Raw genomic sequence first — 280,379 nt, forward strand, 5'->3', positions numbered from 1 at the left:
TCAATGAAATAGAACTGAGAGTCCAGAAATGAGCCTTTAAAGTTGCAATGAATTTATTTTATATCCTGAAACTGACTTTGTGACTTAGAAAAGAGACCAAATAAGTTATCTAATGATTGAACATCCATTTCTGGGACATCACAGCTTCATCTACGTATATTTTTAATTGTGGTAAGATATGCACAAATTTTACCATTTTAAACATTTTAAGGGTACAGTTCAGGGGCAGTAAGTACATGCACATTGTTGTGCAGCCATCACCATCAGGCAGCTACATCATTTCGAAGTTCTATACCTATGATGATTGATGCTCCATTGCAAACTCACGCCCTCTCTCCCCCCTCCTCCTGGTACCCAGTATACTTACCTTCTGTGAGTTTGACCCTTCTAGTTACCTCACGTAAGTAGAATCATACACTATTTTTTTCTTTGGTGTCTGGCTTATTTCATGTAGCATGATGTGTTCAAGGCTCCTCTATGTATCGCGTGTCAGCATTTCCTTCCTTTTAAAGTCTGAGTAACATTCCGTAGTGTATATATACACACCACACTTTGTTTATCTACTCATCCTTGGATGGACATTTGGGCTGTTTCCACCTTTTGGCTATGGCGAATCAATGCTATGAATATTGGTGTTCAAGTATCTTTGTTTAAGTTCCTGCTCTCAGTTCTTTTATGTATATACTCAGAATTGGATTGCTGGATCAAAAAATAATTCTAATTTTAGGAACCGCCACACTTTCCCATAGCGGCTGCACCATTTTCCATTCCCATCAGCAATGCACAAGGATTCCAACTTCTCACGTTCTTGCCAACATTTGTACAATATTTTTTGATAATTTTTTAATCTTTTGCTTCAAATATATTTTTGTCAGAACTTGGTAGCTGCAGATTCCCAGCTAATTCTAATTATGGAAAACATGACTACCATATGAACTGATTGGAAAGTCCTTATTGGCAAACTAAGCAGTCAAAATAGATTTATTTTCTGTTAGAAAAAAGTCTGGCTTCATTTTATACATGTTTCCATAAAAAGCCCTGCTCACTTCTGAATTTTAAGACAGTCAGAGCTGTGGTATGAATTTGTTGCCTGAATGAAGTAAAATTCTGCCAGTCTCAATATTTCTTACTAATACTCTCTTTGCTTTACTTTCAAGAGGTTATCTATCTCTCAGGATTGATGTGTTATCTGAGAGCAGCGAGATGAAAAGAGGCGAGGGCTTTATACACAAAAACAGTTTCGTATTTTCCCTTTTACTTAGCAACCAGGAGTTTTACACACAGGACCACTGCACCACAGTAATCGTTACAGTGTAGGAAGTATGTCTTTCTTGGGTGAAGCAGACTGGGGATTGTGAAGGGCAAGGTGAACACCCTGGAGAATGATGGCGGAAACATGTTGAAGTTGACGCCCTTAAAAATATATGTGCCTGTGTGCCTCCTGGAGCCTTCATTTATCTCCACGGGTATGTGTATTGCAGCTTAGAGAATCCCTGTCTGACTTTATTCCCTTCCCAACTAGACATTATTCTTGCTGTATGCAGTCGGCGTTTGCTTAGTTTTCCCCACACATTTGCCAGTTTGACAACCATTCTTGCACTGGAGATCTGCTTATTCTTCTTGAAGTACATTCTTTGGAATTTGCTGACGGTAATGATCTATTCATAGTAAACTGAATTTGTGTTATTACGAAAATATCTTTTATGTCTTTGCACTAAATGATAGTTTGTAATTCTGGGTTAACATTTCTTTCTTCTCAAAACGTTGACTAGTCGGATGATTCTGTTGTCTTCTAGCTTCGATTGTTGCTGTTGAGTTTTCAATGCTATTCTTTTTAGGCAATTTTTTGTTACATTTAAGGCCACTTTGTCATCCTGCAGTTCCACTAGAACATGCTATCTATCCTGCTTATGATTAGTGTTTCCTAAATTCAATGATTCCCTACTATGACAAAATCTGGGAGTATTTCAGCTATTTAATTTTGTCTATCTTCTCTTTGGGACTCCAATTTTATACAGAGTCGATCTTGGTCACTCTATCCCCCAAGTCTCTTAATGTCTTTTATTATTTCCTGTGCAGATTTGTTTCTGCTGTACATTAGGTTAATGTATTCTGGGTAATCTTTCACAAGTTGTAGTTTGTTTTCTTTGACAGTGTTCAATTGGAACTGTTTAACCTATCAAATCTATTTTTACATCCAATGACTTTCTTTTCATTTGTGTAAGTTTATTATTTTTCAAATTTTCCTGGTCATAGTTCAGTTGACTTTTCTTTTTTTTTAAACATTTATTCATTTTTGACAGAGACAGAGTGCGAGCTGGGGGTGGGAGGGGGTGGGGAGGGCAGAGAGAGAGAGAGAGAGAGAGAGAGAGAGAGGGAGACACAGGATTTGCAACAGGTTCCAGGCTCTGAGCTGTCAGCAGAGTCCAACGCAGGGCTCAACCCACAAACCCTGAGATCATGACCTGAGCCGAAATCGGACATTTAACCAACTGAGCCACCCAGGCAGCCTGGCTGACTTTTACTTCTTACTTGGCTTTTTTTTTTAAGTACGGTATCATACCTTCATTTCTCAGTATTTTATAGCATAATCATTTTTTGTTTATTTATTTTGAGAGAGAGAAGGGGGTGCAGAGAGAGGGAGAGAGACAATTCCAATTCGTGCTTTCAGTGCAGAGCTTGATGCGGGGCTCGATTTCATGAAATGGGAAATCATGCGCCAAAATCAAGAGTTGGACGCTTAACTGACTGAGCCACCCCAAAGCATTATCATTCTGTATTCTGCATCCAGTACTTCCGGTATCAGATCACTTGGTTTGTAATGGTCTCTTATATATAACACTTCTTTCCTTATGTTTTGTAATTTGGGGTTGTGAGCTCATTTTTTGGGTGTGTTTTATCTACTGGAATCTTTTGAGGCTTCCGTTAAGGATAAGGTTGTAAGAGATACATATCCTTGTGGCAGTTGATTTTTTTTTTTTTCCCTTTCACTGAAGGAATAGCTCTTTGAAGATCTCAGCTATATATATGTGGGATCTAAATTTTAATTTCACATCTTGCTCAAGGTCATGTGTCCTGTCTCTCATGTAGTGTTACTAGCTAAGATTCTAATGTGTTTCTTTGAGTCTTAGTTTCTTCCTCTGAAAGATGGGTCTAATTAATAATAGTACCCACATTATGGGGTTGTTGTGCAATTAATATTTGCAGTTCTTAGAACAGAGTCTGGTAGTCAATAAATATTAGCTACTATATAGCTAATATATATATCATATATATATAATATATATGATATAGATATATATATATATATATAGAGAGAGAGAGGTATATTACCTTATATATTATATATATTTACCAGTTGGCAAATGGCCTCAGGGAAAGCAATGGCTCCAGTGCCCTTTGGTTTTGGTCCTTAAAGATTTCCCTCTTTCTGTAAGCTTAGCTACTTATTGTTATATTTCATTAAGAATTCCTAGGTGTTTAATAGTGTTTTTTAGAATGTGAAATCATCTATATTGCTGAAAATACTTTTGCTGTAAAAAGACCTGTGAACACAACTGGCTGTAAAACTCAACATCATCTGATTCTTGACAGTAAGCCAAGAGCACGGATATTAAAGATGTGGTCATTCTATTGGTCTTTATTTGCCATATGTATGATGTATATGAAAGACATGTTAATTTTTTTAAAATTTAGTTTCGAGAGAGAGAGAGAGAGAGCAGGAGAGGGGCAGAGAGACGAGAGAGAGAATCTCAAATAGGCTCTGCACTGTCCACTCTGCTCAGGCAGCATGAACCGTGAGATCATGACCTGAGCCGAAATCAAGAGTTGGCTTAACCGACTGAGCCACGCAGGCGCCCCAAAGTATATTAATTTTTAAGGCCCCTGTTGGTAAAATGACCGAGGAAGTCTTGAATGATGTAAGTTTTGGCAAACAGGACGGAATGAAAAAAAAGGCACGCAAATGAGCAGATAGGGCCACATCTGAACCTGTTGAGAGTTTGTACAACTAAATGCCTCTTGATTTTCTTAGGGTGTTTGGTGAGCTGGAAAAAATGGTTAGTTTTTTTTTTTTTTTTAACATGGTTTGAATACTTGTCTTTTAAGAAAATGTGTAATAAAATTAAAATTAAAAAATGATTTAAAAAACAAGTACTACTACATATATGAGCGATGGCTTACCTGGGGGGAAATTGGGTTAGTTGGTTCTACCTTGAATTATTTGTCCTCATAGAAAAACAATGCCATGACAAAGGACAGAAACACAGATAAGGGGCAATTAATTCAAGTTATTTACTGTTCACCTTCATAATAAAAAAGTGGCTCAAATTAAAAGCTTTAGCTCTGTGTGTTCATGTGGAACAATCTTCCACATAGATTACATGAAGAAGGCAAGGTGCAGGATAGTATGCAGATGATCCTATCCTTCCTATAAAAACATATAAACTTTATTATGCAGAATATTTCTGGAATGACCCACAGAAGCTGGAAAGGGTGGTTTGACTCTAAGGAGAGTGATTTCCTTTTCACGATCCTTTTGTAGGTTGTACACTCTGAATGTAATACTAACACACAAAACCAATATAGTTTTTAAAAAAAATTTTTAACATTTATTTATTTTTTGAGAGAGAGAGACACAGCATTAGCAGGGGAGAGGCAGAGAGAGAGGGAGTCACAGATTCCAAAGTGGGCTCCAAGCTGTCAGCACAGAGCCTGACATGGGGCTTGAACTCACAAACCATGAGATCATGACCTGAGCTGAAGTCGGATGCTTAACCGACCGAGCCACCCAGGTGCCCCAACCAATATAGTTTTATAAAAGGAATCCATAATATTGTCTTTACAAGACTTTTCTTCTCAAGGATAAGCATTCTCAAAGACTCTAAAGTAAAGCTGTTCATTCTTAAAAACCATGATACGGTTGCTGCAATTAAGAACCGGATGAAGATAAGTTGGCTGTGAGGATGATGAGCTCTGAAAATTAGTGTTATTAAAAGTTAAACCCATCTTTCTTTAGAGATCTTTTTTTTTTTTTTTTTAATTTTTAAACTTTATTTATTTTTGAGAGAAAGAGAGCGTGAGTGGGGAGGGGCAGAGAGAGGGAGACACAGAACTAGAAGCAGCTCCAGGCTCTGAGCCGTGAGCACAGAGCCCGACGTGGGGCTCGAACTCACAAGCGGTGAGATCATGACCTGAGGTGAGGTAGGGCGCTTAACTGACTGAGCCCCCCAGGCACCCCTAGAAATCTTTAAAAAAAAAATTATTGGGGCGCCTGAGTGGCCAGGTCTGTTAAGCGTCCGACTTCAGCTCAGGTCACGATCTCACGGTCAGTGAGTTCGAGCCCCGCGTCCGGCTCTGGGCTGATGGCTCAGAGCCTGGAGCCTGCTTCCGGTTCTGTGTCTTCCTCTCTCTCTGCCCCTCCCCCGTTCATGCTCTGTCTCTCTCTGTCTCAAAAATAAATAAACGTTAAAAAAAATATATTTATTTTGAGAGAAAGTGCATGTGGGCACGAGTGGGGGAGGGGCAGGGAGGGAGAGAGAGAGAGAATCCCAAGCAGGGCCTATGCTCAGCACAGACCATGAGCTCATGACCATGAGATTATGACCTGAAGTAATATCAAGAATTGGAAGCTTAACCCACTGAGCCACCCAGGTGCCCCTCTTTATTGAGATCTTTGATTATTCCTTGAGACATGAGGAGACTGACCACTGTATCAGAGACCTCTGAAGTCAGCTACATAACATAAATGCTGACTTCTTAGCAAGAAGGTCTACTTGTTAAAAGTTCTACCACCAGCAACCTGAAGACACTGGAACTTACCACTTCTTTCCAAGATTCTGGGCATTGTTCATTCACTGAAAAAGTCACTTAAAAAGTGTAGGGGAAATAATTATACACTAACAAGCTGGACAACCTAGAAAAAATGGATACATTCCTAGAAACATACAATTTTCCAGCATTGTATCATGAACAAATAGAAAATCTGAAGACACTGATTAGTCATGAGGAGGATGAACAGTAATGAAAAATCTCCTAACAAACAAAAGTCCAGGATCAGATAGCTTCACTGGAGTTTTCTACCACACACTCAAAGAAAATGTACACCAATCTTTCTCAAACTCTTCCAAAAAACTGAAGAGGAGGGAAAGCTTCTAAATACATTTTAGGAGGCCACCAATATCCTTGATGAACACAGATGCAAAAATCCTCAATGAAATATTAGCAATCCAAGTCCAACAATACATTAAAAGGATCATATACCATGACCAAGCGGGGTTTACTCCAGGGATGCAAGGATAGTTCAACAATCAATGTGATACCCACAGTAATAAAAGAAAAATCATATGATCATCTCAATAGATGCAGAAAAAGCATCTGACAAAATTCAACATCCATTTATAATAAAAGCTCTCAACGAAGTAAGTATAGAGGGAATGTAGCTCATAAAGAAGGGTCATATGTGTGAATCTTATAGCTAACATCATACTCAATGGTTAAAAGCTAAAAGGTTTTCCTCTAAGATCAGGAACAAGACAAGGATGCATATTCTTACCACTTTTATTCAACATAGTACTAGAAGTCCTAGCCATGGCAATCAGGTAAGAAAAAGAAATGGAAGGCATCCAAATTAGAAAGGAAGGAAGAAATAAAATTGTTACTATTTGCAGATGACATGTATGTATGTATGTATGTATGTATATGTATATGTGTGCGTATATATGTGTGTGTGTGTGTTTATGTATGTGTGTGTGTGTATGTATATATGTGTATGTATATGTATGTATAATATATATATATCCCTAAAGAATCCACCAAAAACCTATTAGCACTAATAACTTAATTCAGGACAGCTAGGATGCAAAACAATACAGATATCTGTGGCATTTTTATACACCAATAACAAGACACCAGAAAGAGAAATGAAAAACAATACTATTTACAATTGCATCAAAAAGAATAAATTACCAAGGAATAAATTTAACCAAGGAAGTGAAAGACTTATATAATGAAAACTAGAAGATGCTGAAGACAGAAATTGAAGAGGACACAAACAGAGGGAAAGGTATTCTGTGCTCATGGATTGGAGAATTAATACTGTTAAAATGTCCCTAATACCCAAAGCTATCTACAAATTCAATGGAATATCTATCAAAATTCCAATGGTATACTTCACAGAACTAAAACAAATAATTCCAAAATTTGTATGGAACCACAAAAGATCCTGAATACCCAAAGCAATCTTGAGAAATAACAATACAGCTGGAGGTACCAGGCTCCTTGATTTAAAACTATACTACAAAGTTACTGTAATCAAAACAGTATGGTAATGGTACAAAAACAGACATACAGATCAATGGAGCATAGTTGAGAGCCCAGAAATAAACTCACACATACATAGACAATTGGTCTATGATGAAGGGGCCAAGAACATACAATAGAGAAAGGATAGTCTCTTCAATAAATGGTGTTGGGAAAATTCGACAGCCACATGCAAGAGGATGAAACTAGACTATCTTACACCATACACAAAAATTAGTTCAAAATGGATTAAAGTCTTGAATAGAAGACCTGAAACCATAAAATTCCAAGAAGAAAACAGGCAGTAAACTTCTTGGCATTGGTTTTAGTGGCATCTTTGTGGATCAGACTCCAAAGACAAGGAAAACTAAAGCCAAAATAAACTAAAAAGCTTCTGCACAGCAATGGAAACCATTATCAAAATAAAAAGGCAACCTACTGAATGGTAGATATTTGCAAGCCATGTATGTGATAAAGGGTTATTATCTGTGATATACAAGGAACTCATACAACTCAACAGAAAAACAAACAATGCAATTAAAAAATTGGCAGAGGATAAGAATAAAACATTTTTCCGAAGAACACGTATAGGTGGCCAACAGGCACATGAAAAGATGCCTGTTTGAGAGACAGACAGAGAGAGAGACAGACAGAGAGAGAGAGATCCCATGACCCTGGGATCATGCCAAGATATTCTGTCTAATATTTATCTCTGAAGAATTAGTTTTAAACTGTTACAGGTGCAACTCATAATCCCGTCTTGTAAGTGATAAAAACTAGTTTTCTTATTTAAGCACTATTCTATTAACAAGGCTTCCTTCTAGGTAATTCTTACACTCAGTAGGTATTCAAAAGTTTATCAGATGAACAAACAAATATGTGTGTGTGTATTAGTAGTTGGAATAGTCAACTCCTTCCATGTCAGGAAAAAAATCCATTCATTTGGATTTTTGGAATTTGGAATTCATTCCAAAAATGGATTCATTTGGAATCCATTCCATTCAAGAAAAGACAGGGGTAAATCTATGTCATCTACAAACTCAACAGTCATGTTGCCTTATCTGCCACAGGGAAGGTATTCTGAAGTCAGGCAGTCTGGTGTCAGGTCGTAATTACCCACCACCCGGCAAGGACTTCTTCCTTAGCTGGAATTACATTTGGGCTGCTGGGGTGGGGGTGAGCAGGAGGCAGAAAGGAAGAGGAGGGTGAGGTCAAGTCCTCAGCAGTCTGCTTCATCTAGAGCAGTCCACTTTTATTTATTTAATGTATTGGACTCTCACGTATTGAAATTTGATCTCACATTGAAAATGGGGTTCTTTGTGCAACAAAACAAAACAAAAAAACAAAAGAAAGAAAACCACTGGGTTAGACTCTAAGGTCTGGAAAAGACTTTCAAACGATATGTATTTGACTCACAATGTCTTTAATATTAGTTAATTAAGTTTTTGATATGTTCTTGGCAATGTAAGGTTTCTGGGAAGATTTTTAAAAACCACAACTAATTTCCTCCAAGATCAAAACAGAACTATAAATAGCCAATGTCTTCAAACTACAAAATCAGGATAAAAGCTGTACTGAAGAGAAAACAAAGGAAAGGAATTGAAATAAAAAAGATGACACATCTTTTTCAAATGTCACATTTAATGTTTTCACCACTGTACTTCAAATCTACATTGTACAAAGTGACCAGTAAGTGTGCCACGGTAATTGACCAACCTCTGAGATTGTACCTTTCACACCAGTGTCTTCTTGGGCTCTTTTGATACTAAACACGTTTCTCATTCAAGTGAATTGAAATGCTTCAGTTGGGTTGATTCTCAGGAGCCTCATAAAAAAAAAACAAAGATATTGCACCATCTTTGTTTAGTAATTCAATGTTTGTTTCTTTCACAGCAAATAATTACTTCATTGAAGTTAAAACTTCCAAACATAACTTATTAATAGTCTTCAAATTCAGCTCAGATCACTCAAGATGAAAATACTCTGCTAAATACAGATAACTTACAATAACTTTAACAGTTAATTGTCCATAACACACACCAAGGTTTTTTCCTAGACCAATTTTAAGACGATCCATTAGTATTCCTTGTACAGGTGAAAAACGATCTTCAATTTTCTTGTCTTTTTATTTTTAATATAAAAGTTGGAAGGGACATTCAAGTTTCAAGTCTCCACATTGAACTTAAAAAAAAAAAATAGTCATCATCAGCATGTGGAGGTAAACAAGCCAAGTTGTATAACTCCAGGAGGTAGAGGCCTTCAATTTGTATTCATATATACATATGCACAGAAGAATTCAGTGTTCCAACAGAAAAAAGAATTTGTCAAAAAGTAATAAGTTATTTACTACTGTGACATTTCAAGACTCCCACAGCTTTGCCTAAGGACACAAACACATTTGACATAATTCCCTATGTGCCTTTTTTTGTGGCTTTAAAATTTTTAAAAATTTGTTTTTGTCTTTATTTTTTTTTTTTAACTGTCCAGTGCAGGAAAAGTCTCACAAAATTTCACAGACCTAAAATGTGCAAGCTAGTTCTCTCTCTATACAGCAATGTTGGGATTCTTTTGAAATTAGCCCAGAAATGAATTATTTACACACATGAAAGATGCATGCTTGGGGGTTCTTTTATGTAAGAAAGAGCAGAAAAACTTCTAATAAAAATAGATTAAATATATATATATATTTATACTGGGTAAGGAAAACAGAAGTTTAGTCTCTCCTAGTCACAAACTCATTCTCTCTACCCACAACATTGGATTTTAGACAGCACACATCACCGTCACGGCTCTAATGAGAAGCTAATTATAGGGCTTGATCATTAGGTGGCATGCCCCACCCCCCACCCCTCCCCCAGGTGCAGCCACGATCAGCTCATGTGGCTCCATGATTGGTCGCAGGCAAGGTTTCTAGATTCTTTCATTTTAGAAAACCCCAAATTTTCAGGAATGGCTCAAATATCAAAATGGACGACTGTCCTTTGTGTGTGTGTGTGTGTGTGTGTGTGTGTATGTGAACAATCTCACTTCATTTAAAAAAAGAAAAACAAAACAAAACAAAAACACAAAACCCCAAAATCCCAAATTTGGTTCAATTCTCTTTTGTTCTGAGGTGAGCCATAACAGCTGCACTAAATTCATAAAACATGTGCAACTCTGGGTAAAATATTTTTCTTCTAAAAGCACAACCACTTTACAAGATTAAAAGTCTAGTAACATTTCTAAATATTATTCATATCATACAAGTAGTGGTTGTTAATTTAAAACTTCATTAGTAAAATTACAGTACAAGCATGATTAACCTCCAGAATTGCAAATCCCAGACTCCAGTGGAAAGCTACATTACATCTTCAGTAGTACATTATCTTCCACCGTCACTCCCACACCAGAGGAGATGGGGGCATCTCGGACGGCTGGGCAACAGTGGAACTGGAAGAAAACGGAGACACGGTGAAACCAGCTGTCACACCACAAAGGGCAAGAGGGTGAGTCAGTGCTGCGTGTTTCCCTCCCTGCCTTTAAAAAAATCGTAAAGTCCATTTCTGGATTTTTGTTTGTTTAACTTCTCACTGTTCATTCAAGAATCTGCATCTCTAAGTGAGGCAACTGTGATGGGCCTGAAAACGATAGGTCACTGACTCGTGGGCCGCCGAGCAAACCCTCTCACCTTTCCTCTTCTGGAAGGGAAGAGGCTACCCGCCTCACTGGCTACTGTGACAAATGCATGAGATAATGTATGCAAAGTGGTTTCACTGCGCCTAGTTCATAATATGAAGCAAGTGGTAGGTACTGTAAATAATAATGTCTATAATCAACCAGGAAAATAACCTTAAAGGATGCAGAATTATCTACTGAAAAGTAGCCTCTCAAAATACAGTGACATTAAGTGGGGATCTATTTTGAATGAGGCTTTAAGCACTCTTTTATCAAGTATTAATTCAGTAGTAATGGATAATCACTTAGCATTTGTTATCCACAGATGGGTTTTTTCAGTTATGTGACATATCTGTCTAATTTGGCTAACTGGATTATAAACTTGTGGGTGTGTGTAAGCACTGTGCTTCCTGGGGCCTGGGATAATGAATAACTGGCACCTGAAAGGTACTGAAACACGTGATTGGCTGGGTCACTGACTCTTAGGGGGAAATAATAAAACAAAGTAATTTTAAACCACAGAGAAAAGTAAAAAGCAGCCTAATTCTTTCTCTCCATAGACAAATACATGGAAGAATGAAAGTCACCCTGATTTAAAAAATTTTAAATGAAAATTCTTGACTTTGATTCAACAAATTCAATCAAGTTCAACACCATGTCAAGGCCAGTTAAAAGAAAGCACAGGGAAGTGGGAGGAAGGAGGGGCAGAAAGGCAGGTGGGGTAGGAAGGAGAAGAGTGTGGCTTCCCAGATCCAAATCTGTCCTTCTCTGCCCTGCTTTGTGACGCCGGAGCCAGACCCTGCTCACATTACCCTTTGACGCCTGGCTTGTGCTGGGAGGGCGCTGCAAGGCCACAGCATCAGGGGCTCTCCTTCCTGGTTCTGGTGGGGTTTTTTTTGTTTTTTGTTTTTTTTGACATGGAAGGCTCAGTTTTGTTCTACCCAAACTTTCTGGCAAGTTTCTCTGCAACCCAACAGGCCTCTCTGATGGACTAGTTCTGCCCACTCCTTTTGCAAAGTTTTCTCACCACCCTCACGCTGTGTGTGTTCCTATGGCAGCCATATCCTCTCCAAAGAAGTCCAAATCTTATTAGCCTTGGGTGGAGGGGCCTCCTCCAAATTCTTAATTTCTTCCTTGTTCACTCTTCCCTCAGTCTAGAGGGAGTACCTGCTTCTTGCATCTGCTACTTTGGGAAACTCCAGGATCTTCTTATGCACCATCTTTTCCTAGGTAATGCTTCTCGCTATTAAATCTTCCCTGTTCCCATTACTGGGTGTGGTTTCTTTCTCCTGACTGGACCTTAACTGATGCAAGGAGTGAGGGGAAAAGAGATGGAGAAGGAAAGGACACACAGACAGACAAAGAGAATGAGGCTCGTTGGATTCTGAAGTGGCTATAAAGTTCTTTACACAAAACTCTACACAGGACACACCGGCACTATACCTATAAAGTAATCTTGCTTCCAGTTATTATTAAGGTGGTGGGGACGGTGGCAGGAGCCAAGATGACCACGTCTAACTCGAGGGCAGTGGCCACCACACTGCCACTGCAGGAGGATCCCTAGCTACCCGTGCGCGTGATCAGGCAGTACAGTGGTCATCTGGGAACAAAACTGCTAAAGCGCCACCCAATGCAACCACTGTGAATTGGTGTCCGTGTAAAAATGAATGCTGTCATTTTTTCATCTGCTTTTGACTAAAGCCAAACCTCGTAAAAGAAAACCTTCTTTTTATCTGTATTATCCAATCTAAATAAAAACAGAAATATGCTGAACAACCAAATCACAATGGCACCCTTTTAATAACAAGAAAGTAAGAATTACATACACATAGTTACCTAATAAAGCTCTTAAAAGCAGCAGACTGCGGGTTGATGCAGAGAGGCACTCTGTTTCCTTTCTGCTGTTCCAAAATGAACTGGTGAATAATTTCTGTGGAGAAAGCAAACATCATACAATCCATGCCGACCTGCAGGCCTGGGAACAGTGGACTCTCAGCTAACTGGCCAGCATCTGAACAGCATATCCTACTGGTCTCATTAGATCAAACACACATATCACGTATCGGGCAGAATCCAATGGAACTGTCCCGAAACCAAAATGACAGTGGCTGCTAAACACAGGCAACCCCCTTCTCTGCCAAGTGGCATTATATGGGTTGGAAACCCCATCAGTGGGAGGAGAAAAATGGTCTGTAAATTTGAGAGTGATGCCACTTGGGTTGGCATTATGAGTGAATCTTCTCAATTGCTGGTAATTATTGCCTTTTTGAAAATCACTTAAAAAAACCCTCAATTGGTGTTTAGGTACATAGTTTTGGGCTGTTTACTTTGAGGACCACTCCTTTCTAGAATGTCCTAAAATGTCTAAAATCATTCAGAATTTTGGATGTCATTAACCTCCAGTGTGGACCACCCCAATAAGAGACCCTGTCAGGGAACTTTAGGAGTAGACTATCAGAAATTCCCCTCTCTTGTGATCATTCAAGGAATGATTCCCTCAGTAGATGTTTATCCTTTTCAAAGTCTGCATGTTTTATGAAAAAGTCCAGTATGTTTCAGTCAATGAAACCACACTGAGTGAATCCATATTAACTACTTTTGAGTCACACTCACTAGGTAAGTCATCTTGGGAAGCTCCTCTGCCTGACCTTCCACTCGTACTATTAAATCGGTGTTTTCACACCACACAGAGCCTTCTTAGCATATACGCCCTGGCCAAGCAGCTATACGCGAGGTTGTAAAATAAACACATGGAGGAACTTTGGTCGCCATCCAGACTCAGCTTTTCATGGCTACATAATGAAAAACGTTATTATCTTACCTGGCCGAGGGCCAAGAAAGATACTCACCTTTAACCTGTCGAACAGAACTGAGGTTCTTCTCAAAAGTGTCATCAAATTTGGGATTGGTGACGGGCTCAAAGTCACTGGTATAAACTCTTCCAGTAGAGGTGGAAAAGCAACATTTACACATACACGTGTGATATCGTAGTCGCCCTTCATCTAAGTAGGGGTGGGCTAAGGCATCCTTAGCGGATATTCTTTTGGACTGAAATCAAATTTAGAGACCAGCACATCAACGCTACAGATAAACATGACTGTCCACACAGGATCTTTCGTAAGACACAGTAACTGCTTTTCACAGCCCATTCTTAATTTACGGCACATCTTGTGTAAAAAGGGGTGACTGAATTTAGAGGCGGGTAGTGTAGTGTTAGAGGGAGTATGTCACTTAGGACAACCGACCACCACACACCACCATAAAGCACTTAGAAGTGACTCTGCTAAGATCCTGAAGAGTTCCCACCTTGAAATGGATATATGCATGGCCAAACATGGCAAATACCATGACATTTAAATATGCAATGCTTTGGAGGGGTAAGTTTACATTAAAAATTTTTTTTTTTCAACGTTTATTTATTTTTGGGACAGAGAGAGACAGAGCATGAACGGGGGAGGGGCAGAGAGAGAGGGAGACACAGAATCGGAACCAGGCTCCAGGCTCTGAGCCATCAGAAATGGCCCCCGACGCGGGGCTCGAACTCACGGACCGCGAGATCGTGACCTGGCTGAAGTCGGACGCCTAACGGACTGTGCCACCCAGGCGCCTCAAGTTTACATTTTAAATAACAGTTATATTTCTAAATACGTTTCAGCATTTGGTAGAGATGTGATCATGGTGGCAATTTTACAAAGCTGCTTGAAACTTTTATCCTCTCAGAATACCAACTGAGGGCCAAAGCCTATGTGGAAGCTGCTGGCGTTAGGCAGCAGATAACGGTCCGAATGCCAAGTTTTGACGGCCGGCTCTGTCTGTATATCAGTGGCCTGTGGTTTCCTAGCACCTCAGACCAGAATACTTAACATAGTAGTTTCAGGTTTATACAAACCATAAATTTGTTTCTCTATTAAAAAAAAAAACCACTCCTCCTTTCAGCTTAGTAGACACGCAAGTACATTTTCAAGTATTTAAGAATGGACTCAGTACAGAGTAGAACAAAAATGGACAGTGTGCCCTGCTTCCAATATAATCAAGCACTTCACACAACACAATTAAAAATGAAGAAAGACATTTTGCACTCAAATGAACCAAGAATAACTGGATCATTCCTTGCTGGTTCTGGTCCCCCAAATAACAAAACGTTAAGTATTTCCCATAAACCTGGATTTCCTAAAAACACTTTTATCACTGATTTTTTGCTATGCTGACGTTAAAAGGCATGCCATGACTTTTCAGGATATGAGAATCACAAAAGAAAGCTGTTTACCCACCACGAACAGACAAATGTAAACCTGACAACCTTAGTTTTATTCCTTTCACGACTTGTCTTATGTTGTATTTGGTGATCCAGCCCTTCTGAAGCCTGACTTGCTGGTACATCTTAGCAAGTAAGCTTTTTCTTTTTTTCTAAATGGGTCCACTTATTCCTGGAGGTTCCACTGGGATAAAGGTCTATTGTCAGAACCAAAAGAAACAAGCTTGCTGAGAGTTCACTTTGCCCAGGACTGGGCCTCTTGGAGTCCTCAGTGTCTCTGCCTGGTCTCATGTGCGGACTGAGCTCCCTGGCTTTTGCACACTACAGCTGGTTTTTGGGCAAGTCTATTTCCTTTCCTTTTCTCCTTCCTTCCTTCCTTCCTGTCTTCCTTCCTTCCTTCCTTCCTAATGTTTATTTATTTTGGGGAGACAGACAGAGTGGGGGAGAAGCAGAGAGAGAGGGAGACACGGAATCCAAAGCGGGCTCCAGGCTCCAGGCCGTCAGCACAGAGCCCGATGTGGGGCTTGAACCCACGAAGCGTGCTATCATGACCTGAGCTGAAGTCAGATGCTCAACCGACTGAGCCACCCAGGCGCCCCTACATCTATTTCTTTTTCTGATTGTGCACGGCCAATTGTGAACACACTGGTGGCAACAGTGATTGAATCTGGGTTTTAATTTTATCATCTGACCATTAAGTCATTTCTGTCAGGTGGCAGATGTCAGAAATTGGGTCCCTGTCAGCTGCCACCAGCAGCTGGAATCTGGTTTTCCTGTATTTTTTTTTAGTCTGTGGATTCTGCTATTTCCTAAAACTTCAGAATGCAGGGTTGAAAAGATTTTGGTGTCATCCCAACTACTGATAGTGTGCTCTATGTTTGTATGTTCTGTGTGCACCAACATGGCATCCTCTAAAGTGTCTTACCTAAGAGAAGTCTTTGATCAAAAAGTAAATCAAATTCCTAGCATGCAATGATCAACTTTTGTTTTTCTAAACAAATTAATGTCTCTTTAGAACTTCTGAAACACGGCTAAAGAAAGGAGACTCATTATGTAAAGGGTATGAACACTGAAAAGAAAAACTGCCCTACTCAATTGAGAAAGAGATCACAAAATGACTCAGATTTTCAATATGTTCTTTGGAAGGACCTAATGGTACTTAATCATGTCCTGTATATTCTTAATTACATACCATACATATGTTGTTTAACTGACTAACATTTATAATAGATGTGGATGCTTGTTGCTACCCTAAATTTGTTGCTTTATCAAAGCTGCCTCTTTTAGTTTTGAAGAGATGATAAGATTTTTCTTTTTTTTTGTATTAAAACATTTTTTAATGTTTTATTTATTTTTGGAGAGGGAGAGGGAGAGGGAGAGGGAGAGAGAGAGAGAGAGAGAGAATGAGTGGGGGAAAGGCAGAGAGAGAGAGAGGGAGACACAGAATCTGAAACAGGCTCCAGGCTCTGAGTACAGAGCCCGACGTGGGGCTTGAACTCGTGAACAGGGAGATCATGACCTGAGCCGAAGTCGGATGCTTAACGACTTTAAGCATCTGACTGACTGAACCACCCAGGCACCCCAGGAAGATTATCCATTTTACAAACATAAAATATTTCTAAGTGAACATATTGATGTACTTTGTATACTTCTGAGGGGAGTTAGTGTATCATGTTAGGAGATCTCTTAAAAAGCAAATGGGGCAAACTCCTATTCCAGCTGGGTTTCAGAAACAATATCAACATATTAAAAACCTATACAAAGAAATGGAAAGATTTCTAAAACATTATTCTTCTTTATGTATTAAATATGTTAGCTCTTTGAAATGTTTTCTTGCTAGAGTTGTAACTCAAAGATTAAATAAAGCTTTAACTATGAATTAAAAGAATACTTTTTAAGTTACTAGGTTATATAGTAAGAAGCAAAATATTTCTCTTAAATAACTTAAAAGTTTTAATATTTGGTGTGTAATTGTGGAAGATAAATAATGCTACCACAACAGTCTACAAGTTTTGGGTTTGTTTTCTCACAAAAAGCCTAATCATTTTGAATTTGATTTTTTTCTACTGATAAACTAATATCACTTTGTCTGAGATTACAGGATAGCAAAATTATGTATTCAACTACATTAGATGAATGATAACAGGTAAAATGTTTATCTCCCTCTCTCTGCCCCTTCCCCGCTCATGCTCTGTCTCTCAAAAATGAATAAACGTTAGAAAAATTTTTTTTTAAATAATAAAAAATAAAAAAAAGAAATTGGTTTTTAGAATGCTACAAATCATAAGCACTTAATGTGTCATTAAATTTTAATCTGACTTAGTTAACATTAAGACCTTAGTAATAATTAATTTGAGTTAATAACCAGTCCTTGGATACCTAGACAACATAATTTTAATATACAAAGGCTCTTCATTAATACATTATAGAGGAACAAGCAATGGATAGTTAAAAAAGATGTGCAAATACCTTTAGGTTGAAGTACATACGTATTTTTTTAAAGCTTATAAAAGAATATTTGATGATAGGAGATGTTTGCAAGAAAATAAGATGTGTGTTTGTCAAGAGAAAAAAGTGACTAATTTTGTCTAAATTCCTAACAATTATTGTTGTGCTTTAAAAATACTGTTTGTAGGGCCGCCTGGGCAGCATAGTCGGTTGAGCGTCTGACTTCAGCTCAGGCCATGGTCTCACAATTCGTGGTTTTGAGCCCCATGTTGGGCTCTGTGCTGACAGTTCAGAGCCTGGAACCTGCTTTGGCTGCTGTTTCTCCCTCTCCCTGCCCATCCCCTACTCACTTTCTGTGTCTCTCTCTCAAAAATAAACAAACACTAAAAAGTTAAAAAGAATATTGTTTATAACTATTTATTGCATTTAGATAAATTAAGGTCTCTGGAGGTTTGTTTAATGCCTTCACTATTTGAGTTAATAGTTAATCACATCTTTATAAACTGATTATTACACCCCATCCTTTCCAATACTGATGATACTATAATAATAAAAGAACCAGAGGCCTTTAACCTCATTCACTAGTGGTTTCCGCTTTCTCCTTATATTTGCGTAAAGGCTTGTACTACAAGCTGAAGAATTAAGTTTTCCATGAGAAACATCACAAGAACCTCAGTAAAGGACTGTTATCAGGTACTCCTGACTACTGAATTCAGGATATAAACTCATGGACATAGCTGATATCATCACCACAGACTAAACCATGTAACTGAGCCAGGATTTCCAGGAATGTTTCAGTCCAGGAGCAGACGTGTGGCAAAAGACAGCTTAACTGAAGATCAACAAAGTAATTAATTAATTATCTCAGACTAACTGGACTAAATAAACTGATTTAACTATGGTTAATGTTCTATTTTTAATGGATATTTTTTAAAAACCTCATTTCTTTTTTTTTTTTTTAAGGAGTGCGACTGGGGGAGGGTCAGAGAGAGAGGGAGACACAGAATCTGAAGCAGGCTCCAGGTTCCGAGCTGTCAACACAGAGTCCGGTGCAGGGCTCGAACCCACGAACCACGGGATCGTGACCTGAGCTGAAGTCAGATGCTCAAACGACTGAGCCACCCAGGCGCCCCTAAAGCATCATTTCTTCTTACTGTATTGCTAACCCTCAACTTAACAGGCTAAAATCAGAACAAAACACTCTTTAAAAATGTATCTATTTCCAACTGAACCCTCAGAACTGGAAACAGAAGAATCCTTAATATCTGTCATAAACTAATAAAGCATCAGGCCAATTTAAAAATAATTCTGTAAAAACGTAACAACATATATTGGTTCGCCTTGTTCTATCAGGCAATGATGAAAGTGGGTAAATATTATGCAGAGTGACTTAATGGAATTCTTTTTTTCAAGTTTATTTATTTTGAGAGGGAGGGAGGGAGGGAGGGAGAGAGAGAGTGAGAGAGAGAGAGAGAGAGAGAGAGAGAGAGAGAGAGAGAGAGAATCACTGTGCTCTCAGTGCAGAGACTGATGCAGGGCTTGATCTCTCAAACTGAGATCATGACCTGAGCCAAGATCAAGAGTTGGACACTTAACTGACTGAACCACGCTGGTGCCCCTGGAATTCTTTCTTTTTAAATGACCATGTACTTATTTACACAGGTCCATTAAGAATCTATCCTCTTTTTAACCCGATAAATCTTACCTCCTTCTTATAGATAAATCTAATGTGTAACTTATGACCACACTAAAAGTTTTATTTTAATTAGGTGTGACAACCCAACTCTTAAGGCAAAAGGACTACATTTCACATGTAGAACTATCTAAAAGGCCTCCCAGGAAAACATGCTGGGTGTCCACTTGACGGCTTGGGAAATTCTAGCCTTAGGGTTGTAAAGATTATGAGCTCCTGGCAGGTCAGGATCATTAATAAACATGGGATCTCTGAGAAAGAGGACACGTTACAGCTATAAGTATTGTAAGTAAAACCTGGTACTGGTGAATTACACGGTTCTCGGTTCCTGTTCTAAATAGAATAAAGAGAGTAACTTATTTCTGACACATGAAAGTAAAATTTAAGCTCAGGGCCTTTATAAAATACCTCAGAGGCAGACAGAAATGACCTCTGAAGCCTGAAGTTCATGTGGTTCTAGTTTTGTTAACCACAAAAGATATATAAAAAAATACGTAAAAGGTCTTTATGGATTAATCAACAACACCTGTTGCATACATAGTTTAGCTACGTAGATAAACTTGCCAAATAAAACAAAAAAATCAAACTAATGACACTAAATCACTACCTCACTGAGCAAGTTATGTGGTTCAAAGTGTCCTTCATGGTGGGAACTTGTCCACAAGGAGGGAGTGTGGGAACGAGAAGCATCACTTTGTCTTTCTTCCCTTATCGCGAAGCACCTCACATGCCAAAGTTAACAAACAAATGGAAACCAAAAAATAAACACCAAATGAACAAAAAATTCACTCTGTATGCTGAGAAGTAGCTGTCTTCTCATTATGAACAGGCCAATGTAAACTTAATAAATGGCAGTTTCGTGTTTCCTTCCCTCTTTTAAATACTGTATTCGGTGTCACTGTATTCAGTGACTTTCTTGTACTCTTGGCAAGTAAGATGTTCTTTTCTAAATGCTTTCATTTTTGAGTATTCTTTGGCAATAGTTTTTGGCACAGACATGAATAATAAATATTCTTTGGGTAAATAAATAAATGAAGACCTGAACTTTGTCTCCGAAGAGTCGAGTCTGGAAATGGCATTTGATAAAGCCACCATCTCAACAACCAAAAGAGTAAGCATAAGCAGTTCCTTCTGGGCAGAGTTTTTCAAATCATGTTAAAATTATTCTCTCCTGATTTACCTTGATGTCAAACTCCTTTTTAAAATACTGAGAAAATTAGGATGATAACAGGTCCCTCTCTTCACCCAGATGTTTATGTATTAATAATCCAACTTCTCTGTGATGAGTGAGCGTGATGATACACATGAGACCAGGGATTGAAGTTTCTCTTTGAAAAGTCGTTCTTTACATTGCTCATCCATTTACAGTCAGGATGTTTTTCTTAGAACATTTTTAATTCATTAAAAAATATATAAATATAAACACTACTTACTGGATCAAAGACCAACATCCTGCAAAGGAGATGAACAGCTTCATGTGTAGCCTGGCTAGACAGGGTATAAAGTACAGGAAGAGATGGCTGTAAAAAAAAAAAAAATAAAGAGTTGAAATATGTGAGTCTCTGTATGCGTAGATATGGAATACAGCCAACTTATTAAGAGGTCAGTACCAAGCGCAAAAGATGTGTGCACACAAGTCTACATTCAAAGGGAATGGGTATTCCCTTCGCTAAGCAGTCTTCAGAAACAACTGTCACTGACTTCCAGTAGCATATTTTACATTGCATGATTACCCATTGTAGGTCAGAACACAAAGGAGCCTACGAAAACTGAAAGCTAACTCTGTGCATATGGTGCTCCTGCTAGCCTTACTGTAAATACTCTGCAAAGTAGGGAAGACTAAACATGCCTAGAAGTGGGAGACAACAAATAGGTAAAACCTTAGACACATGCAAAGTTAAGCATGTAAACTGTGCAAAGGAAGCATGTAAACTAGGTCTTACATGTCTGCCTACTTCCAACAAAGCCACGTAGGAAAATCCAATAAGAACAGCAGCAAGACATCTTAGAATCATCAGGAAATAATTATTCACCTCACAGAAGTTTTCTCCAGGATCAAGGACTAACAGAGAGAAGATAAGATGAGGGTTCTAATTTACTAACTAATTAGATAAATCAACATGTCTGAATCCCAGGATCCTTAAGCGCAGAATGAGGTTGGACAAATGATGTGAAGCTGACTTTAGCTCTAAAGTTGTATGAAACCCGACAGGATTACAACAGATAAAAAGCATTATGTGAGTAGAACCCATTTATCACCGGCACTCAAATATTTGTAGATCAGCTTATTATTCTTTGTTGCATTTACATGTTTGCAGATAGAGAAGTATTTCTCGTTAAAAACATGTAAGTCTGTGGTAGCCCTGAAATCAGTTGTATTAGTCAAGATAAGGGTGGAGTGTGGAGAGTGTGTTTAATTTACAACTTAATTTACATATTTTCCCTAGGAATTTTTTCATTGTGCAAAAGTAAATAATTTGATATTTTTGAAAGATTCTGATTCTTTGACTGCAAATAGCTGGTATTTTTCAGTGGCTTATGCAGGTTGGCAGCCGAATTCCAGCCAATTCTCACTGACCAAAATATCTCACCATAAGACATTCTCTCCTTGCCACTTTTTTTTTTTTTAAATTTTTAAGATTTTGTTTTTAAGTAATCTCTACACGCAGAGTGGGGCTCGAACCTACAACCCCGAGATCAAGAGCTGCATGCCCCACTGCCGGAGCCAGCCAGGCAGCCCTCCTAGAGAATCCAGCCCTCATCCTATTTTTGAGCTGGAGGTATGTTCCAGCTTAGGGAATGAAATACGGGAATGAGTAGTAGAACAGGTGGGTTCTAATTCTGCCTTCACTAGGAGTCAGGTAAGTCACTAGAACCTTGGCTTTCTCATCTATTAAACTGGACCAGCACAGACCAGCCTACCAATCCAAAGCATTGCTAATCATCTGCCACCCACCGAATGCCAGGCCCTGGGCTAAGTGCTGGGGCAACAGAGATAAGCATCAGGTCTCAGACGGGCAAGAAAAACATATGAACAAACAGTTCTAGAGGCCACTGAACGGGGAACAAATTACAAGGCAAAATTTGTTAAGACTTGAGAACAACTGGATACAAGATGAGGAGCTTGTGAAAATCAAATGAGTGGATGTGAAGGCGACCTGAAAATTTACACCTTCCCCCATCTCGTTTTTCTTTACAGAATTACACCCAACAAATACACTAAAAATAAAGCTAAATTTCACTTCAGCCTGGAACAGTCATATTAATATGTCTCCTCCTTTTCTGTGTTCAAATGCATGTTAAGAAGGGGTACAGAGATAAAGAAGTCAGTTCAGTTATGCCAACACCTCTCCACAAAGACAACCACTGATAATTTAGTTCCTAGCACTGGCGCCGCAGGAAAGATGCAATACTAGACATACTGAATGTCTAATTCCATTTTCTTCCCCTCTAATTCACCGGCCATTGTGGTTGAAACCAGCTGGGCCAAGGGTAACAGAACTAGACAAGAAGTTTATATTTCTCATCAAGTGCAACAGAACCTATCTGAATAAAAGAAAAAACAGAATGCTTAGAAATACGCCCTAAATATTTCATTTGGGAAAAAGGTTTTGCTAATTCCCCCAACATTCACACACATTACTCTTTCCCCTTTAAAACATACCAGTCCATTTTCTGTTTGTTCTGCAAGTTTATAAGCCACTTAGCAATGTAGGAGTGAGTGGGTGCCAGGGCTGAATCACGGGGACAAGAAGGGTTGTAAAGAGTGCTCTATTAATGACTATGATTAATTGTCAGTGAAATGAAGCAAGAATGAGCTTCTGGACCTGGGTAAGGGGCCCTAAATGATGTATGTCTCAGTCATCATAAGCCGAGTGCAGAGTGCTGATCCCCACAATGGAGTTGGCTAGGCTGGCTCAGCTGAGTCCTGTCCTGCAAGTTTTTAGCTGGCAGCGAAGAAGCTGTGACCATCAGTCAGCAACGTTAATTAAGTGTGTACAACGGGCAGTGCACTATACAGTAAGCACTCTGGGCTTATAGAAAAGAAATCCCGACTTGAAAAAGAAGTTTGAATTGAATGAACTTCTAACATGATCTACTAAATGTAAGATATGGGTTACCTGTCAGCAGACAGGGTTATTTTCACTTTTGTGAAAATATTACATGTATTACGGACACAATTAGTTGGGAACAATCTGAGGAAAAAGGAAATTCTAAACCTTGTAAGAGATGAACAGAAGGACTAAAGACTGGTAACAGACTTTTCAATCCTACCAGTAGGTCAGTGCCTTAAGTATCAACTTTAAAAAATACTTGGGCCATGGCAGCTAAGACTGCATTCATCCGAGATTTTGAGCTGTAGAGGAGAAAACAGTAACTAAAAAATACTGAACAGTGTTTTTGTCTGCCCAGCAGACAAAACAGCATTCCTTGACCTTTGGGGAACCACTCCCTTTTCACTCGTGAATCACATGGCTGAGCTTGACTTCAATCTCTCAACTCGAAGGATGGGCACCTGACCCAGGTCTGGTCATTCAAATGATATATTCGCCTGAACGCCACGACAGGCTCTGGGATAGATACATGTTCTAAAATAGGGATGGGACAGGCAACAGACTGGCTAATCCAACCATACCCCCCAGTCCTCTTCTCCTTTACCTACCTTTATTAGAGGAGATAGAAAATACTCAGAAAATTTTTTTTTTTTTTTAGCTTGTCTGGCATCTGGGAAGTTACATATTACATAGTTCCAGACAATGACATGTAAGCAGAAATTCACTAGGCAGGCTTCTGGGAAAATTTCCTTTCCTGATAAAGGGGACACATACTACTAGCGTTCCCTCTTTCCTCCATTTTCTTGTTTTCAATGTGAATAGGATTTCTGGACAAGCTACAGCCATTTTGTGACCAAGATAAGCAAGAGGGTGTGAAATTGATGTTCTAAAGATGGAAGAGCAGCAAGAAAGAAAAAAACTAGGTCCTTGATGACATAAGCGAGCTGCCAGACCAGCTCCAGACTGCTTACCTTTGGACCTCTTGATAGGAGGAAAAAAATGAACCCCTATTTCTTTAAACCACTGTAAGCAAGATTTTCTATTGCTTATAATCAAACATATTCCTAAGTGAATCAGTGACCTTCCAGATATTTTTTTCTAGATCTAACCGGGAAAGCTCTTTCCTGAAGGATTGATATGTTAGTAGAATATACACCGGACTGCTGGTTCCATTTTTATAAACACACAGGGGAAAACAAAACAGAGAAGGGTCAGATTCCTGGCTTGGAACATCACTTGACTACTTGAATCAGCAAGGCCTGAAGTCAGTTGTAGCTCAACAACTTCATATAAAAAGTTGCAGGAGTCAGTAAGTTTCCTTTTCCCCTTAAGCCAGTTGTAACTGAGTTTCACTGAAAAGAGTGATTGATATGCTGTGTGGAGATAGGTATATTAATCAACCACACAAGTAAATTAATTTGAGACAGTAATCTGTGACTCTAAGAAAACAGCCAGTCTGATTCTCCTTTTATATAGGAATGGTTATATTTTTAAAAAAGTCCCAACAAACAACAGTAAATATTGCTGTTTGTACAAATATGTGTAAATAAAAGCATAGAAAAATATGTCTGGGAAGATGTCCTCAAATTAATCCAGGGGTAACTGGGATAGTGTAGGGGTAGCTAGGGATGACAAATTCTCCGTAAAATTTGTATTTTACATGTACTCATATATCATTTGCATAAACAAATAAAATTTAAAAAGTCTGCTGTGAAGGTATATGTGCCAGGCAGCGTATACTGGCTAAGAACAGGTTTTAGAATTAGAGAAACCTACTTTTGACACCTGGCTTATGACCTTAAGCATATTGTTTGACCTCTGTAGCCCTCCGTCTCCTATTTATAAAAAGGAATGAATATGGTACATGAATATGGTACATTACAGTGCTGTGAGGATTTAACGAACTAATGTACAAGAAGTGGTTCGGGCAATGACGTGTGTGTGTGTGTGTGTGTGTGTGTGTGTGTGTGTGTGTATAAAATTATATGTGGGGCGCCTGGGTGGCTCAGTGGGTTAAGCGGCCGACTTAGGCTCAGGTCATGATCTCGCGGTCCGTGAGTTCGAGCCCCGCGTCGGGCTCTGTGCTGACAGCTCAGAGCCTGGAGCCCGTTTCAGATTCTGTGTCTCCCTCTCTCTCTGCCCCTCCCCCGTTCATGCTCTGTCTCTCTCTGTCTCAAAAATAAATAAACATTAAAAAAATTATATGTAAGTATTGTTAGCAATGATTATTGTTAGTAAAGAATGGTTAGCTCCATCTAACTTTGAGTAGCTCCTTAAATGGGAATTACCTGAAAAAAGCTAGGTTTTTCTTTTTGTAATTCAAACTCAAAAACTTGTATCGAAATGTTAGCATTCCTCCCAAGTTTAAATGTGGTTCATCTAACTTCTACATCAAGTAATCAGAGTAAGTACAGTGAGGTATAGCTTTTGCCCTGTGAAGACCTCCAAGAGCCTAAGCAGCTCCACTGAGAATTATGAGTCCCGTCTAAAAGTTAGAGGTTTTTACTGTGTGCATGCACTTCCATCAGAATGAGAATATAGCTCATTCTGCCTCGATCAGACACTGAAAAAAGAAATTCTTCTGAAATTATCTATAGGTTTTTGTAAAAAAAACTTTTATCATGGTAATACATAAAAAACACTGAACCTTATCTAATACCTTTTCTGCATCAATTGAGATAATCATGATTTTTCTCACTTAAAATGTCAAAAAATATATTAATAGATTTTCTGTAGGTGAACCATCTTTGCACTCCTGGGACAAACTCCACTTGATCATACTATGTTACTTCAAAAAAAAAACAACACAAGCTGGGGTGCTTGGGTGGCTCAGTCGGTGTCATGACCGACTTCGGCTCAGGTCATGATGTCGTAGTTCGGGAGCTGGAGCCCCACATCGGATTCTGTGCTGATAGCCTGGAGCCTGCAGCCTGCAGCCTGCTTCACATTTTGGGTCTCCCTCTCTCTGTGTCCCTCCCCCGCTCACGCTCTCTCTCTCAAAAATAAACATTAAAAAAAAAAAAAAAAAACTTAAGAAAAAAATCACAAGCTATACCTACCATTTTATAGTGAGAATTTTAATTGTTAATATTTATTAAGTGTTCAGAATACCAGACACTATTCTATGCTCTCCTTGCATGTACTATCTATCTCTTTATCATTATAATAATTTAATGAGGTAGGAATCATTTTTATTCTGATTTTATAGATGAATGAATTGAGGCACACAGAAGTTAAGTAATCTGCCTAAGGTCACAAAGTGAGTTACCGGTAGAGGCAGGATTCACAATTCATTCTGTCTGAAAACCGTAGCGTACGACTCCTGGGACACCATCATCATGTTGTGCCCTGTGGTGAGCCTGAGACTGACACCACAGCCTGCACTCTTAATCACTGAAGACCAAAGAAATACAACAGAGTATGTATCTGGTGTGGAACGCTGAGCTAAGAACTATGTCCTTTGCAGAACAGTCTTGATGTACAGAACCACACAAGCTATAGTGTATATACTGGATTTGGAACCCAATTAATTTTTTAAAGTTAAGAAAAAAATCCAAATGGCTACATACCAATATACTTGTGTGTGGGTGTGTATGTGTCTTCCAATCTCAGGTCTAAGTGGCTGTAACGTGAATGGAGATACCTTTAAGCAGTTGCTAACAGGCCAAGAGGCATGAAGGATACGCATCATGGGTATAAGAGAAGGGGTAGAGAGTGGGAAGGGAAAAGGCAGAGTCTGACTGATGGCTTAAGTGAAGAGCTTCAAGGGTTTGCTAACTTCTCTTGAGGGTAATGGTGGTATAAAGATCTACTAGCAAATGTGGATAAAAACCTGAATTTCCATACTGGGGGAAAAATGGAACGAAGTAATATGCTAAGTTTATTTACATTCAATTATATATGATATACAAATCTACCTGGATTAGTGTTCAATGCCCATGAACACCTGATTCAGGAGACCATTTCTGGCACTGGTTATAATAGTATCTAAAGATAAAACTTTAAAGTTTTGTATAAAGTGTATCTAGCCTCTGGGCAAAAATGGTCTCCTAGTTTGTTTCCACCCCACTAGTCTCTTCAAAACCAAAATATTCTAACAGCAAGACTAGCCAGGGCTACCCCTAACTTTTACTGTGGAGTTCTCTTAAGAGCATCACTAATCTTAATGATAAAATAATAAACTCTAGGAGGCATTACTGTTAAGAGGCCAATTCATGCAAAAATGTATAGGAAAAAAATTCTGCTTAACATCTTAACCTATTTAACTGGTTAAATAAATATAGAACTTAAAATTTTTCTTTCTCCCCTCCTTCATTTTAGACAATAATATATTTATTATTTTTGTATTTAATTGAAATTTCTAGGTTTTTACAACTAACAGATTTTTATTTTTATTTTTTAAAGTTTATTTATTTTGAGGTGGGGGTGGAGGGGAGGCAGAGAGAACGAATCCCAAGTAGGCGTCGTGGCATCAGCAGAGTGGCTTGATCTCACCAACTGTGAGATCACGACCTGAGCTGAAACCAAGGATCAGATGCTTAACTGACTGAGCTACCCAGGCGCCCTGTATAACTAACAGATTTTTTTAATTTCTAGTAGGAAAAGGACTCACTTGCCAAGAATGCTCAAAGGACAGCAGTTACTTTTGGTGCAGTATGTTACATTTTCCAGCTGTTCTAGAAGGCAGGCAGAAAACTCCTTAGGAAGCCTTGCTCTCTCAGCTGCTGTTTAGCAGCTCTGACAAAGGATTAATTAGCTGGCAACCACTAGCAATAGTTAAAATTCCTCTAGAGTTGGAAGGGTGGCACCAGGGTATGTGATCTTAATCACATTTCATTACTGGCTGCTTTTAGTCAGGAAAGACCTAAAGAGGTCAGTAAAACAGGAAAATTATTTTGCTAGTTCCAAGGGCATATTCACCATGAGGTATTGATAAATTTCTTTAATATTCCTGATGACGGCCAATAAATAGAACATAATAGATCTTTTGGGTTCCTTATATTAATACAGAACCTTTCTCTAGGTTAAGACTTACTGTGTGCTTTTCTAAGAGAATTAGGACCCGAAATTATTTCATAGTTTATAAACTAAATGCAATAGAGGGATGTAACCGGCAGGGGGCTATTTAAAATCCCAGCATCTACATCTCTATTTTTCTAGTTCGGGCTGGTTTTAGAAGAGAACACACTTTACCCATTGCCCTTTATGCCTGTGAGAATGGAAGCTGTGGATTCACACTGGAATTACAGAGAGAAACTGCCAGGGGAAGGCAAGGCATGGCTTAAATGTCTGTTTGGTAATCTGAGAGGAGAGTCGAAGTCAGTCTGCCATTTGGTTATTCAGATCAATCAGTCCTGATGATCCATCAGATCATCTAAATGCCCAATTTAAAAGAAACCAAGGCAGAGCCCAGGAAAATTAGCTGCTGAATCTTCTTGTTCAAGCCTCCTCTTTTCTGTTTAGTTTGCTGTTCCCGAGAAAAGTATTTTCCTTGCTCACTCTTCACATCATTAAGCTGTTCTGTCCAAAGTGGATTAGGAAAAGTGCTTCTAAAAAATGCTGCTAAACCAACAGGTGGAGATAAAAGCCGTCTTGTCTTCCTCAACAGTGACTTGTCTGGTTATAAGTAATATTGATCAGTACAAATCTGGCAATCTCTCTCCATACTTCTTTTTAAAAACATTTACATCTGATTCTGTGTTAGTGGAAAGAGTACAGTAGAAATAGCTTTATCCTCGTAGTTGGAGTAAGAGGTACCGAGTATTTTGGTTCGGTATTTAGAAAAGACATCTTGATGTACATGTACGAGGTATGGCACTGGAGTGAAAGCTCCACCCCCAGTAATTTTCCCAGACACATCAAAAACCAGGAGATAAAAAGCCAGGGGTCATTTAGGTGCTACACAGTATTTATTTTCTCCTAAAGCATTGGGGATTATGGTATTTTATTTAGTTTGACAAATATTTAACATTTTCTTATTTATGACCATGACATAACAAATAAATAAAACCCGTAAGTAATGTTCTTGTTTAAACAGTCTTGACTCATTATTCTGTCGGAAAAGAAATCCTGCCCAGATGGTTACCAAATACAGATCCCCACCCTATCATGTTACCTGTTTATGAGGACCCCTGAGTATGTGTGCCTTAGCGCCTTCACAAGCCGTCCTCATTGCTTCCAGTGATGGTGTGCCCAAAAGATCCGTGATCAAATCCAACTACAAGGAAATATGAAATACAGATGGATATAGTAAGATCTCATGGAAACAACTTTCCATTACTCTTCAATCACTCAAGGCCAAGGACCTAATTTGGAGGGAAAAAAACCACAACACCACCTTAAGGCAAATTCCAAATTAACTGATAGGAGCCCCTATGTTCACTTTCTGGACTACTTTTAAAAGGCCAGAAAGATATTTTTATTAGGAATCCAGATGACAGAAATGAACTATGTTTCAGCAAGCATGGCATTCTAAGGCTATAGTAGTTTAGGAGTCTGCATCTACCTACCCTGGGTCTTGATATCATGGTATCTATGATCCTTGCAGAGGTGAACTGCTCTTTTGCTCCTGGCTAATGACTGTTCTTTTCAAACAGTTAAAGAATGGATTCTGATGCTTCCAAAGGATTCAGGCTCATCAAGGAGCTAATCCATAAATCAGGCAGCTGTGATTTAGGAACTACTCAGAACATTCACATCTGAAATGAAAGCTAAGTTATTGATGTGTGGGCCAGAACACCTCATTTACATTCTAGGTATGCTAGAAATCTCTTACACTGGCAGAAAACTGCAGTTCTTAGAAAACTATAATACTGAATAAGACCACATTTAGTTAGCTAAGCACAATAAAAAATGGTCTTCTCACAAGTCTTGGCAGGTCGGACACCACCTCCACAATTTTCTGTAGTGCTAAAACTCTTCCAACTTCATAACCTAATTAGCAATAATATGTCATTCGGATTCTTCCAGGACGGAAAATTCCTACTTACAGAATACTTCATTTTCTGGTACTGGGATTGCCAGATATAAAGCACCGTTTTATTTCCTTTTTTTTTTTTTTTAAATGTTTATTTGTTTTTGAGAGAGAGAGAGAGCCCAAGCAAAGGAGGGGCAGAGAGAGGGAGGGGGACAGAGGATCCAAAGTGGGCTCTGTGCTGACAGCAGTGAGCCCGATGCAGGGCTAGAACTCATGAACTGGAAGATCACGACCTGAGCCAAAGCTGGATGCTTAACTAACCGGCCACCTAGGTGCCCCTAAAGCACCATTTTTCTGCACTTATCAAAACTATGAGGTCTATATAAGGATCACTGCCCTCCAGGATAATGGGGATGATCAAGTAGCTTGTTTTCCATAAAAGATCTCTACACAAAGCCTTTTGGGAAAAGTGTGTTGGTGATACTTACGGACCTCTAACTACTAACCTAAAGGCAGAAGAAAATAACTGGCTCATGAAAACAAATGGAAACATTCAGAAAGTTGTCTACAATGGGTTAGATCCATGGATGAGAAATATTTTTATGTACTGTAGCACCTAGGGTTTTCATTTCTCAAAGATACAGAGAAAATGCTACAGAAAATGACTACTTCCATTTAGAAGTTAGCCTCTTTTCCTATTTTAGATCTTGACTTCTCATACTAAAATACACTGATGATAGACAGTGTTATCTGTTACTGGCTACATCATACTGGCAAATTCAAGACGCATGCATTTCTCTAGAAAATAAGGTATCTGAATCCCAGGCCAGTTCCTGCATACATTGTTTTACACACACACAACACACAACACACAACACACAACACACACACACACACACACACACACACACACACACACACACACAGTCTTTTCAGTAGCAACCCAAGATCCTGGTTCAATATACAGGATTTGAACACCTTAACTTTTATTTAAACTTTTCTGTATGGCAGCTGCTTATGTGCAGACATGATGGTCTTACAGGTAAGTCCATTAAAATCTACTCTCTAAAAAAATCGAATAGTGAAGTGGGTACTGTCAATAGTACCCAACATTAAAATTATATATGACAATTTTTTATCACTAGGATCAATTTTTAAGATGGAAATTTGATAAAAATAGACTTGGAATGTTTAGCAGAAAAATAACTAAATGCTGATCATAGCATATACAGTTTCTAATGTATCAGTTAATTCTTTGTAGAAACAATTCCACTTTGGGTCAGGTGTATGAATTATTTACAAAGATACTCAGTAGTCAGGGTGATCTCTTACAATGTGATCAATCAAATCTCAATACTCCCTTGCTCAAAACCTTCATACCGCTTCCCATTACAATTTGGACAGAATAAAGTCCAAAGTCCTTATCAGGTCATCACAGTCAGGCACTCTTTTTCCCTCCGACCTTGTCTCCTACAACCTCCTCCTTGATTGTGCCATCCCCCCAACATGCCACACTTGTTCCTGCCTCAGAGGCGTAATTATGTGGGTTGTCCCTTTTCCTGGAACACTCCCAATATCTCGCTCCCCCATTTTACTTGAGTACTCCTCAAACGTCATCCCTTCAGAGAGAGAATCCTTTAGCACTGCTCTGATCCATTGTCATCTCCTGGTTCAATTTTTCTTCACAAAATTTATCATTATTTAGGTTTATGTTTATTTGTAGACTTTATTTTCTGTCTCATGTGCAAGTTTCACGAAGGCAGGAACTAACCTTGTCTTATTTACTGCTGCATACCTATCATCCTGGCATAGCACCACTCTCACAGTTGCTAACATTTGCCGAGAGCTCACTGTGTGCCTGGCCGCGTTTCCAGCTTTATTTGATCTGCACAACAGTCCTCAGAACCTTCTAATTTGCCTGAGAATGACTAGACAGTAAGTGGCAGAGCTAGGACTGGAACCCATCGATTTGATTCTGCAGCCTGAGTCCATCATTGTTACATTATTCCAATGCAAACTTTATGTTTGCGTTGTTAGAATTTATGGATAAAAAATACTTAGGAATTATTGCAAGAAAATATGATAATGAATTAGCTCTTAGGGCAGATAAAGTATCATGAATGGGTTCTTAAAACTACCTTTTAATAAGCTTCTAATGTTCTCTGCCATATTTAAATATTGTAGCTCCAAAACAAAGGTTAGAAATGTTTCTAAATGTTCAGATTTAAGGAAATCAACACTTAAAATTTATATTCTAAGCATAAAGAATAAGTACATTAAGCCACCAAATACATTTTCAAGTTGGACGCATTCAGTTAGAAAGAACAGAGACAATCTAACAACTGAAGATTACACCTGTGCAAACGGTTACATGCATCAGCGCAAGTAATAAAGCCAACACTCCCTCTAATAGGCCGGTAAGTTACAAAATGAATCTCTCTGTAATCTTCAACTTCATAACTTTTCTGAATTTTAAGTGAACCCGAATTTGCTAAAAGCAATGCAGACAGTACAACGAATAAGCCCAGGACATGTGTGCAAGGTGGTTTTTTCCTTTAAATCTGTAATAGAATTGAAAGCTACTACAGCCTAACGTAAAATCATACCTGCTGAATGGGACTTTGTGCCTGAAACAGTATTCTTCGTCCTAGTAGTTCTGCAAAGATACATCCGACAGACCAGATGTCAATAGCATTGCTGTAATGACGACTGCCCATCAGGATTTCCGGAGCCCGATAATACTGAGTAACAACTTCCTGAGTCATATGACGGGATTCATCTAATTCCTCCACTCTGGCCAATCCAAAATCACAAATCTAAATAGAAAAGATTATCAAAATATTGTTAAAGAGACACATGTATTTACAAATGGTAAAGTAAAACAAAATAGCCAAGAAGTTAAAATCATGATAGATCTCCAAACTCAGAAGTTTTCAATGATACAGGTAGGGTATATTTGTGTCAATGTATAATTTGATCTTATCGGTATAAGAGGGGGGAAAAAAGGCTCAAACTTCCTTATTTCTATATAAAATGATGATCTTAAAAATATTCTTCTCACTTTTAATGTCTTTTCAATTGATAACTAAACCAAAAAGACAGCTCAACGCACATTTCTAGGTTTAATGTAGAAACCAAACTATGTATTTTCAAGGCTTCTTGAGGAAGTATTGTAAGGAAAAAAAAAAAAAAAAAGAGCCAATCTTGAAGACCTCCTGAACTATGTTCACTCTCATTACAGAATACACGTAGTAAAATTTCTTTAAATCAAACTGAGTCCTAAACTTCACATGTATCTATTTTTAAAATACTAATTCACCCTCAAATGTGTGAATATGTCAAAATGTGGCACACTGTAGGATACCAGTGCCACTAGGTTCATTCTTTTCTTCATGCCGTAAATATTTAACTTAATGCCTCTCAAGTTTTGGACAGCATGCTGGAACCTGGCGACACAACAGTAGATGAGGAAGATTGGTTAATTTACATGCAGACCGAAAAACGAATCTTTTCCTGTTACTTCTGTTTACTGAGAGGCTGCAGTTGCAAGATGAGCTGTTAGTGGACAACAGCAGTGCCACCAATGGCAACTTCTGCTTATTTTCAGGAATTAAGACTTTCTTGAAACTGGGCAAACAAAACAGAAAGGGGGAGCACTGAGGCTAAGACAAGAGAGTAACGGTCTTCCAAACTTTAGCATTCTCACTGATTAACTTCACTGAGTCAGTGTTAGAAGCGACAAAATAACACTGTTCTAAGTTGAGGTCCCAGCCTACGATTTTATTTGAAAAAAGGATCTGACAGCTAAAAAAAAAAAGTTGGAAAACCATAGCAAAAACAAAACAAAACAAAACAAAACAAAACAAAACAAAACAAAACAACAACCAAACTATAAGTTGCTTATCGGGGCGCCTGGGTGGCTCAGTCGGTTAAGCGTCTGACATCAGCTCAGGTCATGATAGCACAGTCCGTGAGTTCAAGCCCCGTGTTGGGCTCTGTGCTGACGGCTCAGAGCCTGGAGCCTGTTTCAGATTCTGTGTCTCCCTCTCTCTGACCCTCCCCCATTCATGCTCTGTCTCTCTCTGTCTCAAAAATAAATAAAAACATTAAAAAAAATTAAGTTGCTTATCAAATCCTCCCAAAGGCTAGGGTTCAAATAACACATAATATTTAAAATGCCATGGTGTTTTAGGATATCTTTTAAAACAAAACAAAAACCAAAGAACTTTAATCCATTTTCCTATCGTTCTTGTATTTAGAGTAAAAAAAAACCAAAAACCAAAAAACAAAACAACAACAACAAAAAACAACCAACCACCCACCGGACAGAAAACATTTTGTTATAAAGCAAGTCCCTTGTTAAAAACATCAGTCTGGAGTCATTTTTGGCAATTTATCTGGAAGACAAGCTAAACCCAAAGTAAGAAGTTTATATGATCAGATAGCCAAAAAGATAATGAGATTTCCAACAAAATTATCCATTTTGTGCTTAATACGAAATAAAATATATTCATAATATGAAAGGATATAATTTAAAAGAAATGTTTTATCATAATTATTTTTGATGAATTTGTACATTTGAGAAGGCAGAATTAGTTTGTCCATAGCTTGACATTCCATTCTGGGTTTTATTTTTTTATTTATTTTTTAAAAAAATGTTTATTTATTTTTGAGACAGAGCATGAACGGGGGAGGGGCAGAGAGAGAGAGGGAGACACAGAACCAGAAGCAGGCTCCAGGCTCTGAGCCATCAGCCCAGAGCCCGACGCGGGGCTCGAACTCACGGACTGCGAGATCGTGACCTGAGCTGAAGTCGGACGCCTAACCGACTGAGCCACCCAGGTGCCCCTCTGGGTTTTATTTTTATTTTTTTTATTTTAGCGAGAGAGAAAGAGAGAACGAACCTTAAGCAGTTTCCACGCTCGGTGCAGAGCCCAATGTGGGGCTCCATCCCACGACCCTGGGATCATGACCTGAATCGAAATCAAGAGTCTGATGCTCAACTAACTGAGCCACCCCAGAAGCCCCCTAACCATTCTGGGTTTTAAAAGTAGGCAGCTTGGACAAGTCAAAGGAACAGGGCACAATTTCAATTTATCCTGATCTGTGTATTGGTTTATTCATAATTAACATTTTCCTCTAGTTACTCATTTATGTAGCCAGAAGTTACAATACCATTACTAACGATTTTAAAAAACAGACTTCAGGGGCGCCTGGGTGGTGTAGTTGGTTAAGCCCCCAATTCTTGATCCCGCTCTGGTCATGATCTTGTGGTTGGTGAATCTGAGCCCCGCATCAGACTCTGCACTGATGGTGTGGAGCCTGCTTGGGATTCTGTCTCTCCTTCTCTCTGCGTTTCCCTGGCTTGTGTGCTCTCGTGCTCTCTCTCTCAAAAATAAATAAACATTAAAAAACTGTTTTTAACGGATTTCAAGCAGGTAATGGCATCAAGCATTCTACACAAAATGCTGTGTGAAATTCTCCAACCAGAAACCAAAATAAGAAAAAACTGGCATAAATTGTCATAAAACTGATTTGGTCTGAACAGAATAAAGAATTCTTAAGGGTTTTTTTTGTTTTTGTTTTTTTTAATTACAATGAGGGTTGTGGGAATAGGTTGCAGAGCTCTTCAAAAAGGGGAAAGGTAGCAGGGGAATGAACTCAATGACCTATAGAAAGAATATTTACTTCGGTGGACACTGGGGACAATTAATTTCTCTGTGGAAAGAGACTGCACTACGACACTAGTTGTTTTCGGGAAATTATGAAAAATAGTTAAAAAAAAATCTTTCCAGAATTAAATCAGAAACAGTTCTTGAAGGCTATAATGAAGAGAGAATTTTATCCTAAAGCAGTATATCATACCAGCTTTTAAAGAAAACTGGGCCACAGTTTAAAGAAAGCATTTAAAATACAAAATGATATTCATTTATACACTTGCTTTTAATATTTAGTTTAACTGCCATCAAGCTAAGTAACAATGACAGCTTGATTACTTATAAAGCAGGCAACATTTAAAAACCAGTTTTTTTTTCAAATATATCAGTTGAAACGTTAACAGTATTTACTGCAGACTGAAGCATCATGTAATACTGTAGCCACTCACAAACTAAACGGAATTTAAATTTGCTTACACAGGATGGCACAGCTCTAGGAAGGCCCTTATCTCTACCTTCTATGATGGGGAAGGTATGGTGGTTCTCTTCCTATCTAGGAGCTCCATGAATACATCTCTCTATTGGAAGCAGGGAGACGCACATATGTGGATTTTGCAATTGGTGAGCCACTCACTCTAACAAAAAACGGGCAGGGGTGAGGGGGTGGGTGGATGGAGACACTGGGGGAAAGTAAAATGGAAACTGATGGCCTGAGATTTTGGAGCTACTAACTACAATTAATCCTGTAATCAATACCCCCTCAGAGGGGCTAGCAGGATTGGCTACTATATTGTCAAATACATTTAACCCTTTCCTGGCTTAGTACTTTCACTTGTGTTTCCACTTCCCTACTTTACTACCTCAGTCACGCAGGGTATAAAAATGCTACAGGTTTCTTAAAAGCCATACTTCGTTCTCATATAAACAGCTTACTGGTTTTCCAATATTCCTTTTGATGTGTACTTCTTTTAACAATGGAACAATTGAAAAAGAAATCACCTTCTCCATCTTCTTTCTGGTCACATTGTAATTCCAATTTCAGTGTTTCTAAAACATATGCAAGCTATCATGAAGAAACCATGAGTCAAGACTACAAATCAGTTACTGTGGCCATGACTAGTGACATTGCTAGGGAAACCTGGGTTCTTTCATTTTTGGCAAAGCGATGAAAACAAATTTAACTCTTTCACAAAAACACATTGCTCTTAATCCTGCCTTGACATTCTGAATTTTTCTCAGATACTCAAATAAACTGAAAAGCTACCTTTAGAACACAGTTGCTGTTCACAAGGAGATTCCCTGGCTTAATGTCTCGATGTAAAATGCCAGCTGAATGGAGATATTTCAAACCTGAAATAACAAACGGATTTAATTGCAGATATTTAATTCCTTTCACTCAACCAATGATTTGGGGGGAAAACCACAGAAACAGAGAGTACAGGATTTAAGACTGTTCTCTAAATGATGGCCTAATAAACATTATTAAAAGCTAGACTTAGCCCTACCTCAAAAAACCTGTAATTTTGTGACAGTAAAATAAAGTGTCATCAAAGGCTTGCACAATCTACAGATCATGCCTAGCATTCAAAAGATGATTTGGGTTTAAATATAGATAAGCTTTTCAGGCACCGGAATTAAAGCTGACCATAAGAACGTCCTCAAATTGCTCCTAGGTGTGGGTTGGCCACTGGAGCTCTGCTGCTGGTACTGTCACCCTGTGATTCCCATTACCCACCGGGGAGCCTTTCCCAGGGCAGATTGTTACTGGGAAGACAAAAGTCAGCAACCTGCCCACGTCTGTCAGTAGTATTCTCCACCACTGAGATTCGAGAGGGTAATAATTAATTACTTTACAATATTTCTGACACCTTAAAAGACCGAGGCTTGTAGCACTGCTAAAAAAAGGTCACAGCTTCAAGGCTGAGTCTTCTGAACAAAATACAGTAAATCATGTATTTTTTTCAAGTGTAAAAAAAGATCCAGTATCCAGTATCTTTATTCTGTCCCCCACCACAGAATGTCAACAAATCCACAGAAAGTGAACATCGTGGTTTTAACGCTGTGCTTTCATTCTGTTGTTAGATGCTTTTTCACCTCTATAAAGAATGTCTGAATTCTAGAAATCCTAGTGAGGGAGGGGCAGGGGGAGGATATTTTACTAGGTAAGGAAGCTGTTTCAGCTTTAAACAATTCTCCATTTGTAACAGCAAAATTCCGAAGGACACACCTGATGGCCAGAAGAAGCTCCATCAATGTCGGCTCAAACTGCCTCTCCATCAGGTTGGTGCTCTCGAGTGAGCCAGCCTGGAGAATTATTTAGCTGGCTGTTTCTCAGTCTCCTTGATGCTCTGGCTTTAAGAGTCATTTTGTTTTTCTAGAATTGGACGCAGGTACACCAGCCAACACTTTGATCAGGCTTATGTACTGCTGGTTTGAAGAATAAATGTCTGGATGACACAAGTTACTTTTTAATTGAGTTATCTGATGCCAGTCACATATCCCTACTAAAGGCTGTTTAGTGGAAACTTTGTGACAGACCACGGGGTTTGACAAACCCTCTTGCTTATTTACTCCCTAGATTAACCTAGTCATGAATTAGGGCTTTCTCTTCCATCACTGAAAATAAGAACCATTTGGCCACCCTTAAAAAAGCCTCTTATTTAACATCAAGTATAGAGAATATTATATTTGACCTTGGTCAAAAGAAAAAAGTCTTTAGGGAAGAAGAAAGCCTTGGGAGGTCAGATTAAAGTTCAAATGAAAAGCAAAACATTTCACGTATACAGTGACACTACCTTTTTCTTCACAAAGAAAAGCTTACCTCGCAAAATCTGATAAAGAAAAACTTTGACATGATCTGAGCTGAGTGGTTGAGGAGAGACGATAATTTTATGTAGGTCACTCTGCATCAATTCTGTGACAACATATCTTGAAGTTTTAAGTTAAGGAGAGTTCAGAGAATTCAGTCCCAATCCCCTCAAAGTAGGCGCTAGGTCTAAAGAATAACTTCCACTCTTAAGGCTGGAGAAAGTTTAAGGAAAGAAAGCTTCTAGACAGTATGACAAAGGTGAGAATTCCAGCCCTCACAAGATAAAAAATTGCCAAAATTAAAGAATTTACCATTTAAAAGTTAGCAGACATAAACTAAGTGACTCCTCTATAATTAGCATTATAAAAGAAAAATAAGGGTAAATATTTTTTAAATTAAGTTTTTAATTCCAGTGTAGTTAACATACAGTGTTCTATTAGCTTCAGGTGTACAACACAGTGATTCACAGATTCTACACATTACTCAGTGCACATCAGGATAAATGTACTCTTAATCCCCTTCACCAATTTCACCCATCCTCCCCTGTACCAGAGGAGGAGGTAACTGTCCTCTATAGTTAAGATTCTTTTTGCCCCCTTTGTTCATTTGTTTTATTTCTTAAATTCACTATGAGTGATATCATATGGTATTTGTCTTTCTCTGACAGACTCATTTCACTTAGCATTATATTCTCTAGAGCCATCCATGGTTGTTGCAAATGGCAAGATTTCATTCCTTTTTATATTCGATTATATACATTGCATACCCATTTATGTTCCATTATATATATCACATCTTCTTTATCCATTGTATATCACATTATATTCCATTGTATATCCATTTATATTCCTTTATATATATCACATCTTCTTTATCCATTCACCTATCGATGGACAACTTGAGTTGCTTCCATAATTTGGCTATTGTAAATAATGCTGCTATAAACATAGGGGTGCATGTACACTTTTGAATTAGTGTTTTTCTGGGTTTTTTTGGGGGGGGGGTAAATACCCAGCAGTGCCAATCCTGGATTGTAGGGTAGTTCTATTTTTAACTTTTTGAGGAACCTCCATACTGTTTTCTACAGTGGCTGTACGAGTTTGCATTCCCACCAACAGTGCACCAGGGTTCCTTTCTCTCCACACCCTCGCCAACACTTGTTTTTTTTGATTTTAGCCATTCTGACAGGTGTGAGGTGGCATCTCATTGTAGTTTTGATTTGCATTTCCCTGATGATGAGGGATACTGAGCATCTTTTCATGTGTCTGTTGGCCATCTGTATGTCTTCTTTGGAGAAATGTCTGTTTATGTCTTCTGCCCATTTTTAATTGGATTATTTATTTTTTGGGTGTGAAGTTACATAAGTTTTTTATATATATTGGATACTAACCCTTTATCAGATAGGTCATTGGCAAATATCTTCTCAATAAGGGTAAACGTTTTAAATGACAGCCAGGCCAGGAAGAATGTGAAGATCAAAGAGTCTCGGTGTCTATTCAGACATGTTACTGGAGCATCCTGTGAATCCAAACAAGAGAGGGTTGGGGGTCTCACCCTAGGCCACCAAGGTACCAATGGAAAGGATGACAATCTACCCACCAACTGTGGCTTAAGTTACTTTATAAAGTATAATACTCCTAGGGGCGCCTGGGTGGCGCAGTTGGTTAAGTGTCCGACTTCAGCCAGGTCACGATCTCACGGTCCGGGAGTTCGAGCCCCGCGTCAGGCTCTGGGCTGATGGCTCAGAGCCTGGAGCCTGTTTCCGATTCTGTGTCTCCCTCTCTCTCTGCCCCTCCCCCGTTCATGCTCTGTCTCTCTCTGTCCCAAAAATAAATAAACGTTGAAAAAAAAAAAAGTATAATACTCCTAGAAATGTATAAAATGATTAGTTCAAATCCAAGCCTTCCTCCAATCTTAATAATTTGTTATTTAACTTTTTTCTTTTTTTACATTTATGCCTCCCTTATTAAATTTTAAGCTTCCTATGCTTTTTATTTACTCTTATACCTTCAGGGTTTTGTTCGATCAACACATAGTCGATGACCATAGGCTGGAGCATGGGGAGAAATGAAGATGTAGAATTCAACTCTTGTGAATTAACTTTTGCTGTATCTAGAATAGGACAGATTCAGGTCTTACTCCTACCCACAGTTAATGATTCATTACAAATCTCGGTGAATTTTATGATTTAAATTTAACCTTCCTTAAGACAAGGGGTGAGTACCTTTGACTTTGGGAGATTCCTACAGGCTTTAAATTCTTCTGATACCTCGTGAAAGTTAGTTTCATGTTCTGGGTTAAAACACTAAGGCTCCCCTACCCCTGTATAACTGAAAGCGGGAACAGGCAAAGAAAAAAGAAAAAGAAAAGAAAAGAAAAGAAAAGAAAAGAAAAGAAAAGAAAAGAAAAGAAAAGAAAAAGCATAGCTGTTACTGGATTGCAGAGTTATTTTGCTTTCTTACATAGTTCTTCAGATCCTACCTTTCTTCTTCCAGAGCGAGATTATGAAATCTTTTTTAAGGACAACCCATCTGACACCCTGTAAAACACCTTTTGTGCCAGTACTGACTGTCCCACAGCTAGTCCTAGAAGATATAGTCCATCTTAAGGGGCAGCTGTAGTCTTAGTGTGCTTAGCATGAGCTATAAATGAACTAAGAGGGTCCGGGGACTCGTGTTTTAGCATTTACATGCTCACTGTAAGGGTAAATGCTAGGCATAAAAAAATAAAGATGAGAAGGCGTCTGCCTTCAAAACCTACAATAAATTTTTTTAAAAGTGCTATTAGGCTTTGGTTTTTACTTTTATGAACTTTAAAGACTCTTGTAGTAAGTGGTCATTATCTGGGGAGAATGATTTAAAAACACTTCTAATTTAACGTTTTAGCAAAAACAAGTCGTAACAACTTGAGAGTAGGGAGAACTAATTGATAATGCTTTGACACACAATCAAAACACCCTCCTTGAAACATTTAGGTCAAATGGCTTCTAGAACACCTGACTGTTGGCTTTTCTTCTCTCTCACTGGTTGTTCCTTTTCAATCCTCCTTTGTTTTCTTCTCCAATTACTTAATGTTGAAATGTCCCAGGGCTTGGTCCTCTTGTGTTTCCACACGCACTTTCTTGGGCAAGTGGATCCAATCCTAAGACTTTAAATAGCACACTTGCAGATCACTCCCAACGTTGTATTTCTAGTTAATCCTGTTTCCTTAAGTCCAACCCCGTTCATCAAACTGTCTACTCATCATCTCCTCTGGATGTCTAATTGACATCTCAAACTGTCCAAACATGTATTCTCCATCTTTCCCCCACCAAATCACTTTTTCTAGTTGTAGGCTTTCCCACAGAAAACTTATTTTTCCAGCAAGCTGCTCACACCACAAACCACAAACCTTGGAGTTATCCTAGATTTCTCTTTCTCTCTCACTCCACCTCCAATCCATCAGAAAATCCTGTTGGTTCTTTCATAATTTAGCCACAGAATTAGACTACTTCTTATCATGTCCACTGTTACCTCCTATGGCCCAAGACCCCTAGATTTCTAACACACAGGAGACAGAATAAACTTTTGACTGTTACATTTTTATTTTGTCTATACATTGAGTTACTTTATTATATAGAAAACATCATTTTTAGGGTTTTTATATTCTTAGGTTACTTTTACCTGAGGTTTTATTAATCAGATTCTTTCCAAAGAATTATATTCTACTCTATAATGAAGATTAGTGAGGAAATGAGATTTAGCATGCAGAATTTCCTAGGAACAGTTTTCAGTGACATGTTAGAATTGTTCTATAAAATGATACATATCAGTTAAATTATGGTATTATTACCAGGTTTAGATTTAGATTTTCTTCTTAATAGCTTATAAATTTTTACATTTATTTAATTTTGACAGAGAGAGAGAGAGAGAGAGAGAGAGAGAACGAACGTGCAAGCAGGGGAGGGGCAGAGAGAGACACAAAGAATCCAAAGCAGGCTCCAGGCTGTCAGCACAGAGCCTGATGTGGGGCTTGAACCCATGAACCGTGAGATCATGACCCGAGCCGAAGTTGGATGCTTAACCGAGTCACCCAGGCACCCCTTACATTTTTTTCTTTAGTTTTAAACACACAGAAAACTTGGCAGAATTAAACAGTGATCACCCATATATATATACCCACCACCCAGATTCTATACTTAACAATTTGATTTAGTACATGTTTATCCATGGCTCTTTGCATTCATCAATTCACCTTTTTTTGGAGGGGGCTGCATTTCACAGGACAATCTTTTTGTAAATTTTTTTTTTTCAATGTTTATTTATTTTTGGGACAGAGAGAGACAGAGCATGAACGGGGGAGGGGCAGAGAGAGAGGGAGACACAGGATCAGAAACAGGCTCCAGGTTCTGAGCCATCAGCCCTGAGCCTGACGCGGGGCTCGAACTCACGGACCGCGAGATCGTGACCTGGCTGAAGTCGGACGCTTAACCGACTGCGCCACCCAGGCGCCCCCACAGGACAATCTTTTTGAATGACAGCCAGATTATGTCACTCTTCTGCAAAAGCTTATTTCATTTAGAGTCAAAGCCAAAGTCCTTAAAATGTCCTTACATGGCCAGAAATGATCTGGCATCTTACTGCTCTGACCTCCTTTCTTACCATTTTTGCTATTTTGTTATTCTCTAAACATGTTAGACACACTCTGACCTTTGCTCTAGCTGCTCCCTCTGCCTGAATGGGCTTTCCCAGACACCCCGGCTAACTTTCTCACCTCCTTTGTGTTTTTGCTCAAATCTGATCTTTTGAATGAGGCCTACCTTGACCACCCCAGTACCGCACCTTGCATGCTTTATACAACAGCTATCCCCCTGCACATCTCTACCTTTTCTTTTTTCCCTTTAGTACTTCTCCTCCATAATTTACTTATTATGTTTATTGTTTGTTGGCCTCCCCAGTCCTGCTCCATGAGGACAAGAGTTTTTGTCTGTTTTGTTCACAAGTCCATCCCAAACTGTCAGAAACAAATGCCTGCATTACAGTTAAGTCTCCTATAAACATCTGTTGAGTAAATGAACTAATATATACCGAGCACCCACTAGATAAACAATACTCTACTAGTATTTTAAATATATCATCTCATCTAATTTTCATGGCAATCCTACGAGGGAGGTGTTAGTACTTCCAATTACAGATGAGGAAATTGAGGCTACCAGAAGGCAAGTAACCTATCTAAGGTTACACAGTAGTAGAACTCGGTCTTGACTATGTTTAAGATTGTTTCAATGGCTGGGTTTTATCTTCCTTTCTTTTTTTGAGTTATATTTTTAAAAACTGTAATAAAATATACTAAGTGTTTGCTGTGTTTTTTTAATAGAAGAATTTCAGTTAATGAATGCAGAAGCAATGTTAGATGAGTAAAAAAATAAAAATTGCCATTTTTCAACGTCTATGGTATCACCGATACAGGCATCAATTATCAATGGCTGCTAAAACCATTTGAAAGGGACGAGACTGATCAGCATCACCTCAAATCACCACTCAACCTAGCAACACTTAATGTGGGATAAGATATTGTATCTCTATTAAGATGCACACCACTGCCCAGAAAGTATTCAGGTCTTTAAAAAAAAAAACCTTAATACAACGAATCCTCTAGCTCTAATTACTAGTTTACTAGAAACATGGAGAATAAAAGAGCAAGAGACACCATGAAGAAGCAATCAGCTAAACACAATGTGGATCATTCTTCTGAAAAAATTTTTCCAACAAATCAATGACAAAAAAGGGGGGGGGGGTTGGGTAGGTGAGGGGAGGAGAAGGTAGGAATGTTTGGGATAAAATAGTCTCGAGATGTAATAATGAAACACAATATATATGGACTGTGTTTAGAATCTGATTCAAACAAACCTGACTAAAAAAATGATCTTTGAGTGGGACGCCTGGGTGGCTTAGTTGGTTAAGCATCTGACTTTGGCTCAGGTCATGATCTCACGGCTCATGAGCTCGAGCCCCGCATCAGGCTCAGTGCTGACAGCTCAGAGTCTGGAGCCTGCTTCCGATTCTGTGTCACCCTCTCTCTCTGCCCCTCCCCCATTTGTGCTCTTTTCTCTCTCAAAATAAATAAACATTAGAACAAATTAAAAAAAAAAAGATCTTTAAGGAAATCAGGGAATAGTATGGAATTACCTAATTTTATTACGTGTGATAATGACATAATAGGTTTTTAAGACTCTTATCAGTTAGAAATGCAAATTTAAGTATAGGTAAAATAATTTGAAGTCTAGGATCTACTTAAAAAAAATACATTTATTTATGGTTGAGAGAGAGAGAGGGAAGGGGGGAGAGAGGGAGAAGAGTAGGGGAGGGGCAGAGAGAGAGGGAGAGAGAGAATCCCAAGCAGGCTCCACGCACAGCACGGAACCTGACTTGGGGCTCAATCCCATGACCAGGAGATCATGGCCTGAGCCGAAATCAAGAGCTGGATGCTTAACCAACTGAGCCACCCAGGTGCCCTTGAGATCTACTCTAAAATACCTTCAGCCTTCCTTTCCCTGCCCTCAATAAAAAGGGAAAGAGGGTGAGATTGGCAAAATGATGAACAACTGCTGAATGTGGGTAGCAGGTAAATAATAGTTATTATACTACTGTCTCTACTTTTCCGTATTTTTGAAAATTTCCAAAAAAGTTTTTAAAGAAAACCTTCACTGTATAAAACTAGAGAAATACAAGAAAGCCAAGGAATAGAAAAATGACCCAGAATCCTACCTCTTTGAATGAACCTATAACATCTTTGTGAAAATGTTGTACATGCATACACGTATGTATATTTAAAATTGGGACTCTAACATAAACGTGGTGTTGCTGCCTGTTTTCTTAATAAAATACAGCATTTTCTCCTGTTATTAAATATTCTTAAAAAATTAAAAAAATTTTTTTAATGTCTATTTACTTTTGAGACAGAGAGGGACAGAGCGTGAGCGAGGGAGGGGCAGAGAGAGAGGGAGACACACAATTCGAAACAGGCTCCACGCTCTGAGCTGGCAGCACAGAACATGATGCGGGGCTCGAACCCACAAACTGTGAGATCGTGACCTGAGCCGAAGTCAGATGCTCAACCAACTGAGCCACCCAGGCACACCCCCCGCCCCTGCAAATTTTTTTTGACAGAGTCTGTGCATGTGCACGCAAGTGTGTGGAAGGAGCAGAGGGAGAGGGAGAATCTTAAGCAGGCTCCAAGCCCGGTGCAGAGCCTGACAAAGGGACTGATCTCATGACCGCAAGATCACGACCTGAGATGAAATCAAGAGTCGGGACACTTAACCGCCTGAGCCACCCAGGTGCCTTGTTAAATATTCTAATGAAGCAGAATTTTTATGACCATAAAGTGTTCAAATGAATGAGTAGAATTCATTTAACCAACCTATCGTTGTTGAAAATCCAAGTTATTTCTAATTATACTTTAAGCAAACCTGAGATAAACATCACATATCTATGTATCTATATCCTTATGTGAATTGGATTATTTCCTAATATATTCCTTTAAGTGGAATTATGGTGTCGAAGCAGAACATATTACATACGCTTCTTTTTCCCATTTAAAATATCTTGTGAACATCTTTTCATGGTAATCCGGTTCTTTAATATAATTTTAGGTGCTTTAAATAGTATTCCATCTTATGGATTATGTCATGACTTAAGCAATCCCTATCACTGGACATTTAGGTTATTACCGTTTGACTGTAATGTGGCTCTGTGGGAGGGCTTAGAGCTTTACAGTTTTGTGTCATAAGGGGTCTTCGATTATGTATATAGATCCTTTCTCTTGGGTTAATCCATTTCTCTAGAGAAGTCTTCCAAATTTCTGTCTTAGAAGGCACAGGCCAGGCTGCCAGGTTCTGTAGGAGTTGGGGAAGGGGCCAAAGACACGACAGCTCAGCTCATGCTGTCTCCAAGGAATAAAGCTTTGGTCTTCTGCAGGATAGGAAAAGAGTATCTGAATCTTACTATTTCCCTCTTGTATGCACTGAAAATATTTTTCCCCACTAGGAAATCTTTCTGTTCTCTATTTCATCATTTCCACCCACTAGGAACTCTTAATCATAGAGACAAGAAAAAACTTCTATTGGCACCATTAAGCCTTAATCAGAAGTCCCAATATTCTTGAATTGGTTCCAGAAATATCAAGGGGCAAAAACAAAGAAACATTACACATAAAACAACAACAAAACAAAAACAGAGACACGTCATAACTGCTATCACTGTATTAAATGTTGTCAACTTGAGATTTTACTCCAGGGAAAAAAAAAATTCCTAAAGACAGTATGAAGCACTTATCTGTATGGGATGTCAGGCACGTCTGCTGAGTTTGACAACTTTTTGTTCCTGCGAGGATTGAAAAGTTCTTGCACGGAAGTGAAGAGCAGGTTATATTCTACTCTGCCTTTCGTATCTACAAAACTGGGAGCCAAGTTGTGATGCCAGAATCTTTACTGTTAGTAGTGACAGTTGGTATGCAGGCAAGTAGCAGAGAGAAAACATCTAATTTTCAAGTTATCGGGTTGAATTCATATTGCTGGCACTTGAAAAATCTTGCTTTGACTTATAAAAGGAATAAACGATACAAAAGCCAAAAACAGAGAGTAAGTATGAAATAATGTCATATGCTTTCTTCTAACAGAGACTACATTTTCAAAGAAAGGGGAAAAGGAAAACACTGGCTGGCTGGAATGGGTACTGCTCTATAACCAGATATTTTAGAAATAAGTACTCATTTCAGAAAAAAATTCTTACATTTCATTTAGCATTATAAAACATGTATTTCCTGATCAAGGTGTTGTTCACCCTAAATCTACTGGATTTGAACTGACAACACCGGACCACTTTTGACCAAGAAAAACAATTTCATATGGTTTAACCCTACCTAACACAGAGCAAAGTATTACCAGGTGTCAAAAAGCAAGGCATTCAAAATGAATATAAAGCATGATTTCAAATGGTAAAGTCAATTCTTCTCTACTAAGACCACATGCCTATGTGTATAATTTCTCATAAAATATAAACTAGAGGGTATTCCCCCTGTTAAACACAAATGACTAGATTACCACGTCACTGTCCTCAGGATCTGTGAACTTGAAAACTCTTTCATTCAACTGCCTGTTGTAATACTTAAGAAAAGAGAGGGTCGCCTGGGTGACTCAGTCTTCCGGGCGTCTGACTCAGCTCAGGTCACAATCTCATGGTTTGTGGGTTTGAGCCCCGCATTGGGCTCTCTGCTGTCGGCACGGAGCCTGCTTTGGATCCTCTCTCTCTCTCTCTCTCTCTCTCTCTGCCCCTCCCCTGCTTGCAAGCACACACTCTCTCTCTTAAATAAATAAACATTAAAAAAAAAAAAGGAGTATACCTCTGCTGAAGATGACAAGCTGACTTAAAAGAAAATGGGGTAGAGCACTGAGTAATGCAGAGAATTGCTGAATCACTATATTGTACACCTAACATACATATTGTAAACTAACATAACACTCTATGTTACCTACATTTGAATTCAAATAAAAAACTTAATAAAAACAAAAAAAAGTGAATGGGGGTAGGTTAATAAACTTAAATTAACCGGAAAGTCTAGGGCAAAAACCACACAAAGCTCCTGTCCACCTTTACCATTTTGCTTATTACCTCTGTGCAGAGATGCTTTCCTCTCCTCTAAAATCTTTTCTATTTAAAAATTTTTTTATTTATTTTTGAGAGAAAGAGACAGAAAACGAGCAGGAGAGGGGCAGAGAGAGAGGGAGACACAGAATCGGAAGCAGGCTCCAAGCTCTGAGCTGTCAGCACAGAGCCCAACGTGGGGCTCGAATCAACGAACCGTGAGATCATGACCTCATGACCGGAGCTGAAGTCGGACGTTTAACTGACTGAGCCACCCAGGCGCCCTTCCTCTAAAATCTTTTTAAACATAAAAGACTGAAAAATTTTAAATGTATTATTTTTATAAAGTGAGTAAATAGGCTACTCTGCAGAGAATAAGTTTTATCAAGCTTTAGTTTAGCAAAGTAAATCCTTCAGGGGAAATACATTTTTCACTCCACAAATAAAGGAGTTTTTTCCTCACAGAAAACAAGCCAACAAACAGGCCAACCTTTAAAAATTTGATTTCTCTGTACAATACAATTCCTGAATTTGAAGATTTAACAGTATAGCTTCAGAAATTTAGAAGCAACACACACCACTTTATGATAAGGTTTCTGCTTTGCTCCAGCAGAAATTCTCTGAAGTCTCAATCCCCAGCATAATGTCTCCCAGATGTCTCAACTAGTTGCCATGCCAACTAAAGCAGCTTAAATTAAATGAGGGCCTGAAAAAGCACCTGCATCTCTCCAGGTCTGTTGCGCATTAAATAAAGCTCTCTTGACAGGGACTCAGAGGTGCCATTAACTTGAACAGCAGCTATCTGATTATTGTTTCTGAGTAATTTAATGAGGGTCTCCAAACAAGAGGGAAAACAGGGTACTCTTTCCCTCTCTTGGTCCTTCTAAATGGGACAGCCTCTCCAACAGCTGGTGTACCCCCTGGGTCAATGACTCTGCTATGGCCTCTTAAGTTACCTTTGGGTAAAGATAAAATATAGGATTAACGTTAGCGTTTTCAGGAGAATATTAACAGATTAACCATTTTCCCCTATTAAAACTCATCGTTAAAAACATGATCATAAAAAACACCACACGGTATGGCAACCTCAGAGTGATTTGAACAGCCCTGTTAGAAAATAAATTGCTGCTGATTGCAGCAATTAGTTAACTAGCTCCGCAAAATATGGATTTCAAAATGTACTGATTTGCTTCAGAAAAATGAATGATGCAAATTAACAATTATAAATTCAAGGGTGGGGGGGATGCTGCTCTGATGCCTCGGGTGCCCAAGGGAAACAACAGTGTTTCCACGCTGTTTTAAAGAGCTTTTTGTTGCCGATGTTGTTACTATTGCTAATGTGGACATTTAGAAGGTGATTTTTAACGGGGTAGAAAACAGTCCTTTTGCTGCTTTCTCAAATATTATTAGCCACCGGGGTATATTAGTTAATAGAAATAAAAACTTGGCCAGAGAGGTTATGTGATTTACCCAAGGTCACATTCTGGTATGTAAAATGCCAGAACTACCTCTGGTTTCCCAGCTCTTGGTCCAGGGAGTCTCGACCCCACCAACCTGGTTCCCATAGGAGCCTTCCTACTATCATTCCCATGTCTTACCGACCAGTATCATCACAGAATGCAGATTACTTTGAAATAAAGAAAAGCTGACTTTTTTTTTTTTTTTGGAGAACAAGAGTAAGAGAGAGCGTAGGCTCTAAATTCCAATAGCTAGAGATTTAGATCTTTAAACATGTGAGGAAACTGGGGCACCTGCCTGGCTCCGTTGGTAGGGCATGCGACTTGATCTCAGGGTTGTGAGTTCGAGCCCCACATTGGGTGTAGAGATTACTTAAAATCTTAAAAATAAGATAAATGCGAGAAAACCATCAAGATTTCTTTAGCTCCTACTGAATTTCTAAATTAGATGCACATTCTAATTGGCAATTTGCCTCTATCTGTAAAAACACATACATTTGGTTTCCTTAAAATGGTTTATTTTAAAAAATTATTTTTATTTTTTTTATTAAAAAAAGGTTTATTTATTTTTGAGAGAGAGAGAGAGAGAGAGAGCAAGCAGGGGAAGTGCAGAGAGAGAGGGAGACAGAATCCCAAGCAGGCTCTGCATTGTCAGCACTGAGCCTGATGCAGGGCTTGAACCCATGAACTGTGAGATCATGACCTGAGCTGAAACCAAGAGTAAGACGCTTAACCCACTGAGCCACCTAGGCGTCCCTAAAAAAATTTTTTTTAAACACATGAGAAACAATAAAAATAAAAGCAATGAACACTTACTGAGTTCTTACTATGTGCCTGGCACGTTCTAAACACTTTGAATTATCTCAAGGAATTCTCACAACACAAGTCACAGGCTATTATTATAAAGAACTAATTGTTCTCTTTGTGATTTTGAGTCTTTCCTTTTGGAAGAACTGAATCCGAAGATGTCTGAAGTAATTGCTCAAATGCACACAAGTACTCTTAATTCATTTCTTCTAGCGCCTGAATTAGTCTTAGTTCTGTCGCTAGTAGGCCAGAGCCTCAAGTAAGAAACAACCCTACAATTTGCTGAGGGATTATCTCAGTTTGCTGAGAAGTATTTTGAGTCTCCTGTATGCCACTTTTAACACAGGTCACCTCATTCAATCCTCCTAGCAACCGGGGACTATTCCCATGTAACAGATATAGACTGGGGGTGAGGAATGTCAGGCCGACAGGCTAAATAATTACATTCCTTTTGCCAACAGAAAAATAAGACAAAAGTTAAAAAATCACAGAGGCAACTTTTTCTACCTGACATTCTTTGCCTCTCTTTCCACCTCCTGAATATTCCACTTCCTTCAAGTCTTACTCTTCTTACCCTTCTTTAGTCAAGTTATAAAGCTAAAATTGATATTCAATAAATATTTTCCAGTACCTGTGAATCATATATGCTTACTTGAAATAGCTTCTTGAACAGCTTCATGTTCCCTATTAATTTCTTTAAATAGAGGAGAACTTAAATTAGCTTATGTGTATATGTTAGCCTATTATTCATATATATGTTCACATATATATATATATATATATATATATATATATATATAAAAATAAGAGGAATCCCTGGCTAACATACTGCGTGTGGGGGCTGGGCTAGCAGCCCTGGACAAGAAATGGGAGGGGAAAAAAAGTCTGCATTAGAGACTGCTAGAAATATAGGCCAGGCCTTTGGTGGGCAGGCTAAGTTGAAAAGAGAAGATTGAGGGGCGGTTGGATGGCTGAGTCAGTTGAGCATCCAACCCTTGATTTTGGCTCTGGTCATAATCTTACAGTTTGTGAGTTCAAGTCCCGCATCGGGTTCTGCACTGACGACAGTGTGGAGCCTGCTTGGGATTCTCTCTCTATGCCCATCTCCCATCTGTGTGGTCTTTCTCTCTCTCTCTCTCTCTCAAAATAAATATATAAACTTAAAAAAAAAAGAAAGAAAACATACGTTTGGGAATTATTAGATACGGTAAGAAATAATCTGTACTTTCTATTAAATGAAACCTGCCACAGATGAGATACTGATTTTGCTTTTGGTTATAATCTCCCTTTGCACAGCATTTTTCTTTTTCTATTAAAAAACATTTTTTTCATTTCTTTCCTTCTTTTATTTAAAAATCCTGGATACTGAAATTATGGAAGTACGTTGCCAAGAGTTGTAAGTTCAACCTCAACATCATGACACTCTTTAGAATAATGCACATCACTGTCATTAGCAGAGTTTTTAGTGCATTGCACCCAAATTTAACATGCACGACACAATGCTCGACTTCCCCGAAAGTTGCTGAGGATGAAAATATGCTCATGAAGGACAGAGACCAAAGCAGGAAAAAAGCAAAAATAAGGAATCTTCTAACATTCCTTAGAAGAAATGAGGTGGGAATATAGAAGAGATACCAGAAAGGCAGACAAAAGGGAAGTATTTATGACTAAAACAAGTTTTAGGGTGCCTGCGTGGCTCAGTGGGTTAAGCGTCTGACTTTGGCTCCGGCCATGATCTCATGGTTCATGAGTTCTAGCCCCACATCGGGCTCTCTGCTGTCAGCACGGAGCCTGCTTCAAATCCTGTTTCTCTTTCTCCCTGCCCCTCCCTGGCTGCTTGCATACACACTCTCTCTCTCAAAAATAAAAAAAAAAAACATTAAAAAAAACCCCACCAAAACCCAACCAGTTTGGGGCACGTGGGTGGTTCAGTCGGTTAAGCATCCAATTTCAGCTCAGGTCACAATCCCGAGGTTTGTGAGTTGGAGCCCCACGTCCGGCTCTGTGCTGACTGCTCAGAGCCTGGAGCCTGCTTCGGATTCCGTGTCTCCCTCCCTCTCTGGCCCTCCCCCACGCGTGCTCTATCTCTCTCTGTCCCCGAAGTAAACAAACATTAAAAACAAAAAAACAGTTTTGCACAATTTTCTTTGATGCAAAAATGATTATGGGCAAGAAGAACAGGAAATTCATCTAGAGCCTGGCAGTCAACTATACCCTCAATGGTAGGACTCCCTGACCCCTTGCTCCAATTAAAACAAATCTGTACCATGATCAGTATTTGCTTGACCCACCCATCTCTATGATCTATTTTAGGAAGTAATTTAAGAATGCATGATAATCAGCCGCATGCCAGAAAACCTGACTACTCCAACTGTCAAAGGTAATTCTGCAGAAAAAGCTACACAATCACCACAGAAACAAATGCTGACACCAAATTCTGACCTTCAATTAGGAGTCAGATGATTGACTCCTTTTCTGTTTTTAGGAGGTCATGATTATTCAAGCAGTCTCAGAGGCTACAGGACTGGTGCCAGCAGCATCTTTGTGTAACCATCATCATTAGCATCAATAAATACCGACTGGGCACCAAGTGGGTGTAGAAGGCTTGCTAACTCCATGACAACACAGAGAAAAAAGATGGACGAATGCAAGGCAACATACAAGAGGTCAGAAGGGACTGAGATGAGCTGTAAACATCAAGTAGAGAAAACAAGGAAGCAAAAAGATATTTAATGTACTGTACATGGCCACAGAAGCTTGACTGAAAAAGAAAAATACTTATTGAGAAAAAAAAAAGCTCCTATTTGTCGAGAGTTTTCTATGTGCTAAGCCCCCAGCTTTAAATTTACTTAGCCTCATGTACTCTTAATTGCTCTAAGAAAGAAATCCTATCGTGATTCCCATTTTACAAACTAGTGTGCAGCAGAGTGAATACAAGATCCTGGCCTTTGTTCTGAACTTGTACTGTCTTTCAAAAGATAAACTTTGGGGTAAAGGGGAAGGAAATAATTCTACTTCCGAAGAGAGAAGGCCAGGAAGCTGGTTTTTACAATGAGGAGGTAAAGGAATTCAGGCAGTGGGAGGCGGCGTGGTGTAGGTTTTGGGATGAAAGACTAGGTTAGATTGTCAACTGCTACTTACTGGCTTAATAACATCAGGCAAGCTAACGAAATCCTCAGAGTTTGTTTCTGCGTTTATAAAATAGGGACAATGAAATCTACTACACAGGGTTACTGCCAGGGTTTAGATGTTGTATGTGAATCATATATAAATGTCTGGCAACCGAGGGAACAGGGAGATTACTTGGGTAGCTGTTATCACCATCACTGTTACAGGAGGGAGGAAGGATACTGAATTTATTAAATATCAATATGCCAGGCACTGTGCCAAATGTGTTACATACACTAATTTGTTTATTCCTTGCAACAGTCCTTTGAAGAAAAATATTATCTCCGTTTATCATTGAGAAAACTGAGGCTCAGGGAAAAGTATCATGTAACTTTTGAAGGTCAAAAAGCTAAAAGAGAGGAGGGGAAATAAGGAGATGAATTCAGGAATGCCCAATATCAAAGTTCATGCCTTTGCCAAAATGTATGACCATGTTCTTATTTTTCCTCACATTTCCCCCTCCCTGAAGAAAAAAAAAGCCAAAAGAATGTTAGTACAAAAAAACCCAACCAACCAACCAACCAACCAACCAACCAACCAACCAAACAAACAAACAAAAACCACAAAAACACAAAACAGGCAACCGGTTGAAAAAGTTCCTTTAAGCTACTGATCTTAAAAGGAAAGATTAGGCAATCTCTTAAGGATATCAGTGCTGAAGAGGAAAGTTTTATTCACTTATGAAATGGGGTCTGGTGGTTTTCTGGCACCAAAAAATAGTATGTCGATGATAGTCACATTCTTTCATATGAGGACATAAAAACCTTTTAGATCAAGAAAAGTTTTCTACAGGGCATATAATTTTTGAGAGAGACCTAGGGTTGGTTTTGGACAGACTGGAAACTCAAGGGAACAATTATAAAAGTGCTAATCTTTGTTAGACTTTTGAGACCCTTTTACGCAGGGACCCTGGTTCTGGTAAAGGGCTTCTAGTAATAGGTTTCTCAGTCTGGAGCTCAGGGTGGTAAAAATTAGTAACTGATCAGTATTCCACATATCCAAAAACAAACAAACAAACAAACAAACAAACAAACAACACATGCACACAAAACAAAACTTCGCTCAGCTCATACATAATATACTTCCTTTGGAAAACAGCCACCTCGACCTAATCCTATTTTCTACCATCTGATTCTCTTGCCACCTTTAAGCAAGGTATCAATAAGAGGAAAAGACTATCAATTAAACATGCAATTATTAAGCCCATTACCAACTGTACAAATCAGTGCTCTTAATATTTAATAATGACACCAATAGAGTATGCAGAGAGCAAACGACCACAGTAAGTAGTACATAAAGAAATTGTATCTGGCTAAAATTCAGATTCGTGCTAGTGTGCTGTAGCTCCATTAAGTTCCCTGAAGTACTGCTCTCAAATAAATTGAGTTGGTAGCAGGAGACTCAGCTGGTCTATGAAGTGGCTAAAAGCCCCACTGCTTCCCCATATCCTCCAATTAAGGCAGGTCTGATATATTTAGTGGCTTCTGAAACCTCTGGGTCTCCAGGTAACACATGCCTCCTAGTGTCTACCAACCTTAAAAAATAGAAATAAAGTCAGAACAGTGGGATATACAAAAAGATCAAATAAACAGTCCTGTGAGCCTCCCTAAATTCTCACACCTGAATTAAATATGTCAAGAGGCTAATAATCAGAAGGTTAACCAGAAGGTTAAGCAGTTCAGGAGAACGATAATGGGGTTATGAGGCTTTTCAGCAGCTCAAATTAGGTGTGGCTTTGTTGTCATCCAATATTACCCTCTAAGAGTTGGAAAGCCTGACAGCATTTCATTCCAACCAGCTGGGAAGTTTTAGAGACATATTTATTTTTTGATGGAGAGGTGAAAAGACTAGATTCAACCTTTCCTTTTTTTTTTTTGCTTCACCTGGAACACAGGTGTTTCAAAAAGAGCTGGTGTGAATAATTTGCTCTATCTATAGTGATTCTCTTCAAAGCAGAGGGAAAAAAAATTCCACTGTGAGTTGGAACTTTTAACTGTTCTTTAAAACAACCTAAGGATTTGCTAGTACGCTAAAGCCTGAGTAACCTTTATGCAGGCAGGAAGGGACAGACAATACTAGGAGACGTAACTATAGGACATAAAAAAGCGAATAGTTCTTGGGATGGTGGGCTGAAGGAGGAAATGATGTCATTTCTTTCTAATTAATAGGAAAGGTTTGGTAAAGGTACTGAAAAAAGCACTCAGAAAGATAATGTGGATGCAGTCTGGGTGGAAGGCTTGGAGGTGCTGAAGATTTGTATGCTGGGAAGAGGATGCCAGGTAAGGAGACATGAGGTACTGAGGTTAACAACAGTTCACATATTATTATTTTAAAAAAATCCTCTCTGAAAACAGGCTATGCTTGTTATTGATAGGCCATTATTATCAAAGTCCATTTGTCTGTGATGAGCACTTGCTAATGTCGTCTGTTGGTTGTTGGCAGTCGCTTGACATGCTTTGCTTGTACCAGAAAACTCATAGGAATTCCTACTGTGTGTCAGCTTTAATAAGTTCTCCTCTATAAGGCCTTCCCTTACTACTTTTATAGCGCTTATTAACTTCCAGGCACTATTTTAAGTCAGTCACTCTATCCCAATCTATCCCAAAATAACTCTCTGAGGTAGGAACCATTATTATTCCCATTTTATTAACCAGGAAATTGAGGCACAGAGAGGTTACAAGGTCACACAGGTAGTAAGAGGCAAAGCCAGAATTCAAATCTAGGTAATCTGGCTCCAGACTCCATGCTCTTTGCCACTACAACAGATTTTCTATTATGTCAAGCTAGCAGAATGCTGACTAGGTAGGCCCTGAACTATCATAAGGGCTTTGAAATAAACAGAGGATGACGACCCTTGTTCTTGTTTCATGATGTGCTAGGAGGCCATTACACTCAAGACTGCTACTGTCGGGCAACAGAACAAGGGATGATGAAGAGTATGGCAGGAAGAAGGATGGAGAAGGGGGCTGATTTTAGAGTGCTGTTATTTAGGCTCTAGTATCAAGAATATTAATTTAGGCTCTGGTATCTAGTATTGAGAGCTTTGTAGGGAGAAGAAATGGAGACACTCACTAGTCAGTTTCCTAATGTAACAATCTTCTAAGAATATGAGATAAAGGTCAATATTCCACATTCCCATATCCAGGCCTGCCAAGCAGTCTGACTTCACTTGTTCCCACCTCTCAGACAAAAGAGAAAGAATAAAGCCGATTCTTTACACAGCTTCTACTATCAATAAACACTGGGAGAATTTATAAGCTATTAGGAATAAATGCTTACTATAAATGACAAGGTGTTGTGCAAACATGTCATAAAACAGCACTGCTAAACAAGCACTTCAATAACAGAGAGCTAATCATCCTGGACAGCCCAAGTTGTGTATAAATGTGAATACTTGTGATACGGTCTTATGTAAAAAAACCCCAAAAAACAAACAAACCCACCTATCAGGTTCAAAAAACTCTTACCGTCTGGAGTTCAGAACTATAGCAGTCTGGTCTGCCTGCTCAAGGGAACTGAACTCTGAGAATACATTTAATGCTTTATGTGCAATGAGTAACTGATTTTGTATGAAAAATTATTAATGATATGTTAAAAGCTTTCAGAGAACAAAATAAGGCTATTTAACTGGTTTAGCTGGACTGGGAGAAGAAAACGGAGAACTTGTGTCAAATTATTTCCTACCGACTGAATATGGACAGAAAGCTTTGAAAACACAATTTTAATGCCTAAACAGTCTTTACTGACTTGAGATAATGAAAACTGGATCATTCTTTCTTCCACTGCGTATTGGACAAAACTAACTCTAAGCCAGACCAAAAAGAAATCTTGCAATATTAAACATTTATCAAATAGGTGTCCATGAATTCTCTTATATGAAAAGTCCAAGAATGACAGTGAAAACATGCTTAAACCCACATTAAGCACTAATTCTGAAATCCGGTCATTCCTATTTGAAAGAAGGCAATCTCACAACCATAAATATGTGAGACTTAACAGACTCACATTTTTTTCTTCCAAACTCAGGTCCACAGCGGAGGGAAATTTCAACCTAGATCTCAGATATGTAACTGTCTCTGAAATAAAAATGAGGGCCTTAAATAGCATGGATAATGAAAATCTGGTTTATGGATATTGTTGATTTCAAACAATGCTTTCCATGTGGAAGAAAAACAGCAATGCATCACAGAGAGAATTGCTTTCTCTTGTAACAAATGGTCAGCCCTAAATCTCATCATCTTCTTTGCAACAAAAAGCATGGGCGCCTTTGCAACTAGAAAAAAAAAAAAAAAATCAGTGTGTGCTTCAATTAGAATCACTGACCTTTTCTGAAGCCTGCCTGTGCTTCTCTATAGAAATCAATGGAATAAAAGGTCACGTTGTTAAAATGTTTGAATACAACATTCTCTTTCCCAGGCAAAGGCAAATTCCTTTTCTTTTTAGGGCAATTAATCTGTTGTATATAGAATGTCAAAAATTAAAACTACCTTTAATTTGCAATTTAAAACTAATTAAAAAAAATCAATTCTATCACCAGAAAAAAGGAAAAATCACAGGAAAGCTACATTCTACATACTTCATTTTACATACTCTGTCATAGCCCCAGAAGGCCCTATTGGCTAAGTCCTTGTCACTAAGGCTATACAATAGCCTTGCAATAAAACACGTGCAATAAAACAGAAAAAGCATCCTAGAGAAAAAGATGTTACTTCAAATCTCAGTTCTCTTCTTTCCAAAGTGCCCTGAAGAAGTCAAAGGCAAGCTCTGTCTGCCAAATGTAGATGGCAAAGCTTGGCGATTACTAATTTTCCACCATCATAACCCTCCAAAGCAAATGCACATTCACACAAAAACAGAGATTAAGAGTCAAGAAACAAACCAAAAGAAATGACTGGAATAGTCATTATTTTTTTCTGAACTTAAAAAAAAAATCTTTGAAAGAAGTGCCTTTACCTAGATTTTATAAACATTTTGCTTCTCCAGTTTTTTTAATTCATGAAGAGAAAGGGCAAATTCTTCGATCACCTCTTAATCCATTCAGAGGATAAACACACCGATCAGTCATATAAACTGCATCATGCTTCTTACTGCCACTACAACAAATCTCAAAACTTTCTCTAAGAGACACCAAGCCTTCAAATTAGATCCACCAACCTTTCCTAATGGGTCTAAAAAACTTACTTCTGTGTCCAGACAATCTGGTTTCAAATACCCTCCTGCCCAACAGAATTTGAGAGCAATTTACTCCAGGCTCATCTATTGTAAAGCTGCAAGAATGATGTCATTAAAACCTGAGAGCGGACTGCAATCAGTGGTATAAACCACCACAAGCAGCATTGTGAAGGGAAGAACAAGCCTCTCAATATGCCAAGCTACAGATGCTTCCTTACCTACCCAGTGCTACCCATCACCAATGAAATTCACTTCTGGTTAAAGGTTTTAAAAGACAAAGTTATTATAAGGAACTAGTTATGAAGGGCGGGGAGGATTCAAAATATACGGAGAACAAAAATCTGTAAGAAGAATCTAGGAGAAGTATATCAGGGAAGTCTGTTTCTCAATACTTTCTATGGCAGTAAGAGATGAAATAAAATGGCGGTCCATTTAAAGGGGGGGGGGGTCTGCCTCTGTGTTAAGATGTAGTATCTGCTATATGTCAATTATATCTCAAAAAAAAATGTGTAAGAAAAAAAGACCTAATATCTGACATAGAGCCTTATCCATTTGTTCCCACTTGTCCCCACTTTCTAACATTTATGTAATGAACGTTCTATTATACACTTAGATGTGACACCTGTTAGCACTGCTCCACACTATTAGAAAAGAAAGAGCTACCCGGACCCACAAACAAAACAGATACTGCCTAAAATTTTGTGAAAAAATAAAAATACAACTGGAAATACTGAACATATATTTATTAGACTAATAGATCACTGATCTTGTATGGATCCTATAAGAAAGGACTAGAGAAAATGTTTTATTCTATGAAAATTTTAAGTACCAGGTAAGTCTTCCAAACTCTTTTTTGGGGGAGGTGGGGAGAGAAGGGCAGAGCCGTTTTTTCTGCTCAAGAAAATCTGGTTACGATCTTTAGTGTTAAACTGATTAATATTAAAATTATTTGAAATTCATCAACCATCCCCAATTGAACCATGAACCCCTTAAAGGTAACAGCAATGGCCATTATGCTTTATACTACCTGCTGGTACCTCTTTCCTGAGGGTAAAGGTCTAAAGTTAGGGCACAAAATGAACACTGAGTATCACAAAAAGTCATCTGGGAAGATGCCATGTTGGAAGCCAATACATCAAACTCACATTAAATCCAACAGTATAGTGTTCTCTGGTATCGAAACAGAGGGCTGTTTTCTTTGACCGAACCCTGTATGAAACAGCTGGCTCTTGTTAAGGGGTCATACTGTATAAAACTACCTCTCTCAGCACCAGTATCATGCTCAGTTTGGTGACATTCTCTCACTAGGGGAAGCCTATGGGAGCTGAAATTACCTGAGGGAACACCACATTCTTGATTCTGAGCTCATGCTCACTCTGAAAAATGAGCTAAATGAATGGAATTGGACATAAACGAATTCTCTCTCTCTTCATCATGTTTAAAAAGTCAAAGAATGAACAAAGCAGAGATTTTGGGTGACTGATTCCAGGCCTCGAGTCAAAGACTATACACATGGCTTTAAACTTTGATACTTACACTTTAAATTCTGCCCTTTACACCAATGGTGTGTCAGAATGAAAAAAAAGTTAGAATATATTCTATTTGAGGCAAAAAGTTCCAACTTTCTTAAAGCCTAAACAGAGGATGAATTATGTCTTTTGAAGACTGGTAGATCAATCACAGTCGATTTGGTCATCAAAAAGCATTTATGGTCCATACATGAAGAGCAGCGACATGATTCTGAGGAGCAGTCTCCACTTAAAGAACTAACAAGTAGAGACCAAGTAAGCTGCTTCCATCTCGCCTCCCTTTTCTAGGCTATGGTTGGTCCCGCTGCTACTGCTCAAAGACCTCTTCTTTAAAAAAAAAAAAACCATACATACCTGAAATTAACTTCACAATTTCTACCCTCATCGTTTCTAGCAGTCTTTACAACAATCCAGATCTTATTAGCCAAATGACACAAACAGCTGCTTCACATTTGCATATTTGAAGTCCCTCAGGTAGTCACGGGTAACTTCAGCCTTCATGCTGGTAATTATTCTGGTGCTTTAGCCTAGTGGATCCCAACCCTGAGGGCACATTCAGATCACTGGGGAGAACATCTTCAAAAATACTTACTGATGCCTAGAACCAAACTCAAACCAATTAAATCAGAAGGTAGGGTTTGAACATTTGTATTTCTATAAAAGGCTCCCTAGGTGATTTTAATGTGCAACCAGAGAATCTCTACCTCTCAGTTTCTCAACCATCTGAATTCTGAGGATTTCTGTTATTATTCTACTTCATCTACCTTCGAGCATGGCTCTACTTTCTATCTAGAAGCGGCTATAACCTGTCCTAACTACAAATTCCTTTCTTGGAACACAATCTCCATATTCTAACCACACTACTACTGCTACTGAACCTGCTGCTTGCTATCAGCCCAGCATCTGTCTTTGAATCTTGCCTCTCCTTTCTTGGAGGACGCCAAGTCCTCTTTTGATGTCAACTGCTTCTCTATCAATTGTAGCCAGCCATCCTGTGAAGTTCTAGGGCTCTAGGGAGCCCCCTCCCTAATTCCTTCACTTCCTTGTCCTGCCTCTGTGAATCCCCAACCAGCCATCAAAATCAAAGCGCAGGCTGCTGAGTACATGGCTAAAGAGGTGCCAGTAAATTCCCAAGAATCCTTCTGTTCTCCTTTCCCAGTCTGCAACAGCCATTGCCTCTCAGCCCTAAGAGTTAGGTCCTTTTCTTAAGGTTAACCGCCCCCCCCTCCGCAAACCTGTGGTTAAAATATACATAATGTGGTGTCCCACTCAACTGGATGGGGGCCCCCAAATGTGGAGCGATGACTGGGGGTGGGGGGAGCCGGTAGCGTGGGCAGTGAAAGGATCCACCCAAGTCAGAACAAGGAAGACAGAAGTTTATTGAATACACTGCAAGGGAGCAGTGGGGAAGGATAGAAAAGGAGAGTCTGTCTGCAGTAAGGCAGTGGGTGGGAGCCATATTTAAAGAGGGAAGGTGAGAAGGTATGGGGACTATGGAATTTTCCTTTTGGGTAACTGTGCCTGGTTGTTAGTAATCCATTGGTCAGTGCCTTTGGGTATTTGGAGGTGGGTTGCCTGATGGGCCTGTCTGTATTCAGGCAGGCAGTCGCTGTCAGCCCTTCTGCCTTGATCAAGTTTCCATTGCTCAAGCCTGTTGTCTAAAAGTGGCCTCTACACATAAAATTTACCATTTTAACCATTTTTACACGCACAATTCCATGGCATTACATTCACAATGTTGTGCAACTATCACCACTATCTAATTCTAGAACTTTCTCGTGATCCCAAACAGAAACTCTTTGTTAAGTTTATAAAGAGCACTTCTGACTCTGTCATTCCGCATCACAAAAATCTTTCATTGTGCCGTCCAATGCCTACTGAATACAGATGAATTTTCTTAGTTCAACATTCAAGGCCCTCCATGATTTGCCCCAACTAGCTTAGTTTTTCATTATTTATGCATGCTAAACTCTAGCCAGCTGGATGATTTGCCATTCCCTAAATGATACTCCTGAACTTAGTCTCTCCATCTGGAATATCCATCCATCTCAATGCTACCTGTCCAAATCTTCATCTTTCAAAATTTGTCTGAAATGTCATTTTCTCCATTAAGTCTTACTGTTTTTTTCTGCCTGAAGCAATCTCTTCTTTTACAGTTCCACACCACCTATCCATATTCTTTTGGCACTTTCTACCACATCTGATGGTTATTTCTTTATATCTTATCTCACTCCACAGACTATATTTCCTTTTAAGGAAAGCGCTAGGAGGCAGCACTGAGTTAAGAGCACTCCCGGCCCATTAAGACCAGTCAATATGGGTTCAAATCCCAGCTCCGTCATTTCTAAGTGAACCTGGATGAGTTATTTACCTCTCTGAGCTACAGTTTCTTCATCTGTAAAATGGAGATAAGGGTCAAGTATTTAGAACAGTGCCTGGTACACTAAATGAAAAAAAAAAAATTAAACAAATACACGATTCATCTTTGCACCTTCCACAGAGATTGTTACAATGTTATTATGTAAAAGGTAGTGCTAGGGGTGCCTGGGTGGCTCAGTTAGTTGGGCATCTGACTTCGACTCAGGTCATGATCTTGTGGTTTGTGGGCTGGAGGCCCACACTGGGCTCTGAGCTGTCAGCACAGGAGCCTGCTTCGGATTCTTGTCTCCCTCTCTCTCTGGCCCTCCCTGCTCACACTGTATCTCTCTCTCTCTCAAAAATAAATAAACATTAAAATTTTTTTCTTAAAAAACCAAAGTAGTGTTAATTATTTGGCTGAATGAATAAATAAGGCTGACTAGATACTAAGTGGCAATTAAAGTCAGGAATTCAGCTGGATTGTTCTGCTAACTTTTCCTTTATTTTCCCTTTTGGGCTTCAGAGGTAAGGAGCCAGATTTGGTGACAGTGGGTAAAAGCATCAGGTTTTGTTTTTGTTTTAAATCATTAAATGCTTTTCAAGCAATTCAGCTTGGGAACTTTTTAGTTTCCACTAAGAGACTATTTTATTCGTTCAATTAACAAACACTTATTTAGCACCTACTATATGTCAGGCATTGTTCTAAGAGCTGGGAACACAATAGTGAGCAAAACAGAAAAAAAATTTCTGGTTCTAGGCACATAGTTGATGTTTTTGTTTACGGAATAAATGAAGAGGGAATTCTAACAATATGAGAATCTTCAAAGCCCCTAGGATGCAGATTTCTGGTCCTTGCTGGTACTGTCTGATGCAGAGTAAGAGTGCACTTACGTATGCAAATACATATTTCATTTTGTTTGTTCTTAGCTCTTCACAGACTCCTAAGATTCTCTGCGGGTTATAGAGCTGTTTCACAGCACCAAGCAATCATGTATTGTGTATTCTTTAAATTACAAAATGTTCCTATAAAATACAGTATACAAATACTGTCAGTTAAAATTGAATGACTGCATCTGGGAGCCCAAAACTACATTACTCCTACCAAGGGTTCTCAACTGGTCAAATGGGCATGTAGGCTCCCTCACTGCATTTATGACAAGAGATTCCTGTTCAAACAATGCCTGCATAAGCCAAACCTATTATCCAAATAGGGACACTTGAGAAAGTAAAAGGAGGAACTTGTTAATTAATAATTATACGAGGACATCAGGTAAAATCCGGGAATCCTTGCAAACCAGGACACATGGACACCCTATTAGACTGCTCCTTTCCACTGGTTTTAGGCCAAAATTGCTTCGAATGCAGATAACCTGCTCTGCCCATATTCTCCTCCGTAAAACACTAAGATAATGTTTCATTATGTGTCAAGTTCAAAATAAACTTTTCCCAAAGCAAGCCAAATTTTTATTTCCAATCCAGCAGGCATCCAGTACTTTCTAGGAAAGGGCATGTTTATGTATACAATTCAGATTCCTGACTGAAGGACGATAAATAATGATTTTCAATCAAATAATTACAACTGGTTTCTCTTGGGTTAAATTTCAGTAGGCTCAAAGTAATTAAGTGCCGAAGTGTTTTCATACAGGTTTCCAAATAGAAACTCAAAGTGCAAAATGAATAATGCAATCCTTTAACGGCTAAAAGTTCAGTTAAAAAAAATACAGAACTTTTCTTAATTATTAGATTTTAAAAATACGAAAACAGAAAAGCTACAAGATGCAGAGATCATGGTAGAATTTATTGTTCCTTCCATATATGATTCATGCTAAATCTGTTGCATCCTGTAGGTAGATTTGTAAACAGTTACAGTCCAGACATTGTCTTTTTCAAAGTTGCTTAAGGAGCTATCTAAAGATGCATGGTCTTTGAAAACTCAGGCCAAATTTTTGGTGGGCACTGATGTCATCACTTTTTCACAGTTTCAGGAAAAAACAGGATTAACTGCATAACAGTATATGCTTATACTCTTATTATATATCTGATTACATCAAAATGTTCATAGACCTCAGATTTTCTAAAATGATATGAACTATTCAAAGAGATCTTCTAATTTAAAATGTTTCTGTACTAACAGTTACCTATGCAACGTAACATCCCAAGTTTTTAATCTTAGAAAAAAGTGCAATGATGTGGCTCTGTATGTACAGTGGAAGATTAAATTATAATATGATAAATATATACTTCTGACTCTATGAACTGATTCCTTTATCAACTTTAAATATTAAAACATCCATTAGATGCATAGCAACATACTAAGAACTTACCTAAAATGACAGAGCCTCAAACAGACCTCAAAAAGTATCTTCAAAGCACAATTCCATGATCATACATTTAAAACTCAAAATATTATCCATTCTAAAATCTGCAAAGACACAATCCTCCAATTAAAAAAAAATGTCTAAAACCATGTGTAATGCGTATGCCATGTTTTTCAGATACTACAGAGGGAGCTGCTGACACAGATGAATAATACATTAAGCTGAAATCAAATACTAGCTTGAGATATTATTAATCTTCAATATTTTTGTGTTTTGGTAGTAAGGTTTCTTATTTTTCAGAGGGAAACAGAAGGAATTTTTTTTTGCTTTGGCTACAACAAAAACTTCATACTGATATTAAAAGAGTCACCGAAAGTAGAGCTTATATATAATTAAGGCATTTCTTATATTTCCATTTACTAGCTCTTCGAAAACACAGATTTTTAGTATCCTGTACTCCAGGCTAAGTCATGCCTTCCTAAGAGTCTTTATAATCCTGGGGCAGCTACAGGAATGACTCCTTTTTATGTAAAAGGATTCAGTGTTTTCCAAATAGCACCACCACTGGAAAACACCTCTATTCTGTGCATGATTCTACATATAGCTAAAAATTAAACAGGAAACAAGAATAAGTGAGGTTTAGGTTTGAAAGGTTCTTCCGTAGCCAACTAATTATAATGAAAGCAACAGGTGTCAATTTTTTAACTTGAAGGTAAAAAATTAAATAAAAAAGTAAAACTTTTAGGAGCACGTGGCTGGCTCAGTTGGAGGTACGTGACTCTTGATTTCAGGGTTGTGAGTTCAAGCCCCACATGGGGTGTAGAGATTACTAAAAAAAAAAAAAAAAAAGAAAACCTTAAAAAAATAAATTAAAACATTTAAGTAAATGGTACACCAGATGGTTCCGCAAATATTTTACAGCAAAGACTTTTAAACATTCATGAACAATTCCGGAGAGAGAAATTTCACAGAAACATTCTGCCAACTAATGAAATGGGCTGAAATTAGCCACCAACAGGTACTATACTATCTATGTCACTCATAGTTTAGAAAAAAAATTTTTTAACATTTATTTATTGTATTATTGAGAGAGAGACAGAGAGAGAGAGACAGAGAGAGAGGCAGAGCATGATTGCGGGAGGGGCAGAGAAAGAGGGAGACATAGAATCCAAAGGAGGCTCCAGGCTCTGAGCTGTCAGCACAGAGCCTGACGCGGGCGGGGCTCAAACTCACAAACGTGGAGATCATGACCTGAGCCAAAGTCAGACCCTCAACCAACTGAGCCACCCAGGCACTCCATGTCACTCATGGTTTTAAACCATAACTATGCTAACTTTTCCTCTGCTCTGCAAGGATCTTAAATAATAATGATTCAAGGATCTCCCAGAGTCCAATTATGGTCAATAATGATGAATGATTGAGAACCACTAGCTTACAGAAGCACACAGAAGGTTTTTAAAAGAATGACAAACCCAAGTACAAAAAAAATTAATGCCCGATATAAACAATTCATGCTTAAACTGTAAGACACAAAATGAATATTATGAATTAGCTAAGTGTTCAGTGAAGAGAATCTAATATATCTGGCATTTTATTAAATATATCCATACACGCCAATTATCTTATTTGAACACGTTCTTTCCCCACAGATGGCTTATGTGCAATAAAGTGTTAACTCAGCAGAGATCTGGGGTGCCCAAATCCTATACGTCCCAAAAGTCTTTAGGACTAGCTCATGACCAGCTCCTGGGAAATAACCTTTGAGGTCTTGCAATATCCTGCCTCATAAGAGCATCTTACTATACCTGGGGCTTTGGTCACACCAGATAGTTTATGCTAACAATGTGATTTATGGTGACACCTGTTTTTGTTTGCCTGGGGCCTTGGGGCAGCTGTATTAGTTTAACCTCTGGGTGGGGGAAAAAGGAAGAGGGCTGGAGACTGAGCAGCTAAGGTCAGCCCTGTGCCTGCTCTAGGCCCACCTGACTGACCTCCAATAAAAGCCCTGGACACTAAGGATCTGGTGAGCTTCTCTGGTTGACAACATTTGCCTGTACTGTCATTCATTGTTGCTGGGAGAATTAAGCAAGATCTGTACAATTCTGGGAGGACAACTGGAACTTTGTGCCTGGTTTCTCCTGGACTCTGCCTCAATACCTTACTCCTTTGCTGATTTAATCTGTATCATTTTGCTGTAATAAACTGTAGCCAAGTAGATCCTTCCTGGATCCTGTGAGTTCCTTTCAGCAAATCATGGAACCCGAGGGTGATCTTGGGGACCCGTGACACAACCTATAATACAATAAAATTCTTATTTAATAAAGATTTCTTCTGATTTCAAGGTTTGTTGTCAGCAACCTCATTTCCAAACAGGCAGAAATAGCATTACACATTCATAGGAATGCCTTCTAATAAGTAGGCTCCTTTCCCGCTAACTAAAAGGATAAAGTAGGTGACTCCTGACCAGGTACAGAAGTTACTTCTGATGAATGACACAAGTATGGCCCCACTCCCACTAGTTCCCTTCTTCAGCGAGGAGCTGGGTAATTTCAGGAAGTCTATGAAATGGAATCATCAATGCTTTCTCCACAGTTGCTACTACTGATCTGTAGCTGAGGAAAAAAGAACATACATTCTCAAGTCATCTATCCTTAGGATAATTCTGTACTTTTTAAAAAAGCATATGTCAGAACCATCCAACCTGGCCCAAGATCTCAGGTATACAAGGACACTCTTATCAGCCAGGAGCTGGTCAAGGCCCAGTCCTTTCTTTGGAGTGTTCAGGGTTGGAGCACCCCAAGTCCACTGAGTTAAGCCTTTGTTAGTTCCATAAAAGATCTGTGGGTTGAAACAACACCGAAGATTAGAGCATTCAAGAGCTTTTGGTTTATCAGATCAAAACATCCCAGCAGTGGTGATCGATGACAATTCTATCACTTCATAATGTTTCCCAATTCCCCAGTCAGCTCAGCCATTCTCTTTCCCTTAGGGAAGTTCTTAACTGGTCCCAGTTACTAAGGAAATTATCAAAGACAATTGTCTAGTACAGAATTACCTGCCACCTGTGTAAGAATGAAATTTTTATCTCACTGCTAAGTCAGAAAAAGTATCATGCTTTTATACTGGTTTCCATTCTAAGTCATAGGCCTGGTGTTAATTAAAAGCCTAAAGTGAATAAATTGCACTATCACAAGCTCACCGAATTCAAGGATTTAGGATTCCCTGTCTTTCACTTAAAGTTTTACCAAGTTACATGCAGAATGGTAAATGGTGATGCTTTGCCTAGGGCTAACCTATATCCCAATTTTTTTTTTTTTCCATGCACAGTCCCCGGAGCTATAACTAGGCATTATTTTACAGTTTATTATTATCCATGATACCTGACATACTATTTTTACACGTTAACAGTAGTAATATAATGTTAATGCCTCTATCCTGAGAGTATCATATAGGTAGGAGTTGAAATAAAGACCACAGAGTCAGACTGTCTGGAATTGAACCTCAGTCTCAATATTTACTAGCTCTGTGATCTTGGTCAAGTTTTTTTTTTTGTTTTTGTTTTTTTTTTGTTTTTAAATCTTTGGTGCCTCAATTTCCTTTTCTGTAAAGTGGGAAGAATCCTATCTTTCCCAGATGGTTGTCATAGGGATTAAATAAACTCATATGATAAAAACTTTTGTAAGTTATGACTATCACCAGTACCACCACCACCACATTCCAAAGAACTTGGGACATCGGACTTACATTATCTCTTTAATTTTCACCTTACCCCAAGTTGCAGAAAAAAAGGGCAGTAGTATCTTCTTAACTGACAGGCAGTTGTTATATAGCAACAAGAGCACTTTCTTGAGTTCCACACAACACAGCTGCCTCACTGGTTTCATCTGCAAAATGGGGATGGTAATAACCTATCTCATAAGGCTGTGTGGAGATTAAGTACTGTTTTATGGTATCACCGTTCAGGATATGTTGATAATACTGCTCTCTGTCAGATACTTGGGATTTCAAAATTACCTGGTTCCAGGTACTCAACCACCTTTGCAAGGATGAGATTTTATACGCCTTAAAGCATGAACCCCAAAAGGAGCTAGAAGAACAAATTAATAAAAAATTGTCCCCTTCTTTCACATTCCCTGGTTAGGATACATTTCTTCAAAATAGTCAATGTGTGGAGGTTGGAGTATGTCAAGGGCAGAGAGTACCTAAGAAAAGGAAAAAAAAAAAAAAAAGTCAAATTTAGAGAACTAAAAAGGAAGCAAAATGACATAAATGCAAGTAAATACTATTAACTCTTTAATGACTTAAGACTTAGTTACGATTGTCCACTGAGATTAACTAAATTTGCCAGTCAAGAAACAGTCCTGAATATTAAGATGGGTTTGTAAACTTATCATGTAAAAGATACTTCAATCTCAACTAAAATGAGCTACCAGACCCCTTCACGGAGAGTGTGGTGAAAAGAAATGCCCTATTTTTAACAACCAGTGTTGCTCTAAGAGCATGAGGAGCCATACCTACCATTCATTTCTTTATTCCTCTGTTCAAAAAAATGTTTACTAAGTACATTCTACCTGGCAGGCATAGGGGTAGGCCCTCCAGTTATACTGAGTATCATCCCTGCTCTCATGATAAGTGGAGAGGAAAGCATTAAACAAACAAGCAAGCAAGCAAACAGTTACACGACTATGTAATTATGACATCTATTATTTGAAGAGAAAAAGTCCAGAGGAATGGGGAGAAAAAGTTTCCCTTGAGTTTACGCTAAGAGTTGAAGGCTGAATAGGAGTTGGTCAGGCAATGAGTAGGTAATATAAAGGCACTGAATTCAGCAAGAAGGAACCAGACAAATTCTAGAAACAGAAATGCCAGTGCTTACGGAACATAGAGGGTGGGAGGAAAATAGACTGGGATAAAACAGAAGAGGAAGGCAGGGGATATATCATATAGAATCGCTTTAAATTTTGTTAAGCATTTTGGATTTTATTCCAAGTACAAAAAAAGAAGACACCAGGGTGGAAAAAAGACTTTAAGGCATCTGAAATTCAAGTCCTTTATAAAAGCAGCATACTACCAATGTCACTTCTGCCTTTGAAACATAACAAATAGGCTTTCTTCCCCTACCAGCTGTCCAGCTATTCTTGTAAGTCCCATCTATGATGTCACACTTAAGAATCTGAACCTATCTAACTAATGAGAAATACCAGGCTCAAAGGATGTAGAAGTTATTTAACAGGAAATAAATTGTCACTGCCTAAAAGGTTTGTACAGATGCATGCCACAGTAGATGTCCACAAAATAAAATTCATGGTTACCAATACAAAAAAAAACAAAACCCAAAAAACGGGAAATAAATTGCATGGTACAAATTTTTTAAGAAAAACAATTTTTTTATTATGGAGAATTTCAAATATTTAAAACTGCACAGAATAGTATCAAGAATGCTCATGGAATCAATACCCGGCCTTAGTTTCTACATATGGCCATTCTTGTTTCATCTGTCTTTATCTTCTACTCTCCCTACGTAATTCTGATGCAAATACCAGACCTATTTCAGCCATATTATCAGTACCACTAAAAGACAAAAACTTTTTATTTTATTTTTTTAGATTAAAAAAACAATTTTTTTTAATTCTTATTTTTGAGAGAGAGAGAGTGCGTGCGAGCACGAGTGGAGGAGGGGCAGATAAGGAGACACACAATCTGAAACAGGCTCCAGGTTCCAAGCCGTCAGTACAGAGCCTGATGTGGGGCTCAAACTCAAGAACCATGAGATCATGCTCTGAGCTGAAGTCTGATGCTTAACTGACTGAGCCACCCAGGCACCCCTATTTTTTTAGATTTCTAAAAAATGTTTATTTTGAGAGAGAGATAAAGTGCACGTGAGAGTTGGGGGAGTGCAGAGAGACCAATGTGGGGCTCAAACTCACAAACTGGGAGATCGTGACCTGAGCTGAAGTTGGGCGCTTAACCAACTGAGCCACCCAGGTGGCCCAAAGACAAAAACTTTTCAAAAATACAACTATCAGATCTAAAAATGTTATGCTTTTTAATACCAGCAAACATCCAGTCCTCAAATTTCTAATTTTCTTTTCTTTCTTAAAGTTTTCTAGTCTAAATCAGGAGCTAAATAAGATTTACATATGATGGTTGATTTGTGTTTTAAGTTTTAACCTACAGATTTCTCCTCTTTTTCTTTTCCCCTTGCAATTTATATGTGGAAGAAACTCTGCTCATTGGTTTTTTTTCTCAGCCAAGCATTTGTCACTTTAAAATTCTAAATGTAAACTAAAACCTCCTGTAATGAAAAAGTCTTTACTCACACTTTAAAGCCAGTTACACTTAAAAGTTTGAAAATAGTTAATATGTTTTATAAAGAATCTTGATCTTTCCTTTCTGAATTAAAATGTTTATACTTAGAATCTTGGTACAGATGAAAGATAACAGATTTTCCAGTTTCTTCAAAACATAATTTTTATCATATGAAAGATAAATTATTTCATTCCTATAAGTTTAAAACCCTATAATTAGCTAGTGTCACAAATTCACGCAAATTCATTTCTCATTATGTGATAGAACAATTTTTAACATGAATATTTGATGATGCTTGAAGACGACAGTTAGAAATTAGTGTTTTACTTGACATCTTTCGGACTCTCAGCTCTGTATCTGAACAAATACATTCTGTCTTGGGGGAAAGCAGAATGCAATGAGTGACAGCGTCCATTAGACAAAGCTATTTTACACTTCAAATCTATCTGCTATAATTAGAGGTTATCTAGAGAAAGTGACAACCATACATTTTAAAGCCTGATGGAGAAGAATGAGGCTTTCTTATTCCAGATTTGATGAGGCTTTTTGTAGAAAAGCCATATAAAACAGGGTTAGACATTTGCACTAAAGCATTTAGCTGGGATTGTTAGCTTCAAAGATACAATATTTTAAACTCTGCTTGGAATTTTTTAAACTCCTGTTTTTTATATTACCGTTATTTTATCTCAAAATGCTTATCAGAAAACGGCATCCACTGTTATTTCCAGGGGTCAAAAACAATGCTTAAATAAGCAGAAATGATCCAGGAATCTCAGAAGTGATGCAAATAAGTGAGAAGGAATAGTAGCAGTTTCAAACTCCAGACTTCATGCCTGATTCCCTATATAAATAGCCTGAGTCCCTCTATAACCCCACTATTATTTGTGGGAATAAAGTGTGTGGGATTAGCCTTATGATGTTAAATAGGAGGACGCTTGTAAAGACTTTGACTTGTAAAGAGTCAAAGTATCCCAAAATACCACCAACTCTTCAAAGGATCTCAAATACAAAAAAAAAAAAAAAAAAAGGTAAGCAGACTTGTCTAATTAAAAAATGAACTAAAATACATCCTTAAATAATGGGCATTACCAAACAGTGTCTCAGCACATTTCTCAGATCTTTTAAGAACTTGACAAAAGCCCATTATAGTGGCTGTTTTTTAGAATTTTAACCTGTGATGTTAAGATTTACTATACATTGGTTACATGAGGTGTACATGGCTTCTTTTTCTTAGTCCTTTATCAATAAAACTGCTATGAATAATCCTCATCTATTTAAGATCATAAAAACTAGATATTTAACTCTTCATTAAATCCCATGTTTAAGCAAAGGAATTTTCCCTTCCCCATTCTCACCCCCCAGCAGATTTTAAGTTCTTTAAGGTGGTGACTATGTAATTACTATTATTTTTAATAGATTTATTCATATAAAGTATGAAAATCCTAAGTGTATAATTTGATTAATTTTACACAAAGTATGTAATATGATGAATTTTTACTCCACGGTTAAAATCTGATCAAGAAGTTAAGCATTTCAACATCTCAGAAGGTCCTCTTGTTCCTTTCTAGTCAAAACCCACCCCTGCTCAGAGGTCACCACCATTTTCGTTTCTATCACCACAGACTCGTTTTGCCTATCCTTGAACTTTTATACAAATTAAATCATAAAGAATGACTCAAATCTCAGTTCTCCTTTCCAAAGTGCCCTGAGGACGGCAAAGGCAAGCTCTACGTCTGTCAAATGTAGATGGCAGAGCTTGGTGATCACTAATTTTCCACCATCATGTTTCCACTTTTGTTTATGACTTTTGTCATTTACTGTTATGTCTATGAAATTCATCCCTGTTGATGTGTGGATCAATGGTTCACCCTTTTTATTGATGTGTAGTACACCATTGTGTGAGTGGAATATAACACAATGTACTTATCCAGAGTACTGCCAGCAGACATTTGGGTTGTTTCCAATTTCTAGGTATTATGAATAAAGCAGCCATGAATACTCTCGTCCATGTCTTTTGGTGGACATGTGGTTTGTCCTGAGTATACCAAGGAGTATAACTGCTGGATCACTGGGTAGATGTGTGTTTAGCTTTAGTAGAAACTGCCAGTTTTCCCAAGTGGTTTTACAAATTTATACTCTTACCAGCAATGTTAAGAACTTCAGCTGATTTACATTCTTGTCAACACTAGGTATTTTCAGTCTTTTTGATTTTAGCCAATCTGGTGGGTATATTAATATCTCATCATGGTTTAATTTACCTTTCTCTGATGACTAACGACTTTGAACACTTTGTCATATGCTTATTAGCCATTGCTTATCCTCCTTTGTGAAATTCTTAAGTCTTTTACTAATGGGCAAAAACTCTTGATCTGTAGAAGCTCTTTTTAAGAGATGTGATGTTTATGGGGCACCTGGGTGGCTCAGTTGGTTAAGCATCTGACTTCGGCTCAGGTCATGATCTCGCGATTTTTGAGTTCAAGCCCCACGTCGGGCTCTGTGTTGACAGCTCAGCGCCTGGAGCCTACTTCCGATTCTGTGTCTCCCCTTCTCTCTACCCCTCCCCTGCTCATGCTCTGTTTCTCAATAATAAATAAACATTAAAAAAAAATTTTATAAGATATGTGATGTTTAGATACAGAATTTGCAGTCCAAAAAATGTCAAGTAAAATATTTATTTCTAATGGTCTTCTCAAATGCTAAATATTTATAGTTGTCTATTACATAATATATTCTGAAAACAAGTTTTTTGTTGAATATATGTCTGAGGTCTGTCTTTTCATTCTCTTCAACTTTTGATGAGCATTAATTTTTAAGGTCAATGGTGTCCAGTTTAGCCATGTTTTTTTTTTTTTTAAATGGTTAATGCTTTACTTGCCTCATTAAGAAATCTTTATCTCAAAGTCTTGAGAAGATATTTTCCTGTTTTATTACAGAAACTTTATTATTTTACCTTTCACATTTAAGTCTACAATTTACTTTTAATTAATTTACATATTTGTTGTGGAACAGACTTTGTTCAACTTCTTCAAGACGATCTTGAGTATTTTAGGCCTTTTCAATCTCTATAAACTTTAGAATATTTGTCAATTTCCTCACACTCATACATACAAACCCTGCTGGGTTTTTGACGGGGATTACATTGAATATATAGTCAGTGTCGGGAGAACATGCAGATTAACCAAACTGAGTTTTCTAATTCATGGACACAAGAGAATGTGTTATTTTAAATACATTAAGAATCTGCCCAGAACCACAAATTTTAGGCAGACAGCAAACAAAATTTTCCAAATCCACTGCAAAGTAATCCAGTCTACAGCATGCTTTGGCTTTTCACTCCTCAGTAACAGAAATACTAGCATTAATAATGTCTACAGCTAAACAGCATGTCTACATTTAGAGAAGGGTCCTACTGGTCCCACACTGGTATGATTCTTTACCCTACTTATGAACCCGAGGCCCTGAGTTAGGTCAGATTATACAAAGAAAAACAAATCATTCTTCTTTGCCTCTACTACCTCCTCTTTGTCTTTTCTATCCCTCAAGAATACTCCAGAACTAAAAGACTGGGAAAAAGTAACTCCAAGAGAGAGATCACTGAGGTTATCATTCCAGACTCAGAGATTTCTTTTTTTGCTGTCACTTTCACTTACTTACTCATTCTTCAAAGAGACTGCCAGCCTACTGCATACTTAGTGGTATTGCCTAAGGACAAGAAAAAGCCCCAGATTTGTATTGCTGGGGATCTTCCCAGGAATCAATGGACCCTAAGGGGGCTCTGAATGGGCTTTAGAGGACTAGTGAAAGCCTCAAATTACATAAATATTCTGTGTATGTGCATTGTTCCAAAAGAGGATTCACAGTTTTCATCAGATTCTCAAAGGAGTACAAAATTGAAAAACTCAATCATGCCCTTTCCATGATAGTAATACGACAATTATGTCATTCATGTACATGCGCACCAGTGCATAGGTGGGTGAAATAGAGAATATTTTTGCCAGATTTTATAACAGTTCAGATTCTGCCTAGACTCTAGTGATAAGCCTAAACAACAATCTTTAGAAAGTTAAACCCATTAATGTTTCCCTAAGTTGCTACATCAAGGTGAATCTATCTTTAAGACAATGAACCACCTGTACTTTAAGAAAAAAAGTGTGTGTGTGTGTGTGTGTGTGTATCTCAATCAGATCACCTAAAATCAATGAATTTCATATGTGACTTTTTTTTTTTTTTAAAGTAAGCTCTATGCCCAACGTGGGGCTTGAACTCACAACCCCGAGATCAAGAGTTAGTTGCATGCTCTTCTGACTGAGCCAGCCAGGCATCCCTGATATAGTGACTTTGAAGGTTCTGTTCAAAAGAAAATCCAAAGCCTCCAGGGCTTTGTAGCTAGTCCCTGACACATTAAAAGACACACAAATTAAAATCCAACCTTCCTACAGTGGCCAGGTTAATCTTTCTAAATGCCATTTTCATCATGGCATTCCTTTCCTCTTCTTTCAATCAAATCTTAATCTCAAAAGGCTCATCTTAAAGTTTACCTCCACCACGTTTAAAGCATATTTGAGCTTCTAAGCTCACAACAATTTCTCTTTTTCTTAATATTATGGTAGCATAATGCTGTGTGGCAGCATTCACATGAGCTTTAAAAACTGCAGCTCCTTGGGCCTCAACCCCAGAGATTCTAATTTAGTGGGTCTGGGATGAGACCCATGAATCTGCTTTTTAAGGATCACCTTGGTGATTATAATATACTTCTAGGTCTGGTTGCCTAGCTTTTTGCCACTCACAGAACACAGACTGTCTTGCATTAATGCTTAACCACGCAGGCAGTCCTCCCAAAGCACTGTAATCATAGTATTTATCACATTACTAAACTCCTTAAGGGTAGAAAGCCCTAGAAGCTAAAGTAGTTTAGGAATATAGGATATGCAGAATAAATGTTTGTTGAATTAATGAACATGGGCTCTGAAGCAAGACAAACTTCGACTCCAATCTTGTGTCACCCTGACCTTGAGCAAGTTATTTAACTCGAAACTTTGGTTTCCTCCTCTGCAAAGTAGGGATAACAAGCACTCTCTGACAAGATTGTTAAGGATTAAATGAATTAATGTATGAAAAGCATCTAGCATACATCCTGACACATAGCAACAAGTGTTAAATACCTGATCCCTCAAAAAAGGGTATTTTAAACTTTTTCTGTATCCTCCATGTGACCTAGTACTGCCTCTATATGGGACACAATTAATAAACATTTGTTGCCTTAACTACATCAAACACCAGTTGCCTCAGACTGGCATTCCACACATACCAGGTGTGTGGCCCTGAGATGCTTTTGGAGATAGATCTTGGAGCGTAGCATAAATTCATGTAGAAAACAGTGGTGCCATGCCATCTTCAGCTCCAATTGTCTGTCTCACTTTTGAATATTCCTACAGAAGTCACGAGCACTCTCTTATCATAGAGCTCAGGAGCTCCAATTGGTTGCTATGTTTTAATAGGTATGATTTTCAAGAATTGTTTTGGGGCGCCTGGCTGGCTCAGTCAGTTAAACGACTGACTGTGAATTTCAGCTCAGGTCATAATCTCACAGTTGTGAGAGTGAGCCTCATGTTGGGCTCTGCTGACAGGGTGGAGCCTGCTTGGGATTCTCTCTCTCTCTCTCTCTCTCTGCCTCTCCCCTGTGCTCACGCTCTCTCAAAATAAATAAACATTTTAAAAAATGAAAAAAGTCAGCACACACACAAAAAGTTTTTTAAAACTTAGTTTCTTTTCTTACACGACTCCTTAACACTACCTTTGACTCTATAGCAATGAGTCATGCATGAGCAAAGATACCAATATATATAGATAGGAAACTATGCACCATCCTTCCTTTGTAAAAGAAGCTAAGATAGGTCTGAGTGTAATAACCCATTGAAATCCTTAGTAAGCAAATTCCTAATGCCTCCTTCAAAAAATTTCTTCACCACGGATACCTTTACTTGAGTTTCTAGCAATGTAAATAAGGGTTTGTACTCTTTGATGTTGGGGTGGGACTCAAAGTCGAGAAATAAATAAGCAAGCACTAGACATAATTCTAAATTACTTACAAAATTTGAGGAACAAGTCATAAAAGTGGTATTTTGAAAGTCACTGAAACAAACACATTTTTAGGCAGTTCCAACTGACTGAAAGACAGCAATAACTTTTTTAAAAAGTTTAAGGAAAACGGATTTCAAGAGAAGTCATCAACAAAATGAAATATGCCCAAGCAAGGAGTTTCAAATAAATATATTTGTTTGATATTCCTAGTTTTACCAAACACCTCAAACTTTTAAACATTTTCCTCTTAAAATGAGACCTACAATTTGGCCAAAGTTCAAAAGGTTCCTGTGCAAACGAGCAGTCAGACTCACAAGAAATTATTGTATTTCTGATAAAGTTTTTCTGTTAGCAATTAAAATAACGTAAGCTGAAAACCAAATGCAGAATGTAAGGCAGTTTTTTTCACGTGAAATTGAAAACTTAAAAGTCCAATGCTAATATCCCCAGGTAAATTTTACATGTATCAAATGTTTAATTCAGGATTAGTTGAGGAGAAGCGATCTCTCAAACCACAATGATTCTATTCACTCATGAGTCTTGACATTTTTAAATATAGCCATAAATAAGCTAACCTATGTTACTTTAACAGCTATATGGTTTTTTAAGAGAAGAAACTTTTCCTACATCTTTAAGTTAATCTGATTAAAAATATTAAAGGTTAAAAATAAAGCATTTAGGGGCGCCTGGGTGGCGCAGTCGGTTAAGCGTCCGACTTCAGCCAGGTCACGATCTCGCGGTCCGTGAGTTCGAGCCCCGCGTCGGGCTCTGGGCTGATGGCTCAGAGTCTGGAGCCTGTTTCTGACTCTGTGTCTCCCTCTCTCTCTGCCCCTCCCCCATTCATGCTCTGTCTCTCTCTGTCCCAAAAATAAATAAACGTTGAAAAAAAAAAAATTAAAAAAAAAAAAATAAAGCATTTAAAGGGCTGCCTGGGTGGCTCAGTCGGCTAAGCATCTGGCTTTGGCTCAGGTCATGATCTCGTGGCTTCTGAGTTCAAGCCCCGTGTCGGGCTCTGTGCTGACAGCCCAGAGCGCTTCAGACTCTGTGTCTCCCTCTCTCTCTGCCCCTCACCTGCTTGAGCTCTCTCACAAATAAATAAATATTAAAAACAAATAAATAAAGCATTTAAAATCAGGGGCCAATTATTTCCACTTACATCACTCAGACTACATATTACACTCTCTTTTATGTTAAATATTAGTACAGTTCCTCAGCTAAATAGTAACATTTGCTTTACATTAATTAATATTTATCTGTAGGTCAATACATCTTAGAATTCACTTAAACTTGGTCATTGTTTACAAATAGGGTCTAAGTTTTCTCAGGTTCCCAAACTCCTTAATAACTTGCACGTTCCCTTTTAACTCTCTTTTGCTCTCTATTAACACAATTAAGCATGCATAGGAAATTTTATTCCAAAGAGGAATTTCACTTACATTATCATGTTTAAAAAAACACAACATCTTCAATTCCCGGAAGACCCTTTTGCAAGAGACCAGATTCTGGAAGACGTTGGGCATCTTTTTGAGTGCTACTCTCTTTCCATCTCTTGGATCTGTTACTGACCTAAAGAAGCAATATTTGGGGAGAGGAAGAGAAGAGAAATCAATTCCAAACTTTGTTCTTCAATGTTTCAGAGCATGACAATTATCTTGATCTTAAACTACTCAATCCACTTAACAATGTTTAAGATATCAGTGAGAAAGAAGATTTTTAAAAGGTACACACCTATAATCAAAGAGAATGTTTAGCCCACCCAATTCTTCTGCCATGTTTGTTTTTTTTTAATCCGTCTCTAAATTTATAAACACTTTTTCTGAGAGATCACTTAGCAATACATCTCCGGTAGGAGGGCTAATTAGTGGTAAAGCCATTTTAAAAATGGGGGCGGGTACAGATTAACAAAACCAAAGTCAAATTAGTTTTATGCTTTATTTTCAGAACCAAATTCAAGATGGAAGAGATGTTAATTCACATGTTAATCACGTTTAGTTCAACATAAAGAACACAATCTAATTATTTTGGCTTCTTATATAAATGGACATCTTTTAGTAATACGGATTTCAGTAGCTGGACAATAGCTGAACAGTGTCCTCTCTTCAGAAGTCTGAGTGCCAGCTTAGGCTGTAGCTTCTAGGTTACGTAGCTTCCCTTTTGCCCCTTAAAAGGCTCTTAGTATGGTAGCTGCCTCCTGTAGCTTCTTTTAATCGCTCAGCGTCTCCCTTTTTTACCCTTTAGTCTTCTAACACCTATAAAATCAATTCCCTAAATTACATTTCCCTATGTTTGACAGGCTAGTATGGTTTCCATTTTTCTGACTGAACCCAAATGATACACATTAAATCAAATTAGTTAAAGGAAACAAAGCACTGAATTTGTTAAAATATGTCCAATTGGCCATTGTGCAAGTGAGTTTCTGTGAATTACCTTTTTTTTTTAATGGTTCAGTAAAGGATTCTAAACTCTTTTTTTAATTTATTTTTGAGAAAGAGAGAGAGAAAGAGCAAGTGTGGGAGGGGCAGAAAGAGAATCCCAAATAGGCTCCACACTCAGCACAGAGCCTGACTTGGGGCTTGAACTCAGGAACCTGCGAGATCATGACCTGAGCCAAAATCAAGATGTCAGATGTTTAACCGACTGAGCCACCTAGGCGCCCCCATGAATTATCTTAAAGCTTTTTTTCCTACCACCCATCACCTACGACTGGCTATCCCTGTAGAATTTATTCCTGTCAAATTTATTTTGCTGATTCCTCCCTGTCATTCTTGGCGACCATTATCTTTCAGTTCCTGTTTCAGCCATCAATGCTTTGGCTGTCTCTCCCAGACTTGTTTCATTTAAAAGTCTGATCTATAGGTTATCAGTGCCTTTATCCAAGTTATTTAATTAAAGTTCAGAACAGGACAGAACAGATCTGCAACAGATACAATACTAGAAACCACCTATGAGACCAGTATCCAATTATTATTCAAAATTAATTACTTATTTAATTAACCATAATCACTCAGTTTATTTCTTCCTATTGTCCACAAGAAATCAGATACTCATCAAACTGCCTTCCTGAAAATGAAGCATTCCTATTATCTACCAACCTGTCTAAAAACTATACAAACTTCTTTATGAATACCATGACTTTATAAATTAATCTTAGTGATCACTACTTCTCTTCCTACGTGCTCATGGAAACTCTTAAATCGCGCATTCTAGTATTGTTAAACAGCATGAGGACTCTACTTTCTCCCAATGACTGAACATTTGGTAAAATAATGAAGAGTTATAATTTTTAAGTCTTCACTAGCTTCAACTGTAATTCAACTAAGAGACGTAACATTCTTGACTATTGCTTAAAAAATACCAACCCAATGCTTGCTTTGGCAGCACATAGACTAAAATTGGAATGTAAGAGATTAGCATGGCCCCTGTGCAAGGATGACATGAAAATTAGGCATATGTCCCATTTTGAAAAAAACAAAAAAAAACCCAAAAAAACACACAAAAACCCAGTCCATAACACTCCTAAAAATCCACATAAACCTGGTAAGTAAAATAGGAAGGAAACTGAATATAATATTATATATATTCAGACTGTTAAAAATAATTTTTTTCCTTTTAACACACTACTTCTATTTTTAAGTTCTTTGTTTTTTCAACGTTTATTTATTTTGAGAGAGAGAGCACGCGCGCGAGAGCGAGCGTGCAAGCAGAAGGGGGGCAGAGAGAAGAGAATCCCAAGCAGGCTCCATGCTGCCAGCGCAGAGCCCAACGCAGGCCTCGATCTTGCGAACCATACGATCATGACCTGAGCCGAAATCAAGAGTCAGAAGCTTAGGCGCCCCCTACACCACTTCTATAACTAGATACTAGAAGATAAAAATGTCAATGATATAGCAAGGAAGGAAAATTTTGGACCACACATTGCACTTAGTTGTCAATGTCTTTTGAGACTTCTTTAATGTAGAATAGTTACTTAGCATTCCTTTGTCTTTCATGACACTGCCGTTTTTGAAGAGGACAGGCCCGTTTTTTTTGCAGACTGCTCCTCAATTTGGGTTTGTGTAGTGTTTTCTCATGATGAGATTCAGGTTATGTATTTTTAACAGGAATAACTCAGAAGTGATGTCTTCTCAGTGCATCACACTAGGAGGCACATGATGTCAGTTTCCCCCATATGTGGTGATCTTTGATCACTGGGATGAGGTGTCTGTCAGGTTGCTACACTGCAAAATGACTATGTTTCCCCTTTTTAATTGTGTCACTGTTCTACTCCTCATCAAACTTTGACCCATTTAGTATCCATTGGCAACTTTTGCGTGAACCAACTAATACTACAGTGGTTGCCAAATGGTACCTTAATAATTGTAGTGTCTTTCTAAATAGCTAGCCTACACAACAATTATTAGTTTTAAAGAATGAGGGAACTCATTTAATGCAATGCCCTTTCCAGAGAGGCCTCAGACAGCAATACTTCTTTCCAACGCTGGCCTTCTTATTGGTCCTGACTCTACTGCGGTAAGGAAAGTTGCTCTAAGATAAACCCACTCTTGGCTCAAGGTTAGTACTGTGCCTTGCAATGTTTTAAGGCAAAATTCACAAAGCAGCGTTTTATTTTATTATTCATGCAAAAGCCAGTCATGCTTGTGGCTGGTAACAATATAACTCTAATGAATGTGAATGGCTGTGCAGTAATTTCACGCCATGTTGAGTTTGTTCTCTCTTAACTTGAGGTAGCAGATGCTTTAGTTCAGCACAAACAGTACCACAGAACACAGATAAGTGTGGAAGCCTGTTACACAGGAATTCTTTTATTTTCTTTGTTACTGAAAGGCTTGCTGTGCTTAGTTTCTCTGCTGCTGCAATACCCTGGTTATTCCAACTGTACTTGTTAATGAAGCCCCAGCTGTAGAGATAATGAACTAACATTTAGGGCAACTTTCCTCAGTTCAGAAAAAAAGGAGGCATCCTTTGATCTACAATTCACTTACTGGTCAGTTATTTTCTCTACTGAATACTGGATGCCCTAAACAAAACAGTGCATCTGTCATTTCACCTGATTATCTTCATGAGCAGTCACGTTACACTAAAACAGGTATTTCTTTCCTATGTTTTAAATCAACATGTGATTCTGCAAACAGTGTATTAAAGATACAGTTTTAAGGGTTGTGAAAAAATAATTCTTTCTTATATCTGTCCAGAGTATATATGTCAGTCCTTCTCCTACGTTTGGAATACAAGTTCAACTTTTTTAAACAGCCAGAAGAATCCACAAGCCATTCTTCAGAGAAATATAGTTAGCCAAAAGAGTACAAAACCAAAATAGGAAGCTTTTTGGATCTGGTGTGGTTGTTTTGTTCTAGAGCTCTCTTAATCCCAGGAAACTCTGGCCACTGCCTCAAATATGCTTAAATTATAGAAAAGTAGAAGGGCTGGAATGAAACAAGAGTGAAACTTATTGGGGACACATTTTGAGACACTAGAACCTTACATTACAACATCTTTAAATCACTATCGCTACACTAAGCAAGAATCTTCAAGAAATTATATGCTCCTCATTTATTTTATGTGAAGAATTTTTCCCCCACATGGGTTAGCAGTTTTAAAGTTCACGTTTCTGATACAGGTTTGTTTTTTTTCTCTGATACAGGTTTTTAACTATTCAAAGCAAATAAATAATTTATAATGGAAATGTTTCACTAAGATTGAGAAAATCAGGCTCTTCTTAGTCACATAAACTTGTAATCAGCAATCTTCTATTTTTGCTATGCACACTACAATTACTACGTCAACTGTACCAATAAAGAACATATCTCAATAACAGAACCTAACTAGACTCTAAATATTTAGATTATTGCCTTTGCATTCACTTTGAAATTCATTTCCTTAAAAGTTATTTTTACTCACATTTAGATTAAGTCTGCTTGAGAAAACAATAGCAAACTATGAGGTAAAATTTCTGACAACAAATACCTCTAAATAATGTATCTTATTTGTACCTTAGTCCTTATATGTTCAACGACACTGTGAGTTAGGGAATAAGGAATTTATTTTTACATCTCTTTGGTCTTTCTAACCAAAATTTTAACAGGCTACAGTTTGTGTGTACTTTGACATAATTTACAGAATTGCACACTATTTAGAAGAATAAACTTTCTAGGCTTCCCTGTCTCCACCTAAAAACACATGAAGAAAGATTCTCATATTTAGGTAGTTTGTTCCATTGGCTGGAGTTTTCTGATGTTTGGTTATTGGTTTTTTCTTTTATGTTTATTCAAATTTGGTATTTGCTGAGTTAGCGCTCTAGAAGAAATCCTTTTCCTTTTTTTCAAGATCCTCCTAAAGTGATCCCAAATTTGTGAATCTGATATTACAAGGTAAAAAGGCCTTATACAATAGCTAAACCAAAGCAGTGAAATGGTTCGTTCTTTTTCTCATACCCTAACATACCACTATTAATCAGAAGAAGCAAAATACCTACATTTAACTGAAAGTGTTAAATATGAACTGAAACGTCCCCTAACTCTGTGTTTAAACAAGTATATATAGCAATGGCCCCAGCAGGTGAGATATCCCTGGACCATTCTGACCGATAGTGAGATCCCCAGGGGTGCTGATAAGGGAGGAGAAATAAGGAACAGGTACATCATTCAATATTAGGCTGTCATTTATTTTCAAATACTTGTTACCAGTGAAAAAGATCTAACTTTTAGGACCCTAATTCCCCACCAATAATCATTGGTTAAGTTAAAATATAGGTGGAAAATCCTTTTATACTAATTATTATTGACTTGAGAACATTTTATTGTTCTTCAGACCATGAATTAATTATAATTAGCTCCATCCTTACTGCAGATGCTGGCAAAGACACAGAGACCTCTCAGTTGCTGTCAATATCTTTGTGAGGAGTATGACTTGCCTGCAAGAAAGTTGCCACACTGTCTTTTCAATAGGGATTTTCTCATGTTAGAGGGTGAACATGACACAGCCTAGCCTGCCAAGTCTAGGAAGTTTTCATGGCCCACTAGCCACAGTCCTCTCCTAGAAACAGACCCATGAATATTGTATGGGAAAGAGAACCACCTGCAATGAAAAAAAGGTTTCTGTTCAAAGCCACCACAAAGGGAAAAAATCCACAACTGCATCTTCTTCTTACATTTTAATAGTGTATGACAAAAAGAAGTTATAAAAGATAACCCAAACTCAACCTAGGTCACACAAAAATGTGCTTGCTTTTAATCCCACTGATGACTTCTTAAAAGATATGTGTTCAGTAATAGGAATACTGAGGAATATAAAGAATTTTTTAATAAAGAATTTTTTTTAATTAAAGAATGGCAATTTTGTTGCTCATTAGGTTTATAAATGTAGAAGACACCAAATGAAAGAAAAGAATGGTTTCATTCACACAGTCGGTTTTTCACAGTATGGTTTTGTTGATGTCAAAAAATTATAATGAATTTAGAAACACAAAGTTCACGTCATTGGAAGAAATGTCATTTTTAATATTTTAGTGGCTAAGCTAATATTTTAATAATTTCTTAACATAAAATGTAAGTCCCAATATGTTGTTAGTTAAAAGCAAACTGAACATACCAACCAATATACCAATAAAATGTAATTTTTGAAATAAAAAGGAACATAAGGTTTGGAATTATGGTTATAAATAGAATGTTCCTATTTTTCTAGGAATGTATACTTAAGTATATATAGGTGAAATGACATGAGATTTAAGATTTGTTTTAAAATATTTCATTAAAAAGCACTGTTGAAATAAATGAAGCAAATGTTGATAATTATTGAATCTAGTGGTTGGTAAAATGGGGTTAAAACATTCAAAAATAAAGAAAATATATGTTTGAAAAAATTTCTAAGTAAAAGCACTGAAATTTTAAAAAATGTTTAAATACTCTTTACAATGTAAAAAATATCCATTACCTTTGATTAAAGCTAACAAAAGCTAAGTAAGCAAGACTTCTACATAAAAAGACTAAAAAAACATTGAAATTAAAGACATAAATAATGGAGAGACATACCATATTCATGGACTAGAAAACTCAATATTATAAAAATTTCAATTCTCCCCAACCTGATTTATAGATGCACTGAAATTCCAATCAAAGCCCCAAAAGGTTTTCTTTTGTGGAACTAGACAAATTAGTTCTAAAGTCTTTATGGAAATGTACATATGCCACAGACTGCTAAGACAGTCCTGAAGAATAAGGTGGGAAAAATTGCTCTACCACATATGAAAAGTTATCATAAAGCTACAACAGCATAGATAGTGTAATTTTGGCGCAATGGACCAATGAAACAGAAATATGACCCATAAACAGATTCTTCAGCTTCAAACCCATCTGTCTAAACACAAATATGTAATACCAGGGCTATGACTGCAAACCACATTTTGGTTTTGCCAACTAGCTCCGTGTTAGGCTCTGCCAAAAGGGGGCTTTGTAGGAGACTACAAGGGTGGAGGAAGAAAAGGGGACTTACCCCTTCCTGTGGGCTTCCTGTCTGTCTCTTGTTTCTGTGTCAACCTAGCAACACTTCTTCACTCCCAGCAGTGGCAGTGTCTTTCTATAACTTTGTGGCTGAACCCAGTTTATAGTTTCCTCACTTGCAGAACCAGCCTCACTGCCTCTTCTACCCCCAGATACCAGCACTAGTGAGTTAGTATCCTCTGCTTTAGATATCTGAATTTCTGCTGCATGGGGTTCCAAGTCCTAATAATTCTGACCTCTTCCATGATACTCCTCTAGCCATAGCTAGAGGTGGCTGTTACTTCCATGATACCTTAGTGTTCTCTTATCTTTTTAATTACCTACAACTTTACAAACAACTTTATGGCTAATTAGCATCTCTCCCCACTTTAAACTGTTTAAACAACTGGTGTGGTTTCTTTCTCCTGACTGGACCCTGACAGATACAACATTCTTTTCAATGTATGCTACTAGAATAAGGAGATATCACGTGGAAAAACAGAATCTTCATCTCTACTTCACTCCATATACAAAAATAAATTCCAGGTGGAAAGCAGATACAAATGTGAAAAGCAATATCATACAGCTTTTAGAAGATAACATATAGAAGATCTTCAAGATACTGGGGAAGGGAAAGATTTCTTCAATAGGACACAAAAAGCACAAATCATAATGCAGAAGAAAAATTCATTTTTTTTGACTACTTTAAAATCAAGAACTTTTCATTATCTGTACATTAAGAGTAAAAATGCAAGTCATACAGAAGACGCTTGAACACATATATAAGGAACAAAGCATTTATCCAGATACGTGCAGAACTCCTACAAATCAATTTTTAAAAAGGGCTTGAAAGGGCATTTTACAAAATAGAATAATCCAAATAGGCAATAAACATATGAAAAGGATATTAGCCTTATTAGTCATTTTGGAAATGAAAATTAAAACCACAGCGAGCAAGTACTATAAAACTACCAAAATGGCCAGTAATAAAAAGATGATACCAAATCTTTGGTGATATGTGGTGCAATGGCAATTCTTACAGAGTGCTAGTAGGAATTTAAATTGGTACAATCGCTATGGGAAACAGATGGGCTTTATATACTAAAATGAAGACATGAATACACTGTGACCCAGCAATCTGACTCCAAGGTGTATACCCCAGAGGAATGTGCACACCTATCACTCAACATACAAGTGTGTTCATGGCAACATTTTTAGTACCCTTAAAACTGGAAACAGGGGCGCCTGGGTGGCGCAGTCGGTTAAGCGTCCGACTTCAGCCAGGTCACGATCTCGCGGTCCGTGAGTTCGAGCCCCGCGTCGGGCTCTGGGCTGATGGCTCAAAACCTGGAGCCTGATTCCGATTCTGTGTCTCCCTCTCTCTGCCCCTCCCCCGTTCATGCTCTGTCTCTCTCTGTCCCAAAAATAAATAAACATTGAAAAAAAAATTAAAAAAAAAAACAAAACTGGAAACAATCCATATATCCATGAACAGTAGGATAGAGTAACAAACTGTTGTGTATTCATAAGAAAACTCTACAGTAGCTAAAATGAATTACTGCTACATACAACAACACAGACAAACTTTATACACATAATTTTGAACAAAAAAAAACCAGTCACAAATAATAATGTAAGATTTCATTTCCATAATATTAAAAATAAAAGCAAATTTGAACTCGAATGTTTAGGGATGTATACTTAGGAGACAGAAACTATTAAAAAAGGAAGCCGTTACCATAAAAACCAGGACAGTGGTTATCTTGGGGGAGGAGACAATAATGGGGAGGGTGCAGAGGAGACTTCTGGGTGTTAGCAATGTCCTATATTTCTCACATGACTCATGGCTATAGAGGTGTATACTTTGTGATAAATAAAAAAGTTGTATATTTTGTACACACTTCTGTATTTGTGTCATTATGTAACCGAAAAAGTAAAGACAAGCTTCTCAGTTAAAAATTTAACAGGAAAAGGTACTTTAAGTTGAAATTTGTACAATGAGTAATTTTTAAAGGGGACAATTCTGGGGCGCCTGGGTGGCTCAGTTGGTTAAGTGTCCAATTCTTGACTTCGGCTCTGGTCATGATCTCATGGTTCATGAGCTCGAGCCTCATGTTGGGCTCTGCACCGACAGTGGGGAGGCTGCTTGGGATTCTCTTTCTCTCTCTCTGCCCTTTCCCTGCTTGTGATGTCTCTCTCAAAATGAAAAAAAAAAAAAAAAAAAAAGAGGACAATTATCTTCATAAGGATACACATCTATACAAGCCCAATGAATTTTGTCATATATTTTCTTACACCACTGATTTATTCTGTAGAGAGGAGTATATGTAACATCTTTCATAGGTTTTGGTAGAATTCCAAAGGAACTTACTTTAAAAAATAAACGTTTTCTTCATCATTACACGAGAATATGCTATTAAGAAACATTCTACAGGAGAGTGCTATCAGCAGTATTATAGCAGAACTAAGTCCCACCCCTAATCTAGTCACAATCTCCTAACTTCTTCCATTGTTAAGCAAAATGCTGAAGCAGCTACAATACATAGATGTGCTTCAGGTTTTTAATTAGTGAGCCCTTTAAAAATAACCAAAACCAAAAATATTGCAAATACAAAGCAGGAGGCAAGACTTCCAGCTGTGGCAAACTGAAGAGGTCAGCAAATCCTTTCCCCTCAAAACAACTATAAAACTGGACAAAAATGTCAAAAACAACCATTTCAGGACTCCAGAAAATAACCAAAGTCAAACAACCAATTGAAAAGTGTTTATTTATGAAAAACTGTGGAACTTTGGGTAAGAACAATGAAAGTCAAGTGGTGTTATTGCTTGGGCTGCTCCTTACTCACCCCCACCCCCCACCCAAGCACAGTCCAGGCTGTTGGCCATGAAAACCAGCAGCGTCACTGCGTGAAGGTGCTGATGTGATCTGAAGTGGAGTATTAAACTCAACTGGAAAAGAAAAGAGAAAGCCTACGGCTCTGCAAGTCTAGGTTGTTATCCCAGCTGGGAAATGAGATAGACTAACATAAATCCAGAAATTTAACAAGGGGATTCTGGAAATGATAGTCACAGTGGGCTAGGTAAACTCTCCACACATCCCTGGAGAACTGAAGGCTGCTTATGTACTCAGAGGTGACCTGAGAAGGCCTCTGCTCTGCACATACCCATGGCCGACTGAGAGGCTTTCCACAGGTAAAGGGAAGAACGGAGAGGCTCAACAGAAAATAAAAGCTGGAGCATATTTGGAAACTGGATGAGCTCCCTAACACACTCGGAATGGAAAGAAGCCTTACTGGCTCAAGATGTTTGAGCACAACCTTTAACTCATCACCGGCTGACCACTGAGCTACAAAGACACAGAGGGCACCCCAAGAGGGCCAGGCTAAAAATTAAAAAAAAACCTAAGCAGATTTAAGTGGCTGCACCCCACGGGGGAGGAAGATTGTGCACCTTAAGTCCAGCCAAATTACTTAAATATAAGCAAACATACACAATAATAGCAATATGTCAATAATGACAACCCTCGGGGCGCCTGGGTGGCGCAGTCGGTTAAGCGTCCGACTTCAGCCAGGTCATGATCTCGCGGTCCGTGAGTTCGAGCCCCGCGTCGGGCTCTGGGCTGATGGCTCAGAGCCTGGAGCCTGTTTCCGATTCTGTGTCTCCCTCTCTCTCTGCCCCTCGCCCGTTCATGCTCTGTATCTCTCTGTCCCAAAAATAAATAAACGTTGAAAAAAAAAATAATGACAACCCTCAGGTGGAAGGGGGACTGGAGAAGAATCAGATCCAGAGTTGTTATAATATATTATCAAATATGTCCAGTTTTTAACAAAAAAAATTACAAGATATGTAAACAAACAGTAAAATGTGACCCATACTCAGGGGAAAAAGCAGTCAATAGAAATACTTTCTGAGTGAGCCCAGATATCGCTTTCAGTAACACTTGAAAAGCAACTACTATAAATATGTTCAAAGGATTAAAGGAAATCATGTTTAAAGAATTTAAAAAAATATGGTGACAATGACTCAACAAATAGGACAGCTCAATATAAAAACAAATTAAAAAAACATAAGATCCAAATCAAATTCAAGAGTTGAAAAGTACAATATTAGAAATGAAAAATTCAGTAGGTTGGCCCAATAGTGGATATGAAATAGCATAAGAAAGAATCAGTAAACTTAAAAGATAGGTCAACAGAAATTAACAAGAACAGAGAAGAAAAAGTTTGAAAAAGAATGAAGACAGCCTCAGAGACCTACGCAGTAACACAGAGTACACCAACATATACCTAATGGGAGTTCCAGAAGAACAGAGAGAAAAGGGCAGAAAAAAATATTTGAAGAAATAATGGTTTAAAAGTTTCCAAATCTGATAAAAATCTATAGATCCAAAAAGCTCAAACATCCCATACAGGATAAACACAAGAGTTCTGCACCTAGAGATGTCAGAATCAAAGATATTCCAAGTCCAAGAAACTCTTGAAAATAATGAGGAAAAACAATACAATTGCTGACTGACTTTTCATCAGATATCATTGAGGTCAGAAGGCAGTGGAATGCCATGTTTGCAGTGGTGGTGGTGGGCAGGCAAAAATTCTATATCCAATGAAAAAAGACCCTGTCCTTCAAAAATAAATGCAAAATGAAAACATTCCAAAATAAGTAATGATGGAACAGAATGTGTTGCCAGCAGATGTGCCTTACAGGTAATAATCTCAGATGGTAACTCAAATCCACAGGAAGAAATGAAAAGCTAGAAATGGCAAATACGTAGGTAAATAGAAGAACATTTTAATTTTATTTTTGTATTAAGTTTTTATGTTAATTCCGGTATAGTTAACATACAGTGTTACATTAGTTTCAGGTGCACAATATAGTGATTCAAACTCTACACATTACTCAGTGCTCACTATAAAAAGAATCCTTATCACCTATTTCACCCATCCCCACCCCACCCCCACCTCCCCTTTGGTAACCAACAGTTTGTTCTCTACAGTCAAGAGTCTGTTTCTTGGTTTGTTTCTCTCTCCTTCCCCGACCCCCGACTTTGCTTGTTTTCTTAAATTCCACATGAGTGAAATCATATGGTATTTGTTTCTCCAACTGACTTATTTCCTTAGCATTATACTTCCTAGATCCACCCCTCTTGTTGCAAATGGCAAATTTTAATTATTCTCTCTCTCTCTCTCACACACACACACACACACACACACACACACACACACACACACTTGGGCTGCTTTCATTATTTGGCTATTGTAAATAATGCTGCTGTAAACATAGAATGCATGTATCATTTTGAATTTGTGTTTTTGTATTTTGGGGGTAAATGCTCAGCAGTGTGATTACTAGATTGCAGGGCAGTTCCATTTTTAAATTTTGAGGAACCTCCATACTGTTTTCCACAGTGGCTGCACAAGTTTGCATTCCCACCAACAGTGCAAGAGAGTTCCTTTTTCTACACATCGTCTCCAATACCTGTTGTTCTTGTGGTTTTGGTTTTGGCCCTTCTAACAGGTATGAGCTGATTATCTCATTGTAGCTTTGATTTGCATTTCCCTGATGATGAGTGATGTTGAGCATCTCTTCATGTCTCTGTTGGCCATCTGCATGCCTTCATTGGAGAAATGCCTGTTCATGTCTTCTTCCCATTTTTAACTGGATTATTTGTTTTTTGGGTGTTGAGCTGTATAAGTTCATTTTATATTTTGGATACTAATCCTTTACCAGAGATGTCATTTGCCAATATCTTCTCCCATTCAGTAGGTTGTCTTTTAGTTTTGTTGACTGTTTCCTTTGCTGTGCAGACGCTTTTTATTTGATACAGTCCCAATAGTTTATCTTTGCTTTTGTTTTCCTTCCCTCAGGAGACATATCTAGAAAAAAAGTTGATACATCCAATGTCAGAGAAATTACTGCCTATGCTCTATCATAGGTCTCATATTTAGGTCTTTAATCCATTTAGAATTTATTTTTGGGTATGGCATAACTCAGGGGTCCAATTTCATTCTTTTGCATGTAGCTGTCCAGTTCTCTCAACACCATTTGTTGAAAAGACTGTCTTTTCCTCATTGCATATTCTTTCCTCCTTTGTCAAAGATTACTTGATCATAAACATGGAGTTATTTCTGGGCTTTCTATTCTATTCCACTGATCTGTGTGCCTGTTTGGATGCCAGTACCATACTGTTTTGATTACTACAGCTTTGTAGTATAACTTGAAAGTTGGAATTGCGATACCTCCAACTTTGTTTTTCTTTTTCAAGATTGTTTTGGCTATTCGGGGTTTTCTGTGGTTCCATACACATTTTAGGATTGTTTGCTCTAGTTCTGTGAAAAATGTTGCTGATATTTTGATAGGGATTGCATTGTATCTGTAGACTCTTTTGGGTAGTATAGACATTTTAACAATACTTGTTCCTCCAATTCATGAGTATGGACTATCTTTCCACTTGTTTGTGCTGTCTCCAATACCTTTCATCAAAATTTTATAGTTTTCAGAATACAGGTCTTTCACCTCCTTGGTTAAGTTTATTCTGAGATATTTAATTATCTTTGATAAAACTGTAAATGGGACTGCTTTCTTAATTTCCCTTTCTGTTGCTTCATTATTGGTATATAAAAATGCCACAGATTTATATACATTGATTTTGTATACTGCTACCTTATAGAACTCATTTGTCAGTTTATCATTATCAGTTTGTGGTAGGGTCTTTAGGGTTTTCTATATGTAATATCATGTTGTCTGCAAATAGTGAAAGTTTACTTTTTCCTTACAATTTGGATGCCTTTTGTTTCCTCCTCTTGTCTGACTGTTGTAGCTATGACTTTCAGTAGTATTTTAAATAACAGTGGTGAGAGTGGATATCCCGTATTCCTGACCTTAGGGGAAATGCCCTTAGATTTTCACCATTATGATGTTGGTGGTTTTTTCTTTATATATGGCTATTATGTTGAGGTATGTTCCCTCTAATCTTACTTTGTTGAGAGGGTTATTATTTTTTTTTTATCATGAATGGATACTGTACTTTGTCAAATGCTTTTGCTCCATCTACTGAAATGAAAATATGTTTTTTATCTCTTTTATCGATGTGATGTATAAGACTGATTGCAAATATTGAACCACCCTTGCATCCCAGGAATAAATCCCACTTGATTGTGGTGAATGATTTTTTTAATGTATTGTTGGATTTGGTTTGTTAATATTTTGTTAAGGATTTTTGCATCTATGTTCATCACAGATATCGGCCTGTAATTCTCTTTTTTGTAGTGTCTTTATCTGGTTTTGGTATCAGGGTAATGCTGGCTTCATAGAATGAACTAGGAAGTTTTCCTCTCTCTTTCATTTTTTGGAATAATTTGAGAACAGGTTCAAATATTTGGTAGAATTCACCTCTGAAGCTGTTTGGCCTTGGACTTCTGCTTGCTGGGAGTTTTTAAATTACTGATTCAATTTCATTGCTGGTAATCAGTCTGCTCAAACTTTCTATTTCTTCCTAATTCAGTTTTGGGAGGTTATATGTTTATAGGAATTTATTCATTTCTTCTGGGATGTCCAATTTGTTGGCACATAAGTTTGCAAAATATTCTCTTACAAACTTTTGTATTTCTGTGGTATCAGTTGTTAACTTTCCTTCTTCACTTTTGATTTTATTTGAGTCCTTGCTCTCTCCCTCTCTTTTTTCTTGGATGAGTCTGACTAAAGGTTTATAGATTTTGTTGATCTTTTCAAAAAACCAGTTCCTGGTTTCATTGACTTGTGTGTGTGTGTGTGTGTGTGTGTGTGTGTACACACACACACACACACACACACACACACACACACACACACACACACATATATATCTTCCTTAATCCAGGTTTTGGATTTTGCCTATTGTTCTTTTTCTAGTTCCTTTAGATACAATGTTACGTTGTTTATTTGCGATTTTTCTTGCTTATTGAGGTAGACCTGTATGGCTATAAACTTACCTCTTAGAATAGCTTTTGCTGTATCTCGAAGATATTTGGACTACCGTGTTTTCCTTTTCATTTGTATTTTTTTTTTATTTCATCTTTGATTTCTTGGTTGACTTATTCATTATTTAGTAGCATGTTATTTAACCTCTGTGTATTTGTGTGCTTTCCAGGTTTTTTTCTTGCCATTGATTTCTAGTTTCATAGTGTGGTCAGCAAAGATGCATGGTAGGACTTCAGTCTTTTATTAAAAAAATTTTTTTTAAATGTTTATTTATTTTTGAGCCAGAGAGAGACAGAACATGAACGGGGGAGGATCAGAGAGGGAGATAAAGAATCTGAAGCAGGCTCCAGGTTCCAAGCTGTCAGCACAGAGCCCAACGCTGGGTTCGAACTCAGGACCATGAGATCATGACCTGAGCCGAAGTCAGATGCTCAACCGACTGAGCCACCCAGGTGTCCCAGGACTTCAGTCTTTTTGAATTTGTTGAGATTTGTTTGTGGCTTAATATAGGATCCATTCTGGAGAATGATCCATGTGTATTTGAATGTGTATTCTGGGATGAATGTTGTGAAAATACCTGTTAGGTCCATCTGGTCCAATCTATCATTCAAAGCTACTGTTTCCTTGTTGATTTTCTGCTTGAATGATCTATCCATTGGTGTAAGTGGGTGTGGTGTTAAAGTCCCCTACTATTATTGTATTACTATTGATTATTTCTTTTATGTTTGTTATTAACTGCTTTACATATCTGGGTGCTTCCATGTTGACTGCAGATATATTTATAATTGTTAGATATTTTTGTTGTACTATACCATTTATGATTATATAGTGTCCTTCTTTGTCCCTTGTTACAGCCTCTGTTTTAAAGTTTATTTTGTCTGATATTATGTATTGTTACTCCAGCTTTCTTTTCACTTCTATTTGCATGACAGAGGATTCTCCATCCATTCATCTTCAGTCTACATGTGTTTTTAGGTCTGAAACAAGTGTTTTGTAGGCAAGAATATATTGTTGGGTTTATAACATATATAGAGTATATATTTATACATATTTCATTGTATTATTTTGTAGAAGTTTATGTATATATCATGTCTTATTACATATATATATGTATATGTATATATGACACAAAAGGGGAAGGAAATTGAGCTATATTAGAATGAAATTACTGAATTTTATCAGAATTAAGATAGTACTGGGGCACCTGGATGGCTCCGTTGGTTAAGTGACTCTTGGTTTGGGCTCGGGTCATGATTCACTGTTTGTAGGTTCAAGCCCCACGTGGAGCTCTGTGCTAGCAGTGCAGTGACTGCTTGGGATTTTCTCTCTCTCCCCCTCTTCCTTTGCCCATCCCCTGCTCATGTGCATGTTCTCTCTCAAAATAAATAAAATTTACTTAAGAAAAATCAAGATAGTATTAATCTGAAATAGATTGTTCAGAAGTAAAGATGCATACTACAATCCTTAGATCAATAAAAAAAAGTAATAAAAAGCCAAAAGAGGATTAAAAAAATAAACAGATAAATTAATCAACTAAAAAAGTTTAACATAAAAGAAATACAATTTTGAAGCACAAATTTAACAAAAAGAAATAAAGAATATAAAAATTTAAAAAACGTGAGATATATAGAAAGCAAACAGAAAAATGGCAAATGTAAATTCAGTTATATTAATAATTACACTAAATGTGAATGGATCTAAACACTTCAAATCAAAAGGCAGAGATTGTCTGACTTTAATTTTTTAAAAATTCAACTATGGGGTGCCTGGATGGCTCAGTCAGTTAAGTGTCTGACTTTGTCTCAGGTCACCATCTCACGGTTTGTGAGTTTGAGCCCCACATCAGGCTCTGTGCTGACAGCTCAGAGCCTGGAGCTTGCTTTGGATTCTGTGTCTCCCTCTCTCTCTGCCCCTCCCTTGCTTGTGCTCTGTCTGTCTCTCTCTCAAAAAATAAATAAACATTTAAAAAAATTTTTTAAATTCAACTACATGCTATCTACAAAAAACACATATGCCATGTAAATAGTGATTATAAGAGAGTTAGAGAGGTATATTAATATAAAGACAGGATTTATTTACATATATATAAATCCTGTCTTTATATTATACACACATACACACACACACACACACACACACACACACACACACAGTGTGCTCTTGGTATTGGGGGTAGATTCCCATGATGCATCACTTACATACAACACCCAATGCTCATCCCAACAAGTGCCCTCCTCAATGCCAATCACCCATTTTTCCCTCTCCCCCACCCCCCATCCACCCTCAGTTTGTTCTCTATATTTAAGAGTCTCTTATGGATAGCCTCCCTCTCTGTTTGAAACTATTTTTTCCTCTTCCCTTTCCTCATGGTCTTCTGTTAAGTTTCTCATGTTCCACACATGAGTGAAAACATGGTATCTTTCTCTGACTGACTTATTTCACTTAACAAAATATCCTCCAGATTTATCCACATTGTTGCAAGGACAGGATAGATTTTAAGATAAAAAATGTTACTGTAGGCAATAAGGGATATTTAATAATGGTAACAAAGTTAATATACTGGAAGACACAACAATTATTAGCATATACATATTTAAAAACAGGGCCCCAAAATTCACAAAGCAAAAACTGACAGAAAAGAAAAAAAGACAATTCTATATTGGACAATTGTCTCCAGTCAATTGTATTTGCGGGTTTTAATACTCCACTCTCAAAAACAGAACAACTAAACACAAATTAAGCAAGGATAGAAAAGATTTAAATAACAACATTAACTAACTTGACCTGAATGACATTTACAGAACACTGTACCTAATGAGGACGGAATACATATTTTTCTCCAAGCACCTTTAGAACCTTTTCTAGAAAAGTCTAAATGCTATGTCATAAAACATGTTTTGATAAATGGAAAGGACTGAAATCAGTCAAAGTATGTTTTCTCAGCCCACAACAGAATTAAATTACAAATAACAGAAATACATTTTGGAAATCCTCACATATTAGGACATTAAACAAAACATTTCTAAATAATCCATGGGTCAAAAAAGAAATCAAGAGGGAAATTAGAAAATATTTCAAATTGAATGAAAACTAAAACATAATATCTAAGAATTTACTGGATGCAGTTAAAGCAGTGCTTAGAGGGGAAAATTACACCTTTAAACAGCTATATAGGAAATAAAAGACTCCAGTCAGTAATTAATACATATATATATATATCAAATTAAACCCAAAGCAAGCAAAAGGAAATAATAAAATCAGAATGGAAATAATAAAATAACAAATCAATAAAATCAATGAAATAAAGTTAATTCTTTGAAAAGATTAAAAAAAAAACCCTGATAAACCTTTAGCTTAACTATTTTAAGGACAAAGATACAAACTGACAAAATCAGGAATATAAAAGGGGACATCACTGCTGACCCTGCACAAATTAAAAGGATCATAAGGGAATGTGAAGAACAACTTTGTGCCAACAAATCAGGAAATTTATATATCATAGAAAAAGTACAAGAAATATATATTACTGAAAAAGTCTCAAGAAGAATAGAAAATCTAAATAAACCTAGAACAAAAAGTGAATTAGTAATTCAAAAAATTCTCTCAATAAATACCCTAGGTCCAGATGGCATCATTTGTCAATTACATCAAACATTTAAAGAAGAAACAGTACCAGTATTTCACAAATTTTTCCAGAAATTAAAAGGAGACAACTTCCCAATTCATTCTGAGTCCAAAGTCAGACAATGACATCACAAAAGATGAAAACTAAAACTCAGTATCTTTCATGAATACAGATGAAAAATCCATAAGCAAATGAGGAGGAAATCAAATCCAACAACATGAAAACAACATCAAATCCAACCTATGACAAAAACATTCAACAGGGGCACCTGGGTGGCTCAGTGTCTGACTCTTGATTTTAGCTCTTGATTTTGGCTCAGGTCATCATCTCAAGGACAGGGCGACAGTGTAGAGCCTGCTTGGGCTTCTCCTCCTTCTCTCTCTGCCCCTCCCTCATTCACGCTCTCCCTCTTTCAAAATAAATAAATAAACTTAAAAACAACAGCAACAGGGGCACCTGGGTGGCTCAGTCAGTTAAGGGTCTGACTTCAGCTCAGGTCATGATCTCACAGTTTGTGAGTTCGAGCCCCGCATCAGGCTTTGTGCAGACAGCTCAGAGCCTGGAGCCTGCTTCAGACTCTGTGTCTCCCTTTCTTTCTCTGCCCCTCCCCCACTCACAGTCTGTCTGTCTCTGTCCCTCTCAAAAATAAACATTAAAAAAATTTAAACAACAATAACAACAAAACACATTCAACAAACCAGAAATAGAAGGAAACTTCTTCAACCAAAGGGCATCTATGAAAACCACAGAGCTAATGAACATCTTACTTCATAATAAAAGACTGACTGTTTTCCCCTAAGATCAGAAACAAGGTAAAGAGGTCTACTGTGGTCATGTCTATTTAAATTTTACTGGAGGTCCTGTCAGTGGAAAAATGCCAAAAAAAGAAAGAAAAAAAGGTATCTAAACTGAAGAAAAAATAAAACTGATTTTATTTGTAGATAACATGATCCTCTATATAGAAAATCCTAAGGAATACACAAAATACTACTGGAACTAATAATCAGGTTTATCAGGGTTGCAAGATACCTGATCGTTACACAAAAACTCATTGCTTTTCTATATACCAGCAATGAACAATCTGAAGATGTAATTAAGAATTCATTCACAACAGCATCAAAAAAGAATAAAATATATGGAGAATAAATTTAATGGAACTGTAAGATGTACAGACTGCAAACTACTAAAAACAATGCTGAGATAAATTAGAGAAGGTTTAAACAGACGAACATTTCATAACATTAACTAGAAAACTCACAATTCTTCCCATAGTGACCTAGAGATTCAATGCAATCCCAATGAAAACTAGGATCTTCATATATCACTGACGGGAATGTAAAATGGAACAGGCACTTTGGAAAACAGTTTGGCTGTTTCTTAAAAGGTTAAAATAAATGTACATATGACTCAGCAACTCCATCCTTACATATTCATTTTTTAATTTTTTTAAATTTATTTTTGAGAGAGAGAGAGAAAGAGAGAGAACATGAGGGGGTAAGGGGCAGAGAGAGAGGGAGACAAAATCTCAAGCAGGCTCTGCACAGTCAGCTCAGAGCCCAACGTGGGGCTCAAACCCACAAACCTGTGAGATCATGACTTGAGCTGAAATCAAGAGTCAGACGCTTAACCGACTGAGCCACCCAGGCGCCCCTCTTATGTGTTTACACAAGGGAAACGAAAACATTTCTTCACACAAAGACTTACATGTCAATATTCATAGCAGTATTATACCCCCAAACTGGGGCCAAATCCACCAACCAGTGAGTGGAGAAACAAACTGTGGTCCACCTATGCCACAGAATAAAAAGGAACAAACTACTACTTTATTAAGCATGGATAAACCTCAAAAGCATTATGCTAAGGGAAAGATGCCAGATACAAAAGACCACATAATGTATGACACCATTTACAAAAAATTTTGGAAAAGACAAATTTACAGAGACTGAAAGCACCGCAGTGCAGTGGCCGCTCAGGTTTGGGAGAGGAATGCGGGATTGACTGTAAACAGTGAAATCTCTCTTGAGGTGACAAGATGTCCTGAAATCGGGTTGTGGTGATGAATGCACAACAGTGAAATTTACTAAAAACTCACTGAATTACGTATAGTAGTTCCCTTTTATCCACAGTTTCACGTACCTGCGGTCAGCTGCTGTCTGGAAGCAGATGACCCTTCTTCTGACATAATGTCAAAAGGTCAATATAGTAGCCTAAAGCTACATCACAATGCCTACCTTTGTCGTTTGCCTAGCTCCATGTCACCATGTAGGCATTTTATCATCACAAGAAGGATAAATACAGTGCAATATTTTGAGAGAAAGGGAGAGACCACATTTACATAAAGTTTTATTACAGTATAATTATTCTATTTTTATTATTAGTTGCTGTTAATCTCTTGCTATGCCTAATTTATAACTGAAACCCTATACCTGAAACTAATATTACAGTATTTGTTAACTAACTGGAATTTAAATAAAAACTTTTAAAAAGCTGAAAAAATTTAAACATAAACCTTATCCTAGGTGTGTATGTACAGGAAAAAATAATATATATAAGGCTTGGTACTATCTACAGTTTCAGGCATCTACTGGGGTCTTGGAACATACCACACCCCCTGTGGATAATGGGGGACTACTGTACTCATCATGGGTGAATTTTATGGTATATAAACCATGCCTCACTGCAGCTGTTAAAACAGTCACCTCAGAATATAAGCAGTTTATAATATTCTGATTTTATGTTGTCTAGTTTCTTCCCTTGATATTTAGTTTTCCATTTATCCACATAGATCGCATATTAACCACTTCTTCAAAGAAATACAGAAAAATTGACATTTCTTTCTCCCTTTTTCTTTTTATATCGGTGTTTTGTTTAACTTTAATTCGTTTGGAAATTCCTATAATGTATGCAACGAGGTATTGGCTTATAACAATAAACCATGAAACAATTTTTGGAACTGCTACTTTGTTCTGTGGTTTACTTGTTTATTTTTCAACCAATACTATGTGATAATTACCACTTAATAGGTCTTACAACTTTTTCATATATACTTTACTTCTGTTTTATCAAATTCTTTCAAGCAGCTACCATCAAATTTAGCATATTAGAATCAACTGGTGGGCTTTAGGAAAAGAAACACAAAAACCAAAGTAATTCTATTTCATTAAACTTGTGTCAAGGCCTAAAACTTTGTATTTTTAAGAGCTCCCAGCTGAGTCTGACTTTTATCAAGATTCAAGAACTACTGCTTTAAACAGTGCATTTATAATTTTAATGTACATAAGAATCACCTGGGATTCTTAAAATCTTAAACTGTAGATTGAGTCACTACATCTGGGGTGAGGAATTGAGATTCTGCATTTATAACAAACTCCCAGGTGATCCTCGTGGCAAGGCTTTAAGATATGTCAGTATCTTGGGGCGCTTGGGTGGCTCAGTCAGTGAAGCAGCAGACTTTGGCTCAGATCATGATCTTGCAGTTTGTGGGTTCAAGCCCCATGTCAGGCTCTGTGCTCACAGCTCAGAGCCTGGAGCCTGCTTTGGATGCTATGTCTCCCTCTCTCTCTGCCCCTCCCCTGATCATGCTCTCTCTCTTAAAAAAATGAATAAAAACATTAAAAAAAATATGTCAGTATCTTACTTGGCTAAATATTAAATATACTAATATACATCCAAAAAAACAAATAATCCAGTGAAGAAATAGGCAAAAGACATGAATAGACACTTCTCCAAAGACATCCAGATGGCCAACCGACACATGAAAACATGCTCAACATCACTCATCATCAGGGAAATACAAATCAAAACCACAATAAGACACCACTTCACACCTGTCAGAATGGCTAACATTAACAACTCAGGCAACAACAGATGTTGACAAGGATGTGGAGAGAGATCTCTTCTGCACTGCTAGTGGGAATGCAAACTGGTGCAGCCACTCTGGAAAACTATGGAGGTTCCTCAAAAAGTTAAAAATAGAACTACCCTACGACCCAGCAATTGCACTACTAGGTATTTATCCAAGGGGTACAGGTGTGGTTTCAAACGGGCACATGCACCCCAATGTTTACTTACAGTAACTCTACTGACAATAGCCCAAGTATAGAAAGAGTCCAAATGTCCATCTGTGGATGAATGGATAAAGATGATGTGATACACACACACACACACACACACACACACACACACACACACACACACACACAATGGAATATTACTCGGCAATCAAAAAGAATGGAACCTTGCCATTTGCAACTAAATGGATGGAACTGGAGGGTGTTATGCTAAGTGAAATTAGAGAAAGACAAACATCACATGACTTCACTCATATGAGGGATTTAAGATACAAAACAGATGACCATAAGGAAAGGGAAGCAAAAACGATATAAAAGCAGCGAGGGGGACAAAACATAAGAGACTCTTAAATATGGAGAACAAACAAGAGGGTTGCTGGACAGGTTGTGGGAGGGGGGATGGGCTAAATGGGTAAGGGTTAGCATTAAGGAATCTACTCCTGAAATCATTGTTGCACTATATGCTAACTGGGGTGTAAATTTAAAAAATAATTAATTAAAAAAATAAAGATATGTCTATCTTAAAGTAAACAAACAAACAAACATAGTGAACAGGGGATTTTACTACATTTGGCTTTCCCATTAGCCAAGGTATAACTTTCCATTTATTCAAACTTCTTTTTTCACTTGCCACTGAAGTTTTATTTTCCACATACACATACATTAATCTAAGTATTTAATGTGTACCACTGTAAATACACACACACTGTTATATAATCTATCATTAAAATATAGTAACATACTTTTAATTTAAAATTTGTAACTTCCCTAGATTCAACTGTTATGCCGTTGAATTCTTTTAAGTTTTCTAGGTATATAACTATCATTTACATTGTTATAATTTAATTTGCTTCTTGCATATATCTGTACCTTGTTTTGTCTTACATTTATACATTGGCTGATATTTGATAACAGACAGCATTTGCTTCATTTATTTTTGTAATAGAAGATGCCTCTACTTTTTAGCTTTGGTTAATGTTGACTTTCAGTTACAAATATATATAGAAAAATGATTTCCCTTTATACTTTTTAGAGTTGTCAGAAATGGGTGTTGATTTTTATAAACTATTTTTAGAATATTTAAAAATATTGTGGGGACATCATGATGTCCACTAAATTTCTTTTGAAATTTACTACATTATAAATCCTTAGGAGCAAAGACTCTACTATATGTATCTTTAAAACTTTCCAATGCCTAGAACAATACTTTCTCTATCCTAGGTCAATGAATGTTGGTTTAATTGATTTTACTGTTTCTCTTAATAATGAAAAGAATTATGTTAATAGTTTTCCTTACACAGAAGCAATCTTGAATTTCTACACTAAATTTCACGCAGTCATGGTGCATATTTTTTTTAAATGTTAAATACCTTTTATGTCCCATTTCATTATTTTATTTATAGTTTTTTCATCTATGTTCATCAATAAGATTAGTCTTCATTTTTATGTTTGGCCTTATCAAACACCATATCTAACTGCCTTACAAAATAAACCAGTATCCTTCAGTATTTAATAACTATTTATATGATATAGGTATTATATGTTGAAAAATATTCACCAGTGATCTGGGAAAATTTTCTTGGGTTTCCTATTGCAACTGACTTATTCAAAGTATCTAGTGTAGTGTTTAAAATTTTTATAGTCTAGTTTCTCAGTTTTTATAAAAAAATTATTCATCTCAGTAGTTCTCATCTTAATTTTATCTACATTATTCCTGTTTTCTTAGATCTTTTTGAGATTAACTAGTCTATTGTATATATTTATATAATATATGCATATATATATATTTTTTCCTGTTGAAATAGGCATATAGAGTTGAATAAAACTCTTAAGCTTAGCTTTGCCAGGCTTATGACCTGAATAATTGATAACGGGGTTTTCAAATGTCTTTCAAGTAGTGTAGGTGTGTCTTTCCCTTTTTCATCTAGTTGAAAACATGCTATGTTTTGCTACTCATTTCTAATATTATTGCACCATAATCTGAGGGTGCTGTATATAAAATTTGGGCTGAAAATGTTTATGAAGAAATGGTGTGTATTCAAATTTGTGCATTTAAAATAAAGCATATTTCATTATTTCAAAAACTTATTTTATTAGAGAGCAGTTAATTGTTGGTTCATGTGAACTGAAATTCTGATGGTGAGATATTGTCTCCTACTCAAGTATTCTTGGTATATAGCTGTTACATTTATTAGGTTTTGCTTTCCTGTTAGTAATCTGGAACACATCTGCTGGCATAGAAGCAGCACACTGTGTAAGATATATCCCAATTTTGCAAATGAAATTTTGGGATAAATACTATATATATATTTTTTCCTTATATATGAACTAGAAATTATTTTAAAATGATAATGTACAGGAAAACAGTATTTCACCCATAAACATAAAGCATTCTATTTTATTTTTTAAAATTTTTATCAAAAACATTTTTTTAAATGTTTATTTATTTTGAAGGAGAAGAGAGACAGAGCATGAGCAGGGGAGGGGCAGAGAGAGAGGGAGACAGACAATCTGAAGCGGGCTCCAGGCTCTGAGTTGTTAGCACAGAGCCTGACACAGGGCTCGAACTCATGAGTGGTGAGATCATGACCTGAGCTGACATCAGATACTTAACCGACTGAGCCACCCAGGCACCCCTAATTTTTTTTAATTGAGAGAGGAGAGAGAGAGAGAGAGAGAGAGAGAGAGAGAGAGAGAATGAATGAATGAATATCTTAAGTAGGCTCTACACTCAGCACAGAGCCTGACATGGGGCTCAATCCCACCACCCTCAATCCCACAACTAAGCATGCTTTAGGGACATTCAACTGACTGAGCCACTCAGGTGCCCCTAAAGCATGCTATTTTAGTTGAGGATACTTTCTGAATATGCAAAAACATTCTAAAAAGTAAAAAAAAAATTAAGGAATCAGTCTTGTCTGAGGTATGTTTTCTTTTTTTTTAATGTTTAATTACTTTTGAGAGAGAAACAGAGCATGAGGCGGGGAGGGACAGAGAGAGAGGGAGACACAGAATCCAAAGGAGGCTCCAGGCTTTGAGCTGTTGGCACAGAGTCCGACGCAGGGCTTGAACTCACAAGCCATGAGATCATGACCTGAACTGAAATCCAACGCTTAAACAACTGAGCCACCCAGGCACCCCTTGAAGTATGTTTTCAATGAAATAGGTACAGTGAGGTGCACAAATCATTATTCTATATACTTTATGGTAGGTTCTTCAACCACAATACAAACACTTTAGATGTAGGATAAACTGTGGAAAACATATTTGGAAAAAATGCAATGGCATATATTGTAATTTATTCTGCCTCTGATTTTTAGTTATTTTAAACAGAACAATAAAGGAAATTAAGTAAATCACCCACAATAGGAACATCAAACATTGCAAACAGTAAATTTTTTCATACGTTGGTGTCTAACACAGGGCTGTACGCGGCCTTGGCTCTGTGCACTGAAGCCTGCCGGCATGATGCAGGGAGCAAAATGGCTCTAAATGAGCAAAGTGATCATTGATTAGCTAACTATGTCTACCCCAGTCCCACCTGGGAAGATTGGGGGAGGGGGCTCAAATGTGGCTAGTAAGAGATAACAAGGGCTTTTTTCTATGGTCCATCTATGGGTAAATTATCAGGTCTTCTTCATGCCTCACTTAAGGGGTAACGGGATCTGGCTGCTCAAACACCCGGCAGGGATGTATCTGATGACTGAGACCTCACTTTTTCTCAAATCTGTTTTTTACCAGCAAATGACACTGGCAACCCTTTGAAGGATAATCTATATTTTCTCACACTTGAAGAGAGAGCCAGCTAGAGGAAGGAGATTAAAAACACCATCCCAGGTTTAGATCTGAAGCATACCAGCCTTTGGATCATAGACAAATTTATATATTTTATATTACCGGTTAAAAAATATAAATATAAAATATATATACACACACACATATATACGTATATGTAGGTTAGTATAATATATAGATTTCTAAAATTGCAAACTATAAAATCTCAGGTAAGGAAGGATGCATTTGCTTCAGCTACAGCTCATTAGCCAGGTTAGAGAAGCCACCTGTTTTACCACAGCTAGAATTTCAGGTGTATATTACAGGGTAGGAGGATTTTTAATCCTCCTTTGGGATATGAATTTGAAAGGCTGCATTGGGTGAAAGGAGGTGCCTATTTCCTTTCCCTTTGACTAAGACAGAAAACCTTGAACCAAGGTGAAGATTCAAAGTAGCAATCAGAGACAGTCATGCAAAATATGGCTGAATACAGGAAAATGGTCTGCTGCCTGGCATTCTACTGAGGACAGAAACACTTAACAAAACCACCAGAAAAACGTATGGTTTTAAATCAAGCAGAACTAAAGTGAGATTCAATGGTGCAACAGTTTCAGTAGTGGGAGTTCAGAGAAGGTGGCCATAAGAAAACCATAAAATAGATTTAGAACTAGGACAGCATCAGATTGTTCTTAGCTTCTTTCTTTTGCCACTTAAATCCAAAATACCATCCCAGGAAAAAAGAAAGGCTTTCCTGAACCTATAGGGTTCCATATAAAAAGATTTCAAGACTATTACTACCACCTCCTACCAAATAAATGCAAATTACTTCCACATGGATCCTGAATCTCTCCTTGAAAGCCTTGCTCTGCTTGTTCTTAGTTTCACTTCAGGAAAGATGAAACCAATCATCAAAGTCATGAGGATGAGAAATGTCAGGTTTGTTGGCCAAAACAGTCTATCTGAAAACTATCACTTAAAACATCAAATAAAGGTAACTAAAACTTAGTGCCTGTCTTTCATTGACTGGAAAAGTTCCACTACGGTAAAGTAAAAATGAATGTTTATATATAGCAATTTGTTACTGGTCACACAAATCCCCAGGAGAAACAAACCAGAGAAATAATCAGGTGCCAAGGTCTAAATGAGGAGAAGGTAGAAAAGCTCTATTCCAAGACCCTATATCAAAATGCCTGTCTGCACTTAGAGACTATAGCAGTTTTGGTGAACAATGTAATAAAGTGAACACCAGGCAGGAAACATTCATCACTTAAACAAAGGGTCAACAGGGAATCTCAAGTTGAAAGGGAATTCTGAAGCATTTCACTAATTTAAATAGCAAATACAACACAAAATGATAAATGTATGAGTCAAAAAATTAGCAGGTAAAGTGGTCAGAAAATTCTTCTAAGAGCTTATTAATCTTAAAACTATTCCCCTTGGAACTTTAACCTACAAACCTGCTAAGTTTAAGAAGATGTTCGTTTTTGCCTGTTTTCAAAATTATTTATTCAGAATTTAGCTTCAAAAGTTCAACTGACATATTAATTTGATAAGCAGATAAAATTTAAAATCAAAGCATATTTCCAAATCCATTATTACTTCAACCATGAGTACACATGAAAAATTCCCTTAATTAAATCTTTACGATTTTAAATACCCAGTGACTATCTGAAGAAGCCCTTGTTGAACGATTTTTAATATATGACTGAATAAAAACAAATTTCAAAAAAATTTTTAACATGAGGAAAGTTCTATAGTTCAGAAAAAAGGGTAAAGCATAATCTTAGAAAGTTGAGTGCAAAAAGATTTTAACTCACACTAAAAAGGGACGTGATGCATCGTCTCAATGGTGGCTAGTTTACTAAACTTTCTTTTTTTCCAGGGACCTACCTAGGATTCACCCTTGTCACTCTTCTCACACAACATTTTTAACACTATATATAAGTTTTCAGGAAACAAAGTAAGAATCACATATTGTAAAATAAAATTCCCTCCACTTCACCATTGTTGAGGCAACTTCTAAGCTCCCTGATGTTGGACCAAAAGCCAAAAGCGGTATTTTCCTTTTCAAATGGCAAGGTTTCTTTTTCTCCAAGATTTTATTTATTTTAATTTATTTTTTAAAAGAGAGAGCACACGCACATGGGAGTGGGAAGGGGCAGAAAGAGAGTGAGAGAATCCCAAGCAGGCCCTGCAGAAGGCCCTGAAGATTTTATTTTATTAAAAAAAAAAAAAAGTTTATTTATTTATTTTAAGAGAGACAAAGAATGCAAGCAGGGGAGGAGCAGAGAGAGAGTGAAGGAATCCCAAGCAGGCTCCACGCTCTCAGCATGGAGCCCAACACAACGCTAGATCCAAGGAACCGTAAGATCATGACCCCAGCCAAAATCAAGAGTCAGATGCTTAACCAACTGAGCCACCCAGGCACCCCTAAAGATTTTATTTTTAAGTAACCTCTACACCTAGTGTGGGGCATGAACTTACAACCCTGAGATCAAGAGTCACATGCTCTACTGACTCAGCCAGCCAGATGCCCCTCAAATGGCAACTTTTAAGTATATAGCTTAAAAGTCCTCTGAAGAGTTTGTATAGCACATGCAAGCAGAATAAATCTATATAATATTAGAAGTTTTCTACTACTTTGCTTTACAAAGAAAGCCTTTTTCAATGTCAAAATCATACTAAAGATGAAAAAACTAGTAATATGGAAAAAAGATCCTCAAAGATCCAAGATAACACAGGAATAAATCTAATAAAGGATGAGGGACAGATAGGTAACAGATAAATACAAATATATAAAAATGCAACATTTTACCAAAAACCACAAAAGACAACTTGAATAAACAAACTTAGAATTAAACATTCCTGAAAGAGTATAGCAGACTTTATATTCCAAAAATGGCCACCAATCCTACATTACTAATGGAAGTCTTCAAAACTTTACCATTGCTTTTAGGAGAGAAGGGCCCTTTCTTCTTCCCCTGAATCTGGGGGAGGCCTGTGACAAATAATGTTATTCAAATGCTAAAATTGCCCCAAACATAAACTAATCCAACAAAATTCTCTTTTGACCCTTGGAGATGAGCTACGTTGTAAGAGGCCTGGCTGTCCTGTAGCCACCATGCTGAAGTGACCAGAGATACATGAGGAGCCCTAGCTGTTCCAGCCTAGGCACCATTTATGTTGAGGAAGGAAGCTTTTAGGTGACTCCAACCTTCAGCCTTAGAGCTGTCCAGGCTGACCTCAACTGAAGTAGCAACTAACTATCCCCACTAAGTCCTCATCAGACTACAGATTCACAAGTATGGTTTTTTTTAGCCCTAAGTTTTCAAGTGGTCTTACAAAGCCATAATTAAGTGGGAAAATCTTATTAGCATGTAAATTACTGATTCATCTGTAAATTGAACAAAATTACAATTAACACTCTAACAAAATTTTGGAGAAAACCTGACAAAATGACTCCTTGGGGCTCAAAATGCATTACATATAATAGCTACACCATAAAGGAGAAGATGTTTTGGAAACCATATTGCCAAGACTGTGATATTTTCTGAAAAGTTCATTATTAATAGCAGGTGAGCTGTGGAAAGATAAGGATGTATACTGCTATCCCTGGAGCAACTACTAAAAACATAATGCCAAGAAGTATGGCCAAGGGGCGCCTGGGTGGCGCAGTCGGTTAAGCGTCCGACTTCAGCCAGGTCACGATCTCTCGGTCCGTGAGTTCGAGCCCCGCGTCAGGCTCTGGGCTGATGGCTCAGAGCCTGGAGCCTGTTTCTGATTCTGTGTCTCCCTCTCTCTCTGCCCCTCCCCCATTCATGCTCTGTCTCTCTCTGTCCCAAAAATAAATAAACGTTGAAAAAAAAAAATAGTAAAAAAAAAAAAAAAAAGAAGTATGGCCAAAAAGGCAAAAGGAAAATTGAAATAGAATTCTAAAAATATGGTTCAAATGATCCCAAAGTGAGGCAGCAGGCAAAAAGGAGCTTCAGAACAAAAACAAAAAAAGAAACAAGAGATGATAGAAAACAAACAATAAAATGGTAAACTCAAACCTTACCATATCACTAATTATGTTAAACATTAATGAACTAAAACTTCCAATTAAAGGCAAACACTGTCAGAATGGATAATAAAACAATACCCAACTATATGCTGTCTGTAAGAGATACAGTCTCACCATCAAGACAGGCTGAAAGTAAATGAATGGAAAAGGATACATCATGTAAATAATAAGCATAAGAAGTCTGGTACGGTTTATATTAATATTAGGTCAAACAGATTTCAAGACAAAATTTATACAGGACAAAGAGAGACATTTTATATACATTAAAGAGCATTTCATTAGGAAGACATCAATCATAAGTATGTATGTGTCCACTAACAGAACTTCAGATAAATGAAGCTAAATTTACAGAACTAAAGATAGAAGTAGGCAATTCCACAATTACAATTGTGATTTTAATCTCTTTTATTGGCAGAACAGCTAGACAAAAACATCACAAAAGACATATCTGACCTTTCCTTAATTGGTATTTAGAGAACATCAGACCACAAAACAGCAGAACAGATATTCTTTTCAAAAGCATATACTATGTTTACCAGGATGGACCATATATCCTAAGCTGTAAAACAAGTTTCAATAATTCCAAAAGATTAATCATATAAAAAATATTCTCTGGTCACATGGAATTAAATTAGAAATCTCTAACACTAAGATCAAGAGAAAAACACAAATATCTGCCAATTAAACAACATACCTCTAAATAATCAGTGAGTCAAAGAAGAAATCACGAGAGAAATTTGAAAATATTCTGCACTGAAGAATAATGAAAATTCCACAGAGCAAACACAACAACCTGAATTTTCACCTTAAGAAGCTAGAAAAGGAATAGCAAATGAAATCCAAAATAAACAGGAAAGAAATAATTAAGATAAGAGCAGAAATTAATTAAAGAAAAACAATCAACAAAAATCGATGAAACCAAAGGTGGTTCTTTAAAAAGACTGATAAAATTATTAATCCTCTAGCAATACTGGTCAAGGGAGAAAAAAAGAAAGAGTAAAAGAGGCCACAATTTATCAGTATCAGGAATGAATAAGGGTATATCATTAAAGATCCCATAGCTATTAAAAGTACAAGGAAATATTATAAAAACTTTCACACTAATAAATTTAGCAACTTAGGTGAAATGGGCAAATTCCTTGAAAGACGCAAATGATCAAAAGTGACTGAAGAAGAAACAGATAACCTGAATAACCCTGTATCAATTAAAGACACTGCATTCATAATTTTAAAACTTTCCTTAAGGAAAACTGAGGACACAGATGGCTTCCTTGGTATAAAAAACAGAATCAATTCTAAAAACTCTTTCAGAAAAAAAAGGAGAAGGAAATAATACTTAATTCATTTTATAAGGTCAGTATTGTCCTAAGATCAAAGCAGACACGGACATCACAAGAAAACACATAAATAGCAAAAATCCTTAACAAAGTGTTAGCAAATTGAATCCAGTGGTATATACAAAGGAAAATTCATCACAATTAAGTGGGGCTTAACCTGGGAATGCAACATTGGTTTGACTTCTGAAAATCAATGCAATTAGCCATATTGGAATAAAAGAGAAAAAGAACACAATCATTTGAATAAATGCAGAAAAAGCACGTGACAAAATTCAATACTGTTTTCATGATGAAAGGTAGATGATAATTTCCTCAACCAGATGAAAACTGACAGGTAAAATAATATTCAATGATGAAAGGCTCTGTGTTTTCTAAGATCTGGAAAAAGGCAAGGATGTCCACTCTCAGCACTACTATTTAATAGTATGTTGGAGTACCTAGCCAATGCAATAAGGGGAAAAATAAAAGGCAATGGGTTAAAATTTAAGAAGTAAAGTTGTCCTCATTGACAGATGACATGATCATTCATGTAGTGAACTTTACGGAACCTTCAACAAAACTATTACAATTAGAGGTGCCTGGGTGGCTCAGTCAATTAAGCGTCTGACTTCAGTTCAGGTCACAATCTCATGGTTGGTGGGTTCGAGCCCCACACTGGGCTCTGTGCTGGCAGCTCAGAGCCTGGACCCTGCTTTGGATTCTGTGTCTCCCTCTCTCTCTGCCCCTTCCCTGCCCTCACTCTATCTCTCTCTCTCAAAAATAAACAAACATTTAAAAAAACACAAAAACTATGATAATTAATGTAGCAAAGTTCCAGGATATAAGGTTAATATACAAAATTCAACTCTATCTGTATATACCGGCCATGAACAATTAGAAGATAAAAATTTTAAATAACCCATTTACAATAAAATAGGAAAAATAATATACTTATGAATAAATTTAATGGAAAGATGTGCAAGATCTATACAATGAGAACTACAAAACACTGCAAAGAAAAATGAGAGACAACCTAAGTAAAGAGAAATACCATGCCCATGGATTCATGTTCACTGGCTTTAACGACTTAATATTGTTCAAATAGCAAACCTTCCAAAAGTTATTGTTAGAGTCAATGCAATCCCAATCAAAAGTCCTGCAGACTTTATTGAAGAAATCAACGGTTGATTTTAAAATTCATATGGAAATGGGGCACCTGGGTGGCTCAGTCGGTAAAGTGTCCGACTTCAGCTCAGGTCACGATCTCGCAGTCTGTGGGTTTTTTGTGCTGACCATTCAGAGCCTGGAGCCTGCTTCAGATTCTGTGTCTCCCTCTCTCTCTGCTCCTCCCCCACTCATGCTCTGTCTCTGTCTCTGTCTCTCTGTCTCTCTCTCTCTCAAGAATAAACATTAAAAAAGTTAAAAAAATAAAATTCATATGGAAAGACAAAAAAGACCTAGAATATGCAAAACAATTTTGAAAAACAAAGTTGAAGGACTTACACTCCCTGATTTCAGGACTTATTACAAAGTTACAGAAACCAAGATGGTCTGATATTGGCATAATGATAGACATATAGCCATAAAACAACAGAGTAGAGTCCAAAAGCAGACACAAATGGATATGTCAACTGATTTTCAATGAAGGGGCCAAGGTAATAGAGTGAAAGAATTTTTTCAAACAGTGGTGCTGGAACAATGAGAGAACCAATGGAGAACAATGAACCTTGACCCCTATCTCATACTATAGACACAAGTAATTCAAAATTGATCACAGACCTAAATGTAACAACTAAAGCTATTTACTTTCAGGAAAGCAAAATAGAAAATTTTTGTGACTTTGGGTTAGGCAAAGATTTCTTAGGACACAAAGAGGCACAAGCTATACAAGAAAAAGAGGTACCCAGGTGGCTCAGTTGGTTAAGTGTCTGGACTCTAGATTTCAGCTCAGGTCATGATCTCACAGTTCGTGAGTTTGAGCCCTGCATTGGGCTCCACACCGGCAGTGCAGAGCCTGCTTGGGATTCGTTCTCTCACCCTCTCTCTGCTTGCTCTAAGTACATAAACTTAAAAAAAATTTTTAACGATGAAATGGGACTCCACCAAGACTAAAACCTTTTGCTCTTCCAAATAAACTTAAGAAAATGAAAAGGCAAGCCACCAAATGGAAGAATATATTTTTAAGAACATCTAACAAAAGACTTGTAGCTAGAATATATATCTCTCCTTCAACCCAGTAGTAAAAAGACTAATAATCCAATTAAAAATGGGCAAAAGATATGCACATTTTATAAAAGATATGCAGATGGAGAATAAGCCCATGAAGATATTCAAAGAAATGCAAATTAAAACCACAGTGAAATTCCACTACGCACCCACTAAAATGGCTAATGTTTAAAAAGATTGACATTTTTAGAACTAATCACACTATATTGTAATTATGAGTGTTTGTTCCAATAAAACGTAAGCTCTAGAGGAAAAAAGACTGACAATAAGTGCTAGTGAATATCTGAAGCAACTTAACTCTCATACATTACTCGTGGAATTGTATAGTGTAGAGAGACACTTTGGAAAACAGTATGGCAGTACCTTATAAATTTACGTATATTCTTCACATGTAACCCAACAATTCCACTTCTAGGTGTTTATCCAAAAGCAATGAAAATATATATCCAAAGACTTGTACACATTAGTTTACAGCAACATGTTTCATATGAGAGACAAAAATGTGCAATCTCTGGGGCGTCTGGGTGGCTCTTTTGATTAAGTGTCTGACTTGCTCTCAGGGTTGTGAGTTCAAGCCCTGCATTGGGCTCCATGCTGGGCATGGAGCCTACTTAAAAAATAAAAAAAAATGTGCAATCCAAAAGCCCATCAAGTGATGAATAAATTTTAATGCATCCATATTATGGAACACAACACAATATTACAAACAAGTGAAGCATTATTTAAAAAACAATTTTTTTAATGTTTATTTTTGAGAGACAGAGACAGTGTGAGCAGGGGAGGGGCATAGAGAGAGAGAAAGACACAGAATCTGAAGAGGCTCCGAGCTCTGAGCCGTCAGCACAGAGCCCGACATGGGGCTCGAACTCACAAGCCATGAGATCATGACCTGAGACGAAGTCGGACGCTCAACTGACTGAGCCACCCAGGCGCCCCAACAGGCGAAACATTATTAAACAAAACAATGTGCATGAATTTCAAAACATTATGCTAAAAGAAGCCAAATACAAAAGACCATCTACTATATGATTCCATTTGAGACTCCAGAATAAAGACAAAACTACAGTGACAGAAAGCAGATCAGTGGTAGCCAGGGGTTATGTATGGGGACCAACTACAAAGGCACGGGAAGAAACTTTTCGGGGTTAGAGACCCATTCTTGGTCTTGACTGTGGTAGTGGTTGCACAACTGTATATAACTACCAAAATGTATGCAACCACCAAAATTCAACAAACTGTGTAATTAAAATGAGTGGATTTTATTGTATGTAAACATAACTGTAATTTAAAAAAATAAAAAAATGAAGGAAATGGTATTCTACTTCATCAATAAAAGGAATGACATTAACATTGAACCATGAGTTATATTTTCCTCCACAGACTTAGCAAAAATTATACTACCGTTGAAAGGCACTAATTAGTACAATATTTCTATAGAGTAATTTGGCAATGTATACATAAACTCTTGAAAAATAAGTGGACTTTTTGACCCAGCAATTCTAGTTCTAGGAATTTTCACTACAGAAATAGTCAGACTAAGTAAGACTATATACAAAAATGGCACTGGAACGCTTTTCATAATCATGACAAATAATTAAGAAAAAAAAGCCCTGTATGTCCAACAATAGGTGACTAGTTAAATGAAATGTCCATACAATTAAAATGTGACCAATAACATACACGTATCCTTACTGATGTATGACATACTCAATGTTGGTATTGTTCCCCTTTACCGCATTCTATGCCAGTACCTTTCACGTTTACCCTCCACTTGTGGGAGTTATGATACAAACTAGTAACTAATAACTACCATAATAGTCATATTTCTATCATTAGAAGAAAAAGAATTAATCACTCCTGCCCTGTTTTATACTACTTTGGGCATATGAGGCTATAGTTTCTATTTAACTCTTATGATGACTAATAAAAAAGAAAAGAAAATTTAGACTCAGTATTACCACAAAATAGTATTATCACAAAAATGTGACATGAGCAACTGTCTCATTTCCACAAATTTAATTAGTTATTTTAATAATTTACTGACAGTATGCTCTGTGATAAAGGAGTAACAGAAGGTTCTAGTATACACTTTCTAGGTTTGTATTATTTGGGCCTTGATTCCTTATCTGTAAAAAGAAAATGGCAGGGTGTGGGGTTAGGTCATTTCTAGTTCTAAGGAAGATTAATCTGTTAAAAATCTGTCAACACTTTAAAAAATTACATGGGGCGCCTGGGTGGCGCAGTCGGTTAAGCGTCCGACTTCAGCCAGGTCACGATCTCGCGGTCCGGGAGTTCGAGCCCCGCGTCAGGCTCTGGGCTGATGGCTCAGAGCCTGGAGCCTTTTTCCGATTCTGTGTCTCCCTCTCTCTCTGCCCCTCCCCCGTTCATGCTCTGTCTCTCTCTGTCCCAAAAATAAATAAACGTTGAAAAAAAAATTAAAAAAAAAAATTACAGACCTGGCAAATGCAAAGTGCCAAGAAATAAAGCTTTGTCAACTAGTCAGGTATACCTTGTAAATATTCAGTTAAAGGAAAAAGAAAAGGGCTAGGATCCTTATTAAGTCCTGACAAATTTAAATCCAGACCACATTCACTATAACATAAAATAGAAATTCGAATCTGTCAAGGATACTAACAAAGGCAGGAATCACAACTGAAAAGTAATATATCTTCAATGGTCTCCTAGTTGCTAAAATTTAAAGTCAATTATCTTACTCGAAGACAGTGAACATGTATGAGCATCTGTCATTACAACCACATCAGCATCAGATAAAAAGATGTCTAATAGTTTCACAACTACAGGTAATTTCAAACTGAAAAGAACAAATTACTACTAGTTACTCAAGGCTAATAATTTATTGTGCCTACCTTAAAATAATGTTTTACAAGTAGGTTCATATATTCAAATCAAGTAAGGATAATTCATTTATAAAAATGAAATATAGGGCATCTGGGTGGCTCAGTTGGTTAAGTGTCCACACTGAGCATGGAGCCTGCTTAAGATTCTTTCTCTCTCTCTCTCTCTAGCCCTCCCTCCATCCAAATGCCCCTCTCCCCTGCTCATGCTCTCTCTCTAAAACAAAACAAAAAAATTAAAAAAAAAAAAAGAAATACAACTTGCTTCTCCACCTAACAAACAGTACCAAGTCTAACAAATTAATCCTGCAATTAAGCATATCTTAATTCAAAGAAAGTAAATGACCTATGTAAAATGTTTATAAACTTAACTGTAAAAAAAGACCTGTCTAATGCCAAATCAAAGAAAACAAATTAAATAAATACACATACAAATGTAACTCATTTATTAAATCTTCTTCTTTGAGAGAGAGAGCGTGAACAGGGGAGAGGGGCAGAAGGAGAAAGAATCTTAAGCAGGCTCCACGCTTAGCACAGAGCCCAATACAGGGCTTGATCTCACAAACTGTGAGATCACGACCTGAGCCGAAATCAAGAGTTGGACACTTAACAGACTGAGCCAACCAGCTGCCCCCTAAATCTTCTTAATAAAGGAAACAATTTCACTTAGGAGAATAGCCAATTATGAACAGCATTAGTATAATTTCAAATGTTCATAATCAAGTAAATATCTTGCTATCTGAATATTCTTTTGTGCAGCTGTCTTCAGAAGTTACACAATAAAAATAACTTGTAGTATGGTACTTGTACCTTGGTGTCAGGTTTATAAGTTAAATTATAACCCAAACCAAACCGAAATACAAGCAACTGGCCCAAGTACCATTCCATTAGATGGAAAAATAAAACTACCATCAAGTACGGCTGGAGATGGTGGTGATGAGACATGGTGCTGCAACATACAAGACACAGCAGACAAAACAAAGCATGAAACAAGGGAAAGTCTCCATCCTACTGCTGTTTAGACCCCACAGTGTCTGATTTATGTATTCTACAAGGCAACTGCTCAGAGAAGAATGCACCTCTTATTTTCTAACAGAAAAGGAAACGATTCTTTATCTGCTAATAATAAGGGATTTCTTTTCTTTTAAAAAAAATTTTTTTTTGTTTAACCTTTATTTATTTTTGAGAGAGAGAGAGACAGAGACAGAGTGCGAGCAGGGAAGGAACAGAGAAAGGGAGACACAGAATCCGAAGCAGGCTTCAGGCTCTGAGCTGTCAGCATACAGCCCAATGCGGGACTTGAACTCACAAACTGTGAGATCATGACCTGAGCTGAAGTTGGACGCTTAACCAACTGAGCCACCCAGGCACCCCAATAGTAAGGGATTTCTTAAACAGCTTCCCTGCCCGTTTCCCTCAGTGATTTGTAAAAGTAAATTTAAGAAAAATTAAAAAAAATTTTTTTTAGTTTTTATTTATTTTTGAGACAGAGAGAGACAGAGCATGAGCAGGGGAGGGGCAGAGAGAGAGGGAGACACAGAATCTGAAGCAGGCTCCAGGCTCTTAGCTGTCAGCACAGAGCCCAACATGGGGCTTGAACTCACAAACCATGAGATCATGACCTGAGCCGAAGTTGGACGCTCAACTGACTGAGCCACCCAGGTGCCCCAGTAAAAGTAAATTTTTATTAGGGTCTCATTTCTTTATTGAAGAAAATGAAGATGTCTCAATGTTCTTTTCTCTCTGCTGTTTGGAAACAGAGGTGTGAATGGGGAACTAGAGAAGTGTCTTCAAGATCTACATAGGCTTTTTACTAATTTTTATCAATGGACAATTGAAGGTTTCTCTTACGAAGTCTAGGTGTCAGAATTCCAATATTAAAGTTCAGGTAATCTTCTCAGTCCAAATGCAATGACTGACACACATTTTCTCCTCCTTCAGCACTCCTTTGACTATACCCCTTAGTTTAGAGATCTGGGGCTATACTGTAGGAGGATTTAAAATATTTAAGAACATCACATTTTCAAAAACTCAAGTCTATACCAATTGAGTCACGATAATAACAGTTCTCCAAAGTTTTGGTCAGCCTGCACTTTCTAGGTTTAATTATGTAAACTAGGCTAAAAGTAAAGTATATTATACTTTTGTCTCATATGTAAAATTATAATTTTACATAGTAGAATCAAGGACTTATGCATTTTCTCATCTTCTTCAAAAACTAATTCCTATTTTTATTTTTTTAAACGTTTATTTATTTTTGAGAGACCGAGATAACGCATGCATGCACAAGCGGGGGGGAGGGCAGAGAAACAGCACACGAGAGAATCCCAAGTAGGCTCCACACTGTCAGTGGAGAGACCGATGTAGGGCTCAAATTTACGAACCATGAGATCATGACCTGAGCTGAAATCAAGAATCAGACACTTAACCAACTGAGTCACTCAGGTGCCCCACTAATCCCTATTTTTAGTGAGTCAGTATAAGTTCAGAATGCTAGTTAAACTGGATTCTTCTGAATCAGTAAAGTAACTACCATTCTTTTTTAACTTTTTCAAAAGAAGTATATTCTTGACCTATAAAAGAATGCTTGTGCTGACAACTTCCTGAATATCACTATTTAATAAGTAAGGCATCATCATAAGTGTACAATTATACTTCATTCATAAGAGAGACTTGGATGGAGAAACAAAGGAGAAATTTTGGGAAAGTTAAATTCTCCATTCTGGTTTGATGGTTTTAAGACAAGTGCAACAGTTAGAACATACAACCAAGAAAAAACAGGAACGTACTTGGGGAAAAGATGACTTTTCTATTTTAGAAAATCCTAGAATCCTTAGAGTGTCAGAATGCCATCTAGCTATACTAGTGATGTAATTTTTCAATGTAATTTTAAGGACTGATGCAATGCGGGTGTGTGTGTGGGGAAGCACCTACTGGAATAATCACTTCAACTATATTTAATTACAGAAACTTTGGAATCATAGAATACTTTACATCCTGATCAAGAAAGTGAATTTTACTGCCACCTTGCTTTATAAGAAAGCCCCTGAAGATGGGAGTACACAGTTACATTACAATCCTTAGCAGTAGGATCCCTGAAAGTAGAAGCGAGATGTGGATAGAGAGACGGATCTTTCCCAGAGAACTCTAAATTTCTTCCACAACTGTGTGAGTTATAGTCTGAGGGGAAAAAGTAAAACAATTCAATCACATGTAGAAGCTAGTGATCTGAGTTAGAAATGGCATGAATCAGATACGCTGCCAGGTAGAATGGTCTGCAAACTCTTCCCTAGGGTTCAGGCCACCGTCCAAGTTGACCACCCTTCCAGTTTGATGGGGGTAATGCACTGCTTAGGGGAGACAGAGAGGTCGAACAGGGGGCCTAGGACAGGGAGGCAGCAACAGCAGTGCGGTGTAACATTTAATCTCACCATACAGAACACACAAGTCTCTTCTCCCTTGAAGACAATCCTTTCCTAGCACATGTAGCAACAATTTCTACCTGAGATGGCTCATGGCTATTATTTGTGCCTTCCCAAAGTTCTTTGTCATCTTATCCCGAAAAAACAACAGGTTCATCCTCTACTATACAAAAAGACTTCTTTGGACATTTTAAAATTGAAACTGGGAAAAGTCTCATTTCCTCTTTGGTTAAAGATGAGCTGTAAGAACGTGTACTGAGCTGCCTTGGCCATGTGGAAAAAATAATTCAAGAAAATAAACACAATTTGCAGAGAAACAGGAGACAAGAATCAACAATATTCAAGTCTTACATTTCAGATATACACACAGATATACAGATGGATCTACTTCCATCTATCTTGAAGTCCAGTTATGGTGAGCCAACAACTCTTTTTTGCTAGTGAGTTGAATTTTTATAATCCCAGAGACCCAGATCATATACCAACTTCTACTAAGTACTCACTTTCACCTATATAAAAATTTGAGCTTTTGTACCTCCCTCCTTTTCCTTCCCAGATCACAAACACTGTAATTTGCTCCTCCAGCACAGCCCTGGGAGATGACACTGTGTAAAGTAATCCTTTTCAGACATTTAATTTTTTCATCACTGACCTTACACATTATAAACTACCATGGATACAAATTCAGCAGCTCCTTTGTCAAGAACTCCCCTCATCTCTCCCAAAAACTATGTCTCTTCCTGGTATGTAAGCCTTGAACTTGGTCAGCAAAGGACAAGTGGTCATAGCTGGGTTAATCATGCCCTATTTATAAATATATCCATGACAGTCTTTTTGAAGGTGCAAAAAAGAAATACAGTCTTATTGAAATGTGTTCTTGCTTTTAGGGTCTTAGAACAGAAACAATCTAACATCAACTTTCAAGCTACTTGCATCTGAAACTACTTTTGGTTTTGTGCTGGTGGTGTTTTTGCTCAGAAATCTGAAGAAAGAATCTAACCATTCCTTATACAGCAAATGCTAAGGAGTTGTGAAAAAATTATAGCCTTTTCAGAGAGCTTAATTTCACCACACATAAACAAAAATAAATCATTTTGCTTGTTCAGAAGTTATTAAGTATCATCTGATGAGAATATAACTGCTACTGGCAAAACTTGCAAATCTATCATATTCTAGTAAAAATATTACAGCTCCTTTCTGCTACCCTTGTTACTGAGCAATAGCCACTTTTTGCAATCTTTCTTGTCATTCTCTTTTTAGAAATGTCGGGTTGAAATTCTAATGTGTTCTAAGGCAGACCATATCCTGACTTAGGCAGTCTAACAGCTGAATAAAGCCTGACACAATGTTCATCAATTATTAACACTAGCAGAAACCATTAAAGAGTCTAGTACAACATCAATAAATTAGCCGAACAAATGAAATAAATGAATAGTGAGAGCCTTTGATGTGCAATTTTCATGGGAAAGATTGTTACCTTCATTTTTCAAAAAGGAAAATTGATACATAGAGAAGTTAACAAATTTGCCTTGGGTCACAGAGAATACATGGCAGATACGGGATTGGATTAAAGTCTGCTGGACTCTACAGTATGTGTTCTTTTTTCTATACCAGGCTGCTCTCTCTGAACTCTGAAGTTCTATGAAGCAGCAATTATTAAGCTGTCCCTTTATACCTTCTAAGGACCCCTTTGACCACAATTACATTTCACAGAATTCTCCTTTTTATTATAAATCGCTCCTTTTGGCATGCCTATGGAGTAAGTTAAGGGGAATATGTAGTGAGGACATGGAGGGAGAGTTAATGGGGACCGCCCACAAAAGTTCTACTTTTAGAAATGCTATTCTATTATATATAGATCAGCCTACTTTAGGAGTGCTCAATTTTGGTTTCATTAAGTATGTATGTATTTCAGAGCCAGAACTATATTTAAGAGACCCATTGTATATTTTACCAGCATCTGGTCACAAGAATATTTCAAAGAAACCAAAGTCCTTTGTTTCATTAATATACGCTGTTCCCCCCGCCCTAACTCTCTTCTTGGCCAGTTATTCGTTAGTTGGGAGAGAGCATTTTTCGGAAATCTGGTTTAGGAAAACTGTAAAAATATAACAAAAATTACAAATATAACAAAAACCATTTAGTTTCTTAGCTGTTTCTACACAAAGACAGGACAGTCTGTTTCCTTTCACCTTATCTCCCTGTCACTTGTTACACAGTAGGTGTTTGTTGAAAGGGAGGGCTTTACTAATGTCAACCTGGTTAGGAAACAAGTTTTATAAAATACTGTTCACTGAGCTCTAAGATGGAATAATCTTCATTAGGGTAAGGGGAAATCCTAAAATAATGTTCCAAAATATTTATGCAGTTAATGGGAACAAGAAAATTCCTTTGCAAACTATGGCTTCCTCCAAAGAGAAGAAATATCACACAAATGGAAGAATTATCACATACTGAGTAAATGTTCTAGATCTGTTATTTGTTGTAAAGAAACATGTGTATCCATAAGTTTTCTGAAATTGCTAACATGTTAAATGTTGCATTTCGAGGATCTAAATTCTTTTTTGAAGACAAAAATGCTGACAAACCTTTCCATTCTCTTTCCCTCTATTCTCCCATTCCTGTTTTTATTTGTATTTTCCCCAAGCTATGAGCACACACCAATCTTGATGTAGTAAGACCAGAAGCAGGAGACCAAAGAAAAGTTGTTCCTGATAGACGTTTTGCTTTAGAAACGAGAAGCAGCAGGTGCTGTGCAGGTGCCGCGTGTCACCAATCCAAAGACATTTTGCTTTCTGGCAACACATTTAAGAAAATCTTGTATATTGTTAGTTATCATGATTTCTAGGTCTTTCTTGTTCAACAAGGGGAGGCTACCTGCCAACATTTCAAAAAATAATAAAATGACATTCAGGACATAGAAGACAGGCTAGTTGTCAAAGAAAAAAGAAATCCGATGCTGGCATGACATAGGCTTTTTGTTTTGGAAGATATATAACAACCACACTACTAAAAACGAAGCTGAGAAGGGGACACTACCCAATATATGATCTGTCTTACTTGGATTAAATGCCATAAAACTTGCAATGTGGCTTCTGGGATACCTCAAAGTAAAATCAACAAGGGTTTCCTACAGGAAAAGGAATGGTCGCACAGAACAGATAGTCTTATTTTACAAAGTACTATGAAAATTTTGGTTATTACTTTTTAAAGGAGACTATTAGAAAGCATGTCTTACATCTATGGGAATAATTTGGTAGATTACTGAAATGTAACTAACCATGTGGACAAGATTTACGTGGGAGTAGTTATTCTACATTTAATAAAACAAAGACATAGAAGCTATAAGAACTGTACAGACCTTTGTTCAAACCAGTGATATTTCAGACACATATGTAAACACAGAAGACACTCATACACTCATTGCCCAGATAAAATGTTTGCCATTGCTGCTTCAGCTACCTACTGTCAAGACATTAAATGCTATGGACCCATCAAAAGACTGCCTGTCCCTCAATCTCTCCCTCCCCAGAGTTAACCATTATCTTGACTCCAGTGTTTGATACATTAAGACTAGAGCTAGCTAGCTATATCTATATCTATGTCTATCTATAGTTATTGTTTTAAAAGGTTACACAAATGGAATCATACTGGCCTAGGCTTTTACATAACTTACTTCTCCCCCGTCAACCTTGCTTTTAATATTTATCTGTGTTGATCTGTCTAAATCCAGTGCGCTCATGTTATATAGAGCATAATATTCTACTATATGAAAAACCAATAAGTCTAAAGATCCAAGAAATTCACTGAACCCCAAGCAGAAGAAACATGAAGACAATTACACCAAGATACATCATAAATAAAATGCTTAAAATGGGGGCACCTGGGTGGCTCAATCGGTTGAGTGTCTTGACTTCGGCTCAGGTTATGATCTTGCCATTCATGAGTTCGAGCCCCGCGTCTGGCTCTCTGCTGACAGCTCGGAGCCTGGAGCCTGCTTCAGATTCTGTCTCCCTCTCTCTCCGCCCCTCCCCACTCATACTCTGTCTCTCTCTCAAAAATAAAAAGAAACGTAAAAAAAAACATTTAAAAAAAAATAAAGTAAAATAAAGTGCTTAAAATGGGGTGGGGGGTGGGGAAATTGAAGGTAGTAAAAAAGTACAAGCTTTCAGTTTTAAGTAAGTACTGGGGATGTAATGTACAACATGATGACGATAGTTAACATCTGTATGGTATATTAGAACTTAAGAATAAAGATATTACATACAGAAGAACAAAGATAAGGATTATGCATATTTCTCATTTAAAACAATGCTATCTAGAAGACAATAGAACAATATATTTGTAAGTACTTAAATGAAAAAAAACTGTCACCCTAGAATTCCATACCTAACAAAAATAATTTTCAAAACTGAAAAAGATACAGGCTTTTTCAGATATGCAAAAACTGGAAGTATTCACTGCCAGTAGACTTGCACTGTAAGAAGTGGTAAAGGAAGTCTGTAAGCAGAAGGAAAGTGATACCAGATAAAAACTTGGATCTGCACAAAGGAACGAAGAGCACAGCAATAATACCACAGGTAAAGACTTTTTATTACATAAATCTCCTTGAAAGATAATCAACTATTTCAAGCAAAATAACAACGTAGTGTGGGGTTTAAAACATATGTAAAACAAGAGCACCAAGATCAGAAGGGGGGAAATGGAAGTAGACTACTGTGAGGTTCTTATGCTACCCATAAAGTGTATAACCTCAACTGAAGGTACCCTGTTGTAAGTTAAAGATATATACAACAAATTCTAAAGCAACTTTTAAAATAACAAAGCAGAGAGTTACAGCTAAGACAACAAAAAAAAGATAAAATGGGAGTGATAAAAAATACTCCTAATCCATATAAAAAAGTTGATACACCGGAATTCATCAAAATTAAGAACTTTGGGGCGCCTGGGTGGCTCAGTCGGTTAAGCATCCGACTTCGGCTCAGGTCATGATCTCACAGTTCGTGAGTTCGAGCCCCGCGTCGGGCTCTGTGCTGACAGCTTGGAGCCTGGAGCCTGCTTCACATTCTGTGTCTCCCTCTCTCTCTGCCCCTTCCCTGCTCATGCTGTGTCTCTCTCTGTCTCAAAAATAAATAAACATTAAAAAAGAAATTTTTTTTTCAAAAAATTAAGAACTTCTCTTCAAAAGACACGTTAAGAAAATAAAAGGTCACCAACTGAAAGAACTTATTTGAAAATGATACAGCCGGTAAAAGAACAAAAACCTCTTAAAACTACAGTAAGATACCACTACATACCTATTAAAATATCTAAAATTTAGGGGTGCCTGGGTGGCTCAGTCGGTTGAGCGTCTGACTTTGGCTCAGGTCATGATCTCACAGTTCGTGGGTTCAGGCCTTGCATAAGGCTCTGTGCTGACAGATCAGAGCCGGGAGCCTGCTTTGGAATCAGTGTCTCCCCCCCTCTCTCTCCCCTCCCCAGCTCATGCTCTCGCGCTCTCTCTCTCTCTCAAAAGTAAATAAAAACTTAAAATAAAATTACATCTTTTTGTGGTGATGCATATGTTCAGAATCTTGACTGCGGTGATGGTTTCATAAATGTACACAGATATCATTCTTACCATATTATACAATTTAAATATGTGTAGTTCAGGGGCTCCTGGGTGCCTCAGTCGGTGGAATGTCCGACTTCGGCTCAGGTCATGATCTCACGGTTCGTGGGTTTGAGCCCCGTGTTGGGCTCTGAGCTGAGCTCTCAGAGCCTGGAGCCTGCTTCAGATTCTGTGTCCCCCCTCTCTCTGCCCCCCCCCCCCCCGTTCATGCTCTCTCTCTCTCTCTCTCAAAAGTGAATAAGCATCAAAAAACATTTAAAAAATAATAAATGTGTAGTTCACTTTAATAAAGCTGTTTAAACCTGTGAGAATGGCTAGAATCAAAAAGGTAAGAAATAACAAGTGTTGGCAAGAAAGTGGAGAAAAATGTGTACTGTTGGTGGGAATTTAAACCGATGTAGCCACTGTGGAAAACAGTATGGAGATTCCTCAAAAAAGTAAAAATAGAAATATCGTATGATCCAGTAATTCCACTACTGGGTATTTAAAACCCAAAGAAAACAAAAACACTAAATCAAAAAGATATATGCACCACTATGTTTATTATAGCAATATTTACAATAGCCAAGGTATGAAAGCAACCTATGTGTCCACTGACAGATGAATGGATAGAGATGTGGCATTAAATCCAACGGAGTATAAGTCGGCCATGAGAGAGAGAGAGAGAGAGAGAGAGAGAGCACATGCTTACCATGTGCAACAACACGGATGGATCGAGAGGTTATTATGCTAAGTGAAGTCAGAGAAAGCCAAATACCACATGATTTCACTTATACATAATGGAATCTTAAAAACAAATGAATAAATAAAAAGCAGAAACAGACCCATAAAAACAGAGAACAAACTGACGGTTGCCAGAGGGGAGGGGGGCAGTTCGGGCAAAATGGGTGAAGGGGAGTAACTTCCAGTTATAGAATAAGTAAGTCACAGGGATAAAAGGTACAGCATAGGGAATATAGTCAATGGTATTGTAACAGTGGATTGTAAGGTGGCAGATGGTAAGTATACTTGTGGTGAGCACAGCATAATGCATAGAGTTACCAAATCATTATGTTGTACACCTGAAGCTAATGTAACACTGTGTGTCAACTATACTTCAATTAAAAAACAAAACCAAAAGCACTTTAATATTACCCTGTTAGAAAAAAAAAAGTATAAACTTCCTGTTAGAGGTGAATAATTCTGAGGATCTAATGTGCAACATGGGGACTAGAGCTGATAGTACTGTATTTAAGACTTCTTTTTTTTTTTTTTTAGTTTTAATTCATTTTTATTTATTTATCTTTTTCTTTAAGTAGGCTCTATGCCCAACATGGGGCTTGAACTCACCACCCTGAGATCAAGTGTTGTATGTTCTCCCAACCATGCCAGCCAAGTACCCTGATAAAACTGTACTGTGTAACCGAAATTTGCTAAGAGAGAACTTAGGTGTTTTTACCAAAAAAAAAAAAAAAAGGTGTATGAGGTGATGGATGTGTTAACTCAATTGTGGGAATCCTTTCACAATATATACGTATATCAAATCATCACATACATTTTAAATATATTACAATTTTATTTGTCAATTACACCTCAGTAAAGCTGAAAAGAAAAATCTTCACCTGTTTTCCCTCATCACATCATGGGTGTTGGTATGCTGAGTGCTGCGTATGTACTGTGGAATGAAATAAATGCATACTCATGTGATGTTTCACTTCTGTCATTTCTGCTGTCACTGAAAACCAGATTCTCAATATGTGAGAAAGGAGATACAAGTCTAAGACCGGAGTCTTAGTAATTTCAATTTGAATACCAATTTGAAATTACAGTATGAACTCCTAATATCATTTTATCTTAAAAAGATCTTTCCACTGAAAGAGCCTTAGAAACAATGACCAATCCATAAGGAATGAGTACCTTTAGCATCCGGGGAACCCTGGAGAAATGTACAGGATAAGCCTGGGACATTTTGTCAGATCCAGCCTAGGTTTATGCTGAAAGGACTCAGGAGCCCAGAGCCAAGATAGTATAATTTTTACATCAATAAAGAGAATAACTGCCATGAAATTAACATATCAAATATGTTTAAATTCATAAATTAATAATATTAATTGGTTGCTGCTGGAGGATGCTAGTGGGCCAATTCATCATTTTTAAAAGATAAAGGGAATAAATCATGCATTTATCCTACTTTTCCTATACAAACTGTATCAGTCAATAGGCAATCAAAGAGAGAACAAAGTTTTACTCATAGAAGCACTTCAGGGGCTCCTGGGTGGCTCAGCTGGTTGAGAGTACGACTCTTGATTTCGGCTCAGGTCATGATCACAGGGTCACGGGATCCAGCCCAGTGTTGGGCTTGCACTGAGTGTGGAGACTGCTTAAGATTCTCTCTCTCCCCGCTCCCCTCTCCCTATTGCTCAGAACCTACTTGGGATTCTCTCCACCCCCCATCTCTGTCCCTCACTCTCTCTCTCAAAAATTAATTAATTAAAAAAGAAGTGCTTCGGCTGATAAATGAAGAGGAAATAATAGATTTAGAATATCTTCATTTTGCAAACCCTAGCAAATCAGTGTATCTAGGCATTAATCATTAATGTCTATTAATATCACAAAAGGTAAGACAACTCAGTATTATTGGTCTCCTGATTAACTATGCACCACTACCTAGTGAAGTAGTCATGCCCATCCATGAAAAAAAGAAAAAACAAAATACACAAACATGAATGGGATCAAGCTTCTACATCCAAGTACCAATGAACAGAAAACAAAATAGAACAGAATAACATGCCAAAGCAACATGGACACAACCAGTAAATCTCAGTAAAGTCTAAGATATAGCCACCTAGACTCCTGAAAATTAAATTCTAAGGGGAAAGAAGGGAGAAAGACAGACAGGGAACCACTCCCTTGATGTGGGCATTCTCAGAGTACTCTAACCTTTTCCCTTGGTGACCTCATCCATATTAAGTTATAAACCTATGACTGATGACTAAATCTTTTGAGCTAACACCACAGAGGTGACATGTCTGAAGTGCAGCCCCATCATGGGTTATAAGTTCACGGTACTAGGGGTGCCTGGCTGGCTTAGTCAGAAGAGTATGCGACTCGATCTCAGGTCGTGGGTTCGAGACCCACGTTGGGTGTAGAGATTACTAAAAATAAACTTGGAAAGATAGTAATATAAATAAATAAATGAATTCATAGTACTAAAAGGCATCTTAGAGATCATCTAGTCTAACCATCTACCTAATACATTCATCTAGTGCAAACAAGGTCACTTTCTTCCTCAAAATCTCTGAGCCAGCAAAACAAAAATGAGTAAAATATTTTCTTTCTTTCTTATCCTACCACTTAAAGCCCAATCTCTGCTTCTAGTTATGCTTCTCTTCTTCTCTACTACACATATTCTGTGCCACTGCCAAACTAGGTAACAGCTATCCCCAAATATGTCCACATGCCCTTGCCTCATTTGTCTCCCTACCACAGATAGCACCATCTACCACTTCCACTAGCTGAAATAGTCCCATAAATGGGATCGTGAATGGTTTTCTTTTCTGATTTACATTTCTATATGTAACAGAAATGGTAAATGATTAGCATTCCTGTGGTATCTTTGGTATTGAAGATATAATATAAAACACACAAAAGAACCAAGATATAACCAAATTATCTTCCCAAGTTCAGTTCAAATACCACTTGTTAATACCTAGATAGCTCTAATTCATCTCTGACCCATATTTCCCAAACTATCTCTCATTTGGCACATATAGGCAGCCTATATACTACGTTTAAGAAAATCAACCCAGATGATTTTTGAAGTTATAAACTCTAGGCATGCTAGAAATGAAAAGTAACTTTCACATGAACGTAAGGTGCTTAGCTTTTCTCTCTGGGTAAAAACTCACTTATTTTGTCTAAGAGCAAAACACCCATAATCCTTGCAAGAAGTATTTTGCTTGCAGTTATACTCAATACCGACTTAACTCTCACTTAAAAAAAAAAAAAGTTTATTTATTTATTTTGAAAGAAAGAGTGAGCACAAATGTATTAGGGGCAGAGATGGAGGAAGGGAATCCCAAGCAGGCTCCGTGCTATTAGTGCGGAGCCCTATGCAGGGCTTGATCCCAAGAACTGTGAGATCATGACTTGAGCCAAAGTCAGATGCTTAACCAACTGAACCACCCAGGCACCCTTAGCTCTCATTTTTAAATGAGATAAAAAACGGGGTGCCTGGGTGGCTTAAGTCGGCTAAGTGTCCAACTCCTGGTTTCAGCTCAGGTCATGATCTTGCGGTTTCACGGGTTCGAGTCCCCCATCAGGCTCTGCGCTGGCAGTGAGGAGGCTGCTTGGGATTCTCTCAGTCCTTCCCCTACTCGTTCTGTCTCAAAACAAATACTTAAATAAAAGTGTAACAAGTCTTTCTAACTTCATTAGAAGTCACTCTTTGTTGGAATTCAATTCTAAAGTTAAGGCAAAAAACCTAAAAAAAAAAAAAAAGAGCTGCACTTTTTTTTTCAAGGGAGCAATGCATTCAGCTAACAGGCCTCTCTTCTCTTCTGCAGCTAGTGTGTCCATGTGATTCAGTTTTTTCCAATGAAATACAGGTGGAATTATTGTGTGATTTTCAAGTAGGATCCTTAAAAGGAAACTAGTAATATGCTTTTCTTTGCCTCTAAGAGGGGTAACTGGGTGACCGGGGAGACAGACTAAAGACGAAAATTTTGTAAACCTCTGTATCTTTTGAATGTTGAGACATATAAATATCTTACTTATTCTTTAAAAAAACCACACATTAAAAAAGACTATACTGGGGGCACCTGAGTGGCTCAGTCAGTTAAGCATCTGACTCTTGATTTCAGCTCAGGTCATGATCTCGTGGGTTTGTGGGATCGAGTCCCACAGTGGGCTCTGCACTGACAGTGCGGAGCCTGCTTGGGATTCTCTCTCTCCCTCTTTCTCTCTCTGTCCCTCCCCCCACCTTCTCTCGCTCTCAAAATAAATAAATAAAATATTTTTTTTAAAAAAGACTATAGTGACTTTAAAAAACTTACAGGTTTAATGAAGAAAACTGGCAATTTCAGTATTCAGAGTATCAGAAGAGTAGACATTCAACAAAACAATATTTTCTAACTCAAGAAACCTATTTCATCCTTACAGGCTGGTGAAGGCATGCTCCAACATTTACTGATACCTCCCATTTGTTAAACTTTTTAAAATACTGTATCTCATTCAATCCTTATGATAACCACGTAAGGCAGGTTCTTTCACCTTGACTTTACAGATGAAAAAAACAATACTAAGAGGTATTAAAGAAGGTGCTCATAGTCACACAACTACTAAATGCAGAACTTAGATACAAGCCAAGTTGCTGCCTCTGAGACCAATGCTAAACCGACTACATGTAACACCAATGGGCCTTAGTCTTCTCAAATACTGGCTTAATGGATCTTCTACACAGTCCTAACCTATTGTTTGTTTGTTTGTTTTTTTTTTTTACATTTTTTTTTTCAACGTTTATTTATTTTTGGGACAGAGAGAGACAGAGCATGAACGGGGGAGGGGCAGAGAGAGAGGGAGACACAGAATCAGAAACAGGCTCCAGGCTCCGAGCCATCTGCCCAGAGCCTGACGCGGGGCTCGAACTCCCGGACCGCGAGATCGTGACCTGGCTGAAGTCGGACGCTTAACCGACTGCGCCACCCAGGCGCCCCAGTCCTAACCTATTGTATCACACTACAGTTCATTCTTTCCACATTTGTTCTGTGCTAGGCATTGTGCAATAAACAGTTCTCAAAAAAAAAAAAAAAAAAAAGCTATCAACTGGGGGAAAGATCCAGGGAGCACTCAACATATCTTACACCTCTTATCTGTTGCTACTTCTCTATATTCTCTTCATATCTGTATATTACTTAAAGGTCAAAGAATTTTCAGGGTTATGTGGTAATATGAAATCCCACCTCGAATAGGGGTGCCTGGGTGGCTTAGTTAAGTGTCTGACTCTTGATTTTGGCTCAGGTCATAATCTCACGGTTTGTGAGTCTGAGCCCCGTGTCAGGCTCTGCGCTGTCAGTGCAGAGCCTGTTTGGAATTCTTCTCTCTCTCCCTCTCTCCCTCTCTCCCTCTCTCTCTCTGTCTCTGCCCCTCCCCACTCTCTCACATGCACTCTCTCTAAATAAACTTAAAAAAAATCTATGTCACACAAATCAATATTTAATTACTACAAAACCATTAAAAAAGGAACCCTCAGACAATAATAACACATCAGAGTTTCTGATAAGAGCTTTTAAGAAATGGATGTCTACTTCCAGACATTAGAATTTAGCAGGTCTGGGCTGGGAAGTGGATATCTGATGCACTGCCCTGGTTAACATTGACTACAATGGCTTAGACTCTGTATTTCAAATTTATGTAATAATCAGGAACTGCAACTTTTTCCTTTCTGAATGTAACTTCCTATCAAAATCACAAAAAAATCATATTCTTTTCTATTCCAAAAAAATATTTACTTAAAGTAATTAAAATCTTCAAACACAAATTGATGTTTAGGGGTGTTATCCAAAGAAGGATGATGTGTTAATTTATTAATTTGACAAATATTTATAAATCACCTATAAGGTGCTGTTCGTTTTAGGCACTGTCAACATACACAAAGGAAACAGACACCCATCCTGACATCAAGAACTTTTCAATCTAGTAATTACACAAATACAATCAGATTTTAGAAATCAAGCATCTTCATTGGTGCAAATAATTCTGAAAACAGATGGAAGGCTTAACACAAGACAATTTTCTACCTATCAAACAGCTCAAGGGATGGTACAGACTTAATAGTGTGGGGAAAGGTAGATGTAATATATAACAAAGATGTTCTTTTTTTAAAAAATTTTTTTTGATGTTTTATTTATTTTTGAGACAGAGAGAGACAGAGCATGAATGGGGGAGGGTCAGAGAGAGAGGGAGGCACAGAATCTGAAACAGGCTCGAGGCTCTGAGCTGTCAGCACAGAGCCCGACACAGGGCTCAAACTCACGGACTGTGAGATCATGACCTGATCGGAAGTCGGATGCTCAACCGACTGAGCCACCCAGGCACCCCAAGGATGTTCTTTTCCTCTGCTTATCTCTAAACCACATGACTATTATTTCAAATAGTCCCCTGCACACAATTTTTATGATCAACCCAAAATACTTCTTAGAGCCACAAAAGGATCTTTGGCATTAAAGTAACACAGTATGACCCATTCTAATGGTTAAACTTTCCCTTCTAAAAGACTGTTCAGGTGTAACTTTTAGGACAAATGAGAAAATTCTAAGATGTGCACCTGCATATGTTACTTAGTCATTACAAACATGCTAATCCTCAATGTTTACATTTTAAAGCTTTTGCAGCCAAAAGTACTCTACTCAATTTAAAAACTGACAGGCTTTAGTGAAGAAAAATAAACGCATATGGGTGACCATCAACTTTAGAGGTCAACATTAAATTCTGCTCTTCAATTTCATCTCAGAATCCAAACTGATCCTGCAATAAGAAGAGCTACAGGAAACACAAGGGATTGTGTTTCCCTTTTAACTCCATCTTCCCCTTTTCCCAGCCTCCTATTCATTAGGACAGGGAAGCATCCTGATTTCAGACAAAAAGAACTGATAAAAATTAGATGAATACTATTAACAGAAACTCATAATTAGGCACCTGGGACTTGTAAAGATGCATTCTGCCAAAATATTCTCTTATAATTCAGGTATCTCAAATGAATCTTATATGCTATGCTAGCACTCTTTTTTCTTTTTAATAGCTAATAATGTTTTTAAAATACCAGATTACACAGAAAACTATTTTCTTTGGCTGAGCCTGTTGGAAAGAGCCAGTTCTAATGTGTTGTAGATGCAACATTTCTATATAAAGAGTTACTTAAAAAAAAAATAGCATGAATTGGGGTGCCTGGGTGGTTCAATCAGTTAAGCATCTGACTCTTGATCTCGGCTCAGGTCTTGATCTGAGTCGTAAGTTCAAGCCCTGTATTGGGCTCTGCACCAGGTGTGAAGCCTACTCATAAATAAACAAACAAACAAATAAATACATAATTGGATAAATAAATAGATAGATGGATGGATGAATGGATGGATGGATGGATTTGGGGGTGGGGGAGAGCTTCTCTTTGTACAGATGGCAAGTTTTCAGTGATGGGTGGTGGTGGTAGTGGTAATCAAAGCATTCCTAACACATGCTTCTGAAGGGTGAATCTGGCATAAAATTTGCTTGGAAGGGTCAGCATCAAATGCACATCTGATAACAGATAACTTTCAAATCAACATAAGACCCAAATATCTTTGCTCCCCTAATATTATACAATGTTGGTGTATGTGAAGGGTTAAAAAGAGAGACCTCAGGATAAAGCTCAAAGGTAAGCTTTATTCAATCTTACCCCACAATGGGAGAATTTCCTCCAGTTCTTTGTGGTTTGTATTTGTTGGAGAGGGGAAGGCAACGAGGGAGGGTGTACATTCTAATTTTTAAAATTCACTTAATGTTGTATTAAATTCACCCCCTCTCCAAATGTACAACCATTATCACTTTTCTTTAAGAATCCAGGTCTAAAAGCAAAACTGGTAACCTCAAGGAACCAAGTTCCTTGAATAAAAAGCACGATGAATTAAAAACATTAACTTTGGGGTGCTTGGGTGTCTCAATCAGTTGGGTGTCCAACTTCGACTCGGGTCATGATCTCATAGCCCGTGGGCTCGAGCCCCGCGTCAGGCTCTGTGCTGACAGCTCAGAGCCTGGAGCCTGCTTCAGATTCTGTGTCTCCCTCTCTCTCTGCCCCTCCCCCACTCATGCTCTGTCTCTCTCTCCTTCAAAAATAAACATTAAAATAAATTAAAATTTAAAAAAACATTAACTTTAACCAGAGAAACCTTTAGAAACAACTAGTTCTAACATTTGAATGTTTTTCTGTTTTCAACAGATTTTCAGAATATTTGACAAGAGTATATACTATGCTAATCTGCCAACCAGGTCTATGAGATACTGCAAACTAACTGAAGAATTAAGTGCCTGCAGATGCTATAATTGATACCAGTCCCATCCTGCTTCTCACGAAGTCTCTCCACTTCTTTAGTAACATGAACATACCCCTGCATTTGTAAGTGTGCTATGTTCCAATGATAACCACAATTTCCCCCCTAGCTAGGCTCAATGACAAATTTAAATTTAAATAATTACCTAAGATTGTCATAGTCCCAGCCTTGGGAGTGGAGGCGATCACTTTCAGAATCTAATGCAACTTAATGGAGCCTCTTCTTAAAAAGTCCCCTCCCCCCCAACACACACACAAACATGCACAAAGTACTGCACAGAATTTCAGGGATTCACAGATCTTCTGAAGCTGCTGTCTTAGTATAGTCATAGTATAATCCATAATATTGAGAAAACTGGATATCCACATGCAAAAAAAATGAAGTTGGACCCTTATCTTATCCCATATACAAAAATTAACTCAAAATGTATTAAAACTCTAAATATAAGACCTGAAACTATGTAACTCCTAGAGGAAAACATAGGGGAAAAGCTTTATGATATTGGATTTGGCAATGATTTCTCAGAGGACACCAAAAGCACAGGTGACAAAAGTGAAAACAGACAAATGGGACAATATCAAACTTAAAACTGCACAGTAAAGGAAACAGTAGAGTAAAAGATTCAACCTACAAAATGGGAGAAAATATTTGCAAACCATATATCTGATAGGAGATTAATATCACAAATATATTTAAAAAATTCCTACAACTCAACTCAAAAAAATAACTTGATTAATGGGCAAAGGACTTGCATACACATTTCTCCAAAGAAGATATACAAATGGAAAACAAGCGTATGAAAAGATGCTCAATCAATACCACTAATCATTCAGGAAATCCAAATCGAAACCTCAATGAGATATCACCTTACAGCACTAGGATGGCCACTATCAAAAAAACAAGTACTGGAGAGGATGTGGACAAACTGGAGCCCTTGTGCACTGTTGCTGAGAATGTAAAATGGTACAGCCGCTATGGAAAACAGTATGGCGGTTCCTCAAAAAATTAAAAATAGAATTATCATATGATCCAGCAATCCCACTTTTTGGTATACATCTAAAAGAATTGAAAACAGGATCTCAAAGAGCTACTTGCACACTCATGTTCACTGAAGCATTATTCACAATAGCCAAGAGGTGGAAGCATCCATCCATCAACAGAATAGAGAGAAGATAAAAGGCGCCCCTATATAATTTCTTTTTTAATAACAGTAACATGTAGGGCGCGTGGGCGGCTCAGCCGGTTGAGCGTCTGACTTTGGCTCAGGTCATGATTTCACAGTTGACGTGTTCAAGCCCAGCATCGGGCTCTGTGCTGATAGATCAGAGCCTGGAGCCTGCTTCAGATTCTCTGTCTCCCTCTCTCTCTGCCCCTCCCCTGCTCTTGCTTGGTCTCTGTCTCAAAAATAAACAAACATTAAAAAAAAATTAAAAACTAGTAACACGATCATACAATCCAGCTACCAAACTCCTTGGCATTTGCTCAAATGAGCTGAAAACTTATGACCATACAAAAACCTCCACATGAATGCTTACCGAAACTTTATTCATAATTACCCAAACTGGGAAACAACCAATATGTCCTTCAATAGGTGAATAAATAAATAAAACTGTGATAAACCCTACAAAGGAATATTATTCAGCAGTAAAAAGAAATGAGCTATCAAACCTCAAAACGATGAGGAAACTTAAATGCATATTACTAAGGGAAGAAAGTCAATATGAAAAAGCTGCATATTACATGAGTCCATCTACATGACATTAGGGTAAAGGCAAAACTATGGAGACAGTAAAAAGATCAGTGACTGTCAGTCTGGAGAGAGGGAGGGATGAACACGTGAGGCACAGAGATTTGGGGGGCAGTGAAACCATTCTGTATGATACTATTAGGTTGGATATGTCATTACACATTTGCCCAAACTCACAAAATATACAACACAAACAGTGAACCCTAAACCATATAACTAAACCACAGTGAACCATATAAACCATGGACTCTGATGATAATGTGTCAATGTTGGTTCATCAATTGTGACAAATGCCCCACACTGGTATGGGAAATGGATGGTGGAGAGACTGAAGGGGAAAGTGAAAGAAATAGTTGGGAACTCTGTACTTTCAACTTAATTTTGCTATGAATCTAAAACTGCTCTAAAAAATAAAATCCATTAACTTAAAAAAAATAGCATGCTCTATTTTATAATATAATCAAATATTTTATAGACATTTTTATTTCAGTGCTTGAAAAAAAAAGGTATGTTATTTCAGGCAATCTTCCAACAGATATATTTTAACTTTCTTTATTAGATAAGTAATGATCTAAACTCCCATTCAGCTACCTTTACCAAAAATAATCACATACCATTTCTAGAGGAAAAAAAAAACAATAACATGCAAAAGCAGACTAAAGCAGTACTCTATTTCGTAATTTTAGGAGACTGAACAGAGGTATTAATTGAATTAATAAGCTTCATTCAATGCCATTTATTTGCTTATTCTTTTCAGTTTTCAATAACAACATGCACTTCACAGTAGAATGAACACCTTTAAGAACTCTGTTCCATAAGTCTGCTTGAGAAAGACTGGAATTTTCTGTGAATGTGTATTTGTTAAAAAGATAATCTTTCAAAACTCATAGGAAGGAAAGTCTGATAGCAATATAATGTAAGGCTATGATAAAACATGAATATCTAGAATTCATTTATCATCTCCAGTATGAGTGAAGAACACATCACTGACAAGAAGCAGCTTAGTTTCCAAACAGTTTCTTATTAATTCCCTCCATATTAATGCAAGGTTTAATATAATAGTATTCTCTGCATCAAACTGATCAAGATGACTGATCTTAATCTCTTGATTAATGTTTAAGATTAATTTACAGTGCCAGATGCCCAATAGACTTAGAAATTCTTATAATTTCAATATCCCAAGACAATTCTCCAGAATGACTTTTGTCCCCAAGGGCTGGCAAACAGAGGAACAAAAGGAAAGGAGGTTTGTATCTAGCATAAGAAGTACAAAGCAAAAAAGGTAAGAACTGGAGAAGAAAGGAAAGGGGACAAAGGTACTAAGAGAATGCATCAAGAAGAGGAAACAATTAAAAAAGAATTGGCATAACACAAAGCATTAGATTAGTATAATTTTATGTGTATTTTTGACTATAATTCTCAATCTTTCATGCTACTCTGTTACTTCAGAGGCAGAAGAAATAGGGGGAACAAGCAAAATATGCAGTGGTGAGAGGAGTCCAGTTACCACTTTGTACTCAATTTGGTTAAGAGAAGACAAATGTTTGAGTAAAATGCGTGCACCAATAACAGTTAACCCTCTCCATCCCCCTTTCGTTCCTTCCACTATTTTATAAACTATAGATTCTCTGCATTTTATTCACGTAGTTAACTCAACTTAAAATACATACACACAGATGTACAGAAATGAGGGCACTTTTCTACCTTTTCCATTCTCAGGCAACATGACATGAGAAAATCACCTTTTCTGTTAGAAAAGAATATAGCTCTCTCACATTGTTTCAGCTGATCAGTAGTCATTAACTTTAAGGTTTTTTTTAATGTTTATTTGTTTTTGAGAGACAGAGCACTAGTGGGGGCGGCAGGAGCAGAGAGAAAGGGAGACACAGAATCTAAAGCAGGCTCCAGGCTCTGAGCTGTCAGCACAGAGCCCAATGCAGGGCTCGAACTCATGAACCGTGAGATCATGACCTGAGCCAAAGTCAGATGCTCAATGGAGTGAACGACCTAGAGGCCCTAATAGTAACTAACTTTAAAAGTCATTCAGGGGTGCCTGGGTGGCTCAGTCGCTTAAGCATCAGACTTCGGCTCAAGTCATGATCTCACATTTGTGGGTTCAAGCCCTGCATCGGGCTCCGTGTGGACAGCTCAGAGCCTGGAGCCTGCTTCAGATTCTCCCCCTCTCTCTGCTCCTCCCCTGCTTGCACTCTGTCTCTATTTGTCTCTCAAAAAACAAAATAAAACATTAAAAATAAAAAAAAAATAAATAAAAGTCATTCAAATGTTTAATTATCATTATCATTTCTTTAAAAATCCAGTCTCTAAATCAGAAATAACTTGAAAGAGCTCACAATCCTTCTTAGGCCCCAAACACTAGAACCATCACAAATGGGTCGGCAAAACGAAATTCTCCTTTCCCCAAAACAACTCACCTCATTTAAGACACATATAAAGAAAGGAAAAAAAATGGACCTTCTACTTTGCTACAGAATTTGTTTCCATTTGCCATTTTCACTACATTGCAAAAAGGTTTTAAAAGATGGATTTTATTTTCTAACAAAAAGATGGATTTCATTGGTGGGTGTTTTTAGCCTTTATATACCACCCCATTCCAAAACAAATGAGAGGTAGCTAAGAAAGAAACATACAGTATATGATTTAAAAAATAACAGAAGAAATAAGCAGGAAGGGGAAAAATAGGTAGGAAAGTTCTGAAGTGAGGATGAGAGGGGCTGAAGGCGGTCTGTTTGCAAAATATAAGCTAAATTATTCTACATTCCTTAAGCAAGAAGGCTGTACAGCTGGTTATGAGCTTTACAGCAGCCAAAGCAATAGAGGAAAACTTAAGAATAGTTTCTGAGTTGAGGTATTTTCACTCAAATGCCCAATTCTGTCAAACAAGGCAAATAAATCCATGGGCTCAATAGTTAATGTCAAAATTCCAAAGGGACTCAACAATAAAATACAGAGATGAACTTGAGGCACAGATTATACAAGGACATTGTCTAAGCAATGCCAATAAGAAGTTACGACACAAGTTGTTCTTGCCTAATAAAGAATACTTAGCTGCTGCAGGGAAACAGCCCCTCAACTAACATGGATGGGGAAAGGTTACTTTCATTCCTGTCAAGTGATTACTTACATCTGATTCAGAATTTCTGGCAACTACAAACGCAGCCTGTTTAGTGGTGGATATTTTACAAAAGCAGTTGCTCATTTCATCATAAATCACCTTAGAGAGAGAAGATTTCTACTGAAATAACATCAGGAGTCAGGCTGTGTGAATCAGTTAAATGCTGAGAGTCTGTTTCTGGATGTTTTAAGAAACCGTTTTGAAAAAATAAACAAAAAAACCCCACAAAAAACTATTTTGTCTGCCCGATCATATAATGCAAACAGGCTAATACAGCCAATATTCTTCTTTATGAGCAATGTAAAGTTATACCATATTTCAGTAACTATAAGATGCCACCAATGATAAATGTGCCCTTATTTTATGTACCACCAAAAAGAAAAACAAACATGCTGTTTATTAATCTATGGGTTATGACTGATGGTAAGAAACATCTTGATTGTGGAGATAGTAAAACAAAAAGTGGGTATTCAAAACACGCTTACATGTGAAACACACTCCTTGAGCAACATGAGCCAGCTTGCTGTCCATTCCCCAACCTCTGGTACTGGCCCTTCCTCTTGCCTTCTCTGACCTGTGCCTCCTCTATCATTGAGTCATCCTAACCTCTGTTCTAGTTGGTCTTCTCACCAACCTGGCTGTTCTCGCCTAAGTGTTCTTCCTTTCTCTTTTTCATACTACTACTTCTTTTCCACATCTATACATCTTCAAATAAGGAAAGAACGCTAATCAGAAGGGATATGTGTTTATAAAATCAGCTTCTCCAATGGACACCCACTCATTTTTCTTATTGCCACAAATGTATGTAATAGACACAAAATGACCCTGTAATTCACCACAGAAAAAGAGAATTAAATTCAGGCAACAAAAAACAACACCATACATGCCCATCCCCATCCCCTCAAAGATAAAGGTCATTTAGAAAACTTCCCCTTTTTCATTTAAAGCAAAAATTTTTGGGGGCGCCTGGGTGGCTCAGTCGGTTAAGCGTCCGACTTTGGCTCAGGTCATGATCTCCTGGTCCGTGAGTTCGAGCCCGGCGTCGGGCTCTGTGCTGACAGCTCGGAGCCTGGAGCCTGTTTCAGATTCTGTATCTCCCTCTCTCTGACCCTCCCCCATTCATGCTCTGTCTCTCTCTATCTCAAAAATAAATAAAGGTTAAAAAAAAAATTAAAAAAAAATAAAAATAAAACAAAAAAAATTTTTTTAACATTTATTTATTTTTGAGAGAGAAAGAGACAGAGCATGAGCAGGGGTAGGGGCAGAGAGAGAGAGAGAGAGAGACAGAGACAGAGAGAATCCGAAGCAGGCTCCAGGCTCTGAGCTGTCAGCAAGGAGCCTGACACGGGGCTCGAACTCATGAACCGTGAGATCGTGACCTGAGCTGAAGTCGGACGCTTAACCAACTGAGCCACCCAGGTGTGCCCCCCTTTTTCATTTTTTAAAAATAGTGCCCAAAAGGCAAAATTTCCCTTGATGTTCCAGACACAAAGGCTGCTTCCAGAAAATTCTATATATTCCATAATATTTTTGAGTTTTATTTATTTATTTATTTATTTATTTATTTATTTATTTATTTATTTATTTTTAGTAATGTCCATACCCAATGTAGGGCTCAAACTCACAACCCCAAGATCAAGAGTCTCATGTTCCTCCAACTGAGCCAGCCAGGCACCCCCGCATATTCCATAATTTTAAAGTAAACTAGAATTTAGAATTGGGATCTAAATCTCCATTTGTTCCAAAATCATACCATCCCAGTCCCTCTGGGGATTATAAGACAAATAACATTTTAATTATACTTTAATCTCTCTTAAATATAACCAGCCCAAGCAACTTAACAAACACTAGATAAGATTATTTGATCGTCAATATGCTGAACAAATTCCAACTGCTTAAAAAGTTTCTAAAATAAACAGCAAATTAAGGTACAAAGTCCTAGCTAAAATCTTAGTATTTCAAGATTTGTTATAAAGATTCTGAGAACTCAATTCAACAAACTCTAGTGATAGAGACATAGAAATAAATAAAATCCAGAAACATGCTAGGGATGTAGAAATAAATAAAATCCAGTCTCTTTCTTGGTGTATACAGGTATATCTCCCCCTTAAAGATATCTATCTATCTTTATATATATATCTTGATATATCTATATCTCGATATATCTATCTATAGATATATCGATATGTAGATCAGTATATCGATAGATACATAACATGGAAACAAACATAAGAGATTAATTCATTCTGTCTGGGGGTATAGATGACAGTGGGAGTTGAGCCAGAAGGGGAGAATATCTAGAGAGAAAAAATAACATCTGAAGTAAAGAGTAGGGTGCTTTTGCCACCATGGAAGCAGAGGAAGGACATTCCAAGCTTCGAGACAGGTCTGAATGTGGAATTCATTTTTCCCCTTATACTATACCTTGTCACTTGCCGCACTTCAAAAACAAATAGCGTATACGGTAATAGGATATCAGTTTGAAAAACATACCTAGAATGCTAGATAAAATCTATTTTAAAATACACATATTTTGAAATATATGGCTAACTTTGAGGGGGAAGCAAAGGAAGTCCTGAGGGCAGAAGCAAGAAAGCATATATTCACAAGAGTAAGAAACATGATAGCTAGAGTTTTCCCTGGAGCTATGGCCAATCCTTGGGGGACAAAAGTCTAGGTTTTAATGGGCTATTTATTGAGTTGAGGCTACCTCGGGCCCTACCATGGAGACAGAATGGATTAACACCTATATAATGGTAAAACTCCCCCCAAAAGCTATATCCTTAAAGGGTGAAATAGGAAAAAACTCATTCTGTAGAGGGAGATGATGAGAATAAGGGTTTTTATTGGCACTGATTCACGGTAGAGCAGTTAAACATGTCTTCACTGAGAATTCTTAACCACAAGTCTGCCGGCACCCCCGTGGTGCTACAATTCAAACCAGTTGTGTGGCCTAAAAAACCAAGGTCAAAAATTTTCTTAAAAGTAGGTGATACCCCTAGACACTCAAATTATCTCTGAAAAAAAAAGATCTGATTCTTAGCCTCTAAAAATTACAACAAAGTTCCTAAGGCCATAAGCTCGCATTTTTAAAAATCACAAGAAGCATCTATGAATCAGAGCCAATGAATAGCAAACTACAGAATTAGACCAACAAAGACTGCAGGTAATAGAAGGATAAAATGCATAATGTGAAATAAGCATTTTTAAGATGAAGAAATAAGATAGGGCGGGGCGCCTGGGTGGCGCAGTCGGTTAAGCGTCCGACATCAGCCAGGTCACGATCTCGCGGTCCGTGAGTTCGAGCCCCGCGTCGGGGCTTTGGGCTGATGGCTCAGAGCCTGGCGCCTGTTTCCGATTCTGTGTCTCCCTCTCTCTCTGCCCCTCCCCCGTTCATGCTCTGTCTCTCTCTGTCCCAAAAATAAATAAAAAACATTGAAAAAAAAATTAAAAAAAAAAAAAGAAATAAGATAGGGAGAAAAGTATGATATAGGAATATGAGACTGTTAAAATTGACCAGATTTAGGGGGCACCTGGCTAGCTCTGTTGGTAGAACATGCAACTCTTGATCTTGGGGTCATAAGTTCAAGCTCCATGTTGAGTGTAGAACTTACTTTAAAAAACAATTGACCAGAGGCGCCTGGCTGGCTCAGTCAGTAGAGCATGCTACTCTTGATCTCAGAGTTGTAAATTTGAGTCCCACATTGAGGGTAGAAATTACTTAAAAGTAAGATCTTTAAAAAAAAAATTGATGAAATTTGAAAATAAACAAGATTACCACCTATGGACTTCAAATATGCATTTTAGGGGCACATAGGTGGCTCAGTCAGTTAAGTGTCCGACTTCGGCTCAGGTCATAATCTCGCGGTTTCATGCGTTCAAGCCCCACATCGGGCTCTGTGCTGACAGCATGGAGCTTGCTCAGGATTCTCTCTCTCCTCCCTCTCTGCCCCTCCCCCACTTGTACTATCTGTCTCTGTCTCTCTCAAAATAAATAAATAAATAAACTTAAAAAAAAAAGTAAAAGGATAACAAGAAAACTGGTAACCATTTCCAATTAGGGTGCAGAAATTTATAAAACACTTCTCCCTAACAAAGGAAAAAGCAGTACCATAGTTTCCTGGTTGGTTGTATGCATCAAAGTTAACAAGTCAAAGAAATATAAATAAACTAAATTCCAGAAAGGGATAAGGGCTTGCTAAGAGGGAAAACATCCAAAGCCTCTTTCATCCTGAGACAGTGAGAGCAAGAGCAAACTGACCACTAAGAAGGTTAAGGAGAAAACAACAAACTTTTTAGCAAACTTTTATTTGCTGAAACTGGGTTGGTTCGATTGACTAAAAACTTGAGGATCTCCAGAACCAATATCTGTACATTTTCTGCCCATCTTTTCTCATAGGACCTTCAGGAGGATACAGTACTAGGACTAGTAAAAGAGATCCCCTTCAAGTGCCACAGTGCCTTAACTGAATATAAGGTCGTGGACAGGGCAAGAGGGCCTACAACTAGTTAATGAGATTAGACAGTGAAATCTAAATAAACATACCAATTCCAATAACACTGGAAAATATTAACTACTTAGGAGTAAATATAATAAAATGTGCATAAGACCTCTATAATAATGAAAAGTCCAAACCACTGCAAAGAGAAATTGAAGGCAAAAAATAAGTGGAGATAGACCAAATTCATGGATTGGAAGCCTGAATTTTGTTAAGATGTCAATTCTCTTGTACTTGATCTATATATTTAACATCATCCTAATCAAAATCCCAACAGAATTTTCTTTTTTTTTTTTTTGAGAGGTGGGGGGCTCCTGGGTGGCTCAGCTGGTTAAGTGTCTGACTTCAGCTCAGGTCATGATCTCGCCGTCTGTGAGTTCGAGCCCCACGTCAGGCTCTGTGCTGACAGCTCAGGGCCTGGAGCTTTGGATTCTGAGTCTCCCTCTCTCTCTCTCTCTCTCTGCCCCTCCCCTGCTCATGCTCTTTCTCACTCTCAAAAATAAACATAAAAAATTTAAAAAAAAAGAGAGAGAGAGAGAGCACACACACATGTGAGTGGGGAAGAGGGGCAGAGAGAGAGAGAATCTTAAGCAGGCTCCACGCTCAGCACAGAGCCTGATACAGGGCTCAGTCCCACAACTCTGGGATCATGACCTGAGCCACCCAGGCTCCCCTCAACAGATTTTTAAATGATATAGAAATAAACAAAGGTTCTAGAAAAGCTAAATAATCCTGAATGAGACCATGAAAGTTGGAGGACTTTCACTATCTGATTTCAAGAGTTATTTTAAAGAAGTGGTTCGCAGTTGAGGGTGATTTTGTCCCCTAGGGGACCATTTTGCATTTTTGGTCGTCAGAACCAGAGGGATGCTACTAGCACCTAGTGGGCAGAGGCCAGGGATGCTGCAAAACATCCTATCATACATAAGAGAGCCTTTACAACAAAGAAGTATCAGGCCCAAATGTCTACAATGCTGAGGTTGAGAAATACTGCTCTAAAGCTATAATAATCAAGACAGTATGGCATTAACATATGAATAGGCAAAAGGACCAATGAAACAGAATTAAAAGTCCAGACTAGATTATATTGACACAATCAGGTGATTTTCCACTACAGAGCAAGGCAATTCACGAAGAAAAGGAAAGTCTTTTCAACAAAAAGTACTGTAAGACCAGGCTACCAGTATTAAAAAAAAAAAAAAAAAAAAGATACAAAAGAACCTTCAAACCTTTATGCTATTCCCATATATAAAAAAGTAATGAGATGGGACATAAAAACTAAAAGTATATAATTTCTTGAAAAAAAAGCAAGGGAGAATACTATCATAACTTTGGAGTTAGGCAAGCAACATGGACGAATTATAAAAACATGCAGAGTGAAATAAGACTGGCACAAAAGAGTACATACTGTGAGTCTATCTATGTAAAATCTAAGAACAAGTAAAATTAATCAAAGATAATAGCAACAAAAAAAGTCACTGCCTAGGGCAGGAGGAAGAGAGTGCATGTTGGTGAATTTTCTGAAGATACAGATTTCACTGGGGTGATGCTTGCTTACCTGTCAAAACTCATCAAACTATATACTTAAGTATATTCTGCTGCATATAAATTACAATTGCAATAAAAATTAATTAAAAATAAAACCCGGCAGCTGTATTAAAAGATAAACTTTGTGGGAAAGTAATTTCTAGAGATAAGAGTGAATACATGTTTATATTTGTAATCAAAAATGTTTCTAATGTTTATTTTTGAGAGAGAGAGAGACAGAGACAGAGCATGAGCGGGGGAGAGAGGGAGACACAGAATCCGAAGCAGGCTCCAGGCTCTGAGTTGTCAGCACAGAGCCCAACATGGGGCTCGAACCCACGAAGTAGGAGATCATGACCTGCGCCAAAGTCAGACGCCCAACCGACTGAGACACCCAGACACACCGTGAATACATGTTTAGAGGCTCAATATAATTAGGATATAAATTCTAAACTGGTACATGATAAAAGCTTCAAAACATTCAAAAGCAAAGTGAGAGAACTAAGAGAAACAATAAAAATTCACCAGAGTTAAGATTTTGACAATATATTTATCACTACTTATCAATTGAAAGACTATACACATAAAAATATTTGATTACATAAATATTTAATCATATAAAGTACGTAACATTTAAATAACACAATTAGCAAACTTTAGTGAGCATACACAAAACATTACACTAAATAGCTACAGAATAAACATGTTTCAAATACAATAGAATATTTATAAAAAGGGATCACATGCTAGGCCAGAAGATAAATCTCAACAAATTCCAAGACAATGGTATCGTGCAGACCACATATTCAAATCATAACAAAATAATGTTACAAGATAGTAACTGAAAATAAGCATCAATTTTTAAAATTAAAAACACACTTCTAAACAATCTCAGTTAAAGAAGAAATGAGATCTACACAAATATGGCTAGCTGGTTTTTGTAAAAGGTACAAAATCAAATCTATGGAGAAAGGACAGGATCTGCTTTTCAACAAATGATGATGGAAAAAACTAAATATCTGTATGTTAAAGAAAAGAAGCTTGGTCTAAACATTATACCTTATACAAAAACTAACTCAAGCATGGACTACAGACAGATCTCAACAGAAGCCATAAAACTATATAACTTTTAGAAGAAAACACAGGAGAAATCTTCATGACCTGTCAGGCAGAGTTTGTAAGTATGACACCGAAAGCAGGATCCATAAAAGAAAAAAACTGATCAACTGGACTTCACCAAAATTAAAATGTCTGTATCATGAAAGACACTATTGAGAGAATTTTAAAAAAGAAAAGAACTACAGACTGAGAGAAAATATCTGCAAATCACATATCTGAAAGAGGATGTATATCCAGAATATATAAAGACTGTTCAAAACCCAGTATTAAGAAAACAAACAACCCAATTTAAAAATGGGCAAAGGTTTGAAGAGATACTTTACCAAAAGGACACAGAGGTGGCAAATAAGATAGATACTCAATATCACTAGCCAAAAATGTGCCCACTGAATTTGGTACCTAGCTGCTAGTTTGTCAAAGCAGTTTGAGCTGTACGGTATGTAGAAGAAAGGAGCATATAGTGGATTGGGAGACAATAAGAAGTGAAGCAAAGACAATAATTGAAAACGAATTTGTCAAGGAGCTTGGCTGTGAAGGGAAAGAGAAGTTAGGTTGGTAATCTAAAAGATGATAAAGATTGAAGTTAGGGGTGATCCTTGAGCAAGTTTATAGACTAGAGGTAAAGGTACTGTAGAGAGGCAGAGGTTGAAAACCTAAGATAATAAAAGGACAAAAAGCCCCTGGAAAAAAAAAAATAGAAGAGAAAGGATCTAGAGACAACTTGAAAAGTGGAGGAAAGCTGAATAATGTTGACATGCATATCTGTCTGTGGGTGGAACAGGAAGTTATCCAGTTCCTGCATCCTTTAGTTTTATTTTCTCTGTGAAATAGAGGATGAAGTCATCTGTGGAAAGTGAGGAAGAGGTGGAGTAGGAACTTGAGGAGAGTGATAGAGGTTTGAAATAGCAGTTGTGGGCAGTGGAGAAAAGAACTGTCTTGAGACAAGTGTAAGACTTGCTAACAAGGAACACTGAAAGTTCAGCCAAGGGTATAAACCATGAACTGTCAAATTGCCATAATTTTCTAAATGTCTAGGGATGAGACTCAAGCAAGTAAGGAGAAAGGTACTTGCACCACTGCCGGCCTGTAATAAAGGTTGCAGTCCATACTTGGGAGTAGCACTGACCTAGACTACTACAGTTGCCTTCTTCTAGCTTTTAGACCTGTTCCTACTGCAAACCGTTCACCTCAGTACTGTCTGAGCACATTATAAAAATAAATCTGATCATATGATCTGGTTTAACTCATCCAATAGCTTCCTAGGTTCAGATAAAATCTGAAAGTATTAAAATAGCAAACAAGATCCTTCTTGATCTTATCTCTTAGCAATCACTCTCAACCACCCTACCTCATCTTTAACTTTTAGTCATAATAAAGTAATTCCAGGTGCCCAGCCATACCATGGTCTCACATGGCCCCATTACTCTGTACACAAAATGCCCTCTGTTGGTCATCTCTTGACCTTTCCCATCAAAATTTAACTCAGATGTCCCTCCCCCAATTGGCCTAACACACACACACACACACACACACACACACACACACACACACAGCACTGTGTAACTATAGGGGTTATGATTCACAATATAATGCTGTAAGAAGTGTCCCCTTAGAACTGTACAAACAGATGGCCCAGGTATCCCACCTACATCTTTCCACAGCAAGCATCCTGTGCCTATCTGTATGTGCATCTTAAATGCACTCTGTTTACAAAGATTCAAGTACAAGCTTCTTCAAGGTAGGGATTTTGTGAGAAAAGCTTTCTTGGCCTCACCAACTACACTAGGTATCATAATCTCTGTTTTCTTCCATAAAAAAAAAAAAAAAGATGATAAGCATTAACAGACAATGATAAAAAACACCTAATATTTAGTTTACTATGGGCAAGCACTATATTAAGCATTTTACATACATTATCTCATTTAATTTTCAAAAGAACCCAAGACAGAAAAGTGAACTAAGGCACAAAGAGCTAAAGCAACTTGCTTGAAGTCACACAGCCAGTAAGTAGCAGAATGTGAATGTAGGTAAATTACCCAAGAGATTTTTAAATGTCTGCCTTCCCTACTTACCATCATATAAATTTTGTTCCCAGTACACCCTCAGTGCTCAAAGTCTAGGACACAGGCCTTCAATAAATGTTCACTAAAGATAGCTATAAATTCATACTTTTACATTTAACCCTTCCACATTTCCACTTGTCAATTTCTGCCCATCATTCTTAGAGTGCTCTCCCTGAATACTTGTCATCTACTATGTTAACCATCCTTCCTAGCTCCTGTTGATTTGGAAATTTGATAAGCCTTCTAGGTTATTATCCAAATTAGCAATAAAAATGTCACAGTCCTGTATTTCAGTTCATAAAATTATTTTTGACATTTTAAACCTGTACATTCACCCAACTACTTAACTGAAATCACAGCTATTTAAACTATTTAAAAGGTTGGGGTGCCTGAGTGGCTCAGTCGGTTGAGTATCTGACTCTTGATTTCAGCTCAGGTCATGGTCACAGGGTCATTGGATAGAGTCCCACATCAGCATGCTCAGCATGGAGTCTGCTTAAGATCTTTTCTCTCTCAGTAAAACACACACACACAGGCGCACACACACACCCCCAAAAATTTACCTTGTTCAATAAATAAATAAATAAATAAATAAATTAATTAATTAAATTAAATTAAAAGGTTAAAGAATAGACCCATTACTTTGGTAGCGTTTTCCATAAAACCTTATTTTGCCTTAACTTTTCTCAAGGCATGCAGTTTTTGATTAGGTAATCACTCCTTTCTCATTTCATTCAGTTTTTAATGATTTATAAGTCTCCAAATGCACTTCTCAGGGTTTCTCATTATAATTCCTTCCTGTGAACCCCCTATTTGTCATAAAAGCTCCAGAAGAAAGAGTGGGGAATAAGATGTTCCATATTACTAAGTGAACTTTTATGAGAGTGAAGGGATAAATCTTTCACAAGTTAACTCTACAAACAACATCTTTAGAGAAAGGAATTAGGAACTTTCTTTATAAAGACAAAACATAAAAGGACTTCATACTGTAAAATTATCTCCCCTTTCAGGAGAGCATTTTAGCAAATACTTTTAAAAGAACAAACTTTAATAAGAAAGATACAATAAAATGATTTGTTTTTACAACCCAAACCCTGAGAAATAAAATGAGAAAATGAGGAGACTGAGGAAAAAATGACATGCATACATAAATCACCTTCAATTTTATTTTTCCTCTTGGAGGCTATATCAAGCTTTATAACTGGAGTATACCCTTTTCAGACATTAATATTATTCACCTGTGATGTTTATTTGGGGGTAGACTGTTCTTGTTGTGTTACCAAACTGAGAAGGTAACAAACAGGAAAAAAAAGGTAAGGGGTGACTTGATTATCGTCTTAAAGATAAAACAACTGTCAATCTGTCATAACTTAATAATTTTTGTTGAAAGCACTTATTCCATAGCTTATTGTGTTAATTATACCACACACGGCTTTAATATTAAACTTTGCAGCATTATCCAAAGACACCACAGTACATTTTTGTAAACTTGAGAATGTTTACCTAAAACATTGTACAATTCCAGGTTTTGATTTTAGTAAGGATTTTTTTTTTATCTAGAAATTTACTTTGAGAATCCTTATTCACCTGCAGAGACTTTTTAAGTGTTATAGAAAGCTTTAAAACATTCAGTGAAAGAGAACTAAATGAAAGGAAATGGGCATAAAGTTAGTATTACATACAGAACTCTTCCAGGCAGAAGGGCAAAAGGGCAGTTAACACTCAGAAATAAAGTCACTAAATGAAGACTATGGGGTCACCACTGCAGGGATTCTTAAAAAAAAAAAAAAAAAAAAAAAGTCAAAACTTGCCCCATCTCTGTTTTCTCTCTCTCTTGAGTTTTACTACCCTAATCTAATTTATGCAGTTTCAAGAGGCATCACCTTTCAAATCTTGCCCACTAAATTACATGACATTATTTTCTAAAAATTTAATTTTATACTAATTTGATAAATCCAATCTATCCCCGTATAGCTAAACTGAAGGAAGGAATTATCAATTACTAGAGCATTACTTGGGTATACTGGATGAAATGATCTTTGTGTCTCTTCTACCCCTACAACCACAAAATAACACTTCTATGGAAATAAGCTGCATTTCTGGTTTTTAGGAAGAATGGGCCTCTTTAGACACTTCCACAAACCACAGAGACCCCACAAACCATGTGATAACTTCCATTACTCGCCAATTCAGGTTAGGAACTCAAGTGATATTGAAATACAAGCCAAAGTAGTTGGTGCTACTTTTGTCACTAGCACTGCTGAATCATAACTAAGACACCAGAAAAAGCATCTCTGGTATCATGCAAAGGCATTTTTTTTAAATGTCTTTTTTCAATTTTCTTCCTAACTATAAGATTATAAACGCCTTTCAAAAATACCTCATAGAATTACAGAATGGTAGAACAGTGAAACTGGAAAAACTAGTACTTCAACCTTTAATTCTCAACCGCTTTAATCACTGGGCAAGTCTGTAAAACTAACTGTTCCTCCCACCATCTCTTATAAACCACATCCCCACAACACTCTGCTAAGAATCAAGTTATCTGAGGATGCAACTTTTAAGTAACAGCAGCTGTTCAGTACTGAAATTCAGGGGTTATCCCCAAAATGAAATTCCCCAAAATACTCAGATTCAAAAAACAACAGAATCATTAGTTTCAATAAAAAATAACTAAGTTTCTTTTAATAGAAAAGAATGATTTTTATTTGCTACAGCAAACACGGTGGTGAAGTTTATGCAAATACCTTTGAAGGTATCATGGACACCATAAAAAATCAGATACAGAGAAATTTAAACGTATGCCTCAAAGAACCATTTTTATATTTAACTTAGTTTGGCATTTCCTCCACCTTGAGGAGCTTGAATAAATGGGGCAACCATGCTCTAAAGTATACAGATTCTGTATAAACCCTGATTCATCTGTTCTCTCAAAGATTCCTTAAAACGTTGATGAAGAAAAATTCTTCATCTCAATTCTTTATCATATTGGTTAATTAGAAAAAAGACTGAAGGTTTAAAGTTACTGTATTCTCTATTTATACTTTTGTTTTTTTTAAGGAGCTCCAGATACTCTAAAGCCTGCTTACCATTTGTATAAAGTACCCAAATAAGCAAAACTAAACAATGTATTGTTGAGGGAATTTGGGGGGAGATAGAACTGTTCTAAAACTGGATGATGGTGACAGGCACATAATTGTATACATTTACTAAAACTCAACGAACTATATACTTTAAATGGGAGAACTTTATAGAATGCAAATTATACCTCAATAAGACTCTTTTAAAAATAAAGTATCAAGATAATGATATGACAAATCACAAAGGAGGAAAAAATATTTGCAAAAAGACTATCTAATAAAGTATTGTTATCTAAAATATACAAACAACTGTTTTTTTTTCTAATTTTTTTTTAATGTTTAGTTATTTTCGAGAGAGAGACAGAACACGAGTGAGGAAGAGGCAGAGAGAGAGGGAGACACAGAATCCAAAGTAAGTTCCAGGTTGTCAGCACAGAGCCTGATGCAGGACCCCAACCCATGAACTGTGAGATCATGACCCGAGCCAAAGTCAGATGCTTAACCGACTGAGCCACCCAGGTGCCCCTACAAACAACCCTTAAAACTCAATAATATGAAAATAAAAACAACCCAATTAAAATATGCGTCAAAGACCATAACAGACACCTCACCAAAGAAGATATACAGATAGCAAATGAGCATATGAAAAGATGCTCCATGTCATCGGGGAAATGCAACTACAAGATACCACCATATACTGCTCAGAATGGCCAAAGTCCAGAACACCAACAGTATCAACTGCTGACAAGGACATGAAACAACAGGAACTCTCATTCACTGCTGGTAAGAATGCAAAATGATCCAGCCACTTTGGAAGAAAGATTGACAATTTCTTACAAAACTCAACATACTCTTACCATACAATCCAGCAATCATGCCCTTTGGTATTTACCCAAAAGAGCTGAAAACTTATATTAACCACACAAAACCTGCACATAAATGTTTACAGCAGCTTTAATTATAATTGCCAAACTTTGGAAGCAACCAAGACATCCTTCAAGTGGGTGAATAGATAAACTGTGGTATATCCAGACAATGGAATATTATTCAACATTAAAAAGAAATGAGCAATGAAGCCATAAATAGATGTGGAGGAAACTTAAATGCATATTACCAAGTAAAAGAAGCCAATCTGAAAAGGCTATATACAATATGATTTCAACTACATGATATCAAAAGGGAAAACTATGGAGGCAGTAAAAAGATGAGTGGTTGCCAGAGGTTAGGGGAGAGGGATAACTGAACAAGTAAAGCACAGAGAATTTATAGAACAGCAAAATTATTCTGTAGAATACAATGTCATTATTATACATTTGTCAAAACCCACAGAATGCAGAACACCAAGAGTAAACCCTAATGTAAACTACACACTTTGGGCGATAATGATGTACCGGTGTAGGTTCACTGACTGGAACAAATATATCACTCTGGTTCAGGATAGTCACAGTGAGGGAGACTATGTATATGCAGGATCACTGTTATGGGAACTCTGTACTTTTTATTCAATTTTACTGCGAACCTAAAACTGTTCTAAAAAAATCAAGCCTATTTAAAATAAAAACAAAAATAAGATAATAAAACAAGCTCAGCCAGGATGCAGGGCAAGTTCAATATACAAAAATCAACTATACATAGACACAGTGAGCAATCCAAAAATAATTAATAATTCCACTTACAATATTGTTAAAAACAATAAGATACTTAAGAATAAATTTAACAAGATGTGCAAAACATACTCTGAAAACTACAAAATTGTTGAAAGAAATTAAAGATCTAAATAAATGGGAAGACATCCCATGTTCATGGATTGGAAGATTTAATATTGTTAAGATGACAATTCTCCCCAAACTGATTTACAGATTCAATGCAATTCCCTATCAAAATCCCATCTGGCTTTTTAATAGAGATATTGATAAGCTAATCCTAAAGTTCATATGAAAATTCAAGGGACCCAGAATAACCAAAACACTCTTAAAAAAGAACAAAGTTGGAAGACTCACATTTCCCTATTTTGCAACTTATTACAATATTATAGTAATCAACATTGTGGTACTGGCATACAGAGAGATTTATAGGTCAATGGAATAATACTGAGAATCCAGAAATGAACTCTTACACTGATGATCAAATGATTTTCAACATTCCCATTCAATTGGGAAATAATAATAATCTTTCCAGCAAATAGTGATGGGACAACTGGATAGCCACATGCAAAAAAATGAAGCTGTATTCCTACCTCACATTATACAAAAATTAACTCAAAAGGGATCACAAACCTAAATATAAGAGCTAAAACTACAAAATTCTTAGAAGAAAATACAGGTGTAGATCTTCATGATTCTGAGTTAGGTAAAACGTTCTCAGATATGATACCTTCCACTTTCAGGGGAAAGTACAAGCAACAGAAAATAGATAAACTGGACTTCATCAAAATTAAAAATCTTTATGTTTATTTTTAATGTTTACTTTGAGAGGGAGCGCACACACAAGCAGGGGAGGGGCAGAGAGAGAGGGAGAGAGAGAACCCAAGCAGGCTCCATGCTTCATGTGGAGCCCAATGTGGGGCTCGATCTCACAATTGTGAGATCATATGACCTGAACCGAAATCAAAACAGTCAGACCTCTAACTGACTGAGCCACCCAGGCACCCCCATAATTTTTATGCTTTAAAGGACACCATCAAGAAACTGAAAAGACAAACCACAGAATGGAGGAAGATATCTGTAAATCATATATCTAATAAGGGACTGGCATCTAGAATACAAAAAGAACTTGGGCTCCTGGGTGGCTCAGTTAGTTAAGCATCCGACTTCAGCTCAGGTCATGATCTCACAGTTCATGGGTTCGAGCCCCACATCTGAGCTGTGTGCTGACAGCTCAGAGCCTGGAGCCTGCTTTGGATTCTGTGTCTCTGTCTCTCTTTACCCCTCCCCCGCTCACACTCTGTCTCCCCAAAATAAATAAATGTTGAAAAAAAATTTTAGAATACAAAAAAGGAACTTAACAACAAGAAGACAACCCAACTTAAAAATGTGCAAAGGACTTGAATAGATATTTCTCCAAAGACAACATACAATTAGCCAACAAGCACATGAAAAGATGCTCAACATCATATTACTGGGAAGTACAAATCAAAACCACAATGAGGTACCACTTCACACTAAGATGCCTATAATCAAGAAGACAGGAGGTGCCTGGATAACTCAGTTGGTTAGGTGTCCAACTCTTGACTTCGGCTAAAGTCACAATCCCAGGGTTATGGGATCGAGCCCCACAATGGGCTCGGCACTGAGCGTGAAGCCTGCTTAAGGTTCTCTCTCCCTCTGCCCCTCTCCCCACTTGCGTGCTCTTGCTCTCTCTAAAAAAATAATTTAAAAAATTTAAAAATTAAAAAAAAAAGAAGACTGATAATAAGCATTGACAGGGATGTGACAGGGATGTGGAGAAACTGGAACCCTCTTCCATTGCTGGTGGGAATGTAAAATTGTTCAGCCACTGTGGAACACAGTTCAATGGTTTCTCAAAAAGTTAAACATAGTTACCAGATGCTAGGTGACCCAGCAATTCCACTCCCGGGTATATTCCCCCAAGAGAAATGAAAATGTAGTTCACATAAAACTTGTACATGAGTGTTCATAAACAGTGAACCGTGAACAGTGTTCATAAGCAATAGCCAAAAAAGCAGAGACAATTCTAATATCTAACTGGATAAGAAAAATGTGGTATATCCATACAAAGAAATATTATCAGGCATAAAAAAGGATGAACCTTGAAAACATGCTAGATGAAAGAAATCCATCACAAAAGACCACATATATTGAATGATTCTATTTATATGAAATGTCCACGATAGGCAAATCTACAGAAACAAAAGATTAATGGTTGCCAGGGGCACAGGGAATAGAGAGTGAGTTGCTAATGGGTATGATGCTTCTTTTGATGGTAATGAAAATGTTCTAAAATTAAAATTAAAATGTACTCTATGAATATATTAAAACCATTAAATTAGACACTTTAAATGTGTGAATTATATGTGACCTATAGTTATCAAGAAAGCCATTTTTTTTAAAGCAGGTAATAATAAATAAAATTTAGGATAGTTGTTTCCTCTTGGCAGGGCAGATAAGGCACAGAGATGGAACGGGGAGGTGTTTAAGGGCAGCTTCAACAGTGTTGGTTTTATGTTCTATTCCTTAGGCTGCATTGTGGATACTTTATTATTTTTCATAACCTTCATCACATATCTTTTACATATCTCTTAATTAGCTCTGAAGGCTTAGGCAAGTCACTTAGATCTCTCTGAGCTGTAGCTTCCTCCTCTAAAAAAGAGGGACACTATGGTGTACCTTGTTAGGGTTATTCTTTATAAGGAACTCAGGTTTTCTTTCAAGTAGAAGTTATTATAAAATCCAAAGTAAAAATCGGCTACACTCTTACCTCACTAAAATTATCATTGTGCTAGATATCCTTCCAGACTTTCTTGGAACATATGAGTAATTCTTTGTTTTAAGGTGACAATCTTTGACACTGATTTTCACTTAATAAATTGTGAGTATCTTTCAAAGATAACTAGTCTACTATTCACAGACATTTAGGTCGCTTTCCTTATAAATATATCTTTGCATCTATAAGCTCAGTGATTTCTCACACAAAGGGTGTGTGCATTCAATTTTGAGAAACTCCTCTCCCAGGAAGTCTCTAGCCATCTACACTATCATCAAAAGTTTTGCCCCCACATCAGGGCTCAGTCGAGCTCTGCTCTGAGCATAGGGTCTACTTAGGAGTCTCTCCCTCCATCCCTCTCCTGCTTGCTCATGCACACATGTCTTCTCTCTCTCAAAAAATAAAAATTAAAAAAAAAAAGTTTCAGAGTGTTTACTTCACTACATCTGCAATAACTGGAGGAGTTATCACTTACTTTAAAATGTCAATCTAGGGGCGCCTGGGTGGCGCAGTCGGTCAAGCGTCCGACTTCAGCCAGGTCACGATCTGGCGGTCCGTGAGTTCCAGCCCCGCGTCGGGCTCTGGGCTGATGGCTCAGAGCCTGGAGCCTGTTTCCGATTCTGTGTCTCCCTCTCTCTCTGCCCCATCCCCGTTCATGCTCTGTCTCTCTCTGTCCCAAAAATAAATAAACGTTGAAAAAAAAAATTTTTTTTAAATAAATAAATAAATAAAAATGTCAATCTAACAAGTTAAGAGTGATATCCTATTTCTGCATTTCTTTATTAATGAAAGTGAGAGTCTTTTAAAAATATTTTTAAACAAATTTTATTTCTTCTGCAAATAGCCCATTCTCTAGCTTTTGCCCATTTTCAGTTAGGGTATTCACCCTTACTTCTTGTTGATTTTAAAAGATCTTTTTTTTTTTTTTAATGTTCATTTTGAGAGAGAGACAGAGACAGAGCATGAGTGGGGGAGGGGCAGAGAGAGAGGGAGAGAGAGTCCGAAGCAGGCTCCAGGCTCTGAGCTGTCAGCAGAGTCTGACGCGGGGCTAGAACCCATGAACCGTAAGATCATGACCTGAGCCGAAGTTGGACACTTAACCGACTGGGCCACCCAGGTGCCCCAAGATTTTAAGAACTGTTTAAGTATTAAAGATACTAACTTTTAGGGGCACCTGGGTGGCTCAGTCGATTGAGCGTCCGACTTCGGCTCAGGTCATGATCTCACGGTTCATGGGTTCGAGCCCCACGTCGGGCTCTGTGCTGACAGCTCAGAGCCTGGACCCTGCTTCAGATTCTGTGTTTCCCTCTCTCTGTCCCTCCCCTGCTTGTGCTCTGTCTCTCTCTCTCTCTCAAAATAAATAAACATTAAAAAAAAATTTTTTTTTAAAGATACTAACTTTTGTCTTTCGTACATGTTGCCAATATTTCTCCATTTCTCCCCTGGCTTATGTATTTTTTTCTTTCAGGCTTTTTTATGTTGTATTTTACCAAACACACATCTTAAATATCTACACAAACAAATCTGATATTTTTCTTGCTTTGACATCAAAATAATAAGTCTTTCCCTCCAAGATGATAAAAATAGTTATCCATATTTTTTTTTTTTGGCTTTCTTTTTTTTTTTACATTTAAACCTTTAATCCACTTGGGACTTTTTGTACATGATGAATACAGACCCAACTTCATCCCTCCCCACCACTAGTTAAATATCCCAACAAAGATTTAATAAACCAGTGGTGTGCTAGAGCTGGTTCATACTGGCTCCTGAGAGATTATTACATTTTCTGGCATTTTGCAAGCTGACTGTGATACACAGGCATTATTAAAAGTTAAATTATACAAACTTAGAATGAAATAAATCATTACTAAAAGAAAGGTAACAAATACTCAGAAATCATTGCTTCCTAATTATTTTAAATGACTTATGCTTGTAAGATTAACATCTACTTTATCTGCAGGGTAAAAATACTTTATAATGGTGTGCTACTATATTTCTTTTTCCAATTCAAGCGTTGATGACTTCACATTGGTTGCTTGAAACTGGCCATTATAGGAGTATTTACACCACAGGAACTGGGCAGCCCCTACAAACCAGGGCCATTTTATTTTCCAGAGACCCTGTGAAACATATACCAGCACACCACTGAAATAAGCCCTTCTTTCTCACTAATTTTATTTTTTTAAGTTTATTTTGAGAGAGAGAGAGAGAGAGAGAACACGCACCCACGCATGTGGAAGAAGGGCACAGAGGGAGAGAGAATCTCAAGCAGGCTTCACGGCACAGCCCAGAGCCCAACTGGGATCTTATCGCACAACCATGAGATCAGGACCTGTGCTGAAATCTAGAGTGGGCCACTTAACCAACTTAACCATGCAGGCACCCCTCTCACTAATTTTAAAAAGGATGGCTCGTACATACTAATCTGTCATTTATTCATAAGTTTATAGAACAGAATGTAGAGCTTAGAACTGCCTGTATTTTTTTTTCTGCATGCATTTTTTTTCCCCAGCATCGCAGAGGGCTTTGGTATTTTGATGTAAGAGATGAGACTTTAGACATAGTTTCTATTTTTCTAACATGAGGTCACAGTTCTGCACTGAGAATGTATTTTACCTAAACAATTCAAAAGCATTCTTAACTTAAAAGTAGATTATAGAAAGCAGCAGCAAAACAAGGACTACTTGAGGGATAGTTGGTTACCGTATATTATTTTTAGATTAGGGCTCTTTACTCTTTTTTTTTTTAAATTTTTTTTCAACATTTATTTATTTTTTTGGGAGAGAGAGAGACAGAGCATGAACAGGGGAGGGGCAGAGAGAGAGGGAGACACAGAATCGGAAACAGGCTCCAGGCTCTGAGCCATCAGCCCAGAGCCCGACGCGGGGCTCGAACTCACGGACCGCGAGATCGTGACCTGGCTGAAGTCGGACGCTTAACCGACCGCGCCACCCAGGCGCCCCTAGGGCTCTTTACTCTTAAAAAAAGAAATCCAAACACCACAAAAAACAAAATCACCATCAAGGGGTAGTCTGAATGCCACTCTAAGTGTTCCCTCATCAAAATTCCTGTGTTGCATGAGGAAGTAGGGCTCTACATAATGGCAAAAGGGTCAGTGATACTCTTCTTTGTGACAGTCACCATCCCACCAAACTTAGCATTAGCAACTTTCAATGTAACAAAGAACAGTAAGTACCCACCCATGACCATATTCCGCTCTGCAGATACAAATGAGACATGGCCCCAGCCTTCGAAACTCATTATTTTCAGTGTATCAGTGGGTAGAAAATGTGTCAGAGAGTGCTTATAAGCATTTGCTTTTATTAGCATCGAGAGGGGAAGAGAGACAGAAACAGATGATTTTGACTTGTCTTCTAAGAAACAAGCATCTACTTTAAGAGGAAAAAAAAAATCAAGGGCTAAAAACTAGTTATTTAAAGTTTTTCCACCTACAGAGAGAAGCTGATACATGCTGATAACCAGATCTTCAGCATCTACACCAGTTAAACATCACAGTGTCCCTATTTTAAATGTCTTTACTGCTGAGGTACTTTAAGAAGTCAATGACTTATTTGCAGATACTGACATCAACTGTATCAAGTAAACCAATATCTGCTGCCTATATATTTCCTTACCTGCCACAAGCCATTTAGATTTAAACTCCAGCTACTTCATTCTAGGTGTTTACGTTATGAAACTATGTAATACTGGATAGACTCAATAAAATAACCCCTTTTTGCACATAAACCGAAAGACTTCACTTTTAAAGACTTGTCACTTGGTTTCTAGTAAGCATAATATCTTATATTGTAGCCGAGGGAGCAAACACAGCAGCTGCCCTATTCATAGACACAGTTGTGCCTTGATATACACAGAGCAAGGATTTTAACCATTTCCAATCACTAATATCTTAGACTTTAAAATCTATTTCTTAGGGATTTGTGCTATATATAGAAATAATCATTACCCTTTGGGAAACAATGGCTCATTTACTGAAAATGAGTTTAACAAAGGAATTATTTGGTACTGAAAAATACAGAGCAGTGAATTGGGTGACACAAATCACAGCATCATCAGCTCATGTGACTATCAGGGTAATTTACTTAGGAAAAAAAAAAAACTACAGCAACTAAAATTTTAGCTTCAACAATGTAATATCCTCAATCACGTCCTCTGTCACAAAATTGTGAAACCAGAAATTAGGTTATTGTGAAAATGTCCCTTTACTCCCAAACTGAGATAAATATCACAAAAAAAGAAAAACTTTGCAGAATGGAATATTTCTATCCTGCCTGAAGCCTAGTTTTGACTGGTATATGTTTCAGCTACACATTTGATTCACACTGAATTTTCTTTTAAGTATTAGGAGAATAAATAGCATTCCAAAAGTCACAAGCTTGAAAACCTCCAGTTCCTTCTCTAGTTGGGAGAGATTACAAAACTTAATACATGGAGCAGCAAGCAACTTGATGCAGTGACCATAAATTTCTTAACACTGTAAGTCTAAATTTAATCAAAACCCAATCTCAGCAAATTCTGTAGAAATAGCCTCCAACTGGATAAAGCAAAAGTCACAAAATGTTAATCTAGAAGAATGGTTTATGGGTATATATCATTATACAATTCTTTCCAATTCCCCGAGGTTTAAAATTTTTCAAAAAATAAAAGAGGGGGACATGATAGTCTCAAGGCAAATATACAACATAATTACATCTATCATGAAAAGATCGAGTTGTTTTCCACCAAAAGGCTTGTGGCTCATGACATTAAACTTTTACCAGAAACCTTAGAGTCACTGGCACACAAAAAGCAACCAATGGAGTACTCTATTTTTTTTCAGAAGCACTGTTCTTGGTTTCATTCACAGAGTTTTTGTTTTTTATTTGTTTTGTTTTGCTTTTCTAAGAACACTTCCTCCAGTTTCACTGGGCATTAAGGTGAACAGGTATTACTGGTAAAGCAGCAAAAGAGCAAAGGTTCTGGCTCAGCCTCTAACTAGCTGTGTGACCTTGAACAAATCTCTTAGCTTCCCTGGGTCTCAATTTTCCCATTTATAAAATGAGGCAGTTACTCTAGATGCATTCTAAAGTATCCTCCAACTGTCTAGTTCCTTTCAAGATAGAGCTCTAGGATTGTGAGAATGAAAAAATTAGTCCTACCCCGCCTCCCCCCCCCCCCCCCCCCCGCGCCCCATAAGGCCAAAATCTTTGTAATGTTAGTGAAACAAACAGGATACAAAATTGTAAATACCCAATGCAATCATGATTCCAACTCATAATATTACAAACACAAGCATTCCAGGTAAATAATTGGGGGAAAAATACACCAAATGCTGTCAGTGGCTATCTGAGTTGTAGGTTATTTTTCAAGTTTCCTATAATAAACCTATTACTTTGATAATGGGGTGGGAAGGGGAAGTTAAAGAGAAAGGGGGGAAAAAGAGAAAGGAAAAACCTTCCTTTTATGGGCTAAAGAAAATTTTACATCTGGAAGGCATTCTATAACTTGAATGAATTTTTCAAAAACTGTTGGAGCTAATCAGGAAAAAAAAAAATTTCTGCAGTAGTCACACACCTAAGACCTATCAACAGCCCGACAAAAGCTGTTAGTTATTTGCCCTAAATTAATAAGCTTTCAGAAGGGGCTCTATTTTTCCACTCAAACTGGTAATAATAATAATAATGACAGTCAATATTTACATAGGGCCAAGCACAGTTCTATGACTACATATACCTTGATTCATTTAATCTATAGAACAACCCCTATGAAATACATATACTATTACTATCCCCATTTTACACACTATGACCAAGAGGCACTCAGAGGTTAAATAATTAGCCCACAGCTAGGAAGAAGGCAGAGTCAAGATTTAAATCCAGACTGTAATCATAGCACTGGCTCTTAACTACCAACCCATACAGTCCCTTTGTACTTAAATCCTGTCCTCCTCTGGTCATTCTTTAACTGCTTTTGTTCTCAAAGTTCTTCTGGACTACTTTTCTTGAAACCGAAAAGGAAGAATATGGAAGCACTGGGATAAAAAGACTGGCCAAACTTTTAATTTGCTAGCTTAAAATTATGATTCATTTCAAAAGCATGACTTCAAAGCTACAAGGAGTATAATTTAATCTCCATACATATCACTAGGTAAATAATACTGTCACATCTGAGGAATTAAAAAGCATTAATTGCGAAGATTAATATTGGAATTTGTTATTTGGAAATACCCTTTTAATACCAGGAAGGTGCTTTATTGATTGACATTACTTGTCCTCAGGAATCTTCTGGGAAAAGAGCCCCTAAAACTAACTGTTGTACCTTTCTAAAATTTCTAACATATTGAAATGTTATTTTAAAACACTTGTAATTAGTTATTTTGATTTTTAAGAGAATACACATCAATATTTTGAACGCTGGCTTTGATACACACCCAGTTAACTTCACAATAACCCAATTACTGTAACATGCAGAACCTGGGAAAAGGAAAACAGAAGAGGCCAACCAATTAAACATGGTTGAAGGTTCTCATCTAATTCTCTCAGGCAATTCAAACCCAAACCAAGTATATATGTGTCCCTTTTTCTGCACAGTATCCACATTACTTGCCAATTTTTATGGCTTCTGGATTACTCTGAGTAAAGCTCAATTTTCCCCACATCTGTATTATTAAATTTTTAGCCCTGTCAAGGTAAATACAGAAATCAATAGTTTCCTATTTTAAACAACTAAAAGGAGAGGGAAGTGGAGAAGAAAGGGGGGAAAAAAAAACTTTGCACCAGGCTGCCTGTTAACTTAGATGTGCAATGAGATAATCACCTGATAATTGCACCCTTTGGGTACTTCTGTACTGGTAAGATAATAAAGTGAAATAAAGTCACCTGGTTTACTTCAATTTACTTACACAATTTGCAAATCTACAGCTCTCTGCCATGGTACATTAAGAAAATTAGCATGTAAGAAAAATCACCTGCTTATGTAAATTGGAGGATGGTTTTTATCCATGCAGACAGAAAAAAAAAAAAATAGCTGCAATCTGGGTCAAATGACTAATTTTATCTATTTGTTCAAATGTCTCTCTTCACCTTTTCTCTGTAGCTCAGAGCAGGAATTTTAGGTCAAGGAAAGGATAAACAAAAAGTTTCTGTGTTGTCCATTCCCCTGTTAGGTGTTTGCTGCCTGACACTACTGAGCCTTATACTATTTAAATTGAAAACAAGACTTGAGAACTTTATCTAGATAACAAAACCACAACACTGAGAGAGGAAAGAAATCAATGGGGGATATCTGATCTAACCGGGAAGGAAAGCAAACATGGCAAGGATCAGGTACCAATTTTACCTTTCTGCTACCTTAGGCAAACGAGGGTTCAGAAAAGAAAAGGAAAATACTCCAAATAATTCAGGGCAGTTAGGACAACTTCTCTATGGAGAACATTACTCCGCTTTGTTCTATGAACGCACCTGGTCAAGATCTTCTGAGTCTGATATAAGTTTGATGAATGCATTCTTGGTAATTAATGACTGCCTTCCCAGCATCCATTGCTGGAATTCATCATTCCCATTTATAACTGACTCCATCTCCAGGTCCAGAGTGGACCTGATTGCTCCAAAAGTAATCCTATCTCTACAGACAACGATTGGTTCAGAAATCAGTATACAACAATAAAGGCCAAAGAGACTCTAAAACTGTGCTGGTCAATAAGGTAGCCAGTACACCTTGGCGGGGGGGGGGGGGGGGGGGGGGGGGGAGAATGTAAAATACCTAATTAATAATTTTTATAGTAATAACATGTTGAAATTACAATACTTTGGATACATGGAATAAAAATATATTACTAAAACTAATTTCACCTGTTTCTTTTCACATTTTTTAATACGGTCACTAGAACATTAAAATCATATATGTGGCTTGCATTATATATCTACTGGATAGTGCTGCTGGTTTGTTGAGGGCTCTGAAAATGCTCCCTTCCTATTGTGGAAGAGCTTTAGGAAGGCACGCTCCTGCTCTATCTCTGGGCATTGTAAATTGCCCTAGACGGCTAGGGCCTTAAAGCTGTGACACAGCTCATTTTGTGGGAGGTTAATCTGCAAACTAGTAAATTCCCTAGCCAAATTCAGAATTTAAAAAGAGATTCCTAAAAACAAAACATTGTAAACCAACTTGCTAATGTAAGCACTGACCCCCAAATCATTTTACCTGATTACTCACACACACACAAAAAGACAAAATATTTAATATTAGATTTTATTTAAAATTTTAAAAATCACTCCAAATATTTAGGAAAGCAAGAAAATCTAAAACACTAAAAGGTAAAGTATTACCAGAAAAACAGTATCAAATTTACATTCATGAAGGAATTGATTGCCCATTTGCAAATAGGTAGGCTCTTCATAACTAAATATGTACAATCCTTACCAATGTCAATGAAAGAAAATAAATCTCTTGAACAGCTGCACATTTAAAATCTGAAATTTTAAATTTGAAAACTCCATGAAAGTTACCACATGGGAATAGGGTTACATTTATCTCATTCTTCCTTTAAACAATTTTAGAAGCTATCCAACATCTGTACTCCTGAAAAAAAGTTGTCATATGGTCACTAGCAGGTTGGACTTTCCCAAAAACAAAGCCATGATGCTTTATAAACATTGACACAATTGTATTAGAGAAACTTAGGAAACACAGGATTTTATAAATGAGGAACCAAAGACCCAGAAAATTTAAATAACTTTATCAAGGTCATAGGATTGTTGGCAGCAAGGCAGGACCAGAATCTTGTCTCCTAACAAGTTTAGTTGAGTACTCTGTTACCCTCTCATTAAAAAAATTCTTCCCGAAGAAATGGCACCTTGAACATGATAAACATCAAGTTCTATGGTTTATTAAACTAGAAATAAAAACTTGGGATTTGGGAGAATTTTATTAATGATAAAACAAAGTGCTGCTAACATTTAAGACATTCTTTAGAATCAAATATATACATTTCATGTATACATGAGAGAGAGAAAAACACACACACACACACACATTCTCAAATGTGTGTTCTACCTGCTAAATTCAATAGCCTTTTCTCCACCCTCATTTTCTTTGACTTTTTTATCTGCACCAAAGATCACTCCCATCTTCCTAACAATCTTCTGCCATGCACAGGTAGTCAATCACTATGAACACATTTTCCTATCTGACTGCCCTTTAGTTTTGCCTCCAATAATTTCTTCCACCTACAACTGAGAACATTCCCCAAGGCTCAGGCCTCAGCTATCTCCACTCTTTCATACACATAGATATAAATATCTGAACAAGTCTCTCTCTTAAAAACTTTCCACAGTTGCCATTCCCAGTGTTTCAACTTTATTTCATTACCCGCCCCAAAGGAGCCTTTTCAGACATTTTCCCCCCAGACTCCTCATGAAATTTTAATACTATAGATAAGCTATATATTTATATATGTGCTTTACTCATAAAAAGAGTAAGATTTTGCCCCTCTCCCAGTACCAGTGGGATCTCTTCAGCAGAACACTCCAATTTTAGGGTATAGCTCTAGTTTGTCTCCCTCCACCCTATCACCTCCCACCTCCCCACTACACTTTATATTTCAGCAACTCCAGCCCTACGGTCTCCTGCATATGAGCCCAACTATCCAGAACGCCCTTCATCATTAGCTGACTCTTATTCTTAAAACTCAGTGGAGGTATTACCTCTTGTAGAAAGCATTCATGCCTTCCAGAGAAATCCCTCCTCTATGTTCCCATAATATGCAGGAAATATCTCTATTGCTGCATTGATGGCAATGAATTATAATCATCCATTTACAAGTCTCTCTCCCCCACTAGATCATAATCTTCTTTAAATCCCTAACATCCAGCACAGGGCCTGGGAAATAGTCAATAACCAATAAATATTACTGTGAGAACAAGTGATAATACATCTTTATGTTTTTATTTAATGATTTCAAATTTAGTTTCAACTCTCCATCAAGACTCCCTGAAAGCAAGGATATATTATTTTGCACACTGTTTACTTAACTGTAAGCTCCTTCAGGGCAGTATCATGACTTAAACATCTCTGTATCCCAGTACAAGCACAGGACAGATAACAGCAGAAGCTTGACCGTTTGCAAAATTGTTTGTAGAATTAAATATCCTCATTATTACCTACAATAGTTCTGGTCCACTGCAGCAGGTTGACAATAAAAAACACACTGACTAGTGAGTTCCAACAATGTCAAAACCTTCTGATAGTAGATATAATTCAATTAGTCAAACTAATTCAAAACACCAATATGAAACTAGGTTTAGATAAAGACTGCCAATCATAATCAATGACAGACATCACTGTACACACTCCCTCTACTCACACCATTGTCGTTAACTGCTAAAGTGCAACTCAATATTGTTTCCTTAGTTTCCTTTTCATAATGCCAGGGTGCTAAATGTTTTTCTAATGTCTTCTGGCTAGGTACCTTAGAACTACCAACTAAGTCTATGATGATGTGTCACATGCTTATTGACAGTATCACAACTGTTGCCTCAGGCACTCTCTGTATTACCCCTAAGCAACAACTGGATCAAACTGACAAACTGTGTTAGTTAGGAAATCGTTGTTGATCTGCATTAGATGACCCAATCAACAAATAATTCACTGGACTACTGTGGATGCACAAATCAAAAGTAAAACCCAGGGGCAACTGGGTGGCTTAGTAGGTTGGGCATCGGACTCTTGATTTTAGCTCAGGTCACAATCTCATGATTGGTGGGATGAAGCCCTGTGTCGGGCTCTGCCATGACACCGTGGAGCCTGACTTCAGATTCTCTTTCTCTCTCTCTCTCTCAAAATAAACAAACTTTTTTTTTTTTTAAGTAAAACCTCAAAACAACTTTATAATGAAAGAGCTTCTACCCAGTGACTTCTTTCCATTTGGTTGCATGACAAATGGAAAAGTTTCTTTGGCTTTGACAATTTCCATCAAAGAAATAAGATCGGCATAATAAAGAAACATACATTATGTAAACAATGGATTCTTAAACTGGTAGGACATCAGCAAATCTAATAAAAACCGCCAAGAATAGTCACTCAATTCTACAATACAGAAATCAGGGAAAACTCTCATACTCCAAGTTGGGAAGATAATGAAATATTCCAGAACTCCATTAGAGGACAGCCTTTTATATCATGGAGCATTTCTACAATTGTCCATGCTTTGAGGGTAAAGCTCCAGGAACCCCAGAACTTAGATTCAAACATATATTCAGTTAATACATTTTGCAAATATTCTTCTTCCAGCAAGCATATGAAGGGTAACTTTATCTGCCCCCATTTCTTTTCCAGGACATGCACCAGTGGTACTGAGTGATGGCTAAAAAAGTTGCATGTGAGTTTGAGGGATATTGCCGTTTTAGCTAGTTTGAAAAGGCAATTCTTTCTGAAATGTTTTTTTCTTAATAAAATATCTTTATCTTCTTTCCTTCTAATAATCAATGGTGTAACATAAAATTTCTGCCCAAGAATAAAACGAGTTTCTTTTGTTGTGTTGTGAATAAAACAAATGAGTTCTTTTGTTGTGTTGTGGTTTTGTTTTATTTTTGGTTTTTGAATATAATTTGGAAAAATCTTGTCAGGAGTCTAACCACAAAATGACTTCCAATGTTACAATGCCATGGAGTTTGTATCACCAAGAAACCAGTTCAGTATCATTAGACTGTATTACTTTTATTCTCTCTCTTTGCTTTCTCTACTTTATGACCATGAACCTGCAGTTTCTAAAAGTAAGTTCGTTTGTAGTTAAAATTAACAATATAGATTTCCACATTTCTTGTTTCACACGGATGCTTTGTTATGTCTAGAAGAGCAACCGTTTCCTTTTTATGGTGCAGGCACTGCTTCTTCAAAGCTCTTTTCACAAAGCAGCGCCCCCCCCCCCACCCCACCCCAAAGAATCCAGCTGTGGCAGTTAATCCTGGCTGTTAGAAAAACTTCTCAATACTACAAATTCTTAACCTGTAAAACACAGTTAATAACAGAATACACTTCAGTATGCTCTTTCTGATGCACATAACTCCAGGATTTTCCCCAAACATATCCCAAAGCATTCCCCATTTTTCTAAATTCAAGTTGGCTGTTTGAGGAGTAAAAAAGTACCACGGAAAACATCAGAAAAAAAATGGTACCTCTAATTTTCACAAGATGAGCAAGCTAGACAGTATCAGCCATGCATGAGGATTTACACTGAATAATTTTTCATTAAATCGCACATATTTCCCCCACCTCACTAGGATCTTCTTTAGCAATTCACACTCTTTCATCCAAACACAAGTAACATGAGCTTCCACTAAAGCTGAACTTTGACGATAAGGATGTCCTTCATTTGTTACATTCTGAGAAGAAAAAATTAATTTCCTTCCCACAATGTAAATCCAGAATACTTTCTAAAACAGTGCAGATGAACTGACTAGAACACCTACCAAGTCCACACAAACATGTATTTTATATATATTTTAATGTGTTTGTTTTAAATTATTAATAGCACATATATAGCATATAGCACAACTAAGGGGACACTTTATGGTATCTGAAGTCATGCCTCCAAAAATAGTCTGCATGTTGTGATTTCACTTGATAAACCTGGCCATATACGAAGCCACTTCTGCATACATTAACACAACGGTTTTTTCTACCAACAATAACTACAATAAAAACAGCCTTCATTGAGTGCTTACTGTATGCTAGACAGTGTAATCATTGGTTTACAAAGATTACCACATTTTTACCGATCCTCCTTGGAGAGGTGCTATTATTATCCTCATTTTATAATGAGGAATAGAGAGGTTAAACAACTTAAGATGACACAGCTAGTAAGTAACTAAGTATCACTACAGTGATGCTTAAGTTTTGAAAGACTTACATAAAAGTAACGCGCTGAAAGAATTAGAATAATAAAATTCAAATTTCTCCAACTTTACTTGGAGTACAAAGGCAACAGACCAAATGAATCCCAAGATATTTGATCTTTCAATTAATCACATAAGTTAAAAACCAAAACACTACTAATATTCTACGTAGAAGCTTTTCCCAGACTCATTATCAAGGTGGCACTATATGCCATTAATTCAATCAATATTTCTGGTTGTCAATGTCAAACTGCCTGGGTTTAGCAGTCTTCAAACTTCCCTCATGTGGTCAACTTCCTCCAACTCTCAAAAACACGCACTTCATAAGCCCCTGAAGCTTTATGCTGTAATACTTTGTCCCAAGGTTGTCACAATTTTAAGCACTGCATATTCACTTTCCTCTGGCAAATGTGAACTACCAACAAATAGATATTAACATTATCCTCACCAAATGACTGAGGTTTCTGTTTGTGGGTTATTTTGTGTTTCAGTTTTGCATTATGAAAATGTCCAAATGGACATTTGGAGCCTTGACACGTGATAAAGAAGGTCAAATTATATATGATGCTTTGATGACCCATGAACAACATTCTATCATTAGAATGAATGTATCTCAGGCTACCCCATGACCATATTACCACGTAAACTGGAACCCTTACTTTGAGATAAAACACAGCAGACAGTCGTTAATGAAACCTTAATTGAACTGTCAAAGCACCATCTTTACCAGCAAGCAAATAGGTAATTCACTACTTTTACCCAACTGTCCAATACTGATAAGTTATTCCACTAGTTAAATTCAGCTCAGAGATAAATCAAGGCTGGTAGACTAAACTGTTCAGTTATAAATCTGACTGGTAAAATGCTCTACCACTTCCACAAATATCTTGCTGTGTCTACATACAGGAGAAACAATATTGTTCAAAATTACATGCAATGTTTTCAGACATCAGTCAGTAATTTGGGGTGCATGTTCAGAAAAAGATATGAGAGCAGATACAGTGTCCTTTTGTGTGGGATGCCAGAAGAAAAATACTTGCAAAATGTGTTAAATACATTAGAGAGGCACCTGGGTGGCTCACAGTTAAGCGTCCGACTTTGGCCCAGGTCATGATCTCGCGGTTCGTGAGTTTGAGCCCCAAGTCGGGCTCTGTGATGACACCTCAGAGCCTGGAACCTGCTTCAGACTCTGTGTCTCCCTCTCTCTCTGCTCCTCCCTCTCAAAAATAAATAGACATTTAAAAAAATTTTTTTTAATATATTTGAATCTAAGTGAATCTTATGATGCCCAAGTAGTTATATGATGTTTTAATCAAATGATGTATCACTGGGAAAATATTTTTATGTCCCATTTTAATCATTTTAGAAAACAGTTTCAGGTTCATTAGATATTTTTTGAATTAAAAAAAAATTCTGGTCTAGTTAGTTGAAAAGTAAAAAATCTTACTAATATCTTTAGCTTGGGTTTCAGAATACTAGTGCGACTCACTCTGGTCTGGTATTCAAATCTCCAGTTTTAACAACTTTACCCAGGTCATACACGTGGCAGTTACGTTCCAAATATAATAAGCAATTCAGACAACAGGTCATCGATATGTAAATATGAAAACAGAAAAACATTTGCATACTAAAACACACACCTGGAACTCTTCCTTTTTTTCATTCTGAATTGTACTTCACTTGTAACAACTGATCGGAAACACTCAATGCAGCTAACCACACAAACTTGGTTTAAGAAAGAAGGACCTGTAATCAAGCAGCGAACATGCCACGGCCCTGTGCAAAGTGCCGCGGAGGAAAAGAAGTACCCTGGTAGGCACAGTCCGTATCCTCGAGGGGCTTACGAACGTAGTGAGACAAGGCAAACACAAAACAACCGGTATACAATAGAAGATGGTGTACAGAATGAGGTACTCTTCAAGTACGGGGAGCCAACTCTGTCGGTGACAGAAGGCGTTCAATCAATGACAGAATCTAGAATGGACTCAAATCAAAAACATTCAGTTTTTCATACATATGTAACTCAGAATAGCCTCTACCAGAATGTTTGCTATGGAAGATGTTTCAGCATTCCCAGCTCCTCACCTTCCTCCCCTAAAAAAAAAAAAAAAAAATCTTTTCCTTTAGCCCTGACTTGAAGTGAAAACTCTACAAGTCACATCACCATTTGAGAGAAATGTAGAACCGTCTTTAGAATATAGTCAAGAATGCTGCAATCCACTTCCCTTTCAGTATCTCTAGTTCTTAACACTGTATGTACAACGTTTAAATAAGAGAGAGCATCCAGGTCTAAGAAAATCCAAACAAAGTCCAGGAAATCAATGACAAAATTTAAAGCAAGGAACCACCTTGTCCCGGTGCACACACCCCACCCCCCCAGGTCCCACACCTCTGAAATCCTCAAGGGTTAGGCAAGGAATGGAAGTTCACGGTGCAATCCCTGGGGATAGGATACGGTGCAATCCGTGGGGACAGGATAGGAAGGAGAAGGCAGGAGCAGACCGGTCCCTGAGCAGAGCGACTGAAGAGACACCATTACTGGCTACACTCTTTCCCACCAGGAATCGCATACACCTTGGAGAAGGGAGCACTGCAGCAGCAACCTCCTTGGAGAGCTAGCTGGGAAAACACTGGACCCTACTAGTTTAAAAAAAACAGATCACTTAGTAGCCTAGATTATAAAATGTGAACTGTAAATAAAGATGACCAGATATAAGGCAAACATGATTCTCACGTCAATTATAGCGTGAAAAACAATGACAAAAGGAGACATTTACCAGGCTAGTTCCAAAGAGTTCATTTTCCTGTAGCGATGGGGGCTTTTCTAGACATTAACAACTATCTATTTTTGAACGCACTGAAAACATCAATTCATCTGTCCACACCAGAATACTTAATCCTTGAGAAAAAAATTCTGTTTGTTCTAGTTTTGACAGCAACAGGGCCTACAACGATAAATTCATTTTATTACAAACTACTAATCTTCCTAAGAAGAGTAAATAGACAAAATGTTGCATCTAAGAAGCGCTTAGACTCTTTCAAACATCCTAGCACTAGCAAAAGTAGAGCAGTTTCCTATGTTTGAAAAGTATACTTCCTACTACGGCAACCAACCAAGGGATAACAGCAACTTAAGAGGCACTAAATGACACTAAATGACACTAAAACATTACACTGAATGTGGGCCACGGCATAGCTACAGTCTACTGACCTCATTTGTGGTACTCATGTGTGATGCTATATTTAATGCATTCTTATCAAAAAAGCTAAAGCTACATACTTCCCAACTGCAGCTTTAGGGTTTAAAATAAACCACTCAAGCAAGGGCTTAACTGGTTCAAGTATGAACTCTATCTTCCTTCTGGGGATCAAGATTACAAATCGAAGAATGAAAAGACAAAAAGGGACATCAAAGTAGTTATGCAAAGTCTAACCCAATGACGAGACTAAGATTAAGGAATCAAAGGTGGGGTCATTGGTGACATCCGCTGCAATCAGGCAACCGATTCAGACTAAATCAGACCTAAGAGATGACCAAGGTCTGTCGGGACACACGCTTCACACATTCATCTATCGATCCTACATCCGGTGGCTCGCTTAGGTTCTAAACAGAAAGTCTGGTAGACGGCAAACGTGTGTTACTCATCAGAGGGCGTTCTACCAAAATGCGCCAGGACTCAAAAGCACAAACTCGGCCAGCCAACACGTTGGGCCTCTTCACCGGTGGCGGTGGCTTCCTACAGTTGAGTCGCTCCGCGGTTGGTCACCATGGTGGAAGCCATGGCGGATGGCTCGCCCAACCTCAACGTGAGAAGAAACCGCGAGAAGTCGTGTTTTTCTGTGGATACTCACCAGACAACACCAAAGGCTCCATATCCAATAGGTCTATCCGGCTCAATATCCAGCTGCTGTTGTGGATGATGCGAGTGTTGATGGTGGTGCGCCTTAACTGTGGCAGCTGCGGCAGCCTGTACCTGAGCTGGGGCTGCTGCAGCTGGTCCAGGAGCCTGACCCGGTGCCGGTGATGGGAAATATGGCTGTTGTTGCCCAGGGTTTAACATGGCTGCAGCTGCGGCCGCTGCTGCGGCCGCCGCAGCTGCCGAAGAGGTATGCTGCTGGACAGGGTGTACAGCAGCCGCCGACCCCGGATGAAGATGGTGTTGAGGGTGGTGGTGGTGGTGAAGGTGAGGAGGAGGGAGGTGTGGAAGGTGGTGGTGATGGTGGTGGTGGTGACCTGCTGCTGCTGCAGATGTGCCGCCATTGTAAGCCGCCATCATTTTTGCGTTGGCTCTTGCGCCACAAAGAGACATTCAAAAAAATGCCCTTTGATTGGAAAGCAAACTGGGTCAAGCTGTCATTTGGCCATTTAAAAATGAAGAACAACCACTCACTCCACCTCAAAAAACATGGAGCGGAAACTGGCTTTAGGTCTTCATCAGTCAATCCAAACAAGTTAGAGGATCTTGGTGTTTAGTTTCGGGGTGAGCGTGTGTGGAAGGGTGTGGATTGCCCAAAAAAGAAAAGAAAGGAAAAAAAGAAAAAGAAAAGAAAAAGGAAAAAGGGACCCCTTCCCCCCAGGTTTCCTGCCACAAGTGGGTACTAAAACTCCATCCTTAATTGGGGGGAGGTTCCAACTTTGAATGTGGGAATAAAGGCCAAACCTCCCGACCCCCTGAACTCCACGCACGAAAAGGATCAGGAAACACGCCACCCTTGGAATCTTGTAAGAGGGTTGACTCATCTACCCCTTCCATTCCCACATCCTTTTCTAAACACCTACCACCTCCTCAAAAATACAATTTTAAAAAATTCCAACCACCCCAAATTCAAAAGATGGGGGGAAATTTCCAGGGAAACCAGCTTTCCCCCCCCCTCGAACTCTCAGGCCTTCCTACATCTCCCCCCACTCCTAGTCAGGCTGACCTGATTGGAGGGGGGTACTAAACTTTCCAGAAGAGAAAAGAGCCAGGGAAGGAGGCAGGAGGGATAGGGTGAGCAGAGCAGGCGACAGGGCAGGACGGAGAGGAGAAAGAGAACCGGGGCAAAGTGAAGGTAAGGAGGTGCAGGGAGGAATGAAAGAGAGGTGGGCAGCACTCGGACGCCCAGACAGAGGGAACCGCCCCGGGATGAGGTTAGGGTCCCGGGGCCAAAGAATAGGAGCCCCGGGAGGCGGGCGGGGTGCAGTCGGAAGCGGGCTGACTCCTGCCCCCGCCGCCGGCTGCTTCTGCTGAGGAGGGTTGGGGGGGAGAGCGGGTGGGTCCCCCCGCGCGACGGCCCCCGCAGGGCTCAAGGCTGCTCCGTCTCCCCCCCTCCCCCCCACCCGGCTTCCCGTCCCCGCGGCCGCTTTCTCCTCAGTCGCTGCCGGCCGCTTTCTCCTCAGCCGCCGCCTCCTCCTCAGCCGCCGGTGCCGCCGCGGCCGGACTCACCTCCCCTAGCAAAGCCGGATAGAGCGGAGCCAGCGGCGGACACGCGCAACCAGCCACCGAGGCCCCGCCCCCGCCTCACACTGACCGGCTGCCCTAGCCAATCCACGCCCACCTGTCTGCGTCTGCCTCCAATCCTGGGCCCGGAGCTTCAGACAGGCGCACTGTTCGGCCAGTGGCAACAAGGTGTGGGTCTCCTGGGGAAATCCCGCCCCCGATCCGGGATGGGCAGACAGAAAGACCAATCAAAAGGCAGAGTCTGGCCTGACCGACAAGACTAAAAGCGAATTAAAAACCAAAGATCTCCGTGACATTTTCTTTCGCCTCTCTCCTCTTTTCTTTTTCTTCTTTTATTTTTTTGGCAGGAGCAGGAAGCTGCGTGCTAATCCCGCCCGCAAAAGCTGGAAGAGAGGGTGGAATAAAAGAACCAATCATGAGCCGGGGACCAAGAACAGAGCAACCAATCCTTGGCTTGAAGATGAAGTGGGACGGGACCGGGGCCAGATAGACACTAGATTTGACAAATGGAAAAAACGATTGATCTCGGTCCCACCCTTCAGATCTCCTATAGGTCAGGATTGTGGAGAATTCACTGCCGTATCAGCGGCGACCTCTTTGGGGGCGGGGCCAAATAAAGGGGGTGTGGTCTAAAGAAAGGGGGCGGGACTGGGATGAAGAAGGCGGAGTCCCAATCATAGATGGTCCTTTGATACGAGCCATATCCTATCCCTTTTTAAGTCATCAAGCGTGGAGAAGAAATAGGGGGAGCAAAAAGGGATGTCGAACTAAGGAAACTCAAGGTCCCAGGTTACTCAACAAGACAGTCACAGAAGAAACTCAGTAGACTGATAGTTCATAGCCTATGGCTGGTCCTCCATGGTTGATTCTGATCTTGGCAAAAAGAGGTGCTGTCTCCAGCGTTCACAACTCCACTCTCCATGGATAATAAGGCTCTCCTTAAATTAAATACAAATTAAATACAAGATATAAATTAAAGCAACAAGAATAATAAACTCAACAACAAAGATCGTAATTTTCTCCTGTATTTTCTAAGTTTTAGAAAATTGAAATCTTACTAAAATAACCTTTTGCTATCACATAACCTCACTTATTTGAATTTACTTTTCTTTTAAAATATGAAATAATAAGCTTACAGAACCTTGCCCTTATGAAATCTTCACTCAGAACCCTGGAGATCATCTTTGATTTCTCTTTGCCTGCCCCACTCCTTCCCTTCTAATCAATCATCAAGTCTTAAACACTTTTCTTTTTTTAATGCTTATTTATTTTGAGAGAGAGAGAGAAAAACTGGGGAGGGGCAGAGAGAGAGAGAGAGAGAGAGAGAGAGAATCCCAAGCAGGCTCTGCACTGTCAGAGCCTGAACTTGGGGTTCAGTCCCACCAACTACGAGACGGTGACCTGAGCTGAAATCAAGAGTCGAAGGCTTAATGGACTGAGCCACCCAAGCACCCCAAAGGTCTTAAACACTTTCAAACACTTCTTAACACCCCCCTTTCTCCAATTACCACAATATTACCCCAATTTATGCCACTATCATCTTTAACTCATCTCCCTGCCTGTAGGCTAGCACACCCTTATTTCATCCTCCACTTAGAGTATAGCAATCTTTTAAAAACACAAGTCTGTCCATGCCCCTACCTTTGAAAAAAGTCAATAATAGTTCCACTTGATCTTCTTCGCCCCTTGCTCAATGACCTTAATCTATCACCTCCTCCCTCTATACTTCAGACATTCTGAACTTTCAGTTCCATAAATGGTTTGTTGCTTCCAAACCTTCATGAATATCGTCAGCCCCAAACACTCCGCAACCACCCTTCGCTCTTCTAATATATCGTTCAGATGAATTTTACTTTTCATATGCATTTTACCTTTTTTTTTTTCTGGAAAGTTTTTCCTGAGTCTGTTGTAGAGTATGTATCTCTGTTATCTATCTTCATTACACTGCCTCCCTCATAGCAGTGTATGAGAATTCTATATTTTAATTGTTTACTAAGTTTGACCATGCCAGAAAGCGTGTCTGTCCCACTCGGTGTTGCATGCCAAGTTCCTGGGGCAGGGTCTAAAAGGTGAAGGCACTTAATGAGGGGTTGCATGAGTTTACTGAGTGCAGGAGTAGTGGATACCAATCCAAGCTCTGCCATTTACTAGCTCTGTGACTTATGCAGTTAAAGTAACTTTTCTGAGTCTCAGTTGCCTCAACTGAATATGAAGATAATAGTATAGGTGATGTATTTAAAAGTTCTTGGCAAATAGTAAAAGTTCAATGATGTTAATTCTCTTTCCTTGTCCCCACCCTCACATAATATTTGGAATGCCTTTCCAACTTCTCAATGCATTTCAGTCTCCTTCAAAGTGTAGTGTACTGGAAGCTTCTTAGAAATGCAAAGTCTCAGGTTCTACCTCCGATCTACTGAATCAAAATCTCATGGGCAAGAATCTGTTTAATAAGCCTGCCAGGTGATTCTTACACACAGTAAAGTTTGAGAAGCATTGGTCTAGAAGAAAAGGGCTGAGTCTTCTTAAATCTCGTTTACTTTGCAGCACCAGAAAGCACTCAATACATGTGAAATAAAGAAATACATCCAGTCCTCCAGAAAGTGATTGCATACGAAGAACTATTTATTCCTGCCACAAACATTTATTGAGCAGCAACTATACCTAGGCATGATGCTACGTTCAACAATGGGGGAGACGAGATACATGACCTAACAAGGTCTCTGCTATTCAGGAGCTCTAAGTCTAGTGCAGGAATATCCAAAATGGTGTGTGCACACTCCCTGTGGTGCACAAAGTGAGCCATTGGACTCCGGGAAGGAATTAGTACAACTTCTATTTCTGCTAAATTTTTATTTCATCTTTTAAAATGTCTATTTGGTCAGTGCTTTATAATGTACATAATATATAGTGTGCATGTATATAACTTATAAATAAACAAGAATACATAAATTGGGGATTTGCGCTAAAAATTTTTTACCAAAAATACTGAGAAATCACTGGCTTGGAACCATTTCACGTTCATGGTTTAGATCAACTCTCCAATAGAAATATGAGAGCTGCGCATGAAATTTTAAATATTCTAGAAGTCACTTAAAAAGCTAAGAGAAATAAGGAGAATTATTTTTAATATACTTTAACCCAATATATCCCAAATATTGTCATGTTAAACATGTAATCAATACAAAAAGAAGTTTGTGTGTGTGTGTGTGTGTGTGTGTGTGTGTGTATATATATATATTCTAATACTAAGTCTTCAAAATCTGGTGTATATTTTGCATTTACAGCACATCTCAATTGAATTGAAAATTCAATTTCCTCAGTCAAACTAGTTACATTTCAAGGGCTCAATAGCCTCATGTGGCCAGTGGCTACCATATTAGACAGCACAGACCTAGAGCATGGATTTGACTCCCTACTCTGCCCCTTGTTGTGTGATCTTGGGCAAGTTCCTTAACCTATCTTGCTCTGAATTTCCTTGTTCGTAAAATAGAGAAGATCCTTGATTTTTCCAGTTGTGAGGATTCAAATTGACAACTATAGAAAGCACATAGCCTGGGGCCTGCCAGGCTCCTCATCAGTGACACTAAGAGAGGTGGTTATTATTAGTATTACAATCCAAGGCAACGTGTCCTAAGTGTCAGATGAGAAATACACTTTGGGCACTGCTCAGTTCATGTCCCCAGCATTCCATCCACGTGGGCCTGGCCTGACAGACACTCAATTCCCCTTAAACACATCACCAGACAGTATAATAATCCGGCCCTTTCCATTCTGTTCCATTTTCAGGAGCTGAGCATGATGAACGAGAAGTCGGAAGTGAGTCAGCAGGATAGCACTTAGAGCCTAAAAAAGCAAGCAGGACATCAGAATGCATAAGCAGGAATAGAATGCGCAGGAAGTGGGAGGTGATCTCCCCTTTCTTCCAAGAACTGGCTCCCCCCTTGAGTTGTCTGCGGAGACTTTGTAGAACTCGGGCTGGGGCGAGAGGTGGGGGTGTTGTTAGAGGACTACAACGGGAGCAAATCACATTCAGCAGAGCTGGGTGCTCGACGCATGTTATCTCATGTGATAAATCATCACTAAATTCCATTTGGCAAATGAAGAAATAGAGTCAGGAAGCCAAAGTGGCTTGCCCAACCTCACAAAGCTAGGGAGTGGCCAGCTCCGTAGGGCACGCGGCCTTTCCACTGCCCCATACGGCTGGAGGGCATGGCCAAGGAAGTGGCGCTATAAAGGACAGGGAAGAAGAGGCAGGAATGCTTCCGCTTTCAAGTCTGGTCACCCAAGGTCTCTGTCACTGTGTCCATGATACCTTTTCAACATTGTTACCCAAACTCCCAGTGGTAGGCAGGTAGGACCACCTCTGGCCTTTCAGCACCCACACCCTTCTCAGGGATGCTTTCTCCCAGCTCTGACTCCTTCCCACAGGCCCAGAATATCCTTCTTCTTCCACCCAAGTTCTACTCACTTTTCAAGGATCTGCTCCTGGAACCTTGGATCTTCCTTGAAGCCTTTCTCTTAAACCAGGCCCTCTGCCCTTCCCTGAAGCACTTAGACGCGCAACGTCTGCAACATTTATTTGAAACGTGTGATGCTGAGGAAAAGTTTTCAGCCGTGTGACTTCGGGCACTTGACACCTTTGAGCTTCAGTTTCTTCATCTGTGGAATGGGGGGAGTAGGAACTACTTTGAAGCGTAAAGTAATATCTACTTTGAAGGGATAGTGAGGGGATTAAGTACATTCAGATGTTAATATATGAAATACCTGGCACAGTACCCAACACAGAGTAGCCACTCGATACAGGTAGCTCTCTTCCCACTTCTATGTATTGTTTACTGATCATTTTCTCCCCCTAGTATCTCCATTTCAAGTGCTCTTCAGTTGGGGGAGTTGAGGTTGGGGGATGATAGGTGATACTGAAATCGTAATAAATTGTAAATTGTTTCTCCCATTGCCCCTCATCTCTTTTTCTGTGGTCCTTTATCAGCCTTGTGACAGGGCACAAAGCTGTCAGTGCGAAGGAAAGCCAGAGGCTTGATAAAAGAGAGTGTGAGGAGGGCTGTAAACCTTTGAGCATTTGGTGGTACTGTGGGACAAAGAGCAGGTCCACAGTCAACTACAGGGAGGCAGAACAAGGGAAGCCAGACAGGACAGTGGAAGATTCCGTCTGGAGCCCAGTACAACATCAGTAGTCAGTAGCAACTAAGATAGATCTGGGGCATGGTAACAAGCTGGGGACTGGGGAAGACCAGGCAAATTCAAGTGCATGTGTTGTCCAGGGCTTCCTCTGAAGTCTTGGGACTTCTTTCCCTACTGCCGGGCCTCCACTCAACTCAACAACACAGCTTAAGCCCCATGAGAGTTCCCTCTGCACGTGTCTGAGGACTTCGGCTTCATCTTACCCCTCTCTGTCTTTCAGTCCCTGGGTGGGATACTTGTCCCATTTCCAAACGCCAGGACCAAGTCTTAACCTTGACCCACATTTCTGGCCAGGAGAGCCAGACCATGTCCAATACTTTTCCATTTCCCAAATGAGTCGGTGATGAATATTTTATCTTAAAATTAGTTTTTAAATAATGTTTAAAACTGTATAATAAAATTGTTAAGCTTAACATTTATATGTGCCCTTTATTCCTTTGACTTCTTTTTTTTTTTAATTTTTTTTTTCAACGTTTATTTATTTTTGGGACAGAGAGAGACAGAGCATGAATGGGGGAGGGGCAGAGAGAGGGAGACACAGAATCGGAAACAGGCTCCAGGCTCCGAGCCATCAGCCCAGAGCCTGACGCGGGGCTCGAACTCACAGACCGCGAGATCGTGACCTGGCTGAAGTCGGAGGCTTAACCGACTGCGCCACCCAGGCGCCCCTCCTTTGACTTCTTAAGTCAGTATATAAACATATAACTCACACGCATTGGACATTCGATAAAATAAGGCATGTTTCAGAATGTCATACGGGAGATGTACTGTGGATCCCTTTTCAGCGTGGACTCTAATTACAACAAAGATACATTTAAAAAATTTTTTTTTTCAACGTTTATTTATTTTTGGGACAGAGAGAGACAGAGCATGAACGGGGGAGGGGCAGAGAGAGAGGGAGACACAGAATCGGAAGCAGGCTCCAGGCTCTGAGCCATCAGCCCAGAGCCTGACGCGGGGCTCGAACTCACGGACCGCAAGATCGTGACCTGGCTGAAGTCAGACGCTTAACCGACTGCGCCACCCAGGCGCCCCACAACAAAGATACTTTTTACTAACAGGTGAATATAGAGCTTCACACAAAACTTCCACCTTTCCACCCCTAACACATCAAGTTACAGGGCTCAGACTCCAGAACGGAACAAAGGTTGCCCTCTCTCAAAGTCCCCAAAAGATACCGGTTCCTGGTTAGAAAGAGAGCTGAGTCTTAAATAGCCATTCTTAGAATTAGCAGGTAAAACCAAGTTCTCTAAGACTCTACTGAGCACGGTGTAGACAAAGACGAAGACTGATTCCTAAACTTTGCTGCACAATGAGATCACCCGGGAATCTTTAAAATCTACTGATGGCCTGGCTTTAGCGATATGCTGGTAAATGCTTAACAATTCGCACTTTAGGATAAAGAGCTCTGGTCTGTAGCCCATTTTTGTGGGCTCCTTCCACCATGGTTGGGTTTAAGCTCCCAGTATGACTTCACTGAAGGTAGAGGTGGGCAGGGACATACACCATAGGGTCTCTTGAGCCAGATGGCAGCTGACTGGCACCCACCCCATTTAACTGGGATAGGGTGTGATCTGGGCATCAGGATTTTTAAATCTTCCCAGTAGATTCTAATGTGCAGCAAAACCTGGGGCTTCTGGGCTAAGGGGCCTCATAAGGCAGGGCCAGAAGCAAGAAACAGGCTACTTGGTTGCCTTTCAGTGGCAAATATAACCCGCAGCTAGATTGTAACACTTGCCTCCTCAACTAAGTACATTTCCTCCTGCTGGGCCAGCCTCCAAGGGAAACTAGATCATCAGCAGATGGTCACTTGGTGGGCCGGGTCTCAGAGCATGGGGTGGGTGGGAGTAGGGGCATGGAGGGGAGGCTGTTGAGAGAGCAGAAGAGCCAGGGACACTGGGCCAATGTAACTGATTGGAAATTCCTGGTGGCTCTAGAAACACTGATAAAGTCCTGTTCTCAGGACACCCTTCCAGGGATGTCATGACCCTTCTGTTAAAACCATCTTTATTATGGGGCGCCTGGGTGGCTCAGTCGGTTAAGCATCCAACTTCAGCTCAGGTTGTGACCTCGTAGTTCATGAGTTTGAGCCCTGCATCCGGCTCACTGCTGTCAGCTCGGAGCTTGGAGCCTGCGTCAGATTCTGTCTCCCTCTCTCTCGGCCCCTCCCCCATTTGCTCTCTTTCTCTCTCTTTCTCAAAAATAAATAAACACTGGGGCTCCTGGGTGGCTCAGTCGGTTGAGCGTCTGACTTCGGCTCAGGTCATGATCTCGCGGTTCGTGAGTTCGAGCCCCACGTCGGGCTCTGTGCTGACAGCTCAGAGACTGGAGCCTGCTTCAGATTCTGTGTCTCCCTCTCTCTCTGCTCCTTCCCTGCTCATGCTCTGTCTCTCAAAAATGAATAAATGTTAAAAAAAATTATAAAAAAATAAACATTAAAAAAAATTTTTTTAAAAAAACCATCTTTATTCTGACCAGGTGGCAAGCACTTGATTTGCTTAATTCTTAATTGTTATACCTTCATCTGTCCTGATGGAAGCGTACCTAAACCTCCATGTTTTCTTGTAGAGATGACTGGCTGAGCCCTACCTCTGCATTCCCCGAGTCCCTTCTGCTGATTTCTGTCATGGACTTATCACACAGCTTTACAGATGTTTACCTGGCTAAAGCTCTGGGAGTGCCCTAAGGGTGGAGACCATGTTCCTATTTTCTCCACATCCCCAGTGCCCAGTGTTGGTTCTTCAGCTGAAGTAAACAGAACTCGCCCATCACATTATAAAACATTTAAAACTTACTTTTAAAAGCACAAATAGGGGCGCCTGGGTGGCTCAGTGGGTTGAGCGTCCAACTTCGGCTCAGGTGATGATCTCGCGGTTTGTGAGTTCAAGCCCTGCGTCGGGCTCTGTGCTGATGGCTCAGAGCCTGGAGCCTGTTTCAGATTCTGTGTCTCCCTCTCTCTCTGACCCTCCCGCGTTCATGCTCTGTCTCTCTCTATCTCAAAAATAAATAAAGGTTAAAAAAAAATAAAATAATAAAATAAAAGCACAAATAAGGGGCACCTAGGTGGCCCTCAGTCAGTTAAGCCTCCAACTCTTGATATCATCTCAGGTCATGAGCTCACGGTTGTGGGATCAAGTCCCACATTCTCTCTCTCTCTCCCGCTCTCTCTCCTACCCCGCTCATGCTCTCTCTCTCTCTCTCAAAATAAATAACTTAAAAACTTAAAAAAATAAAAATAGAAACACAGACAATTCACCAACAGATTTTTGTTTCAAAAATTCAAAGTTTGCTATTTAAACAAAAATCTCTCTTGACCCTCTCATCCAATCTTTCTCTCCTCAGAAGTAACCACTATTATCAGTCAAGTGTAGATCCAAACTAGACTGTTTTATATGTATTCATGCACATACCCATTTAGAAATATATGGGGGGTTGGAGTATGTTTTAAAAATACATGCTATTATATTACATTTATAGTTTTATAACATGTTTATAACATGGTTTATAACATGCTTTTTCACTTAACAATGTATTTTTTTATTGATCTTTCCATAATAATCTGTTAATTGATTTTTGTTCTTTCAAAATGCTGAATTCAAAAGGAAACCGTGAGACAAGAATTCAAGTGCAAGTACTTCAAGTGAGAAGTGATTCCAAAAAACCAATAGGGAAGTGGGGAAGTGAGACAAAGACAAGAAGGAAGCTAGGAAAGGGTGTTTCATTTAACAAGTCATTACCATAGGTAACCAGAGTTCAAGTGCAACTGGGGAACTCCAGGAGCCACTATATAACATGAATGTAAAACCCCTTTTCCTAAAGAGAGCTGGAGTATGTATCCATTGATTCCCCATCTACCATTGGCTAAGGACTACTTCAGAGAAGCATTAACTTCCTAGTACTTATGGCTTCCCAAGTGCCTAGGCAGAGAGGGCTCTGGTGGCCAGAGAAAGTCCTCAGTCTATGCAGGTGTTAGTTGTTAGAAGCCTGCCTGCATACAGAAATATGGTAAGTTCAAGGTTTTGCAGGTAGAGTGCTGACAGGGTCTGTCTTACTTTATTGAATAATTTCCCATTTAAGTTGTTTACATGTTTTAGCTTTGACAAACAAGACTTCAACAAATGTTTGGTATTTTATTGAGTCCATAGGTCAATCTGAGAAGAATCAACATCTTAACAATATTGACTCTCCCAACTTATAAATATAGTATATCTCTCCATTTATTTAGGTTTTCTTTAATTTCCCTGAGCAATGTTTTATACTTGTCAATGTATAGGTCTTGAACATATGCTAAATTTATCTGGAAGTATTTCAAGATTAAAAAAATATTTTTTTTTTGAGAGAGAGAGAGAGAGAGAGAGAGAGTGAGTCAGGGAGGAGCAGAGAGAGGGAATCCCAAGCAGAGCCCCAGGCTGTCAGTGCAGAGCCCAATGCACAGGGGACTCGAACCCACAAAATGAGAGATCATGACCTGAGCTGAAATCAAGAGTTGGACACTCAGCCTACTGAGCCACCCAGGTGCCCCTCAAGATTTTTTAATGTTATTGTAAATGGTATTGGTTTTTAAATTTCACTTTCCACTAGTTCATTGCTGGTATATAGAAATACAATAGATTTTTTATAGTGACATTGTATTCTATGACCTTGCTAAATTCATTTATTAGTTCTAGTAGCTATTATTCTAGATTCTTGAAGATTCTTTAATCTTATTAATCTATAAAAACAGTTTTATCCTTCTTTTCCAATATTTAAGACTTTTATTTCTTTTTCTTGCCTTATTGCACTGGCTAGGACCTTCAATGAACTGCCGAATAGACGTGATGACAGTAAACTTCCTTGCCTTGTTTCCAATCTTAGGAAACTGCTCTATCACTCAGTCTTTCAGCATTAAGTGTGACGTTATTGGTTGTTTTTTCATAGTATCTTTGGTCAAGTTAAGAACATTTCCCTCTAGTTTTAACCAGCAAATATTTTAGTTCCAAGTATTTTTGTTGACATTTCACTATGCTAAAAGGTTCTGGGACTCTAGGTCTTGGCTCTGTGCTTTCTAACGGTACAATATAGAGAGCATAGTTTTGGAGTCAAATGGGCTTGAATTCTGCCACTTTCCAACTATGTGACCTTATTCAAATTCTCTATCTTCCACCTCAATTTCCTCACTTATAAAATTAGGATAGCTAATTAAATTTCCAAGTTTATTGTGAACGATATTTAGTCTGCTTGCATGTATTTGATACATAGTGGACATTCAAAAAATATTATTACTCTCTTTCCATCCCCTGCCTTCTCTTTGTAGTATGCTTTTGACTTTGTAATGACATTTATAATGTCTGCCCAAATTTCACAATAGGGGTTTTTAAATGGGTATTGTCAAGATCTCATCAGTGAATGACAACCCCATGGGTCACAGTAACATGTGTCATCCAATCAGGTACTTCCCTTAGCTGACTGCAGATTCCAAAATTATTCCCAGGCTAAGACTTCCTGGGATTAACATGTTGTCCCAACCACTACAAAAACAAATGTACTGTTCCAAATGATACCTAATTATATCACGTTCAATGCTTTTAATAGTATATCCAGAAAGAATGATTCACAAGTCTTGGCTCAAGTTCAGATGTACAGAGAAACTTTATTATTAGTTCATACACATGTCTTCTTAGGCCTGGAGTTCTCTAGCTCTGAGCACAGCAGGAGTTAAGAATACTAGGGCAACAAGTGTAAAAATGATGTTATAACTCCCAAAAGGGTGATTCCAAATGCCAGCCCCAGAGCAAGAGCCTGATAAAGTGTCTCACATAGACTTCTATAGAACAAGAAATATAAGGATGATTTGTGAGTTCTTCATAAAGCTAAATGTATTGTCCCTTATTCTAAGATTCTATCTCTCCTACCTTTTTGGTGTGCAAATGTCCTTATATTGTTATTTTATGATGATGGTTATTTATCATCCTCATTTGGCAAAATAAATTCACAAACTTATCTTTTTTTTTTTAAGTTTTAACGTTGATTTATTTTTGAGAGACAGGGCATGAATAGGGGAGGGGCAGAGAGAGGGAGACACAGAATCCGAAGCAGGCTCCTGGCTCTGTGCTGTCAGCATAGAGCCCAACGAGGGGCTTGAACCCACAAACTGTGAGATCATGACCTAATCTGAAGTCAGACGCTTAACCCACTGAGCCACCCAGGCACCCATCACAAACTTATCTTAATCTACCACACAGTACCAGTGAAAGAAATGTTCCTGGCCTGAGAATTAGCAGAGAATATATTTTCCAGGAGAACCTGAGTATACCTAGATTTGTGCTATGGTAACAGACTGTCCACTGTCGTTATTACTCAGGGCGACTATGGACCTGCTTGGAGTCACTTCAGAATTCTAGCCTCCACCCTCCAACTAGAGGGTGTCAGCCCCAGTGACAGAAATGCAAGGGACTAGATGCAGAGGGCCTGTGATGCTCTCGTGGATTGAGGTCAGCTTCACCTGACCCCAAAAAAGCATAATTGTCAATATTGTAGCTGTAAACAGTAGGATATATAGGACAAGTTGAAACAAACATAAAAATGGATAAACAGCAAGACAAAGGACCCACATCGACATGTCGAATATTGGGAGTGAACCCAGGATTTGTGGAAGCCTGGTGTAGAGTTTGAGACCGAAACAAGAGTGAGAAGAAGCTCAGCCAACTTGGCTGAGGCTTAACCTTATAAGCCTCCGTTTCCATAGCTGCTAAGTGGAAATGATCACCCTGCCTTGTCTCTCTGGAGTGTTTGCCTGTGGATTGAATGATAATGGATAGGAGAGTGCTTTGCAAACTACAGCGTCCCAGACAAATTTAAGAAATGGCTCTCTTTTACTTTGTTGACAATGGAGAAGGCAATATTTCTAGACGCATGACATAGCTCCAGGCAATCTCTTTACTGAGAAGAGATGATGGAAACGTACATGGCCTGTAGGCTAAATACTGTCAGAACATGTTATCACCAAATAAATCTGGATAATCGTATTTTTAATGCCATGTTCCCAAACCTAGTAACTAGGCAGAGAGCTCAGCTCTGACGAGATGCTGGATGCAAAGTGGGTCTGAGGTTCGCAAAAGGACAGCCAGGGTCTGCATCATCTGCTCATACCTCCGTATTCTAGGTAAACTTCTCAGACCATATTTTTAAGTTAAAAAAAAAATTATGTATTTGTGTGAGAGAGAGACAGACAGAGTGTGAGCAGGGGAGGGGCAGAGAGAGAGGGAGGCATGGAGTTAAACAGAGCCCGACACGGGGCTCAAACTCACGACCCATGAGATGGTGACCTGAGCCGAAGTCAGACGCTCAACCAACTGAGCCACTCAGATGCCCCTCTCAGACCGTATTTTGACTGCAAAGGTATGCTGGTGTGAATTCAGAAGCTGCTTCATCTGAAGACCTCTCCTAGCATAAGCAGATTTTTCAATAATTGCTCTGAAGTCCATACGGTTGGAATACATTCACATCATAGTCGTCTCTTTAATAACAACAGTTGTTTTTTCCAGCGATCTAGGTAGGGGGACTATTTTAAGTGTTTTAATATATGACTTTGTTAATCCTCCCAATAGCCCTATGAGGTCGGTGCTATCATTATCTCCATTTTTAAGACGAGGAAACTCAAGCACAGTGAACTAAGTACCTTACCCAAAGTCACACTTTTTATAAGTGTCAGAGACTGGATTTGAACAAGGCAGTCTCACCCAGGTTTAAGCTACGTTGCTCCTCTATTTTTTAAACACATGCTCTATTCCAGGCACTGGACCAGTGAGCTACAGGGATTAATAAAATCAAATCTGTGCCCTCAAAAAATTCTCAATCTAGTGGGGAAGAGGGAGGCACAGATAATTATAACACAATGTAGTAAGGACTACGATAGATATGTTTATCCCTCTCATCCTGATTTATTTTCCTCCAAAACATCCTACGTATTTACTTGTTTATTTATTATCCGTCTCTCTCTACTAAAACTATAAACTCCATGAAGGCAGGGTTTTTGTTTTGTTCACTGCTATATCCCAGCATCTAGAGGAATGCCTGTTAAGTAAATATATTTAGAAGCTGCCTTCAAGGCACAGGAGTGGAAATTAAATAAAAAAGAACAGAGATGTCGCAACATATCTCATAATTCTTCTTTGGTGATCGGGATTGACAAGATCTTGGTGAAATGGACTGTGCTGAAAAGCCTCAGGGAGAAGAAAGGACATCAGCTAGAACTTAGGCAGGGAAGTTGCCCTTTAGATATCCTGGAGTTATTTTTTGTGTATGTACCTATACCTTCCAGTCCATCCCTCGCCCCCACTTCCGCATCCCCTCCAGCCATATTGAGCAGGTTGTCTTTTTCCACCACTGACACACCTTCACTCATTCGGTTCCCCTTCACTAGAGAGTCCTCCCGCTGTGCCCCCTCCCCCCATCCCTGTCCCTCTGCTTCACCATCCCGGCTTAATCCTTAAAGTCATATCAGTTGTTGCTTCTTCATTAAGATGACACATTTCTGGGTTCCCATAGCCCTCTCTAAAACCACTCAGTACTAGAATCATAGGTGTGCTTATCTCTGACCCTACACTGAAGGCTCCTTGAAAGCTGAGTCCGTGTCTTACGCAGCCTGGATTTCCAAAACCAAACACTTTAGCTGGCGTAAGAATAACAGTCATGGCATGTTTTTGAATGGTTCAATGGAAGAATTGATCTCTTTCTCTCTCTCTCCCCCCCCCACCCCTCATTGCTATGCTCTGATTCCAATACCCCTTTCACTAAGCTTATGAAAGTGCTCCACATGGAAGTTGTTCAATCAATTTTGCATAAAAACAAACATAAAATTATGAAGAATGATACCATGGGAGTACTTGTACTACTTGTATTTGTAAAACATGCTACGAACCTATACAAGGCAACAGAGTTGTGTGCTAATTGTGCAAGAGTGAACAGGCAAATCAGTGAAACAGAATAGAAAACCCCTAACAAATAAAAGTACGCATTTCAATGAAGGTGGCATTTTCCAATCAATTAGGAAATGATGGATCATTCAGAAAATGCTGGGACAAACTGATTAAAAATGTGGGGTGAAAAGAAGAGTTAAATCCCTATGTCATACCATTTGCTAAAATAAATAAAGATGAATTTGATAATAACTCATATTATTGTCTACTACATGCCAGACTGATACAAGCAGTCATAAGCCTTTAACTAATTTGAGCATCACAACAATTCTAGGAAGTTGGTATTTTGCTTTTTTTTTTTTTTTTTTTTAGTTTTCTAAAATTTATTTTTTATTTTTTAAAATTTACATCCAAATTAGTTAGCATATAGTGCAACAATGATTTCAGGAGTAGATTCCTTAATGCCCCTTCCCCATTTAGCCCATCCCCCCTCCCACAATCCCTCCAGTAACCCTCAGTTTGTTCTCCATATTTATGAGTCTCTTCTGTTTTGTTCCCCTCCCTGTTTTTATATTGTTTTTGTGTCCCTTCCCTTATGTTCATCGGTTTTGTCTCTTAAAGTCCTCATATGAGTGAAGTCACAGGATTTTTGTCTTTCTCTGACTAATTTCACTTCGCATAATACCCTCCAGTTCCATCCACATAGTTGCAAATGGCAAGATGTCATTCTTTTTGATTGCAGAGTAGTATATATATATACTATAGTATATATATATACTACTATATATATATATATATATATATATATATATACCACATCTTTATCCATTCATCCATCGATGGACATCTGGGCTCTTTCCATACTTTGGCTATTGTTGATGGTGCTGCTATAAACATGGGGGTGCATGTGTCCCTTTGAAACAGCACACCTGTATCCTGTGGATAAATGCCTAGTGGCACAATTGCTGGGTCGTAGGATAGTTCTACTTTTAGTTTTTTGAGGAACCTCCATACTGTTTCCCAGAGTGGCTGCACTAGCTTGCATTCCCATTGGTATTCTTCTTTTATTTCTATTTTCAGATGAGTAAACTGAGGCTCAAAGAGTTTAAGTTGATCAAGTTCTTATAGTTAATAAATGGAGAGAGCTGGTATTCAAACTCAGGGCCAGCTAAACCCTGTAGCCCTTACACTCTTAACCAATACACTATAGTACCTCTCACTAAAGAATGCCAACACTTGAAAACACAGAACAATTAACCACTGCAAGAAAATGTTGAGGTCTCATTAGCCTCCTCTGGTCTGTGACAGTTTCTCAAGCTTTTCTTGTTCTTGAGGACCTCGAATGTTTTGTTAAATTTTTGTTTGTTTAGAATGTCCTTCAATTTGTGTTTGTCTCGTATTTTTCTCAGGGTGAAACTCGGGCTATGAGTTTCTGACAGGAAAAAACTTAACATTGAGGTAGAGTGCCATTCTCATCACATCATATCAAGGGCACATGCTATCAAGATAGCATGTCACTGTTGATGTTGACCTTGGTCACCCAGCTGAGGTAGTGTTTGCCAGATTTCCCCATTGTAAAGGTACTTCCTACACCCCTCCTTCCATACTGTACTCTTTGAAAGAAAGTCTCAAGCCCATACTCAGGGTGGAACACAGGTCTTCTGTAGCCATTTGACACAGCTTCTTGCCTTCCTTAGCAAGGTCCCTTCACCTCAGGACAGCACCACTTTTGGAGCCTCCACTATAAGATCACTGTGGCTTGGCTTTCGGGATTTTTTAGGGGGTGCTATTTAGAAGCCTTTACAAACCAGACTTAGTTGTAGAGGGCCTTGTGTGAACCCCTGAGATTAATAGTGGGAGAGAGAGGGTACCACTGTGCAGATTTCCAGAGCTTGCTGGTGACCTATCTCTATTCTAGTTCCAGCTCTCCCCAGCTAAGCCTGTATCCTCTGTCTTGTGTTTCACCCTCACCGGTATGCATATAGTAGGGCTCAGTACATGTTTATTGCCTGGTGGATTTTTAAAAAAAATGTTTATTTATTTTGAGAGAGAGAGAGAGAGAAGCAGAGATAGAATCTCAAGTAGGTTCCATGCTAACAGTATAGAGCCCAGTGAGGTGCTCGATCCCACAAACTGCAAGATCAATGACCTGAGCCAAAATCAAGAGTAGGACACTTAACTGACTGAGCCATCCAGGCACTCCTGGCGGATTTTTTAACTTGAAGGTACTCATTTACCCAACTGATCCCCCAAGGCTTAATTTATGCTGGCACTAGTCAGCACACTTCAAAAAAATGGCATTGATATATGTTCACTTAAATAAATTAATGTACCCATCTTAACGGTTCTCTTTGGCTATACGAACAAGCTCACATTCCAAAGCATGTGACCCTAATACAGAAAAAACAATGCTTCAGGCTCTTTGATGTTACATTTGCTGTGAGCATTAGATGAGATGATGTAAAGCATGTTACCCAGTACCTGGCACATATTTTGCACTCAGTAAATATTAGCTATTGTTATGGAGAAGGACCAAGTGTTCCTTTTTCTTATTTTACTTGGCATTTGTTAAGTGACTCAATAGGTTGACACATCTTCAAAGAAGACATTTGAATGGCCAACAAACACATAAGAAGATGCTCGACAGCATTAGTCACTTGGGAAATGCAAATGAAAACCACAAGAGGTACCACTTCACACCTGCCAGGATGGCTGTAATAAAAAAAGACAGATAATAACAAGTGTTGACAAGGATGTGGAGAAATGGGAACTCTCTTCTATTGCTGATGGAAATGTAAAGTGGTTCAACCACGGTTGCAAGCAGTTTGGTAGTTCTTCAAACACTTAACACAGAATTCTCATTTGACCCAGCAATTCCACAAACACATTGGAAGGCATATACACAAATAAATTGAAAACTAGGTATATACACAAAACAAATTGAAACTAGTACTCAAATAAGTATTCACCGTAACCAAAAGGTCGGAAAAAAAAAAAAACCCAAATTTCCATCAGTGAGTGAGTGGACAAACAAATTGTGGTATATAAATGTAATGTAATATTATTCAGCCATAAAAATGGATGAAGCACTGACATATGCTAGAATGTGAATAAACTTTGAAAACATTATGCCAAATGGAAGAAGCCAGACACAAGAGATCATATATTGCATGATTTCATTTATATCAAATATTCAGAAGAGGTAAAAAATAGAGACTGAATGAAGATCGTGGTTGCCAGGGCTTGGGAGAAGGGAGAATTGGGAACATCTGCTTAATGGGTACAGGGTTTCCTTTTGGGGTGATAAAAATGTTTTGGAAGATAGAGGTGGTAGTGGCACAACATTGTGAATGTACTATATGCTACCCAATTGTTCACTTTAAAATAGTTCATTTTATGTTATGTGAATTTCACTGAAAAAAAAAAAAAAAAGAGTAGGAGTGCCTGGGTGGCTCAGTCAGTTGAGCGTCCGACTTTGGCTCAGGTCATGATCTCATGGTTCGTGGCTTCGAGCCCCGTGTTGGGCTCTGTGCTGACAGCTTGGAGCCTGGGGCCTGCTTCGGATTCTGTGTCTCCCTCTCTCTCTACTCCTCCCCTGCTCACACCCTGTCTCTCTCTCAAGAATAAATAAAGATGAAAAAAAATAGTCCTTTTAAGAAGGAAGTCATTTGTGCCATCTTTAGTGATTTTAGATTAGGTTGAAGAGGCAGCTTAAGCCATGTCAGGTAAGGCCTTAGATTAAATCTTCATGGGATGCCAAATCATGATCATCAAAAGCCACTTACCATAAAGCCCGAAAATATGGACAGCACTTTCTCTCCCTATAAAAAAGGAAGCCAGAAGGTTGCTTAAAGGAACAAAGAAATAGCCTCAGGGATAATAGATGGATGGATGCTTACTGATACCAGTCTTGGGTGGCCTGATTCATTCTTCTCATGGTAGAGGTGGTTTCACCAATGGTCCATGATGTTCCAGGTCTGATTGTTGAGTCTCCCTTGGAGACGGGCACTACCAATCCCTTGCTTCAGCAACTTTCTTTTGTCTATGTTTTCTTGACTGACCAACTTTCTCTTACCTCTACGCTACCCACCTGTTCACTTTGCCCCATTCTTTAGGCTTGTTAATATCTCCAGTTATGCAGAGGAGTCACCCTTGTCTCTTACAAGTGATTATGTATATATGTCTATTCCCATCCATTATCTTTTTAAAAAAATGTTTTTGTTTTATTTTAGAGAGAGAGAGCATGAACAGGGGAGAGGGGAAGATGGGGGGGGGGAGAGAGAGAGAGAGAGAGAGAGAGAGAGAGAGAATTCCAAGCAGGCTCCATGCTCAGCATGGATCCTAATACAGGGCTTGATCCCACAACCCTGTGATCATGACCTGAGCTGAAATCAAGAGTTGGATGCTCAAAAAAAAAAAAGGGGGGGGGCACCTGAGTGGCTCAGTAGGTAAGCATCCGACTCCAGCTCAGGTCATGATCTTGTGGTTAGTGAGTTTGAGCCCCACATTGGGCTCTGTGCTGACCGCTCAGAACCTGGAGCCTGCTTCAGATTCTGTGTCTCCCTCTCTCTTTGCTTCTCCCCCACTCTCACTCTGTCTCTCTCTCAAAAATAAATAAACATTTAAAAAAATTAAAAAAAAAAGAGTTGGATGCTCAACCAACTGAACCATCAGGCACTTCCCCCCACCCACTATCTTATTTAAGATTGTGTGTGTGTGTGTGTGTGTGTGTGTGTGTGTGTTAATGAGCACCTCATTTATAGACTACATGTAGCCATAGTACTTTACATGGTTGACATTCTACCTGCTGACAACTCTGATAGTCCAGAGGGTTGGGGTGGATTGAGAGGACAAGAATGAGTATTTGGGATAAACTCCAGAGATGACTCTGAAAATCTCCCTCTTTCTTCCCCATTCTTATGAGAACTGTCATATGTTTCAAGGGAGCCACTGATTGTGGCTGGGAACTTGAGATACACAGACCCTTTTATCAAAGGAACTACACCTTTAATCTGTGATTCCAGAGCCCAGCTGCTTTTGAAGAGACAGGAAGATCCCACCAAACTTCCTTGGATACTTCTCGATCAGCCAGGTCTTTGCCACTATTTTTGTTTCAGAACCACCCACCTAGTTGAGGCTTTCTTTCTCAGGAAAAGCATTTATCCACCAGAGTTCTCACCCACCAGAGAGTGGGAAAGAAGAGGACTGGTGTAAGTGGGAGTTGCAAGGCAAGAGAAATATTTTTCCCCTGATGACTGATCCCCCCCTCCACCACCACTCCTTTGCAACAGGAAAGGCTGACTAAAGGGTTTTAGAAAGCGAAGGAAAATGAATGAATTCACAGTCATTTTTGTGATGGTAGAAGGTAAAGAAGCAGGCTAAATATTCTATACAAATGGTCAAATACCCCAGATCACTTGGCATCTGAATTGGCAAGATAAACAGAGTGCAATGCCAGCTTCAAATTGTTCCAATTACAGAGGGTGATGCTTGTCAACGGAGGTGATTCTTTTCCATGGGAGATTTGGAATATGTGCAAGAGGAAAAGGAACCAGTGTAACTGTTGGAATTCTAACAGCTTTGAGTTGGCCATTTGATTGTTTGGGTCTGGACAACAGTAAGGTATGAGTGGTTTCTAGCAGTGAAATTTTGTATCTATCAGAAGGTCAGTAAGATGCTTTAGCACAATCTACCAGAGCATGTTTGGTGATAGTAAGAACTGGCTCCCTTGCAACCCTTCTCCCGCAATCTCTCTTCCTAAAGTCAAAAGCCAGACTAAGAGCTCCACCCTGACAGGTGGCCAAATCAACACAGCAGTGACTAAGTGCTATAGAACTGCAGCTTCCAAAATGGAACTGATTCCTTTGGCAGACATGGCCATGTGTGGCAGCCTGCTCTCAAGCTAACCAAAAATCAAGAAGTGGTTGTTTTCTGCTGAGTTTGGTTTGTAAATTGTCCAGATGTGGTCTACAGAAATCTTTGTTTGGTGCACGTGATATTTTTAAATTTTAATTTGAACTAACATTTAGAAATCCCTGTTGCTGGCCTTATTTTTAAAAAAAAAATCAGAACCTCTGGTAGCTTGCATTTCTGTATAGCAAGGATGACTGGAACTGAGAAGCAGCATCTCCCTTTAGACTATTCACCTTTGTCCCCACTACATATGTACAACATAGATGTGTTGTTATACCTATTTGAACTCAGACCCCCTTCAGTGTGCAGGCAGCAGCCAATGTGTCCCAAAACACTCAAAAATGAAAAGAGGAAGCAGCATTACCTTATCTAGAAAAGCCCAAAGAGAACCCCCAACTGCAAACCCCCTCAAGTTGTAATGGGGAAACACATGGGAAGTTCCCCGGAGATTAATTAACAGGTCCTCCTGGAAGATATACCAGATGGTAAAGAATGTAGTGGCTGCTCTGTAATAGTGCAGAAGAGGTGAACATGAATCCCTGAGAAAATGGTTATATCTTACCTCCAATAAGTTAATTTCTAGGCTCATTGGACATGCAGTAGCTCTCAGATGAAGTGAGTTTGTTGGGGTTAAGAATATGCTCCTAGTATCGACACATTGCCTTCTGATTGAGAACCATTGTCCTAACCAGTCTCTAAGTGCTATGTGATCATTTCCACAGGCATTGTAGTTCCTTGCAGTGCCTTGGCTCCAAGTCTTCTGAATAGTGTTTTATAGCTAGAGGCAGAGGGGGAAGCCTGAAGCTTATAAAGGTTGCCAAGAGAAGTGGTTCCTGAACCTGTCTGTGCATCAGAATCCCCTAGAAATCTTTTAAAATTCAGATTCCTGGGCTCTGTTCCACACCCACTGAATTAGAATCTTTGAGGGTGCCTGGGTGGCTCAGTCAGCTGAATGTCCAATTCAAGATTTTGGCTCAGGTCATGATCCCAGGGTTGTGGGATCAAGCCCCGCATCAGGCTCCACACTGAGCATGGAGCTGGCTTAAGATTCTCTCTCTCTCTCTCTCTCTCTCTCTCTCTCTCTCTCTCTCTCACACACACACACAAACTGATCTGTTTGAATCTTGCCTTTGCCATTTGCAAACAGAGTGGTCTTGAGTAAGTTACAAACCCATCCTCAAGCCTTAAGTTCCATTCACTTCTGTGCAATAGGGATACTAACACTTACCTCCCAGAGTTGCTTTAAGGACTTGTTGAGATAATATGTATAAAGCATCTGACTGAGACTTGGGTACATAGTAGTTATGCAGTAAATTCTAGCTCAACTTCCAGAGGTGGGATCATCTGAGTACTCTTAGGAAGTCTTTATCAGGACTCTTCCTCCAGGCACCCTAATATCAGAGTGCTGATATTGGCCCAGGTGAAGAGGTGAAAGACCTCAACTTAAAGAGGCCTGAAGGCAATACACAGGATTTAACATTTTGGCTTTATATGTCAACTTTTAAGTATCTACTCTTTTTGTTAATGTATGTATCATTCAATTTAGTTCCCTTAAACAAAACAAAAATATTCCCTATGGCAACAGATACTATTTTTTTTCTTCCATAGTCCATGTCTGTCTCTGGGGGATAAGAGAGAAAAGAATTATTTAAGCTGTATACTCTCAATGTAAGTCTAGAAGACCAAGTCCCCCCAGATATGCCTTTAATCCCTTGATACTTTGTGAAAAGCCAAGGCAGCTACACAAGCATTTTATTAAGGCATGGAAAACAAAGCCAGAGAAAATGCAACTATAAAAGACATTAATTACAATCCAGTAAGGGCTCATTAAAAAACTTTTAAAAGCTATACTGTTTGCAAAACATAAACTTGATGTCAGAATCAGCCTCAATAGATAACTATGCAACATTTCCTAAAAAGTTGGACAGTGGTACAGGTTTGGAAAGTTTACCTATCTGAGCCCAATGCAGGGCTTGAACTCACTACCTGAGATCAAGACCTGAGCTGAGATCAAGAGTTGGATGCTCAACGGACTGAGCTTCCCAGGCACCCCTGAGCAATTTTTAAAAGATGTTTAATCTGGTTTGTTTGGAATCAGGTACTTTCTGGTATTACTAAATGCCACACGTATGGACTCTAACTCAAATGCTTAATTAAAGCTGTGGCAAGAAGAGTAAGAAGGCAGGGAAATCCTGATCAGAACCATGGGCAGAGGCCAGGTTCCGGAATTAGAGTAAGGAAGTTCTGGGGAAGGAGCTGTCCACGCCCTTGGTGCTGATACCCCCAGCAGGGAACCCACTGTGGAGCTACAGGCAGAAGCAGGGTATAGGACAATCTTGCAGTCCTGGAAGGGCCTTACCTAGTGAATTTATGCATCACAGATGGGGGCAGGGGTATTCCTAGATCAGGATGGAATGCATCTGGATCAGGTAAGGCCGTCAAAGCCTGATGCTCTTGCTCTGCTCAGATATAGAAAATTACACACAAATACCACAAAGGGCTTGGGATATCATATCCCAAGAATATCACAAAGGGGAAGGGGAATAGAACCAATATTTGTTGAGCACCTAATTGCCTCTGGTAGGTTCTTTACTTCAAATCATTCATTTTACCTTTAAGAGAGAAGTATCATTACCCTCATTTTCAACTGGGGAAACCAAGACTCAGAAAGGTTAAGTAAATTTACCGAGTGTCACACAGCTAATAAGTGGTGTGTGTCCCTCCTTTAAATCCAACCTTTGCATATAAAATTTGTCACACTTCCAAGCTTGTATCCTTTTACCAGCTGATGTTTACCTAAGGCTGAAGTCAAGACCTAAGGGAAACCATGCCTATTACATCGAAAGGAGGGTGGCCCTGGGAAATCAAATTCAGGAGGCAGGTGTTGAGACCAGAATCTGAAGGCACCATGATAACTCCATTGTCTCTTTTCTTTCTGATAGGGACATTTGGTGAAAATAATGCTCATCTTCTTCCTTAACTAGAAACCCATCACTTGTAATCACTAACAAGATGTTTATTAGTAAGAACAGCTCTGCCAATAAATGGAGGTGATCTCAACTCTGATATCCTTCCCTGCATAGAGAGCACTGGGGCATTTAATATGTCCCAAATGAACGAATTCCTCACTTCGCCCTACTTGTCCTCTTGCCTTCTCTGTCTCAGCCATTTCACTGAACCAAGCTGCAAATCTGGCATCCATATTTATGCCTTCCTCACACTTGTTCTCCTAACCCTACCAAAATTGACTGGTTGGTGTTATTCCATATATCTTTGCAATTGTTCCATTTCTTTCATTTCTACTGCCATTGCCCTGGTTTAAGTCATCACCATCTCCTTCCTGGACGATTGCAGTAGCTTCTGAGCTGGTTTAGTTGCCTCCAATTTTGTTCCCCACTAATCTCTCAAAATAATAAAAAATGCAAAGCTGATTATGTTATTTCCCTACATTTAATATAGTGAGCTCTGAAGCCAGACTACTGGGGTTTGAATCCCAGCCTTGCCATTTACTAAGTATCCCTGCACAAGTCACTTAACTTTCCCATACTTTAGTTTCTGTGTCTGTAAAATGATAATAATGGCACCTACTTCAAAGAGTTGTTATTGAGGATTAGAGGAAATAGTACCAGTCATTGCCTTATTTCCCTGGTTCCCTTTACAGCAAAACTTCTTGAAAGAATTGTCTATACCAACAGTCTCCAATTTCTTTCTTTTCTTTATATTTCTATTTTTTAAACTTTTTTTGTACAAAATTTCAAATATATGCTGAAAAGGAAATGGTTTAATATACTCCCATGTGCCCATCACCCAGTTTTCAATAATTATTAATTTATGGCCAGTCTTGTTTTGTCTCCCACCTCTTCTCCTAGATTATTTTGTAGCAAATCCAAGACATATAATTTCATCTGTAGATATTTCCTTAGGTATCTTTAAAGACAGAAATTCTTTACCAAAAACCTCAATATTATACCACAACCAAAAAAAAATAACAATTATTTAATATAATCAAATATCCAACCACTACTCAAATGTTCAATTATTTCAAATGTCAGGCTTTTTTCTACCAGTTTGTTTGAATTTAGATCTAAATAAGTGTCATTCACTGTAATTTGTTCATTTACCCTCACATCTCTTAATGTGTAAGTTTCTCCCTCCATCTCTCTTTTTTTTTTTTTTTTCACTTTTGCAATGTTTTGTTAAAGAAACCAGCCATTTTTCCTGTAGAGTTTCCCATGGACTGGATTTTCCTGATTGCCTTCCTGTGGTGTTGCTAAATGGGTTCCTCTCTTCCTATGGCTTTTGTAAATTGATAGTTAGATCAGGGGCTTAATCAGATTCAGGTTCCTTTTTGTTCAGGAGCACATATATTTTTATAATGCCAATGGTAAGCATTGTTAAGATCCATTTATTCATCAGAGTCCACAAAATAATGATATTCTAGCATTCCTTCCCTTTTTGCTAGCTGAATACTATAAGGAGAAACTTCTCATTAACTATGTCATTATCTGGAAGAAAAAGAGGATAAATATTTAAAAAAATTTTTTTTAAATTTTTAAATGCAGGGGAGCCTGGGTGGCTCTGTCGGTTAAGCGTCTGACTTTGGCTGAGGTCACGATCTCACAGTTTGTGGGTTCGAACCCTGCATCAGGCTCTGTGCTGACAGCTTGGAGCCTGGAGCCTGCTTCAGATGTTATGTCTCCCTCTCTCTCTGCCCCTCCCTCACTCACATGCTGTCTCTCTCAAAAATAAGTAAACATTAAAAAAAAAGTCACCTTGGGGAGCCTGGGTGGCTCAGTCGGTTGAGCCTCTGACTTCAACTCAGGTCATGATCTCATGGTTTGTGAATTTGAGGCCCACATGGGCTCGCTGCTGTCAGTATGGGGCCTGTTTCAGATCCTCTGTCCCTCTCTCTCTCTGCCCCCCCCCCACTCACGCTCTCTCTCTCTCTCAAAAATAAAAACATTTTTTAAAAAGATTACCTTTTAAAAAAAATTTTGAGACAGTGAGAGAGAGAGAGAGAGAGAGAGAGAGAGTGAGAGAGGGGCAGAGAGAGAGAGAGAGAGAGAGAGAGAGAGAGAGAGAATCCTATGCAGGCTCTGCACCATCAGCACAGAGCACAATCCCTGGATTGCTCAAACTCACCAAACATGAGACCATGCTCTGACCAAAGCTGGATGCTTAACCAACTGAGCCACCCAGGTGTCCCAAAAGTCACCTTCTGAATGAGCCTACACCTGACTTCCCTTTTAAAAACTTGACTTTCCCTAGCACCATTATTATGTCCTCTCCCTACATCACTTTCCTCCATTATACTTATCACCATCAATTTGCCTCATTTATTTTGTTGTTTTGCTACCCGAACTTGAATGTAAGCTGCCAGACAGTGGGATTGTTATCTGTTTGCTTTGTTCAGCTGTGTTTCCTACAGTCAAGAACAGAACCTAACACGTGGCAGTGCTCTAGGGCCAGCTTCATGGGTACACAACCGGAGAACTTGCACAGGGTCCACTTTCAGAATGGGGAAAGCCATGTTTGGAGGTTAATGCTCTGTGGTCGCCATCTTGAAATTCTTAATAGTTTTTATCTTTGAGTCTGTATTTAAAAAAGAAGCGTGATGGAACAGCAGAGCATGCTCTGGGGTTTGAAGTCCCAGTTCACAGGTGAGCCTGCCTCTATCACTCCCCACCTCTTCGGGATGGGTTCTTGCCTACCTGATCCTCCACCCTTACCCAGCAATCGCTGTCACTCAGTGTCCCAGAGGAGACTTCAACATGGGCACAGGGAAGATCAGAGTCAGGCATATGTGTACCTATGGTCCAAGTCGCAGGGCAGGGCACTAGACACCCGTGATGGTTTGTACTTGCACTGCCAGTATCTCTGTGCTGTAGGAGTGCAACATTAAATAGCAAACAGTAAATAGCACTAAACAGCAAATAAAAAGTGACTAGTGGAGAGAGAGACTACAGAAGAAAGTAAAAAGTTTTTTCTTGCTTTTGAACAAGGGCCTCCACATTTTCACACTGTACTGAGCCCCACACATCATGTAGCTAGCCCTGTGGTACTCAATAAATATTTGTGGGATGAATGAATGAATAATATATGTAAAGCTCTTAGATGTATCTGGCATGTGGTAAGCTTTGAATAGATGTTAGCCACTATCAGCTATTCCCTTATTAGTGGCCACTTCTTGCTTCAAGTTTAACACTCAAGTTACATCCAAGCATAGTTTTCTTCCACTTCGTGATGTTTCTGGCATGTGTGTCTTTGCTTATTGCCTTCTCTGTTGGGAATTCTCTTCTTTTTTCCCCTCTCCTCTACTTTCATTTACATGGCTACAACTCAACTGAATTTTCCCTTCCTCTAGGAAGTCTCCTCTGCTCAGATTCTCTGGGTCAGATTCTCCCCTCTGTGCTCCCTTAACACTTTCCATTCTCTTCCTCTATCACGCTCAGTTTTTCCAAAGTGAGTCTATGTCTGAACTCCATCCGAAGGCCCAGGACTTCATGTGGTAGGGTTTGGAATATGGTGTGCCACTAGCCAGGTTAAGTATCTGTTCTGCCAGGAGTGAGCCCCCTCCCCAGCCCTCTGTCCCCTGAGTTAAGTAGTCACTCTTCCACTCTTTCATGCGGTATCTAGAACCAGGTTGGTTGATCTGTCATACTCCCCACGGTCCTAGGAGGGCAGGAACTTGCTTGAACCACAGCCTGCACTGGGATCTTGACACTCATTTCTTCTGGAACCATGATGTGGTTCTGTTTAACACTGAATTTTGTTGCCTTTAGCTTTGTGCATTTTATTTTTTGTATGTGCTTTTTAACATCTCTGAGCCTTAACATCTTCATCTGTGAAATGGGGATTAAGAGGGTCTATCAGATAGGGTTGTTGATAGGTTTAAATAAAGAATGGCAGCCCATAGTAGGAGCTTGGAAAATGTCTGCTCCCCCTTCTGCCAGATGTATCATTAGCTACTGGTATGGACTGTTTCCGTTGGCAAAGGCATCTTGGTTTCCATGCTGCTATGAACACTTCTAAGCTGCCCTAGCTCCAGCCTGTATGTCATGCTAGTCCTACCTCAGTGTTAGTGATATCTCCCTAGTCGGTCCTCCTGGCCTCAGAGAAGAAGAAGAAAAAAATCATTGTTTTGGCTCAAGTGTGATAAACAGTGATTGACAGGCCTGAAAAAGAAGCTGATGAATAACAAGAAAAAACCCTCTAATTATTCCCCTTAACCTGTCTGTTATCCCGTCTGTTCAATTCATTCTTTGACAACTGCCTCACCCCCACCCTGCTTTAACTGTTTGTTTAGGAATAAATCATTTTGAAGAAATGTGTTTTCAAATAAATTTGTTAAAGCTAAAATGTTGACATTTGGGAAACTCTCTGTATTCTGAATCTGAGCTCCCCTGTCCTCCACTGAGAGACTGGGAGTCACACTTGGCTGGGGAACCATTGGTGAGGACAGCTAACAGGGTGCGCAGGTCCTAAAGGGGCAGACCAACTTCTAGTCCTGGATCCTTCACAATTAGCTAAGTGACTTTTGGGCAATCCCTTACCCTCTTGAGACACAGCTTTTTCATCTGTAAAATGGGCACACCCCACATAACTCTTAGAATAATGGATGTAAAAACACTTCGAAAGGGCAAAGGATTATTATTATTATTATTATTATTATTACATTGGGTTCAAAATATTAATCAATTCAGTAAAAGAAAAAGAATGGCTGACCTTGGGCTGGTTGCCCAGTTACTGCTTTTGGAACTCAGTCTCTGACCTTGACCTCTCAGCCAGGATCCTCTGCATAGGTCCTCACATCTCTGTAGTGAAGATAGCCAGTGCACTTCAGGAACTCTCCTGGGCTGGGCTGGGGCAGGATGAGGGTGGAGGAAGGGAAGAAGAGGAAAGCTTTTAGGAGAAGAAAGAAGGTGGGGGAATCCACGATTTTACTGTGGGAGATCAGAACCACAGGTTTTTTAGTCCTTATGGTTATTGTTACCCTGGCCATATCACTTACTCATCCTCTCCACTATTGCTGGGCCCCAGGGACCCACAAGTTACCCTGACAGTCATTGTCTGTAACCTAGGCATGGTTCAATTCATGGAGTGCGTTCTCTTGGTAGTGAATCGATTGCGGTCTGCCTGAAGTCCTGGTGGGTGATGCTAAGGGGAGGAGCCTGAGCCAAGAGTGGAAGTACCTATCCAATCATAGGGTCTACTGTTTGGAACTGGACTATTTGAATCTTCGTGATGAATAAGCATTTTCCAGGAGGAATCAGAAGTGAGGATAGGGAACGCAGGTCAAGGAAACAGCAGGAACAAAGGCATGAAGGTGTGAAAGAACAACAAGGAGGTGTCAGTACCGTGGCCTATCAGGTACACAGGGTGTCTGTGGCAGGGTCACGGGAAGTGAAGTCAGAGAAACACAGGAGCCAGATCATGGGGCCCTTGGGGCTATGCTAAGGAGATTTGACTTAATCCTGTAGGTGACAATGAAGGAGATGGATGAGTTTTAAGGAAGGGAGAGACATGGTTGGATTTGTGGGTCTGGCAGGTATGAGAAGAAAAATCAAGGGGGCAAGTCCTCCTAATTTCACCAGCTCTTTGCCTATTCATAAGCATAGCCTCATGGGTTCTGGATGTAGATAAGCCTGGGATTGCTTGTGGTCATCTGGAAGCCCAACTGTAGTAGCAAAGAATGAGATCAATATAGACAGGGAAGCAGAGCTGAGAGATAGACAAAGAGAGAGTGAAGTCCCTCAGAGACATCATTTGAGCCCCTGAATCCAGATGTGCCTGAAGCTATCTCTAACCCCACTCTATTCCACTCCATTCTTCTGAGCTGTATGAACCAACAAGTCTCCTTCTTGGATTAAGCTAGTGTGAGTTGAGTTTCTAGTCAAGCTATCAAAACTTTCTGTGCCTCAGTTTCCTCCTCTGTAACATGGGGGTAATAATATTACTTACATCATAGGACTCTAGTATGAATTAAATGAGATTTTATAGATATAGATAGATATAAATACAGATATGTACACACAATAGTACTGTGTCTGGCACGTAGAAAGCACTCAATAAATGTTAGTTATTATTATAATAATTATTATCATCATCATTATCATTATCATTAAACTCCTGGGCTTAAGTCCAAAACCATCAATCTGAGCCTACACACCCTGTTGATAGTAGAGGAACAGCTGTACTTTCCATCAGCTCATTCTCCAAATGCTCAGGATTTGGCAGTTGCTGGTGGAGCATTTTAATGTGGCTCAGTGTTTTCACTTCTGTCATTTTGTTGTACCTGCCCCCTGAGGTGGCTGAAGCAGAGAAATCCCAGAGAAGAAATACATAAAATAAGAAGCTGTGATAAAACCCTCTTGTTATTCTCTGAGTTTGAGCTGTTTTTTTTGGTATCTTTTGGTAAGCAAGAGAAGATTTGGCACCCAGTGGATCAAACATAGGTTGTGGTCCCCGGAGGTGACAGATTTGGTGGGCTGGGGCCAGCAGGGGACAGGGAAAATATGGGGAGGCTTGGCAGACAGCAGTCAGGGCAACAATGCATTCTGGAAACAATAGTTTTCAAATTCATACAACAGCATGAAGATCACCCATCAATTAGAGCCATAGATATTCAGAAGCCAGCTTAGAAAACTCTAAAGATTATTTTTAACTACACACACCAGACAGCCAGGCTGTCTCCTCTGGCAGCTCTGTCAATCTCAGCAAGTTTGAGTTAGAGTCATGGAAGGTGACAGCAGGGGAAATGGTGGACCAGGACAGCATTCCTCTTGGGTGTGCAACAATTGAAGAAAAAGCTTTAGGCTAGGCAGACCTACCCGTGAACCACACCAACATAGCAAGTAAGAAGCCCTTTTCTGGGGGTGGGGGAGGGAAACCCCTTTCTATTTTCACTGTTTATCCAGGCCTTCAGCCTGCTCCTACTCTTCACTGATGAATCTTATAAGTTCCCAACCCACTGGCTTTGTCTCTTGCTTTCAGCCCTGTTCCGCCCCCTCCCCCCCTTTTTTTTTTTTTCAATTTAAAGATGAAGTTCAGCATCTCTACTTTGACCTTCAGTGGTCTCATGGATGGGCCTGCATCTCCAGTTAGTCTTTCTTGGATAACACCCTACCTGGCTGGAACTTCATCATGCAAAGGTATTTCCTGACCCTCTTCCCACTTTCATACCAAGAGGGTACTGGACAACCTTTCTACTCTTTTTTTTTTCAAGATTGTTTTTTAATGTTTATTTATTTTTGACAGAGACAGAGACAGAGCGTGAGCGGGGGAGGGGCAGAGAGAGAGGGAGACACAGAATCTGAAACAGGCTCCAGGCTCTGAGCTGTCAGCACAGAGCCCAACGCGGGGCTCGAACATACAGACTGCGAAAACATGACCTGAGCTGAAGTCGGACGCTCAACCGACTGAGCCACCCAGGCACCCCTCAACCTTTCTACTCTTACTCCTTCTTCCCCAGAGAGTGTGTTTCAGTAGGGCCGGGGTGAAGACCTGGTATCTAAGTTTTCACAAGTACCTTAGGTGATCTGATATAGGTAGTCTATGAATCATGCATTCAGACACACTTCTTCCCAGCTTCCATGAACATTCTGTTCCTTATCTTCACTATTTGTACAAGGAAATTTTTCTCTTTAGTCAAGGACTTTTAGGTCATACAGAAGAAGTAATTCAGCTTGCAGAGATTTGGGAAATTTGTTAACTCCATGAAGCCAAGAGGCCACAGAAGAATGAGTGATATGGCATCTCAAGTTCATTGATGAAGAGACTTACAAGGATTCTATAGATAAGATTTTGCCCCATCTTGTCCACTTCTTCCCTATTCAGTCCCTGTGTCTCATAAAAACCCCTATCCCATGATGAAGAATAAGAGAAAAAACATCCAATGGTTCTCTCTGGCCCTTACACTCTTTCAGATTCCTCACAATGGATTAAATCACTAATCTTGCCCTCAATTCAAGTGTTTTTTGCCAGTCTTAAGACCACCACTGTGCTTCAAAGACCCTCAAGTTACCTACATTCTGTACACTAGACAGGGCAACTTGGGTTCTAGCATGGTCATAAAACACTTGAGATGAAGAAAAGTTAAGTTGTAGTAGACTTGGTATGAAACAAAAATATAAGATAGTCACCATGTAAACAATAGGTAATTTAAGGCCATTCCATCTTGAGGAACGAAGCTGAGATCCTTGCTTCAAATACAGAGAGAAGGGAGAATGACAGTTTTCTGCCTGTTAGCATGCTTTATCCCATTTCTGTTTGATGTTCAGACCTTTATGTAGTTAAGATTCTGTAGCATTAGGTCTCTGTGACTTGTAATACTCAACTATCATGTTTGATTCTCACAACCTTTTGACATAGGGTAATTAATTAATTTGCAAATATTAATATAAGCTCTTACCATGTGCCAAGTACTCTGCTAAGTCTTTAATATGTACAGAAGTGGTTACATCAGACAAGATCCTTGTCTCCTGACCCTCTTCCCACCTTCCTACCAAGAGGGTACTGGACAACCATTCTGCTCTTTTTTTTTTTCAAGATTTTTCTTAATGTGTATTTATTTTTGACAGAGACAGAGACAGAGACAGAGCATGAGCAGGGGAGGGGCAGAGAGAGAGGGAGACACAGAATCTGAAACAAGCTCCAGGCTCTGAGCTGTCAGCACAGAGCCTGACATGGGGCTCAAACACACACACCTCGAGATCATGACCTGAGCCTGCAGTCTGGAGTCTACAGTCCAGGGGTTCATTTCCTCACAGGAAAATCAAGAATAAGAGAAGATAAGTGACCTGCCCAGAGTTGCAAAACAAGTAGTGGCAAAGCCACAACTGGAAGCCACGACCCTCATTCTTTTTTCTGTGTTTTTTCGTTACTTTTTTGGTTACTGAGATCATGGTTTCTTATCTTGATATCTTGAGATGCATGTACAGAGACAAAGGCTTTGAATGGCTTTTCCTGCAGTAGAGTCATGAGGTCCTGACCACCCCCTGCAACCCTCACTCCTCTGAATTAGAGTCCTTGATGCTTTCTACCTGAAGTTCCAGTTCCTCCAAACTTTCACACCAATCCTTATGGTCAAGGGTTTCCTCTATCTGCAGTCTCAGCCCATTGGCCAATGGCGTCTGGAATTAGTCTTACTTCTGAAGGCCTGGATATGATGTGCTTGGGTGAACCTTAGATTCCTGAATTCTTAGCAAAAAAAGCTTCCCATTCCCTTCCCTTCCTTTTCTTACTTTTCCATCCTTCCACCCCTAACCCCACCATGCTGGTACTGTTCTGCTGGGGAGATGTGTAGAGGGCCCCAGCTCTCTGTGGGAATTCAAGCACTGCCCTAAATCCAGCTTATTTGATTGGGGTCATAACACTCTACTTCATTCTTGGAAGCTCTTTTTCCAGAATGGGAAAAAAGGGACACTAAGTCCTTCTGGCCTGATTTTTGCTGTGAAGAGACAAGTTATCTGAAGCCAGGAAGCCCGATTTCACTTGGATTCCTTCTGCCACACCCTAATCTACCAAGGGAAACCTTGGTGCCTGTGCTAGCCAAACCACAGGTGAGCATGAATTGGCCATTTTGCATGTGGTTACCCCAGGAGGCATCTGGGGATTCAGCTCCCCCAGCTTGGTTCATGCTCATTGACACTTCAGCCTGCTTCTGACCAGGCATGTGGCTGTGGTCCCAGCTCACTGTATGGCTCAGCCTGCCTGAATGAGGTCCAAGATGGATTTTCCTTGACCCATTCATCCCCTTTTTCCTTGTGATCAAAATGCCTATGTGTTCCCCGCGACAGCAGAATGAGACCCCGTAGCTTATACTGGGCCACTCCTAGAGTCACGTTGCCTCATTACAGTGATCATTTCTAGCTAAGCCACCTCAAGATGATGTGTGCACATCAGCAGAATTATTTGTAGGAATTAAATGACCCAGTGTAGGGAAAGCTGTTTGCATGGTGTCTGAGATACAGGGAGTAATCAATCAGCAATTTGTTCAGCATTGGCCCTAGGATCTCAAGTGGATCTAAGCTTGTGGGAGCACAGTTCAGGAGCCTGGAAGACAAATTAGCCTGACAACATATGGATAGGGATGGAGTGAAGGAGCAAGGGATTCCAATGAATAATTTTATCTTCGATATTCATTTTATCACTATACTTAGAACTTCTGTGGGACTTCCTGCAAGTCTAAGCACTCACATATGTAGTTCCCCCCAAATGTGTCCCCTCTGCTTTTCACAGACAGGTTGGGAAGATCCTTAAAATGAAACATATCTTTCTTTTGCCAAATGTATCCTCCACCTCTCCCAAATCATATGAGATGCAGTTACTGCAAAGTGGGAATCAGCAGAAACAAAAATAAAGAGACCATCATAGTAAAGAGAACAATATTCTGGAGTCAGATGGTTTTGTTTTTAGATTATACGCCTGTTCTTTATTAGCTATGTGATCTCGGGCAAGTTACTTCACCTCTCCAAGCCTCAGTTTCTGCATCTTTCAAGTTTGAGATGTTTGACCCAGCATTTAGAAGGGGCTAAACAATGACAAGTGTCAACTATTATACTATCTTCTTGGTAGGTGACTCCAAAAGTCAAGCAGAAGAGATTGTAAAAGCTATTGTGTAGAGAAGAAATTAAGCTTTAAGAAGAGAGGAACAAAGTTAGCATGTATTTTTTTTTTTGAGGGGCTGATTGTGGTAAAGAATTAGTCCCACTCATGCTGTCTAGTATACCTCTAAGATGGTCCCCAGGGATATCCAATATCCAATCTGTTGGTATTCCTGCCCTTGTATAATGCCCTCTTTTTGAGTGACTAGCAAATATTCTAGCAAAAATATTCTAGCAAATAGAATTCAGCAGAAGTGATGGAGCACTTTGAGATTAGGTTATAAAAAGACTGTGCCTTGCACCTTAGATGGGCTTTCTCCCGCCCTCTCTTGGATCACTTGTGTTGGGGGATGCACAGTGCCACGTGTAAACAGCCCTATGGAGATGTCCATGTGGCATGGCAAAGAATTAACATCCCTAAGTCCAACAAGCATGTGGGTGAGTTTGGAATTGAGTCCTTTGGTTCCAGTTGAGCCTTCAGGTGAGACCACATCCCTGGGCAAAAGCTTGACTGTAACCTCATGAGAAAACTTGAACCAGAGGCACCCAGCTAAGCCACAACCAGATTCCTAGAGAACAGACACTGTGAGATAATAAATGCCTTTAAACTGCTAAACTCTGGGGATAATTTCTTATACAGAGAGATAATATAGCATCTTTGCCACCTAGGCTTTTAATGTTGTTCTCTTCTGCCTTAAGGCTTCTCCAAGGGTCCACTCAGCCTTGTGATAATTACAACTGGGAGACAGGAGTGTACTGAGGGTACTGGAGTTGCAAGAGAGTGCCTGGAGCAGCAGGAAGTAATTTCATCATGATCTCATCCCTCAGAGCATGGCTGGGGAGGAGCACAGAGGCTGGAGAATAAAGCCTCCCTGTGGTACAGTCCAGCTGGGCTGGGCAAGGCCTTTGTGTCAAGCTTGGGCTGAAAGTATTATTAAGTTAAATTAAATTAATTAATTAGTTTGTTTGTTGGTTTGTTTTAAGTTGGCTCCATGCCCAGTGTGGAGCCCAATGTGGAGCCTGAACTCATGATCCTGAGATCACAACCTGAGCTAAGATCAAGAGCTGAGCACTCAACCAACTGAGCCACCCAGGCACCCCTGGGATGGAAGTTTTAAAGACCTTGGACTTCCCCTTGGCCAGGATGGGGCTCCCATCAGGTTATGTGGGACAAGATCAAAAGTGAGAGGGATTTTAAGTAGCACTGCGGAGACCGGGAGCACTGCCATTAGAGTCCAAAGGGCCAGGCTCTGCTATTTACTAGTTGTGTGACCTTGAACACATCGTTTGACCACTCTGAACTAAATATTTAAAATAGAGATTATAATGGTATCCACTTCGAAGGTTTATTTTGAAGATTAAATGGGATAATGTAGGTAAAGCTTTCAGCAGAATGCACATGAATTGTTGATAACTGCTATCATTCCTGAAAGGAGACCAAACTGGATGTCCTGCCTCAATCGTCTATGCTGGGGCCTAGGCAAATGGTAGGGACTAGCAGGGTTTTCCAAAGCAGGGTTGTGGAGGGCAGCGTGATGAGCCTCCCCCTGAAAAACAAATGCATGAATAAAAGGCCACTGTTGAGACCAAGAGCCCACCCTGAAAGGGAATTGAAACTTAAAGAGAATTCATATGAAAAAGTCCTGTGGTCTACTGAACATGGGATAAGTTTTCAGATGTAGCCTACCCCTCGTATGACATAAAGAAGCTTATCTAGACAGCTGATTCTAAGAAATCAATGAGCATAAATAGGTAAGGGTTTTCATCTAGAAGTCATGACTCATGGTCCTCCAGAGGATTCACACAGGAGCAAAACCCGAGAGAGTGAATTCACACCTCACTGATGTCAGTAATTTTACACTGAGAAGAAAATATCAGTCTAACGAGTTGGAAAACCAGATAATATTAGAAGAGAAGTGGTATTGGGGCGCCTGGGTGGCGCAGTCGGTTAAGCGTCCGACTTCAGCCCCGTCACGATCTTGCGGTCCGTGAGTTTGAGCCCCGCGTCGGGCTCTGGGCTGATGGCTCAGAGCCTGGAGCCTGTTTCCGATGCTGTGTCTCCCTCTCTCTCTGCCCCTCCCCCGTTCGTGCTCTGTCTCTCTCTGTCCCAAAATAAATAAACGTTGAAAAAAAAAAGAAGAGAAGTGGTATTTCGGAAAGGATACTAAAGTATTTGTAGAAACAATTGCAGAAAACCCATAATTATAAAGAATATACATGATTGATCACACTTGAGTGTAAAGATTTAAGAGGATGCATGAACTGAGTAATAAGAACATATATGGCCACTTCCAACAGTACACAAGGGTTATGTTCCTAAGTCCACCACAGTTTGAAAATTCTACAAGTGTTGAAGTTGCAAATGTGAATTTAACATAATTCTGAAGATGAAATATTGTGTAACAAGGCCATACAAGAGTATATGACATGATAACGTCCACATATGATCAGGCCCTAACGTGTTTGAAACATTAGTAGGTAGAAACAGAAAAAGAGCTCATTTGCTATTTACAGGTCATCATTTTCCATATCTGGATTTAGAGATCTTAATTCACCTTTAGGGAAGATTGCTGCCTTAAGAAAAATCTCAGAATAGCTCTTTAATTATCCAGATGTAAGACATTGTATCACTCATTGTTCTTGAAGGAAATAGTGACATCATCGGTAAACTGACTAGATACTGGTAAGTAAATTACAACGCTATAAAGCTACCATTTATTGAACACTTATGATGAGGTCATAAGGCTCCCTTGAAATGCTCATTAAACATACAGTTTCTGAGCCCCTCTCTGGAAATCTCATTCACTAGGCCTGGCAGAAAAGCCCTCGAACTAATAGGCAGGCTAAGCATTCCTCAAATGAGGCTGTGACTTCAGATCACAGCCCTAAGCTTGAGGACACTGTATGGCAGAAAAAACAACTTGCCCAAGGTCATGCAGCTAGCAAGTGGTGGAGTAGGGGGCAGAGCCCAAATCTGTCTGATTTCTCTCTGCTCTAGCCTGAAAAACCCCTGCATAGTGGGGGTATGGATTGTCCTCTCGGATTGATATCGCAGAGCATCATGGAGCTTCTAGAGAGACCAAGCCCACTGACCACACTGGGTAGGCCATAGGCATCGGTCTTAGGAAGACCGGAGGCTAAGGTGTCCCAGTCTGTGAGTACCTAGGCACAAGTCTGGCCCACAGAAGACAAGCCACCCACACCACTGTCCTCTTCTTCCCACCACAGCCTCCAGAAACTACTGATTGAACCGATTATCATCACAAAGAGGCCACCGTCCCAGACCAGCAAGGAGACTTCACATTCCCTCACTCTCCTTCTCCTTCTACCAAGAAAGGAGTAAACGCAGTGTCGGATGACTTGGTTTCCAGTTCTGTCTCCAGCCAAAGACTTGCTACAGTCCCGGTGAGTTATTTTGACCTCAGCGTCCTCCCATTTTCTGATGCAATCAGCAGAGACGCTCCTCAAGCGCACATGACTTAAACTTTTTGACATGTTTTTTCTTTCTGTGTTCCCAGAATCTACCGCGGTGCCTGGCACACGGTGGGCGTGCAGTGAAGGTTTGTTGGTTGCACGACTGAATGTATCAATGACCGTCTGGGTGTGCGTAGGTACCGGCAACTCGGCCCCTTAGGCATCTCCCTCTCTGGTCTTAAAAAAGTCCCTGCTTCTGCACCTGATGTCATCAGCCACGACACAGGAGGTAACTTCGGCACAGATACTTTCTGCTTAAGGGAAGTCCGTTGTGTGAAAACTTACAGTTATGGGAATAATAAATGATGATGATGGTGGTTCTTTTAAACAGACATCTGTGAGGGAAGATAAGCAAGATCTCGCCGTAAAGGCCTTACAATTGTGGGTAGAGCCTGGGAAAGGCTGTTAAGAATACAAACGATGAAGGGCTATCGCAGAAGACAGGAAATTGTTTCTTAAAGTCATGATTATGCTTAAAAAAAAAAAAAAAACCCTGCTAACACTTGGTGCGTCTTTCTTTGCATATTTCTTCCTTGCAGAGATTGTAATGCATATATATTTTTTAATCTTGCTTTTTAAAAAATTCTAGGGGCGCCTGGGTGGCACAGTCGGTTAAGCGTCCGACTTCAGCCAGGTCACGATCTCGCGGTCCGTGAGTTCGAGCCCCCGCGTCAGGCTCTGGGCTGATGGCTCAGAGCCTGGAGCCTGTTTCTGATTCTGTGTCTCCCTCTCTCTCTGCCCCTCCCCCATTCATGCTCTGTCTCTCTCTGTCCCCCCAAAAATAAATAAACGTTGAAAAAAAATTCTATATAACATAAACGTTTCCCTGTGTTGTTACAAACTCTTCACAGATATCAGGTTTAGTGGTTGAATAATACTCCATCTTATGGATGTACCACAATTTATCTAACCTTTCCCCTGTGGCTGATCATTTAACTTCCAATTTTTCCCCTGTTACAGGTAAGTAATTCTGCAAAGAAGATCACTGCGCATTAAACTTATTTCATGTCTAAGATTATTTCTTAAAGATAGGTGATCAAGGGCCGAATGCTTGATCTCGGAGAGGGATATGCTTGAATTCTCGAAAATACGTCATGGCTGATTTGGGGGATAATCTCATTTCTCTTGAGACTTCAGACTCTGGATTCAGACAGGCTGCGTGCAAACCCCTACTCAGACATTTACCTGTGTGAACGTGGGCACCTTGGCTGAGCGTTCCTGGAAGTCTCAGTTCCTTAGCTGTTCATTAGGGGTGATCGAATCCTCCGTCGGGGGCTGTGGTGAAGATGAAAATTTGGTATTTGCAAAGCTCAGGGCTTGGCAGAGGGTATGCTCCATAAATATCAGCTACAATTAATTAATTTGTCTATCTGATTATCAACAAGGATGGACCTTTTCACTCACATTTTTCGTGTGTTTACATTTGCACAGGTGCGTGTGCGTGTGTACGGGCGTGAATTAAGACATATTATTTTGAAGCCAAAACAGCTAAACCATAAAGCACTTGAAAAGAGCGTACTTATCAGAGAACCGCCGCACATACGGCTCTTTTCCCAGGGCTCGTATTGCCCAGAGGAAAGCAGGTCCTGGTGCCCTTTATTGTCTACACGGCTTTCTCCTTTCTAGTTTTAAGATCTTTCATTTCCTGTCATTTTCCTCTGTAAGTGATTCCTTTAAGACTAACTACATTCTTAAGTATGCTTTTCATTACGTCGCGGGATCCTGCGGGAACCTATCACCAACTGTGGAGCAAATTCAGAGGGAAACCTGGAATTTGATTTCCAGAAATCTGTGGGACCCCCGACCTCTCTAGAAGCACATTTCTCCCTCAAGCGAGAGCTCCCGGGGCAGCCCTGGAGGGACGCAGAGCAGTTCCAGAAGCCTCCGCGGCTTCCCCTCCCGCTGACAGCGTCTATAAATCCATTTCCTGTCTTGTAATTATGTCTCATGTAGTAATTAGCCCCTTCATATCAATGAGGCCAACTTTCCCTGTGTAATGGAGTGAAGCTTGAGTGTAGGAGACAGAACTTTGGGGGCAGGGAGGACCATCCCCTTTGCAGAGTCCTACTGTGTGCGCGCTCTGCGCGGGGGCCCTTCGCACACTCCATTTCGTGTAATCCCCACGCTGGCCTTTTCTTCTCCAGAACCTTCACCTTTGCTCTCCTCGGCACAGCGCAGCTTGTTCACACTCCCCATCCGCGGAGGCTTCATTCCCTTCTGGAATTTTTACCTGTGCCACGGACGCTTCACAGCCCCGAGGCCGGCAGCATGCAAGGAGACGGCGTTAGGAGGGGACGGAGGCCCCCCCCCCGAAGGCACTTCGGGGTCCCAGGAGCCTAGAGCGCCCACGGGGACCCTGCTGTGGGGGGAACATATGGGGCATCCCTGCAAGTCCTTGGGAGGACAGGGCAGGGAGGCACCGGCAGACACAAGGGTGGGGGTGGGGGGGGGGGGGCTGCTCTTGGCCTTGTGCAGGGGGCGCGGCGGGGTGGGACTCCCTCTCAAGTCCTTCTCTCCCACCCTCCTCTGACAGCCTCCCTTTTCCTTTTCCTCTCCCCTCTTCTTACATGTCTCCCTCCCATAACCAGACTGTGTTGGGGGGAGGGGCGGGAATCCATAATGCTTTTTGTTTGAAAAAGAATTTGTGTGGGAGAGGAGGGTGGGCATAAATTCTGAGGAAGGCTAAGAAAAGAGTAGGAAGGACATTGGATTAACCTTGAATCCTTGAGCAGGCTCCTGAGTTCCTGCTGAGTCCTTTCGATTCCTGATCTTTAAAAAGGGGGTCATCATCGCTGTCTTATGCCTCTTGCTGGACTGGGGAGTAGGTAGACTATGCCCCATTTTGACTCAAGCATGTGCTGGTTTTTCAGCGACCCATCTGGGGAAACATATGTAAACGCATGTTTACCTGTGTGTATGCACACACCCCTGACTTGACATACACAGTCAACTCTGTATTTTTGTCTTTTTTTTTTTTTTTTCTGTACTCCAAATTTGTATTTAAATTCCAGCGAGTGAGGGGCACCTGGGTGGCTCAGTCGGTTAAGCGTCTGACTTCAGCTCAGGTCATGATCTTGCTGCTCGTGAGTTCGAGCCCCCCCCCCCCCCCCCCCCCCCCCCCCCCGTCGGGCTCTGTGCTGACAGCTCGGAGCCTGGAGCCTGCTTCCGATCCGATTCTGTGGCTCCTTCTCTCTCTGCCCCTCCCCCACTTGTCTCTCAAAAATGAATAAATGTAAAAAAAATTAAAATTCCAGCTAGTTAACATACAGTGTAGCACTAGGTTCAGGTGTGGACTCTAGTGATTCGTCACTTATGGACAACACCAGGCGCTCATCACGACAAGTGCCCTCCTCAATCCCCATCACCTATTTCACCCATCCCCCTGCCCACCTCCCCTCCAGTAACCATCAGTTTGCTTCTTGTAGTTACCAGTCTGTTTCTTGGTTTGCTTCTCCTCCCCCCTCCCCCACCACGCTCATTTGTTTTGTTTCAGCATTTTGTCTCTTAGAAATTTAAAACCACCACATATAATAATTACTAGTGACCACTTATTAACCGCTTGCTCTGTGCCAGCCCCAGTCTAGGCTCTGTAAAAATTCTCTATGGGAAGGTATTGTTAGCCCCACTTTACAGATGAGAAAACCAAGACGCCAGGTTAAGACGATCCCCCAAGGCCATGGATCTAGTAAGTGTTAGAGCTGGAACTTGAAATAGGCCTGAGTTCTGAGTCTTTAGTCTCAATCATTATGCGGCTCCTAAGAATCTGGGCTTTTCCATAGCCAGACATTTTTGGACTCAGAGGGAGGATATTTCCAAATACCATTTTTCCCCGGTCTGACTCCCACCTTCCAGTCCCAGTGTGGCTCTGGTTCAAAGTGATCTAATGCTTGAAATGAAAAAGGCTTTGGGAGTGTGCCTTGACTTTCATCTCTGTGAAGACCTAGGATGTTTCTCCAGCCCCCTTCCCACCACCCAGGGGAGAGAGAACCTTAGCCAAAGCTTCAGGCTCCGGACAGGGGCCCCGGGGGCTCTGACTGGGTGATGGCCTTACCACACCAGAAGGTGGCTGCATGCTGATGGGATGCGGTTGTCTCTCTCTCTTCTCCATATTGCATTGCAAAAGCACCGTGTCCCCTGTACCTTCTCCTTGACCTGCCCCTTCCTTCTTGTCATGGTGCCCTCTTCTTCTTATTATACAGAATTCTAGAAAGGTTTGCTACATGTCCAGCTTCTGTGCCAGGCAGGAAAACCCTTTCTCCATCTTTCCCAGTTCAAAAAGTGAGCTGGCAATGGCTGAAAGGTAGGAGTAAAAGCTTGGGCTCTAGAGCCATGGGTTCAAGTCTTAACTCTGCCACTTTGCTGTGTACCTTGACCTCTCAGGGTCTTCAGTTTCCTCCTCCTTTTTTTTTTTTTTTTTTTAATATTAGAGAGGGAGAGAGAGAGAGGGCGTATGAGTGGGGGAGAGGGGCAGAGAGAGAGAGAATCTTAGGTAGTGGAGCCCCACACAGAGCTTGATCCCACAACCCTGGGATCACGAACTGAGCTGAAACCAAGTCAGATGCTCAATTGACTGAGCCACCCAGGTGCCCTTTTTTTGTTAAAAGAAGGGGCCCAATAATGCCTATGCTTTTAAGGCTGTTGCTGGTATTAAATGCACATAAAGAATTTGGGACAGTCCTGGGGCACCTGGGTGGCTTAGTCAGCCGAGCGTCGGCTTCGGCTCAGGTCACGATCTCGCGGTCTGTGAGTTCGAGCCCCGCGTCGGGCCCCGTGCTGACAGCTGGGAGCCTGGAACCTGCTTCGGATTCTGTGTCCCCTTCTCTCTCTGCCCCTCCCCCACTCATGCTCTGTCTCTCTCTCTCTCTCTCTGTCTCAGAAATACATTTTAAAAAATTTAAAAAAATGAAAAAAAAAAAAAAGAATTGGGGACAATTGAGCCCAAAGGTATATCAGGAGCTGGTGACCTGCTAAGTGCTCAGCAGCGCTCATTTTTTACCCCATGTCAGACACTTCACAAAGTGCTTTACACACACGAGTCTCATTTAAATCACACTGCAACCCAATGAAATAGATGTCATTGTTATCTCCCTTTTACAGATGAGGAAACCGAGGCTCATGAAAGTTAGGGTCACACAGCAAGTAAGCGAGAGAGCTGGGATGCAACCGGGACTGCCTGACCTCAAAGCTCATGCCTTTAACCCCCTCATTGCACTGTCCCTCAAAGACCTCCTCGTGAAAAAAAGTCCCAAATGGCTTCCTCATCCCCCTTCTGGGGCTTCCTAAGGGAAACCCTGCAGTCCGACTGTGGCTGCCGTCGGCTCATGTCTCGTGAGGAGAGGTGGGAGCAGTGTGGTGCCGGTGACCTTGCGATGAGCCGGACCCTATGATTGCCAGGGTCCCCTCCGGCATTAATGCTACTTGTAAGGGGCTTGGAGTAGGGGTGGGGGGAGTCTGTCAGAGTCAAGATGTGATTTGAAAGATCTTCAGGGATGAGAACAGACAGAGCAAAAATAAACTTTTGCATTAATCCATTATCCTAATGATCGTCCTAAAGATAAGCTTGATCAGATATGAGCGTTGCTGAGATTGATTTGCCTAAAATAAGAATCTCATTTGCATTTTCCCGATTTTTTTCCCTACTTCATTTAGCCACATCAAGACAGCTGCAGCTCTTACCAAGGACAGGCATTTGAAATAGATGGATATCGCCTACATATATTTATGGGGCACAGGATCCTTCCCACCCACTGTGTGTGTTGTAATCTCTCTGACAGAGGAGAGGAGGAAAATTTAGGGAGCTTCAAAGTGATGGCTTTGGCTTGCTAACGGAAGGTCAGCATTTTCAACTTACCTTTGATCACATTTTTAACTTATGTAGAAGATACATATCTGTGGACCAAAGAGTATGCGTGGGTAAAGTGGATTGGAGAAGATCCTAATAGTCTCAGGTCTGAGTTAGAAGATTAATTTCACATATATCTTTGCCTTAACTATTCATGTCAAACCTGAGGGCAGGCATTTTTATTCCCATGTTGCAGATGAGAAAACTGAGGCCCAGGGGGTTAAGGTATATGAGCTAGGGGGCACCTGGCTGGTTCAGTCAGAAGAACATGGGACTCTTGACCTCGGGGTCATGAGTTTGAGCCTCACATTGAGTGTGGAGATTACTTAAATAAATAAAAACTTAAAAAAAAAAGGTATATCAGGTGCCTGGGTGGCTCAGTCGGTTGAGTGTCCAACTTTGGCTCAGGTCACGATCCCGTGCTCTGTGAGTTCGAGCCCCGCGTCGGGCTCTGTGCTGACAGCTCAGAGCCTGGAGCCTGCTTTGGATTCTGTGTCTCCCTCTCTCTCTGCCCCTCCCCTGCTCATGCTCTCTCTCTCTCTCTCTCTCTCTCTCTCTCTTTCTCAAAATAAATAAGAACATTTAAAAAAAAATTTAAAGGTATATAATTTAGGCTCTATGTTTTGTCAGTAAAGACCCCTCAACTCCCAACCCTGAGTCCCATACTTCACGACTTCCAGGCCAGGGTTCTCTGCTGTTGGAGCTAGATGTCTGTGAGCAGCTCTGGGAGGGACCACTTCTCTCAGAGAGTAAGATTTGGTCCTGGTCTTATAGACGAGACTGTACCTTCCATCATTTGACCTTCAGTGACCCTTTGGAGGAGAGACAAGGCCAGTACTAACGATGAGCACCTGTACATGCTTCCTGGCAGAGCTGACCGTGGATAATAAAGACCCACGAGGCCATAGCATCGAAGCTTCAGAGAGATCCCCACGATCCCATTCCCGTTTTCAGCTGGGGAACCAGTCTTCTCTACAGCCAGACCCTCTTGAACTTGATTGGGTGATTAACGTTTGGATTGGAAAGTACACGGACTGTGGAATCCAATAGCCGTGAGTGGAGTCCTGATCTTGCCATTTATATCAGCTGGTGTTCATAAGGGTGCTCTCCATGCAGAATTTAATTTATTACATTATTTAATTTAGTACATTATTCCACTGAATCCCACAACACGGCCACAAGGAAGATTCTGATGTTGTCGTCCCCATCCCATACATAGGAAAACGGATTCACAGAGGTAGAGGCTAAATAACTTACCCAAGCTAGACAGGTAATTCCGATTCCAAATCTTATATATTTAAAGAAACCCTTTAACTTAAAAGCATGGGTAATGCATTCCTTGACTCAAAATTCAGGAGATCTGCAGGGGCACCTGGCTGGCTTAGTGAGGAGAGCACGCGACTCTGGATCTCAGGGTCGTGAGTGAGTTCGAGCTCCCACGCTGGGGGGAGAACTTAAATAAATAAATAAATAAATAAATAAATAAATAAATAAATATCGTTTTACATTAACATAAATTCAAAAGATGCAAACAAAAGAAGACTGAAAAGCCTCCTTCCTGCCCTGTCCCCCAGCCAGTGAATCCACCTTCCTGGAGGCAACTGATTTTACCAGCGGTATGTTTTCTTCCAGGGACTTGTTACATACACACAAGCGAAGAGGCAAGTCTATTGTTTCTGGTCTTTTTTTTGGGGGGGGGGGCGGGGAGTTGGGGGGTGGGGCCCATACATATTTTTTAAAGAGCTATTGTTAAATTTCTATATATAGACGACAGTACAGTATTGATTTTCGTATTTTTTATACAAGAGTAGTATTTTTAGTTAAACATGCTATATTCTTTCAAGTTTCCTGCCTTTGCTCTTGCTTTCCCCTCAATACAAAATGTGTGACTTCTCACACTTCTCCTCTGGCAAGCTGCTTTTCGGGCACAGACGTCATTTCCTCTTGAGAAATCCTCCTCAACTACCCCCTCTCCCCACTTACAGTTATTCACTTCCTTCTTTGTAGCCTCACATTTTTCAGACTATACTATAATTACTTTTAAGCTAAATTTATTCCCAAATAGTTTGATAGGTCTGAAGAAGACATTCATTCATTCATTCATTCATTCAATAAATACACATCTGTATATATATAATTTTGTAATATGTAATATTATGTATGTAATATTTAAAATATATGTAATGTGGGGCGCCTGGATGGCGCAGTCGGTTAAGCGTCCGACTTCAGCCAGGTCACGATCTCACGGTCCGTGAGTTCGAGCCCCGCGTCAGGCTCTGGGCTGATGGCTCGGAGCCTGGAGCCTGCTTCCGAGTCTGTGTCTCCCTCTCTCTCTGCCCCTCCCCCGTTCATGCTCTGTCTCTCTCTGTCCCAAAAATAAAAAATAAAAAAAAAAAATAAATAAAAAAAAATAAAAAAATAAAAAAATAAAATAAAATATATGTAATGTTTAAAATATGTAAAATAGATGTAATTTTTTGTGAAGGTCTGCTCTTTTTAAGTGACAACATATTAAATATACTACTACTCTGGTTCTTACTCTTTAAAAACTTTTTTTATAGAAAAAAAATCACACATATACAAAAGTAGAGACAATAGTGTGAACTCCCACAGAGCCATCAGCCCCCTTGAACAGTTATCAGACGTGGCCAGTCTGTTTTATTGACACCCCCAGCCCTACCCCCTACCCTTGATTATTAAAAAAATTTTTTTTAACGTTTTATTTCTTTTTTGAGACATAGAGAGAGACAGAGCGTGAGTAGGGGAGGGGCAGAGAGAGAGACATAGAATCCCAAGCAGGCTCCAGGCTCTGAGCTGTGTGCACGCAGTCCAGTGCGGGGCTCGAACCCGTGAACTGTGAGATCATGACCTGAGACAAAGTCGTATGCTCAACTGACTGAGCCACCCAGGCACCCTTACCCTTTATTATTTTAAAGCCAATCCCAGACATCCTATAATTTCATCTGTAGATAATTCAGCGTATATCACTAAAAGAAAATGACTTCATGGGGCACCTGGGTAGCACAGTCAGTTAAGTCTTTGAGTCTTGATTTCAGCTCAGGTCATGATCTCACAGTTCATGGGATCAAGCCCCAGGGGGGGCTCGGTGCTGACAGCACAGAGCCTGGTTAGGATTCTCCCTCTCTCTCTGCCCCTACCCTGTGTGCTCTCTCTCTCTCTTTCTCTCAAAATAAATAAATAGACATTTTTTAAAACAAAAGAAAAGAAAATGACTTTAAAAAACAAGCCCAGGAGTGCCTGGGTGGCTCTCAGTGGGTTAAGCATCTGACTTCAGCTCAGGTCATGATCTCCCGGTTCGAGCCCCACGTCAGGCTCTGTGCTGACAGCTCAGAGCCTGGAGCCTGCTTCGGATGCTGTGTCTCCCTCTCTCTCTCTCTGCTCCTCTCCTGCTCATACTCTTGTTTTTCTCTCTCAAAAATAAATAAGCATTAAAAAAAATAGCCACAATATCTATCACATGTAAAAAAATATATCAAAAACTATCCAGTCAGCATTCAGATTTCCCCCGTGGTCTCTCTCTTTCTCCCTCTCTCCCTTTTTTTTTTTTCAACGTTTATTTATTTTTGGGGGGACAGAGAGAGACAGAGCATGAACGGGGGAGGGGCAGAGAGAGAGGGAGACACAGAATCGGAAACAGGCTCCAGGCTCCGAGCCATCAGCCCAGAGCCCGACGCGGGGCTCGAACTCACGGACCGCGAGATCGTGACCTGGCTGAAGTCGGACGCTTAACCGACTGCGCCACCCAGGCGCCCCTCTCTCCCTTTTTTGATAGAGGCTGCTTTGTTCAAATCAAGAGTCAAGCAAGGTCTACACCTTGCATTTGGTTGACCCCTCATTTTTTATCACCTAACAATACTCTTGGAGATCATTTTATACCAGAATAGAAAGAACTACCTCTCTCTCTCTCTTTTTTTTTTTTTTTCCCCATGGCAGAGTATTCTTTGTATGGCTGTGCTATAATTCATTTACTCGGTCTCCTGTTGGGGGACATTTGGGTCCTTCCAGACCTTTTGCTAGTACCAACAATGCTTCCTGGGGTAACTTCGCTAAGCACGTCGCTTTGCACACGTGGGAGTGTGCTCGCGAGATCAATTCTTGGAAGTAGAATTTCTGCGTGAAAGGATGTGTGTGTTTGAAGTTTCAAAAATCGTTGCTGGACTGACCGTCCCAGAGGTGGTACCGAGCAATCAACACTTCTGTCAGCCACGCTTTCCCTATCCCCTCCTCAGAAGCACCCTCTCAGACCTCCGACTATGTGATTCCCTTTCCCTGCAACGTCCTGTCTCACCTTGCCCATCTGGTGAACCCCTGTTCTTTAAGGCTCAGCTTGCAGCCCCACCCGACCCGGATTTGGGGTTGGTGCTCTCTCAGCGCTCCCAGAGACCCCTTTCTGTAGCACACGCCACACCTCACGCTCGGTCTCCTTTCTTGACTCGTCTCTCTCCTCTACTGGTCGGTGAGGTCCTTAAGGGTGTAGCCTGAGGCACTTGATAGGTGGTCTATACAAACTGGTCCATGATCTCGGGGTCTCGTCCAATGGGAGTTCAGAGATTTCTGCTGTTTCCTTGGGCGGCGTGAACCCAGAGTCACGCGTGTATCACCCGCTTCTGTCACCCACTGGTGCCCGAGTAGTGGAGCCCAGAAAACTCCCAAGCTCCATGTTGCCCAGCCCCAGAAGCCTGCAGCAGATGCCACCATATCACTGAGGCTGGGAGGTCTGATTATCCTAGACCCACAAACTGTTTACGGATTCTAGCGTTTCCAATTGCTTTCTATTTAATCTGGGCTGGAAGACCTTGATTTTTGTTGTTGTGAAATCTAGGCTCTCTTCCCACCCCGCAAATGAAACTGTCATCCTCCAAATTATGATTATCTGGATGGGCAGGAGCAGCATTAGGCCCCGGAAGAGCAAGTGAGGCGGGGCAGGTGGGAGTAATCCCAAGTGCCCGAGGTGGGGGAGGGCCCAGCAGATGGCTCCCCAGGCAAGCCTTGAAAGCCAGGATTAAAAAGTAATTTTCAGCATGCTGAAAATGGGACTGCAGATTTGGGTCACCACAATTAACTCTCTCCCGGCCGTAGGCCAGAGCCTCGGAGTCAAAAGGAGGTGCCCTGCCTAGGACAGATGCTAGGGGACGACCCCCTGATTCCGCCTCCCTGGGCTTCATGGAGAACATATTCTGGGCCTCTTCTGGAGGAGGGAGCCTTCCTAGAGACAAGGTTTCTACTTACCCTGGAAATGTGGGCTCTTGTGAGAGGGAAGTTTTCCAAGTCTGCGGGAAGCTTTGTGGCTGGAGCGATTGAGTTTTTATCAGAGGTCCAAACTGGCGCCTCAGCCTGTTATCAAAAATACCTCATGGGTGCCTGGGTGGCTCAGTGGATTAAGCACCCGACATCGGCTCAGGTCCTGATCTCGTGGTTCGTGAGTTCGAGCCCCATGAGGGGCTCTCTGCTCTCCTCATGGAACCTGCTTTGGATCCTCTGTCTCCCTTTCTCACAGCCCCTCCCCTGCTCATTCTCTCTCCCTCTCTTTCTCTCTCTCAAAGATAAATATATAAACTTAAAAAAAAAAAACACCTCAGGTATTTGCCCCACAGAAGATGAAGTATGACCTTGCCGATTCCTTTCTGTGCTAGAGTTACCTGCTCCCCTGAACAGGATCTGTCAATAACTGTCCCTGTTACCTGCCTCACCCCCGACAATAATTCCTTTACCTTAAAAGCCAATGCATTAAATTCTTTTCCTCGAGGAATCATATCCACCCCCCTCCCCACACTCTTGGATCGTGGAATTGCAATCAATGGGGTTTCCCTTTTCTCTTTGTTTCCCAGAAAACTCAGAGCCAAATTCAAAAACGAATCCCTTGGTCTCCATGGACGCATTTTATTTTTCCACTTTTCTTGGGATTCTCTTCTAATTGCCATATTCTGTGGGTTCTGATTTTGCTTTTCTCTCTCTATTGCACTATATTGCTGGATGTATACCCTGTATGTTATATCAAATCCTTTGTGCGACTAGAATGTAAGTAATTGGGGCGCCTGGGTGGCGCAGTCGGTTAAGCGTCCGGCTTCAGCCAGGTCACGATCTCGCGGTCCGTGAGTTCGAGCCCCGCGTCAGGCTCTGGGCTGATGGCTCAGAGCCTGGAGCCTGCTTCCGATTCTGTGTCTCCCTCTCTCTCTGCCCCTCCCCCATTCGTGCTCTGTCGTCTCTCTCTGTCCCAAAAATAAATAAACGTTAAAAAAAAAAATTTAGAATGTAAGTAATTAAATGCAGAAATAATCCACATTTTCATTCATTAGTGCAACTTAAAAAATTTTTTTTAATGTTTATATTTGAGAGAGAGAGAGAGAGAGAGAGAGAGAGAGAAAATGAGTGGGGGAGGAGCAGAGAGAGAGAGGGAAACACAGAATCCGAAGCAGGCTCCAGGCTCTGAGCTGTCAGCACAGAGCCCTGTGCGGGGCTGGAACCCACAAACCGTTTAAGAGCCCAAGTCGGAATCTTAACCAACTGAGCCACCCTGGCCCCCCTAGTACAACTTCTAGATAGGTACCAGTTAGATGCTTAATACACTAGTAGGTGAGTGGCTGACACAAATAAAATACATTTAAGCATTTAGCACATATTATATACCAGGTACTATGCCTACGACCCTTGATGTCATCTATTTTAATTTACGTCTAGCAACAATCTTATGACATAAATAATTAAGTGAGTTGGAATACAGAAAGCCCTTAGCCCAGTGCCTGGTACATTAAGTACTAAATAAGCGGTAGCTATTCTTATTAGCTATCATTATTCTCATTTTTTTTCAATATATGAACTTTATTGTCAAATTGGTTTCCATACTCATTATTCTCATTTTAAAAGAGGAAACTGTAGTTCTGCAAAGTTAAATTACATTGTTGTGAGAGTTTGATGAAAATAATGAACCAGGGGCCTGGCAGACAGTAGGCAGAACAAGCATTTGAGGTCTTTTTTTTGGCTCTCCAGGACCCACTGGCTTTCAGTAACAGTCCGTCTCTTTCTCTTTGGGAAACTCTACTGCCTACGGCGTTTACGGTTCCTGAGCTCTGGGCCAGGCTTCCTCCCCTACTCCGGAGGAGCATGTGACCCCAGCATGGCCAATCAGTGCTCTGAATTTACCTCATCACAGTCATTGGCTCGGAGGTACGGCATGTGACTCAGATCGGTCCAATCCGAGAGACTCGATGCTTGGCGGCATCGTTGAGAGGAAACGTAGCCTCCTTTCTGCTTAGCCTGAGCCCGACCGTGCGTGTATGACTGGGGTTTGGGCAATAATTTTCCGACTCTGAGTCAACAGCCTATTTGATAATGGAGACAACAAGAGAATGTGGACTCGGGGGGTGGAGAGAGTGAATATGGATCCTGAAGATGTCATTGCCCTAGGTCAAGCCACATCTGAAGCCAATAAGATCCTGTTCCGGGATAGCCGGGAAATTATCTTTTTTGCTTAACCCAGTTTGAGTTGGGACTCAACCACTTACAACTAAAAAGATCCTTCGCTTACACAGGCCTTCAATACGTTTTTGTTCCTTCACTTTTTCCATTTAATGGACTTGCCCAAGGTCACAGCCAGTAAGTGGCAACAGCGATATTTGCACCCAGTTCTGACCCCAAAGCCCATGTAGATCGTGTCCCCTGCCTCTAAGAACTTGCATTGTACTGGGGGTGCCAGACCCACACAAATGAATCCAGGTGGATGATAAGCCAAGGTGGGGACTGCTTGGCCATTGTGCAAAAGCTGTGGGCATAGCGTTTCTGGACCACCCTCCCCCTGCACTCTCCTGCCCGGCATCTGTAACCGGTCTGGGAGAAGCACAAATGCTGATTCACAGACATGCCAGCTGGCTCTGTGTGTTTCTATGCAAGGAGCTGATGCTTCCCCTGCGTAGTTAGAGAATTCTTGCCTAGAGCAGAGCCTGGATGAAACAGAGACACAGCCACAGCATTGGCTTCTGACTCACCATGTGACTCCTTTGGTTGAGTCATCTCTCTCCTGAGATGGGCTTTCTCATCTGCAAAATGAAGCTCAACAAATGAGGTACAAATGAGATCTCTTAGGTCCTGAAACTGGAAGGGTTGCTGCCGGGTAGTCCCACCTGCATAATTACAGGACTCGGCCTCCCTTCTCTAGCAAATCTGGGAGTCCTTGAGGGTGTCTGTGAATGAGTCCATCCAGTCTTACGTCACCTCCACAGCTCTGGAAAGACCCTCTGCTCCCAGCGGAGCTCAAGGCCTCCTGTTGCACAGCAGCCCCCCGCTGCCCAGAGTGCCATCTGTGTGTGGCACTGCCTGTCCCTGGACTGCCCCCTTTTAGCATGCTGCCTCACCGCCCCAGACCTCTGTTGAGAAAGGGAGCTCCCTTTCCCAGTCCTGTTCTTGTGGAAAGACTCTCCAGGGAGTTGCCCGCTACGCATGTCAGGGTAAGCTCCTAGGAAGAACAACAACAGCTATTGGAAGGCTGGGCGTGATCCTGGTCCTACAAGTTTTGTTACTTTTAGGGCATCTCCCTCTTAAGGGAAGGGCACCAAGCTATGCATAGGAGGATGAAAGGGCCAGTGTCCCCACTCAAGGACAATTTCAACAAGTATGAAAGATACTATTGTTACAGGCAGCACATGCAAAAGAAATAAGCCCGGCGAAACAATTCTGTAAGCGAGCTGCTCACCCGGTTTTGCTTACTCTGGGCAACAGAATCATAACCCTAATGCTCAGCGAGGGCTGTCTCCCCTTCAGGACACAACAATGATTAAAAGATGGTGCTGGTGTTTGAAAACCAGCTCTCCAGAAAAAAAAAAAAAAAATATATATATATGTATTATAGACTTGATATAATTTATATGTGAGCTTATTGTAACATCTTATAAATGTTATAGACAGAAAGGGAATGGAGCACACAATTTCCAAAGAGAAGATATGCGAAACATTATTGCAAATTCCATATAGGCAATTGATTTTCAAGATGCTTGACCTTTGTGGAACTCTTGTGTCCACAGTGAAACTATGGCTGCAATTCAGGCATGATTTGACAAAATCAGACTATGAATAAATGCTTGATTACTATCCTATTCAGCAAAGAAGGCGTTCAGGTCGCTAGGTGGGTGAGTACAATTCCAATGTGAGTATTGGTTGGTATTTTCATTTCTGTTAAGGAGTAAGACAGAAGAGAAACAACAAAGATGTCTCTCGGACCTTCATTTGTTCACTAATGACATAGTGACTTCTTGAATATTAATACCTGATGAATTTTTAAAAAATTGTAATGTTTTATTTAATCATTACTGTTATTTTTTTGAGAGACAGAGCGAGACAGAGCATGAGCAGGGGAGGGCCAGGGGGAGGGACACAGAATCTGAAGCAGGCTCCAGGCTCCGAGCTGTCAGCACAGAGCCTGATGTGGAACTTGAACTCACAAACCAGGAGATCATGACCTGAGCTGAAGTCGAACGCTTAACTGACTGAGCCACCCAGGCACCCCGTTACCCGATGAGTTTTTGAGGACAGTGGCTTTTCCCTAAGTGATATTATTAGCCATGTGGGTGAGGAAGTGAGTCTGGGCAGCTGTGGATCTTCTAGGCCAGGGCTTCTCAAAGTGTGGTCCCTGGACCAGCAGCATCAGCATAACCTCAAACATTTTGGAAATGCAAATTTTGGGGTCCCTTGCCAACCTATTGAATTAGAAACTGTGGAGACAGGGCCCTGAAATCTCTTTTGGATGTTGCTAATGCATATTCAAGGTGTTTCCGACATGCCCTCAAGTTTGATCTTCTTTTCTAAGGACTAATAGTTTGAGTAGCACTGCTTTTTTGTGTGTCCCACATTGTTCTCAACCCGTGGCTGTGGGTCATGGACTGTCGCATTTTTTTTTTTTTGAGAGAGAGAGGGCAAAAGTGAGCAAGGAGCAGAGAGAGAAAGAGAGAGAGAAGTGGGGTTCACCCAAAGTGGGGTTCGAGCTCACCTGATGTGTGGCTCAAACTCACGAACTGTGAGATCGTGCCCTGAGCTGAAGTCAGATGCTTAATGACTGAGCCACCCAGGCGCCCCTGGACAGTCAGCTTTTAAATTCGGTATCCTTGGGGTGTCTGGGTGTCTCAGTCGGTTGAGCTCCTGACTCTTGATTTTGGCTCAGGTCATGATTCCAGGGTTGTGGGATCGAGCCCCGCATCAGGTTCCACACTAAGCATGGAGCCTGCTTGAGATTCTTTCTTTCTCTCTCTCTCCCTCTGCCCCTCTACCCCACTTGCTTGCTCTCTCTCTCTAAAATATAAAATGGAAAAAAAATTCAGTATCCTTGTTAGTACTTTCAGGTGTGCTCAAGGTGCAGCGGTTAGGAAAAGATCGTGGGTTTGAATTTTGTCCTGATGAACGCAGGTAGTTGCTGAGGGGTTTTAGGCAGAGCAGTGACATGATCTCTTTTGTTTTTCTCAAAGATCGTTCTGGCCATCGTGTGGAGCATAGAGAGAAGGGAGCCAGCCTGGAGGCAGGGAGACCATGTCAGGGCCTGTTGTTAAACCAAGGAAGAGGTGATGCTCTGAACAAGGGCGGTGGTGGTGGCTGGAGAAGAAAGAACAGCCCTGACAGAACTGAGGAGACTGGGTGGATCTGGCATGGGGCTAGTGGTGAGGGAAATGGGTGAGTCCCCGATGACCACCATGTTTGTGACTTGAGCCAGTGGCGGATGGTGGAGCCATTCATTGAATAGGAAGCAAGAGGAAATGCAGTTGGTGGCAAGGAGAGGTCAGAGTAGACAAGATCATAGGTTCGGAATTAGATTGTGATATGATCTGGGGTCCTTTGGGTCTTGGCATTCCCATTCCCTGTATTTCCCCTGAAAGCTCAGAGCCTCCACAGGTTTTCCAACGAGAACCATGAGGCTTGGTCTGAGGGCTGTGGGATCTCCGTGGAAATAGGTAGACGTGGTGGAGAAGGGATGACACCCAGCGATGCGATTTTTGGTCCGCGGCTCCGAAGACTCACCGAAACAATAAAACCACTAATTCTGTCTCCTAGTATACCAGGAAATGGAAGCTTTGCAGGAAAACCAAGTTGTATTATAATTATAGGCTTTTAAATAAGTATCACGGGTGATATTTAGCACCAAACAATGAAGTGGTGAGGACCTTATTGTTTTTTGTCCTGTTCACAGAGTGAAATCAGACTCAGCAGAATTCAGGGGCTTTTAAATAGATTTGGAAAGTGACTCTGCGCCAAGGTGCCTGCCACTTTACAAAGTAAATTATCAAGGCAATAAGAGGCTAGAACTTCAGCCTGGGGAAATGGTTAATTGCTTTGCCCTCTAGTTATTGTTTTGGTCCTATGCCTGCTGTAGAGTGTAGCATTCCAAGAGAAGAGCTATAAATTTCATGGGGGGGGGGGGGGATCCATGCGGGGTGGGGGAGGCGGGAAAGGCAAGCAGTTTATTGATGCCAAAGTTAATTATCAATCATGGGAAATAGGGACCTTTGATTTCTTATTTTTTGTTAATTTTTTTAATGTTTATTTTTGAGAGAGAGAGAGAGAGAGAGGTTGAGAGAGACAAAGCGTGAGCAGGGGAGGGGCAGAGAGAGACAGAGACACAGAATCTGAAGCAGGCTCCAGGCTCTGAGCTGTTAGCACAGAGCCTGACACGGGGCTTGAATTCACAAACCATGGGATCATGACCTGAGCTGAAGTCGGATGCTTAACTGAGCCACCCAGGAGCCCCTATTTTTTTCTTAAATATCTTATTTCTTTTTGGGAGAGAACGCACGCCAGTGGGGAAGGGGCGGAGAGAGAGGGGGGCAGAGGATCCGAAATGGGCTCTGCGCTGAGAGCAGTGAGCCTGATGTAGGGCTCGAACTCACAGAACCCACGAACCGTGTCCCCGCCACCCCACCCCCCCCCCCCCATCCTGGGACTCTTGCGGCCGTTGCTATTTCTTGATCTCTTGTCCTGGGCTTTGAGCTGCAGTACCAGTCATGCTGGCCCTGTCCTTACGAGCTGACAGGCAAAGGCTGGTAGCATTCACACGACTTTGGCTGCTGGGGGTGGAGGCGGCGGCTGCGGTGTTACCTGGTGGGTGGGGTGCTGGAGAGACAGGTGGGTTCTTTCACACGCTGGAAGTTTGTGAAGGCGTTTGGAGCTCGGGAGCTGTTTGTGTCTTCGTCCTGCAAGCTGGTGGATGGCTCTGCTCAAACACGGGCCGGTTCCCCAGCACACGGCTCTGCTCGAGTGCTCTGCCTCAGGGAGCACGTCCCTTGCAGCCCCGCTTGTCACCCGGGCTTCCTCTCCCGCGTGTCCTCTCTGGGAGCGAGGCGTGAGGACTGCCGGGGCCGTTTGGACCGGGCTGGCACCAGGAGTCGCAGGCAGGATGTGCCTGAAGGCCAGGGATCAAGTCAAGGGAGGTCAGCTGCGGGCTGGGCAGGCCGCTGGCTCCCGGGTCCAGGGGTCAGAGAGGCAGCCAGCGGGCCCTGCCAGTAGCGGGAGTGTGAGCTCAGCTCCACCGGCCCAGGCCACGCGCTGCTGGCCTTGTTGGCCCTGCCTGCGGAGTGGGTGGTTGTAGCTGGCAGGCTGGTGATGTGCAGACGAACCCGGTCTGATTCAGGCGAGGGTGGAGGCACCAGAACGGCATTTCCCAAAGACTGTGCCACGGAGCACTGAGTCCGTGGAACCTAAAAGGATGAGAGGGGGTTCTGGGATTCCATAAATGGAAGAAGTAACTCCGTCGTTACATAAAGGGAAACAGATCTCTTTCCTGAAAAACTTCTCAAGCTTACGATTTGCTAAGGAGCGTGGTAAACCCTAAGGCAGGGATTAGAGTATACAGTGTCTCTCAAACCCGTTGGACCGTGGAACGCTTCTTTGGTGTCGCGTCTCTTGGGGCGAGGGTTCCATGGAACAGACTTTGGAAAACATTGCTTATACTTCCCTTGCGTGCGGAGTCTGGGTGACCCGGCCGGGTGCTCAGATTCTGGTACCAGGAGGGTGGATTTTGAATCCAGCTATTGATGGGGCTACTCTAGATCTTTAACTTTGGTATTTCCTTTCTTTCTTTCTGGCTTTTTTTTTAGTTATTAAATTCTGTATTTATTTTATTTTATTTTTTTTTAGTTTTTTTTCAACGTTTATTTATTTTTGGGACAGAGAGAGACAGAGCATGAACGGGGGAGGGGCAGAGAGAGAGGGAGACACAGAATCGGAAACAGGCTCCAGGCTCTGAGCCATCAGCCCAGAGCCCGACGCGGGGCTCGAACTCCCGGACCGCGAGATCGTGACCTGGCTGAAGTCGGACGCTTAACCGACTGCGCCACCCAGGCACCCCTAAATTCTGTATTTAAAACATGATGTAAATTAAAAATTTTAACAATAACAGGGATGATTATATAATAAAACTCATATAGGTGTCCATTACAAGGTTTCAGCATCTTAAATTACTTTTTCCCATGTATTTTTTTATTAAAAGATGTCTTAACATTTTTATTTATTTTTGAGAGATAGAGAGAGACAGAGTGAGAGCAGGGGAGGGGCAGAGAGAGACGAGACACAGAATCCGAAGCAGGCTCCAGGCCCTGAGCTGCCAGCACAGAGCCCGACGTGGGGCTCGAACCCATCAACGGTGAGATCAGGACCTGAGCCCAAGTTGGACGCTTAACCGACTGAGCCGCCCAGAAGTCCCTTATCCCATTTGTTTTTAACTTTGGTATATCTTGCAATACCAGTCAATGAGTATATGTCACAGGGAGTCTAGGAACTCAGATTTCTCTCTCTCTCTCTCTCTCTCTCTCTCTGCCCCTCCTCTGCCATGTGCTCTCTCTCTCAAAACAAATTTTAAAACTTGAAAACAAGACTGAAAAATCGTAAGCTGCTTTGCTCGGAATCACACAAGCGACCTAAGGTCGTAAAGGAAGAGAAGTAGCCAAGAGATGCCTGTCTGCAGCAGTGTTGGGGGTAACTGTTGAGTAGCCGGGAAGGCAGAACTGGCGTGAAAACAAATCTGCGGGGAACATAAGGCCACATCTCAGGGAGCAACGCCGTGTGGTAGTAACGAAGTGGGTTCTAGGGTTGGAGAGACCTCATCCAAATCCTGGCTCAGCCGTTCATCGGGTGTGAAGTCCTGGCAAGTCTCTTAGCCATTCTGAGCCTCAGTTTCCGCATCAATAAAATGGGGTTAATAATAGTACCTACCCCCCCCCGCCCCCGGGGTATGTGTGAGGAATAAATGAGACAGCACCTGTCGATCGCTTAGCACGTGACCTGCCACAAATCGGGAGCTCAGTGAGTATCTTCTTAAAAAGTTCTGATCCAGGAACAAATACTTATCAGCTGACGGAAGGGACCAGGGAACGACTGTGCACAGCTATCTATACACCCTAGGCAGGTGGACATGGGCAGAATGACTAAGAAGATGGATGGAGTTACCCTGGCACATTCAGGACGGCGAAGCTGGAAAGAGGGCGAGAGGCATGATAGAGAATTAGCGTTCTGCTTCTGCCTCTAGGCCAACCTGGCTGCAACTTAGCTTTGCCATTACCAGTCAGGGTACCGATGGAAAAAAACCCACAAACACGCGCAGCAAACTCTAACTTGTGCCACTTAGAATCGAGAATCCCTTGATGTGCCGGAGAGGTTTTGCACCTGGGCTGGGGGCTGGGGGAGGGATCGCTGCCTCTGAAGCCTGGCCTCCACTCATCAAAGGGAAAGAAAAGGTCACTGGCATCTGGGGATGCCTGGAACCTAGTGAACTGAGCGGTGAGGTCACCGATTCACCCTCTGGCTGTAGAGACCCATCTCAGGAGGTGATTCATATCCTAATGGAGGGGAGGAGGGGGCAAGATAATGAGCAGCTGTTTCCCCTGCTCTCCCGGTAGGGCCCTGCCTCCAGGCCAGGGGCAGGCAATGGAAGGAAATGATCTGAGGGTTCAACATGAGGCCTGAATGGGGTGAAGCGGTTTGTGCCACATGAAGGGAAACAGAGGTGCGGCTGGCTTGGGAGTTATTAAGGTCGCACCTGGCCCATTTCAAAGAGCATCTTCCTTCACTGGCTTCCCGACCTGGTGCTCTGAGGGGTGATAGGTGAGGTGAGGGGGCTGCAGGGCTGTTTCGTCTGGTCTTTGGAAGGGCATGCCGCAGGCCCCGGAAAGGGTTCTTTCTGGATGTGGAGGATGTATGCTGAGGCAGTGTTTAAAGCAAACCAGAAATGGTATCGGTAGCCAACTTACTATGTTATAAGCCTTGCCACATGCTAACAACTCTCAGCCCTCACAACCCTCCGTGGTGAGTTGTCTCATTAGCCTCATCCTGCAAATGGGGAAACTGAGCCGAGGACAGGATGCGTAACTTGCTAGAGGCCATATTAGTATTAAGAACCAGGATTTGAACCCGGGCTGTAGGTGCTGGTGCTGTCCCAGCACCGTACTGACACGGAAGTCAGTGGCGGGTTAGGTGAACCACATGGGGAAGGCAGGGTATGGCTTGGTCTGAGCTCTGGGAGGCAGAGTTGTGGGAGGTGGTTGGCTCAGGAGCGAGTTCAGGCCAGAACCAAGTACCTAAAGTTCAACTGTCTTACAGACAGAGACCAAGAGCCTCAGAGGCGGCTCCGACTCATTTTACGGAGTATGGTCCTGGCGATTTCTGCCAGTTGCCCCAGCTCCATGCGTGATATTTGGGTGACGGAGATGAGGCCACCTCCTGGTCCTGCCACGGTCCCGTATGCGTCAGAGGATTCTGATTCCTGGGAAAGAGGAAAACAGCTTTAGACACAGGCTTGGCACGGCGTGCGATCCAGTTCCAAACCACAGTCACTGTGTGACTTTGGGTAAGTTATTTCACCTCTCTGAGCCTCGCTTCCCTCGTTTGTAAAGACAAGGGTAATAATATGTATCTCATAGGGGCGCCTGGGTGGCGCAGTCGGTTAAGCGTCCGACTTCAGCCAGGTCACGATCTCGCGGTCCGTGAGTTCGAGCCCCGCGTCCGGCTCTGGGCTGATGGCTCAGAGCCTGGAGCCTGTTTCCGATTCTGTGTCTCCCTCTCTCTCTGCCCCTCCCCCGTTCGTGCTCTGTCTCTCTCTGTCCCAAAAATAAATAAACGTTGAAAAAAAAATTAAAAAAAAATAATAATATGTATCTCATAGCATTATTAGGAGAATCAAATGAGATGACGTGTGTGCATTACACATGCTTGGGCACGGTGGGCGCTTGGTCAGTAGGTTCCTCTGCATGCTTGCTTTCTCCCTCTTTCCTGGAAAATGTGATTATCTGGGCTGAATAAAAAATGAGCATGGGAAAGGAAGTGCAGCCATAAGGGCCTGCGGCCGCCCTCAAAAGCCACGGCAGTGGAGGAAGTTATTTCTGATTCCAGCTGTGCTTGGAGAGGACAAGGGGGCACGGAAAAGCCTGCTGGCCCTGCCTGGCTGCTTCTCTGTGGTCGCAATCACCTTGACATTGGTTTTGCCCTGGGAACTGACCCCCGAGGCTGCACATTCAGGAGGATGGGGCCGAGGCGGGCCTGAAGGGACAACCGGGGACCCAGGCGGGAAGCTGGACCTTCAAGAGAGAGCTGAGACCCAAGGAGGTAGCCCCGAGGCCCTGGCCAGAAAGGCAGGACAGGGTGGTGACTTCTGCTTGGCAGGAACGCAAGCTTATCTCTTCACGGAGGCCTAGGTTCAGCTCACAGCCATTCCTTCCCTTCTCTTGCCCTTTCTGGGAAAAGCAAACCAGGCAGGTTGCCCATTGGATGTTCAACTTGCCCTCTGAGCCACCAGCAAAGAAAAAGACCAGAGAGAGAAGGCAAGTGGAGTGCATTCATTCATTCATTCGTTCATTCAACTAATATTTATTGAGCATCTCTTTCCACCTCGTGTGTCTTAGACCTTAGGCTACTGATGCAGACCTCACTTCGCAAACAGCACACTTGTTAGCAGTGAGACCTTATTCAAGTCACTTAACTTCTCTGGACATCAGTTTCTTCATCTGTATCGTGGGCAAGAAGTGACCTTCCTTGTATGTGGCACGCGCTAAGTGAATATTATTTCTCTTTCTTCCCCACTTTGTCCTCCTTTCCAAACTCTGCAAAGGGAGGATCAGAGGCTGCCAGCGCTAATGTGCATGTGATTTTGTATAAATGTGGGGTGTCTTTTCAGCTGGAGAGGTGGAAAGGCTGCCAGGGCCCCAGTGTTGTCTTCACTTGCTCCGCTCACCGGGCCTATTTCTGTTATCTATTGCTTCAAAATGAATCATCCCCGTAAGTCGTGGCTTAACACGAGAACAATCATTTTGTTATTATCTCTCCTGGTGCTGTAGATGAGCTGGACTTGATTATGTGGTTCTTGTTCGGGATCTCTTGGGCAGTTGCGGTCAGATGGTAGCTGGAGCTGGAGTCATTTCAAAGGCTTCCTCATTCACATGACTGGCATTGATCCTGGCTGTCAGCTAGCATGCCAGCGGGGGCCATCCCCCAACCACTTGCGTGTTGCGTCTCCACGTGGTCTGGGCTCCCTCACAGCATGGCAGCTGGGTTCCAGGAGTGGGAGTTCCAAGAGAACCGGGTGGAAGCAGAAATGTTACTTCTGCCCTGGTCACAGGCCAGCCTAGATTTGAGTGGAGGAAACTGAGAGCACATCTCTCGATGGGAGACTCATCAGCGTCACAGCATAAGGACACCTGGGATGAGAGACCTTGTTGCGGCCATCTTGGAAAATACAATCTACCACACTGCCCAACCAGGAAGAATTTCCAGAAGGAAGGCTGTGGCCTGACCACCAGGGGTGAAGTTGCTAGTGCACAGAGAAGCACAAGTCCCTTGAGAAGAAGCTTTGGGTATGAGTTGGGGGAGAGGGGTTCTGTCACTGCTAAGCTAGTTCTTGAAACTCTGGGATTCCAAAATTGGATTAGATTCTCAGAGGCGGGCGATGGGGCAGAAAAATGGAAAAAGGGGAGAACAGAGCCTGGCATTATGGGAACCTGTTAGGTTTAGGAAGTAGCATTTAGTCTTTCTCTGGTGATGTTCTGGTCTTCTTCCTTAAGCTTCCTTAAGCTTCCTTAGCCTCCTTAAGCTACTTGAGGAGGGCCCTGGGAACCCAGGGGATGGAGAATACACTCGTGTCAGAGGTCAGTAGGCACCCTGGTGCCAGGTGAGTGTGGCTTCAGCCTTCTCCCGGCATCCCTGTCCCACCCCCAAAGTAGATGGCCATTCCTAAGCCTCAGGAGGCAACAGGCTGGTCTCCTCTCCGATATGTATGCTTGGGACAAGCCCACCTCCCGCAGAAATAGAAATCACATACATGACCACCATCCCACCTATTCCTAAAAGCCTAATAAGTATGAGAGTGAGTTTGGAATTAGTCTTACAGAAATAATTCTCCGGGTGGAAACAGAATGAAATCTATGGAAATATACATGATCGCTCACCATGAAAAATAAAAGAGGGAGCTCTCCCTGCTCCACCCCCCTGTGAATGAGGCAGAGATTAATCTTTTGAAATCAAATGTATAAATTATACATGGATGGGAACTGGCTCAGGCAGGAGGTGTCTGATAGGGTGCTGATGGAAATGAAAATGAGGCTTGAAAGATCATTTCTGCTTTTGAATCAGCTCCAGCATTGCTGGTGCTCCTGGGCCCCCCTGGAGGAAACACCCTGACTTATCAAATCAGAAAAACACCCCATCCCCAAACCCTTGGAACACACACCTTCAAAGCAATTGCTAATGTTTTGGATGATATTTCTGTGCGTCACCAGGAATAATAAAAAGGCAATAAAAGTTTGAAGGCCCATATTTTTGCTGCCTGATGGCTGATGTAAATCAAACCCACCTCTTCAAAGGGCTAGACAGAAAGTTTTATGGAGTGGCTGTCGCCTGCCAGGAAAATGAGGGTGGGGTTACGTCTGGGAACAAGTATCACCTGTAGTCAGGCCACGGCTGTGTGACTCTCAGCTTCTCTTTACCCACTCTGGACTTACTGCTCTATCCACTAGTGAACTCTCCTATCCATTCAGTTAACTTCCTGAGTCCCTTACCACGTGCCAAACACTGTGCTGTACATATATTTGGTGCCGAATAAATGAAATTAACACGAAGATGAATACAGCAAGTCCCTGTCTTCAAGAAGTTCCTGGCCAGAGAAACAAAAACAGATGAGCTGCAATACCACCTTGTTAGAGTCAAACCAACGTGCTTTGTTTTTGGTTTTGTTTTTCAATTTTTTTTAAGTTTACTTATTTACTTCTGGGGGAGGGGCAGAAAGAGAGGGAGGGATAGAATCCCAAGCAGGCTCCGCACTGTCAGCACAGAGCCCGGTGTGGGGCTCGAACTCGCGAACCAGTGAGATCATGACCTGAGCTGAAACCAAGAGTCAGACGCTCAACCGACTGAGCCACTCAGACGTCCCAGAACCAACATGCTTTGATCAGAGGGTTTGAAGATGGACAGGTTTCTAAAGGAATAGAGGTTGTTTTGCCTGACAAAGAGGATTACTCCCTACTAAAGATCGTCTGGCCAGAGCTTCACCATGGGTCTTCAGAGAGTCTTTAAGATGACCTCTGCTGAGAGGGTAGGAGAGGAAGTGAGCCGAGATTGAACAGGACATTTTTGATGGGGCAGTACGGAATTCGGCCATATGTATTATAGGTGTGAGAGAGAGATTAGCAATGGTTGATGTAAATCCATGAGGTCAGGGACCCTGTCTGCATCTCCAGGGACTTCTACAAGGGCCTAGCTCAACGAAGGCACGGTTTTTCTCTAACAAATGAATAACAAATGGTCCGTGGCATAGCATTATTTCCGGATAGAACAGATCCTGCCCTGCTTGTACAAGCAAGGTATACACTCCCCTAACATCCTGGCAGGGGAAAGATGTGACCCTTCCCTGCCTGGGATGTCATTATTTGGACCCGTCTGAACTGATGGCTCACTCCCTTTTTAAAATGATGTTATTCAGGGTATAATAAGCATACGGCAAAGTGCGTAACTCTTAAATGAATAGCTCAGTGAATTTTACATACGTCCACACCCATGTAACTACCAGCAGATCAAGATATAGAATAATTCCTGCTGTCCACGAGGCTCCTCCGTGCCCCTTCCAGCCCCGTGGAGGGAACCCCTATTCCAACGTCTCTGCTAACTCTTTCTGTAGACTCTACCCCCATATTCCCGCCCTACGAAGAGAAAAAACTTAAAGGTGAATCTTCATTTATCTTCCTTCTAGGGGAAAACAGATTACCGGGATGGTTTTTAACTCTTGGCATCAGAAAACACAGAATCACTAGACGTTAGGCAGGGGTTTTGCACATCTGGGTCAAGAGCTCATACCTTTTCAGGAAGTAGAACTTCTTCTTGACATCAATTTATTCCACAGACCCCATATAAGAAGAATGGCTGCCTTTTTAGTGTCTTTTAGTTAACCAGTGGTCAGCAGGGGCTGGGAAGGGGAGGGGACAATGGGGAGTTAGTGTTTAATGGGTAGAGTTTCAGTTTGAGAAGATGAGTGGTGATGGTTGCCCAACAGCGTGAATGTATCTCATTAACGCTGCTGTATTTTACACTTATAAGTGCTTAAGATGGTAAATTTTATGTCATGTATATTTCACCACAAGAAAAATAAAAAAGATACAGTATCACCCAACAAGAAAATATATCAAACCTCCTATGCATTCAGCGGGTGTCTTAAAATAGAATTTTATTAATAACCATCGATTCGATGTTCTCTTGAAAAACAATAGTACATGGGAGCGTGAGGCTATCCTTTGCCCCGCCCACAGTATCCTTTGCCCCGCCCACAGTACCCTTCGCCCCACCCATAGACAATGTAGAGTACATGCAAAGATTCCTAAGTCTTAGTTAATGGCTGCAAGATCCTCACCTTCTCCCAGTGTCTGAGACCCACAGATTAACATTAACTGTTCATTTCAGTGCTCCTCAGTTGAAGACACTGAGGCTCAGAGAAGGGAGTGACTTGTCCAGGGCCACATAACCTGTCGGTAGCAGAGCCAGGATAAGACACCTGCGGGCTTGAGTCCATCTGGCAGGTGCTCTCGTCTCTAAGCCAATGCTGTTCCACCCCAGCTCAAGACCGCATGCGCTCTCCTGAGCCTCCATCTTCTGTTTCCTGCAAACACTTAACCAGATGTGATTACCGACTTGGGGACTCCTCACTTGCCATTTCCATCAAGGCAGGAAGGAGGATGTGCAGCCGAGAGACGGGGCCTCCCGATTCCTTTGTCATTTGACCCTGAAACCCACTGGGGACGTAGGGGCTGGTACAGACTCATTCTTATCGTCAAGGCTGTGTTATGGCTCTTGTGAACAAGGACAGATTCACCTGGAGCCACAACGTTCAGAGCCCAAGGCTGGGAGTCCAGTTTCAGAATAGAGGTGCTGTCAGAGGCGAGAGTGGGTGCCTTGGCTATTTTGGCAGGAGCTGACAGTAAGGAATTCTTCTCTCGCACAAGCTGTGCAGCGCGTTTTGTACTGTGGGCTGCGTCTGCCTCCGCCTCTCTCTTTCCCAGGCTCGGTGGACGCCGTTGCTCCCCAGCCCCCCTCCCCGACACTGCTAATGACAACCAATTAATTCAGCATAATTTGGTTCATTACAAGCCCTTAGATTGGTAACAGTCTTTTCCCGGAGTGCAGAGCAGCCTTCCTGAACTTTCTCAAAGGGACAAAGATCTGAGCCTGGGTGGAGAGAGAGGGTGAGTCCTGCTCTATGTGCCCAGTTGGGTGTGAGGAGCTGGTGGGTGCCTGAGACCGGCTGGGCTGTGCTCACTCCAGCAAAACACATCCTTCCCGGTGCCCCCACAGCCCCGGTTAAAAATACGATGGAAATGGGACAAGGCAAGACACCCCAGCAGGAACATCAGGCCACCCTCGGCGCCTACAAATAGGCACCGTCCTTGTGGGGCTAGAGATGTCCGTTCTGTGCTGAGTGGGCCTGACCTGATGGCCGTGGGTGTTCGTGCAGGGGCCGGTGGGGAAGGAGGCCATGGCTGTGGCTGAGACCCAGCGAGGCTAAGCAGGCAGCTGGCAGGGTCTGCCCTACGGGCCTGGTCTTCAAGGGGCAGGAAATGATTAAGAGAGTCCAGACTCGCCCCAACAGGGTGGGGCCGTGGAAGGAACGCTGGGCCATGGGAACAGGCTGGGGCAAAGGACCAGGAAGGGTTTCAGAACTGGGCAGGCCAGGACTGGACTCGGAGCCCATGGTCTGACGGCAGCCTCCTTGTTCGTCACCGTCTCTGATTAAGAACAAGATAATGACGCCTCGTTCACTGGGTTGTGAGGAGGCAAGCTGGCGGTGGGAGGCCGGGAATGTGATGGTTCAGGGAGGAGGCTCGGCAGCCTGGGCCGAGGTCCTCGTTCCACCCCGGGGTGGCCTTGGGCAAGTCACTTCCCCTCTCCAAGCCTCAGTGTCCTCGTTTGTGGAATGGGGTAACAACAGCATCTGTTTCACGGGAGTAAGTGGGGACTAAACCAGCACTTAGAAGGGTCCTGACACACAGTAGGTACGCAATTCACATGGGCTGCTTTTATTAACGATGTGTGTGCAGTGCCCAGCACCCTGCCTGGTAGAAGCATCCTGAAGGCTCTGAAACTGTTTACCCCGTCCCTCTCCCTGTGACTTTGTTTTGTTTTGAAGTAGGCTCCATGCCCCCCATGGGGCTTGAACTCACGACCTTAGGATCAAGAGTCACATGCTCTACCGACTGAGCCCGCCACATACCCCTCCTTATTTTTGAAGAAAGATATTAATCGCTACCAATCTCAGGGCATTTCTGTGAGGCTCTTCTGGAGAACCTGTCCTAAGGCACTCTCCCTCTGTCCCTCGGGCCCTACTGCAAGGAGGCAGACTTCCATCGAGGCCTTTGAGCGTGTGAGGGTTGGTTTTTCTCCTCTCGGGAGCGGGGTCAGTGAAGACTGTGGCATCCCTGTGCCTCTGCACCTCATCTGGCGCCTGGCACATGGGACACCCGGGGAGGGTCTGCGGGGTGAGCCCGGGTGGGCTGGAGGCAGGGTTAGCTGGATGTGGGGGAAGACGCATGTCAGAATGAGCAGGAAGTTGCCTGTGTTGGTGGGTGGCCGGCCTTTGAGAGGGGACCAGCCAGGCTCGCCTAGGCCCCATCCTGCCTCTCTCCTGGATACTGGAGTCTCTGAAAGCCCCAGGACACGGTGGACGATATAGGCTTTGGATGGAGGAGAGGGGAGAATTATACGACTATCCTATCTCTGCTCATCCCTGCCAACCCTCCGCCTGACCCTCCACCCTTGGCTAATAGTCACCAAGTCTGCAACGTTAAAGCCTCCAGGGGAGCCGCTACAAATCCGGAATGCCCAGGCGTCACCCCAGACCAATTAAATCAGAAATCTCTGGGGGCAGGACCCAGGCGTGTGTATTTTCTTGTCAGGTACTCAGGTGATTCCAGCGTGCCGCCCGTATCGGATGATCTAGGGAAAGACACTATTTCAGATTCTCAGGAACTGCAGGATTGAATGATGCGTCTCAACAGCCCCATCGATTCAGCCTCCCAGCGTTGCTGTCTTAGAGGGGAGATCATTCCTGCCACTGGGCGTCCAGTCTGTGCAAATCCCCCAGCTGGGTGCTGAAGGGAATATGGCAATAACCCGCAGAAGAGATCCTAATAATAACATTCGTGGAGTGCCTCTTGTGTGCCGGGTACTGAATAGACATTTGCTACCACAAAGCCACTTCTATAAAGCCCTACTTAAAATTTTTTTTTTAACATTTATTTATTATTGAGAGACAGAGAGTGAACAGGGGAGGGGTAGAGAGAGGGGAAGACACAGAATCCGAAGCAGGCTCCAGGCTCCGAGCGGTCAGCACGGAGCCCGATGCGGGGCTCGAACTCACAAACCGCGAGATCATGACCTGAGCCGAAGTCAGTCGCTTAACCAACTGAGCCACCCAGGCGCCCCTGTAAAGCCTTGCTTTAGAGATAAAGGATGTAGCAATGCTGTCAACCCCCTGCCCGTACACGCCCTCGTGCGCCCAAGACTGACTACAAACGTCTATGAGTTTGGGGGTTTTCTTTTTACATTTCTTTCTGGCCAGGGGAGCATGCTAAGACCACTCATAGAATAAGCTGGAACTCTCTCTTCAACGAACAGGGCACAGAGAGTTGGTGGATAGCACCCCAGTTTTTCACCTCCCAACTCAGACAGCTCTGATGTGTATGCTGCACCAGTGACCTTGAACTTTGATACATATCTGATCACCTGGGGAATATATACATTAAAAAACCTTTGATGCCCAGGTCACATCCCAGACCAATTATTTCTGAATCTCTGTACATGGAACTCAGGTATCTGTACTGACGGCAAAGTTCAGCCAAGTCGTACACCCGTATTCTCCATTGCCTCCCTGGGGTTGCCCAGCAGGATTGGAATCCAGTTGCCCAGTGTGGTAACTTGCTTGGTACAGCGCCCTATTTGGGGGTGCCTTTCTCTGTCTCCCTTCCCCATTTGCTTTTTGGCACTTCCCGGGATGGCCTCCCAATAAACTTCTGATAGCGAATCCTGGTTTCAGGGTCAGCTTCTGTGGGAATCAAAGGAAGCAGAAGTCTGGAAAGCCTAAGTGTCTCACCTAGAGTTTTGCGGCCAGGCTATTTGAAGTCCCGCTCTCTGTAGACCTTGTGGCATCATGGAAGAGACAAGTATTCAGAAAACTACAATATCCAACAAAAGGCAACGAGAGATCAAATAGATCTTCAAACAAATGCCAGATCAACATTAAAAAACAAACCAACCAACCCAGTCCAACAATGAAATGTGATGTGAGTCAAGAAAGACCACACAGAGTCAGAATCATTTATACTAGGCAAGTGAGAAGGATTTCTCTAAGAGGAATCTGGGCAAGGTCATTGCCTATATTGGACCAGCAGGAGCAGAGGGCAGATCTGGACCTGAGACAGAGCCCAGGGCCGAGCTGGATGAGTGAGTGGTCGGGAAGTTCCTCTGGCCTCCCAGTCCCCAGGGTCCTTTCTCAGCCTCCTACATTGGATCTCTCTCTAAGGAGTCATGGTTGGACAAGAGTCATCTTCTTTCTTTAATCTTTTACCCAGAATGTGAAGGCAAGGGGCCAACCCGGAGTCGTATTCGGGAACATAGATGGAAGGAGGAGGCCCAATGGTGTCAAGTCCTGACGGTGAACTTGGGTTCTTGATGAAGGTCAACCATTCCACAGAGACAAAATACCAGGGGTTAGGGGTCCATCTGATCCCACCCTCCTTTCCCCTTTCACCACCCACCTCTCTGCCACTCACAGCACTAATTTCATGGTCCAAAAGGCTGAGTCTGCACCTGCTACAGGGCCTTTGCCTGCCTTGAGAAGCCTTTCTTCAGATCTCAGAATGGTCCATTCCCCCCATGACTCAGAATTCAGCTCAAATGTCACTTCCTTGGAGAGATCCTCCTGGTCTACCTTCTCCCTCGTCCCCCGCTCCCACCCCCCCCCCCCAGCCTCTCTCACGTCACCTCATCTTATTCTTTATTGCACACAACACATCTGAAATTCATCTTAGGTGTGCTTCTGTTTCCTCCTTATCCTGCCAGTCTCCCCTTCCTGGCTGCGTGAGACTAGGTGGGGACATCTCTCTCATGTGTGTGTCTGTCCCCTCAGCTCCTAGAATAGTGAATGATTGGACCGGGCAGGCCCAGAGGGCTATGCAGTGGGGCCTGGTGACAAGAGGGGGTCTGGGTGAATTCTGGGGGTGGGAGGGAGGGTGAGCTGTCTTTGCTCTTCCAACACTGCGTTTGTGACGACAAGCTGTGCTCAGGCAGCCTGGCTGGTCTAAATGAGCAGTTCCTAATAGTGACTAATCAATACGGATAGAGGAGCTAAATCAGGTTAAGACCCAGCTCTCCTGGGTTGGTGTCATGCCATAAATGGCTTCCCAGCAGCCCAAGGTCAAGGGTGCCGCTCTTACCCCTTCCCCCTCCCTGTTTCCATCCCCCACTGCCTACGAGGGGCTCCTCCCCACAGCCCCGGGATGCCCACCAGCCCGCACACATGTGTGCCCCAGGCCATTGCTTTCTGTTGCCCAGCCTCCCCCTCACCCCCCGCATTAGAATGCCCTTTCCTTCTGCATTTTATTTCCGTACCCAAGGTCTGGGGTGGTCACGCACACGCTGACATTTAAAGACTCAGCCGAGAAATCAATCTGTGTGGTCTGTCCTTCAGCACCTCAGGAACCTGTGTGGCTGAGCCAAGCCTCATCTGGCTCGCACCCTATCGATTTGTAATGGTATCTGTGGGTTGCTGAAATTACATGTGGAACCCGCTTGGAGAAAAACAGGAGGCAGTGTAGCCGAGTGGTTGGGGGCCTCGGGAGCCACAGTGCTCGGACTTGAACGGTGGCCTGGGTCATTTGCTCCCCCTCTCTGAGTCTCAGTCAAGGGAGTCACCTGGGAGTATCTACGCTATAGGGCTGCAGGGACGATGGAATGAGTTAAACATACAGCACTGAGAACGACCCGTGCGACACCGTGCTATATAAGCGTTAGTTATTGTCTTTGGGCTGGGGACAGAAACGGTAGTACCCACCTCCCAAGGTTGTTTTGAGGATGAAATGAGATAACTTATGTAGAATCCACCTGGCATGTTGTGAACACTCAGCAGGCCTTTGTGCTGCTGAGTGACTTAAGGAGACACAGTCTGGTGAACACAAGCCAAGGCCAGGGATCCCTGAAATAATGATAATCATTAGGAATTACAAGAGGGTTCGATGGATGAATTCAGAAACGACCCAACATTTCAGGTAAGCCTGCCATGAGGCTAAGTGGAAGTCAGGCGGTGGGAAGCCGCTTTGTCTCAGGGAGCTTGCTCTATCTGCAGGGAGATGGGAGGCCATCTGGGCCCGGGGGGAGGGGGGGGTCACGTGTCCCCATGTGACTCCCTGAGCCTTATTAGTGAGCTGTGGGAGGTAGAAATCCACCCCCAAGGAGCTCCGAGCTCCCAGTCTCAGATACAATGTCCTTTTTATATCTACCCTGTGTCTGGGCCAGGACCTGATCATATGCCTGTTTGGATTGAGGGCAAAGGGGAGAGAGGGCCAGGACAGAGAGGATTAAGAATTACCCAAGTCCCATAAACATGACCGGAGACAGCCCTCGGGACTGGAATGCAGCAGAAGACAATGCGGCAAAAGCGTGGAGGAATGCTGTGTCTGCAGGAGGGGCGGGGACCAGCCCGAACCCCGGGGGCTGTGAGTTCTACACATGTTTGCCATGCAGGAAAAATCCTGGAGGTTGGAGCGGAAGTGAGGCATCTGAGGTCTGAAGTCACGTAGCTAATAAATGGAGGAGCTGGGATTTGAACCTGGGTCCGTGGATTCCAAAACTTGTTTCCCTGCTGATGCGGGCTAGTCAGCAGTGCCTCGATGGACTAGAGACAAACAGAAATCTGCCGGGTTTACCTGGCATCCTGCAAGGGGAGGGTTCACCGTGTTGGGGAGATGCCAACATTCAGTTCACCTGGGATGTGGGTCAAGATTATTGTGGCTGTAGCTTTGTGGACAAAACTTCTAGATGCTCTGTTCCCTTGACTCTCGTTCCGTGACCATTTTCAGATTATAACTTAGTTCCCAGGGACTTGCCAGCAGGAGAAGGCATCCTGGACACAGACAGACCTGTGCCTGTTCCTGACAAGGCCACTTCCCATCGTGACTGCCAGGTTTCGGGCCGTGGGGCACCGTGGGGTTAGACTGGCCTCCCCACTCCTTAAATGGGATTTAATAAGATCTACCCTGAGGGAGTTACTGTAAGAAATGCCCGACCCAGTACCTGGCACCCAGGAGGGGCTTGATGAACGGTAGACATTTTTGAAACACATTAGCACTCTGATTTGTCAGTCAGTCTTTTGTGAGTTGGTCTCTTAGCCATTGAGTAGCAACAGAATCAAGGCGAGAATTCCATCAGGTTCTAGAGATCTAGCCTCCAAGCTGCTGTCCCTTGGCAATGGCCTGAGAGAAGCCAACAGGCCGGGCCAGACTTGGCCTTGAAGGATTTTGGACTTAGCAGGCCACCGTGGTTGGTATCCCTGGGAGCCAAATCCCTGGAGGGGTGGGAGGGGGTCTGAGGGAGATGGTGAGCACAGAGGAGTATTTAAGGGGGAGAACTGAGGGCCAGAGCTCGTATGAATTGCCAGCTAGAAGAAGACCCCAGGAGGCCAACCAAGTCAAAGGCAGGAGGCCTGGGAACCCAGGAATGGCAGGGAAGCCACAAGTTGGGCCGGCCCTATCCTCACCAATCACGGGCACGCTCACAGCCCCTGGGGACCTTTGTGAAAACAGATCCTGGGCCCATCCTTGCAACTTCTGATTGGATCTGGGTTAAGGCCCATGAAATTATATTTCGGAAACATTCTCCACTGGGGAGGGAAACATTCTCCACTGATCTCCAAGTCATGATCTCACGGTTTGTGAGACTGAGCCCCATGTGCTGACAGTGCTCTGTGCTGACAGTGTGGAGCCTGCTTGGGATTCTCTATCTCCCTCTCTCTCTCTGTCACTGCCCCACTCACTCTCTCTGTCTCTCTCTCAAAAATAAACTTAAAAAAGTAAAAAATCATAATTTATTGAGGTAAAATTCATATAACAAAATTAACCAGTTTAAAGTGAATAATTCAGGGGTATTCAGTACACGTTATTGTGCAACCAGCAACTCTATCTAGTTCCAAAACATTTCTATTACGCCAAAGTAAAACTGCTCTCCCATTAAGCTTTCTCCCAATAACCTCCTACTCTAACCCCTGGCAACCACCAATCTTCATCTGTCTCTGTAGATTTGCTTATTCTGGAGATTCCATTTCATTTTATACGATTTCACAGAAAAGGAATCATACAATACGTTATCTTTTGTGCCTGGCTTCTTTCACTTAGTATAATGCTTTGGAGGTTCATCCGTGTATCGATACTTCATTACTTTTTATGGCCGCATAGTTTTCCACTGTATGGACATACCACCATTTGTTTATCCACTCATGCGATGACAGACCTATGGACCGCGTTCACCTTTTGGTTGTTGTGAAATTGCTGCTATGAGTGTGTGTGTGTACGTGTACTTGTTTGAGGGTTCTCTTTTCAGTTCCTTTGAGTATATACGTAGGAGTGGAATTGCCAGGTCATAAAGTGATTCTGTGTTTAACTTCTTGGGGAACTGCCAGACTGTTTTCTACAGCAGCCGAAGCATTTTATATTCCAAGTGATACAGCTGTAAAGCTTCCAAAGTTATGGAGTGCAAAAGAAGAAAAAAGTAAGGTCTTAAACTTTTTTTTTTCTAAATTGGAAAAATTTAAATTGTTTGCCTAAAAGCCAAGCAGGCTCATGGTGCACAGCTTGACCGGATCTTCTGTTTCGTGGCTGGCACAAAGGGCGAGGGCTGGCTCCCCACCTTCCTCCTGCCCACCTCTTGCTGGCCCCTTGCCATTCCTTATAACTTCTTATTATTGACTTTGAATAGAAGCTTTCAGTTGTCTGTTCTTCCTCTTTTTGTTGAAGGGCTGCTGGTGGGATAGGAATTACAGCCTTAGCTGCTGTTGTCTGTGTTGTCTGACTACCTGGCATGTCGCTGGCTGCACTTCCTTGGGAATGAATCCCCTAAGTGCGCATAGCAAATGATGAAAACCTGGCACATAAATAAGGAGGCAGGCTGTGCTCCGCTGACGTGCCTGGGGAAGTGATCAACTGGGCCCCGTGTGCCATACCCAATGTCCCCAAGCTCCAGGGCCATTTATCCACAGGGAAACAACTGGACTTTCTTCTTCTCCTACCCTCCCCCCCCCTCCTTCTTCTTCCTTTTTGTGCAAAAATGTGATTTTCTTAAAGCACCGAGATAGGACCCATGGGTGGAAAGAGCTGTTCAACTGGACTTCTGTTAGTCTCTTCTTTCCTTCCTTCCTTCCTTCCTTCCTTCCTTCCTTCCTTCCTTCCTCCTTCCCTTCCTCCCTCCATTTCTCTTTCTCTTCTTCCCTTTCTCTCTCTTTCTTCCTTCCCTCCATCTTCTTTTCTTTCTTTCATTCCACAAACATTTATAGAATGAAGCACCTAATCTGTGTCAGGCACTGTTCTAGATATTTGTATATGAGATATATTGTGTAAGACTCATAACAAGAAGGTATTATTGTCTTCAGTTCAAAATGAGGAAATGGAGATTCAGAGAAATTAAGAAATCTTCCTAAAGTCACACAGCCAGTAAGTAGTAGCCCCAGGGCTTGGTGCTGGGTTTCTGTGTGGCCTGGATTTTTTAGAGTTCCTTTACTCTTCCTCCTTTTCCTTCTTTCCTTTCCTCTCTGTCTCCCTTCTTTCTGCACTTATGTCCAGCATGCTCTGTTTGGCAGGCACCCAAGGTAGACACTGAAGGTGTCACAGTGAACAAGATGGACAAGAGCAAACTCTTTCTGATCGCTCTTTCCTTGAGTCCTGTGACCCCTGGGCATCATCTCAAACCTATTTAATTTCTTCTCAAATGTTCTGTTTCACATAATGAACAAAGGTAGCAGATTAAAGAACTGTAGCGTTGAAGATGAATTAAATTCAGGCCCTGGGTTCGTGCCTCCTTCAATAAACTCCTCAAAGCTCATGCCTCCAGATGTGATCAGCAAATCTGATCATGCCCCTCCCTTGCTCCCAAACCTCTTGTGGTCCAGGGCCCTACAGACATCCCTGTGACATGAGAAATGGTAAAGACCCGAGTGGGGCTCTCCATCTGAGCTGAACCGTGCGGAAAGGTCGGGGAGAGCATTTTTAAAAGTGCTTTTCTGTGCATAATTTGAAATTCATGGATGAAGTGGCAGCAGGGCATCAGGCACGGAGGCATTTCTCCAAATTGAAAAGCAAGGCGAGGGCTTCAAGGCTGAAAGACCACCTCTCCTTGGAAGAAGATGCCCTTAAGACGTGCACACACCCAGTTCATTTGTGCCCAGCCATCGTCCCCTGCCTGTATCATCATTGCTTGGGGTTTTGCATATTCAGGTAAGTTTGTGCTTATGTTATGCAAGTAAACATATGCTGAGGGTAGCAATGTTTATTTTAGTGGGAGCATTTATTTTAATAGTTGTCTAAATCACACCAGGATTGCATTTATCGCATCATTAAGCATCTGAAGGGGTCACTGAAATATTTAAGTTCGACTTGGCTGCTGCAGTTTATAGAAGATATTAGATGCTCTCAAAGGTCTATTGTACTTCTGAACAAGGCAGAAGGTGGCAAGCTTGATCCCACCTCCCTGCCCGCTCCCGGAGCTCAGTATCTACATTTTATTTTATTTTCTAATTCTTTAAGTTTATTTATTTATTTTGAGAAAGAGAGAAAGAGTATGCAAGTAGGGGAGGGGCAGAGAGAGAGAGAGAGAGGGAGAGAGAGAATCACAAGCAGGCTCTTGGGTTATTTTTTAAATTTTTAAATTTTTAAATTTTTATTTTTTATATGTAACTTATTGTCAAATTGGTTTCCATACAACACCTAGTGCTCATCCCAACAGGTGCCCTCCTCAATGCCCATCACCCACTTTCCCCTCTCCCCCCCATCAACCCTCAGTTTGTTTTCAGTATTTAAGAGTCTCTTACAGTTTGCCTCCTTCCCTCTCTGTAACTTTTTTTTCCCCCTTCCCCTCCCTGTCCCCCGGTCTTCTGTTGAGTTTCTCAGAATCCACATATGAGTGAAAACATATGGTATCTGTCTTTCTCTGCCTGACTTATTTTGCTTAGCATCACACTCTCCAGTTCCATCCACCTTGGTACAAATGGCCAGATTTCATTCTTTCTCATTGCCAAGTACTATTCCATTGTATATATAAGCCATATCTTCTTTATCCATTCGTCAGGTGATGGACATTTAGGCTCTTTCCATCATTTGGCTATTGTTGAGAGTGCTGCTATAAACATTGGGGTACAAGCGCCCCTATGCATCAACACTCCTGTATCCCTTGGGTAAATTCCTACCAGTGCTATTGCTGGGTCATAGCAAATTTATAGCAAAAATTAATTTTTTGAGGAATCTCCACGCTGTTTTCCAGAGCGGCTGCACCAGTTTGCATTCCCACCAACAGTGCAAGAGGGTTCCTGTTTCTCCACATCCTCTCCAGCATCTATAGTCTCCTGATTTGTTCATTTTAGCCACTCTGACTGGTGTGAGATGGTATCTCGGTGTGGTTTTGATTTGTATTTTCCTGATAAGGAGTGACCTTGAGCATCTTTTCATGTGCCTGTTGGCCATCTGGATGTCTTCTTTAGAAAAGTGTCTATTCATGTCTTCTGCCCATGTCTTCACTGGATTATTTGTTTTTTGGGTGTGGAGTTTGGTGAGTTCTTTATAGGTTTTGGATACTAGCCCTTTATCTGATATGCCATTTGCAAATATCTTTTCCCATTCCATTGGTTACCTTTTAGTTTTGTTGATTGTTTCCTTTGCAGTGCAGAAGCTTTTTATCTTGATAAGGTCCCAATAGTTCATTTTTGCTTTTAATTCCCTTGCTTTTGGAAATGTGTCAAGTAAGAAATTGCTGCGGCTGAGGTCAGAGAGGTTTTTTTCCTGGTTTCTTCTCTAGGGTTTTGATGGCTTCCTATCTCACATTCAGGTCATTCATGCATTTTGAGATTATTTTTGTGAGTGGTGTAAGAAAGTGGTCTAGTTTCATTCTTCTGCATGTTGCTGTCCAGTTCTCCCAGCACCATTTGTTAAAGAGACTGTCTTTTTTCCATTGGATGTTCTTTCCTGCTTTGTCAAAGATGAGTTGGCCATACGTTTGTGGGTTCAATTCTGGAGTCTCTATTCTATTCCATTGGTCTATGTGTCTGTTTTTGTGCCCATACCATGCTGTCTTGATGATTACAGCTTTGTAGTAGAGGCTAAAGTCTGGGATTGTGATGCCTCCTGCTTTGGTTTTCTTCTTCAGTATTACTTTGGCTATTCGGGGTCTTTTGTGGTTCCATACAAATATTAGGTTTGCTTATTCTAGCTTTGAGAAGAATTAAAGTAGCCTTTTAAAATATGTATGTATGTATGTATGTATGTATATATGTATTTATTTATTTATTTATTTGAGAGAGAGAGAGAGCGTGTGCGTGCATGCACATGTGGGAGGGGCAGAGGGAGAGGGAGATAGAGAATCTTAAGCTGTCTCCATGCCCAGTGTGGAGTCCAATGGGGGGCTTGATTTCACCACCGACCATGAGATCATGACCTGAGCCAAAATCAAGAGTCAGACGCTTAATGGACTGAGCTACCCAGGTGCCCCAGTATCTACATTTTAAAGTGAGGGGTTGTAGAGAGCAAGCAGGCAGATGTTAGCAGTGTTCCTGTACTCCTGCCAATCTCCTCTTGTGGTCCAGATTTGGAATCTAGAGACCCAAATTCCAGGCTCTACGCTATTCGGTTGGGGGACCTTGGACAAATCATGTAAATTTCCTATGCCATTTTCCTCAGCTGTTAAAAAAGAAAAGAAAAAAGGGAGTGATAATAACACTGTCCTAAGAAACGTCACAAGGTAACTAAGTGGCTTTCCTAATTCCCTGTGCTTGCTCTGCAGCTAAGGTTCAGGCTGAGCTAAACCAGGAGCCCTGAAGGCTGGTATATTTGCTTCCTGCGGCTGCCATCACGAATGCACACAAGCCAGGGCATGGTGGGGGAGTGGTGATGGTGTTTGAAACAACAGAAACTTATTTTTCAGAGTTCTGGAGGCCAGAAGACTGGAATCAAGGTGTATCCATAGGGATGATTCCTTCTGGATGTTCTGAGGGAGAATCTATTCTGTGCTTCCCTCTGAGCTCCTGTAGGTCTAGCAACCCTTGTTGTTCCTTGTCTTCTAGACATTCTGCTCCAATCTCTGCCTGTCCTCACAGGCTTTCCCCCTCTCTCTCTTTGTTTTAATTATCTCCTTTCTCTTACAAGGACACCAGGGATTAGATTTAGAGCCCACCCCAAACCAGGATGATCTTATCTTGAGATCCTTACCTTAATCACATCTACCAAGACTCTGTTTCCAAGTAAGGTCACGTTCACAGGTGCCAGGGGTTAGGACTGGGACACACCTTTTTTGGGGGAAGAAGGAGACACAGTGCAACCCATTACAGAGAGGAACATTTAAATCCTTTCCAAGGGAGGATGCTAAAACTAATGGTGAGGGTGAGGATCAGATTGGTAAGGGCGAGGGGTAAGAGATGAAGACCATGGAGGTGGGGTGGGGGGATTTTATGTGGTGTTATCTGTGAGGTGCATGGGCAGGACTAGCACCTCTGCAAATCCAAACTGAACCAGATTCCACTTGTCTGGTGATAGATTAGAGATCCAGAATTCAACACCTACTGGTATTAATTTCTCTAACAGAGGCAGTGATAAGAGCATGGACTTTGGATTCAGCCAGCATGGGGGCGCCTGGGTGGCGCAGTCGGTTGAGCGTCCGACTTCAGCCAGGTCACGATCTCGCGGTCCGTGAGTTCGAGCCCCGCGTCAGGCTCTGGGCTGATGGCTCGGAGCCTGGAGCCTGCTTCCGATTCTGTGTCTCCCTCTCTCTTTGCCCCTCCCCCATTCATGCTCTGTCTCTCTCTGTCCCAAAAATAAATAAACGTTGGATTCAGCCAGCATGGGTGTAAATCCAGGCCGCATAATTTCAGGCAAATTACTTAATACCCAGCTTAGGTTGGGTTCCCTCAAAGGAGAACCTGGGACAGGCTTCCAGTGTATTTGATTTATTGAGGGAGTGCTCTTGGGAGAAAAGGGGTGAGGGAAGCAGGTGAGGGGTGGCAGACAGATCTGAGCAAGGATGCAATCCCAGCTAGACTCTTTCACTTGACCCCAGAGGTAGCTCTGGACCATAAATTGTGCCATAGAGTTGGTCCCACCTTGTAGAGTCCCATCCTTTAACAGTTAGTCATTGGTTGACAGCTGCCACAGTGGGGGTAAAAGGAGCATGTAACTTTGCTAGGTGAGGCCATTGGTGAATGTCCATTCAGCCAAGGACATTTCTCTGGAGATGGGGGAGGCTGTGAGTCATTAGAAGCCAACCCTTTTAATGCTTGGAGAATGGGGCCACCTACCCGGGAAAGGGGGCAGACAGTATCCATTACATTTAACTTTGACGACTTTCGTTTCCTCACGTATAAAATGGAGCTAATCATAGTAACTACGTCATAGGATTGCTATGAGATTTAAATAGGTTAACATATGTGATCATATATAGATGTTCAGTAAACCTTAGTTATGACTGGTGTATTTATTGCTGAGTAACAAATCGCCCCAAATTTTAGCAACTTAAAACAACAAATATTTATTAGACAACTCGGTTCCTCAGGGTTGGGTATCAGGAATGGTGTAGTTGGGTTGTTCTGGTTCAGGATGTCTCATGAAGTTACAATCAAATGTCGGCTGGGGCTGCATCATCTGAAAGCTTGACTGGGGCCGGAGGGCTTACTTCCAAGATGGCTTCTTCACTGGCTGTTGGTAGAAAGCCATAGTTCCTTACCACATGGACATCTTCATAGGTTGCTTGAGTGTCCTCATTATATGGCAGCTGCTAGCTTCCCCCAGAGTGAACAACCCAAAAGGGAGAACAAAGGGGAAGCTGCAATGCCCTCTATGACCTGGTCTTGGAATTACATACCATCATTTCTGCTATTTTCTGTCTGTTAGAAGTGAGTCACGAGGTCCAACCCATACTCAAGGAGAGGGAAATTAAGTTCCATCTCTTGAAGGGAGGAAATGATTTGTGGAATTTTAAATCTACCACAATTAGCTATTCTTAATTACCATAGAAGCCTTGGAAACTTGTGTTGCTTCCAAGGGAAATTTGTGTTTGACAAATGAACACACAAGTGGGCAATGAATGATTTTCAAATGATGGATCATTTGGCATTTAAGTAAAGTAGCTGTCTTTGAAAAGGAGAGACTTCAAGGGCCCATCGAATGACATCATACCTTCCATTTGCGCACCAGCAGTCATCCCTGCCCCCCAAATTCCACTTCTCTTAGTGTACCAGAAGAGCCCAAGAATCTGTATTTAGAAACTCAGTAGGTGAATGTAATGTGAACCCCTGGTGTAGGCAATCATTTTACCCTTCCTAAACACACACACACACACACACACACACACACACACACACACCAGCTTCTGATTCTATTTTGCTTGATCTTCCAATTTTCTGGCTTCCCACACCAAGTCCGGTCCTCTTCAGGCTGCATTTCTGGTTTGTTGAGACTTGGTTTTTCCATGTGGTTTTTGGTTTTGCTTACTTTCTTGCTACCAGCTCCAAGGAACCCCCCAGCTCCTGACTGGACCAACCTCTGCCCACCACCCTCTAAGGGGCCAGGAGGATTCAGGTTTAACCAGCCTTCCTGTCCTCTCTCTCTCCTCTCTCTGCATACCTACAACTTCCATTCTTTGCTACTGGGTCTCTTGGTCAGGTCTTCACCATTGGACCAAAAAGAGGGTGGGAACAATTATTCAGATAACTCAGACACCTATTCAAGCAAAAATGATGATTATTTTTTCCTCCTGAGCGATCCAGATAATTGTTTTAATTCCCAGCTTCACTTTGTCTCTGGGGCTCTGACCTCTTCATTCTATGACTCTAGTTAAAATTTGGTCCCAGTGATAAATATTTCTGATCTAATTGTTTCCTTTACTCATGTTCCATGGGGTGGGTATTTGCAGGGAAGAAGATCTGTAGGTAAATGAGAGTTCACTTCAATCAATATTACATTGGGCAATATTAGAATCAAAAGAAAGCTGTCATGGTAGACCCACTATCTAAATTTCACTTTCTGGAAGGCCCTGCTCTACTTCATCCCTCCCCAACCCCTGACACATGCAGCAGCAAGGAGCAAATTACCATTTATTAAACTCTAATTATCTTTCCCATTTTCAATACCGTTCTCTGTGTATGTGTCAGCACGCAAGCCTGTACTCCACTGCCATTAAATTAGCAATAAGTCTTGTTAGCATCGCATCCATATTTATAGACAGGGCTGGGGGATGCTGCAGTGACATGGTGCAAAGTTGGATGCCCTTAATAGAAGGTTAGGGACGTGTCCTCACCCTACAGCAATCCAGGCACGTGGCAGACATAGGGGATTTGAGGGGACCTAACAAAAACTTACGCTGTTTGGAGACCGTGTCAAGCCTTTCAGGAGAGTCTATAGAAAAGTTCAAGCAGAGACATCTCACCTTTGGAAAAAAGCCCATGTTTCTTTATTTGGGTGTCACGGAGCTCGGGAGGCTGATGGGAAATGACAGTGTCCTATTCTGTTGCTCACAGAACAACAGTTCAGGAAGTGTATGGCAGACCCCGCTGTGAGCTGGCTGGGTTTGTACCACTCCTCCCGACCAGGATGTCCAGGCTGGGCATCTGCCCGAGCAACAGGAGCTTATCACAAGATTCTTCTGTAATCCTATACGAGGTGATCCTCGAGTGGTTTCAGGACAGTAATCTGGGACAGGCCACATATTATTGGTAGGGGAAGGTTAGCTTGCACCTAGCGGGCCAGGGTCCGTGGATAAGACTGATCCGATGGCTCTGGCTCAACAAACCCAGGTCTGTATAATTACAAAGTCCGTGCTCTTTTCACTAATGCTGAGCATCTCGCCCTGGAAATCCAAGGCAGACTCGTACTTCCTGTTTCCCACTGTGGAACTTTGCCCTGCCTTCTGAAAAGCATGTGGATTCCCAATCACCATCTTGTAGCCAAATGCTGTCCAAAGAGGAGCAAAGCGACCTGCTCGCTCCATGGGGACCCACCTCTCCCGCCCCAATGCCACTGCACCTACCAGGTGGTTCCCCCCTCCCTCCCCCGCTGAGGAAGCTTCTTGTTTCCCTGGCTGTTCATCCACTCTTTTTGGCTGCCAGTCAAGTTCAGTGGCCTCTGGGACACTTCCCTGATGAGACCCCGGGTCTTACCTGACCTCCCACCTCTTCTCATCTTAACTCATTAGATTTAGAATCGGGGCTCTAGAAGGAACAGAAGGAAGAAGCTGGCCCAACACTCTGAGTTTGCAGACAGGTCTGTGACATTGAGGCAGGGGCGGGGAGGGTGTCCAGAATAATCCAGTCCCCCCTCGCAGACACCTGGGGTCCCTTCACCTATTGTTCAGCACGGCAGGCAGCTCCCCGCAGCGTGATCACCCTGGGCTCATTAACAAGCTGTGCTCATTTGCATATCTAAATATCCCTGAACATAGAAAACAGAGCTGATTCTATCCTTCTCCTAATGTATATACAGGAAAAGGGCAGGGAAGAGGCAGACAGGAAAACCGGATCATACCCTCCTTCCTCTGTCCCTCATATTCACCTGTTGGTCAGGTGTTTTTGTTAAACCAGCTCATTCTTTCCTTGCAGACACAGCACTGATAAGCTTTATCTTGCGGTTACTCTGTTTCCTTTTCCTTTGGAAAAGCTGTGATTCCTCCCCATTTTCCCCTCCCCTATTTCCACCTCTCCTTCTCTGGCTCCACTTGTGGGAGAATACCCCTTCCCCTCTTTCAAAACGCAACACAAAACACCAGAGCCTCTACATCAGCTTTATGCAAATGTATAAACACACCCACCCTCATTCAGCATGCTCCGAAACAGGAACTGTCTATCTATAGATCAGCCTGATTACAGTTCATTTTTATACAGCTTGAGAAGCGTGAAAAGTCACAGGCTGGGGATAAACCAGCTCGAAATCGTCATACGGATGATCATGACACACGTAGATCATTTATTCCAGAAGCACCCTGATGGGCCCCCAGGATCCACCCTACAGATTTCTTGTCAGTTTATAGGAAAGGCTGCTGCCCTAATGATGCCTTCTAGGGCAGTGCTGTCTTAATGGGGGTGGAGGGAGCACCCATGTCTGCCCAGCTGCCACTTTCCTGGGAAAACAGCTTCCAAACAGTGGACCTCCCGGCAGGAGGGCCAGCCCTAAAAGATAAAGTGGCTGGGAGAGAAAGTCTAGAAAGTGGTGGGACTTACTCTCAGCTTTGTCACTCGCTCTGCAAGCATTTATTGAGCCACCTGCCGCGTGCACAATCCTGTACTAGTTCTGATCACATGTATTCGACGAGTGGCAGTAAGTGCTTGCTAAGCGCCAGCCACTGTTGTGTGTGACAAATACTAACTCCTATAATCCTCATCATGCTCCTGTGAGACGGGCACATCATTATCCTCACTTTACAGGTGAGGAGACTGAGGCACAGAGAAGTTAAGTAACCTGCCCAAAGTCGCACAGCGCATTAGCCTCTAACTCAGGTAGTTGGCTCCGGTTTGTGCCCTCAGCCACGTAGCTGGGACAGTGACAGAATGCAGAGATGACTGTTTCTTCCTCCTCCAGCATTCATTCACCCTTCCTTAGACAACACCGTCCCTATTCTCTTTTGGGGAATTCACCTCGCCTACGTGGTTGGGGTGGGTGTGGCCCCCATTCCCAGCTCCTGGGGGTGGATCTTCATCAGGTTAGACCAATCAGCGATCAGCATATCTTACCCCCAGCCATCTGATTGGTCAGGGACAGGCACATGGCCACAGAGAGCGCATCCTCTGGATTCTGAAGGAGGTATGGGGAGGGGGGAGGCGGAGGCCGGAGCGGCGTGGGGGGTGGTGACTTCTCTCATCTATAGGGCAGTGTCATGTGAGGCAGAGCGGAGCAGCTATCCTTTGGGGTTTAAGAACGAACAGCAGGAAGGCAGTGCCAAGAGACAAAGAGACAAACCAACTCCTCGGTGAAACTGTTGAACTTGGGTTTTGTTAAAAACGATATTCTGTAAGATAAGAGATAGTGGGGTTGCCCTCTTTAATGGCCAGCATCTCGACTCTACCACGCATGGCTCTGTGGCTCTGGATGCCCATTTGTAACAGTAGAAGGTTTCTCTATGCTGGAACTTTTTAAAATGTTTATTTATTTTTATTTTTTGAGATGGAGGTGGGGCAGAGAGAGAGAGAGAGAGAGAGACTCCTAAGCAGGCTCCCCGCTGTCAGCGCAGAGCCTGATGTGGAGCTCGAACCCCGGAACCGTGAGATCGTGACCCGAGCCAAAACCAAGAGTCAGACGCTTAATAGACTGAGCCTCCCAGGGGCCCCTGAGCTGGGACTTTTTGAAAGTGACAGAAGGATTTGTTCAGGGTAAGTGAGCTCACATTCTGAAATGAGACCTAGATGTAAAGTGTGATACATTATTTCTAGGCTGTAAGTGACCGAGCCGTATGGTGGCTCCTGCAGTCGCCTCCCGCCCCCGCCTAAGAAATGGCAGCCCTCCTGGCCTGGAATGGCTATGGGAGCAGTTCCTGGTCAGCCAGAATCCTCTTTCTGGGTTCCCACTGGATTGCCCGGAGCTGTCTGAGCTTGGTCCCAGCCCTCCTCTCCCTCCTGGACATTTATGATTAAAACCAGGCACCAAGCATTTGGTTCTTTACTTGCTCAATGCTCAGATTTTGAGAACTGCCCTCAGGCCCCGTCTCTGGAAGGCTGTTTCTCTCTTCCTACCCCCTCCAGCTGGGGCTGCGGGGCTCACGGTGCTCAGCTTCCAACCGGAAGACCCTAGGCTTGCCCTCATCCCTACAGTGTGGCCATGAGGATCAGGTGTTGTGGGGGGCACATCTTACACCCATGTCCCCTCCAGGAGTTACTCTCTGCTAGGTTCCAGCCTGCGAACGGATCTCCGGTTGTGCAGAATCACGGAAGGTGGTGAGGTAACCGACTGATCTAAAATCAGTCACGCCACATATTCGGTTAAAGCTAAACCAACAGAAATGATTCTGAATATTTTATTCCTCTGACGCATCAGCATACCACTTTACAGGTCTTCAACATCGTGCTCACTTTTTGTCTTCAGAATACCCTGACTCTCCCTGTTTTCAAATGTATGTACCATCCGTTTGCAAATGCAAGTTACCAGTTGTCTTGTTTGGAGTTTTTTGGTCTTTGTTTTTGTTTTGCAGGTGGGAGGCCTGTCTCCCCAAGGGACCACAGAGCGATTCGTGGAACTTTGTGTGCGTAAAGGGAGGTCTTAGAGACCTCCATAAGAAAACCTGCATGTAAATTAGTGTGTTAAGAAGCTGGTATGATGGTCCTTGGGCCCTGGCAGGCAAGCATTTTCTTTATTCTTCCCTGTAACACAGGTCTTAAAAACAGGAGAGTACTGATTTAAAATTTAGAGTCTGGGGCCACCTGACTGGCTCAGTTTGGTTAAGCATCCAACTTCAACTCAGGTACTGATCTTGCAGTTCATGAGTTCGAGCCCCACGTGGGGCTCTGTGCTGACAGCTCAGAGCCTGGAGCCCGCTTCAGATTCTGTGTCTCCCTCTCTCTCTGCCCCTCCCCCACTTGCACTCTGTCTCTCTCTCTCAAAAATAAATAAACATTTAAAAAATTTAAAATTTAGAGTCTGTGGGATGTTTTTCCCCCACCTAGCAGAGGCAGGAGCCAGTGTATTTGAGGTTCAATGGATGAGTCTTCTTTTTTTTAATGTGTATTTGTTTATTTTTGAGAGAGAGAGAGAGTTAGAGAGAGAGAACAAGTGGGGAAGGGGCAGAGAGAGAGAGGGAGACATAGAATCTGAAGCAGGCTCCAGGCTCTGAGCTGTCAGCACAGAGCCTGATGGGGGGCTTGGACCTACCACTATGAGATCATGACCTAAGCTGAAGTCAAATGATTAACCAACTGAGCCACCCAGGTGCCCCTTAAGAAAGTCCCTCCCAGGGGGTGCCTGGGTGGCTGGTCAGTTAAGCATCCGACTTCCGCTCAGGTCGTGATCTCATAGTTCGTGAGTTTGAGCTTGCATCAGGCTCTGCCCTTCCTTCTCTCTCTGTTCCTCCACTGCTCACAGTCTCTCTCTCTTAAGAAAATAAATAAAGATTAAAAAAAAAAAAAAAGAAAAAAAAAAGAAAATCCCTTCCAGGTCTGGTATGTTTCCAGATCCGTAAGGACATTGCTCATTCAAGGCTGTTTGCAAAGATCTAAATGAAGACTGTTATTAGACAAACAAACCCCACACCTTTTACTAATGTAAGAAACAAGGAAATAAATGGCCTGTTGTCTTCTGTCCGGCTAACATAGTGTGAGCACTAGAACTCTGCTCTGAGACGTAAGCTGTAATCAGTCCTCCAGCCTCTTTTCTCCAGGGGTGAAAACCAGTCCTCTTGCCAAGCAAGAAGTAATACTTCTTGCTCCCGCATTTGCCCTGGAGAGGTCCGCACTGTGGTTGATTCCTCTCCCGCTGTGATGAGAGTCCCTGGCCGTGGTGTTAATATGCGTCTCTAGGTCCGGTCCTCTTGTCCAACCCTTCCACCCCAGCGCCATGTTCCTGCTCTAGGACTCCAGCGTGTTACCAGGTGTTTCCTGCCAATACCAGCCAAAGATGCACGGCAGCTGATACCCACCAGCGTCTCTGCTGAGGCTGCCGGTGCCCAGTGTTGAGAGCTGTTCTATCTGTGCCAAGAAGACTGCTTCCTGCTGCAGCCAGACCCATTTCTGAGTCATCGCTGGTTGTGGTCTAAGCTTCTAGAACCCAGGCTGGGGTATCTTAGGCAATACCTTTTGCTGGCTTTCTTCAAACCTCATTGCAACCTCTCCCCCCTTGCCCCTGGAGCCCACTTGATCCCACCCAAAGGGTCAAGACTTTCCAGCTAACCTGCTGAAAGACAACCTTGGCTCTACTCCTATCACCGCCCTGTCCCTTTGTCTTGGAACGAAACTAGGTTGCCTTAACTGTCTATGGTGGCTTTAACTCTGTTAGCTGTGTGACTTCCGCAAGCAGTGTAACCATTCTAGGTCTTATTTTCTCATCTGTAAAATGGGAATAATGCTTATCTCATTGGGTGGTTGTTGAGAATTAAATGAGACCAAGTCTTCCTCGTGCCAATAGATATTATAAGTTATTCTTTAGGAAACTCTTCAGCCCCGAGCCAGTTTTCTGAACACATCTAACTCCTAGGATTTTTTTTTTTTTTTACATTTTTGTTTCCATGTATTGAACGCTTTCCACGTGCCAGCCACAGCACCGAATGCCTGCATTTCATTCTCGCATTTATTGGTCACAACAGCCTACGAGGTAGGTGCTATTGAAAGCTGTGGTTCAAGGCTGGGTAAATTGAGGTCCACAGAGATCAAGTGGGCTCTCCCAGGGCCATCCCTGTGGTAGGTGGTGGAGTCAGTGTTTGAACCCAGAACAAACAAACTCCAAGGCTTTAGTCTCAAGCTAGTACCTTGCTGCAAGGATTTTTTTTTTTTTTTTCTATTAGTAATGAAGAAAGTTTTGTAAGGTCATATTAGGTTTACCAGGAAATCCCTAAGGCAGGGGACCCCGTCCTTCAGCTGTCTAACGTACTCTGTTTGCTTGTCCAGATAAATGCTGCTCCGAGAGTGCCTCTCTCATTTCCTGATTCAAGCCAGGGAAGTCATGTCACCCTGGGCACAAAGAGTGATCCCTTTCCTTGGTCTTTCCCAAAACTGGCCTTGGCCCTCCACTGCTATGGGCAAAAGTATAAAGAAAGGGGACAGATAGTTCACAATTCCCTTAAAAAATTTTTTTTAATGTTTATTTTTGAGAGAAAAAGAGAGAAAGAGAGAGAGAGAGAGAGCACAGGTGGAGGAGGGGCCAAGAGAGAGAGAAAGAGACATAGAATCTGAAACAGGTTTCAGACTCTGAGCTGTCAGCACAGAGCCCGATGTGGGGCTAGAACTCACAAACCTCGAGATCATGACCTGAGCTGAATGAAGTCTGTCGCTTAACCGCCTGAGTCACCCAGGTGCCCCTGCAATCTCCTTCTTTAAAAAAATGTCTTTAGGGGGCGCCTGGTGGCTCAGTCAGTTAAGCAGCCGACTTCGGCTCAGGTCGTGATCTCGCGGTTTGTGAGTTCAAGCCCCACATGGGGCTCTGTGCTGACGGCCTGGAGCCTGCTTTGGATTTTGTGTCTCCTTCTCTGTCTGCCCCTCCCATGCTCATGCTCTGTCTCTCTCTGTCTCCCAATAATAATAAATACAGGTTAAAAAATTTTTTTTTAATTTTTAATGTTTTTTTTTTTTTGAAAGAGAGACAGAGTGTGAGCAGGGGAGGGGCAGAGAGAGAGAGAGAGGGAGACACAGAATCCGAAGCAGCTCCAGGCTCTGAGCTGTCAGCACAGAGCCCAACTCGAGGTTCGAACCCACAGGCTCCAACCCACAGACTGCGAGATCCTGACCTGAGCTGAAGTCGAACACTGAACCAACTGAGCCACCCAGGCGCCCCAACGTTAAAAAATTTTTTTTCTAAATGTCTTTAGGGGCACCTGGGTAGCTCAGTGAGTTAAGCCTCTGACTCTTGATTTCTCCTCAGGTCATGATCTCACAATCCGTGGGATCGAGCCCGGCGTCAGACTCTGCGCTGAGAGTGTAGGGCCTGCTTGGGATTCTCTCTCTCCCTCTCTCTTGGCCCTTCCCCCACTCTCTCTCTCTCTCAAAATAAATGTAAAAAACTTCAAAAAAAAGGATTTAAATTTACATAGACAGATTTTTAAAATTAAATAATTGTGCTTTGCTTTAGATTTTTCAAATAGCTTTTTGTTTCAATGTGATTTCAAGGTCACAGAAGTGTTGCAAGAAGAGTATAAGGAATTCCCACACACCCTTCACTCAGATTCACCAGTTACTCACATTTTGCCCCATTTGTTTTCTCGCTCTCCGCATTTTTTCCTAAACTATGAAAAAGCGAGGTGGAGACGTCGTGCCCCTTTTGTTCCTCTATACTTCGGTGTATGTTCCCTGAGAACAGCCACATGACCATGGTAGTTACCAACATCAAGCAATTTTGCATTGACGCAAGAATGCCATGGGACACCCGGGTGGTTCAGCGGGTTGAGCGTCTGACTTCGGCTCGGGTCACAATCTCGCTGTCGGTGGGTTCGAGCCTGTCAGCGCAGAGCCCGCTTTGGATCCTCTGTCCCCCTCTCTCTGCCCCTCCCCTTCTTGTGCTCTCCCAAAATAAATAAATCATTTAAAAAATTGGGGCACCTGGGTGGCGCAGTCGGTTAAGCGTCCGACTTCAGCCAGGTCACGATCTCGCGGTCCGTGAGTTCGAGCCCCGCGTTGGGCTCTGGGCTGATGGCTCAGAGCCTGGAGCCTGTTTCCGATTCTGTGTCTCCCTCTCTCTCTGCCCCTCCCCCGTTCATGCTCTGTTTCTCTCTGTCCCAAAAAATAAATAAAAACGTTGAAAAAAAAATAATAATGTTGTCCACTTGACAATTCATATTCAAATTTTTCCCAATTGTTACCACGATGTCCTTTATAGATATGAGTCCAGGTCTGTAATGCATTTCACGGTCACTGGCTGCACTGAGTGATCGCATTCCTTTAATCTGGAGCAGCTCCTCAGCCTTTCTTTTTATTTCTTACTTGGACATTTTTGAAGATTAAAGGCCACTTATGCAGCGTAATGTACCCAAATTTGTGCTTCTCTGGTGTTTTCTCATGATTAGATTCAGCTTATGCATTTTTTGGCAGAAACATTGCTGAAGTGATATTGTGTCCTTCTTAGAGCAACATGTCAGTGGGCACGTCATGTTAGTTCTGCATTGGCGAGATTAGCTTTGTGTTTGTTTTTGTTTCACCGCAAAGTTACCATAAGTTATTTATTTATTTTTATTGATGTATTTTGAGAGCGAGTGAGAGAGAGCATGGGTAGGGGAAGAGCAGAGAAAGAGAGAGACAGAAAGAATCCCAAGCAGGCTCCACACTGTCAGCGTGGAGCCCCATGCGGGGCTCCAACCCACGAGCTGTGAGGTCATGACCTGAGCTGAAATCAAGAGTTGGATGCTTAACTGACTGGGCCACCCAAGTGCCCCTCAGCTTTTTCTTCTGTGCCAGAACATCCCCAGCAGCTCTGCTATTAGGCCTAAAGTGAGACCTGAGCTGCTTCTAGAAGAAAATTCTAGTCTCCTCCTCAGTCAATTGCCTTCTTTGTATATGCCCATATAACCACCGCCCAGATCAAGGCACAGAATATTTTTGGCTCCGTAGCTGGTCTTGCCTTTTTATTCTAGATGTAAAGAGAAGCCATTGGAACGTTTTGAGCAAGGCAGTGACCTGCTTGATTGATGTTATCAGAGGCTGGGTTGCTATATGAAGAGTCAACAGTGACAGGACAGGGAGATAGGCTGGGAGGTGACCCACAGTGGGGTTTACCCAGAAGCAAAGCCGGAATCAAGCATTTAAGTACAAGAAGTTTAGGGGCGCCTGGGTGGCGCAGTCGGTTAAGCGTCCGACTTCAGTCAGGTCACGATCTCGCGGTCCGTGAGTTCGAGCCCCGTGTGGGGCTCTGTGCTGACAGCTAGGAGCCTGGAGCCTGCTTCCCATTCTGTGTCTCCCCTTCTCTGTCTCTGCCCCTCCCCCACTCATTCTCTGTCTCTCTTTCTCTGTCAAAAATAAACATTTAAAAAAAAATTTTTTTTTAAGTTTATTTGAGAGGGATCCCAGAAAGGCCAGGAGAGGGACACCTGGGTGGCTCAGTTGGTTAAGCGCCTGACTTCAGCTCAGATCATGATCTCACTTGCTCTAGGTCTGAGGAAGTTGGGGTATTTACACCATCTGTCTGCAGTCATTGGTCGAGGGCACGTGCAGGAGTGGCTGGCAGGGTGTGCATTCTCCAGCCCGGCCTGCTGTGTGTACAGCAGGGTCCCACCGGCAGAGAGGTGCAGACGCGCGGGTGTGGCCCGCAGTGGTCAGGCCCAGGAGAGCGGGCGCGCGCTGCAGAGGGCGCGGCAGGGAGCCGGGCACACGGCACGTGTTGGGGGGCAGCTCGCCCAGCCTATGGGAGGCCGGGGGGTGTGGAAACATGTCCTTGCTGCTGTGAGGGCAGTGGAGGTTCCACTGGGGAATCTTGCAGAAAGAAGGTTCTGGAGGGGCGCCTGGGTGGCTCAGTGGATTGAGCGTCCGACCTCGGCTCAGGTCATGTGAGTTCAAAGCCCCGCATCAGGCTCTCTGCTGTCAGCACAGAGTCTGCTTCAGATCCTCTGTCCTCTTCTCTCTCTGCCCCTCCCCGCCTCTCAAAAATAACTAAGTATTTAAAAAAAAAAAAAAAAGGAAGGAAGCTGGAGAGAAAACTAGAGACTCATGGTCGCCATACCACTTTTTTGAGAGGCCGTCGCTTTAGAATCCCACTAGACTCCTGGAGGTGATTGGGAGGTGGGATAGGAGTGTCTTTGCAGGGGCCCTGTGGCTCTGAAGGAGTTGGCCGGGATGAGAACGAGAGAAACGTGTTCCCTTCTCTATCCCCAGGCCTGGAAAAACTGTTGCATTGTAATTGTTTCTCTCTGTGACTGGCCTGGATCTCATGCTTAGACCATACGTTTTCTGCCCAGTTTGGACTTCTGAATGCGGGTTCCGGTTTACCTCCCCAACCTCTGCCCTTAGCTCGGTCCTCTGGACTCAAAGCACCACCTCTCTCCCTGCACACACCTCTTTCTCTGTCGTCTGACCCGGTCGTGACCTCCTGCCGGCACATTGCCTTATCTTGCCAGCCTGGCATAACTCCCAGAAAGGCTGCCCTTGGCTTGTCCTATTTCATTTCTCTCCCTAATTTGACACTGACATTGACAGATAAAGACAAGAGAGAAGCCAAACCCCAGGGCGTAACTGGTATCATTCAAGCTCCACCAAATTAATTCTCAGGATCCAGGATCATGCCAGCCTGGAATATGAATCTTCACCGCCTGCTATGGAAGTGGAGAGTAACTTCTGGAATTGTCACGGAGAGGAGAATTTGCCCAACCAGAAAATCCCAATATTGAGATCTGGGGCTCCCAAGTCCAGGTTCTGGGGGGAGAATAGAAAAAGCTTGACATCAGGGAGGAAGAAGAAAAGATGGAAAATGCAAAGCAGTGTAAAGATGAGATTGTGTGTATTTCATATTGTGCCCAAGCATGGGCCGTGGCCTGTGTGAGAACGTTCTTATTCCAAGAGGAAAGTAACACCTAGGAATGTCTTCCTATGTATTTACTATCCCACATCTGCCACATGGAATTGTCTTCTGCCCAAAAAAGAAGTCACAGTTAAAAATTCCTTGGTCTGGGGCACCTGGGTGGCTCAGTCGGTTAAGCATCGACTTTGGCTCAGGTCATGATCTTGCAGTTCGTGAGTTCGAGCCCCGCATCAAGCCCTATGCTGACAGCTCAGAGCCTGGAGCCTGCTTCAGATTCTGTGTCTCCCTCTCTGTCTGTTCCTCCCCTGCTCATGCTCTCTCTCTCTCTCTCTTAAAAGTAAATCAAGATTTTTAAAAAAATATTAAAAATTCCTTGGCCCTTGGGGTGCCTGGGTGGCTCAGTCAGTTAAGCATCTGACTTTGCTCAAGTCACGGTCTCACAGTTTGTGGGTTCAAGCCACGCATCGGGCTCTCTGCTGTCAGTGCAGAGACCGCTTCAGATCCTGTGTGCCCCCCTCCCAACCCCTACTCCTCCTCTGCTCATTCTCTCTCTCAAAAATAAATAAACTAAAAAAAAAAAAAGAATTTCTTGGCCCTTGACTTCAAACATCTTTATCATGGCACTCAATTTTACTAAATTTTAATAGAAGTTAATATTAATATAAATTCATCTAGAAATGTCTATTCTTTTTTCCCCTTTTTAAAAAAGTAACCTCTCCCAACGTGGGGCTCAAACTCACAACTCCGAGATGAAGAGTCACATGCTCTACTGACTCAGCCAGTCAGGTGGGCCCAGGAACATTCTTGAAATGCAAAGAAACACCTACTAGGAGAGGATTCTAGCAAATTTGTAGGGGAGCCACTTGAAGGCCCCTTCATAGGCATAGTGGAAGTAGAATTTGGGGGCCCCTGAGAGAACTTGTGGCCACAAGGGACATTCCTGGAGTCCTGGATTTGACCAAACTCTGGCAACTTAACACCTGCTGGCCGCCTGCCCATGTCAGTTGTGACTGGCCTTGGGAGAAGTACCCATCGTCTTGGAGCCTCCTTTTATTGTCATCGCTTTTCTGACAAGCCTTTATCTAAATGCAAATGGGATTCCAACTTTTTGATTAGGGTATTATATAGTCATCCATCCCCGAAAAACCACAATTAAGCAGCGATTTTATTTCTGACTTGACATTTCTTTGTTTGGAAAGTTCATTTCTTGTGTGATGCTCTTGATGGGAGTGGGCAGGCGGGGCCATCCGCTCTGTGTGTTGGGACTGCTGCCCAGTTTGCGTAGATGGAAAGGTGTTGGCTTTTTATCATCGTGGGTAGGGGGTGACAGTGAAGGGGGGGGGAGTGTGGCGGGGTATGATATTCTACCCTAAAATAGTTTTCGAAAACATATTGGCAGCTAAATCTGGCCATGTTTGTGGGACTGGGTGGAGGTTTACTTACACTGACAAGGCAAAGCTTTATCTCAGGATTTTGACTGCAGCTGGGTCATACACGCTGGGGAGACCACAGGGACAGTTACATGCCTTCTGGCTTACCACATACCAGCTGGGCGGCCTTGGGCAACTTACCTAGCCTCTCTGGACCTCCAGCTCCTCATTTAAATAATATCACCGAAGGGGCGCCTCAGTTGGTCAAGCGTCCCACTCTTGGTTTTGGTCGTGATCTGACAGTTCTGTCAGTTCGAGCCCCACGTTGGGCTCTGTGCTGGCCGCCGTGCGGAGCCTGCTTGGGATTCTCCCTTTCCCTTTGTTCCTCCCTCACTCGTGCTCTCTCTGTCTCTCTCAAAATAAATAAATAAACTTATAAAAAAAAATAAATATCACTTAACTCCTAGGGTTGTCTGGAGATTAAATTCAGAGTTGACATTTGTGGGGTGGCGTCAGTGAAGAGTCCAACTCTTGGTTTTGGCTCAGGTCATGGTCTCACGGTTCGTAGGTTCTAGCCCTGCATCGGGGGCTGTGTTGAGAGCAGAGAGCCTGCTTCAGATCCTCTGTCTCCCTCTCTCTCTGCCCCTCCCCTGCTCTCTCTCAAAAATAAATAAATATTAAAAAAAAAAAAGATTTTGGGGGTTTAGGTAACGGTCCTTTGTGTAAAAGTTTTCATCTTAAACAAAGGGCGATAATAATGACAGCAGCTCATCTCCATCAAACACTTCATGTGTACTGGGAGCTGTTCTAAGTGGATTGCATGGTGTTTGCCCCGTTGTCACAACTCTGTGAGGCTCTATGAGGTAGGTACGATTATTATCACTACCTTACACGTGAGAAAGCCAAGGGACATATAGGTTACCTAGCTGGCCTTCACGTCTAATGAATGCCAAGCAGTTACACAATAATGTCTTTTTACAATTCTAATTTTAGAATATTAAGTAGGATAGGAGACGGTCATATAATCACAAGCAGGGAGGTTCCACAAGGCAAGCCTTCCCCTTAGCTGGAGAGCCGACAAGGTCCCATGCTTGCTCGATAAAGATTCTGTCTTGATGTCTGATCTGAGATATTCAATTCCATTTTCTTAATGGCTGTCAATCAGTTCCCCACTGTTTCCCCTGAGGCTGGACCCAGCAGGGGTGTCATCAGCACTTAGCAGTGGCATTAAGAACAAAGCCTGATGGGGCAGTTTGTTTTTCCCCAGTGAGGTGGCCCATCCCTCAACACAGTCAGGAATGCGCTCACATGTCGCTCAGTGCTGAATGAATTGCTTCCCAAATCACTGAGCTTCCCAGAGCAGACAGCAGTGAGAGGCGAGTTCAAATGATGCCCACCATCACCTTGGGTCCCAGGGATTTCATTCACTCGTAGGACAGCAATGTACAATAGAAATGTATCACGAGCTACATACATCATTTAAAATCCTCTATTTTGGGGGCACCTGGGTGGCTCAGTTAAATGTCCGACTTCAGCTCAGGACATGATCTTACAGTTCATGAGTTCGAGCCTTGCATCAGGGTCTCTGCTGTCAGCACGGAGCCCACTTCTGATCCTCTCTCTCTCTCTCTCTCTCTGCCTCTCCCCTGCTCATGTGTGCGCTCTCTCTCTCAAAAATAAAAATAAACTAGGGGGCGCCTGGGTGGCGCAGTCGGTTAAGCGTCCGACTTCAGCCAGGTCACGATCTCGCGGTCCGTGAGTTCGAGCCCCGCGTCAGGCTCTGGGCTGATGGCTCAGAGCCTGGAGCCTGTTTCCGATTCTGTGTCTCCCTCTCTCTCTGCCCCTCCCCCGTTCATGCTCTGTCTCTCTCTGTCCCAAAAATAAATAAAACGTTGAAAAACAATATTAAAAAAAAAATAATAAAAATAAACTTAAAAAAAAAAAAAAAGGCCGGAGGGGCGCCTGGGTGGCTCAGTCGGCTGAGCGTCCGACTCCAGCTCAGGTCACGATCTCACAGTTCGTGGGTTCGAGCCCCGCATCGGGCTCTATGCTGACAGCTCGGAGCCTAGAAATGCTTCAGGAGGCACGCAGGATATGGATAATCTGTTTTCCCAGCTTGGGTCGCTGACAAGAATCTTTGCTTTGTAGGTCCAAGCTGGCAAGTGTTAAAAACTTAATTAATTACCAACTTTGTAAATGAGGTCCAGGAATGACCAGCAAACTCCCCCTCTCTGCCTCTCACTCACTCAAAACACACCTCTCCTGATTAGCACCAACGATGATCATTAACACTTAAACCAGTTGGATTTAGGCTCTATCTACTGGGAGCTTCCAAACCCTTCAGCATGTAGCCAGTGTGACCAAGCAGAGCGCTTCTGTGTTGCAAGTTCTAGTAAGTAATATAACATGCGCAGAGTTAAGGTTTTTGTTTTTTTTACAAATATTTGTTTATTTTTAAGTAATCTCTAGAGGTCTTAAACTCACAACCCTGAGCTCTACAGGCACCCCAACAAATATATATTTTAAAAAAGAAAAGAGGGGCACCTGGGTGGCTCAGTTGGCTGAGCGTCCAAGTTCGGCTCAGGTCATGATCTCACGGTTCGTGGGTTCGAGCTCTGCGTTGGGCTCTGTGCTGACAGCTCAGAGCCTGGAGCCTGCTTCAAATTCTGTGTCTCCCTCTCTCTCTGACCCTCTCCTGCTCGAGCTCGGTCTCTCTCCCAAAAATAAATAAACATTAAAAAAAATTAAAAAAATAAAAAGGAAAAGAACTTCTCTTTGTGTCAGGTACTCCGCTAGGTACTTTAACAAACATTATCTTAGAAATTCTTCCAGAGAGGTTCTGTGATTCCTCTTTTCATGGTTGAGCAAAGTGAGGCTCAGAGGGATAAATCCTTTGCTCAGGGTCCCACACAGCTATTTGGGACTTGCACCTGTGTCAGCCTCAGTCCAAAGTCCAAGTTCTTTTCACATGGCTCTGGGCTCCCAATTCCAGGCTCTCTGCCACGTGCTTGAACGGGGTGCACAGAACTTCAGAAAACATCGTTCCGACCTTGGATTTCACCTAAATGGGGAGAGAAGTCAATCACGTAAGCATACTTGACATGTGGCCTCGCATTGAGTGTTTGGTGTGGTGTCATTGGAGATATTTCTTCAGAGTCAGGGTGAGGGAGGATCAGCAGAGTCTTCCAGAGAAGGTAGGACTTTAAACCATGGAGACGAGAATGGTTAGGACCTGGAGAGAGAGGAGAACCTCCCAGGCAGCGATCTCAGGTGGTGGGACCAATGCAACCGAGGCCAGGAGGCAGCCTCCGCTCAGAGGTTTTCCTCCACTCTTTTCACCGCTGAAATCCAACCTGTTCTTTCCAGGCCCGGTTTAAATAACCGCTTGACTCCTTCTGGCTGAAATATGTGTCCATCCCCGAATCACTCAGGACACCGCGGGATTATTTCTATCACTGCTATCACCGCATTGAAGGCGTATTTTGTGTGTTTCCTTCTTGAGGTCGGGGACCTGGCTTCGTCCACTTGTGGATCCCCAGAGACACCACAGTGCCTGGCACATAATGAGCACTTGATAAAAAATATTTTTGGGCTAACTCAATATTTTTCACCATGATTTTCCTCTCCCCCGCGCCTCTTGCTTATTTGGTTTGTACCGTTCTATATCGGTTGGGATACACCTGAAACAGCAAAGGTCAATATGTCCGTGATTTCAGTAACCTTGCTTCCATGGAGGAAGGGAGTAGAAGCAATCCAACCTGATGCGGTGCCTTCATGGTGCGGGGGGCCCAGCTGGGGTCCGGCTAGTGAGTAACTCTGTCGTCCTCTGAGTATGTGGCTTCTATGTGCATGGCTGAAGTTGGCTCACCACCAACCACATCTGCATTCTCGCCAGCAGGAAGGGGTGAAGAGGAAAGGGAAGACACACAGCTCTCTTTTGAAGCGTTAAACACGACGGTAGCAACATCACATCCACCCACACCCCATTTTTAGGACCTAGTCGCGTGGCCAGATCTAGCCACAAGATTGTCTGGGAAAGGTAGCTTTTATCTGAGCACCCAGTTAAGACTAAATTTCTGCCCAGAGAAGGAGAGAGCAGATACGGCGCGTGGGGAAGGCAAGGACAGGTAGCAGTGTCTGCCCTTTCCTAGGCTGCCCTATCGCAGGTGTCCAGACAGTCCGTATGAGATGCTTGATCAATTGTTTTCTTTTCAAGGTACGTTTACTATAGAATTATCGCAATTGTCCCATCATGGGTTCTTCCCTCTGTAGCTTGCACAGCCTTGATCTTTTTAAAAAACGTTTTAAGTTTATTTATTCATTTTGAGAAAGAGAGAGAGAGAGAGAGCTTGCGCACACAAGTGGGGGAGGGGCAGAGAAAAGGAGAGAGAATCCCAAGAAAGCTCCGCGCCATCAGTGCAGAGCCCCACGCGGGGCTCCAACTGACGGACTGTGAGATCACCACCTGAGCCGAGATCAAGAGTCGGACGCTTAACCGACTGCGCCAACCAGGCGCCCCAGCCTTGATCTTAAAGCATGCCTTACACCTAGTTGCCCAGTCAACAGGGCTGAATGAATATACGGGTGCAGAAGAGAAGATCTCCATTATGCCATTACCTAGTCTCGATGGAGTGGGATTTATCAATTGCATTGAGCCAAGGGCACAAATAAATCAGCATTGTCCACATTGAGGACTCACAAAGTGTTGGAGCGGTGAGGGACATAGTGGGTCACAGTCCTCCTCTTGCCTTCCCTCTCTGGTGGTGCCCTTGAACCAGGGAAGTGTCAGATCTGAGACTAGGTGGCTTTACTCCCAGGACACATGTCAATATCAACCGTACTATCACCATCTTCTCCCCCTTTCCTCTGACTCTCCTTGGCAAGGAGGACCCACTTCCCCTTCGTAATTTTGGAAACACTTCTTTTGAGTTAGAATGCCAATATTTGGAGAGAAAAAGAAAATAGTCACGAATGTCAACATTTTGTAAGGAGTCCTGAAACTGACCTCCCTGGACGTTTTGGTCATCTGGTTTAGGTGTAGAGGTGGAAATTGCTCATTCTTCTTATGAAACTGGGTTACGTTTTGACGATGCCAGGGCCAGCTGGCCCCCCGCGAGGTCTGTTACCATGGCAAACAGTAAGGTCACCTTGTGATTACCCACTTGACCTGAACTTGTTATGGCTAGACACTCACGCCGAGGGCAACAACACCCAGGAAATCAGAAACTCATAGACCCACCCCGATTTCTGGTTTGTCACATTTTCTCCAGCCTCACGGACCCAGACAGGGTTTCCAGCTCTTTTCATATTCATATCTGGCATTTCCTTGTTCTGGCTCTCCTGGGGCAGGGTTGCTTTCAGAGGATGCTCCCCTCCCTCCCCCAATCCAGGAAGGGCCCTGGCCTCTATGACAGCAAATCCATTGCACCACTTAGGTTTAATTAGAGCACAATGACGGATGATTAGTTTACACATCAAAGCACTGAAACAACTCAACAAATTGGCTCCATCCCAAAGCCCAGCATAGGAGCTGGCCTTGAACTCCGAGGCTCTGCCCGCGGGGGCTGGGGAGCCGGCCGATGAAAGCTCGGGAGCCCCACGCAGAGGCCCACGGACGGAGTTCTCTCCCTCTAGTGAAGAAACGGATCCCAGCTGTTTCCACCCTTAATTGTGCCGCTGTGCCCTCTCACCTCGGCTTTCCACCTCCAAGTCCTCTCTTGGCTGTCCCTTCCCCCTCCTGGGTCGTCGACTCTCAGTTAGTTATCCGGGGACCGACGATCAATCCAGGGGTGAGCCCAGCCCTTGGCTAATTCTCTTTTTTACCCTGTTACCCTCCAGGTGGGATTTTGACTGTTGGTTTGGACACCTACCAAGGAGTGAGAGAGAACGCAAATGAGCTGATCTTCAAACCGGGACACTTGACTACCAGCTGGTGGTGTTTTGATTGAGGTTTGATGGAGGAAAGAGAGAGAAACCACAGATCACAATGAGGGAAGCAAATTCTTCCTGGGTGTCCTTCATGCACACTCTCACCATTCCTTTGGATGACCAAGAGCCACGTGAGCACGTGACAGCACTCGACCCGAGACTGTCTTTGCCTGCATTACGTATTTCGGAGCCCTTAGTGTCATGCTGGGGCCCCAGAGAGGCTGCTGATACGGTGGAAGGCATAGTTTGGCTCCCCTGGCTCAAAAGAACTAACAATCACTCAATTCAGTGAAAAACAAAGCAGACAAAACCCCCCGAAAGGTCCACCCAGTAGTTGAACCGAATTGACCTTCTTGGTCCACACGCAGGCTCATCAAAACAACCGGCGTGTCCTGCCTCAAGGTCATGCCGTCAAGTCAGTGGCACAGCGGACGCTCGAATCGAGGTCTTCCTTCACAGCCCTTATCCCTCGGGATTATGTGATCCCTGTAATTGTTGGGAGAAAATGGGGCTGTGATCACAGAAAAATCTCATGGAGCACAAAGGCTCAGGCCTCTCCCCTGAACAATTGATGGAGGCACAGTGCATGGTAGGAGTCCTGTTTCCTCGCTGGGGGCCTTGGGGGTGAGCGGGCATCAGCTTCAGCGCTGTGATGTGGGCAGACAGACGGATGCTGCCTGCCTCTCGCGCAGGACAGTGGGCGGGAGCTGTACTGGGTTCAGAACGCCGTAAGCAAAGCACTTCAGAAGGAGGATTACGCCGCATTATTAGCATAAACCAGGAACCTATTGATCTGGCTGATTAGAAAACCCTTCCAAGGCACTGGGGTAATTAGCACAATTTACGGAGTAGCGGTTATCAGCTTCATTGCTTAATTAACAATGTAAATATCTTCCTAAATGACATTTTATAATCATGATCAGATCCTCCAGCGTTTGCCCAGGTTGCTGCTAATTCCTTCCCAGATGTACGGATAGCTGCCTTTTTTCCCCCGTGCCTAACCTCACTTTCCTGCAGCACACACGGTAAAGCATTCGCACCCGGCCCACATCTCCTCTTTTGTATCTTACTGGGGGTCCAGTCTGCCTTCCACTTTCCAGCGCAAAATATACAGTCTGCCAATTGAATTGCCAATTAAAAGTACTTAATTAGACGTGAAAGGGGAGTTCTGTCATGTTCTGGATTCTGAACTATTTTTTATTTATGTGCTTAGCAGGATAAGTCATCTTGCATTAGCATCACATTTTTCCCTCTGAAGAACATGTGAGAAATGAGGCTATTAGGAGGAGAGGTTTAACACAATATTTGTGTATACCAGTCATGGGTGCAGAGAATCAGCCCCAACGCATATGTCGCTTTGGCAAGCAGGGCTACTCTTCATATTTATTTTACTGCCTTATCATTTCTTGTTGAATTAATGTTTGCAATAGAATATTTGGCCTGCCTAATCAAGCATGTGTGCCGGGAATTTGATTGTTTCATTTATTTATTTATTTATTTATTAGTAGTAGTATTTTATTTATTTATTTTTTTTACTTTAAATTCATCCAGTCTCTCCAGCATCAAGGCCATACTGAAAAGATTCTTGTTCGACAACGAAGTTCCAAAATGGCATACACACAAATGCAGATCTTTACGGAGCCCCCGGGCGTGGAAAGGTCAGAGGCTCGCGTAACCTTCGCTTAGAAGGATGCCCCCAAAGCTCTCCATTACTGGAGGCCTGATGATTTCAGTCAGTGTGGATTATCATTCACTTCTGATCTTTTTGCTCCCACTAACCACACGGTGGCCAATGCAGATACACATATACAAAGTACGTGGTGGGGAGGCGGGGGGGCGTGTAGTCCAAACTGGTGCCTATTACATTGGTAAAATGGTAGGGCAAAGATGAATTTTGGAGGAATTTGCAGTGGGGTTTAATCAACCCTCTTGCCCTTGCTCCCCATTATCATTGATTTGTGTGATAAGTGCCAATTATATGTGTCATAAGTATACTTCTTTTTGCTGAAGACAAGAGATCTTATGTGTGATGCAAATAAGGGTTCTCAGAATGCTAATTTCGTAATGAGCCCATGCATTCTTCAAGGAGTTTATAGTCTAGAGGGGGAATAAAACATGTGCATAAATAATTATAATGCAAAGTAGGAAACTGGCACGTCCTGAGACGGTACAGAAGGAATTATGGCCAAAAGAGGGTGGAGAAATAAATTACCGTTGAGAGATTCAGGAAGGCCTGCTTGAAGGTTGGGGAGAATTGGCATAAAAGCAAACTGAGAGTTCTGGGTGTGGTTTCCAGACGAGGCGGAGAGCAGGAAGAAAACAGAGGTGGGATAGCATGAAATTGAAGCGAGGAACAAGATGTTTACCACAGCCATTGCAGGGCGAATGTGAAGGAAAGCCCCACAGATAAGGCTGTGGAGGCAGGACAGGGCTCTGCCATGCAGGACCTGGAATCTGCACCGCTCTCCGTAGACCAGAGACTGGCAAACGTTTTTTTTGCAAACGGCCAGAGAGTAAAGATTTTAGGCTTTGGGGAACGTATGGGCTCTGCTCCAGCTAACTCAACTCTGCCACTGTAGCACAAAAGCAGCCACGGAGTGCGGCGCCTGGGTGGCTCAGTCAGTTGAGCCACCCACTCTTGGTTTTGGCTCCGCTCCTGATCTCTATCTCGTGGTTTCGAGAGTTTGAGCCCCGCATCGGGCTCGGCGCGCGCTGGCAGCACGGAGCCTGCTTGGGATTCTCTCTCTCTCTCCCTCCCCCCACTTGTACGGTCTCCGTCTCTCTCAAATAGACTTTAAAAAAAAAAAAAAGCGGCCACAGACGACACGAAAAAGAATGGGCGGTTCCAATAAAATACTGGACACTGCAATGTGAGTTTCTTGCCACTTTCCCATGTCACAAAATATTCTTCTGATTTTTTTTTCCTACTGTCGCCTGCTACTGAGATGGGCAGGGATACGCAGCTATAACGATCTTCTAACCTCTGAGTTTTTCTTTACTCCGTAAGCAGAGAGCCAAGCGTTGATGAGCCCGCACCCACCCCGGGGCAGACAGCTATGAAGTCAGGGCGCCAGACTCTGATGGCGCATGCGTACATCAGCAACGTGCTCTCCTCGCGGCTGTGGGCCAGGACCGAGCTTCAGCTCACAGCACTGGGGCACCTTGAGGGCTGTGGGCTCCCGGTAGGCTTGACAGTATTTGGTAATAAAAAACAAATACGTGGGTCAAGAGTTTTGACAATACGTGTGGGGGAAACACGGTACACAGACCGTCCTCTACTTTTATGAACCCACACTTTGGTATGCTACACACGGACATCCCTGAACCACCTTCCCTGTGCTGCATTAGGTCTTTCCGTACATCAGCAGGCTAATAATAACTTCCATCCATCTCTCGTGTGAGGTTATATAGTTTCCAGCAAGTGGTTTTCCTCCGCCCCAACCTCCTTCTGCCCCCAGTGCCCCTCTACGAACCCGACCTCCGGGACTAGCCTGGAGTTTAGACTGGTGGTCCTGCGGGAAAACCCAGAGCCCCTGCCGGCTCTCCTTCCCACCCAGATTCCCCGAGAGCTAATGCAGGGCCCAGGGAAGCAGATCTGGAAGGAATGTTGAACTACCGTTGTCCTTTGTGAGCTGGATCAAAGCAGTGGTCTATCTCATTTCCACATACACCTGATATAACAAAGGGGTCTTAAAAACAGAAAAGAAAATGTTTTTTTTCCCCCTGATTTAGAATTACATGTTTACGTTGGAATAAAAGGGGTCTCATTTATCTCCTTCTCCTTCTGTTCTCTGCCCTCTCTTCTCTCACCCATAAAAGGATTTCATTCCCCCCCCCCCCCCCCGAACAATAGCTACATTGAACAATATATGGTAAGGAAAAGGTTACTTGGGTGACTCACTTAATTTTACAATGCTTCTAGAAGATGTGGTCAGCTGACCCAAAGGCTGCTGGGAAGTTAGGGACAGAGAGAGGGCCGTTGCTTATGACAATATGGAAGCCATTGAAAGCCTTGTGAAGAGCAGTATCAGGGGCATGAAGGTGGAGACCAATGGAACGTCCTGAAGGATGCATGAATGGGTGAGTGACTGAGGAGGTGAGACGGCCTGTGTAGACAACTTTAATGATGACTTCTCATCATTTTGACCTCAGTTTAAGTGCCACCTCTTTGGAGTCAGCTAAAGTAGCCATCTGGTGACTATCATGTGCCCATATTTTATTTTTCTACAAAGCACTTACGATCTAATCCTATCTTCTTTCTTTCTTTGTTGTTCTCTGCCCCTAAGACACCACACGTATATGACGGTAATGTGGGGTTTTGTTTTTGTTTTTGTTTTTTTGTTTTGTTTTGTTGTTGTTGTTGTTGTTGTTGTGTGTGTCTCCAGAACCTAAAAGTCTGCTTGGTACCTCAAAGATGTTCTATACACATTTGTTGAATGGATGGATAAAAGTTTGGCTATCACGGAGAGCGGAGAAATAGCCCAGTGCTTTTCATATTGTCGTACGCCTCCGAACCAAATATTGGGGATCTCGTTAAAATGCAGATTCTGATTCTGCAGCTCTGGGGTGGAAGATTCTGCATTTCCTAAACAGGCTCCCAAGTGAGGCCAGTGCTCCTGGTCCGTGAATCACATCTGGAGTGGCAAAGCCCTTAGACCACATTGGGTGTCGCTTGGAATGAACAGGTGAAGGAAAGGACATTAATGGAGCAGGAGAGAGGGGATAACTGTAGAAGCAAAGATTTTAGGAAGGCAGAGGGGACAGAATCCAGAGAACCAGCAGAGGGACTGGTTTTTCTTCCTTTTTTTTTTTTTTAATTAATGTTTATTTTATTTTTGAAAGACAGAGAGTCAGTGGGGGAGAGGCAGAAAGAGAGGGAGACAAAGGATCCGAAGCAGACTCTGTTCTGACAGCAGACAGCCTGATGCAGGTCTCGAACTCACGGACCATGAGATCATGACCCGAGCCAAAGTTGGACGCTTAACTGACTGAGCCACCCAGGCACCCCGGGACTGGTGTTTCAAAGGCAGAAGGAAACTCCCCAGGAGAGAGGGAGAAGGGGAGAGAAGAAGAGGTAGCTCTCGACTGACGGTGTCTAACTTTTCAGTGAGGTCATCAGCTGAGAGTGAGGGTGGAGGTGGGCTGTGGGAGTTCCGAGAGACAGGCAGCATCCAGTATGCCTTTGTGTTGAGATCATAAATGTAAAGTAAAACCCGTCAGCTCTGTGTCATTTTCTCAGCACCAATCTACGTGGGTGCGGGATGCGGAAGGAGGTAACTAACAGGAACTGGAGGAGAAATACCCTGGGTCCCATGCCCTTCGGTGGAATAACTGAGGCGAGGTTCCACATTGGCTCCCCAGCAAGGGGAAGTTCAGTTGCCCATGGTGATAATTTGCTGGGCAAGCTTCTTTCTATGTATGGGCTGCCTTCCCTTCCCTGTCTCACTTCCCTTCCTGGATGTTTTCTAGGATCACCTTCCAAGTAAATTACTTGCTCCCAAACCCTGGCTTCCAAGTCTTCTTCTGGGGGAATCCAAAGTAAGATATATGCCATTATAAGCTGTAATGCATCCCATGGAGCAGGGTACAGGCTACTCTTTTTAGGGGGGGAAGTGTTGTCTGTCCCAGTGCCAAATGGGAGTAGGGGCATCATGAAGGTTGAGAATGACACTTGTGAGTTGGGATCTAAAAAAGAAGCAGAAAGGAACGTGGCGCATTTGAGGGCCAGAAAGGTCACTGTGGGGGGCGCCTGGGTGGCTCAGTTGAATAAGCGTCTGATTCTTGGTTTTGGCTCAGGTCATGATCTCACCGTTTGTGAGACTGAGCCCCGCCTCAGGCTCTGCACTGACAGCAAGGAGCCTGCTTGGGATTTTCTCTCTTGCTCTCTCTGCCCCTCCCACCCTTGCTCTCTCTCAAAATAAAAAAATAAACTTAAAAAAAAAAAAGGCCATCGTGGCTGCAGCAGGGGACCGGGGCCATGAAGTGAAGCCTAAGAGGCCAGACCCTGCAGGGTCCTGTAGAACATGATAAGGAGGTTGGCACATCTATGCAGAGAATATAGAGAGGCCATTGAGAGGTCCGAGGCAGCCAGTGACAAGATCAGATCTGCCCCCAGTAAGAAACAGAGAAGGGAAGAAGAGGGGCAGTGGGAGAGAGGAGGTCCAGAGGCCTCTACGGGGACCCAGAGCTTGGCACAGAGTTTTGCACATGGTGGAGTCTCAATAAATGTTGGTTGAAGTGGAAGGTAGCTACTAACCACATATTTGATTGACCAGAACACCCTATTTCCTGGCCAAAATGAGTAATGGTTTTTCTTTTTTTTTTTCTTTTCTTTTTATTTTTTTTTCAACGTTTATTAATTTTTGGGACAGAGAGAGACAGAGCATGAACGGGGGAGGGGCAGAGAGAGAGGGAGACACAGAATCGGAAACAGGCTCCAGGCTCCGAGCCATCAGCCCAGAGCCCGACGCGGGGCTCGAACTCACGGACCGCGAGATCGTGACCTGGCTGAAGTCGGACGCTTAACCGACTGCGCCACCCAGGCGCCCCGAGTAATGGTTTTTCTTAATTAACGGTGCCCCGCTTAACTTTATCAAGCCTTTCTCTTCAGAACAGCATCGATCCAATGACTCCCTTCTACCTTTTCTCATTCTCCACTGTCCTGTGTTTCTCTCTTCTTTTCTCACCTACCTTTTCCTCTACACCTCTCCGTCCCTCCTCTTCTCAAATAATCCTATTCAATAAAGTTCATTATATCTTCCACTCTCCATCTCTTCTTCCTCTTTTTTTTTTTTGATGTTTATTTATTTTTGAGAAAGAGAGACAGAGTGCGAGCAGGGGAGGGGAAGAGAGAGAGAGAGGGAGACACAGAATCCGAAGCAGGCTCCAGGCTCTGAGCCGTCAGCACAGAGCCCGACGCGGGGCTCGAACCCATGAACCGCGAGATCATGACCTGAGCCAAAATCGGATGTTTAAATGACTGAACCACCCGGGCATTCCCCCCCTCCCCCGCCCCCAGTCTCTATTTCTATTAAATGTGGCCTTAACTCTTATCTGTGGCCCTCTTATTCATATGCAGATTCATATTCAGAGATGACAAACATCTGATCATCAATGTGGTCTCACGTGTGGCCACTGTAAATATATTACCACAGAACACACCAAGAGATATTGAATGATACGTAGCAGTCAGCAAGTTTAGATTTAGGGAGCGGCAGAAAGTAATACAAGATGGATGGAGGTCCAGGAAGACGAAAGCCTAGGCTGTAAATTACTCTCCTAGTGTATGTTGTAAATAGTCACAATTGTTCTCTTTTCTCTCTTGTGTTCCTTTTTATGAAAACAATCTTGAAATCCTGGCTCATCCTCTTCTTCAACCCAGCAACTAAAGAAAAAAGACACGAGGTGTCTGAGATTTCACATACCCTTTTATACCCGATATTTTTATGGTCTTAAAAACAAACCTTCAGTAGTCGGTGGGGGGTTATGTTTTACACCAGCCTGGGGTGGAGAAGATGTATTCATTGGGCTTTCCGTTTTCACCCTGGGGTCCCCTTTTGGCACATTCACCAGTCACCCCATGCCCCTCACCCTGGGCTCTGGCAGGATTTGAGACATGCAAATTGCAAACTGGTAAATAGCAACTTTGCATATTTTGAATAGAAGGGAACAACACCGTACCACTCATTCCGTTCACAGGGAAATCTGAGATAATGGGAGCGAGAGCAAGGGCAGACCGAGGGTCCTAAGTGTTTTCTTCAAAGTGTTTATTATGCTTATTAAATCTATTGTACAGTGATGAATTAATTTGAATTATTTACATGGTCAACCTTTGAGACAATAACCTGATTTAACCAGACGATGCAAATGTATCATTTCTCTTTGAAATCTAAAAACAGGGGCGCCTGGGTGGCGCAGTCGGTTAAGCGTCCGACTTCAGCCAGGTCACGATCTCACGGTCTGTGAGTTCGAGCCCCGCGTCGGGCTCTGGGCTGACGGCTCAGAGCCTGGAGCCTGCTTCCGATTCTGTGTCTCCCTCTCTCTCTTCCCCTCCCCCGTTCATGCTCTGTCTCTCTCTGTCCCAAAAAATAAATAAATGTTGAAAAAAAAAAAAAAGAAATCTAAAAACAGGTTCAAACTGGAAGAAGCATCAGGACTTGTATCTTTTCCCACAAATATTGGTTACGAACCTGTAGTTGTCAGGTTAAGTGACATAATGTCAGGAGTCGAGAGAATGTGGTGATGTATTTCTTGGGAAAGTCGAGAAACTCCCCTG

The 280,379-nt window shown here is 40.9% G+C and overlaps 1 protein-coding gene and 1 pseudogene across 2 annotated transcripts; one reads left to right on the forward strand and one right to left on the reverse strand.

Annotated features, from left to right (window-relative positions):
• Positions 1–8,922: 8,922 nt before the first annotated feature.
• On the reverse strand, positions 8,923–174,114 carry NLK (nemo like kinase). 2 transcript variants are annotated; one of them, XM_043583610.1, is made up of 11 exons: positions 172,413–174,114; positions 79,045–79,174; positions 69,365–69,420; positions 38,799–38,905; positions 37,242–37,327; positions 32,927–33,136; positions 29,520–29,621; positions 20,783–20,869; positions 13,803–14,001; positions 12,790–12,883; positions 8,923–10,728 (listed from the first exon to the last, which is right to left on the reverse strand). In XM_043583610.1, exons 1-11 carry the CDS (start codon positions 172,868–172,870, stop codon positions 10,674–10,676), a joined length of 1,584 nt encoding a protein of 527 aa, XP_043439545.1. In that variant the 5' UTR covers positions 172,871–174,114; the 3' UTR covers positions 8,923–10,673. The 2 variants fall into 2 exon arrangements, with proteins under 2 accessions (XP_043439545.1, XP_043439546.1); XM_043583611.1 differs by lacking the exons at positions 8,923–10,728; positions 12,790–12,883 and having other exon boundaries at positions 13,861–14,021; positions 172,413–174,111.
• LOC122486200 lies at positions 80,975–81,072 on the forward strand (annotated as a pseudogene).
• Positions 174,115–280,379: the final 106,265 nt, after the last annotated feature.

The sequence above is a fragment of the Prionailurus bengalensis genome, chromosome E1, assembly GCF_016509475.1.
Source record: "Prionailurus bengalensis isolate Pbe53 chromosome E1, Fcat_Pben_1.1_paternal_pri, whole genome shotgun sequence".
Taxonomy (NCBI): Eukaryota; Metazoa; Chordata; class Mammalia; order Carnivora; family Felidae; genus Prionailurus; species Prionailurus bengalensis.

Bases quoted from the DNA above. Each gene is read 5' to 3' on its own strand.
- NLK (XM_043583610.1), bottom strand. From the start codon at position 172,870: ATGTCTCTTTGTGGCGCAAGAGCCAACGCAAAAATGATGGCGGCTTAC. The intron at 69,421-79,044 runs GTAAGTGAAATT...TCCTTTTCTTAG, and splicing joins GTTTTTTTAAACATGATAAT to GTACTCTCTGCCCTTGACAT. The intron at 29,622-32,926 runs GTATGATTTTAC...ATTTCCTTGTAG, and splicing joins CACAAAGTCCCATTCAGCAG to TTGGATTTGATCACGGATCT.